Raw genomic sequence first — 266,106 nt, forward strand, 5'->3', positions numbered from 1 at the left:
TGGTTCTGAAAAAAAATGTTTATCTTAGGAAAATCTTAATTAAATTGAAATAGTTCATCGTATTATTTGTATTATATAAAGTGAATATTTGTCTTAAATTATATAAATCATAAAAATTAAATCCAAATACATGTATATCATGTGCTTTTATATTCATATGCTAAAAAGGAAAAAAAAAAAAAACAGTCAACTTTGTAAGTTGGTGGGGTGGGAATCACATGGGTGTTTGTGGCGTGAGCGAGTCACTTCACCAATACTATCACTAGAAGCCTATGAATACCCCACCGTCACGTATAAGTTGATGATCATGGAAGAAAGGGAACCTTTCCCTCCTGGCGCACGTTAGCCGGAAGAGGGGACTTTAGAAAGAAAGGTTTTTTTCGTGTAAATACAAGTAGGAGGGATAGTCTAGCCATTTTCATTTCTCAAATAAAAGTTTTTCCTTTTTTTTTTTCTATCAGAAGATAGATATCTTCATTTCTCAAATAAAAGATAAAGAGTATGGATGATGGATGGATGGATGGTCTCTTCCCAGCTTCCCTCCTCATTCAGTCATTTGTCGATACAATAAAAAAAAAAAACGGTACAAAAGTCGCATCTGCCAACGCCAAACAGACTTTAGTAAAAGAAAAGGACAAGACGGCCATTTGAGTCATCGAATCGACGCACGCGGCACGCAACAACAAAAAATCAAATGTACAATTTACTATTGGAACAACGGAGCACTTTTGTCAATTTCTAATTTGAAAAAAATATATTTGGACTGCCAGCGCTGTCCACAGGCTTCTCTCCGCGTGATAAGTTGCCATGCTACAGCAACAGTGAGATAGATATAGCCACGTGTCATGTGTACAGTGGTTGGGGATAGCCAAAGTTTGCTCTAATTTGCATTTTGTGAGTTACAAGTTTTTCAGTCAGCAAAATAGACGACGACGACGAGAAGAAGCTGCAGCGGGGTTAAATTTGTAAATACACTGTTGGTCCACGTAGCTCTTAGTGGGCATCCATGATCTAACCCATCGTCTCGTCTCATCGCCAAAGAGGACTTTGAAGCATCAATCTAACTGCTCAGAGAGGCCGACCGGCAGTTACCGACGCTATCTGCTAGACTAGATTGCTATCCTGCACCTGACGAGGTACTATCGCCAGCGGCAACGAGAATATGGGTGGTGGTGGGAGCGGGTATCCGGTCACCTCGTCGCCGGCGGACGGAGGAGGGGAGCCGCAATATGTGTCTGCAAAGACGTCGGTGTGGTGGGATATAGAGAACTGTCAGGTCCCCAAGGGATGCGACCCTCATGCGATTGCGCAGAATATAAGCTCCGCCTTGGCGAAGATGAACTACTGTGGCCCCGTCTCTATTTTCACCTATGGAGACACGAACCGAATCCCGGAATCCGTCCAGCGTGCGCTTTCCAGTACTGGCATAGCGCTTAATCATGTCCCTGCTGGTATCGACACTTAAAAGCCCTGGCTTGGTTTCTTTTCTGAATGGTTCCATCGATTGATGATAAAACCCTAGCTTTATTTGTCTGTTATTTGTTAGTTTCTATTTGAAGATGATTGGTTTTGCTTTTCTCTATCGTTTTTTCCTATGTCGATCGATGCTATAATCTGTGTTCGAGTTGTTGTAGTTGATCTTTGTTATAGAAATCCTAAGCTGATCTTTTAATGGTGTCATAATGTTTATGTTCAGTTTTTTATATAATTTTTGTCAAAGATAGTTATGTTTATAATTGTAGATACAACTACAATTCTTGTTCTGATTGCTCTGTTTGATATATGTTTGTATCGGTTAGTGCGGATAAATTCTAATTCGTTCATTCATCTCTGCTTGATCTGGTAATCCATCTTTATTTATTTGTTTCTATTAATCTCTTGCTTGATCTGGTAATCCATCTTTGGATTCATAACGATTTTAAAGCTTTTCTTGATTTCTATACTCTTACGCTTCTAAAGTGGCGATCTTTTTCTCTGTTTTATTTCTGGTTTTTTTAATTGTCTCTCAAATGGTTTATTCGTATTTTAAAATCAATTAGCGTGAAATTCCCAACCCAATAAATAAAAAGAAAAGAATAAAAATGGAGAACCTACCCAGTAAAGGTGATGGAGACTTCTTATTGGCTGAGAATGGTTCAATAACAATGTTATTTCATGTTATTTTGTGAGTGTTTTTTCTTTGGGTGGAGATCTCGTATTTATATTTGGCACTGTTGTACCAGCTTTGTTTAGTTTATCTGATTCTACTGCTATGGTTTGGCAAACTTGATCTCTGTAAACCCAAGATATTGGTTCCTGCTAACTCGTGAACGGTCCGTTATATATAATCTTATTTTAGGTATTCTTTTCTTGTTTATACTTTATTAGTGTTTGATGAGAAAGCTGATCATTCTTTTAGCATCTTGAGCATTTATGGTAAATCCATGGTGTGTGGTGTTGGTAATGAAATATCACATGATTATCTAAGCAAAATGCTCCTGGATCTACATGTGTCTGTGGTGATAAAAATGTTCTGCGTATGCATAGCTTTTCTTATTTCCTTTTTCTTTTTAGGCTGTGTTTGGTTGCAGTGCAAATTTATTTGCACTAGTACAAATGCAAAGATGCAAATTCTTGTTTAATTTTGTTTTGGATTTTACTTTATTATGCTTCATTTCTTAATTTACTTCATCTGTACTGCAACCAAACAAAATAAGCTAAAATTTGGGGAAAAAAATAGGTCAGAATTTACACTCAAATCATTTGCATTGCCATGGTTTTGCATCAATGCAAATTTATTTGCATTGCAACAAAAACACAGCCTTCGGCTCAGTTTGGAAGGAGTACAAAACCTTGTATTTTGTATTATTTTGTATGTATTTGTACTGTACATAGTTGTATTTGTATTCTTTCCAAACTGAGCGTACCAAACATTATTAACTGGTCTTACCAAATAGACAAAGAGAAACATTTGGACTTAGCTTTCTCCTTGTTAATATACGCAGGTGTTAAAGATGCCAGTGATAAAAAGATTCTTGTAGATATGCTTTTCTGGGCGGTGGACAATCCTGCCCCTGCAAATTTTTTGCTGATATCTGGTGACCGTGACTTCTCCAATGCTCTCCATCAGTTGCGTATGAGGAGATACAATATTCTTCTAGCACAACCACAAAATGCATCTGCACCACTTCGTGCTGCAGCAAAGACCGTATGGCTTTGGACCAGTCTTTTAGCTGGAGGACCTCCATTTCCAAATGGTGATTTACCACATATTGGTAATACCAATAATATATCCAACTCAGACATTTTGAAAAATTCAGTTGTCGATGCTGTTCTGGTAAACCCATCTATTAATCCCATTTCTGAAAGCTCACTTTTGGGAAGCCAAAAGTTTGTCAATAGTGGAAGAAATGATGATAATAAAAACAAAGGGAAACAAAACCGAAGAAATCCAAATCAACCAAATGTATCTAGAACTTCAAGTGTGCCTATCGGGATTCAAGAAGGTCAGATCAATGGAAACTCCCATCAATCTGGATATGTACAGACTACACATTTTAAGGAAGCACCTCATGAATTCTTTGGTGCTAGTCAGCCTCATCCCTCCTCAAATGTGCCGCCTCCTGCTTATATTCCTGGGAATCCTGATCCAGCATGGATCAATGGAAATGGCATTGCCAGCAATTACAAGCATCAGTTTCAACAGTTGAGACCAAATAGTATCCCTGTGCAACCTTCCTTTACACCAGGTAACTTGTTCCCACCAAATTCTCATACCCTTGGGTCTCATCAAATGCCACCCAGGGCTGATGGACCTGCCTTTACATCAAATCCTCCTACAAATTTACCTGATATTGGGAAGATAAACATTTCTGAATACCCCAGCAGTATTCACAATCTTCCTAGTTTCCAACAACGAAATGGAGAGCCAAGACCCAAATCCATGGAGTCCCCAAGCCCAGTAAGCTTGAGTATCCCACAAACTGGACATGTTTTGCATAATACCCCACAATTTTACCATGACAGCCCAATTAGTAGATATCCGCCTCGTGGACCAGAGTTTCAGCCCACTTCTGCAATCAGTGCAAATCCAGTTCCCAGTAATGGAGTATGGGGGACCCCAGGATGCCCACAACCTTCTGAATATGTACAAAGCCTTATAGGCGTTATCTTGCTAGCCTTGAACACCTTAAAAAATGATATGATGGCACCAACTGAAGCAAACATTACTGATTGTATTCGATATGGAGATCCCAAGCATAGAAATACTGACATTAGGAAGGCCCTGGATTATGCCATTGAACAACAAATGGTAATAAAACAAGTTCTAGGTGCATTGCAGTATTATGTCAGTAAAAAGGAGAAGCTTTGGAAGTGTGTGGACCCTTTAGGTGGTAATCCTAAGCAGTACCCGAAGTCAACGTGGGATGGAATTCAGAAATTTCTATCTTCCCCTATTGGACGCTCTGCAATTATGGCTTCTCAATGCAGGTAAAGCTTTGGTGATCCTACGATTTGGTTTAGCACCTGGAATTGAATTTCTTAGTGAATTAATTATTTCATTTTCTATAACAGGTATGAAGCAGCTACTATATTAAGGAACCAATGCTTGAAAGATCTTGTCTTGGGTGACATACTCAAGATTTTGAACATGGTAATAACTAACAAAAGGTGGATTATCACTCATCATTCAGGTTGGCAGCCAATTACTATTACCCTTCCAGAGACCAATACAGATGTAGGTACAAGAACTAGCCCTTGATTTTGATCAAGGCTCTTTATGGTAGGAGAAGGGGCCGGAAGATATCATGAATACAAACAGTAATACTTTGATTGAAGAAAGGAATGGTGGTCGTTTTTTGCATGATGGTTTATAGAGTAGGTAGAAAGAAACTATTTTAGAAATGGATTTAAGAGGGTGAACAAGCGAATTCCGAAGGACATACTTTATATTTTCTTTTAATTTTGATTGTTGGAGTACTTCATGAGTGTTAGTAGGAATATGGAAGGTAGTACTTGAAAGGAGCACAGACAACCAAAAATCACTCTACTTTGCAGCTTAGGCTTCTTTTTGCACCATAGATATGGTTTGTCAAAGAGGCTATATTTGGGTTAATGAGGTATTGCCCACTCTTAATCTTCCTATTAATTCTTTGGCCTAAATTGTGACATGCTTAGCTGGGTTGAAATGTTTAAAACTCTTTTAGACAGCTGCTACAGAGAGTTCATGTATTTTTGGTTATGCATAAGAACTTCAGGAGGTGAATTGTCTTACGAGGAAAAACTTCATCACGTGAACTGTCAAGAGGGTATGTAATATGGTGGTTTCTTATCTACTTTTCTCAAAGGACTAATGGATTTTAGTTACACCAAAATGGATCATGACATAGATGCACAAATCCTGGAGAGGATTAGTTGTGTTTCTGGGATAACTTTCAAGGATTTGGAAGCTTTCCTATTTGCTGAACCAGAAAAAGACATCTTACATTTAAAATAAAGGGCAGACTATATAGGCCAAAACAGAAGCTTGGAAGGAAGGCTATCAGTGCGTTGTGATCAGTATCATGTTATAAAGGTATTGGATGGGAGTTGGTTTCCTGATTACAGAATTCAGAACGTTATTATTGATATGCATTCAGACTGCAGTAGGTTTTCAGCTTTTGGTCCATCGTGTGACATCAAGCAGTTGCAGTCATCACAAGTCATGTTGTGAATGAATACCATCGTACCATCGAAATCCATGAAGGTATGCTGATAATAGGATCGCATCAAAGCAGTTGCTGTAAATCGAGCCAGGAAGGTTCACTGACAAATGCTGTGTCAAGAATGCCTGATAATTCCATTTCAAAATTTATGTTTCGTTTACTGTTTAAATGACAATGTTTTTGCTACAGATGTCCTGGATTGGAAATCTTATGCTTGTTCTGCTATATTTTCTTGTAGATACATGTATATCCCAGTTGAGAATGAAACTTTTGATGTAGTGTAGCGATGTAGTGCAAACTAGAGGCAAACAGAATGGCGTCATGGCGAGTCTGATTCTTCTCAGGCTATTAATTTGTTTGTGTTCTGGGCAGGGAACAATGTTGGAATATTAGTGATAAGAAAGTGAAGTAATATTTGTTATTTCTTTTAATTTGAGATATCACAGAATAAAGATTCCCGAGTTTTTAAAGAATTGGAGTTAAGTTTTCAGGGGTTTTCCTGATAAAGGTGTGGTATTTTGTGCTGGGTGCTGACAGCTGAAACTGAACACAGGAGGAATCGAAGTAACATACAATGAGTGGGGTGTCATTCAGAAGATTGCTTGTATATCGAACGTTCCGTGGATAGAAAGAAGGTCAAGTAGAGTGATGTACGCTAGCGGGATCAACCATATATATAAAAGGCTTAAGAAAGAAATAGTAAGTTGATGGAAAGTTATTAGGAATTTTACGTTGCTTCAAATTTCTCTCTTATTTTATGTCATACTAAACATAGCCCAACGTAGTAACGTATATTATGGGGTCAGCCACATGAGTCTATCCGTTCAATTTAATGCTATATCCACCGTTAAATTTCTAGTGCTTAAATCATCCATCTCTCTCTCTTTTAGCCTTTTTCAGTTGTAATAAATCACTTCTAATTCGAGCAGGCTTTTTGCACTTGTAACAAATCACTTCTAATTGGAGTTGGTGGTGGTATATGCAAACAACCAAACCATCTTAGTCTACCTTTTATGGAGAAGGGTAGGGTTTAAGATCTTCTATGCAAACGGCCAAATCATCTATATCTACTTTTTCATTTTATTACTTATTGGAGTTACATGTTTTGAACTGCCATTGGCCTAGATGGTCAGACCGTTTGGCCTAGCAACCGTTTGATCAATGACTGTTGATTCGATCAATGACTCGTTGACTTGGGCGGTCAAACCGTCAACTTATTTGACCCATTTAACAGTTTTTTGCCATTTATAATTTATAATTATTTTTTATTTATTTTGTCAGAATGCATCCATTTGAATTAGACAGTTGAACGTCAACTCAAAAACCTGTGACCAGAACAGTTCCGATTCTGGGTCATTTTTTAAAGAATTGCTGCAGTGGTTTGCCTGTTGATCTCCCATCATATATTTCCTCAATGCAAGGTTTATCTAATAGAGCTTCCCTTCATGGAGAAGACACTCAAAGGTTGTGTTAAAAAGAAAAGAAAAAGAGGGAAAGGGCGTTAGGAAATAGGAATAAGATCACTTGGGGGAGGGTGTTTGCAGTTTACACTTTCATAGAATTCTCTGTTTTCAAAATCAGAACTGCCTAACCGAGAAGCTAACTAAACAATTGAACTAAAAAGGAAAAGAAAAAACTAGATAAGCAGAAAATAGTTTGCGTTGAGTCGGATGCAAATCAGCTTATATTGAGAACCCAGGAAATTCAACAAGCTCTGTTTAAGGAGCCTCTTAATTTTAACCACAATCCTATATAGATGTGTTAAAATGCAGGATTCCCGATACACTCGATTTCAGCCAGATAAAGAAAAACAGAAAAAAAAAAAAAAAACAAAAAACAAAAAACAAAAAAGTGACTATACCAGTCACGAGAAGAAATTGTTCAAAACTCAGATGTTTCTGTATCCACTATCCACAACGTGTTCTATCATCTATGAAGGAGAAGATGCCAATTGCGAAAGCCAACTTGAATAGACGTGAACCACCTTTTTTTCCTGAGGGATGATGAAGGTATTAATCTTTTCGGAAGCTGTCACAACTCACAAGAAGCTGATAGGAACGACAAAACGGTTAACAGGAAGATGGTCGTCATTTCTTGGAACTCCGACGCCCTCAGGGACAGGTAGAAACGAGGGTTCAGAAGCAAGATATAAAGGCTTGACTTTGAGGGACCAGACCAGACATGACAGTCAAGCTCAGTGAAAGCCTTAAGCCTCCTTCAGGGTTTCAGGCCAATGATGAGCGAAGCCATTTCCTCTCCTATCCAAAGTCTTTTCAGTCTTTGCTTAAAAAGGTCCAGCTTCAACTAACGGTCCAGGAAGATGAAGATATAGCTTAGATATTATTACTTATTGCTAGAACACATTTTTATCTTTATTAGTGCTTGGAAAGATGATTATACACCTCGGATCTATTAGAAGAATACATCTGTAGGGCTTAGAACAAATACTGACATAATCCAGCACATCCTTTTCCATAGTTCCCCCATATTCAATATTCCATTTCCACCAGGAGAAGGATTCCCAACCACTTGCAAAAATTTGAAATAAGCTGGATAAAGAGAGTAAAGAAAGCGTCAGTACATGAACTCCAGAGCACGTCAAGACTCTCTCCATTTAATTTGCCATGTCTAATTGGTGCATTTATGGGGAGCAAAATGCACAAATTCATCCAGATAAATGGAAATGCATGAATGCACGTTTGACATTGCTTTACCCTGTGGTTTTCATTCAAGGTAGAAATGGATTGTGAGAAGGGTATGCGTCTTTTTGCTTTTGATAGGCCCTGAAAATCATCCACAATAAAAAAAAAAATATATTCAAAACATTTTTACTCCCAGACCATTGGCTCCTTGGAACAGGGTGAAGTGAGTAAAATTTACAACTTAGACTATTACTCACCTCGCAGCAATTAAGCCACCCAACGTCACTGTCCCCAAAACAAGAAAAAGAAATGGGGCCTTAACCAAAGCATTATTCTTTCTTCCCCCGTGAACTTTTGGAACACCCCATTTCACGACTTGTGCATGTGTAGCTGGTCAAGAAATATCGTGTCTGGAGGGTGAAACAAAAGGCATAAAAACTGAACAAATATGCATACATATCAAAAGAAAGTCACCTTCTCTAGAAAATTCCTGCTTTGTTCCTGCAATGACCACGAGAAATTATATTCAGTAAGAAATCAAAATCTTTTTCCATGTCCAGGTAATTAGTCTCTCATCCGATTACACATCTAGTATATAACCCTTTGAAGTTTCTTAGCATGGTTTGCAAACTCAAGGCTTGGCACCACTCATGCATTTCAACAATTACTTGGATACATTGTCCTAGTGGCTCCAATATGTTAATAGAAAACAATTAGAAAAAGAAAGCGGAAAAAAAGATAAAAACAAGACCAAAACCAGGAAATAAAGCATTAACAGTGAGTGATCTAAAAAAGGACCAAGCATTCACATTTTTTAATGGGCAGCAATACATCTTACTATTACAGTAAACTGCAAATATGAAGATAACACTATTTATAAGTAAATAAAAACAACCATTTGGCCTATCGACTGCCTCAAACCAAAATCATTGGAGGGGAATTCTTTCAGTATACTCACTGACATTTCTGGGAAATATGATGTAGAAGCATAGAAAACCATGCTTTTCCTAGAAAGAGACCAGAATAGAAAGCATTAGATAAACACAAAGGGAACACATGGTGTCTAGAATAATTTCCTTGTATTCTCCTTGAGCATTTCCATGCAATGCTATGAGTGTCAGCGTTCTCAGTGATTATACAAATTTAATAAGCTGCTGTTTTAATAATGTTTAAACCAAGAAACTACTGAAGAACAAAGAAAGTAACTTTTTAAGTGCATCCGCCACATTTTTCTTCATCATCTATCCCAATATTTTCCCTATAATTTCTTCTGAGACTTTATCCATTGTACCAACAGATGAAACAAAATACATACCCGACTATCAAGATGCCAAACCTGATTTTGCATCCTACTTTGAACACCTCTCCACTATGTACCATGGTAGTAAAGCCAGTAACTTCCCAAGATACTTAAGAGTCCAAGAAAGGACTTAGATTTTGTAATTTTGTCATGGAGAAATTTATCAAATATCCAACAGCTAATAGAGGCCTTCTAAACCTTGGTCATCTTAAGCATGGGGATATGGCCAAATTTTAAGGAATCATATAATGATACAAGAAGTTCCAAATTGCAGAGGTTACTTCCTTACTTGCAGAGGTTACTTCCCTCAAATCCCTTTCTTATGTCATTGCCTAAACATTTATCATAAATAGCATGCTTTTTCTTCTATCATTTACAAAATCTTCCTTCAGATCCTCCTCTTTATCCTCATCATTTGAGTTCATGTAGAAAGTTGCTCTCTTTGTGGCATCAAGTTGATGCTATCTCCTGCCAGGTGATGTTATCGCTTGCTCTCCATTTTAAAATATACTTCTTCCATAGCCCTTTTGCAATGTGCGGTTACTAGTTATTTGTCATCAACATGAAAATCCAATTATGCCTGTTCTTCATCTTCAGATGGCACTGGACCTTTTTATGCAAGGCTATTTCTTCAACCATTCAGCAAGGAGCATTCTAGCAGGCTGCAGCAGATCTTACCCTTCCCTTTTCTTTTATATTTTTTTTTTCAAGTGAAACATAAAAGGAACTATGCTACCTGGATACTTATACATGCCCAGTGTACCAATGTCGGACATGGTACATTTCCTATGATATACTTTACATCATTAACACTTTATATTTGCAAAATTGTATGTTTTGATAAATCATAGTACACATCCAGAACCTTGATAAATGACACTTATCTTAAATAATTATATAAAGAAGCATGATATAATCATATTATATAGGATAGCCAAACCCATATCCACATCCAGAATTTAAGGAAATGGAGACTTGTATCCCCATTTCAGTATCTGCTCCATGTCAGTCATCTGTGCCTGAATATCATAGGAAATAAAGCCCCAACTTTGAAGCCAACTGTTCTTGAGGAAAGAGAGTTTGAGGTTCCTTTGATGCATATTTGTAAAAGATATTAATTAAAAAATAAAAACATAAAAAGGACCTGCAGACAATGCTAGATACTTCTAACAATGTTTTAAATTGTTTTTACCATATCCACATGATTATAGAAAAAAGATAATGATATAAAATCTTCAACTTATTTTATTTTTTGGGTGTGTGATGCTAGTCTCAATCTGACAAGTGTGAGAATGTGGGTTCAAGTCTGAGAGTACATGGTGTAAAAAATGTCAAAGGTTAGGTCTGTATACAGTCCACTCCTTCCAAGACCCTGGGTATCTGGAACCAACATTGGGCAATGGCCCTTTTGATGTTTTTATGATAACCATAGGCTGATCATCCAAAAAGAATGGTGGAAAAGGCAAGAATATAAGAATAGTGAGAGAAACATGTGTTATTGGAAAAAAAATAATTATTCAAAAAAAACGCCACATGCTTCATACAAATAAAAACAGATATTCTTTTTTTCTAATTTTTCCTTGTTGAAAAAAAATGTATGGTTCTTGCAAAAATAAAACATATCTAGTACAAATACATAGTATCTGCACCCAACTAAGGCTAACCAAAAATCCAACACATTCCAGAGTAAAATATAGTCATTATGCTTTCATTCACCATACAAAACCAAATATTGCAAAGTTTACAAATTCTAAAACATTGCTACAAAGTGCAGCCTTAATTAGGATTTGTTTTGAGAAACAAAATGGATAATTTAGGACACCAAAGTGACAATTTTAGTTACTGAATTACGAATCCATAAGATGGAACCTATCCCTCCCAAGACCCTAGATGGCTGGGACCAACATTGGGTAATGGTCTTTGAATTAGACATCCATAAGGAAGAAGATGATGGGGAGGATGCCATTACAGATACTTGGGCTGGTTAAATGGAGCATTTTAGGCCTTATGATTGCTGTGGTCCTCAAGTCCATGGAAACTCTCAATTTTTCTTAGGTGCAATTTTGCTTTTGTTTAAGAGAAAAACCTAGAAAACAGACTAGGGACATCTCTCTGTTTCCTGGCAAAATTAGATGGATTCCTAGGAGCTCAATTTTAAATCTGATGACCAAGGAAAGCAGGCATAGAACAATTCTATGCCTGCATAGGTATTTTTTCCCCTTTTGGTTATTGTGCTTCAAAGTTCTTTTTGTATACTCTTGTACATCCTCTCATGCACACTTTCTATATTCTCAGTGGAATTTCCAGTTAGTTTAAAAAAACGAAAGAAAATAGGATACTGTTACAGATAACTGGCTACATTGTTTTCCAAAAAGCAGATGTCTTTGTTTCTTTGTTTCATGTAAAACTGGAAAACAGAAGAATGAGACCAGAAACAAACTAGATAGTATTTTGCCATATCAATTTTATTCTGGCATAAGAAATCTTGATGCAGTTTTGAAACAAGACATTGCATAAACTTATAAAAATAACAATGAAAAGAACAGCAGCACAAGCAAAACATCTACAAGCAAATCAATAGGAAGAATAAGAAACCACGAGTTCAGTTGACAAGTAAACACTAAAGTTAACCACATCAGGTTAACTGAACAAGTAAAAAAATCATAAAGAAGCTAGGGTAAACCATTCAAGAGTACAAATCTATCAATGAAATAAGTAAACCATGTTCATTCAGTTAGTGCTAAGCCATCTCATATCATCTTCACTGTCTGGACAGCCCAATATTTGGTAAAGTTACTTTAAAAGTTGGCCAAGGAATTTGCAAACCATGCGCATTTGTTAAAGTTGTCTCAAGCTTCCATTTAACAGATAAATGTGAATCTTACCAGTCTGCAGACATGAATATGCTTCTGAAATCTGCAATAAAAGAATTACAAATGGTCATACTTATAAATACAAGTGTCACTGGCACTGTATGTATATATCTATAATACATTTACACAGATGTGCTATATGGGAGTGTCTTGGGTATGGTGAAAGAGGACAAGTCCACCCATCTGGGGGAAAGGTGCCAACCAGCTGGTTGGTAAGGTCTCCTGCTGGTCATAGCAGAGACTTGGGACCAAATCCCGCCTGCACCTGGGTTGGGGGGGAGGGGTTAGGGGTTAGGGGATGGGCTACCTCTCGTTGTGTAGCCCTTCATAAGAAATCAGAAAGTTTACCCATCTGGGGCCCTTATAACTGGCACCTGTCCCATGTTTTTTAACTTTCAATAATCAGAATTGACCAATGGATAGGTCCCACTAAAATATGGATGTACCAAAAGTTAATTTAATATTACAGATTTTTTTGGTAAGATAATATTACAGATTTTAACTATATAATTTGGTCATTATTTGTAAAACTACTTTTTGACTCTGAAAAAAATTTCTCCACTGTACCAACTGAACTTTGCCAGGATGATCTTCTAAGTAGTACCCATTACAGATTTTAACTATATAATTTGGTCATTATTTGTAAAACTACTTTTTGACTCTATGAAAAAATTCTCCACTGTACCAACTGAACTTTGCCAGGATGATCTTCTAAGTAGTACCCATCTTCCAGTAAGTTCTTATGCTCAAAACAAAAGATGGTTGGCAAGTTACAGGACCCCAGACACTTATGGAGGTCCTGTGTCCCCAGACCCAGATTGCCAGTACATATATAACACAGGTTAGGAATTACAACCTCAACTCGTTGAAATTAGATCTTTTCTGTTTAATTGCAGCATCCCAGATATGCGAGAATGTCCTCAAACTCACACAGATGATTATAACCAGAACACCCAAAATAATCCAGAAAACAGTTTCATAAACACGAAGAGGTACACCACTTTGCCAATACATGAATAGTTGTCTAAGAATATAGAAAAAAAAACATATAAAAACACCGGAGTTTCAACAGAAAAAAAGGGCCTGAACCCATGGATTATCTGCTAGTACTTGACACCACAACCATGACATATAGATGCATTCTCAAATTATTGAACAAGGGAAAAATAATAGCAACAACAAAAACAACTCGTGCAAGCTATAAATGCTTACTAATTTAAACTTGGACTCTGCATGAGGTTTCTCATTTGCTGGAAATCGATCAGGATGAGACTCCCATGCTTTCCTTTTGTATGCAGCTTTAACCTGCAGTGTCCAATGCAAGCTCATTATTCTTATTTTATGGGAAGGTGTAGCTCAAACTGAAACAAAAATATATGATAGGGTCTTGCCCTAAGAAATGCATATTGTGCAAAAAGAGGAATAAAAGGAGTAAAAAATATCCTCCAAAAAAAGTTAGTTGTGACCAGGGACATGAATGTAATGTTTTGAGAGCGAAATAGGTAAAGATTGAGTTCTCTGATTTTTTTTATTTATTCTTGTAGTTTTGCCTTTTGACAGTAGGGATATTCCGGTCATCGTACATGTTTGTAATGACGGTTTTCTAGCTTTAGAGCTTGATGTGTCTAGTCATGATTCAGCTGTCTTCAATTAAGTAGCTTAGAAGTTATTGAATTTTCTTTGAGTCAAATTATGGTAATGATCTAATTGGCAGTGGTGGTCCAAGCTATCTAGGTCTTGGGAGGGGTGGACTGGATACGGAGTTAAGCTTTGGACTTTTTTTCTGCACAAAGTGACTGCTCTCAGACTTGAATAGACATTCTTACTCTTATGATAATGGAAATTATGTATTTTATATTGTATTTGGATTAGCTACCTCTTAGTCTATAGCAAAAACCGTGGAAGAATGAATGGACTGAGTTTATTATTTTCAACCATTTTTCATCCTTTCGTGTCATTCATGTGCTCCAAAAACTCCATGTAAAACCCTAGTTTTTGGAAATTTGATATTTTCTCTCATTAAAGGCATTTTTTATCCTGTTGTGGAAAACCTGTTTAGAGTGCTTTCCATGGTTTTCAAAACCGGACCGGAAAAACTGGGAACCGGTCACCTGACTGGTTCCGTTTTACCCCAAAACTGCTTTTTGGCCAAAACCGTTGATTTGGTCAGAAAACAACTGACACGGGCAGTCAAACCGTCAACCCAGACAATGGTTTTTTGCCATTTTTTATTTTTTTATTTTTCTGTCAGAGCGGGCCGTCCGTTCGGACCAGACAGTCAGGCCGTTCGACCTGGGAACTGGACCCCATTATGGTTCCCTGTCTGGTCCGGTTTTAAAATCCTTGGTGCTTTCTATAAAGGATCAAACCTTCCCAAATGGATCCAGTGACAAATGTACATAGTTGTTGTAATTTCTCTTTATGTTTTTCAAATTTCTGTAACTGCTCACAGTTATCTTGTACAGAGTAGATTATATATACAAGAAACTAACCAACTGCAAGTCAGGTTGGTTCTTACAATTTCCATGTCTTACTTTTAAATGGTATAGCTCTTGTTGTCATTCATGGATGTTACTGAAAATAATAGAGCATCAGCACAAACTCAGGGAGAATCTTCAAATCATGGATCTGCTTGCACTATTACAGCGGTTCCCTTGTCAAACTTCATAAATCTCTTTTCCATTTGCCTTGATAGAAGCAATTATCGTTGGACTGCTCAGGTTATTCTTGCTTTTAGAGGACACCAACTTTTTGGCTATGTGGATGGGTCACTCCCTGCCCATCACAGTTTATTGATGGTAAAAATGGTAACATTATCAACTCAGATTATTCTGCATGGCAAGAACAGGATCAATTAATCCTTAGTTGGATTCTTTCCATTTTAACAGAACAAGTTTTAGGTTTTTAGCTGAAGTTGTGGGCTGCACAACTTCTAAGTCAGTCTGGGATAGACTGAACTGACTTTTCTCTTCTAATAAATCTCGGGTGCATGATCTGAAACTAGAACTTGCCCATGTCAACCAAGGGGATCTCTCCATTACTGATCATATACAGAAATTTAAAGGACTTTATGATGCACTGGCTGCATCAAATTATTTTGTCTGACTCAGACATGATATACTATCTTCTTGGTGGCTTTTCTGCAGAATATGATACATTTGTCATCACAGTCACTAAACAACTTGATGACTTGACTCTTGCAGATGTGCAGAGCCTTCTTAATTTTGAAAAGTGGCTTGAACGCCATAATACCACTGTTTCAGCCAATACACCTTCAGCCCATGTTGCCACTCATAAGAAAGACTCTAGTGCTGGTTTCAATTTCTCCTACAACAATTTTGGATGCACTTCTCAACAGTACACTAGCAGCAAATCTTGTCCATAAACAAACATCACTAATAGCACCAACAATCCCAGGCATGGCTTCAATAACAATAACAACAACCATCAATCTGGGAATCATGATACCTTAGTTGTAATGTCAACTATGTGGGTATATTGGACATTCAGCTGCTACACGTTGAAGATCTCTCTCTCTGTTGGTTCTAACAAATAGTCTGCTTCTGCTTTCACTGCTGCAATGTCTTTCTTCTTCACAAGATGGAACTTGGTTCCCTGACTCTGGGGCCACCAATCATCTCATTTCTGATTCAAGCATTCTTTCTATACATGATGACTATAATGGTATGGATCAGATCACCAGTGGTAATGGATCCACACTTCCTATTTCACATATTGGCTCCTCCATGTTACATACTTCTCATGGTTCCTTTCTATTGCGTAATATTTTTTGTGTGCCTCGTATGACTAAGAACCTGTTCTCTGTGAGCCAGTTCTGTACGGAACATGGTGCTACCTTTGTTTTTAACTCTATGGCTTTCTCTGTAAAGGACAATGTGATGTGGCAGATACTCTTGAATGGTCCTCTGATCGTTCTTCTGCATTCATTGGAGTGTGCACATCCAGGTTAGTTTGGCACCAGATGATTGGATATACTAATCTGTGTAAAATTACACACTAAATCCCCACATACAACCAATCATTCTAAACATCTCTAAAAAGTTCCATTAAAGAATTCCATTCCTACACCTATTTTTTATTATTTTATTTTTCACTTTCTTATAGAGAAATTGCAATTTTAGAGAGAGAGAGAGTGAGTGAAAATTATAAAAGGGGGTGGATGTTCAACTTTGTCATTGAGATGATTGGCTTAATTGAAAGGTTTATGGGTATAGGTGAAGAATATCACATTTCTATGCAAGAGAGGGATACTAAATTTACATAACCCTATGTTATGATGCAGAAGCAGATAAACTACTGGCAATGATGTTGAATCCGTAACAAATTTACTTTTTCCTTGTAGTGAAACTGTGGAAGCTAGGTGCCGATCTGCCCAGTGCAGCTTGTATATTTAATAAGTCCACCTTTGCCTTGATGAAGAGTGGGAATGACAAGTTCATAAATATGTAAGAGTGGAAAGAAAGATGCAAAAAGCACTACCCAACTAATGATGTAAAGTTCTATTCAGTGGTGCATACTTTAAAGGATGTGTTTTATCAGGAAGCAACTAGGGTATTAACACCCAGACAAACCATCAATAGTTTATATGATGAATACTAGTTTTGGAGATTTTATTGTGCACATAAGATTTTGATACCTTGCATACAAGAAACCAATTCCACTGTTTTGGCAACACCTAAATCAAGATGATGACTTGAAACAATGTCATGTATCAATTGGCTGAGGAATAAAAGCTGAGCATGGGGATTGTATACAGAACTCCCTCCCTCCCTCCCTCTCTCTCTCCATGCTTTTTCTATAAACAACTTAGTTTAGCTCGAGCTTGAAGGCCTATGACATGCTTGTACACTATATCATCTCAAATTCAAACATGGAATCCATTACCTACTTTTTCATAAATTCATCAATAACTTTTGGAAGAAGACATGGGCAAAAAAGGGGAGTACAGTACGCCAGTACATATCACCAACTCTTATCTGAACAAACAGTGCGTCATATAAGTTGACAAACTTGAGAGCAAACAAGATCCATGAAGACACCTCTTGGATATCCAGGAAAACCAAATATGAACAACCAGATAGCACTGGAAAGCCTCTTCTTCTTGGATTACATATCAATTCCACAACAGTTGGCCCTTGAAAATCTCTCAGAAAAAATTTCTACAACTTGTCATTGATGATGTACCACTACTAGAGATGAAAACAGTGAGGCCAAGAATACACTACCCATAACGCAAAGATATTCCACAGAGAATCTGATTTCTAGAAGTGCTGAGTATTAACTACCGAATAAAACATCTATAATTGGTGTCGCCTTTGCAATTAGTTACTTAGAATTGGGTCCATCACAAAACCCAAGGCAGAGCGAACATTTCTTGCTAGAGTAACTTGAAATTGAGTGAATGGGAGGAGCAGAAATTTGGAGTAGCAGTTATTTCCTACGATAGGAGCCACTATATTAAAACCTTACTGCTACAGAACCTAATCGTAATCACTGAGAAGCCATAACCCAAAGAAACAAAGCAATAAATTACAATCCTTCCAGGAACCAATTACGATGCCGCAAACTTATCATCTAAAGTAGACAAAATTCACCCAAATTAGATAAAAATAAAATGCAAGTCCAAGCTCTGTTTTCTCTTATACATTTGAGAGAAATTATAATGAAATTCCAAAAAGATATATTTGGTTTTCGGTACCTGCGATGGAGTCGGACGAGAATTCGGTGGAAATCCCAGCAACTTCCTCGCCTCGTCCCCCTTCATCTCCGGATTTTCTTCGGGTCATTCAATCTTTTTCCACATTCAACCATATTTAATAAAACACATATTTTGGAAGGCCCAGATGAACTGTTTGACCTTAGTACGCTACTTGGACGGCCTAGATCAATGCTTTATATTATGTCTCGTTAGGCAAGCTGATAAACAATGAACATGATCGGCGAGACAAAAGTCTTCAGAGCTCTCAGCTTATTTCAGAGTAGAACTAAGTAGAGACTGGAAACAACGAACAACGGAACAAGGCAGACTCTATAAAGGATATTTCTTGTTTATGTTCTGCTAAATCATATCAAGTTCAACCAGGTTAGAAACTTATATTTCCCTCCCTTGTCGTCTTTCTGTTTTGTAGTTTTCTGTTTCAATGGCTATAAAGCTCCCGTCTTTCATCATTGCCAAGCCAATACCGAGATGGGCTTCTCTAATTTCATCCTTTTCTTCGGTTTCATGCGTAACCAACGCTCAAGTTCCTCTCGAAAATGATCACAAACCATTGGACTCCATTGAATGTGAATCGGCAGTTCGTTTCTTAAAGAATGCGTTATGCCCAGATAACTTAATCAAAGCTTTGGAGTCTACAAGAGATTTGAGCTCCGCAGTCAAGGTATTCAAGTGGGCTTCTCTTCAAAAATGCTTTCGTCACACCGCTGAAACGTATAGTCAGATTATACTGAAGCTTGGTATGGCTGGAAGGGTTCATGAAATGGAGGACTTTTGTTATGAGATGGTCAACGTCAAATGCCATCATGCAGATGAAGCATTCTCAAGTGTAATTCATTCATTGGTTAGAAATAACAGGCTCACAGAAGCTTTGCAGGTTCTCCAGATCATGAATAGGGGTAATTATAGGCCTTCAATTGTTGTATATAATCTTTTGTTGGGTGCTATTGTCGAGGACAATAGAGACTTTCAATCTGTTCTGTTTTTTTATAAGGAGATGGTTAAAGCAGGAAATGTTCCCAATGTTGAGACCTTGAATTATCTGTTAGAGGCTTTGTGTAAAGATGATCGAATTAGCACTGCTTTGGATCAATTCAGAAGAATGAACAAGAAAGGTTGTAAACCTAATAGTAGGACATTTGAGATAATAGTAAGAGGTCTTTGTGTGCAAAACCGAGTTGATGAATCAATTGTGGTTTTGGATGAGATGTTTGAGCTAGGTTGTAGAGGGGAGGAGCATTTCTATAATAGCATCATACCTATTTTCTGTAGGGCTAATAGAGTGGACCAGGGACTAAGGTTGTTTAGAATGATGAGAATTTCTGATCTTGTGCCTGAACCGTTAGTTTGTGGATGTTTGGTTCAGTGTTTGTGCAAGAATATACAGTTGAAGGATGCGATTGAGGTTCTTGAAGATATGATAGAATCTGGTTTAACTCCACCTTCTGATGTGTATGTGGATATTGTAAGTGGACTTTGCAAGGCAGATAAATTCAGTGAAGCTAAAAATTTATTAGAGAAGTATGTCTGTGAAACTTATCCTCATAATGCTTTGCTGCAATGTTACTGTGATGCTGGAAAATTTACTGAAGCCAGTGCTTTACTTGAGAAAATGGTTGAGAGGAGTATAGTTAATAGTTTTTCCTGGAGCATTCTCATAAGAGGTCTCTGTGAAAAGGGACGGCTCAGAAAATCTTTTGAAGTCATAGCTAGAATGATTGTTTCTTCATATTCCTTCAATGTTGCCATTTCCTCTGCTCTTATTGTTGGCCATTGTAAAGTGAGAAAGTATGAGGATGCTCTAGAACTATTTAGTCAGGTTCGTGGAAAATATTGGGCATTAGATTCTACCTCTTACGGTGAGCTGATTGAAGGTCTTTGCCACATAAAGAAGATCCAAGAGGCTGCTGAAGTGTTTCATTATATGTCTACTAATGAATTTCCTCTCAGATCTTCCTCATTCAATATGTTGATTGAGGCCTTATGTTTAACTGGGAAGGTGACTGAAGCAATCAGGCTACGATCGTTGGTCTATCATTCAGGCACTTTTTGTAGTCCTGTCACCTACACCACTATTATGCTCTGCTTGTGCAATTCAGGGAAAGCAAACAATGTCTCTGTGCTACTAGCTCAGATGTTGGTGGAGGGTTGTGTTTTTGATGCCAAAGCATATGATGTCCTAATACAAGGCATGTGCATACAGAGCAGAGCAAATGATTGTGCTGTTTTATTCAATCAAATGATTGGTGATTGTATAGTTCCTGACTCAGAAACTCTAGATAGTCTGCTGTCTTGTTTGTCCCGTTATTCTAAGTTGCATATGATTGCAAACTCATTGGATAAACTTGTTCACAAGGGTGGTGTTTTTAGTTCTACAATGTACAACATGGTGATCAATGGACTCTGGAAGGAGGGTCATAAGCATAAAGCATGTAATTTATTGGATCGGATGTTGGAAAATGGGTGGGTTCCAGACATATTTACTCATGGATTTCTAGTTGGAACTATTGCTAGAGAAGAAACTGAAACAGAATTAAGAGCATGTCATGATTTCATCTTGCAGGACAAGGTTAGCAACATATTGGCTGAGGGATTGGAGAAATTGTAAAGAAAAAAAAAATCACACCTAAAGAGTAGGTGTAGTTGCTTCTCTAATTGGTTGAATAATTAACTTCTTATCTTGGCAATATTGGAATATGCGGAATGAACCATTTCATCGTGCTCCATCAAAATTTTGTGGAATGCAGGGTTTGACTCTGACTTTTGTGGCCCTGATAGTAGTTGTGGCAAATCAAATTTTAATGTCTATTTGTTATGCCAATTATACCATGATAAGTTTGTTCTTGATAGCTTAAGCTACAACACCTAGGATGTCTTTGTGAATTCTCAAAAGGTAGCATCTCATAAATTTATTGTACCATTATTTTCTGTATTGTGCTGCAATGCCGCATTTCTCCATTGTTACATGATGGTTATAAGTAATTAATGATGTATACCTTGGAGAGATTCTGAGGTTTCAACAGCTATCAAGTCCCACTTTCCTTTTCTTTTTCTTTTTGACAGTAGTCATGGGGTAATCTGAGAAAAGGAATGATCTGTGGCTCTTCGGAGTCATGGGTCTTTTAATTTTTACTCATAAAGTTTAGAATTCTTTGAAGGTTCTTCTTCACTTTGCATCAATTCATATTTCTCTTAGTTGTATGCTATGAACATTCCACAGCATTATCTATCCTTATTATCTTTATATTGAGTCTGTTACTCTTTTACATTTCCTTCCTGAAGCATTGGACTTTATGGCATTGCACAATTTGAACACTCCCGGATCAGCTACCACAATTTCCTACACTAAAATTTAGATTGGAAGTTCAAACAATATATTGCTGATAAGATTGGCTTGAACGTCAGAAATGTAGCTAGGTGCAAATCTAGGTACACGTCTTTTCAAAGCAGGGCACAAATCTTTGAAAAAGAATCAAAAAACAAAAATGCAAACTTGAATTTTAAAAGATATTAAATGTTAAACACAAGCATTACATACAAAACATATTCGAAGTGAAAATGAAGTTAAAGAAAACAAATGTGGATCATACCAAAGTGCTTCAAACACTCAACTATTCAAGCATGTTGAAATTTCCAGTCTATTTATATTACCTCCTAGTTTCATTACTTTAAGTAGCTAGTGTAATGTTATACATCTTGAATTCCCAACCCTAAGAGATCGGCCATCTGTCCTTGCAAAGGTCCCTTGAGACAAGTCTAAACAAGTTTATGTGGGAGGATGGGGTGGATCCAGACCTAAATTTTTGGCCCATATGCATAAAGGAGTTGGTTTCATGATTTTAGTGGTAGTTAATTCTATTTTGGGATTGGGGATCAGATGTTAGTTGTATTTTGCTTCTTTAATGGAAATTTTTCTATTTGAGACTATTAGCCCTCCCCCCTCTTCTCGAGACTGGCTTCATCCAGTGCAAGTCCATGCTCACACCATTTGAACAGCCTCTTGCAACCTTACATTGGGAATATCTCCCCATGAAATAAAGCACATAAATATGGAGGTATTCCCAATGCAAGGCTGTAAAGGCTGTTTGAACGGTCATTGCACTGACCGAAGCCAAACTCCCCCCTCTCAGGCTTTTCCATTCATTCATCCATTGTGACTTTTGGTTTTTCTCCCCTTATGAGTTTCTTATCGTCTCAGTCCAAAACCAGGATAGTGCAAGTCCTGCTGTTCAATGGTGATCACGTTAGCTCAGCTATTTATTCCCATTTTCTATTTATCTATCTTCTTCTTTCACTATTTTTTTTTTTTTGGTTTCTTTATTTTATTTCTTCATCCATGATTAAACATGAAATTTTCCTTTTTTTTTTTGGTTTTCATATGCTTGGATCCCAATTGGAAAGCTTGAGCATGACAATTTTTATTGGTGGAAACATCCAACTAGAATTTCTGTTCAAAATAGATGGTTGCCGGGAAGTGTGTCAATTCTCTCTTTTAATCTCTCCATAACAGTAAATAACAAATGAATCCCCTTATCTCATTTTCTTTTTAAGCTGGAAGTTGCAATCAAGTTATGTATGCATGTTACCCCCAGTAATCAGAATTAATTAGAAGTTCATATCTTCAAAGTACTCTATTTTTTTAATCAAATATTAAACCCATGATCCGAGTGAGACTGCTGTGTCCAGCATATTATGGCAAAAAAAAAGAGTAATACAGTACCATTTATAATTCTGGTATAAAAGGAACTAATGCAACAATGGGAGAAAACCAGAAAAAGAAAACTGAAATGACTGACAATTTTTGCATCCAATAAATTGCCAAGTTTCTGTAGTTTAAGAAGCAATTAATTTATTATTACAATGCTGGTCTCAATTCCTAAGCTTTAATTTTGTCATTGGTCCAACAAAAGTGGGCCCCATGTGGCTGAGGCCTATATCCGCATGGCTCCTTTAGCATTCATGTACCCCAAATCTAAAGTGAGTTTCTCTTCTTGCAAGCCCATATCTTGGGCCCAATCTTTGATCCACAGTCTGTAGTTGAATTCCTCCACACCCACCACAAAAAATGTCAACAATGGAATTAAATGGAAAATATTTTGTAATTATATTTTTGTAGGATACTTGCTTTCCAAGAAAAATGTCTTCTTCTTATGATTCTCATAAATATTAAGATTCTGTTGTTGATAAAGACAGTAATGAGGGGATCTATTTAAAGTTTAAAGAGCTTCCCAACTGAGCCACTATGCTTGATATTAGCATATTCTTCCTGAAAAATGCAGGCATACAAACCAAGAACATTCTTCATAACATTGTCGAAGACATAAAAATGTCTTATGCATGCAGAGTAGATAGCAGTTAATTTGCACAGCTTCATGTCATTAAGAAAGTTTTACATAATTTTCTATTATTTGCATTTTGCAATTGTCAAGTAGTTTTCTATTCAAGCACTAATTAACTTGATTATGTCAATATATACCAGGTTAACACTGCGAATCTTCTGTAGTTCTTTCCAGTAGTTGCACTTGTTGTTATTTATTGCTTAGAAACTATGGTTTTTTTCCTTTTTTTTTTTGTTTCTTTCTTCCAATAAATGAAGGGCATGGTATTAAAAACCTATTCTTTTAGTTTATTACTAACAGCCTTTTTTGGTTTGTTGGAGATATATACTTATTGTGGACCCCATATAGTTGGGTTAAGGCTTGGATGATGATGATATACTTATTATGGACCATGATTTGACAAGTAGCAAAAACCTTGTTGTCACCAATGTACAGGATTCTGTATCCAACTATTGTATTTCTTTTCCCTCTCTTCCTTTTTTGCTTCAAAGCAGTCAAGAAATTTGAAGACACTGTTTTGGAAGTTCTGGTCCCACTTACGACCAACCTGTATACTTAGCAATTGATAGTTCAAACTTTGGTTTACATATAGGATGGACATATCCTGGATTCTCTTTGAAGATAAAGGAATTAATTCTAAGTATTGGCACCCCTTGTTTCTTTCCTTTATCGATTGTTACTGAAACTGGCTATGTAGAGATTTATTCACCTTCACTTTGTGTTGGTTTATTCTACTTTTAAAGTATCTATAGAAAATAATTAAATGAAGTGGCTTTAATATTTATTTTCTCATGACTTAATCTAGGGTGTGAATATAGTGGAGATCTAATCTAGCCAGTATAACCTTTCTGCGGAGGTATTTATGTCAATTGGATAGATGTTCTTTGTATATAGATATATACTAACCGTTACTTTATTTATGTTGGTTTATAATACTTTCCTTTTTTTTTTTGATAAATAACAGAGACTTTCATTAAAAGATAATAATAGAAAAGGTACAAAAGGAGGGGTAAAATTCTTAACCCTCCCAAGAAAGCAATTCAGATTACAATGTTGCCCAGAAGAAATTAACTCTTCCCATCCCTTGCTTGGCCAATGAATCTGCCAAGGAGTTGGCGCACCTCTTTATCCATTGAAACTTGACTTCCATATTTTGGGTGAGATGTCTAACTTTCTTTTTTTCATTCAGAAATTTCCATAGACTAGAAATATCCTTCATCAACCAATTTATAGCCAACTTAGAGTCACCTTCCACTGTCAATTTTCTGATATTTAACTCTTGCGCTCTTTTTAACCCTTCCAAGACAGCCAATATTTCAGCTCTAAGAGAGTCCCCCCCATCCAATAGAACCAGAATACAATGCAATAATTCAACCTTCATCATCTCTGAAGGCTCCCCTTATACCCGACAGACCTGGATTTCCTTCACTACTACCATCAAAGTTTAGTTTAGTGAAACCTGAAACTGGAGGTGACCAAATTGGGTGGGATACATTCTTTCATGGAGCTGACCAAGCCATTTCTTTCCACTTCCTGATGATGTCTCCTGAATAATTTTCAAAAGTTTGCAAAGTTTTAACCCAATGGATCACCCTTATAGAAATCAGTTCAATGATTACACCCTTATTTCTTTCTTTCCCATGAAAGGTCCGTTGATTCCTTTCCACCCAGACTGTCCAACATACAGCTGCTCTTACACACCTCCACAGAATTTTCCCTCTCTTATTCAGCCCCCTAACAGTAGTAGAATGAAATAGGCTTTGAACATTTGGGGGAGGGGTCCACCTGCCACCAAAAAGAGAGAAAAACCAACACCATATTATAATACATTCATTTCCCTTCTTTTGCTACATAAAAATGAAAATTGACCTTCATGTAATTTCATTATGCATCTAGTAAGGGTAGGGAATTGTGTGCCATTTCCTCATATTGTCTTTTTCAGCCCCACTTTTCTTATGCATTTGCTGGTTTCAATAATAAATTCATAATTATTTCTTTTGATCATGAGGATGGCGGTTTAGGTATATTACATGGTTCCCCTTTATCTTGCTTTCTAACAATTGATGCAAGAGATCAAGGATTAGGCACCATTGAGTTTTGCAACTGTTGTCAAACAGTTCATAGACCAACTAGTTTTGAGCATTATAATTGCATCTCAATTAGATTGATGGGGATGTTTTATTGTACTAAAAGAGTTTTTACTTTTACTTCTAGATTTTTTTCTTTTTTGAAAATTAAAAGGAGTCTTAGTTTATAATTGATGTAACCGTTTTCGGTCACGTACCAATGTTTTGTGATGTAAAATTTTTTGGCTAAGTACCTCGTTATTTGACCCGATGGTGGCGTGCCTTAGTGATGAGCTACTTGGTGGTGAACTGCCTACTGGCGAACTGCTCGGTCGAGAACTGCCTGGGGGCGAACTGCCTGGTGATGAATTGCCTGGTGGCGAACTGTCTGGTGGCGAACTGCCTGGTGGCGAGCTCCCTGGTGGCGAATTGCCTGGTGGCGAATTGCTTGGTGGCGAAGTGCCTGGTGGCGAACTGCTTGGTGGTGAACTGCTTGGTGGCAAACTGCCCGGTGGCGAACTGCCCGGTGGCGAACTGCCCGGTTGCGAGCTGCTCGGTGGCGAACTGCCTGGTGGCGAACTGCTTGGTGGCGAATTGCCTGGTGGCAAACTGCCTGGTAGCGAACTGCCTACTAGGTGGCCGGTGACTTAGAGAATGCTGGAGCTCCCTGGTGCGGCGCAATCTGACTGCCCTCAGCATGAGGTGGTCTTCTTTCCTTTGTAGGCAGCGGAAGCTGAGGGACCTGCGAGAACTTCATCTTTTCCTCCTCTTTGTAGGTGGCGGGAGCTGAGGGACCTGCGAGAACTCCATCTTTTCCTTCTCTTTGTAGGTGGCGGGAGCTGAGGGACCTCCGAGAACTCCATCTTTTCCTCCTCTTCGTAGGCGGCAGGAGCTGAAGGACCTGCGAGAATTGAATCAGAGGTCCCGGGGGTATTTTCCCAGTGGGGGCTCTCCGACGCTTAAGTTAGCACTCTTATTGTAGAGAGCTTTGAAGATAATATGAGAGATCTAGAGAGCAGGGTTACTTCCCTTTTTTCCTCCCCCTCCCCTTTGGGGGGTGAGGTCTTTATATACCGGAGTACTCGCGGGTTAGGTAGGTGAAAAGCCTCCAAACGGTAAGACTCGTCGCATCCTGTCAGAACCGGGGTACGGTGGTGAACTCCTCGAGGTCGTCAGGTTGGCGCTTGTGTCAGGCGGCCAGGTCGGCGCCTGGGTCGGGTTGTCAAGGGGGCGCCTGCGTCAGTCGGCGGGTCAGTGTCTAGGCCAAGTCATCAGGTCGGTGCCTGTGTCAGTCGGCGGGTTAGTGTCTAGACCAGGTCGTCAAGCTAGCGCCTGTGTCAGTCGGCGGGTCAGTGTCTAGGCCAGGTTTGTCAGTGGATGCCTTATGGGCGGCTTGGCCGGATAATGCGCTAGGCTGGTCCAGGTCGGCCAGGTCGCGCAGGCCACAGGCCATGCGCAGGTCACTCCAGGCCGGCCAGACTGGTGCTCGGGTGGGTCACCAACTTCGTAAGTTTGTCGGCTGGGTGTTTTCCTAGTTGTCATGAGGTGCCACGTGTCACAATTTCACTGGAGGGCCAAATCTGCCCTCATCAATAATGAAGGAAATATGTGCATCAAATCAAATGCAGATACCTGGTTTTGTTATTATGAAGATCTCCTAATTAGATACGATGTCTCATCAGGTGGCAAAATTAAGATTTAGAAAGACAAATTTCCACCTCTCTATTCTCTCACCTCCACAAAGATAGCCTTGTTTCCAAGTATGTAACCTTCTTAGAAATAGGGTTAGTTTGAGATTTCAAGGCTTAAATGATGTCTAAGAGACTCTGAAGTCCCAACTACCCTCAATTCTCTGAGTCATACAAAGATACATTCCTTGATAATTCTCTCATGACTGCAGGATTTGGACCCCAAACCCCGTTATTCTTCCACTTGTTTAAATCCCTTACCTTTGGTTCCTCTACTCAGCTAGTTTATCCTAATAAATCTATTTGGGTATGCCTAGTTCCTTCCAAGATCAGATCCTTTTGTTGGAAGGTCTATCTTGATGGAATCAATTACTCCTTTGAAATGCTTCACAAAAAAAGGCTCTATTGGTACTGTAAGAAGTTCCAAATGCTGCTAGGTGATTCAGAAGCTGTAAAAAGCATAGGGTAACTCAGTTTCCAAAAGATTTCACAAGGTTGAAAGGACTGCTTGTGGTTGGGCCTAATAAAAAGGTGAAAAAAACAAAAAGTTTTTTAAGCGAAGCATTGGGATTTCTGTTCTTACTTCTGAAGAAGCTTCATAATTAGTTAAGTTTTTGTGTGGTGCTACGTCGGTGTGTGAGTTTTGGTTGTTGAGTTTGGATTTTGGTGGTGAAGAATATTTCTTTTCTTCTCTCAAGTGATTTCTGGTCACCTTCCTGTAATCTTTTTTTTTTCTTTAGTATTTTCTTCATTTTACTTTCAAAAAAATTTCTTTCAACCCATGTGTGTTTTCTTCGTAGAGCAAGTGATGAAAAATCTTTTCATTCGCTAATCTATTTTAATTTTGCAGCATGTTTTTGGTAGTTTCTTTTCTCTCTATTTAGATACAGGTTGGACATAAAAAGCTTTTTTAATTTCCCTACTTGCTTACTGACAAAGAGAAAAGGAAAGCGTTTGTGGAGATGCACCAGAATAGGGACATTGTGGTGCATTTGGAAAGGAAGAAACACCATATTAATTAAAGAAAAGACCCAATATTGGAAGCATTTGCACTTCTCACGACTGATGATATCCTTAGAATTTGGCAACTTGTGGCTTCCTCATAAATGAGGCAAACCTCTTCTGTTGCTTGGGGTCCTCCAACTCCTAAATTGATCAAGATGATTTTGGTTGTCTGCAATTGATGAACCTACAATTTATCTATATTTTATGAGGTTTTTGCATGAAATTTTATGCTAGTTTTATTAATTTTTGCCTTAATTTAGCTTGATTGCAAGAAAGATTTCAGGGGGAGCCAAATCAACAAAAAGAAGACAAAAGCAAGAAAAGAAAACCCAAAATTTATCAAGTTCAGCCCGGCCCAGCCATGAGAGCAAGAGAATTTCATTCGGCCCAAGAAGAGCAAATGAAACTCTTTGGAAAATCCAAGGGAAGAAGCCTAGCAAGAAGGAAATTTCGGCCCAGCCCATTTTTAGCCCAAATAACAGCCTAGAGTGTAGCCCACATGAGCTCAAAAGCAAGCTAAGTTGTAGCCCAAATAGCAGCCCAAAGGGAGCTAGGGGCGGCAACTTCTAGGAGTTTCTTGAAGAGAATGAGGGAGCACTCTAGAAGGTTCATGAGGGGTGTAATACACCCCATTCTAGAGGCTTCAAGAAGGGGCAAGAGCCCCATTGAAAAACTATATAAGGAGGCCTCTAGGAGGGGAGAAAGTTGTTCAATTGCTTGAGATGAAGGCTCTCCCACTCTTAGAGGTTCGGCCACCTTGAGAGAAGAGAAAAGAAGAAGGCTAGGCGTAAGGAAGAAGAAGAAGAAGGGCTGAAGGAAGTTCAAGACAAGCAAGCTAGAAGAAGAAGGCGAGTTCGAATTGAGGGTTTGTGATTCAAAAATCTTTTGTAATAAATCATTTGTAGTTTCATTCTCTTTTGATTTGAATCCAGTTTCTTAGTTATATGTTCTTTCTTCTTTCTCCTTGTTTCCATTCTTCCTTGATGTATTTCAGCTTGTAAAATTTCAGTTCAGCAATCTAATTCTTTTTTATTCATTCAAATGGTCATGCATTGTACTTGAAGTTTCTTGAATAAGGGTGTGATTGTAGATTAATTCGGCCAACTAACCTTCAAAACTCAGATCTGAATTCTCAGATCTGAGATTGCAAGATCTGAATTGCTTGAAAGATAATTCAGATCTGCAATTTTCAGATTGGCCGAATTAAGCTACAGCTTGGAATTCCTAGAGTGCTTGAGAGAGACTCTAGGAATTCAGATCTACTATTCAAGAACTGAATTGAGTGCAAGGTTAGAGATAACTTGCACAATTCAGTTGGTGATCAATTCAGATTTGAATTGATGCCTTAGAAGTGTTTGAAGAAATGCATGCATGGGGATTAGATTCTTGCTAGAGATAGAAGAACCGTCACTCATGCATAGGATGAACATGCGCTTGAGAGAGGCTGTTCATGACCTTGGGGTTTCACCAAACCAAGGCTCAATCATGATTTATTCGAATGATCCAAATTGATAGATTGCTGAATTCTGATATTGACATTTACTGCTTACTCTTCTAACCTGAATTGAAGGCAATTGAGCCAATGATTTAGATAGATTTTAATTTAGGATTTCTTAGCTTTCATTAGAGTTTTGATTTATTTGTTGATCAGATAAGAAGTGCTCAATTTAGTATTGGTAATTGTTTCATAAATCCTCGTGGGAACGATACTTCACTCACTACTTTATTACTTGAACGGCTAGTGCACTTGCTAGTGTTACAATGAGCCACACATCAGCAATCTAGGGAATTTATAATTATCAGTAGGGGAAGTATTGAGATATTGGAAATGGGTATCTTAACTCTTTAATGTACACTTCAATCTATATGCATGATATGCATGGCTTAATTTTGATGATTAGATGCATGTGTATGTGCTCTTTATTATGGAGTCCACCTAATTCATATGTGACTTCCGTTAAATTGTATGCATGTTCCATTACGTAGTTGATTGGTAACAAGTTGTATGCTATGGATTCCATGAAAAATTCAAACCCACACAATTAGGCTTATCAATGGGTCCGTCTGGGTTGAGACATGGTAGAACTGGAAATCGAAAATATCAATGTCTTAAAACTGAATCAAACCCTTTTAGACCCAGAATCAAATCGATCATTTTTTGAGACAATTAGGGTCTAACACAATTGACTCGATTATAATAAATATGCTGAAAATATTATATATATACTAGGGGTGGCAATTTTTTGACCAACCCGCTGAACCCACCCAATCCACCCGATATCTAACCCACCCAACCTGTCCATTTACTTGGCGGATTGGAAATGGGTTGATCACTCAATGCGTCAATTTAAATGGGTTGGCTTGGCTTGGGTTGTGGATAATCATTGGGTTAACCACTAAAGATATAAGTATTAATTCCTTAGCTTTTTTTTTTTCATTTGAATGAAATAATTTATAATTAATGCATTAACTTTCTATTAATTATTGATTAAAATTAGTTTTGTCTCAAATCAACACACTTCACCCTAATCGAAATAAATCCAAATCAACTTGACCCAAGTCCGGACCAGCTCAACTTGGTCTAAATATGAACAAACCCGATCACCTTGGTTTGGTTTGTTTGGGCCGGTCGGACACGTCTGAACCCGACCTGACCCATGGTGGACCAATGCAGGTTGACCCAAACCCAAAACAGGACCGGTAGGTGGTTCAATCCCAGGCCCGGTCTGACCCAACTCAAAATTTGTCTCGGTTTGCTTTGCTCGGGTTGGATAGTCTAGACTGGCTCGTATTTGTGCAACCCACTCGAATTCAGTCCAATCCAATTTACTTCTCTCGACCCGCTTTGGGCCAATCAGTTCGGCCCAAACCCGTGCACAAACCTAATATAGCTCGATCCAAGTCAATCCATCATTGACTGAATTGGTCCAATCGTACTGATCCGGATCTAAACGGTTCAACGACTCTTGATGTGATTATCTCGAAAACAATCCAATTAGATAGTTCAAGTTGGTCTGACCAGTGTGAACCTAAGTGGCCCGGTCAAACCTGAACATAGTCAAATGGCTTTACCGCTTGTGTAAAAATAACATGCATGTAATGTGATTCAAACCTTCACAACTTGTGTAAATAGCAACTACTATTACCACCAAGCTATGACCAATTTATTTGTTAAGGAGTTATTTTTTGTTTTAAATACATAAATACAAGATTAATGGGTTTGAGTGGGTTGGATTGGGTTAAAGTAGGTTTGGATTGAACCCAACCCATTTAATTTCATATAACTATGTCATTAATGGGTTGGCGGGTTAGATGGGTTGGGTTGAAGCTCAACCCAAAACAAAACCAACCTAACCCGCCCTATTGCCACCACTAATATATATTAGTAATTAATAAGCACGTGCATTTGCACATGGAAATTTTAAATTACAAACATAGTTATTATTATTATTAAATTTTTGTAATCCATTTCTGGCATAAATAAAAAATAATTTTTATTTAAACAATTATTTTTATTTAGTATGATAAATATACAACATTATAAATATTCCCAAATGTTTTGACAAAATTCTATACTTTTTCATTTTGTGTGTTCTATCTTTTTTTAAATATTTATTATCCCATTATGACATCATGAGTTTCTTTGAAAAGTTGGATCATTGACCCACCATCTAGGTAACAAAATAGCTTTGCTTTCTAGTCACTTTTTAAATTATATATTTCATCTATATTATATAAATAATTACTTATCATCTTACTTGATTTTTGTTTGGTATAATTAATATATATATATATATATATATATATATATATATATATCTTGTGATTACTTGTACTTTTTATTTTTTTAAAGATTTATTATTAATTGTCATAACATCAATTAATCTATTTGACGCAAACCATTAACTCACCACCCGAAAAGAAAAAAAGTTTGATTTTTAGGTTGACATTAAATTTGGTATTACATTTCCAACATTGATAAAATTATTTTTTATGTATAATACATTTTTGTTCAATATAATGAATGCATAATATTAAAGATGTACCCAATATTTTATTTTTTATAAATATATAACATTAGATATGTACCCAAATTTTTTTCTATTTTTTTATTTTAGTGATTCTTTTCATTTCATATATTTAAAAAATTTATTATTTGACTATGACATTATTTTATTTCTAGGTTGATTTTAAATTTGGCATTCCATTTTTATTATTAATAAAATACTTCTTACATTTCATACTTATTTTTTTTAATATAATGAATATACAATATTAAAGATATGCCAAATTATTTTTTTGTATTACATATTTTATTTATTTTATTATTTAATTATGGCATTATTTATTAACCCATTTGACCCCAAATGGTTGAATACTTGAATTACTTACCCACCACTAGGAGGGAAGAAAATAGTTTTGTTTCCAAATTACTTTTCAAAATATTTATTTTTATATTATTAAAATTAATATTATAGAATAAGTTAGTAGAATTTAATGATAAGAAAAATATATCTTAAATATAGGATTTAATGGGAGAATATATACCTTAGATATGAGATTTAATTAGAGAGAATAGGAAAATAGTTTATTTCCAATTGGTTTTAAATTTTACATTTCATTTCCATCATTAATAAAAATATTTATTATTTTTCATACTTATTATTGTTTAATATGTCGGATATATGACGTTAAAATGTTTCCATTTTTTTTTGCATTTTATCTAATATTGAACTTTATTATTTAATTGTGACAACATGGATTGACCCATTTGACCCAAAATGGTTTAATTTCTTACCACCACCTACATGAAAACACTATTTTTTCTAGATAGATTTTAAAAGTATAAGCTATACTTTTAAATATTTGATTTAACGTGAAGAAATTGAATGCATTGAATATCTTAAAATTACCTATTTTCAATTCATTTAATATCAATAAAAAATTACCTAATTTATCCTATTTTTTATCGATAAATGTAAATATGAAGGGGTCAATTTTGTCCTTAAAAAATTTCAAAAATATTCTTGAGGTTATTCATCCTTTTTATATACATATAATTTGGATTTGGTCTAAATCGATTAAGAATTGGGTAGAACCGTTTCCCAAACCAAAATTATCCATACTAACTATAGAAGAGCGAATGCCCCTTTTTTTGGCAATAAAGAGGGTATATATTTCATTTACTCTCACTTAAAAAACTGTCCACTTTCAGAAACTGACCAATTATTAGTATTGATAAACATGAATTATAAATAATTTTGTCTTACATATATTGCCCCATGCACTATGTTTACTAGTAAATATAAAACCAAAACTGACCCAATTCATTCGAGTACATCGGGTCAGATCCTATCCATTGACAGACCAGAATATCCATCCGCATCGATCGAAATAGTGATTAATTACGGTTTACGACGAGTTCTTGTTGGAGAACCGTTAGGAGAATTGGGGATGGGCTTGAATTTAGCGCCCATCATTTCATTTGGGGAAATGGGGATGGAACGGTTAGTAGTAGTAGACTAGTAGTTACTCTAAATATGGAACAGCCTTGTCCTATAAATGCCTCCACCCACGTCCCTCTATCTCCTTCATCCTTTGAGCTTGAGCTAGGATCATCCTCTCTCTCTCTCTCTCTCTCTCTTCACTTCTAATAATCTCTCTCAATCCCCGCCCCGCCTCTTCTGGTGCGGAAGAGGATTGGGGAGAGAGAGAGAGAGAGAAATTAATGGCCAAGGCGGCTGTTGCCGGTATTTCTGTCATCATCGTCGTCGGTGTTGTCATTGGTGCCGTTATTGGTATAAGCCGCATTGGTCAGCCCAACGATGACACCGGTTCTGAGGGCAACGGTAGCCTGTCGGCCAAGATGAAATTCGTTAACTCCCTCTGCGACTCTACCAGTTATAAGGATAACTGTCTTAATAGCCTTAGCCCGGTCGCCAACAATGCAAGCGCAGAGCCAAATGACTACCTCAGGGCCGCCATTAAGGCCACAACCATAGAGGTGAAGAAGGCCTTAGAAATGTCTGGCGTAATTGGGATGGCCACAACCAGCTCTTACGATCATATGAGCATCGAGGATTGTCAGGACTTGTTGCAATTCGCCGTTGATGAGCTGGATGCTTCATTCTCAATGGTGGGTAATCCTGAAATGCACACCGTCGATGACCGTGTTGCTGAGCTCAAGAACTGGTTGAGCGCTGTTGTCTCGTACCAAGAGACATGCCTGGATGGAATAGAGAACCCGGAGTTGAAGACTGCAATGAATAATGGGCTCCTCAATGCCACCCAGCTCACGAGCAATGCCCTCGCCATCGTCTCCGAGGTCGCTAAGATACTCAAAGCCCTCGATGTCCATTTGGACGGCACGAAAACCAACCGGCGACTTCTCAACGTGAATGGGTACCCCACTTGGTTTTCATCGGCGAACCGGAAGCTTCTGGCGTTGCAGGATAATGGAAGGCTGACGCCTAATGCAGTGGTGGCCAAGGATGGTAGTGGCCAGTTCAAGACCATAGCCGCAGCTCTTGCTGCATACCCAAAGAAAAACAATGGAAGGTACGTTATCTACGTGAAAGCCGGTGTCTACGAAGAATACATCACTGTCACCAAGGAACAGGTTAACGTTTTCATGTATGGAGATGGACCAACGAAGACGATCATCACTGGTAGAAAGAACAATCGTCAAGGCGTCCCCACCTTCCAGACTGCCTCCTTCAGTAAGTTGGATTAATGAATATATATATATATATATATATTGATTTCATCGATCCATCTCATCATGCGTACATCGATCTGATCAGATAACTCTTTAATTCCGGGCGTTCCCATGGAGCATTAATTAACTTAACTAATTTCATATCATATTGTAGCTGCTATTGGAAAAGGATTCATCGCCAAGTCGATTGGATTCCAGAACATAGCCGGTCCCGAAGGGCACCAAGCCGTGGCACTTCGCGTCCAGTCTGATATGTCGGCCTTTTTCAACTGTAGGATGGATGGGTACCAAGACACGCTGTATGTTCAGACACATCGTCAGTTCTACAGAAACTGTGTCATTACCGGCACCATCGACTTCATATTCGGCGACTCGTCGACGGTGATCCAAAACTCTCTGATTATAGTCAGGAAACCCATGGACAACCAGCAAAACACGGTGACTGCTCACGGGAGGAAGGACAAGGGTGAACGCACTGGTCTGGTCATCCAAAATTGCCGGATTGTGCCTGAGGAGAAGCTCTTTCCACAGAGGTTCAAGATCCGCTCATACTTGGGGCGCCCATGGAAGGAATACTCGAGGACGGTGATCATGGAATCCACGATTGGTGATTTAATCCAACCTGAAGGGTGGATGCCATGGTCAGGAGATTTTGCACTCGACACATTGTTCTACGCTGAGTATGGGAACCGGGGACCTGGTGCAGCCACAGGCAAGAGGGTCAACTGGAAGGGTTTCAAGGTCATTACCAACAAAAGGGAGGCTCTTCAGTTTACAGCTGGTCCTTTCCTTGAAGGAGATAAATGGTTGCCAGGCACTACAACACCTTTCGACCTTGGCTTGACCCAAAACTAAATTAATTAAGACGACAACATGTCTACATAGAGAGAGAGAGAGAGAGAGAGAGTCAAGACACACACACACAATAACATGAAAATCCAGTTGCAATTTGGTTCCATAAAATGAATTTCTTGGAGAGAATGATGTAACATGATTTATGTTCGAGTTCAACCACTACAACTATTATTTCCAATTTAATTAATATTTGCTGCAATTAAATTGACTTACGTTAGATCGTATAGATTCCATTTTATGTAGCCAAATATTTCATTTGTTGAATGGAGGTAAATCGACCATACATCCTTTTGCTTTTAGAATATAATATATACATATATAGATTTAATAGAATGCACGATATATTTTGATTTGATAAAGGTAAAAAAATGTATACAAATTAATTAATTTGAGTGCATTTGGAAACGGTGCAAATAAGTGTGAATGCAAATATGTAGAGTGTAAAATGGTTCATATAAATTGTAAAATTGGGTTAGTTTTGCATCGACAAATTTACCTTCTTACCAAAGAGACTTTTAGTTATAATCGATGCAAATATGAATTCCAATAAAGCATATGTTTTTTTTTTTTATCAAAAGCTAACTTGAATGCAAATTTACTTCTTTTTTATTGATGTATTTTTATATCTTATTATCAATGTAAATATGCATTGGTCTGCCATTTGTCAATGCATAGATGTAGTGTTGCCAAATACAGTTAAAAGTGAACCAGAGTGCAAATTTACCCTGAATCGAGATTTACACTCCATTTGCATCGTTCCCAAATGGAGCCTTTGTAATTGTACAAGCTCACTACCTTTTTCTACCTTTCCCTTTAAACCAAAGGCAGACTTTGGGTACAAAGAAAACAACACTAGTCTAACAAAAATGGAAACTATTCGGGCCATGGCTGAGCTGGTCCTGATAGACATGTGGCCGCCCAGTAAGCCCAGCCACGTCGGCATAGCTCGGCCAGCTCCGAATAATACATGGCCTCCATGACCTAGGTCGGGCTACGCTATTACTATGGCACCCCATCTTATCCTCTCAACCACGTCAGTTGCATGTCATGCGAATGAGCATAGCTACAGATAAAAAGGAGTAAGGAAGACAACTCCGTCGAGGAAAATGACTCTATCCCAAATACCTCGGTGGCCAACCTCATCCCAACAACCCTGCAAGCCTAACCCGACCAGGACATGGACCTTTGGCTATAAAGAAATACTCCATGCTCAAAGTAAGGGATTCTGACTTCTAACACACGTACTTCCTCTTTGCTCAGCCCAGCACTCTCCTAGCTCGGCCTAGCCTTCTGCTACCTCCTACAAACTTGAGCATCAGAGTGCCTACCTAGGGATAACTCCTCGGGCCTCTGACTTCTCATTTCTTGATCACAGGTCTTGAAGTGCGGCCTCGTCCTTGTAGCTCGGCATCGCCCTGTTGGCAAGGACTATGTGGTTGCTCTCCTCAGTTCGTGCACCACCTTGGATTAAGCAGAACCAGATTGGCACCATCTGTAGGATATGCACAAAAAGCCTTCCCGAAATCTCTCTCACCGTGAAATCAAGGAAGTGATCAAGATGCTGAGAAACCATTCTGAGTGATCAATAGGCCGATCCTCATCTTGAGAATCTTGCCGCCACAATTCTCTATACCAAGAAACTCAACAAAACCCAACCACGGTCGATCCCTCGCAATTCCAAGCGATGCAAGAGAATGTCGACAAGATCTTCGAGATGATGCAGAACCTAGGATCCGCGTCACCGCCCAACAGAGCCATCCCGCCTCCCACCCCGATGCGCACGAAGGATGATCCTCGCCTCAAGGACCCCAAAGTGCATCGGGCTGACAAGGGGCAGCGCGGTCCAATCAAGAAAGGCAAGACACAGCAAGAAAGTTCGCCCCCTCCGTCCATTGTTGCGAGCCTGGTAGCCACAACAGGACACACCAAACCATGCAGATCCCGACCAAAGAAAGGCTCAATAGATGGACGTCGCCTCACGTGGTCTCTGTTGCCGAATCCAACTTTGTGAAGGACTGCCCTGCGCGCCCATAGAAAGAAAGGGCAACACATACTGCGACTTCGGACCATAGGGATGCCAAAATCGGGGAACTCCAACAACACCAAGAGGAGTTGGAGCGCAGTCAAGTTCAGAGGAGCATGGCGTTGGTCGTAGACCAGCTCATTCAACCCATTGCTCAACTTGTCCGAGAACCACTGTTCATCCAAGAAATCATGGACGAGGTGCCTCCCACAGGATGGTGGGCACCCCAGCTCAAAAAATACGATGGGAACACTGACCCTACCGACCACGTCAAGGCCCTAAAGGCTCAATTGATGCTGCATAGATCTTCTGAGGGTCTGATATGCAAGACTCTCATGGCCACACTCAAGGGCCCAACCCTGACCTAGTACTCCTCACTCCCCCCGCGCTCCATAGCATCATGGAGTCAGCTAGAGACCCAGTTCCGGGCATAGTTTACAACAAGCTAGTAGCAATGGAAAACCTCGGCTAGCCTCATGCAGGTGCGATAGAGGAAAAACGAATCTCTCAAAGACTACCTGGTGAGGTTCAACTTCTCCATCCAACATGGACTCCACCCCTCACCATTCAACTTCTCCATCTCCAAGCACCTCCCGTATACACTAGTTGACCTAATGACTCATGCCCAGAAATATATTAATGTGGAAGAAGCACAGGCACAAGTGCGGGACGAGGAAGAAAGGCCCGACAAAAAGAGGAGAGACGCCGAGGAGCGAAAATCAGAAAGATCAAATCGAGACCATAAGAGGCAATATCGCCGACCCGATCATAAACCACAAACACTGCCGCCGACTTACCGGAACTTCACACCGCTCAATGCACTACGGTCTGAAGTCCTGATGCAAATTCGTGACCGCAGTTACATTCGTTGACTCGAGAAGATGAAAACGCAAGGCAATAAGAGGAACCGCGACAAGTATTGTGAGTTCCATAGAAACCATGATTATGACAAAAAGAACTATTTCGACCTACGCAACCACATCGAAGACCTGATCAAGCACGGGAACCTCGGTGGGTTCGTTGACAAAAGCGAGAATCTATCACAGGAATAACAGCGCACGGAGAATGCTTAGCCACCTTCCTGAGACCCTCCTGCTGGTGTGATCCACGTCGTATCAGGAGGAATCGTCACAGCAGGAAAGAGTAGCTCGGGGTGCAAGAAGTATGCACGGCTGTGCAAAATCAACAACCAAGGGCACAAGAAGAAGTGCGACCAGTCTATCACCTTCACCGACGATGACCTCCAAAGGGTTCAATCCCCGCATGATGACGCCTTGGTAATCACAACCTAGGTTGCTAATTTTGAGATGCGGCGGATTATGGTTGATACAGGTAGCTCTGTTGATGTGCTCTTCGAGGATGCATTCGAGAAGCTCGGCATCGATAAAGAGCGCCTCACCCCCATCAACACTCCCCTAATGGGCTTCTCTAGGGAGTCTCTCTTGCCCACTGGAAGGATAACCCTTCTCCTTCTGATCGAAGATGGTGGCATCACTACAACAACCATGGTGGACTTCATTGTGGTTCATTGCCCCTCATCTTACAATGTTATCCTCAGTAGGCTGACCCTTAATGCTCTACAAGCTATGGTCTCCACATTCCACCTTGCCATGAAGTTCCCCACTGAATACGACATAGGTGTAGTACGTGGAGACCAAAGGACTGCGCGACAATGCTACTTGCTATCCTACCGAGGACCATGCCCAACCGCAGAAACATTGATGGCTGAAGCCTATGACCTGCGGGACAAGGTGAGAACACAACGCAATCAACTTGTTGATGACCTCATCCAGGTGTCGCTCAACGAAGAAGACCCGGAGAGGACAATCCAAGTTGGCTCTCTCTTAGATGATCACCTCCGGGAAGAACTTGTGTAGCTGCTAAGGGATCACGCCAACATGTTTGCCTGGTCAGCGAAAGATATGCCAGGGATTGACCCCAAAGTCATCTCGCACCACCTGAATACTGACCCTCGTTGCCGATACAAAACAGTGGCAGGTGATCGCTGGCAAAGTGCAGAAGTTGCTCGACGTCAACTCCATTCAGGAAGTCAAATACCCCGATTGGCTGGCCAATGTGGTGATGGTGAAGAAGGCCAATGGGAAGTGGAGGATATGCATCGAATTCACCGACCTAAACAAAGTCTGCCCTAAGGACAACTTCTGAGCTTCATGGATGCCTTCTTGGAATACAACCAGATTCGAATGCACCTAGATGACAAGGAGAAAATGGCTTTCATCACCGACCGTAGTCTATACTGCTACAAGGTGATGCCCTTCGGCCTCAAGAACGTTGGCGCCACCTATCAGTGCCTGGTGAATGAGGTATTTAAGGATTAGCTTGGCTGAAACGTGGAAGCATACATCGACGGCATGCTCGTGAAGAGCAAGAAGGCCGAGCACCACCTTGTTGACCTAAAGGAATTCTTCGGCACCCTTAGGAAGTATAAGATGAAGCTGAACCAAACCAAATGCGCCTTCGAGGTTGGCTTGGGTAAATTCCTGAGGTTCATGGTGAGAGAAAATACACCATCCTCGACATGCAATCGCCCAAACTCACAAATAAGTGCAATGACTCACCGGTAGAGTAGCTGCCCTCTACAGATGCATGTCCAAATTCGCAGACCAATGTCTACCCTTCTTCAAAGCCCTTAAGGGACCGAAGGACTTCCAGTAGACTAAGGAACGTGAATGGTCCTTTCAAGAGCTGAAGCAATACCTGAGCTCGTCACCTCTCCTCACTAAACTAAGCCCAAGGGATGAGCTACTACTCTACCTCTCGGTCAGGGATGAAGTCGTCAGCTCGGTACTAGTTAAGGAGGAAGATCGAGTACAGAGGTTAATCTACTATGATCTCAATGGCGCGGAAACCCGGTACTCCAACTTGGAAAAAATGGCCTTAGCATTGGTTACCTCGGCCAGAAAGCTCAAGCCATACTTCCAAGCCCACAACATTCGAGTGCTCACCAACCAGTCGCTCAAGCAAGTCCTCCAAAGGCTGGAAGCATCTAGCTACTTGATCAAATGGAGCATAGAGCAGAGTGAGTTCGACATCGAATATGCACCCCAACCCACGATCAAAGTTCAACCCTTGGCCGACTTCATTGCTGAATGCACATTCCGAGGATCCTGCCCCACTGCCACAAGTATGGACTATGCATGTGGATGGCTCATCAAATGAACAAAGTAGTGGGACCAGCCTCATTCTCCTCGGCCCAGATGACACAGTGTTAGAGCATGCTCTCAGGTTCGAGTTTAAAGCATTCAACAACGAGGTTGAGTATGAGACCCTGATTACTGGACTTTGCCTCGCCTTAGACCTGGGAGCCTAGAGATCAAGACGCAGGGTGTGGTTCCAAACCAATGATTAGCCCACAAGGAAAGCTATACTTTTACCCTCGAAGGACCAACCTCGGCCTCCTTAAGCTCGGCAGCCTCAAAATCCCCAACCCCTAACCCGTTGTCAAACTCACTAGAACCAGAAGAAGAGTGGGGGGATGAAGAAGACATTTTACCGAGCTAAAGATTGAGGAATAAGAGTAAAAGTCGAGCAACGCCAACAACATCTCGCCGAGCAATCCAAGCAACTCCTTTTGCAAATGATGAAGGAAAAATGCCTGTCCAGCCCTACTTATAACCCCCAGGAACGTAAATCGATGTCAGATCAATGGTAGGGATCAAACGCCACTTTGACAGAGCTCGGGAAGTCCAATTGACACGACTATCACAGCACGTGTATAGCCTCAGGAACCGAAGCAACGTTCAGAGCATAAATCGCCTTGGTTTGCACTTCAGCACTAATCCGACCAACGTCGTGGATGCCCGGGGTTCACCCAGGACCACCGGTCCAGTTAACTCATCAGGTTTCCTCAGGACACCCAGCAGCGAACGTCAACCAAAGGAGGCCTCGCCACACCTCAACCGAGCATCCCACTCTTCGACTTCGGAACTGGGGGAGTGGTGTTCGGATTCTGAAATTTCAAGTACAAGTTCCTTAGCCGAAAAGCAGAGACCCCGACTCCATAGCTCGGCACCTCCGAGGCCCTTGACTTCGAAGCTCGACACACCATGGCTGAGCATCACAGTGGCCTCAACACCGAAGCTCGACCTCCCACCGACATCAGAAAGCCCTTCCTCGACACCCGGCCGAGCTAAGCCCCCAACTTCGGAGCTCGGCACACCATGGCCGAGCATCACAGTGGCCTCAACACCAAAGCTCAGCCTCCACCAGGGATCAAAAGGCCCTTCCTCGACTGAGCTAAGCGACCATGCAACATTTCAATCGAGGAACGAAGATCCTTTCCTCGGCTCCACCAGGAAGACAAACCTCGAAGCTTAGTTTGACACCTCGGTGTCTTGCCGAGCTACGCGACCGCATAACACTTCGGCTAAGCACTCCCCCTCCTTAGCTTCAGAACTAGGGGAGTGGTGTTCAGATTTCAAAGTTAGAATTCTTGGAGTTCTGCAACCCACGATTGAAGGACTCCCCGGCCACAACTCACATTGCACAGACCTCACATTCTAGCAAACACCGAGGAACATTAAGTGGAGCAGACGCTCAACCAGACTTCAACTAGACATCAACTTGGAGTTCCTCAGCCAAGGAACAAAGCATCTTGCCGCGCTAGACCTCGGCCGAACACTTCATGCCTCAACTTCAGAACTGGGCGAGTGGTGTTCGGGCCATGGATGAGCTGGTTCTGATAGACATGTGGCCGCCCAATCATCACCCAGTCAGCCCAGCCACGTTGGCATAGCTAGGCCAGCTTCGTGGCATACATGGCTTCCGTGACCTAGGCAAGTTACGCAATTACTGTGGCCCCCCATCTTATCCTCTCAGCCACCTCAACTACACATCACGCGAATGAGCATAACTATGGATAAGGAGGAGTAAGGAAGACAACTCCATCAGGGAATAGGACTCTATCTCTCTCAAATACCTCGGCAACCAACCTCATCCCGACAACCCCAGAAGCCTAATTTGACTAGGACATTGACCTTCGTCTATAAAGAGATACTCCATGCTCAAGGTAAGGGATTCCAACTTCTGACACCCATACTTTCTCTTTGCTCGGCCCAGCACTCTCCTAGCTCAGCCTAGCCTTTTGCTACCTCCTACTAACTTGAGCGTCAGAGTGCATACCTGGGGATAACTTCTCAGGCCTTTGACTTCTCATTTCTTGATCATAGGTCTTGAAGTGTGGCCTTGTCTTTGTAGCTCAGCATTGCCCTATTAATAAGGACTATCTGATTGCTCTCCTCAATTCGTATACCACCTCGGATTGAGTAGCATCAGAAACCCTAACTACATTGTGTTCAGTGAGTTATAAAAACCCAATATGGAGTTGACACATTGGTTAATTATTGATTGGGTTTTTTATCTCATTGTACATGTACTCTGTCTTCTTAAAAATGTTCTCTATTACAAGAATGTAACAGGTTAAAATTCACATAGTAGACAACAAAGGATCAGGGATCACAGGGCCGAGTTCATCTAGTGCAACCTGATCAGGTCTGCACAACCTAGGCCATTTGCTGGTATAATTGGTTGTCATAATGTAAGAAATTGTGTTTAATTAGTTGCCCCATACTCTGTCTATGCCTTCACACGAGGACAGACTAACTTCATTAGTGTGAGATCTAATAACCTACCCGTTTGTTCACCCCTAGTTAGTAATTTGGTATTTAGGAGACCACTTTGATAACATAAATTATTGGATATAGTTATTTGGATGATTCAGATTGGTATAAATCGTATACTTGGATGGTTGTGATTAATTCATTGATCTTAAAAGGTGACTTTGATTGCCTATCTTTGGGTTGATTTGGTACACTAGCTATGTGACCTGAATTTGGTACAATGCTTGAAGGGCAAGAACACTTAATAAAAAGACACCATATAAATGGGACTATATATTTGGTTTCATCTACCACTTCATTCCCATGTTCTGAATTAGTTGATAGATTTTTGCACATTAATTGGATTTTCAAGATCAATCTGAATTATTTTGAAAACCCCATTTTAATGGTTTAGATATTTGCCTAGAAGATCATGACTGAAAAATGTTTTCAAATAAAATCAATGGAAAATAGTAAAATCATCATCTATACTAATATAAAGCGGACACTTGCCTTTTGTTAAGTGTCATAGAAGATAAATCCAAATGCCTAGCTTGGCTTTAGTTACAGTCAATGCATGGCTCATTCGAACAGCTTTTATGGCCTTGCATTGGAAATATCTTCCCATGAAATAAAGTATATATGTACACAGATATTCTCAATGCAAGGCTGTAAAGGTTGTTCGAACAGTTTTTGAACGGGCCTTGCACTGACTGAAGCTGATCTCCCAAATGCCACATGAGTATTATAAATGGTCAATACTTGCTTGCATATGTGCTCTTACAGTAGTAGTTTAAATAAAAAATGGACATTTTCAGGTTTATATTCTTCAAGGAATGCAGGCATATTCATCTATTTATATGGTGAAATGCCAGTAGAGTGATTGATGTGGTAACTGAGTAAAAGTTTGGGAATTGAGGGATCTAACACAGTAGTTCAGGGTGTTAAGTGATACATCTCCGACCATGAGGGGTTCTTTTTTATTTATTTATGTATTTTTGATCAAGGGAATTGGATGGGGTACATGGAATTATTACCCTAAAAGGAATGACTAATAACTAGGGGTGTGCAATTGGTCCAGACCCCCCAAACTGATCCAAACCATAAATTGCCGATTTGATCTTATCTAGCCTTAAAATTGTTTGGTCTGGTATGAGAAATATTTGGTTTGATCTTTTTTTTTTTTTTGAATTTCAAAAGCCAGACTAGACCATAACCCAAATTATTAATAATATACAATACATATGTTTAAACACATCTAATACAACTATATCTATATCTATATATATATATATATATATATATATATATATATATAAAGAGAGAGAGATAAGCACACAAGTATTCATTTAATATTTAAACATATTATATAACTCTTTAATGTAAAAGATTAAATAAATCTAATGAGATTTGGAACCTAGTTTGCCATTAACACGTAACCAAACCAAACAATTAAACATTTCAATTTGCTATTTGAATTATATTTGTTAGGTATGTATGCTATTTGGGATTTCTAATTGGGTTAAGCCTAATAGAATGGCCCAACTCATATTCAAAACTAAACCAAACTTTAATAAAATGGTTTTGGTCTGCTTTGGTTTCTATACTAAAATGATTTGGTCTGATTTGGTTTCTATACTAAAATGATTTGGTCTGGTTTGAGAAATTCTCAAATCTTAGTTTTCTCCTAGCCAAACCAACTAGACCATGGAAACCCCTACTAATAACAACCTATGCTAATGGTAGCCAAAATCACACTTTTTGAGGTGAATGGTGGTAATTGATTGGAGCAAGAGAAGGTGGAAAAGAAAAGGTGAACAATTAAGATATGGAGTAAAATTGACTTGTGTGTTTCTTTCTTCTTCGCTTGTTCTTATTTATAAGGGGAATTTATAAAAAGATCCTTTGGATTTTTCTGACAATCTTCTGAATCTCCCTTGATGTTTAAGAAGAAAAGGATGCAAACACATCCCTTTTATTAGCTCTCTAGCAATAGAAACATTGAAGTTATCAAAATGCCCTTATTACTATTAAATTGTGAAATATAAAGTGGATATCTTTTTGGGATATTTTAGTAAATGCACATTCAAATTAGGTAGCCTGAACTCAGCCCGAGCCCCACCCAACCTTATCAACCAAGGTCTAAGTCCAATTATGTACTTACATATAGACATGTTAATCGGCCATGTGGCCTAATAGGCCAGCTTGACCTAACCCATTATTTATCGGGCTTGGACATGATTTTTAGGCATATGGGTTGAACTTGGTTCCAAAACACTAGGCTCAACGTTTTTTAAGCTAGGCTCGAACTTCTTAAAAGGCTTGTCTTGATAATATTCTATATACTAAGAAAATATATTTCATATACTAAAAATATTTTTTTATATTCATTTTTCTTTGCTCCTCTTTTATTTTTTCAAGCCATGGTGAGGTTTTTTTAAAGTATTTTTAGGTTTTGAGATATTTCAATATAATATAAATCAATTTTACTTTAAAGTAAAGAATAAAAATTTCTTTTGACCAATTTCCAAGCTGGTCGTTAGGCTTTATATGAGGGTCAGGCTCGAGCTCAAGATCTAAGTTTGATGGTCGGGCTAGGCATGGATTCAAGCTAGAATGTGTTCTTTTAATAAAAAGGCAAAGCCTGACCCAAATCCAGCCAATGAACGGATCTACAATATATATGCATATATATATACATATTTGTGTGTGTTCAACCATACACCTACAAATACATGTATATCAATTTTTAGTGTTATTTAAAAACAAATATCAATTTTTAGCATGAATTGGTTGTCCAATTTGATCCCAATCACACTCAAGTGGGATAATATGGGTTTGACATCATGCTTGGGTATTTTCTGTAATTTTCCATATATTAATACTTGTAGAACCTCAAACCACATAAGGGGTGCAAATCAGGCGAGTTGGATTGGGCTTATGATCAATCTGGGATGACCCTAAAATTTGGGCTTATGGCTCGAGTCCAAGGTCAAGCTCAATCTTCCCAGCCCAAGCCAACCTACACTATAATTTGATGCACTCGAGCTCGGAGCAGGCTTAGGTTCCCAAGCCACTCAGGTTGATTAATACCCACTCTAAATAAATATATATTGCAAAATTTACATATATATATATATATATTATGTATGTAACTATTTATGTATAAATATATATTGATTGGACTGGACTCAGATCGGATTTGAACTACCCTAGCCTGAAAAATGAGAAGACTGACATCTTAGACCCGAGACCAGCCCAAGATCCAAGCCCTACTACCCGTATAAAATTTCGACATGAACCGATTCGGGCTCTAGCTAGGCCAGCCCAATTGGCACCCCTAAAAGCTAAAAGCATAAAACAACACGCTTGGTGCGCACCCGTTTCCAGATTCCAACAGTGATATGAGCTTCGCCCCTTTTTCTTTTTCACTACCAAATAAGGCAAAGTCTTGTAAATTCTTCCGCGAAAGGCAAGGATCGTTCCGGTCGTCAAGTAAAGATAAACACATAACAGTCACGCGACCTCGGAGGAGTCAGACTTCCCTTCTCTCTACACTCCTTGAAACGGGTTTCCTCCTTCCACATTTCATCCGCATCTCACATTATGATCCCTCCTCCAAACCTCTCTGCACTTCCAAATATCTCTTAACCCAACTGAGCACGACAGGATTGATGCTTACAGTCGAGAGAACAATTGCGGTATCTTTCTCAGAACTCGCCAACCGTTTTTTTCCATTTGTAAATTTCTTAGCGTTCGGTTTGCTTTTCGAATCTGCATCTCATTTCAATCTCGGGGGGTCTTAAAACCCTAATTGCTAGGGTTTGTGTGTTGTTTTTTTAGGGTTTTGTTCAATGTGTCAAAGAAACATATTATTATTACCCCTAATTTGAATATCTATATTTTGATTAAACCCTAATTTTCAAGTTGGTTTGGGTTTTAGGCGTTTCTGTTCGTTATATTCTCCATGCTTCTGAAATTATGAAGCGAGACCAGCTTTCCTCCGAATGCGGTGGCTGCGGCTCCGAGGAGCGATGGCTCCTCCACAACGTCCGGCACCGAGGAATCTACCGACGTCTCTGCACTTCTTGCGTCTTGAAGTTCCATGGCGGATCATTTTGCCCTCATTGCTTTGAGGTGTACGAGGGGTCTCTACCTCCACATGAACGCGTCATGTGCTTGAAATGTCCGTCTGTTGCACACCTGGCCTGTGTCGGCATTGAAAGTGCTCCTCGTTATGTTTGTCCCACATGTCTAAACCCTGCCTTCTTGTTCTTCGAAGTCGGCGCCTCGAGTAAGAAGATCAAAGTCGGGGAAGGTGATTCGGCGAATGGTAGAGGGCGGCGGGTGCTTGATCAGAAGTCAGCCAAGGTTTTTCTTGCTTCTGCAAAGATCGCTGCTGTTTCGATGAGCAAAGCGGCGGCTGTGGCTAGGATTGAGGCCGAAAGAAGAGTTAAAGAAGCCTCAGTGACGAAGAAGAGAGCACGGGAGGCGTTGGAGCGAGTTGCTTTCCTCGTGGCAAAGGAAAAAGAGAAAGACAAAGACAAAGACAAAGAGAAGGAGAAGGAGAAGGAGAAGGAGAAAGAGAAAGACAAGGAGAAAGAGAGGGGAAAGGAATTGGCGCGTTCCATGGTGGAGCAGAAGAAGAAACCGAAAGGGAATACTGCTGTTACTGCTGCTGTGGCTGCGCACAAGCGGATACAAAGTAACCCTAGGGCTGGGGGAAATGGTAAACCTGGTGGGGTTCTGGTACATTTGAATGATATTGGTTCAAGCGTGAAAGAAAGGTTGACAGGGACGAATCTTTCAACTGTAGTGCTAGGGCTGCCTAAGAATGGTGTTTCCATTGGAGACAAGGATAAACAAAAAGTGGTGCCGGGTTCTGGCGTGGTGCACCAGCAACTTCAGAACCATGCTTCTGTGAAAGAAAATGATAAGTTGGGCAGTATGCTTAATTTACAAAATCATAATATACAAGTTGAGAAGGAGAAGAATAACAATGGAGTGCTTACAGTTCCTCCAGTCATTGGACAATTGCAGCATCCTCAACATGATAATGGTGTGGAAGAGGAGAGAGGCCAGTCAGGATTAGTGGATTCTGAGTTGGGTTCCCGACTGCCCCAATCAAACCAAGGTGGGCAGCTAAGCTATTGTCCTTTGTTTTCTATGTCCTTTTCTTTTACATATTCTTTACCATCATTTGTCTTATGGATGCCAATGCATGAGTTGCAGATAAATTGGCCGCAGAGACAATTTCAGGATTTTTACTTACAGGATCATCAAATGCTGCGGGTTAGCCTTGTGAGTTATTCTTGCTGAAACAAGTTGAATATTCTTGTTATATTTCATTTTGCCCTTCGATGAATTCTGGAATCTTGGGAGATCATTAGACTGACTTGTTATGTACCTTAACTTGTTCTAGAGAAGTTAAATATCTTGAACCCTTGTATCTTTAATATGAAAACTATATCTGTTTTTTCTTATGCTCCTATGTTTTGGTTTCCACTGTCAAGCTTAAGAACGAACTTGATCATTGTTTTATACAAGAGAATTGACACTATCGTTTATTTTAACATGTAACATTTATTCAGCTATTCCATATTTGATAAAGATGATTCACGGATTAATCTTACAAAGTTGTCTCAAATTCATCAATGGGCCATCTATTTGCATGAATTATTTAGGATGTACATAGATTGTAATTAAAATGGAATTGGGGTGCCCCCATACACAAACTAATTGTGTTTTTAATGCTAAGTAAAACAGTTGCAGTGAATGGTATGTAGATATGGGTAGAGGAATGAGAGACCCTTGGTTGCTTAGTTATAATTATAATTATAATTATTCTTCTTATTAGGTGCAGTGTCACACAATGTATCATATGTATTTAGTTTTTTTTTTCTCTTGGGAGTGGCTATCACGGGGATTGCTGCTGTTGGTGGGAGTTTGGTGTGCATAATGCTGTTCTTAGCCTTGGTGGGAAACTATCTATTACCTTATATTTTTACTTGCTTTCTTTTAATAAAAACTTATCTGACCTGTCAAAATAATTTATCAGTTCAAGGAACTAACATGCATTGATAAATTAACAATCATTCTTCCACTTAATTGTGTGCTTAATTGTATAGAAAAATGTCTTGTTTATCATATCAATAAAAATGTTCTAGGTTCTACTATAGAGCTTGATAGATGCTAATTTCTTATTAGTAAAGCTCTGTTTGGTGTTCAATATTGTAACATCATGCTTGAGAAGGAATAACTTGATAGAGTTTAGTAAAGATAAGTGGTAAGCAGCAACATATTTTGGATTTCCTTTGGCAGTGGCATGGTAGAGGTCTTGGCAGAACAGTGATTTAAAAGGACTAAGTGCATAGGTTAGGCACATTTTAAGGTATGCGCCTCGCCTAGGCCCCAGGTGCAACACCTTCAAAAGGTATGCACCTTGTGCTTCAGGCCAGACGTGCGCCTTTTTATTTTTTGTGTTTTTTGTTCTCTTTTGAACCTAGTAGTTGGGCCCCCCAAACCCGATCAAGCCCAAACAAGTCCATGATAGGGTCTTAATTTCTTAATCCCTACAAAAAATGATTTTGTAATTTTAATCGCTTTTTAAGAAGATATTTTATTAGGATGAATGAATGAACAACATTAGGAAATAGGGGTTCTCAGAGTTCCGGTGAGTGAGCAAAGCGAGCGAAAGGTGGCTTGGACCTTTCATTCATTATCCTAGTAAAATATCTTCTTAAAAGGCAATTAAGATTATAAAATCATTTTTTATAGAGGGATTAAGAATATAAGACCCTAACATGAACTTGTTTGGGCTTGCCTTGAGGGGCTTGGTACAAATGCAAGATGTTTTACATCACATTACCTATTTGAAGTAAACCAATTGAGGAAAGAAAGAGATTGAGGGTTTTGCATACTTGAATATGTTTTATATATTTGGTTTTATTTTTAAATTTCATTTGAACACATTTTACATGTTATGTTTATGTATTTTAATTTTAGATAATTGTTTTTTGGGTAAATTACAAAGACCTCCCTATAATATGGGGTCTGTGACAAAGACCCTCCGTACTATGACCATGAGACAAAGATCCCCTTCCATTAGCCTTTCGTCCAGAAAAACCGTTACAATATTTTTTAATCCCCATACTACCTTATGAGATTAAAAAACATTGTTCATTTTCCCAACCTTGCTTTACACGATAATCCCCGTTCCTTCACATTTCTCTCTCTCTCTCTCTCTCTCTCTCTCTCCTCCCCCGATCTCAGCCAGTCCCTCACGGCCTTTCCTTTGCCAACAAAGCATCCCACATTGGTTGGATCAATTTTCATCGGACTTCTCATCTAAACCATCATCTGTTTAACCAGGGCTTTCCCTGGCGATTCCCCTCTCACACTGCTGTGCTTTTCCGATCCACATATCGCCCTAAACTCCATCGGAATTACCCAACTTCCCGCACTAAACCTTGATCTTAGCACTTGTACCCACTTAAGCATGATCAAATAAGCAGTAGCCAAGTGCATTCCGTGTAAATCCAACTTCCCCTCCGAAGGGCACCATTTCAAGGCATCCACCAGTACAGAATATCCGATTACTTGTTCAACCGACAAGGTTTCATCTTTCTGTGGCCTTCCTTTCAGATCCCCCATTGAAAGGGGGACAGATTTCAGGTCTTTGAGCAAGGACATGATTGTTGGGCATGAAGAATTGTATGTCCGTATTGAAAAGGAAATGTTAGAATCCTTCATTTTTTGAAGCCATGAAGCCATCTCCGATAGCTTGCTATGAGCTCCAAACGACGAAAGAACCATGCTCGAACAACTTTACCCAGCATCCTCCATTTTCCGAAGAACTCTTTGCATATCTGTGAATAATCCTAATCTACTGTATCCACTCACTAGAGACTTGAACTCAAAAGAAGAGGGTTTGAATCCTGAAATTGTCTATTCGCATAGGAGGATCTTGGTTCCGTTCCGGATTAGGTTGTTTTGGAGGCGGTTTTTGACCTCTAAGAGCAGATTTCGGGTGAGGTCTCATAGATCTGTCTCAACCGTCTTTTGAAATTTGATCTGTTTCCTCCCCTTGTGCCTCTTTCTTTGAGTCCCTCTGCTCTATTTCCTCCCCTTAGGTGTTTCCAGTTAAAGAAATTTGGTCTAGGCCCATCCCTCCTAAAATAGCGGTTTTCTGCTAGGAAGTTTACCATGGTAAGATTAATACTTTGGACAACCTGCAAAAGAAGAAACCTTTTATGTGTTTGTCCCCAAATTTGTGTACTCTTGGTAAATTGCAGAGTGAGGACTGTTACCATCTGATGATATCTTGTTCCTTTGTTGCAACTATTTGGAATTGGATTTTTTTGTTGTTTGGGTGCAGGTGGAACTTTGCATCCAACACAAATATGCTCTTTGATTCGTCTATCTTTGGTTGGCCCACAGGGGGGGGATTAATGTGGAAATGTGCTGGAGCAGCTCTGTTATGGACTGTTTGGGAGGAAAGAAATACCAGAATCTTTCAAGGAAAGGAAAGGAGCCTCTCTGAAGTAAAAGGGTGTATCTTGACAAGGGCAACCCGTTGGCTGAAAACTTCAGCACTTTTTGAGAATTACTCCCATGATGATTTCAGGAGAAATTGGGCAGTGGTGGCTTCCGCTTTTTCTCAAAAGAGTAGAATACAAGTTAGTTGGCTACCCCCTTCAGAGGGTGCTGTGAAATTGAACTTAGATGGGAGTAGTCAAGGGAATCCAGGACCCTCGGGCATGGGAGGGGTTTGGAGAGATACGGATATAGCGACATTATTTCCTTATACTCATGACCAGTGGGAGTTGGAGACTCTACAAGGGCTAAGATACTAGCAGCAGTACAAGGAATACAACTTGACAACCAACTCGGAGTAGAGAATTTGTTAATTGAGGGAGACTCTAAGGTGGTTGTGGGTTGGTTGTCGAATCCAGATACTCTTAATTGGGATTATAGGGATCTCCTAAGAAAAGTTAATTGGCTTACAAGAAATATGTCAGTTTTCAGTGGGTTAGCAGGTCAGCAAATGTTTTGGCTGATTCTCTTGCTAAACAAAGGGTTTCAGGGGTTTCTTTGTATTGGGTTACTTTGTAAACTGATTTCTGTTTAGTGTGAGTTTTTTGCTTTCATCCTTAAAGAGGAGGTCACATCTCGTGCCTCTTATTAGGCTGTTTGTATGCTCAATTTTTCTCTACTAATGATAGTTTCATTCATTTATCAAAAAAAGGAAACATTCTAGGCCCCATATATATAAGATATCTACATCATGCTAGTCAATAGAAACTCAAGAATGCAGATTCTGAATTGAAGTAAGCATGATGGGGAATTTGTTTGAACAGCTCCTGAATTGAAAACAGAAGTGGTTATACACCTCACTGGCCAATGGGCATTGCAGAAATAAATGACAAACTCTTCCTCTGCAGGCTATCAGATGCTTATCCAACACAGCATGCTGGAGCATGAAAGAAACTTTGGAAGGAATATGAGGTTACCAAGCCTCTTTGCGTGAGTTCAGCTTCAGTCAGGGCAAAGCCCATTCGGGCAGCTTTTACTGCCTTGCATTGAGAATATCTCCGTATTTGTGTGCTTTATTTCATAGGGAGATATTCCCAATGCAAGGTTACAAAAGGCTGTTAGAATGGTGTGGGCATAGATTTGCCCTGATAGAATCCGATCTCTTTTGCATGGGACTTTACCACTGGATTAGAGCCAAGTTCTTAAATAATGATTAATGACCTGACAGAAAACTTCCCTAAGCTTTCCCATTTTCAGTTCCTTTCATCTTCTTTATTTGTTCAATGGGTGTTATTGAGCAATGTTTTCAACCTGTTGTTGACATGGCCGATTGAACTGTTTGAACCATGACCTGGCCTTGATTCTTGGTCCGGTTCTGTTGAAACCCACCATTTGGTAAAAAAATGTTGACCTGGTCAAAACGTGCAACCCGGGCAGTTCAACTGTTGGCCTGTTTTGACCTGGTCACTGGGTTGTAGGTTGCACATTTAATGTATGTGCAAATTTCCGGAGGCCATAACTTTTCTCTCCGATGCCCGATCGGGGTGGTCTTTTTTTTTATATATTTTGGGTAACTTATCGAGGTCATGCGTCACAAGCCGCTGAACCCACTATTTTTGCCAAAAAAAAAACTTTTTTGGGCCTCAAATTGTAAGTTTTAGCATTTTTTTTGCAAATAAAAAAATAAAAACTGAATTAAGAAACATAAATTAAACATAAAATAATATTTGTGTATACATATATTAGGGTCCATTTGGTTCACAGTCAGAATCGGAATTAGACCTGTTCATGGGCTGGGCCAGGCCGGGCTTTGACTCTTTATTATCAGAAAAATGTTAGGTCCGAGCCCGAGCCCGGCCCTGATAAAAAGCCCAAAGCCCGACCTGATAAAAGAAATTTGAAAATTTCCCTATTCAAATAGACATTATCTATTTTAATTCAGATATTTTTTCCCCTATTTAAATGAACAATGGGCCTACAAGTGAATCAACAACCTTCTCAAATCAAAAATTTTATTCAAATGGACATCACATAGGGTTTTTACTTGGGTTTAACTATAGGTCGGGCCGGGCTTTTTGGCCCGAGGTTAAGCCCATAGGCCAAAAAGCCTGTTCAAGCCTGTCCTAGGGTTGGGCCGGGCCGGGCCGGCCCATCGGGCTACCCGGCCCATGAACAGGTCTAATCGGAATGCTCTATTCCTATAGTCTGTTTGGTTCAGACAGGAATGGGAATTGGAATTGGAATCAGCAGGAATGGAATTCCATTCCCAAGGGAGGGGCAAGGAATGGCCATTCCAGCTGGAATGGGAATGGGATTCCGATTCCACCCAACCAAACAGCTGGAATCGGAATAGCCCATTTCGATTCCAAACCCCTATTCCCATGAACCAAACGGGGCCTTACATCTCAAAAATAATTATACATTTTTTATTGGTAAAATACATGTTTGCACACACAAACACACGTGATGGATTTCATGATATATATTAGCCCTTCTCAGTTTTGGAACTAATGCAGTGTAAATTGCAGTTAAGCTTCTTTCCAAAGATCTATTTGCTTGGAATTCTTTGATGGATTTCATGATGTCTTCCTTCACAAACAACCTACTCTTCTTGAAATAGGCTTGTAAATCCATCATGGTCCAGTGCCTTGTTGCCTTATAGATTTGAAATAACACTATCTGTTGTTCTTACAGTCTTCCTATATAGTTCTGAATTGCAGGCATTCTAAGCTGGGTTTCTTCTGCCATTTTCCCTGAATAGTTTCTTGTAAAATTATAAAATGTAGTATTTTACTTCCAATTTATCCTCCAACGCCTCTCCACTTTATCTCAATTTTCTGATAGCATTCACATTTCTTCTTAGCCCTCTACCTCCATTTTTTGTCTTTCTGAAATGCTGCTTTATCAGAAACATGTTTTGTCTCCCATCTTCTCCCTCTGGCCTCGGGCATTGGTCCCTCCTATTCTTTATTATTTATTCAAAATCACTGTTAGTCCTGTCACTTAAAATTCGAAACCCACCTTTCTTTTCATATGAGTAATGAGTGGTGTTGAACTCTCCCCCCACACACCACAGACTATATTATATTTTGATCAAATGCCATCCAATTCTTCCAAAATAATGGTCTGGTTTCATCTTCATTTAGTCCATAAAACCCTGGAATTGTTCCCTTGAATCTGCTAGCATAGCTTCAATAGACAATAGGAACATGCCTACCAAAAACTCCAAGGTCCAAGCAACTAGTCTTTTCAGTATTTCCTTATCACATATATGCCCCCTGCTGTACTTGTTGCCTCCAAACATCTCTAATCATAGTGGCCACTTCCCCATACAATTCTGACCGACATGGCATCCACCGTATGTTGTTTGTTTTCTTGTAATAACACTACATGCTCATAAATTGGAGGGACACAATGAAACTTGTCTTTCACCCCATGTTTTCATTCTTTGTCTAAGGGACAGTGAATAAATTGGTTACTCTCATAAATTGTGTGGTGGCTCGTGAGTTATGACAATATTGCCTAGACATATTGTGGGGTGGCAACTTTCATTTAGATCCCTCTAGACGCCATCAGACCATCTGTGATTTTATCCACAGGTGGAAAGGAAGTAAAATGGGAAAGGGGGGAAGGATCTATTGGAAGTCTGGAAGGGAACAATTCATGTAGTGATGTGGGGCATTTGTGAAGAATGCAATAGAAGATTTTTTGAAAATAAAAGCATCCCTTTGTTAGGCCTTGGAAGGTATATCCTTTTGTTATCTCGTAGATGCAAACAGATAGAGGTTTCTCTGGAGTCAGCTATGGTGATCTTGGTAGAAATCTCATGGAAATCCTAAAGTCTCCCCCCCGCCCTTTTGGCTCTTCACCCAACTCTCTCCTAGCTCTGAGACTTGCTACTTGCTTTCATCTTGCAGTTTGAGAAATACTGCTGAGGTAAAGGCTGAATTGGGGTGGGGTTATCTCGAGAGCTGATGGCTTTTTGGGCTTTTAGTGGTCATGTACTCATGTCACTGCAAGGGATACTACTGGAAGGGCTTCTATGGTTTGCCAAAGGCCTCTCTGGTTCCTTGCTTGTGGAGGGGGATCTAGGATTGTGAATGGTTAATCAATTTTGGGAGAGTTCCATGGAGGCTGGCTTATTTTCTGCTTGGAATTCATCTTTCTGTTTCCATTGGCTGCTGCTAAAGATGAGATATTTGAATCAAGTGGTTGATTCCTTAGCTAAATCAGGTGTGGAGAGATTTTTTTTTTTTGTATGATGCTAAAAGCTTAAATATGTCCTTGATTGGGCACCCGTATATAATGTTAGAGTCCAAAAAATATGAACTATTTTAATAGTATTCAAAAAACATGGAGACAAGTCCATGTTTTCTCTTGGACATGCATTCATTCTGATTCCCATGTCCATGTTCATGCAATGTTGCTTAGGACTACAGCTTTAACCTACTAGCCTGAGCTCTTTTAGCCCCATCAATGTGTAACAAATCACTTCTTCTAACTGGTACAGTTGGTTGTCTTCTATGCATGTGGCCAAACCATCTTAGTCTACTATCTTTCTCATTTTATCATCTATTGGAGCTACTCTTAGGTTCCTACGGATAACTTTGTTCCTAATCCAATCTTTTATAGTTTTTCTACTCATCTGTCTTAGCATTCACATTTTTTTTCTGATCAATAACGCATTCACTAGGAATTTCATTAAATCAAGAAAAAGATGATTACAAAGAAGAAGACAAGCACTCTTGTCTTCCACATACAGCTTGAGCACTTAAGAAAAGGAAAGGAAATGGAAACAGTAGTTTACAAATTGGCCCAAAATATTGATTCCCTTTCTACCCCTTGTTTAGCTAATCCATCAGCCAAGGAATTAGCCAATCTTTGAACCCACCTCATCTTCACTTCCATCTCCCTCACCAGCCACTTAAACTTTTTCCTCTCATTACTGTAATTCCATAGGCTACTATTATCTTTATTCAGCCACCCAGTTACCACCTCCGAATCCTCTTCAATTATGATTTTCCTTTCATTACTGTAATTAGCATTCACATTTTTGCCACATCCATTTTCTGGAAAATAACTATTGATATAAAAAATAATTGGAAAATAACTATTGATGACAATACTTCCATGTAGAAATGCAAAAAGTAGATAAGCATGCAGAAAATCCTATGTTTGGCATGTTGATTTCTGCACCAATTAACATGACTTATTCAAACAAAAGAAGACCAATTTTGGATTTAGCTTTTATCACGGTGTGTTCTTACTCCAGAAGGTCTTGACATTAGGGTTTGGTTTCTTGATCACTTCAGTTCCTTTTTTTCTTTTCATTTCCATTTTTTTCCTTTTGTGACAGTAACAGACTATTGACCCAGTGCCGTCTGTGGGTCCCAGTTCAATGATGGTTTTCATTGTTTGGATGAGCTAACTGGCCAGTTAGCCAGTAAAACCATGACCCAGTGAGCATTCTGGTTTTCTGTTCCATCAGTCTAAGATATTTCACACTGCTGTGCAGGAAACACCCCTTCATTTGGCCTAGGTAGTCCCAGTAGCCACTCATTTGTTTCTGTTATAAATCCCCCCTTGCCCCCAAAGAACCAAATCCCTGAATAATTGAATCCTAGTAGCTCTTTGTTTTTCTAGCCCATCTGCCAAGCTGTTGGTAACCTTGGAATCCAATTCTCTGGTCCTCAGTTGCTTGTCTCTTTTGTGATATATCTATATACACAAGATCCTGTGTTGTTTTTCATTAACTGTCCTCCAACAGTTCTGGAGTCACAAGGGCCATTCTGGGAGGAGAAACTGCCTTTCTCTGGGTCCTGCTAAAGTGTCCCCCCATGTCTGTAAGGCAATGAATAAAAGAGTCGCCATAAACTTGTTGTTTCTTAACCTTCCTCAAACAATATTTACAATAAGTTGCTTGCCTTGCCATTTTTGTTGGTTGGATGGGCACATAAGATGACTGAGCCCCTTAAAATCTGATTTCATAAGGTTGGTATTTGATCATTGAGCAACTTCCAGCTGTTTGAAGATTTCACCTACAATTTAAAATTGTTTAACTGTGTATACATGTCAGAAAATCTGCAATTATTCTTGGTACATTTCTTTCCAAGTTCTTTTTTGGAGTTGTTCTGTGAGTGGCAGAGGGTGATTATTGCATCAGATTTTGCATGTGGTACTTGTTTTTGTTATTGTTGTTAGTAATTGGAGTCTGGTTAAGGATGTGTACCAGAAATGGAAAGAAATAAGTTTGTGTACAATTTTTATTGTTTTAAATACATTAGATATTACTAGTGGAAGCCGTGCTAGTAGCAAATGCATACTTTTTTATGTGAACAAATGAAGCAATATTAGGTTAAATGAGGTGTCTGGAGAAATACTCAGACATGTTGATCAAGGAGTAAGATGAAGATGCAAATACTCAGAAGATGGAAATGAGTTTTTTTTTCCTACATCCCATGCATATTTTCTCACATTGAACGATATGATTACTGGTGCAGCCACTTTTTGTTGGCATTGATAATCAATGGATCCTTTCTATCTGTTTTAAGTTGTTTAGTTCCAGTTATCGTCAAGTTTATTTACTCATTGGATACTGAAATTAAAGTTTTTATGCAACAATTATTCAATCTAAAGAAATTACAAATACTTATAGAAGGATGGAGTGGGCAAATTTTCTAGTTCTTTTGACCCTCAGAAGAAAAGAGGGAAAAGAGAGGGTCAAAAGAACTAAAGCCTATTGTGGCTGGAATGATACTGACAGATAATTTTCTATTGATCAGGTAAGTGGACCTACTCGTGGAAAATTAAAAGAGCAATACTGCAGCGGTACGATTGGAATGCAGATATCATCCTGTTTGTTCTGTAGTGGTAATGCCTTTGTTGCCAGATCACGATACTCTTTGCGTTGCCAGCAGGACTGACTATTATGCCATGGCAAAGAGCGTGCATGTAGTGCGGGACGTGGTACTGTGGTAGTGTGCTGTGTGTGATGGGCAAACGAGGTGACCACATTGGTGTCGCGTTATTGGTTTTGTGCTCATGTGATGGGTGAAAAGTAAATACACCCAGAGCATGATCCATGTCGAAGACTTGGTCCCACCATTTGATCCTTAGCAGGGACAGCTTTGGAGAATAATGATCTAGGCTGGTTAGATTATTGAGGATCCTAGCTGTGAGATGCATTGCATTCTTGTAAACTGTCACAACGGTCATGGTGACTGGTGAATGATGCGAGTAAATTGTTTAACGCTTGCCGTAGAAATCTGGTCCCCAAAGTTGTCCGGAGGCTGGTCTCCAGTTACTTAATCATTTCGTGTATTTTTACACCGTAAGAGGTTGTATGCTTACGAGGAGAGAAAACGTGGGACCTGGGAGGTACGCAATGTTCCTATATATGGATGTCCAAAAGTCGGGTGGCCGAAAGCGACTATCATTCCCAGAGGACAGCTGGGAAAACTGTCGAGGTCTACCTTTAACCTGTCATTGTGAAACAGCTAGAAAGGTTCAAAGTATCGATATGTTACTCCCCGATACACCTCTATAGGGGTTGTATCGGGTCGGACTAGTTCAGAGGACAGCTGGGACTTAAACCGACTCCTCTGAACCGGTTTTGAAAAAAAAAATGAACCTTTTGCAGGAATCACGTAGGAAAAAAGACGATTTCCATCAATGCCGCCAAAAAGTCAGTTTTAAACGTTCATTTGCCCAAAATTGATAAGTACAAAACTATGTTAAATCTCGGCTCTTCCTGCATTTACCTTGCCAAATTTGAAATTTTTATGCGCTTTGGAATGAAATTAAAAAATATTAACAGTACAGACCATAAATGAAGAGGAGCATCTGCTGAAAGACGCAAATGGATCCGCAACAGACCATAAATGAGGATATCTAGACCATCTAATTGCATGATATTCAATATGTTAGTAGTACGACTGTACGACAGTACGAGATCGTCGACATCTTTCACTGCCTTGAACTGAAAGATGTAATTGCATCCATCTCCTGCTGCAAGAGAAGAGCATCAATGAAGACATCTAGACTATCCCCCTGCATGACATCATTAATCGAATGGTGTGTTATCCCAACACGGTGATCTGTCACACGTCCCTGGGGAAAGTTGTATGTTCGGATGCGTTCAGATCTGTCCCCACTTCCAATCTGCTCAACATATCAGGTGCTTGTATTTATTTTGAGGAAAAGATGAGATACAACTACCTACTGCAAAATAATCTTACATGCACAAACCTGTTCTGATCGAAGTTTTGATCTGGTTGTCTGAATTCTAGATCTCTCCATTTCGTATAACTTTGCACATAATACTTTAAGTGCCTTGGCCTTGTTCTGTCAACGACCATAAATGAACGGAATTAAGAAAATAACCCCCCAAAAATGGTGATTAGCACTCGATCACAGCAACAATGCCAATACTAACATCTATTATTTTTCAAACTAGATGCTCAAATGGTTGAAAAGCTTTTAAGCCATGATGCTAACTCCAATAGTTTTAGTTTGAAGTGGTTCATTATTCAAACATTAAGAAGATTCTATAACCTCATTGCTGCACATCTTACCAGCACTCTTTTTAGTCAGCCAATGAATATTTAAATGTTAAGACAATAACAGTTACCAAAGGAACAGGAGAAAATCATTAGCTCCTAATGCAAAGCATTAAGAAGATAACAAAGAGTCGCATGAGGTAATAATCAGTTACCATATGCTGCGAACGTTCATCCTGTATCGATACGGTAATTCCTGATGGAATGTGAGTTATCCTTACTGCACTATTTGTTGTATTTGCATGCTGACCACCTGACCCACCCGATCTGTAAGTATCAATTCTCAAATCTTCTCTCCGCAACTGAGCATCTACCTGCAGAAACCTCACAGAGGAAAATGAATAACAATTTATATATAAAAAAAAAAGATAACCACACTAAATCGCATTATCCATGATTGAACTTCAATGCTATATTTTTATTTCAGATGTGTATTATGGGCAATAGGATTTGGCAGTTTTATCAATATAGAGTTACCATGTTTAGGCTATTACGCAGTCCTGTTTCCAACTATCTGGGGTTTTAGGAGGGGTGGACTTTATATAGACCTAACCTTTGGCATTTTATCACGAAAAGTGTCCAACTCAGACTTAAACTCATATTCTCATGTTTGACATATGTATATATGCTCGTTTTTTGGGGTGTGCTTGTCTGAACTCAGGTGCACCTCACCTAGCTTGTTACTATATTTTGATAAATTAACCTTCAATTTGTTGTTGATTATGTAATTTTTTATATTGTAGGTTTAACCATGATACTTAGAATTTAAGCACTTAAGCCAATGTATGACTTGAATGTACAAATACAAGTTTTGTATTAATAACACAATACTATAAAAATTTGAGCTGAAAGGCTTTTTAAAATCTTAATACACGCCAATATGCAAATCTACATTCTGAAACATCAAATGACATAGAAGGCTTTTTAAAATATTTTGTTTCAGAATTAGATTTGCATATTAGTTTGTATTCTTTTGTTTTCTTTCTCAAAAGTGGCACTTCATTTCATTCAAGAAGCAGCTTCATCTTTACCTTCCCTTTCTTTTCCTTTCCTTTCCATTATTTTTCCTTTTTTTTTTTTTATCTTTTTGTATGCAATGTGCATGAGGCACATACACCTCTGTCCTGCACCTGAGGCATATGCCTCAAAAACATCAATGCCTCTGGCATACACCTCAGGGCGTTTTGGGGGCACCGCATACACCTCCCACGCCCTTTAAAACATTGCCTTCAACATCCTCTGCCCTGAGGCTAAGATCATCCACACCTATCTAGACCATTGGCATCAGATACTTCTCTTCTAAAAAATTACCAATTCCTCTCTCTCTCTCTCTCTCTCAAAAAAAAAAAAAAAAAACAAAGATTTGCTTACTTCCACCACTGTATATAAATCAATTAATTTCTTCAATCACTTGGGCTTCATCCACTATAACCTCCTCTTCACTTGAAGCACCATCATCTGCATCTTCATTTTTTCTATCTTCATTCTCATCATCATCCTGCAGTGGTCTCGTCCCATAGTTTCCCTTTCTTTTGTAGACCTTTGAAGATGCCTATGAAGTGATGATTCCTTTAGATTGTTCTTTGTCCAAGCTACAGCCACCAGAATTCCATTTAACTTCATTTGGTGGTTGCCATTGCAATCATATTGTGGACCGAGCTGTCAACCCATTGCCATCCTCTAAAGACATCAACTAAAGTGACAAGGCTAAAAACCTTCAAGGTCTTCACCTAATAATCCCATATAAAGATTTAATTGCATTCTCAACATTTGCTAAATAATGGGAAGGTTCTCAAGATTGAAAAAGGTCTTTATTTATCAAAAAAGATTCAAATATTTTTTAGATGTCTTCTTTTGTAGCAAATATTATTTTTTAATCCCACTCCTTAGGAAATAAATATCTTATAGCCCTTAAAAGAGGCATATTATAAAATCCCTGTAAACTCTTTTGAGATGATAAATGGAATATGAATTTTTTCTTGCAGTTTTGTGTAGTGTTGATCCACCTAAGAAGATTCTAGTAGTCTGATCTTTTGCATTTTCTTACTACACACTTAAGTCCTCTTAATTATATTCTTCACTTTATTTTGTTGTAACTGAATTTCATTCACCGACTTTCTTAGTCTTTTCATCCTGTTTCACCCTATTCTTCTTTACAAGTTTTTCTTGCTTTTCATTCCTACAGAGGACTCTTTTCCCCATGCAACACCATGAACTAGATCTATTCAACCTTGCTTTAGACATTCTTTTGGAATATGGTGACAACCCCTCTTATATTCCTGTAAACAACCACCTTCAATAGAACTTGACCCTAAACAAGCCATCTGCTCCCTTTTTCATTCCAATGTCACCTTTGCCTTTATTTTGGATTGATGACTGATGGTGGTGTCTCAGCCATCACATCAGAGAGGAAAGGTATTGGAGCCATTTTGTTTGATATAGAGATCAGATAAAGGGAGTTAGAAGGGGCTGGGGGGTTGACATGATTGTACACTTCTTGGTGAGGAGTTTCTGCTCTAAAAGGATAGCAATACTGCTATTCTTATTGATCAAAAAAAAAAAAAAAATACTGCTATTCTCTTTTCTACACTGTTCAATGGTCGTCAGCATCAAACTTAAAATATTTCCCCTTTTGTTATGCTAAATTGATTCCCATCAAAATAACATTGCATCATGAAACAGGAAACAAGGTTTAAAATATAACCAATCTGAAATATTACGAGTTAAGTTCTTGCACAAATTCTGCAGTCTTTCCAATTTTAAATCAGAGAACTTCAATAAAAAGAAGAAAAGCAGTCAAATACCTCATCAGCTTGGGGGAGGATAGCAACAGAGACAGCACTGGTGTGAACGCGTCCAGACTTCTCTGTTACAGGAACTCTCTGCCAGCAGAAAATTAATCATAGCTATCTTTAATTAATGCTGACAAAGAATATTAAAGACGGGTAGATTTAGAAGCACCTGTACTCTATGAATGCCACTCTCAAATTTAAGTTTCCCATAAGCACCATCTCCTGTAATCGCTCCACTAGCTTCCTGAGAAATGGAAATAGGTCACAAATCACAAAGTAGAAAATATTTAACCATTTTTCAAGCTCTCAAGCTCCCAGATAATAGACCACCCAAAGTTTTAAATGAACAAAGATAAGGAGAAATAGATGAGAAATAGAAAAGCTATGAAGAATACAGAAGGGAAAATTTTTCTGCTGTCATAGAGTACAGGTGCTTCTAAATCTACCTGTACAAATACGGAAGGAGCTTCCATTTTAGAAGCACTCCAATCAGATTTATAAGCTATAGGATGGATGCAAATAGCAAGGGCAGTACAACAGTACTCAAACAGCAATGCTGAAGTTCAAAACTTTGCAGAGGAAAAAGGGAAGCAAGGAAGAAACTAAAGCTCAGCTGTGCAGGTCAGCTATTCAACCAGGGAAGCTGATGGAAAGACTGTTTCAGGAAGGAATGCTCTGTTTACTACAAGGTCAGAGATGCCAAAACTTTGGGCTAATATTCCTAAAGAAGAATGGCAAAATAGACTTGTGCTATCAGTGAAAGAATACGTAAAAGATAGGAGAAGGTTGGGTTAAGAGATAAAAGGGTTTTGAAGATTACAGGCAAGAAAGAGACCTTCCCTGTTGAAGCAAACAAGGCAGTGCTAGTTATCCCACAGAGTATGCTGGAGTTTGCCGCAACATGGTGGTGACCAATCAAGGGATGGTAATGATCCATAGGCAGGCCTATTCCAGCAATGAAAAGCACTGGAACTGACAGGCTATTTCTAAGAAATTTGGGGCTACCTTTCCACTTTTGGTCTTTTCACAAAGCTGGCTAAACTTTGTTGAGGAAAAATGGTACAGTTAGATGTTTCAGACCTTTGTGCAGCCAGGATAAAAATAGTTGATGCTAAACCAGAGCTGGTCCCGCATATAATTGAAGTTTTTGTTGATGTAGTACATAAAGCATGGATTGCTTCATCCATTGAAGCTCAATGGTGGAGAGAAGGTGGTGCCAGTGGAGAAGATGATGACGTGGACAGTGGCCTGTTTCAAGAGGAAAGGCAGAAGGACAGAAGAACTTGCATGGGAAAGGAAGAGCAAAAGAAGGAAACCGAAGAGTCTTGGAATGTGATTCCTCTTTTATAAGAAACACCCTTATACAAGTGGTTGATCCTAAGGCCCAGGTTAAATCTTATGCGCAGATGGTTGCATGTAAGACTTTACAACCATCTCAGCAGCAGGGAGAGGGTTTTCTTTTGACAAGTGGAATTTTAAACGCCTTGAACCAAACCTGTCAAGGATTGGTTCGTCCGGTTAAACCAAGAGCTCTAGTTCAGTTGGACCAGTGTCATGTGCTCCCTTTAGTGATCATATGACAACTAAAAGGGAAGAAGGATTGATAGACCATAATTTGAGTCTATCTTCTTCCAATTCAACTCAGAACAAAGGGAACACAGTTTGAATGAAGACTGCCACCTTCTTTGTGTTGGCAACCACAACAGTCCTCAAGAAATCTGGTGAAAGATTGCTCCAATTCAAGGTATTCTCGGGCAAAGTTGGAGGACTCAGAGGTTGGAGATGTAGGGTGGATAAGTTGCAGCGATTCAGAGAGTGAACATGTGGGGTCAGCAGATGATTCTCTGTTAGGAAGTGTTGACAGTGATAAGGCTGTGGATGCTAAGACACCAACTACCTAAGTACTGAAATCTTGTTTGAAGAAGAGGGGAGCTGGGTAAAGTCGACCCTTGACCAACCAAACTTGGTCTTGCAAGTTAGCTGTGAAACAAAAGTGCCAAGGATAGAAACAGAGGGTGAGACTGATGACTCAGATGAAGGAAATTCCAGACCTAAAGTTCCACAACTACAGGGGAACTGTGAGGTGGTAGACAACAATCACCAACAGTCAAGCAAAGGTCAGCCAAATGGGGGCAAGCAAAAGAGATCTACAGGTTATCATGAACCAAACAATTTCATGGCACCCAGTGCTTTAAAAGTGCAAGGCACAAAGGCGAGGCACACACCTTTTTAAGCAAGGCACAAATTTACAAAAAAAAAAAAGCTAAAAAATAAAAAAAAGTCGGAAAATAAAAAAAAAGCTAAAAATTTTAAAAAATAAAAAATTATTAAACATGATGTTAATAAAAAATATAAACTTAAAATTAAAAATAATTTTTTAAAAAACCTATTATCTAAAATCAAAATACATAAACATAACATGTAAAGCATATTCAAATGAAAATTTAAAAATAAAAGCAAACATATAAAGCATTTCAAGCATGTAAAACCCACAATCTCTTTTTTTTTTTGCTTAATTGCATTGCTTCAAGTAGCTAATGTGATGTAAAACATATTGCATTCTTGATTCTACAAGTCGCCTTTGTACCATGCCCCTCAGGCAAGCCCAAACAAGTCTGTTAGGGTCTGAAATTCTATTTTCTCACATAAAAAATAATGATTTAATAACTTTCATTGCCTTTTAAGAAGATATTTTATTGCAATGAATGAATGAACAACATTAGCCTCGAGGGGCGTGGTCGAGGTACGGGGGAGGAGCCCATAGCCCTGTCGTTATACTAAAAAAAAAGCACAATATTTTAAAAAGGTGTCAGGTACCATTGTCAACTCTGCTTTTGGAATTAATCCTCTTTCTATGCCTGAAGCAGGTGTTCCGTGGTCTACCAGATGTTGATCAAAGGGCTTGTGAAGTTGTTGCTTGTGATGATGGTGGTTTTGGGGAATTTTAGGAAAATAGAGGAAGAGAAGAAGAATTTGGGATTTAATAAGGTCCCCATCAGTCCACTTTTACTCAAACAACAAGAAACACATGAAGTATCAAAAAGTATTTAAAGATGGAATTTTATATTTAATAGAACTAGAGTCAATAAAAATTTTCAATTTTTCAAAATGTGGATGTCCCAAACATTTGTGCCATAAATCCCAAACATTATTTCTTTGTCCAACAAAAGATCTGGAAGTGGATGAACTAAAATATGTTGATGATGCTGGTGCTTGAGAATTCTCAAACACCAATGCAAATAAACACCCCAGCCTACACCCCTTCCCTTTCACCTTCCTAGTGTATCGGTCCTGAATCAGACAACCATCGTGACTTGTCTAGACATCTCTCATGCAGTTCAGGTAGTTAGCTTGCTTCAGCCAATCCCACATAATTGTTGTCCATCGGATTATCCGTTATGGTCGTGGCACTTTATCTCAGGGACCATTCTTTTCCTCCTCTCCTATTCAATTGAGGGCTTATGCTGATGCAAATTAGGTAAGATGCCCTGACACCAATTTTTGGGCGACTCCCTCATTTCTTGAAAATGCAAGAACAACAAACAATTTCTAAGTCATCTATAGAATCCGAATACATGGCTATGTCATCTGTATGTGGTGAGATTGTTTGACTTTAGTCTCTCCTTACTAATCTTAGCGTTCACCTCCCTACACCTATTCCTCTCTATGTTGATAACTCTAGTGCCATCAAGATTGCATCTAATCTAGTGTTCCGTGAGAGAACCAAGCACATTGAGGTGAACTAACACTTTATTAGGGATCTATTTCTTGCTGGCTCTATCTCTCTTCCACATATAGCTTCCGATTTGCAGATTGTTTTTTTTTTTTAAATCTAGACATCCATATCTTGTGGGCAAACTGATGTTTATGTCTCATTAGCATTAGTTTGAGGGGGAGTATGGAGACACTTGATGTACTATAGTTCTATGGCCTCTGTTGTACTACAGTATTAGTCTCTTCTTTTTATCTTTCAGCCCTCTAAGGGCTATTTTTGTAATTCTTTATTGTTCTCCTTTAGCCCTTCAAGGGCTCCTTTGTAATTATGCATAATTAATATATAATTTGACTCATTGGGGTGGAGGCAAGGTTTAAAATGTCGATGTCGATGAAAATGTCACTTACCAAAATATAGGACATATGTCGGAAATGTCTAGGGGAAATATTGTAAAAAATAGAGACATTGTGGAAATTTTATGAAATATGTGGAAAGATGCAATGATATTTTGTAAAATGATAAAAGCATTAATACATATTTCTAGACTATTATCTTATTCCCAACCATTATATATAGCTAAGAAACTAAGATCAATAACAAATTAGTAAATGATGATTTACTGATTTATTATGCATTTTGATGTTTTTACAAGGTTATCTGATATTTTCCTTTCTTATTTTTAATTCTGATTTATTATAAATTCTAATATATTTATTTCACACTAGTAAATTAAAATACATTTATCTGATTTTTAAATATTAAAGTTATAATACAATATGTTTTATTATAAACTTAATAAACTGATTCTCCTTTTTGTAGTATTAAGATTATGATAAATTCTGATTTCTTATAAAACTTAATGAATTTATTATGATTTTTAATACTAAACTTATAATAAATTATGATTTAGTATAAAATTTAATAAATTTATTCTGATTTTTTATATTAAATGTAGAATATTTTTTATTATAAAATTTAATAAACATTTTCTGATTTTAATAAGTATTTTAAAAAATACTAACTAGTTAATATTTTATTACTTGAAAAATATTTTATGTTTTATATTGTAAAGTAATTATTTTATTCTTTTGGTTTTATATTTTGTTAATTCTTTTTTATAAATATTTTATTCGAAATATTAAATAGAAATTACTAATGGAATAATTTATATTAATATACTGTATTCTAATAATATAATATACTAATATATTATATTATTAATGTACATTAGTCGACATCGTGTCAACATTATCGACATCCTATCGACATAATAGGAAAAACGTCTTTTTTTTTGTTATTTGGACCAATTTGGTCGACATTTCCGAAATAATGTAATTTTTATATTACCATCCATTTTCATGTCGGTGAAGTGGAGGTCGATTCATTCTGTTAGGTGTCTAACATGTTTGGTGTTCTCAAGAACGGGAAGATTTACAAAAAAGGGGATAGGAGAAGAGGAATTATAAAAAAAAGGGAGAAGAGAGTAGGGAGAAAGTAGAAGGGTTAAGTCTAAGAGGGAAACAAAAGCAAGTCTGTATGAGGATAGTTGGCTAGAATTGCAAGGGTTGGGTGGTGCGAGAAAGAGAGAGGTTATAAAGGAGGTTTTTAGGAAAGAGAAGCCTAGTGTAGTCTTGTTGCAAGAATTTAAATTGCTAGAAGTTGACAACAGATGGGTGAGAAGTTTGTGGAAGAGTAGGGGAATAAGTTGGTTTTTGGCCCTTTCTTGGGGGGCCTCGGGAGGTAATAATTACCTTGCAGAGGGATCAAGTTTTGGAAACTGTAGAAGAATTGTTTCTTTTTTTTTCTTGAAAACTGTAAGGTAAAGTATTTCATTAATAACAAAAGGGCAGAATACAAAAGGCCCATGTACAATGAGAGACTGTACAGCAGAAATAGACAAAAAAAAACTCAGATAATCCAGCCTCCGAAAAACAACCCAACAAAAAATTATGATCTTCTTACAAAAAGGAAATCAGGCTCCAAAAAAAGAACAAGTTTGCCTGTTTTAAAAAGTGAATGGGTTGTCAGCCACAAAAACACCATCCCCATGATCCTGTTGAGCACCTCTTCTTTTGATTTCTGCCTTCAAAAATTCTAAAATTTCTTTCACCCCATACTGCCCAGAAAACAGCAGCGGAGAGGATACTCCAAGCTACTTTTCCAGCCTTGCTGAGGCCTCCTCGGAGCCAAGCCTCTAGGAAGCCCTTCACATCCTTTGAGAAACAAAGATTTGACTCCAAAAAACTCTAGCAGTCTTGTCCAAACCCAACAAGTGAAGTCACAATGTTTTGACAAGTAGAGGATGGGTTTGGGTGAGTGTTGACCAATGTTTATGGGCCAAATGGTTATAGGGAATAAAATAAGATGTGGGAAGAATTGAATGCCATCAAAAGGTTGTGGGAGGGGCCTTGGTGTATTGGGGAAGACTTTAATGTTGTTAGGTTCATGGACACTAATAATCCTAGGCAAAAGATTACAACTAGCATGGGAAAATTCAACAATTATATTGCCACTTTTGAGCTTAAGGATATGCTTCTCCTCCATCATAAATTTACTTGGTTTCACCTCCAACTCAACCCAATTTGCTCTAGGTTGGATAGATTTCTCTTCTTGACGGATTGGGAGGAGCATTGGGGTGATTTAGTATTGAGGGCCCTACCTAGGGTTACTTTTGACCATTGGTCGGTTTCCCTTCATAAAGTTAGAGAATGGTGGGAAGAAGGTAGGCCTAGCCGCCTAGGATGAAATGGAAAGGGATATTATTTAATAGGAAACCACAATTGTTGAAAACAAAGATCAGGAGTGGAAATTAGGAGACCAGATTCAGTCCACACAAGACAGTCCTTACATTGTGCTCACAGCCTTTTACAGTCGTCCATCGGGAACATCTCCACATTTGTATATTTTTATTCATGGGAGATATTCCCAATGCACAACTACAAATGGTTGTGAGCACAATGTGAGGACTGAATCCGATTTTGGAATTTAGAGCATTTTGGAAGGATAGAAGAAAGGAAACAGGAGCTGGTTGACAAGAATTGAAGGTTTGGGTTTGCATAAGTTTCAAGGTTTTTTTGAGGGAGATAGAGAGCTAAGGTGGTTGTTGAAGAAACAATTAGAGGACATTCTGCAAAAGGAAGAGACTTGTTGGAGGCAAAAATTGAGGATTAAATGGATTAAAGAGGGCGATAAGAATACAAAATATTTTCATACTACGGCCAATGGTAGAAAAAGGAAGAATTTTGTGTCCAAATTGGAGTTAGAAGGTGAGGATATCACTCAACCAAGGGAGATAGCTAGGGCTTTCGGGGAACATTTTGAAGGGGCCTTTGTTTTTGGGAGACAAATAATGGATCAAATTCCAATTGCTATTGAATGTGTTGAATTTAGAAAAGGGGTTAGTCTGTAAACTAGATCTAGAGAAGGCTTATGACATGGTAGATTAGGGCTTTTAGATGGATATTCTCAAGCGTAGAGGTTTTGCAGAGAGATGGTGCAGATGGGTAAAGGGATGTATTTCTTCATGCCATTTCTCGATTTTGGTAAATGGAGTAGCTAGAGATTCCTTTCCTGCTAAAAGAGGTCTTAGACAAGGAGATCCTTTATCCCCCTTTCTTTTTACCTTGGTAGCTGATGTCCTGAGTGAAATGATTGTAAGGGTAGATGCTAATAACATGATTAGAGGCTGGAGAGTTGGAAGGGAGGAAGTGGTGGTTACACATCTACAATTTGCAGATGATATTATTTTGTTTTGTGAAGGGAAAGAAGTAGATCTTGTGAACCTAAAAAGGATAGTGCATATTTTGAGAGGCGTTCCAACCTTAAACTGATTGAGGTAAGAGTTGTGTGGCAGGGGTAAATTTAGGGAGTGAAGAAGTGGATATGCTAGCGAGACTCTTGGGGTGTGAGGTGAGGGAATGGCCATTACAATACCTGGGACTACCACTGGGGGGAATCCAAATGCAGAGAGCTTCTAGTATCCAGTGATGGAGAGATTTACAAAGAAACTTGCAAACTGGAAAAGGAACTACATTTCCCTAGGAGGTAGGATAACCCTAATTAAGTCAACATTGGCTAACTTGCCCATGTATTTCCTATCTACCTTTAGGATACTAGTGAAAGTGGCAAACAAGTTAGAGAAGATTACTAGGGACTTCCTTTGGGAACCAAGAGACTCTAAGAAGGATCGCCTAGTGAAGTGAGAGGTAGTTTCTAGAAGTAGAGAATGGAGGAGGCCTAGGGATAGGAGATGTCAAGATGAGAAACACAACATTATTGGGGAAATGGTTATGGAGGTGGTCGTTGAAACAGGATAGACTCGGTGTTTTAAAAGAGCAAGGCGCAAAAAAGGTGCAGGGGTCAATTTGCACTTGAGGTGCAATGCGAGGCGCGTGCCTTTTTAAGCAAGGTGCAAAAAATAAAATAAAATAGCTAAAAAATCGAAAAATGCCAAAAAAAATCAAAAAATCAAAAAACTATTAAACATAATCTTAATAAAAATATAAACTTAAAATTTAAAATAAATGTTTTAAAAAACCTATTATCTAAAATTAAAATACATAAATATAACATGTAAAGAATATTCAAATGAGAATTTAAAATAAAATCAAATATATAAAACATTTTCAAGCATATAAAACCCACAATCTCTTTTTTTTTCTAAATTGCATTACTTCAAGTAGCTAATGTGATGTAAAACATATTACATTCCATGCCCAGTGTTTTAAAAGCGCAAGGTGTAGGGGTCATTTTGCGCCTGAGGCGCAAGCCACAAGGCAAGGCGTGCACCTTTTTAAGCAAGGCACAAAATACAAAAAAGGCTAAAAATCAAAAATTTATTAAACATAATGTTAATAAAAATATGAACTTTAATTTTAAAACAAATGTTTTAAAAAAATATTAAAATACAAATATATAACATGTAAAACATATTCAAATGAGAATTTAAAAATAAAATCAAATATATAAAACATTTTCAGGCATATAAAACCCACAATCTCTTTTTTTTCTCAATTGCATTACTTCAAGTAGCTAATATGATGTAAAATGTATTACAATCCTGATTCTACGAGCTGCCTTTGTACCACGCCCCTTGAAGCAAGCCCAAACAAATCCACATTAGGTCTTAAACTCTTAGTTCTCACACACCGGAGCTTTGAGAACCCCTATTTGGTAATGTTGTTCATTCATTCATCCTGATAAAATGTCTTTTTAAAAAGCAATTAAAACTGTAAATCATTATTTTTTGTGATAACTAAGAATTTAAGACCTAATGTGGGCTTGTTTGGGCTTGCCTCGAGGGGCGTGGCATGGGGGTCCGGGGGTGGAGCCCCCCCCCCACACAAAAAAAAAGGCAAAATAACGTCTAAGTTTCAAAAGGCACATGCCTGGGCTAAGGTGCACATCTAGGCACACTAGGCGTGTGCCTTTTGAAAGGGTTGCGCCTAGGACCCAAGCGAGGTGCCTACCTTGAAATGTGTACCACCTGTGCGCCTAGGCACGCCTTTTAAAACACTGGATAGACGATAGCACAGTATGATTGGCAGCATACATGGAGTGGCAAACAATGGTTAGGATGCGGGAGTTGATCCTAGGACTTCTCAATGTTCTACATGGAAAGCTATTTGTAGTCTTATGAGACTACTGACAACCCAAGCTGTGGTGTATAATCAACAAGAAATTAAGAGGATGAGAGGAGAGAATGAGAGGAGAAAGAGAAAAGAAGAGAAGAAGATTTCAAAGGAAGGATTTTAAAAAGAAGAGGATGCTTAATCTGCCGCCCCCTCTTTATATTTATATTAATTCTAAAGTAAGGATAAGACTGCTTACATGGCAAAATTAAAATCCCAATAAAAGACTAAAAGACTAACAACTAATTGTGGACTGACACTTAAATAGCTAGTAGTTGTATACGAGTAAAATAGAAAGAGGTGGGGACCACATAATAGTTGTATACGAGTACAATAGAAAGAGGTGGGGACCACATCAGTGGTTTCTACACTATTCATGGTATTTTGCCTTCAATCCTTCCTTACATTAAACTTGATGCTTGTGCAAGAAACAAAGTGTTGTTCTAGGAAGATGTTTGGGTTGGGGAGAGTCCCCTTAGGGATAGGTGCCCTACTTCTTATTCACTATCAAAAAATAAAAGTGATTTCTTCGTTTATTGATAATTCTTGGGACTTGGGATTAAGGAGAGGCCCAAGGGAGATAGAGATGGCAATGGTGGATGAACTAGTTTCCCTTTTAGGGTCAACCTTTCTGGATCAGTCTTGTGAGGATAGTAGAATTTGGAAACCTTCCCCATCTGGTGTTTTCACTTGTTCCTCTTTCTTTAATGTCCTCATTCAATCAAATAACCTTGCAAGAAACTTTCCATCAGAGGAGGTATGGTGTAGCCCTGTACCCCCCAAAATTCAAGCTTTTTGTTGGAAGGTGGTTCTTCAAAAAATCAATAATCTTGATATGTTGAAATGAAAAAGGCCAAATTTCTACCTTTCACCTCATAATTGTAGCCTTTGCTTGGCTTCTTGTGAGATGACCACACACCTATTAATATTTTGTCCTTTTGTGCACATTATTTGGTCTTGGTTCTCCTCTCTCTTTTTATGCAGATGGACACCTCCCCCGGATGTGATAAGCCTTTTTGACCCAAGATTTTTCAGGCAACCAAAGAGGCGTAGTAGAGTGATGTGGAGAGCCACAAGAGCAGCTATACTCTTGTCAATCTGGGAAGAAAGAAATAACATGATCTTTGAAGGAGTGGAGGAATCCAAGGAGGCAACTATAGAAAGAATAATAACCATTATGACTATCCATTGGTTGAAAACTCTTGATTTGTTTAAAGATTTCTCAGCTGGACATATTTAGGAATTGGGGAGTGGTGGCAGCTATAACATCTATATAACCTATTGTGCAGGAAATGTGGTCCCCTCCAACACAACAAAGAATAAAGTTGAACTTTGATGGGAGCTCTAGAGGTAACCCAGGGCCTTCAGGTATAGGGGGAGTATTCAAAGATGGAGATGGGAGAATTGTTGCTATGTTCTCTGGGCCAATAGGGGTGGGAGAGTCATTGCGAGCATAAGTGATGGCTCTGTTTCAAGGTGTAAAATATGCCAAGCAATTGGGATTACACCAAGTAGAGATAGAAGGAGATTCTAAATTGTTAATGGACTGGCTGCAATCAAGCAAGTTGGGAGCATGGATGTATCGACAGCCCATACGGGAAATTCTCAATATAACAAGGGAGCTTGATGCAAGCTTCAAGTTGAAAATAAGAACAGCTAATGGTCTGGCTGATACCTTAGCCAAACAAGGGACAGTGAGGGAAAGTTTGTTCTGGGCAGTTTTGTAATTCAAATTACCTAGGCCCAACTCCTATCTTCGGGTCCTTTAGGAGTTGGGGACAATATCAGGGCAGAGCTATTAGCTGTTTTCCAAGGGGTGCAATTTGCAAACCAGTTAGGGGTACAACATCTAATAATTGAAGGGGATTCCAAAGTGGTGGTGGGCTGGTTGAAAAATCCTGAAGATGCTATATGGCATTACAAGAATGAAATGAAGAAATTCAGCAAATACTTTGTCCGGTGTGTTAGCCAAGCAAGGGGTAAATAGGGAAGAATTGTTTTGGGCTCAGCTGTGATTCCTGTATTTCTTTCATAGTTTACTTGTAAGATTCAAGGAGGGGCTACAGTCGCGCTTCTCCCTGGGATATTGTATGAATTCACAACTCTAAATCAGCTTTTGAATAAATAAAGTTTACTGTTTTATTCATAAAAAACTCCTATCTTAGGGGTTGACAATTGTATCTTAATTTTCAGTAATGAAGTTACCGTTTCCAATAAAAAAAAAAGGTTTGATTGGCCTAGTCTCTTAGAGGATGCTAAAGTGTGGATAGAGAGGTCCTTTGAAGTGGAAAAGATTAAGGAAGTGGTGTTCTCTATGGATAGATCTAAAGCGCCAAGGTCGGATGGTTTCACCATGGCTTTCTACCAAAGATTGTTGGGATATAATAGAGAATGATTTAGTGGAGGTATTTAGGGAGTTCTGTGAGAGGGGTATTATAAAATATAAACTTGGTATGAATGCCACTTTTATTACACTAGTTCCTAAAAGGAGAGGTGTTAATCATCTCAAAGATTTTAGAGTAATTAGCATGGTGAATTATCTTTATTGGGTAATTCTTAAGGTCTTATCTTTTACGATTCTGAAGAGTTCTCCCTCTCATTGTTTCTCTAAATCAAGGAGCATTTGTGCAAGATAGACAAATTACTTATCAAATCTTGATTACTAATGAATGTGATAAGGAAATGAAAAGGTCAAGGAAAAAAGGTGTAATTTACAAGTTGAATTTGGAGAAAACTTATTATTTGGTTGATTGGCATTTCCTAATTGAAGTTTTTGAGGCAGTGTGGGTTTGGAGAAAGGTGGTGTAAATGGATTTGGGGTTGTTTGAAAACTTGTTAATGGCACAGTGGTGGACTTTTTCTCTGCTAGGTGCAAAAATTAAATAGGGTGACCCCCCTTTCTCCCTTTCTATTCACCCTTATTGCTAATTTGTTAAGCAGACTTATCCTAAGAGCTGATTCAAGGTGCCTAGTAAGGGGTTAGAGAGTGGGAAGAGACAATGTACCAATTATCCATCTTTAGTTTGCAAATGATACTATGTTGTTTTATGAGGGAGATGAGCTAGAGTGAACTAGGAACCTAAAGTTGTTAGTGCAACTCTTTGAAAGATTGTCAAGTTTAAAAATAAACTTTGAAAATAGTTGCATAGCTAGGGATATGGAAGAAGGAGAGATTGAAGAGTGCAAACATATTAGGGTGTAATGTTGCTCAATGGCCTTTGACTTACCTAGGGTAACCTCTGGGAGCTAATCCAAAAGAAGTGAAGTTCTAGACTTCGATGGTAGAGAGGTTCTCTAAGAGACTTGCTAGTTGGAAGAAAGGGTATTTATCTTTGGGTTGCAGAATTATTTTGATTAAATCGACCCTCTCTGGTCCAACCTACATGTTTATTACATAGTTTTTAAGGTTCTGGTAGGTGTGAGAAGGAAGATAGAGAAGATGATGAGAGATTTTCTTTGGGATCTAGAGGAAGGAAAGAGGGACTATAGGATTAGTTGGGATGTGGTAAGTAGAGATAAAAATGTAGGGGGTTGGGAATAAGTAATATACAGAAGATGAACTTAGCTCTCCTAGGGAAATGGATGTGGAGAATGCCACAAGACCAAGATAAACTATGGGCAATGGTGATAGTGAATATTAATGGGCTTTCTGACAATGGATGGGCTGTTGTAGCATTGGCTAGGGCAAATCGAGCTTCTCCTCGGAAGGCCATCAATTGGGCACAACCTTTTAGTGGTAATAGTATTAAATTTAGGAACATGTTTGGTTGGGGTCTTCCCCCTTGAAGGAATAATTACCCTCACTTTTTTCACACACTTTAAAAATGAGCCAATTTCTAAACTCTTGGTTTCTTCAAATTTAAGTAATGACTTTAATTGGGACTTGGGCTTTCGGAGGGTATAAGACACTACAAACTCCAGAATGTGCTTACACTACTTGAACTGTTGGAAGAAGTCTTTCTTGATCCTTCCAAATCTGATAAGTGAATTTGGATTTGTACTCCTTTTTTTTTTATCAATAACAGATTCAATCAATTCATTCAAATATCAAAATATTTACAGCAAGGAAGACAAGAACTCTTATCTTCCGAATACAACTTAGACCCTCCAAAGAGAGAAAAAGAGGAAAAGAAGCAATTAAGTGACAGCTTAGCCCAAAACATTGCTTCCCTTTCTATCCCTTGTTTAGCTAATCCATCAGCTAAAGAGTTAGCTAATCTCTTAACCCAACTCATCCTGATTTCCATCTCCCGCACCAGCCACCTGAATTTCCACTTCTCATTTCTGTAGTTCCATAAACCGCAGTCATCTTTAATCAGCCACCCTATCACCACCTACGAGTCCCCTTCAATTATGAATTTCCTGACATTCATCTCCTTGGCTTTCTGAACTCCTTCCATAACTGCCAAGATCTCAGCTCTAAGGGAATCCCCCACACCAATTGGGCCTGAGAACAGGGCATAAATGACCCCGTTCTCATCCCTAAAAACACCTCCAATCCCTGATTGTCCCGGATTCCCCCTACAACTCCCATCAAAATTTAACTTTAAGAAGCCAGCAGGTGGGGGAGTCCAGGACACCCTTATTATTGGTTTGACCTGAGTGTAGTTTGCAATCTCGCCCCACTTTCAGTTCCTCTTCTTGTGCTCTTTGACTCCTTTTCCTATTAAGGAGGTATGGTGTAAGCCTATTCCTCCTAGAATTGATGTTTTTTGTTGGAAAGTTGTTCATGGAAAGATTAAAACATATGATTTACTTCAAAGAAAACGACCAAAGTGATGCTTATCCCCTCATTGGTGTGTCTTTTCTATTTTATTTTTCTCTAAAATATTTTTTAATGCAACATTATCAACTAGGAAATTAATGCATGGTCCAAACTGGAATATGAATACATACCTTATATCCTTTAAGATCAGACTCTGTTATGTCTACAACCTCAAATCTCCAACCCTTTTTCAGTGAGTACTTCTCGTACCTGTTATAGATAAAAACCAATATCTCAAAATCAAGTTGGAATTTCGCATGGCTTATAATTAGTTCATGACTAGCAAAGGTAATGAATGTAGAAACATACATTTTGAATATGTCCATTGCAAACAAAGAGGCCTCTTCCCCTCCGGTCCCTGGTTCAGCTTATTGTCAATAATACCATCTAATATCTAAGAAAATCCTTGATATCTAAGGTTTCTTCTTTATATCTTGCCACTTGCCAAAAAAAAAATAAAAGATTGAAGAAGTTTTGTGTAACCAAAACATGAGGGTGTGGTTAAGGCTTCCAATAGAGTTGCCCATCTATAAAATAGTACCTGCTCTTACTTCCAATATGCAATCTCTTTCATCAGCATCATCTTTAGGAAGCAATGCTTTTAGCAGGAGACACTGCAGCCTTTTCTCCTCTTCCATGGCTTCACCCAACTCCTCAGCTACCATGTCAATAATGTCCTTGTCTTCAGGACATTCAGCCATCATTGACCTCAAACCCTCCATCTCCTATGTTAAGGAAAAGAACTATCTGAAATACTGAATCATTGAAGCTTCAATTATAACCAAATAAGCAAGGATGGATTCCTCAGCATGTTCTTACTTGGCATGTTATAACTGTAGAATGTTTCTCATTTTGATAGATAGTCAGATGAATTATGATGTCTAACAGAGCAATCATTTAAGATGCGAATTTGATATTTTAGTTTGACATGCACTGCAAGTTGGGTTCAGTCCTGTTCCCAAGAATGGTAGCCAAATCCTGATAAATGTTTTTTTTATCAACATTCAATTTTCTTAACAAGAGGAGATGCAAGTCACCCCCAATAAGCTAACATTAAGCACCCCCCCCCCAAAAGGGCCAAAACTTATATGTACATTTTTACAATACAATTTTTACCACACCCAAAAATAGTTAGTTGCTCTCTATCAACCCCTCATTTTGCCATGGAATCAGCCAAAGTTTTTTTTTTTTTTGATAAGTATCAGCCAAAGTGTTGCCTATTATATATTTCCAGCTGAACCAAAATCTCTACATCCCTTGTTAGTTCCCTGACCTCCCTCATTGTGTTCCAATAAATCCATGGAACTTGTTTCGCTTTTTTCATCCACCTCAACACAACTTTTGAATCCCATTCCTGATAAATGTCCACAAGCATGAAACATTAATGATACATCCCTGAGCATGGTTCATGGTTCATGTATAGATTGTCAAAATAATGCGTGCTGCTACCAATTGTACCTCATTTTTTTATTAATAACTGTGAAATTTGTAAATATAGAAAAGTAAAATGTGAATACAATACAGTATACAAACAGTCATACTGTTTAAAGCTGCACCAAACTTCCTTCACAAGAAAAGAATGCTAACTACTGGCAATGAATTGGTTTAAAGCCTTGAAAGAGGAAGCACAAGAGGAGCCAAAAGGAGAGAGGGTCCAAATTTGGCCATCAGATTTAGATGGATGCAAGAACACCCCATCGAAGATTTGTAGTAAAGAAAAAAATGATATTTAGTTCAAAGTCCTTTATGCCCCTCCTAAAGCCAAGGTCCCAATCAAAACTAGTTGGAAAGACGATAAAAGAGGACAAAGGCTCATTTTTTAACTCAAAAAGCACACATAAAGATGGAAATTGGTCCTTCAGAAGGGATTCCAACCCAAATGTCTTCCCAAAATAGCATGAATGACCTTCCAAGGAGAAACTTTGGTTACCCTAGCCAAAAGTCCATGAATACTCATTGTCATCTTTGCCCACAACTTGTCCCTCTCTTTAGGCAGTCTCAACAACCATTTCCGAAACAACACTACATTCCCTTTTGAATATTCCCAATACCAAATCCATTGTATGTTTTACTTCAAATGATTCTTGTACTGTTTCCCCAGTACAAGAATCATACCTCACAAAGGGAAAGAAAGTAAAATAGCATGAATGACCTTCCAAGGAGAAAATTTGGTTACCCTAGCCAAAAGTCCATGAATACTCATTGTCGTCTTTGCCCACAACTTGTCCCTCTCTTTAGGCAGTCTCAACAACCATTTCCCAAACAACACTACATTCCTCTTTTGAATATTCTCAATACCAAATCCATCGTATGTTTTACTTCAAATGACTGTTTCCCGACTAACCCTATAATCCCTTTTTCTTTCCCCTGGCATCCATTGAAAATCTTCTCCAATTTTCTACCCACACCTTCTAGAACCTTGCAAAAAGACAAATAATAAACAGGAAGGTTGGTTAGGGTAGATCTAATCAGGGTAATCCTAACGCCCAATGAGAGGTACCCCTTCCTCCAACAAGCAAGTCTTTTAGCAAATTTTTCTAGCACAAGGTTCCAAAAGTTAAGGTCCTTCGGATTATTTCCAAGAGGTAAACCTAAATATTTCAAAGGTCACTAAGAGACAACAACCCCAACATATCAGCACCTTCTATTAATAACCCCTCATCCATGTTAACCCCCGCTATGCAACTTTTATCAAAATTCACCTTAAGGTTTGACATTTGTTTAAACAGTTGCACCATTGATTTCAAGTTTCTGACCCGCCTTGTGTCACCTCCTTCACAAAATAAAAATGTATCATCTACAAATTGCAAGTGGATGATTGGCACGCCATCTCTGTCTACTCTCCACCCATAATTGTCAAGGCATCGCTTAGGCAACTAGGTGGTTTTCAAACTTCACCTCGCCCAAACGCCATATAAAATTTGTACAAGGCACACGCCTAGGCAATTAGGCAGGCACTTAGATGCAAAACACATTAACGCATAATGTTCATTTAATATTTTTTATAATGGTTTTTTTTGCTACAAATAATTTTCATTGGTCTGTGTTCGTTATTACAATAGAACCTATCACATATTATCACCCCTTTTATTAGAAGGATACTAGCAAACATTTTGTCTTTTAGGGTTTTATTTTCATGGCAGAATCAAATAGAAGAGGGAGACTGGGAGAGTTGTCCGGTCAGGTTCGTTTTCAACTTTTTTCCTTCCTTCTTGTTGGTTTTTAACTCTTTTTTTCTGTCTTTTCCTTACTTTTTTTTTTTTTTTTGAGTGATTTTTCTGGAATAAAACAGGGGATCCACCCCCTTCCTTTCTTCTTCATTTTCCCGCAATCTTTTCACCCTTTGCATCTTCAAAGGTGGTCTGAAAGGACTCTGCCCCTGTTTTCTTTTTCATTTATCTGCAAAATTTTCATTTTTTTTCCTCTTCGAAGGTGGTTTAGAACGCCTCCTTTTCTTCCTCATTTCCCTGAGTTTTTCCATCATTTTTCCCCTTCATTGGTGGCCTGAAACAGGGGCTCCGCCCCCTTTTCATTTTCTTCTTTTATATTAGTATTTTCCCCAGCTTTTCTAGGTATAAAATAGTGGTAGAGATCCCTTTCGGTTCGTTTTCTTTTCTTCGCCTAAAACAGGAGCTACACACCGCTTTCAGTTCTTCTTTGAAGTCCCAATTTCCATTTCTAATATTCTGTTTTGCATACTTTAAGCAATACTGTAAGAATCACAAGCACAAAAGTTAGTTTAGATGTTTGCAGGTTAATATATAAAACCAAAAAACTAGCTCATAAGGGAAGAAACATGTAGACTTACTTTTTTTATTTCATTGCCTAGGGAAGGCCTATGTGCTTGGGCGCCCCATGGTCGCCTATCCTCATCTTGGCGCCTTGAAAACTATGTCTCCACTCTCACCAAATTTCTCAAGTCCGCCCTAGATATTAGCCTTCCAAGGACATCTGCGATGAGAGTAAAAACAAAAGGATAGACTGGGTCTCCCTACCTAACCCCTCGAATAGCAGGGAAGAAATCCACCACTATTCCATTCACTAACACCAAATAATGGCAGGTTCTAAGACAGCCCATAATCCACTTACACCACCACTCACCAAATCCACAATTTTTCATCACCTCTGACAAAAATGACCAATCCACCAAGTCATAGCCTTTTTTTCATATCTAGTTTGCAAATTAACCTTTTTTTCCTGCTCTTTTTTATCAATAACAAAAACTCATTTTATTAAAGAAATAGATAATTACAGCATTCCAGGGAGAGATAAAATGAGTTAACTCTCCCCAAGAGAACAAGAAAATGAATTACAATACAGCCCAAAACATTTGATCCCTTCACACCCCCTGCTTTGCCAAGTATCTGCAAAGGCATTTGCGATTCTCTTCACCCAATCAATCTGAATTTCCAACCCCCTAGTTAGGTACCCTCCCTCCTCTGGTTGGCATATTTCCAAAGTCCACTGTTCTTCTGTAATCAACTTAAAACCAACTTTGAATCTCATTCAACAACTAGCTTTTGGATATTCAGCTCCTTTATCTTCCTTAGACCTTCCATTAAAGCATAAACCTCAGTTCTGAGAGAGTCACCAACCCCAATGGGGCCGGAATACATTGCAATCACCTTCCCATTCACATCTCTGAAAAAACACCTCTACCTCCTGAGGGCCCTAGATTACTCTCACTGCTACCCTCAAAATTTAACTTTATAAACCCTGGGGCTGGTGGTGACCATAGAGGACAGGCAATTGATGGGGTAGGAGTAGAGTTAGCCACCTCCATCCAACTGTTCAGCAACATATCCATAGAGATATCAGCAAACAGGTCAAAGGATTTTAACCAATGTACCACCCTAACTGTTACTACTTCAATGATACCTTCTTTATTCCTTTCCTTTTCAAAAAAAGTCCTTGAGTTCCTTTCCTCCCATAAAGTCCAGCATACGACAGCCCTCACACACTTCCACATAATCCTACCCCTTTTTCTCGGACATCTAAGGAAAGAAGTAGCAAACAAGCTTTGTACATCTGTCGAAGGGATCCACATGCAGCCAAATAAAGAAAGAAACCAATCCCATATATCATAAACAAAAGGGTAAGAAATTAATAAGTGGTCGGAGCTTTCACCATTAGCCTTGCATAGGATGCACCAACTTCGAGACAAGCACCAATTAGGCATTTTTCTTTGGAGTAGGTCACAAGTATTACATCTTTCCAAGAAGGCTTCCCAACAAAAAGCTCCATTCCTTGGAGGGATCGGCTCACCCCATACTTCCTTTACTGAAAAAGTTTGTACAAAGCTGTTGGTAAGTTGCACCGAGGACTTAAAGAAAGAAGCACAAGAGAAGGGTAACGGATTTCATTAATTAGTAAAGAGAATACATGAGAATATGTAATTTGTCTATTCTACACAAAATCCTCTTGATAGGAAGAAATGATAAAAGGGAGGACTTGCCTAATCCTCAAAGATAACACCTTAGCTATTATTTTAAAAAAGCTATTTACCAAGCTAATAGGTCTAAAATCTTTAAGATGGGCAACACAATTTCTTTTAGGAACCAAGACCAAAAAAGATTGAGTTCAACCTTGGATCTATCCCTTCCCTCCCAAAAATACTCATTGAAAACTACCAAAAGATCATCTTTCAAAATATTCCAATTGTCTTGGTAGAATACCATTATGAATCTATTTGGCCCTAAGGCTTTAGACCTATCCATAAAAAAAATGTCTTCTTAATTTCTTCCAAATCAAATCTCCTTTCATTCAACACCTTAAGATCATCTGACAATTTGTAACACTCCAAAACTTCAACCCACACTCTCCCATGTAAGGGTTTTCTAAATATAGATTTGAAATGTTCCACAAAAGCCCCAACTATCTCACCTTGTTGAATAATAGTCTCACCACCCAACTCTAACTTGGAAATGAAAATTCCCCTTCTCCTTCCATTAGCCAAGGCATGAAAAAACTTTGTATTCCTAACTCCCTCTTTGATCCACTTATGTCTAGGATTTTGATGAATGATGATAAATTTAACAATTCAGAAGCAGATTTAGAGTGAGTTCATACAACATCCCAGGGAGAGGCGCGAGCTGCAGCCCCTTCTTGAATCTTACAAGTAAACTAGGAAAGAAAAGCAAGAATCACAACTGAGCCCAAAACAATTCTTCCCTATTTACCCCTTGCTTAGCTAACACATCTGACAAAGTATTTGCTGATCTCCCCACCCATTGTATAGTGGCCAACATATTCCTTGTCAACCAACTAAATTTCTTCATTTCATTCTTGTAACGCCACATAGCCTCTTCAAGATTTTTCAACCAACCCACCACCACTTTGGAATCCCCCTCGATTGTTAGGTGTTGTACCCCCAGCTAGTTTGCAAATTGCACCCCTTGTACAACAACTAAAAGTTCTGCCCTGATGGAGTCCCCAATTCCCAAGGGACCTGAGCAGAGCAACAAAATCTCTCCCTTTTCATTTCTCAAAGCACCCTCCCCCATTCCGGATAATCCTGGATTACCCATGCTACTTCCATCGAAGTTCAACTTCAGTGAGCCTTCGGATGGAGGAGACCAGCTTGTAATTGATTTGTCCTTTAGAGATGAACACCTCGCTACTGCTGACCAATTTCTCCAAAAGTCATTAAAGGAGAATTGATGAAAGATTTCCAAGGTCTTCAGCCAAGGTATTGCCCTATTTAACTCACAGTCTTTCAATTCTTGACTGCTCCTTTCCTTCTCTTGAAAAATTCTAATATTCATTTCTTCCCAAAGAGTCCAAATCAAGGCAGCACGAGCACATCTCCACATAATTCTCCCTATTGTTGTAGGCCAATAAAAGGTAGAATGGTTGAAGAGCATGTGAACTTATGCGAGTAGACTCCAACTACTCCCAAACAAAGAAAGTAGCCAAGCCCAAAGGTCTGCAGAAAAGGGACAAGATATTAATAGGTGGTAACAATCCTCACCATGAGCTCTACAGAGGATACACCAATTAGGAGAGATACAAAGGAAAAGGTCTTCTCTTTTGTAAGTTATCTAGAGTGTTTGCTTTCCCATGGAATACTTCCCAACAAAACGCCATAATTTTTTGGGGAACTGGCCTGCACCAAATTTCTTTTGACGGAAAGGGTTGGTGAGTAGAAAGTTGAGAGATGGAGTTGAAGAAAGAAGCACAAGTGAAGGTTCCATTGGGTCTAGGAGTCCATACCCTCTTATCTAGCTTGGAGGGATCCAAACAAACCTGATTAAGACAACCAAGCAAAACAGAAAGAGATTCAATTTCATCATCCCAAAGTCCTCTACAAAACCCAAAATCCCAAGTAGGATCTAAGGGTGTTCCCAAAAATGAACAGTGTTGCCAGAACAAACTTCATACCTGATAAAATTGAGGAATTGAGGAAGGGTGTTGTAAATGGCCTTCCAAGGTGCTGCTAGGTTAGCTTGCCTTGATACACCAGCATCCCATCCATTCTCTGACCTCCCATGAATGCTTCCCACCACCTCATGCCACAATCTCTCTCTTTCCAATGGCCATCGCCACAACCATTTCCCTAACAGAGCTTGATTTTTTCTAGTTACCCTCCCAAGTCCCAACCCCCCCCTCTTTACTTCTGCACACAATTTCCCAATTAACCAAGTGATCCTTTTTTTCTTGTCCCGGCTCCCATAAGAAATCTCTCATCAACTTCTCCAGTTTCCTAGCTTCCCTAACTAGTATCCTAAAAACAGACAAAAAATAGGTAGGTAAGTTAGCCAAGGTAGCTCTTATTAGGGTAATTCTCCCTCCTAAAGAGACATAATTCCTCTTCCATGAGGCTAATCTCTTCTCAAACTTTTCTATCACCAGGGTCCAAAATCTACTCTCCCTAGGATTTGCCCCTAAAGGAAACCCTAAATATGACATAGGCCAAGCAGAGGTGGAACACTCAAGACACTCCGCAATAGCCTTGACCTCCCCTACCTCCAAATTTGAACTCGTTATGCAGCTCTTTTCCAAATTTATTCTCAAATTAGAAATACTTTCAAAACCTTTGATTACCTCCTTTAGGTTTGCTACCTTTTCGCAAAAACATCCTTCACAAAAGATCATTAGGTCATCTGCAAACTGAAGGTGGGTGACGGGGGCTTGGTGTCTCCCTATTCTCCAACCCCTAATGGCATTCTTCACTATCAGCCTTAGTAATGATCCTACTAATCACATCAGCTACCAAAGTAAAAAGGAAGGGTGAGAGTGGATCCCTTTGCCTAACACCCCTGCAAGCTGGAAAAAAGTCCCTCACCATACCATTTACCAGAATAGAGTAGTGACAAGTACTGATACACCCAAAAATCCAACCACACCACTTGTCCCCAAATCCACAGCTTCACATAACCTCTAATAGAAACTTCCAGTCCACCAAATCATAGGCCTTTTCAAGATCCAATTTACAAATGAGACCTCTCTTACCAGACCTTTTCATTTCCTCCACACATTCATTCGCAATTAAGATCTGATTTGTTATTTGTCGCCCTTGAATGAAAGCCCCCTGGGTTTCACTAATGATAGAAGGGAGGACTGTTTTGATCCTCAACGAGAGCACTTTAGCCAGAATTTTATAGATGCTTGTCATCAGACTAATAGGCCTATAATCTTTTGGGTGGTTGGCATCATTCTTCTTAGGTATAAAGGCCAAAAAGGTGGCATTAATTCCAGGGCTTATAATGTGATTGTCTGCAAATTCCTTAAAGACTTCAACTAAATCCTCTTTCAACACCTCCCAATACTCTTGATAAAAACCCATTGTAAAACCATCTGGACCTGGACCTTGGATCTATCCATTAGAAATATAGCTTTCTTAATCTCTTCTTCCTCGAAATCCCTTTCCAGCCACCTTGCCACCCCGTCATCAATTCTTGGTCATTCCACCCCTTCCACGACTGCTCTCTCACTCAAAGGTCTTCTATAAATCGATTTGAAGTGGTCCACAAATTTTTTGGCTATGTCAACTTGGTTGGTAATCACCTCCTCTCATATCTCTAGCTTGGTCACAAGATTCTTTCTTTGTCTCCCATTTGCCAAATCATGGAAAAATCTAGTGTTCCCATCGCCTTCCTTAATCCACTTGTGTCTAGCTTTTTGTCTCTAACTGATTTCTTCCCTCAGTAACACCTCTTCCAAATCCTTTTTCAATTGTCTCCTTAACACTCTGTCCTCTTCGGTCAACCCATTTTGAGATTCCTTTACATCCAAGTTTTCTATTCGAGAGATTAGGCACAATTTTTGCTCCTCAATTCTACCAAAATGATCTCTATTCCACTCTTTTATTTTGGCTCTCAACCTTTTTAATTTCTTATGAAACTTGATCCCCTTCCATCTTACCCCCCTCTCCTCCTCACCCCACCATTCCTTTACTTTTTTCACAAAATCTGGATGGGTAAGCCACATATTTTCGAATCTAAAAGGTTTGGGTCCTATAGAAAAAAACTTAGTACCTATATGGAGAGGACAGTGATCGGAGGTGACCCTAGGTAACGCTCTAGCAACCAAGTTTTCCAAACTATTCTCCCAGGCAAGGTTAAATAAGAACCTGTCCAACTTGGAACACAAAGGGGTTTCCTGAAGGTTGGACCATGTGTAACTGGCTTGCAGCAGATGTATTTCCTTCAGTTCACATTCTTCAATAAAACCATTAAATTTCCTCATGCTTGTTGTAATTACCTGTTGGGGATCATTGGTTTCATCAAAGAATCTAATGACATTAAAATCCCCGCCCAGGCACCAAGGGCCATCCCATAGCCCCTTGATTGCATATAGTTCCTCCCACATCTCATTCCTCCCTCTATAGGAATTAGGGCCATAAACATTGGTTAAGACCCATACACACCCATTCTCTACATTCTTACACTTAATGGAAACTGAGAATCTGCCTATCAGTTCTTCCACCACATCCTCCCTCCACAGTGTTACGATCCACCCCCCCCCCCGAGGCTCCCCAAGAAGGAAACGAGCTCCAACTTAAACCTCTAGACCTCCAAAAACTCATCACCCATCTCCCATCTAATTCCATCATTTTGGATTCTTGTAACAACACAATATCAGGTTTTTCCCTTCGGAGTAGGTCTTTGATCACCCTTCTCTTTCTTGCACTCCCTAACCCTCTTACATTCGAGCTAATAATTTTCACCAAAACAAAATAGCCAATAAAAAAACCATGAAAAGGCCATAATCTCCTCATTTTAGGCCCTTCCTCGTATCCCCTCTACCACTGAATTCTAAATCCCCCTCAATGTCTAAGATTAGCCTTTCCACTTTAGATCTTTTTTTCTTCTTTGTTCCTTTCCCCCCCCCCTCCTAATACAATAATCATCCTTTTTCTTTTCTCCATCCTTTCCAGCCAATGTCTAAGGAAGAATTTTACCCTGCTCACACTTATTTTGGCTACAACATCTCTCTAAGAATCCTTCCTTTTTTTTAGTTCCTCCACCATTGTATAGATCAATTCACAAATTTTGTCCGCCTCCCCCTTACTACTTCCTTCCATCACCCTCTCTCCTCCTTCCACTATCACCCGCTCTCTTGCATCAGAACCTCCTGGATGGGAAGTTGGAATATCTGTTACAGGCATAGCAGACAAGTCAGTACCTAAAAAAGAATTGACACCCATACCTGGTAGGACGAGGGTAGGACTAGAATCACTGGAATTGAGTTGCTGACAGGCGACAAACGGTTTTAAGGCCTTTCCCCTTTTTGGACAAAGTTGTGAAGTAGACATAGTGAAAGAATCACTTCCTGACGACCTACCCACTTGGAAAACCTTTCTTTGTGTTTCCGACACTGAAATACCCACATCCATCCTCACAGCCGATTCTTGTCCCTCTCCACCAACATCCTGTAATTCATTAGACTCAGGGTCAGCTCCCTCGACGAAGGGAAGAGGAGTTTTCACAGCTTTAGGACCATTTTCTTCACCATTTCTAGTCTTCCCGCCACCTGCCTCTTCAATCTCTTCCTCTAAAAACAACAGCTCTGTATGCAAGCTTTCTATTTCAAGTAAATCATTGTTGCTTTTTGGAGACAGACTTCCCAAACTTAAAGTAAACAACAGCTCTGTGTTTCCGACACTGGAATCGTCACTGCTGTTTTGTTCACTCAACCAATCTTCAAACCATGTTCTGTTCAAATCACTAGGCTACAGGTATCTCGGGTTGCACCTATCTGGTGAGAGACGGTTCGCCAGGTTGGGTGGGACCCACTATAGAGAGCCTCGAGACTGAGAGTCTTGAGATTTTGCGCCTAACCTGTTCGATCAAAAGGAGGGATTCAGGGTATAAGAAGTTAGACGCTTAATCCCGTCTATCAGCTCATCCCTCCTCCCAGTCACGTGCTTACTTAAAGGGTCCCTTGGCTCGTCTGTCTTGTAATGGGCCTTGGGCTCAAAACTTGTAATATAAGAACCCAGCTTTAAAGCATTTACTTGAGTTGCCTTCTCCGGCCCACCAGAAAAGGGATCCACTCGACTGGGCCCATTTTCTAAGTCTTTTCCTCCCACATGACCTCTTAACAAATCATGCCCCCTGTTTTAATGGTCGAACCAGCATCCCTCCCTGTCTGAGGTTGCTGGTTCAGCCCTCTCCCTTTAGACACTAGTAAATTTTTGTCTATTTCCCCTGACACCACCTGCGCAAAAGATCTACCATTTGTCATAGCCTTTTCTTGCTTTCTACAGGTTTGACCTTCCATCTGCCCCAAAGCTTTTTGGCTTCCCAGAATTTGTTGGCCCTTTTTAGTGAAACATTCCTTCCGATTTGAATTAACCAATCTCACAAGTCCACGTAATGCTTCTTCTTCCTCCTCTCCTACCATACGAGCCTCCTTCCACAACCCTGCTTCAATGGAGGATGCTAGCCACACAAACAAACTCCCCTCTATTCGTACCTCTACCTTTCGTGGAATGTCTTCTGGCTTCACACCACTTAGCATGATTGCTACTGAATAAAGATCGCCCCAGAAAGCTCCTTACAAGATTCCTCCACACAATACTGCTATAGACTTTGCTACTTCTTGTTTCCATAGATGAAACGACAAGCCTATTACACGCACCACCACACCATCTTTGACAAATAAATCCTTGGAGTTGGATGTTGGATTCCATTTAAAGACTGTTAATGATCCGAAATCAACCTGAACATTGATAGTTGATATTTCCAATTCATTCTCTATTGGATCTAGGAGGGCTTTACAGTTATCGAAGGGGGTTACTATGAAGACACTCTTCAGCTTCAACCTGGTTGCCAGTAAGTCAGCTACCCTCCTCCAATCATTAACCTTTTCCTTGGCTTGTATCACAAACTTACTATCCCACTCTTCTCTCTCTAGACCTCCCACCATTCTACACTGGCCTTTTGTTTTTGCCATGATCATTGGCCCTTGTTCTACCCTGTTGTTGTTGAGATATGCCTTCTCCTCCCTTATGGAGGCTTTTTTATCATTTGCTACTCTTTGAGCTAAGAACTCTTTGAACAACCAATCAACTTCCCCCCATCCTTGGTTCTGTTTTCCTGCTGGTAGACACACCAGTTGCCTTCGTCCCTTGCCAAAAAATTCAGCCAAAGCTATGAAGAAGCCTTTTCTATTCCTCTTACATTCAACAACATATCTTCCCCCTTCTAATGTACTAAAATCCTGCCAGTTTATCTGCTTATCTTTTGAACAGGCTCCAGCTATGAACTCTCTTAGTCACTCGATCACTTCTAATCCTTCCAACAATATTGTACCCTTTTTCGCTTCCCTTACCTTCAGGCTTACCTTCCCCTTGATTCTCATCTCTTCGAACAGGAAATTTTTTGCTTCTATCTTCAAGGATCTCCTCCACTGACCTGCCTGCACGAACTCCATTTTTTCCTTCTAATGCTATAGGTTGGTTGCTCTCTTTTCTTTCAAACTTCTCTTCTTCTCTTCTTCTCCTTTTCTCTTCCTTCTCTCTTCAAGAAACTACATCACTTATGTCTAGGATTTTGCCTCTAATTAATCTCCTCTTTATGCAGAATATCTTCCGGTCGTTTCCTCAATGACCACTTTCCAGCTTTATCTCTTTCCTCAAGAATACCCTAACCCTCTTTTAAGTTCAAATCAGCGATTTGATTAACCACTCGGTGTTTTAAAAGAGCAAGGGGCAATTTGCACCCAAGGCAAGGTGCACGCCTTTTTTAAAAGTGCAAGGGGCAATTTGCACCCAAGGCAAGGTGCACGCCTTTTTGAAAAAAGGCACAAAAATACAAAAAAAAAATCTAAAAAATCAAAAAATGCAAAAAAATAGTATACATAATATTGATAAAAAATATAAACTTAAGTTTTAAAATAAATGTTTTAAAAACTTACTATCTAAAATTAAAATGCATAAACATAACATGTAAAGCGTATTCAAATGAAAATTTAAAAATAAAATCAAACCTATATAAAGCATTTCCAAGCACATAAAACACACAATCTCTTTTTTTCCTCAATTGCATTACTTCAAGTAGCTAATGTGATGTAAAACATATTGCATTCTTGATTCTACGCACCGCCTTACCACACCCCTCGAGGAAAGCCCAAACAAGTCCATGTTAGGATCTTAAATTCTTAATTCTAACATTAAAATAATGATTTTATAACTTCAATTGCCTTTTAAGAAGATATTTTATTGGGATGAATGAATGAACAACATTAGCAAATAAGGGGTTCAAAAAAAGCAAAAAGGCGTAAAATTTTAAAAAGGTGCATGTCTAGGCTGATGAGCAAGGCACATCACCAGGCGTGCGCCTTTCGAAAGGGTTGCGGCCAGTGTGCCAAGGTGCGCCTCAGCACGCCTTTTAAATCACTATAAACCACTTCTTGCTTTCTTATTTCTAACCTCCCAAACTATTAAATGTTCCAATCTTTGATTTTTGCCTTTAACAATTGTAACTTCCTAGGTAACTCCATCCGTTCCACTTAGCTCTAGGTCTGCTTTCCTCCAATTTTGCCTCAAGTATCGAAGTGAGACAATGTAGTTGTTCTTTATTTTTAGTCACAGACACAAACTATCAATCCAATGTGGCATATTATATGGACACTAAGGCGGATTCTTTTGAGGTTCTTAAGTTACAGGCAAAATCATACCTCAAAAGAAATTATTGTGAAAATAGTGGTTGCATTTATGTACTAGCAACACTTTATTCTACTCAGTGGCATATTATTGCGTTTAATAGACTTATATTTCCAAGGTGTTGGCTAGCATCACTTTAGCAAAGTGGTTCCTGTTTATGGTTCCTTTCCAGCCTCAGTGAGGGCTTTGCAAGCTGGCTAGCAGGTTCAAGGGATGTCTAGGAGAGATAAAGCATGCTAGGAAGTTGTGCCTTTAGTAGTTCTATGGGCCATATGGATTGAAAGGAACAGCAGAATATTTGAATAGAAGGCCAATCCGAAGGTGGTATGACATGATAAGAAGCTAGTTGTATACTCTTCGTTGCTTTAGAGGAGATTATCTTTCTTCCCCTTTTTTGAAAAGAGACTTTTTTGGGGGTCCTTAAATGGCTGTGTAAATTTACAGAATCTCTTACACTTGTACACCTTGTTTTGTTTTACTACAATGCATTCTACCTTTTTCAAAAAAAAAAAAAAAAAAAAAGATATCCTACCAAAAAGAAAATGGATTTGTCCAGAGTTATATACAGTTCCACCTCAATCATACTCTCCATCCACAACCACCATAACCACTGCTACTTTTTTTTATCAATAACAAGTAACTTTCATTAAACATTAAGAAATTTAAGTACAAAAGGGGAGATAAACCATCTTAACTCCCCAAAAGAGGTTGGGGCCCCAAAAGAAAATCAAAATATAGAGATACAGTTGAGCCCAGAACAAAGAATCCCTAAGCACCCCGTGCTTGGCTAACCCAACTGCACATGAGTTAGCATATCTCTTCACCCAGCTGTACTTTATCCCAATGTCCTTAGCCAGCCACTTGAATGTTTTCCTTTCATTGTTGTACCTCCACATTCCAGCCTTGTCTTCTTTTTGCCAACCTACTACCACCTCCGAATCACCTTCAATTACAAAACTCCTTATGTTCATTTCTTTTGCTCTTTGGATTCCTTCCAAGGCCGCAGAAATTTCAGCCCTGAGAGAGTCATCTTCACCAAATGGGCCTGAGAAGATTGCTGAACATTCCCCTCCTCGTTCCAAAAGACTCCCCCAATACCAGATTGCCCTGACTTCATTATACTACTACCATCAAAGTTCAGTTTTATAAAGCCAGTAGGGGGAGGGATCCAAGAAGGGTTTATAGCCCTTTTAACCTGGGCAGAACTTTCTATCTCTTTCCAGTTTCCCAGAAAATCATCCTGGATAACATTTGTGAATAGATCCAAAGATTTCAGCCACTGGGCCACCCTTATGTGGATTAGCTCTACTATGTTTTCAATGCTTCTCTCTTTTTCTGAGTAGAATCTTGAATTTATTTCTTCCCACAAAGACCAACAAACAGCAGCCCTTGTGCACCTCCACATAATCCTTCCTCTTTTCAAAGGCCATCTGAAGTAAGAGGGAGAAAACAAGCAAGGGGCGGGGATTTCTTGTAAAAATTGATTTCTTGTATTTTTTTGGGTAGGGGATTTCTTGTAAAATTTAGCATCATATACCTGTAGAGAAAGAAGTAAATGCAAAAGCTTATCCTTTCCACATATATTTTATTGAAAAAGATTGTATTTATTATGTCTTCTATATGACCATTTGTTCAAGAAAGAAGACAATAAAAAGTGTTCCTCAAGATCCATAGAATATTGGCATCTCATGCATATTAACATAGTGATCATAAAGTAATGTACATGCAATATTGGTTGACAAAAAAAAATCCAAATTTTCATTTAAAGCAATAAAGCAGAAAATCCTTAAAGAGACGAATTGAAAAGCATCCCAATTTCAGTGGGTTAAATGAGCCCAACTGTTGAAGGTAACGTTTTAGCATCATGCTGAGAATATAAACATTAAAGAAAGTGCTCCCCAATAATCCACAGAATGTTGGCATCTGATACATGTCAAACACACAGTGATCATTCAGGAAAAGACCATGTAATTCTAGTTGACAAAAAAATTCCAAAATTTCAGTTAAAGCAATAAAGCAGAAAAGCTTTAAAGAAATGAATAAAAAAAATCCAATTTCAGTGGGCAAAATGGGCTCAAACGCCAAAGGTAAAGCTTCAGCATAATACTGTAAATATAAACATTAAAGAAAGTTTCACAACTTTCAGAAAGTACATACAAATAAAACATCTTCTAAGTTTTCATGCCTACTGAGTACCTTCTGTTTGGCCCTTAGTTCATTGATGAGGTCCATAGTGCTACTGAGTTTTCGAAGCTCCTTGTTGGCCTTTGAATATTCTGCGGGTGAGGCTGCTGGCTGTCTTCAGTTAATACCACAAATTTCACAGAATTGCAACACTTGGTTATTAAGTTTCAATGAATAGTTGACCAAAGGATCATAGAAAATAAGTACAAGAAACTTATGGCAGTGGCCAAACTGTTATAAAAGAAAAAGGCAAATAAAAAATAAAAGCACTCCAAAGCATTTTGTTAAGCATCTACTTACACAATGAGAGTATTCAATGACTCAACAACAAAGAGTAAACAAAAGATGAGAGAAATCACAGAAAATTTAGCAAGAATGGAAATCAATGAAAACTAACAATTTCAAGAGGCAGATAACAGAAGTATATTCATTAAGAGAATGACTGTACAGCCATGGGCAGATGAATATCGGAGTGATTGTTGCCATCACCTAAAACCTAACCAACCCTTCAATTAAATGAGTAAAATGAGATCAATAACCTCAAGATATAAAACTGAGAAATTCACCAAAAGAATATTGCACCTTGTTCATCAGACCCTGAAGGCAAGCACTTCTCTGTTCAATTGAGGACAGTCTTTGTTCCATGATCTTGATGAGGTCAGTGGACAACTGCGTACTCGGTTCTGCCAAACATTAGAGATTTTCTACATATCAAAACTAAGAAGGAACTGATATAGATAAAGTATGAAATTTGCATTACCTAAAACAATTAAATTTCTGTATGTAAATGGAGCATTATGCTTTAATTAAAATTTAAAAAAAAAATCATCTGGAAATATCTACATAATTGCTTTAAGAAACTAAAGATAAATCAATTGATCAATAAATCGTCTGTCAACTATTAGAGATTCATGATGCTGTTCCACCATTCCACTAGCATTCAAATGTTTTATTAGAGACTTAGACTTGTACCAAGTACAAACCAATTGTTTCACAGGTGTAATCAAAGACTTTTGTTGAAAATGACCAAACCATCCCGACTGAATCCTTCAAACACTGTTGCCAATTGGTCTCATCCCTTCCATGGGAATGCGTTCATTTGTAATTTACCATTCCAAGATTTCAACTAAAAGGGAACAGGGAAGGGTATAAAGTATGTATATTGATTACAGAAGTGTGATCTAAAGGCATATATACTTTAGATCTTTAGACAGAGAAAAATTGCAAACTAGGATATGAGTAGTTTAGTTGAATTTAGTTTTGCCATTCATCTATCTCAACATCAACACTCTTATCACTTTTTTTTTCATTTCTTTCAGAACATAACTACAAAAAAAGTGAAAGATAAAATGTTGCTTCTTCATTACCGAACATTTTTTTCCTTCTCTTACCAAAAGCATGGCGAAAACCAGCATTCATTAAAAGGGTAATGATCAACTCTCTCTTTCTTTGTGAGGGGATTTGGACTCCCCATAGGATCTCCACCCAAATTAAAAATAAACTGACTTGAAATGTGACTCCACTAAATGGTTCGGAACCCAACTCTATGTAAGTTGTTCCATTGTAACTTTAGAAAGGTATTGGGAACCTCAAGCCATCCCAAATGGCTTACCTAAAAACCTAGATGGGCTAGAAAGATAGCTAGGGTCGTAGGGAAGTCTAGTTTTCAAACCAATTACCCATCAATTATTAAATAAACATCAGAACAAGAAAATAGTCTAATCAAGAGGACAAAAAAAAAAAACAATGAGAAACCATAATTAACAGAAAATAGGTAAAAATATAACAAGGGGAAGGTTACTGAAAAACAAAGGGTAAATTGGGAGGACGGATTTGGGCCCGTCCCAGGAATGGCCAAGGAATGGCCAACAAATGGTAGCAGATATGCATTAATGGGAACAGAAATATGTCTACATGAGCAGATATGCAATGATGGGCAACACGAAGGGAAAAAAACAAAAAGAAAAGAGAAAACCAGGTACGCGTAAAGCTATCACCATAAAGTAAAGACCTAGGAAGCCCGTCTAATGGAAGTCGAGATATCACTTTGAGGTAATGAACATGTGACCTTGGCTTCCTCCCGATTGTTTTACATCATCCATGGTAAAATAAAACTTGGGGATGTTTGCAGTTGAGAATCAAATAAATTGCGAGATTATTACTAAACTTAAAAAGAAGAAAAGGATTGAATGCAGATGTTTCAATGTAGGGTAGGGATAAAGCAACCAGATCCCTCACAAAATCGCTCACGCTCGGTCTCAGTTAGAAATAGGGTTTCACAACGAATGATTAGTTGACCGCAGGTAGTATCACGAGGAGCAATATCGAAAATAAATCCCAATATGGCGAGGAAAAGAAAAGCAATATAGAAAATTAGAAAAATCGCTAAATGAAAGACTGATATCCGAAGCTATACGAATGAAAAGAAAAAACTGAAGAGGGGGAGTACCAGTCGAATAAGAGCGAGAAGTAGAAATGGGAGTAATCGCCATTTTAGAACGAACCAAACATCTCAAGTTCTGCATGCATGGAGCAAAGGTAGATAGAGAGTTCAATCTTCCTTTCAAGTCGTGAGACAGATTTCTCCATACAAACCATCCATGAATTCTCATTTTCTGTCTTTCACTTCTGTTCCCAGTTCCCGATTACAATTTACAAAGAGAGAGCTAGAAAACCTACTTATACTTTGCAGGTTTAAGATACGCATGGGCGCACGGAGATCTCGGGTAATAGACAGTTTAGACAGTTCGCCTGTCCTTTATGAAGCCCGACCACCTAGAAAGAGAGCTCAGTGACGATGCGTATCTCGAGTAACATACTAACATACGCATGAGCGCACGAAGAGCTCAGGCTCAGCTACAAGTCGGGCGGGGTTACGTCGGGTTGAGATCAACCCTGACCCAACCCGATCTGGGTACCTCAACCCTAATCCAAGGCCCAAGGGATTGAGTTGAGTTTGGTTTGGGCCAACTTCTCTACTACATTTGGCCAAATATTCTTATTTTCTAGAATCTAAGGGTGAGGTAAATTCAGCTTTATGATTATTATATATTTATTTGTAAAAATCATGTTATTTAAAAAAAATGTTCTATTTTCTTATTCTACTAAATATTTGATGAGTTCCATTTCAGCTCAAAAGTTAAACAAAATTAATTAAGCTTGCAAGTTAGAACTCCGGAGCTCCAATTCAAGCCTAAATTTGACATATCAAATTAGTGCAAGAGGTTGGGAGAGCGTTCCTCCCTGGCTGGACCTAAAAGTCGGGGCGGTGATTGTGACTTGTGAGAGCTTCCTCATTCTTTGTCGACAGCAAAAAACAACTGAGCAAGTAAGGGATTAAAAACATTTATGTTAATTGAAAACTATTTAAAGTATTTTGGATAAATACTGTTATATTCATGTTAATTAACAACATTTTATACAAATTGAAAATTCTTTAACTAATTTCTATAAAATTGAAAGTTATATTTAACAATTATCAAAAAGTATAAAATTTTAGTTATTGCTATTATTATAGTTAATAACCTAATACAGATGGGGGAATAAAATATTATAATGTTGGAAAATGAAATTATTAATTAATTTATATTAGAAAATAAAAGATAAATTAGTGTACTGTTGTTATTAAGTTACCTAATAAAAATAAATATTTAATAACAATTTAAAATAACTTTCAATACATCTCCATAATTACACAAACATAATAATTTATCAAAAAAAATCATAAAACTACATTTTCAGAAAATAACATTTTGGAAATTAAAAGATATAAAATTTTTGAAAGTTTATTTAAATGTATTAAATAATTATTGAAAATTATTAGAATTTTTTGGAAAATTTATTACATTTGATAGATTTTGGAAAACTATTGAAAATTATGTAATTTTCATTGTAAATTGTTGAAAATTATTAAAGATAAATGAGCATGGGAAAGGGAAAATTGCAATTTGAACCAATAATAACATAAATTAGTATAATGTTGAAAAAATGAAATTATTGATTAGTTTATATTAGAAAATATATGGTAAATTAATATAATTCTCTAAGTAAACCATTTAAAAACAAAATAAATTACTTAATAACAATTTAAAAATAAATTTTCATAAAATTACATTTTTGAAAATTAAAGACAATTTAGTTTACTTTTAGACAATTGCCATGTGGTTGATACTTAGTATATCATTTTTATCATTTTTTATCATCAAATTGAATATTGGGTTGGCGGGGGTGGATGCCTTGCCTTGAACCCGCCCAACATTGGGGACAGGGTGGCAAAATTTTGAGGATTCCCCATCACTAGTGAGGAACGGGTTCCTTGCCCTAAATTCACTTGACATTGAGGAAGAGGCATGGAAATTCAAGAGTTCTCCATCCCTAATGGGTGTGGGTGCCTTATCCTGAACTCGCCTGATACTAAGGATGGGGCAGGAATGGAGTAGAGTGTCCTGACTACGGGATGGAGATAGGAATGGGATGCCTCACTCCGTTGCCATTCCTATATAATTGTTAATTATTAGTGAAATTAATAAAAATATTAGCTTTTGTAATTATCTTTATTTACTTAAAGCCCATCAAAATTTTATTTAAAAATAATAAAAATAATAACGATTACTAAAATTATAACAAATAATTAATAAAATTAAATTTATTAACAAATGTTTATTCATATTAAATTAACAATAATTATTTTCTATAAATCAATATTAAATAAAAATACAATTATTAAAATTTTAAATATTAACAATAACTTTAAACGTTTTTAATTAATTAACATTAAATTTTTATTATTAATTTATCAATTAATTAATAATAAATAAATTTATTCAATCTTTCTGATTTTTTCCTTGCATCTCGCGGGTCCCCTAGTTTCAAAATATACTTACCTTGAACAGGCTGTGGGGAGGGTGAGAGATTCCTTTACCAATAACATAAACAAAGAATTATTATTAACAGGTGGCAATTGCTTAATAATATCTTCAGAAGGTTGTGGGGAGGGTGAGAGATTCCTTTACCACTAATGCATCGAATCCTATCTTCAGAACGTTGAAATTAAGTGATATTATAAAAAAATAATAATAGACGATGGTAAGAATACACAATCAAGTAAGGACGTTGACGCAATGACGCTGTACGTGAAGGATTATCAAATCATTTCTATCAAAAAAGAAGGATTATTAAATCATTAAATGGTTCAAAGTAACTGGACTAGCCCTCTCCCTGCTAATCCTAATTTGTTATAAAAAATAAAAAATAATAATTTAATGGAAGTGTAGTAGTGATCATTTATAAAGATAAAGTTATTATAATACAAAGGATATAAACAAAGCCGAAGATCCGGTGCATATCCCCTAGGAGTTGGAGCAGAACTGTCCGAATCATCGGAGACATGTGGGAGTATCCAGCGGAACGACCTGACCCTCAAAAACATTTACAGGAAAAAGATCGGCACAGAGATAACTTCTTTCACTGATTCACAAATCTAGACAGAAAAGCCACAACTTTAGCCATGCTCATTCTCTACATTCATAACTGTTACAGCAAAGTCCTCCCTCGCCATTAGAATAAGTCGATGAGAACGACCCATCAAGTTCTCGCTTTCTTTCTTTTCTCGCTGGCGTGAGGTAAGAAAGAGAACCTCGAGGTGGGTTCCAGTACTTGTCATGTTTTAGTCTTTTAGATCGAAGGCATGTTATATCTTTGTGGAAAATCAGAATCTGGGTCTTGGATTAGGCAAATGGAGTAGTATATGTGCTTGTTAAACTCTGAGTTTTTTATCAGAGAGAGAGAGACGAAAAGTTTATTGACTTACTCCAGTCTGGAAGTGAGGGGTGGTAGGATCTGGCAAGAAGGAAGAAAGACGAAAAAATTTTCCTTCCTCTTGTCTTCCTTACTGAAAACTGGTCCCAACTGGAGGCCTCATAATTGATCTGGAGAATCGGACAAGGTCATAAAGGAGGTTCTGCCCGTAGATGACTACTAGAATTTGAGTGTTTATTGTGACCACCATTGTACTGGGAGAACTGAACTGAAGATTCAGATTTGGTAGTGACTCTATGGATGATGTTTCGGGTGTTTTCTTTGGTTGGAGTTGGGAGGAGAATAAATTGTTTGAAGTGGCTTTGGCCATGGTAGATGAAGAGAACCCAAATCGGTGGGAAGTGGTGGCAGCCATGGTTGGAGGGAAAAGTGCAGAGGAGGTGAAGAAACACTATTTTATCCTTCTTAAGGATTTAGAGTGTATTGAATCAGGTAGATTTGATCATGGGTTTGAAGATCAGCTGTGCCTTCAGGTTGAATGCACTCAATCAATTTGTTGGACGGATGAAGACCAGAAGTATGTCTTCATCAAATCTTCTCAAGAATTTCGTATTGGTTTAATGTTCTGCATATCTCATGTTTAGATGGTTCATCTCACTGTTATTCGATGAAATTGGGTGCCTTTATAACTCGTGGTCTTCATTAGTTTAGCTTTGATTTTGCTTGCCTTTTCTTCTGGTTGTAGTTCTCTTGTGTCACCATTCGATGCTTCTCATTTCAATAGCTATTCTTTTCTATTAAAATGTATTGATAAAACAGAGATTCTGATGATATGCTATTGGAATTATGAAATCCTTTTTCTTAATTTTTTTTATCAATATCTTTTTTTTTTTCTTTCTTAATCGATTCTTTTGTTTTGTATTAATTGCTTATTCCATTGCAAAAGAATGTTTTGTCTGATGATGTTCCGATTCTGGATCCCCCCCTTCTACTGTCCTTTCATCTTCCCTTGTGTTACCTAAGTTAATATATGGATGTTTTGGAGCTCATTGGGGTATGGTTCAGTGAGTAATCCATCATGTTAAATCTGTTCCCAAGTTATATCCTGTATTCCTTTCATCCAAGTTATATGTTGTTTCCCAAATTTTCTACCGAGCAGTTTGTAGAATCAATTTGTCAAGATGCAATGTTTTGAATATATATGCGCCTTGCACCTTCCTGCATAACCATTCTTCAGAAAAAAAATATATATATTTGATATTAAGAGTTCTTTTCAATTCTTTGTAGATTGCATTTTTTTCCTCCTTTGCTTGAATCTTGAATCTTGAATTGTTTGGTACCCATCTTTGGTGGAATGCTCCAAATTATGATATTTATTTACTTCTTGTTGATGTTGTTTAGAAACAATGATACCTTTACATTAATTTATATGCCTAGTTACCATAAAGCCTAATTGCATGTAACGTTTAGCTCACTCTGTAAGTAGCTAGCTTGAAATATAAGACCATCATCTTCACAACAAGAGCAATAAACCCAATGTTGCAGTTATCTGGGGTCTTGGGAGGGTTGGATTGGATGATACAGACCCAATCCTCAGCATTTATTGCATGAAGTGGCTGCTCTCAGACTTGAACCCACATTCTTACACTCATCAGATTTTATCATTGCAGCAAGAATATGACATTCCAGCAGGATTGGAAGAGAAACTTCAGTCTATGAGGTCAAGATAGGACAAATAAATTAGTGATGAACCATACAGACTAGTTCTTTCAGTAGGAGTCTTTTAGATTTTAGGTAGAAAATGGAGAAATTGTAAAAGCTTCCTCTTCAGTCATATGTTTCTTCGATGGCTGCTTTATTGGCAATTCAGGATTTTTGGGAGTTGTGGCATGTATAGGAAAAGCAAATGGAGAGATAAGTTCACCTTGCTTGGAGTCAATAGGGGAAGTGACAGCCATCAGGGCAGAGTAGAGGAAGACCCTTCTGGACAGAATGAATAGCTAATTCAGATGGATTCTGATGTATGAAAACTCATTAGGTGATGTCCTTGCTCATGATTCATGAAGTTTTATGCAAGGAAAATTTATTTTGGAGGGATTATAAACAGAATGATTTGTAACTTGCATTTTCAGTTTCTAGTATTGCATATGGTATTTTCCCCTTTCCACTGCTTTGAGGAGGGTTTCGCTGATAAAAAGGGTCTTATGCTCTTGTTTCATATTGTTTACCCTTTATGAGTCTTCCCATTGTACCCTTCAACTACTACTATCAATTACCACAGTAACATCAAACTGTTCTTTATTTTTTTTACTGTTCTTTTTCCATTGCATTCCAATTAGAGTATACCTTCTGCCGCTTCTTCTTTGGTTTTTCTTTTATTTTTGGAGATTTCCTTGTTTTCTTTTCTATGTGGTGCAACCAAATGTTACACATCCATTTGCGTTGCTCTGTACTCATTGCAGATTGTTCATAGATTGGTTTCAAAATAGATAATGAAGCATACTCGTATTCAAAATACTCTCTCTCTCTCACAATTCTGATCCTTATATGAATTCTCCATGCAGGATGCTTTTGCAGTTGGACACAAATTGACTGATGGGGGCACAAAGCTTTTTCAAATCTATCTGGTTTCTTTATTTTTATTATTGATGGTAAGATTATGGCCATAAACATAAACCGCATCATACTGGATAATGATATAACAATTTTGTTCTTTGTTTAGTATGCGCTGAGCCCGAGGGAACCATCATTTGTTACGTAACATGAACACTTCAAATGGATGTGTGATGCCTTGTTCGTATCGGGCACCTCAATTTTTATTTTAATTGACAAATTGTCAAAAGAAAGAAACAGATATACCCAGAGATTAAGAGGGCTATTTTTTTTCCACTCTACACACACTCCTATCAGTCAGTATAAGGGAGCATAAGGGGCATTTGGTAATCTTTTTCTCTAATAAGCACTTAAATAAGCATTTGTGCTTTTATAAAGGTACTTTTATGAAAACAGTTTTATAAAAAATACTTTTACGAAGTACTTTTGTGAAAACATTTTTACGAAAGTATTTTAATAAAAGCACTTTTATGAAAGTACTTTTTAAAGCATTTTTATAGAAATACTTTTATAAAATTACTTTTATGAAAGTATTTTTATAAAAGTACTTTTTATAAAATTCAACTAGGGATAATTTTATAAGTGGTATTTTAAAATTCAACTAGGGATAATTTGGAAGAAAAAATTGAATGAATAGGTGCTTGATGTATAAGCACTTGAAAAAAACTGAAAATTTGGATTAAAAAAGTAAGCCCTTATTTTTAAAATAAACACTTTTTTTTGGATTTATTTCCCAAACACTAATAAGTGCTTGATGGCAAGGTCCTGGCCCAAATAAACACTTATTTCCAATAAGTACTTATTTTTAAGCATTCACAAACATGGCGTAAGATGTTTATCTTTTTATCCCTCACCCATTTTTAAGCTATCGGAGGTGATGCTTTTATTACTCTTCTCATATCATATCCATTTCAATTCATTGTAATATTCTTGCAAAGTTTTACTTCTGGAGCATTAAGCATTTAGATCAGATTCACAGATTAAAAAACCCCACCAGAAAATCTCAGATTCACAGATTAAACAACCCCACCAGAAAATCTCATTCACAGATTTTGGGTATAGTGATTCATTTGGAGGTTGAAAAGAGCAACCTTGCTTGTAGCCCAATTCCATTCATGACACTGGCACTAAAGTTGTAAAATTTTTGGGAGGTTGAGAAAATGCCCAATAAATTGGGGGGGGGGGGTAGGAGGATGGGAAGATTGTAGTGGAATGGAGAAATGAAGATATGCCTAATTGTAAGCCGATATGAGCCGATAAGTATGGATACTTTGAACCTTGCTCTTGTCTCTAATTTTTGGGACAGGCCTATGCTATGCTAATTTCTTCCTATATTTCCAAGAAAAAAAAAGCAATCTGGCTTTTTAAAATGAACCCCACATAGATAGTCTATAAACTATGTTTGGTGAAAAATTGTGCACATATCAGCTATTAGTCGATCATTTTGTCTCTTTGAATAGCTTATTGAAAGTTAGCCTTTAGACTTAGATGAGTAGTCAACTCAACCCTCGCAAACAGGCTCTTAAATTCCTACATCACCTCTGCAAAATCTCATGTTAAAATTATAATTATGCCATCGTTGTGAATGTTCAGAATTAACTCTGTTGTTTTCTCCTCAAATTGAGCATGGCCTTCATTGTTCACTCAATGAAGTGAGCAATGAAACCCATTTCAGTAAAGTCGATCACCTTTTTGTTTTTTGGGGATAGAGGTAAGATCTGTTAGCTACAATACACTGCAGCCCCACATTAGGAACATACCCCATATTTGTATGGGAGATGCTCTCAATATTCGGCTTAAGTGCGGATAGCATTCTTGTCTTGGGGGTAGAAGATCCGGACACAGTGAGATTTGATATTGGCATCACCCTAGTTCATAAAGTCTCGAGTAAATACTCGCCCAGAGAGCTAATATTCTAGCCTTCTAGGTATATTATATAGCAACCGGATATCGAATTGGATGATGCCAGATTGATACACCACTGAGATGTCTGTACCTGACTTGGGAGAATCCCGCTTTCACTTTGTTGCTTTAATACTTCTTAATTTCAAACACTTGAAAATTTGTAATCCCAAGTCCTTTCTTAAACATCCTGACATTTTCAAAACCCTTCTTGATGATGATCCTGTGACTTTTTGTATTAAGAAAAATCTAAGATGCCGGAAAGACATGATACCAGAAAGCCTTTGACAATCAAACCTTTGTGTGAATTTTGATGAAACCTACCTGATTGGTTACCACTTTTATGATGCCACTTGATTGGTTGAGCCACTGCAATAATCTTTGTTTAAACCAAAATATTATGACAGACATTTCAATAATACCATAGCACAAAATGGACCGAAAAAAAAAAACCCACCGTTAACAGTGGTCAAGGTCCAGGTGTTGTCGTTTCCCTCATTTTGATTTTTGAGTATTCTAACCTTTCTTCCCACTGATGATAAATAAACAAAGATGAAACCTTAATCAGTGGGAAAAAAACTGAGAAAAATTAGCCCGCTTTTGATGTTCTTGCAACGGGTGGGAGGTCAACTGAGTTAAGGTCCCCAGTATAAGGAGTCCACAGACCTAAGCCCCCCCTGCTTTCTTTCAACCCACTACCACTCCCCTTAAACTCATCCAAGGATTTTACCCATTCTACAACAGAAGAATGCTCCCGAGTATGTGGGTGCAACACAAACAACGAGTTGTACTCACAGTTGGGAAACATATAGAAATTGAACGAACTCCCTAACCTGTACACAACATAACCAAAGCTCAGCTGGTCTCTTGGTGTGAAGAGGTTGACCTCATTGAACCACAGGCAGCTAAACAAGTTTTTGATAGCAGTATGTTCCCGTATTATAATGGCTCCCTCAGGCACACCTGCATTTCATCACTTGCTATCATTAACATGAAATACAAAGAAATATGCCTTAAATATAAGAGCTAAGATTTCCTTTTCCTTCTTTTTGGGGTTGTCCCTGTGTGTATTTCTCTGTACATGATTCTTTTTTCTTTTCCTTTTACTGAAATCGAGTTTAAAACAGAGTTAGCAAGCCACAACCAACAAATAGACTTTTACTAGAAGAGCCCTGTGCCGTGCACCGGCTGGTGTTAAAAGATGACCATGTTCATTTAAAAAAAAAAAAGATGACCATGTTTTATTTTTGTTTTTAAACAAAAACTACAAAATTCTAAGGGGGGTATGGAAGCAAAAGACAGTAGGCTGACATAGACAACTGCATTTTAGAATATGGTAATAGATATGTTCAGGGTCCTCAGACCAGAAGGAGAATATAATGTATGGAATGGTCATAAACCAATAGAACATTTCCTTTTGGCCCTAAGTATCTCCCTAATGGAAGCCACTTTTCAACATGTCCCACATACCAAGCTTTTAATTTAAGCAACATTCTTCTCTGCAATAATGACAACACCAGAGGTTTTATCCTCAAGAATTTTAAATTTCGTCACGTATCAGGGCATATCAGCCAATACATATTGTATCGGGGTCCTCCAATACGCCCCTACACAAGGTGTTTTGGGGTCCCACCTAATTCAGGGGGTAGATGGGCCTTAACTGACCCCCTTGAACAAGTTCCGAAGGAAAAAAAAAAAAAAAAGAGCGAACCAAGATACAGCCCAATATGCCCCTACCAGCGTATCGGGCTGTATCAATATTTTGAACCTTGTTTATCCTATCTTACAAGAGGACAAAAAGAAATTGCAGTAGAGAAACATAATCTGTTTGGAAGTTGCTTTTCTTACCACTGACTGTCCTTTTGTTTGGACTCCATGGTTCCATTCCCTCATAGCGGTATATTTTCATGTGGAGGTCAATAAGAGGACGGGCGTAACGCTTCCTCCGTTTGATAGCATCGGCCTCCTCATATATACTATGATGGTGTTTGTGGCGAGCAATGGCAAATGTGTGCTTTCCACGCCATAGATATCTGCAAATTACAAGATAATGCTGTTTAATGCGTTTCTCTCAATAAGCTTTTCAGAATGAATGGTGCACACTACCAGATATCTTATCCTAAAGACCTCCTTAAGCCAAAAATCAATCGGGAGAAGTACACTGCAGCCCAATGCAGAATTCTGAAATTACAGGCCCCCATAGTCTACTGGTAACCCCCCCTATAAACTGCATCCTGCCTGTGGATTTGGCATCAATTCGCAGTCAGGATTCATACCCCCTGTACGGTGGGACTAAGAATTCTGAGCTGGGCTGATCAGTTATTCTCCCAAATCAATCTGGTGAAATATTCCTATCAAAAACTCAGTCAATGTATTCTTTGAAAATATTGTGGGTCTCGTGGCAAAAAAACTCAAGATTGATGGTCAACACTGCAGAAAGTTTTTCCCCTAGAAAATCTCCTACTCGATATCCCATATTAATCACTTTTATGGTCTCACATCAAGCAATGCATTGATTTTATTTTGTGTATCTCAGTATAGAAAAGGGGAGAGAGAGTGCAACTTGGCCAATAAGACTCAAAATAAGCAACATCCACACCCAAATCAATAGGGCCCACCTTTCTAGCATAAGAAAAGGATCAACCATCAGCTCCATTTTTCCATCAATCCAGATACTGTATTGTGCTTGAGGGAACAGCCGATGGGTTAGTATCTTAGGAACTTTCCCATTTCTTCGGGGCTCATCATAGGGTGGATGGTGTAGTGGCACAAGGCGCCAAATACCAACCCACTTCCCCCCGTGATGATCCTCTCTAATTGTGACATTTTTCTTAATGAAGTTGAAAGACTTCTCATCAACAACCATAAGAAAGCAGAAGAGGTTTTGGGATCGATGGCTTATATTTGAAGGCTGGTGGGGCGTGTCATATCCATCAAAAATGCCTGATGCAACAACAAACCTACATTTCTTGACATACTCAACTTCTACAGGATCCATCTCTGCACCTCCATTGTGCATAAAGCCACAGTGCACCTGAAGGCCACAACACAAGAACAACAAGCAGAACCAATCCAGGTTAATGCAAAAATCACGATCAGAAAAAAAAATGATGACTTAAAAATAATGAATAGAAATATTAGACCACTCTAGTTATTCCGCTAATCTGGAACATTCTTTGCTACTAGTATCTGAGTTGTTCTAAAATGGATGGTAGTTTCATTCACTTGTTCAAGAAAGAATCAAATCAAACTCTAGAACTGCATTCTGTAAATCCTTTTAAAGGGATTGGAGGCCAAAACTTTGAGTTATGCTGCACTGTAGCTTTTCATAGTGTTGATAGCTTTTCCAGTCAGTAAAATATGTTGAGAAATAGTGGGTAAGATGTTTATGATTGCTTTCCAAGGACTCCTATAGGTGAGATTCCTAGAAGTTCCAGAATCGCACCCATTAGAGTACAGCCATGCATGCTTTTTAATTACCAAATACTAGAAAATTTTGTTCTCAATGGGAAACCTCCATAACCACTTTAAAGTATAGAGAAGAGAGGAGAAAGAGAAGAGAGAGCAGTAGAACACAAGGGTTGAAAGGAGGGACAGAATCTTAATGTTCTGCCACTTCTATTTAGTATTTATAGGTTATGCTCATTACATGGAAATGACAGATCTGCCCTTAGTATTTACATAACAAATAGAACAAAATAAAACTGAAATAACCAACTGACCACCAGCTAACCCTAGGATGACTAGAACACATTCTACCCTACGAACACAGTGGGACCATAGTTGCGGGGCCCACATCAGTGTTCTCTACAAGGGTCAACCTACCTCCAATGGAGATGTCTTCCAACTCACCAGTTATTTATTTATTTTTTATTTTTTTGTAAACCTTTCAATGATCTCTTCCAAGAGATCAGCTCTTGAGAAGAGCCTCTTAGGGGTAATCCTATATATTTAATAGGCCAATTCTTAATGTTACACCCTAGTAAAGTGGCATACTCTTCCAACTCTACCTGACATTAAATCACATTTAGAGCAATTAATCCTCAGCCTTAACTCTCTCTCAACAATATCTAGGATTCCCTTCACAACTGTGAAATCCTAAGAGCCTCTAAACTCTCCCATAATGATGGTGTCATATGCAGATGCAAATGAGAGACCACCTTCCCTTCTCTACCCACTCTCAGCCCCCTGTCAATAAGCATTCTTGCTAATTTAGTAGTAAATCATGTGAATGACAAGCACAAGAAGAAAATTTATAAGCAAACAAAGCATAGTTTATGCATTAAGAGTTTAGCTTACCTTCATGGTCGAATTCAGCTTAAAACTTTGTTCTTTTTGTGACCAGCTTTGATGCCCTCCAAATAGTGGGAGTGACTGAGAATCATTATTTACAGACTCATCCTCTAAAACATAGGATAAATGTTGGACAATGTTGTCAGATATTCTTTTCTTTGGGATAACTATTGCATCAGGATCATCTTGAAGGGGAATTGGACAACCTGAAATTAACACAAAGAACATTAGATGATTATAATTTTACAGATAATAACTTCAAGACAAGAGAAAAGAAATGCATATAATCTTACGGTATTGTGGTTTTGGTAGAAGCCCCATAGTGTCCAACATCATAAATACCTTACTTTCTTTGTTACAAATAGCTGCAAATTAAAAAAAAAAAAAAAGTAGGCCCATGTCAACCTACTGAATCCAGGAAAACAACATTCAGATAAATCAGTCACTAATATCATTTAGTGAAACCAGGTATAAGTGACCAAGTAAATTTGTTGACCAGGCCTAACTGATTGCAATACTTGATTGTAAGTTGCTTGATATTTGAAAGAACTGGACACCATGTGACCAAATTGGATTCTTATTGGATCTTTTTTTTTATATCATAGGTAAGCCAACCTATACAGCCTGTGGTAATTTTTGTGTACGGATGTAATTCATATCTTACAGATGACAAATTACAAATAAACATAGCTACAAAAATGGACTTTCATTTGGTCTTACACGCCTAGTGCCTGCCCACCATTCCTACCTCCCCTACCAAAGAATCAGCTAATTCACCAAATCACTAGAGTGAAGAATAAATAACAATTATATGACACTTGGATATGGAGATAAGGGTGTGAGAAGACAGCATTCTGCAGGAAAGTAATTCAGGAAAAAATAATTATAAAAAAAAGTAATTCAGGAAAAAATCAGGGTCAATTTAAAGATGAAATTCATGGCTCTTATGGGATCAGCTGATGGAAGGGTATATCCAAACTGAAGCAGACATTTTGGAATACCATCATTCTCAAGCCAGGTGTTGGTTGACCAGATTGCTATTTGGTGAGACCCCTGGTTGCAGATTCAGATCCTAAAGGAAAGTTTTCCTCCTTATACTTGCTGGAAATAAACAAAGAAGCTTCTATAAGAGATTACTTAATCTGATAAGCATACTGCAGCAGGCCAGAACTGATCCCTCAAAGGAGGATTGCATGTGGTGGATCCTAGAAAGTTCGGGTAGTTTCTCGATCAGATCATTCTATCATTCTCTTGCCACCTCTGGCTGAATCCGTGTCATGGGCTTGGATGTGGAAAGCAAAATAGCCATTGAAAGTGAGATTCTTTTATGGACTGCAATCCTTAACAGAATATCCGCCACAGATCATCTTGTTTCCAGGGGACTGGCCATAGCCAACCAGTGTGTGCTATGTCAAGCTGAAGGTGAAGATGCAGACATGCAGTACATCTTTGGTTTAGTGCCCATTTTCCTACCGCAGCTGGTGTCATTTCTTGCAGCTATTCAAATTAGCCCTGGTCTTGCCAGTTGAACTGCCTTGTTAATTGCAGCTGGCCTATGAAGGCTTTTAGAAACTTAACAAGAGAGGTAAGAGTTCATGGAAGATTCTACCAGGGGCACAAAGCTGGTCCATTTGGTTGGAGTGGAACAGCAGGGTTTTTAATCAAGTGGGCCTAGGTCCTGAGCAGCTAATTGGGAAGATAAGATTCAAACTTCAAAGGCAGTTGATTGATTGGGCAAGTGCACAAAAGGAATTTAAAGGCATAAGGGAGGTTATGACCCAATGGGAAAGTATTCTTTTTGTGGATTTTGTAAATGAATGAATAGCGAAAACAGGAAGGACAGTCATTATACTCTTGTAGAAGTGTATAGGCCTATATATCCTCATACTTATTTGTATCTTTTGTGGAATTCTCACCCTCCTAAGTAATACAATGCATCATTAGTAATGGAAAATCAAACTTTTTGACCAAGGATCATAGGTTGAATCTCCTAAAGGAAATTAGGAATAATCAATGCTTTTAATACAATTATACAATGACAAGTTTAATACAGAATCATAACAAAAGGGAAAAAAGACATCTATGGGAAAATAAGTATAAGCAATGCTAAATCCATGTCTGGGCATGATAAATAGAGCCCTGTGGATGATAACTAAAACCTCTAAGAAAAGGGTGGAGCTATTCCTTAAATATCTACCATGGATATAGTAACAGCTGTAGTCAGAGCGCAAGCACCAATAAGAATGAGACAATATAGCAAAGATGTCTAATCATGGGGAAAAATAAATGTTAGTTGATTATTCTTGGTGAAACCAGGATAAATCAGTCATATTTCTACCTGGTCTCTGCTTATTGTTAAAACTATAGCTCATGTTGCAGAGGAGGTGGATATTTACTTTAAGACTAATGAACTTTGTTGCCTATACTATGGGTTGTTACAATTTATGATTGCCCTCATCTAGCTTTTACTTTTATCATGTCCACGGACTGGAGTTCATCTCTACAATGCCAAGAATTTATACAAAAGTAAATTGTAACAAGCATAACTGTAAATATACATTCAAAACTTCAAAATAATCAGCATGAAAAACTTGATTTCTGTTTTACCTGACAAAAAAGTTGTGGAAGATTGGCAAGACCAAATGTGAAAAAATAATGCTGTCAGGATGAGAAACATCCACGATATACCAACTACAAGAGCCAAACGTATGAAACCCCTCTTCCAGACAATCTTCATTGCATGATCTTGTGACATCCTCCCAGGAAAATAAAAACTGCCATCAACATCTATATTCAAAATCCATAAAAGAGTTAGCTTACATATTGATTCGTTACAACAAAAGAAAGTCACTACAGACCCCAAAACCTACAAATAAGACATTCTTACCTTTAAAAAGACTTCGATTGTTCCAGTCTCCTCTGCGATTTGCCCGTAAAGAGACAGAACATTGGGCTTCACTATCCATAATTATATCTTTTATTGAACTTCAACATTCATAGTTACTTCTTTAGCCATATCATATTTCCAGCAAAAATGAATTCTACAATCAAAATGAAAACATTCAATGGAAAGATATTAGGTAACTGAACCCATATGGTTTAGATATTTTCCAGAAAATTTTACAAAAAAAGAAAGCTGTTTTTCCAGGAATGGTGTTAAGTTTTTTTTTTTTTTTTTCTCTTGGAAGAGGGAAAAGAACGAAAAAAGGAAGATCGATAAAATAATTTCATCTATAGGTGGTTAAGCATTGTTCTATCATATGAATAGCAACAGCATATTACAGAACACAAAGCTTTTAATGAACTCACAAGAAAATATTGGTTCATATAGCAGTTTTTTTTGGAAAAATGAACACTATATTGTATTAAACTTTTAAAAATAGTTCCATGCATATCATTCTGATTTTTTAGGGAATTGGAATTGCCTGGAATTTCCCTCCTTACATACTTTATAAGTGTAAGAGCATGGATAAGCAAATTACCACAGACCGCAGCTAGTAGACATGCGAAACAGGTTAAACAGGCAGTTTAAAGGTGCAAAACAGGACCAGTAATCCTCAGTAGTCTTCAGTAGTTTCCAACAGAAACAGAATCTTTAACTCAAGTATGTGCGCGGATTGGGAATGACACATGTCTTAGTACCACAACCCTGTGTGGGATTCAATAAGAATCTCCTATATTAAAGCAGGTTGATGTGGCATTAGCCTAAGTGGTTTAGAACATTCCTGAAGCATGCTTTCTATGTGATATGAGGACCCTTCACAGTCAACAACCTCACTCAACTTTCAGGCAGGTATCAGCCAGTCTGCCCTGATGTTCTTCCAATAAACTAAGCAATGGACCAGTCCAGTCTTTCTTATATTTACATAATGTACACTCATTGATCAAAACATTTAAGTAAACTATAATTATTTTTTTATCAATAAATAAACTATAATTATGATCAAGATATATCTTCTGCCATGTGAATTTTTTGTTAGCTTCCTATATACGAGATTCACCATATGTTGGGTGTCCAACAAAACTACCAGAAAAACTATCTTCCTCTTTACACCAACCCTCCACCCCCCCCCCCCAAAAAAAAAAACAATCCTCCTTGCTTCCTCAAGACCTGCCAGAGAGCTTTCATTCTGCATCAAGAGCCTTGCAAGGGAACCCTGCTGCTGCTAACACTCTGCAATCATTTACTGTTAGCACATAACCGAACATTGCTTCGCTTGTATCAGGCATATAAGAACCACCAATATATAAGCATATTTCATTGCACTCAGTTACTTCATGAGACAACTGAGAAATGGCACGGAGGATTGATTTGTTCAATTGTCTTCAAAGGTATATACTTATGCAAGGTATCAATTAGTTTTCATGTAGGATCTTGTTCCTAGAACCTATATTGGCCTTATTGCTAGTAGTGCTTTGGATAGAAGTTCTTGCTTCTGAATTTATGACTCCCACTTCAGTGAACCTTGAAGAAAACTGAAGAAAACAGACCTTGAGAGTTCGGCAATGAGGGTTTTGAGAGTGAGAGTTTCGAGCATACTCCCTCTCAGCACCCTAACACTATTTTATTAAGATAAATTTGAATAATTACAAGGAGGCCCTTAGTTGGGCAAGAAATTACAAAGAACATAACATTGAAAGGATGGGCCCGGAATAAGACCCATTACAGAAAAGAACATAAACAGTAAGAAAGAATAAACAGCCTATGGGCCATTCGGCCCATCTTCTCTACACTCCCCCTCAAGCTGAGCATAGATGTCAATCATGCCAAACTTGCTAGTATCATGCTAACGTTTTGCCTTGGGAATGCCTTTGGTGAGAAAATCTGTCAATTGTCCTTCAGATGAGATGAAAGGAAGACATACTTCACCCGAAGAGACCCTTTCTCTAATGAAGTGTCGATCAACTTCAATATGCTTAGTTCTATCATGTTGCACTGGATTGTGAGCAATGTTGATGGCAGCCTGATTATCACAGTACAACATCATTGGCTTGTCATGTTCAACCCCAAGTTCCTTCATCAATGATTTTAGCCATAATAGTTCAGAAACTACATGTGCCATGGCCCTGTATTCTGCTTCAGCTGAAGACCGAGCAACAACCGATTGTTTCTTGCTTCTCCAAGAAACAACATTACCAGCCACCAAGCTGCAATACCCAGAAGTAGATCTTTTGTCATCAATGTTTCCGGCCCAGTCAGCATCGATGTAGGCTTCAAGTTTCATATGACCATGCTTGGCAAACTGAATTCCCTTTCTTGGGGAACCCTTCAAATAACATAGGATTCGCTCTGCTGCTACCATATGAGTGTCTCGAGGAGCATGCATGAATTGGCTAATGCAACTGACTGCATATGCAATATCTGGCTGGGTCATGCATAGGTACAGAAGTTTCCCAAGAAGTCTCTGGAAGATTCATTTCTCTTCTAACAATGTCCCATCTGAGGCAGAGAGTTTTTGACTCATATCAATAGGAGTAGCAACTGGTCTAGCACCCATCTTTCCAGTTTCAGAGAGCAAGTCAAGAACATACTTCCTTTGGGAGATAAGAATCCCATCCTTGGATCGAGCAACTTCTATGCCGATGAAGTATCTCAGTTCCCCTAAATCTTTAATCTCAAACTCTGTATGGAGGAAGGATTTTAGATCATGAATTCCTGAAACATCATTACCAGTCACTACAATATCATCTACATATACAATGAGGTATACTGCCAGAGGTCCACTCCTCTTCACAAAAAGAGTATGATCAGACTGTGTCTGCACATAACCAAAGTTAACAAGTGTTGTTCTAAATCTCTCAAACCATGCTCTAGGGGACTGTTTTAGTCCATAAAAGGGATTTCTTCAGCCTACATTCTTTTTCTTTCATATCAGTTCCGTACATCCCTGGAGGAAGAGACATATAAACCTCCTCATGTAATTCACCATTCAGAAATGCATTCTTCACATCCAATTGATAAAGGGGCCAGTCAAAGTGAGCAGCTAAAGATAGAAGAACCTTCAAAGATGCCATCTTGGCAACAGGTGCAAAGGTCTCCAGATAATCAATCCCATACGTCTGTGTATAGCCTTTTGCAACCAGCCTGGCCTTGTACCTTTCAATGGTGCCATTAGCTCGATATTTGATAGTAAAGACCCACTTGCAACCGATTGGATCCTTCCCTTCAGGCAAATCAACCACTTCCCATGTGTCATTCTTGTGTAGGGCATCAATTTCAGACCTCATAGCATTCCTCCATTCTGGAATATCAAGAGCTTCTGACACAGACTTGAGAATAGGGTTAGAAGCAACAGAAGATAGATAGGCAAAGTATGAAGGAGAAAGCAACCTGCAAGAAAGGTACTTGGAAATGCAGTGAGCAATGCACTTCCATTTTCCTTTCCTAACAGCAATGGGAATATCAAGGTCAGGGAAGGATGACTCCAAGGGTGTTGAAACTGTACCCGTTGTCTCATCTGTGAGTGGAAGTGTACGAGGCTCATGTGTTGTAGGAGAAACAACCTGCTCATTTCTGGATCTTTGCCTTTGATACACCTTGGGATTGAGGATAGGACGAGGAGGTAAAGGTGGAAGAACACTGGGACAGAGAGAATGGAACAACTGATCCGCCCTTGATTCATTTGAAGGAGAAGCAGACTCATCAAAAGACTCAACTAGGATAGGAAGAGGAAGAGCAAACACCTGTGACAAATCCTCCCCCTATGGACAATGTCCATTTGGAGAGGAACCATAAAAGGGAGAAAGCTCATCAAAGGTGACATCCATTGAGACATACCGAGAGCCACTCTTTGGAAGAGGAATAGGAAACACTTGTGGGCTTTGGGTTCAAATTTATGCCTTGGACACTTGGAACATATACATAGCAGGTGCTGCCAAAGACATGAAGAGGAATAGGAAAAAGATCCTTGTCCGGATGAAGGAGATTGAAGGGAGACTTAAACCCTAAAACCTTGGATGGCATACGGTTTATAAGGTAGGTAGCTGTGAGAATGGCATCACCCCAAAACCTTGTAGGAACATGTGAGGCAAATAAGATACTTCTTGCAACTTCAACAATATGCCCATTTTTCCTCTCAGCAACTCCATTCTATTCTGGGGTCCTAATATAGGAGCTTTGATCAATAACCCCCATGTCAGAGAGATAGCAGGATATGTTCTTCTCAAAATATTCTTTTGCATTATCAGATCTGAAAATTTTAATCATGGTATCAAATTGGGTTAGAACAAATTCATGGAATTGTCTTACAAATCTTGGAACTTCATCACGGGATTTCATCAGGAATATCCAAGTGAACCGAGAAAAGTCATCAATAAACAATATAAAATATTTGTAACCACCCATGGAGGGTAAGTGGTAAGGCCCCCACACATCAGAGTGCACAATATTAAAAGGAAAAGAAGATCGTTTGTTGCTCAAAGGATAATTGTTTCTACAATGCTTTGATAACTCACAAGACTCACAATGAAGACTGGACAAACTAATTCCCTTAAACAGTTCAGGGAACAGATGACTCAAGGCATTAAAAGACAGATGACCCAAACGACGATGACACAACATAATCCGACTAATAGACTCTGAGGAAACAGACCCAAAAGCAACATTCCCAAGATGATCAGTGCATTGTCCCGAAGTATCAAGCAGGTATATTCCGTTCGCCTCATGGCCACTCCCAATCACCTTCTGAGACTCCAGATCCTGAAAAACACAGTAGGAAGGAAATAAGGTTACACAACAGTTTAGTGACTTGGTTAAACTACTTACAAACAACAAATTTGTATTTAGTCTAGGTACATGAAGGGCAGAAGGTAGGTACAAGGAATCTGTAACCTTGATGGTTCCCTTGCCAGAAATAGGGGCAAGTGAACCATCAACTAAAGTGATTTTATCACGTCTAGGAAGTAAGTCATATGAAACAAACAAGGTAGAAAGGTTGGTCATATGATCAGAAGCACCTGAGTTAATAATCCAAGGGATCTTAAGATTACCTGAAGTGGTTGCATGATTGGCAGAAACCCTTATACCTGAATGAGCAAATGCAAAAGAAGCTGAATTTCCTAAAGGGCTGGAAGAAGAAGTCACATTCTCTAGATGACTGATCATCTTCCCAAACTTTTCATATTCTGCTTTCATGGCTGCCAACTGTGCACAAGCAAACATCTCTTCAGTATACTACTTATCACTATCTAGCCTAGTAGCCACATTTGCACTTCCTGTCCTTTTATTATCATGTTTTTTCTGAAACCGAATGGGAACAAGATCAGGATGTAATTTCCAACACTTGTCTTTGGTGTGCTTCGGCTTCTTGCAGTACTCACATACAACTTCTTTCTTTCCTGAGCCACTAGATGTCCCAACAACGCCTTTGGGTTCAACCCCCATATTCGCAAAGTGATCACTAATACCAGGCCCTTGAACCTGAATAATCCTTCTGCTCTCTTCACTACTCACCAAAGCATAAGCTTGTGACAATGAGACACTCTCAATGGAAAGAATATTATGTTTTGTGATATCATATTCTGGGTTTAGTCCGGTTAAGAACTCAAACACCCTATTCCTTTCAACCAGTTTTCTGTAAGTCTCTGCATCATTGGTGGTGTCCCAAGTTACAGCTTCTATTATGTCAATTTCTTGCCACAGAGACTTTAGGGTTGAGAAGTATACAGCTAAAGGTTTCTCCCCTTGCCTTAAATTCTCCACATCACTTCTCAATTTATAAGCTCTAGCCACATTTAGTTTTTGGGAATAGGTTTCTACAACACTGTCCCAAATTTCCTTTGCTGAATTCATCCATAGGTAGTGTTGGCTAATTTGTGGCTGCATTGAGTTCACAAGCCACCCAATGACAGTGTAATTTTCTTGCATCCACTTCTCGTAGGATGGATCATCTTCTGGGGGAACCTTCTTGCTCCCGGAAATAAACCCCCACTTTCCTCTACTACATATATAAATCTTTACCAATTGTGACCATGCTAGATAATTAGTTCCATCTAGTTTAACTGTGGTCACAGTCAATAAAGAATCACCTGGATTCCCCTGAACCGGTCCATATTCAGCACCATTCTTGTTTTCAAATTCTGAGGAGTTCATCATGTAAACACTTCAAATATGATTTCAGATGACTTCTACAAGTGTACCGAATGAGGATGAGCAAGGACTGAGTTCAACCAACCTCAAGACAGCAATACACAAGGCCAAACTACACCCGGAAGTTGCAAGAACCAAGACTGAAGTAGAACCTTGGTTTGGCCTTCAAGAAGTAATCAAAAAACTTCTAAGCACTGTGCACTCAATCGAAGCTCCTTTTCTAATCAGGGACTTCAAGGTAATCACCAAAAAGTAGCCAAAAAGGGTAAATACCAGTCTGTATTGATGAAAAGGCCCTTACAAACACAATGTGGGCAATAGAGAAGACCCCACTGTCAAAGGTGAAAAATTTGCAGCACAGAATCCAAGGGTGTTTTGGCAGTTTTGACAGTCCAAAAAGGAGTGAAAAACAACCCAGAAATCTCTGGGTTAAACCAGATTAAAAGATAGCCGAATAGCTGTACAGAAACAACCCAGAAATTCCGGACACTTCAACAGTCCAAACACAGAAAAATAACCCAGAAATCTGAGCACAACTTACAATATTTAAGCTTCAAATCAGAAACCAAGTTGTTTCCCTTTTTTTCTCTGATTCTTCTTGGCCACCGAACCACTTCTCCAAGAGATTTGAGTCTTGGCCACCTTCCAATGACCTCCAAGAATCAGGAAACACGAGCTGAAGCTTCCAGCCCTAGAATACTGAAGTTCAGGCCTGCTCTGATACCATGAAGAAAACTGAAGAAAACAGACCCTGAGAGTTCGGCAATGAGGGTTTTGAGAGTGAGAGTTTCGAACATACTCCCTCTTAGCACCCTAACACTATTTTATTAAGATAAATTTGAATAATTACAAGGAGACCCTTAGTTGGGAAAGAAATTACAAAGAACGTAACATAGAAAGGATGGGCCCGGAATAAGACCCATTAGAGAAAAGAACATAAACAGTAAGAAAGAATAAACAACCTATGGGCCATTCGGCCCATCTTCTCTACAGACCTTGCATCCAATCTTGTAATACTCCATGGGCCACTTTATTATCATTTACCTTTGAGCTGAGATTAATCTGTAGGCCGAACCACACTACTTTGACAAAGAAAGCAACTTTGCTCAGCTATTGGTAAAAATTGTCTTGGCACTTGTTAAAACACCACCCCAGAATGCCTTCCACGCAAAAACTTATCTAAAAGGAAACTTTTCTTCCATACATAATTCCATTTGACTCACTAATAAGAAGATGCCAGCCGTTCTCTGATGTAGGATTTATATGCAGACTACAGAATACTGGAAGGAATGTGATCACTTCCATAGGAATAGATCCTTTTTCTGATTCTTCACTAATGTGATGTGTATCTGCTGAATGCACTCCACATCCTAGTCATGAAAGCATAAAAAAAAGGCAGCCCAGTGCATGAGGCTCCCACCAATGTGGGGTCTGGGGAGGGACTGAGGGACAGATGTACACAGCCTTACTCATGAAAACCTAGCTTTAATTTTTTATGAATAAATGTAGCTTTAGTTTCCATATATCCCGTTGTCCTGCCTGATTTATTAATTCACTCACCTTCATAGTTCCCACTCTTTCCTTCATCTCGTCCCTTATCCTTGGTATTCCTTCTAGTATTTCTAGTACCCAAGGATCCCCCACCACCCAAACTCCGCATCCATTCTGAACTTGCCAAAACAAGTTATTTTGAGTTCACTTGCAATTTTTATGACATTTTCCACCATAATGAATGTGATTTTTTTTCTTTTGATTGAAAAGAGAACTTTGGTTCAAATATTTGGCATTAACGACTTTTGAGCACGAATTTCCTGTGAGTCATCATTCTCCATATTTGTTTGCCAAAAATAGCCATGTTCATTTCATGTACTTGTTGAAATCCCAATCCTTCATGCTTTTGTCTGCATAATTTGCTCCGTTCAATTATATACATGCTACACCTGCCTTCTGACCCTGTCCACCAGAAGTGGTTTTGTAAACTCTCTATTTGTTTAGAGACTTGCTTTGGTAAGATGCTCACCCCCATGGTATATATGGACATGGCTTGGACAGCTGCTGTAATCATTGTGGTCCTACTCCTACCAGCCTATGAGAGTAACTTGGCGCTCCAAGAGGCTATTTTTTCTTTTGTTCTATCAATCAACTCTTGGTGTGCTCCTTTTGTATTCTCATTTACCCATGATTTGATTCCCAGAGGCTATTTTTTTCTTTTGTATTCTCACAAGGTATTTTCACTTGTCTACCTTTGATAAAAGCAGCCTGATTTTCAGCTATCAACCAACTCAGTTTATTCTAGAGCCTCATAACGAAACACTTTCCAATTACCTTGTGTAATACATCTATTTCCTCTGTCTCCTCCCTTATTGGTGGCATTAATAAATCCATCTTTTCGTCTTCCTGTAATTTTGGTAAATTTACTTGATCTACTCCGCACTCCTGTTGAATATCTTCTTCACCTCCTATTTCTTGGACATGTAATTTAAAAGCCTCCACAACATCTTCCAAGTGTATCTCCTCTTCCTGAACACTCCCTCATAATAGTTTCTTCTCCTATTCTGATTTGTCACATAGTGAAAATACCTTGTGATCTTGCCCCCTTCTTTTTTTTTTTGGAAAAGGTAAGGTAATTTTATTAGGAAAATTGAAGATACAAGCAGAAACCTGCCATGGACAGGGCAGGACTGGGATCAACCCCAATTACAAACACCAAATCAACTGAGAACTCAACAATTGAAAAACATTTAAATGTTTGAATTCTGAAGTGGCAGAAATCCAGGACATCAATTTGTTGACTGCCCCCTGCCCTATCTCCTCTGGACTTTTCACGTTTTGATTGAAGATTCTGTTGTTCCTCTCAGACCAGATGGCCCAGAGAACAGCAGCAGGGATAGTACTCCAGATTAGCTTCCCTTTTTTCTTCAGGTTACTGATCTTCCAGTTGCAGAGCAAATCCTTCACAGATTTTGGCATGACCCAACAAATCCCCACAGCCTTTAAGAAAAGGTCCCACACCTGGTTACAAATCGATATCCCAGGGATGGTGAGTTGGTGATCACAGAGCAAGGAAGAGGGGCTTGGACTAGAATTTCTCTGAAAAAGGAAGAGGCTCTCTGGACAGTGGGTGGACTGGAAAAAATCCTAGAAAATCGCTTCAAAACCTCTGAACCATTAAGGCGAGCGAACAGGGGAAGGATAACTACTATCCTAGTTGCAGAAAATAGATGAGCGATTGGGAGGGAGCAATTAGAATGCAAAGTATCTGCATTCCTGAAGAAACTAACTCGTTTGGATGGGAGACAATGATAAGCACTTTAAAATCTGTTCTCACCAGTAAGGGCAAGACAAACTTGGGCATCCCGTCTTCAGAGGAGATTCCGAATTTAGAGAAAGGCAGGAGTAGAGTGGTGAGGGTCGGAGGTCGTGCCTTCATCTCCATGGTCCACCAATCTGATCCGCTCGGAAGCTGGAAGACTGCCTTCATCTGCACCAAACCAGAGGAGTTACCTTGGAGAGAGGTGGAGTTAGGTCTCTCAGCAAATCTGCACTCCCCAAAGTTATTAACTCTTAAACCCTTAGAGTTGAATAAGGCAGTGGGGTTTGCTCTGTGAGCAGGTGGGAAAGACTGGGTTTGGTTTTTGTCTATGGGAAGAAGGTGCTGATGGAGCGGCGGTGGCCGAAAGTGAATGCAATCCCTGCTTCTCTAAGTTTTAATGGTTGGTTAACGATACATGGTCTGCCTTTTCATCTTTGGACAGTGGAGGTTTTCAGTCTCCTAGGAACTTCGTTTCGCCAGGATCAGGGTGAGAGGCAGAGTCTACGAAGTGCCTCGTGTAGTTCCTATCCTCGACAGAGATGTATGGCTCTACTGCTCACTCGAGGTGGAGAAGACGAACGAGTCAGTACAGAGGTTAGCCGAGTTAGCTCACCAGACTGGTGGCGGAAAGGGAAGTTGACGCGCCATCTGCCTCTAAGATGAGGTTGCATGTGACTCCAGACCAACAAGAAGAGATTTCTTCTTTCAAAAGTAAAGAAAAAAGCAGAAACCATAAAAGGAAATCTGGTGGGAATGGAGAGGGAGCTCGGACAAGAAAAGAAACTTTTAATCAAGTTTCAAAATTCAAGTAGAAAGCTTCGCAAGTGGAGGGCAGTAGACGTCGGGTGGGTGGCCCTTCCAAAGCCCGACCTGACCGAGCGAACCGAACCCCTTCCGTAACTCATGACTGGCCTGAGCTAGTGGGCCGAATAAAGATAAAGCGCATACTGAATGTTCTCACGAGGAAAACGACTATGTTAGCCCTGTCGTTACTCCTCTGTTTCTAGGCGAAGACCTTCCAGATACCCCTCTATCAGTAGGAAGGAAAGCAAGAGACGTTAATCGCCCTCCAACACCTTTGCTTTCAGGGAACTCGAGTTCAGATAGAGAAGACGTGGAAGAGGAGCCTGATTTTGAGTTGAGTTCGTATGAATCTGAGGAAGACGTTGATGGATGGGAGGTGGCTCTAAAAAGAGCTCAATCATTATTTGAGAACAGGGAACACTGGGGCAGTGTGGAAATTCTGGAGCCGATGCAGCTTTTGAACCCAGATTATGGCAGCTCTGATCCTAGACACCTTGAGAAAGGAGGAAAGACTGAATTTGCAGCAAATTCCAAACCAGGCCTTTCATCTAACCTCACTACTTGCTCTCCCTGTATTAATTATTCTCCCTCCTCTGTACCTGAGAGTCACTGTGTTTCTTTTGTGTCTCTTGATTCAGGTGAAGGTGGACTTCTATCCCAACCCTCAGCAAGTCCCGCTGAACAAGCTTTAACTTTGAAGACTTGCTTGAATATGTGGGTACTTAGGGTAAAGAAAGGAAGCACCAAGTAGCAGATAGGAACAAAAAGAAGCAGCAAGGGGAACAAGTTGGTACTTAGGGTAAAGAAAGGGACAATTAGAGAGCTTAAGAGACTCCATTGGAGCTTTATCAACCAAGGAACTGAGCCTGTAAACAGCACCGATAGAAGGCTAGTTAAGGGAAAAAAATGTGTAGGCAAATCATGAAGATCCTAAGTTGGAACGTAAGGGGGCTTGGAGGGAATTTGAAGAGAAGTTTGGTGAAAGACACTCTAAGGAGAGAAGACCCAGACATAGTGATATTACAAGAAACAAAGAAAGAAGTAATGAACAGAAATTTTATTAAAACAATTTGGGGAATCAGAGGAAGGAAATGGGCAGACTTCCCTGCAAGAGGAACTGCGGGAGGAATCCTAATTATGTAGAAAGAAGAAGTGGTCACTGGAATAGAAGTGGACAAAGGAGAGTTTACTGTTTCAGTCCTTTTCACAAATACTTCTGATGGATTCAACTGGATTATGACTGGAGTGTACGGGCCAAACTCTCCTTCTCAGAGAGGGAGACTATGGGAGGAATTGGATTCCCTGCATGAGTTTGATGGCTTTGCCTGGTGTGTTGTTGGTGATTTCAATGTCGCAAGATTCTGCAGTGAGAACTCAAACAGTAGGAGAGTAACGAGAAGTATGAAGGACTTCTCTGAGTTCAATGCTAGACACAACCTTAGAGATCCCCTCCCCTCTCAACAATGGCTCCTTCACCTGGTCAAACATGAGGGAATGTGTGATAAGTAGCAGATTGGATAGATTCCTCATGACCAATGATTGGGAGGAACACTTTCCCAATTGTGTGCAATTAATTAAGCCTCGCTGGATCTCTGATCATTGGTAGTGCTCCAGAATGAAATCTTTAGGAAGGGAAGGGCTCCTTTTAGGTTGGAGAAGGGTTAGACTGTGCATAAGGACTTTCAGCAAAGTGTAGCATCCTGGTGGGAGGAGTGCAGAGTGGAGGGCTGGGCAGGGTTCCGATTTCAGCAGAGGCTAAAACACCTGAAGAGGAAACTAAAAGCTTGGGGTAAAGAGGAGTTCAAGAGTTTTGTGGAAGAGAAGAACAAGGTAATTCAAGAGATTGATGATCTGGATCAGAGAGAGAAAACAGGGAACTTGAATGCAGAAGGTAGAAGCCGAAGAGAAGTTATTAGAAGGGAGTGAGAGCAAAATTATATTGAGGGAGGAAATCTATTGGAGACAAGGGTCTCGAGTGAGATGGCCGAAGGAGGGAGATGATAACTCAAAGTTTTTCCATAGCTATGCTTCAGGGGGAAGAAAAAAGAACTACATCTCAAAACTGAGGGTGGGGCAGAGAGAGGTAGAGATAAGTGTTGAAATAGTTTATTTTATTTCATGTCTTTTAGTCTTGTCTTGGTAGGGTCTGTTTGGTTGATTAATGTCTTTTTCTTTTTTTATTTTTCTGATTATTGTACTTCACTTACAGAGGGGCACAAGGGTCTTTTCCCCTTCTATTTTAGTCGCCCTATATATACTAATAGAAGCTGGCGCCGCCAGCACTGTTCCATTGCCAATCTCTTCTCCTCTTCTTCTTCTCTTCTCTTCTCTTCTCTTCCTCTTATTTCTGGCCGGCCACACTGTCAAGATGGTATCAGAGCGGGAATACTGACTGAGAGAACAGATCAAACAAGCTCCCTTCCTTTTCCAACTTGCTGAATCTGGGCTGAAGAAAACAGATCTATGACTGGTACAGTCCTTCCTTTTTTCTCTTCCTTACCCTCCTTGGTCTTGGACCAAGTGAAAAAACCAAATGAATCTGGGCTGCTGAATGCTGTCAGACCTTCGTGAGGTTTATACCTCTTGTTTTTTTTTTTTTTGATCGTGTGATCCTGTTCCTGTATTAAAGTGACTCTAGGTCAAGGATAACCTGTTATCTCAATTTTTTGGCTTGTTTCTCCTGTTGATTAATGTTCTTAGACATTCTGGAAGGCTGGTAGGTTGAGACCGTTAAACCGTACAGGTCTGAAATCTGCCAAATCTTGCCTTTTTTGTCCTGAAATTGGTACTGTTTGTGCTCAGACTGATTTCAAACCCAAGTGTGTTGGTGTGGACTGGGTACGTGTGTGGAGCAATTTTATTTTTGGAGTAAGGAGGGATCCTAAGTCCAGTGTTTGGGACTGATTGTCTGTTTTGACAATGTCATCTGAGAATTCTGCTACTTCGGGGGTTTCAGGAAACCATAATGGACTGAATGGGGGAATGGATATGAGTTTTCCCATGGCTGTAATGCCCTTCGATGGACTAAACTACCTTGAGTGGTCTAGGGGAATAAAACTCTACATTACAGCTAGGGGGAAAATATGATACATTAATGGGAAAGTGAAGGAACCGAAGGGTGGAAGCGCTGAATATGATAGGTGGAACCAAGAAAATAGTATGGTTATGTCATGGCTCTTGGTTTCCATGTTGCCACAAGTAAGAAAGACATTCATGTGGGCTGAAACAGCTTGTGAAATATAGGAACAAGCGAAATCTACTTATTCAGAGCAAAGGCACTATGCCAAGATATACCAACTGCAAGCTGAGTCTTCTACTTGCAAGCTGGGGGAGAGGAGTCTCTCAGTGTATGATTCAGATCTGACATCGATTTGAAAAGAACTAAATCACTATCGGAATGTAAATTGGAAGTGTGATGAAGATGCAAAGGCATACAAGTCACTTGTCTCTCAGCAACGTGTATTTGCTTTTCTCTTGGGGTTGAACCCTTCATATGAGTCCATGAGAGTATAGATTTTGGGAAGTAAAGACTTGCCATCAGTTCAGGAGGTTTATTCCTTAGTCCAATCAGAAGAGAGTGAAGAAGTGTGATGAATTGTGCAGAGGGGGAGCCAGTTGCCCTAACTGTCCGGGGAAGTACAGATACTAAAGTCGGAGGTTCCTTTAAGAAGGGTGACTCACAGAAGAGAGCAGATGACAAAAGTAAACTTTGGTGCACTCACTACCAGAAAACAAGACACACCAGCGACACATGTTGGGATCTCCATGGAAAACCTAAATGGGCACAGGATTTGGGTAAGAAGTCAACATCTGATCAGGGTAAGAAACCAACTCAGCAAAATCAAAAAAGGTATAACTCAGCTAATATGGAATCTCAAGAGACAAGTCCTAGTTCTGACCCTAAGGAAGAGATTATCAACTCTTTTCATGACCATTTGGAGTTATATGGTAGGACTCTTCGCCAGATGGATTCTGGTCCTACCCCTTCTACCTCCTTTGCGTCTACATCAGGTAACACTACCACTGCTCTCCATGTGTCATCCATACCTCTGATTCTCCTTGGGTAATTGACTCCGGAGCCTTGAACCACATGACCGGTAAGCCAAATTTATTTCAGGCATACAACCTTCTCTCTGGGATAGATAAGGTGAGACTGGTTGATGGTTCATTCTCCACCATAGCCGACCAAGGAACCATATCTCTCCCACTTGGCCTTACCCTCTTTAATGTGTTGCATGTTCCTAAATTGCCTATAAATTTACTTTCCATTAGTAGTATCACTCACTCTTTGAACTGTTCAGTTACCTTCTTTCCGTTTTCATGTGTGTTTTAGGATTTGGCCTCGGGGAAGACAATTGGTAGAGGAAGCATGGTAGATGGTATCTACGTGTTGGAAAATAAAGCTGGTCTTGCAGCTACAGAGTCCTTGAGTTTGTCCTGTGAGAGTCAAGCCTATTTATGGCAAAATCGTCTTGGTCATATTTCTTTTGAATCATTAAAAGTTATGTTTCCCAAGTTGTTTAAGTCTTTGTCAGTGAGTCAATTGCAGTGTCAGACATGTCAACTGAGTAAGCATTGTAGAAACTCTTTTCCTTTGAGAAATAAAAGATCTAAATTTTCGTTTCATATTGTCTATTCTGATGTTTGGGGCCTTGTCACTCTACCTATTGAGGCTGGCTATAAGTACTTCATTACTTTGATTGACGATTACTCTAGATATACTTTGGTTTACCCTATGCGATCTAGAGATGAAGTGCCTAAAATTGTAAAAGACTTTCAATGCATGGTGTTCACCCAGTTCCAAACTGAAATTCATATTTTCCAATCAGACAATGCAAAAGAATACTTCCATAGTGATCTCACGGAATTCTTTGCTTCGAGTGGATCTATTCAACGAAGCTCTTGTGCTCGGACACCCCAACAAAACGGTGTTGCTGAAAGAAAAAACCGGCACCTTCTCGAAGTAGCTCGTGGCTTGTTACTCCATATGAATGTTCCGAAACGTTTTTGGATGGATGTTGTTCTGTGTGACACATACATTATCAACCGTATGCCATCTCGGTTACTAGAGTTTAAGGCCCCACATCAGCTTTTGTTTCCCATAGCTCCGTTGTCTCCCATTCCAATGCGTGTTTTTGGGTGTCGTTGCTTTGTTCATAACTTGTCCCCTACTCGGGGTAAACTTGATCCTCGTGCTATTCCTTGTGTTTTCCTTGGTTACCCTATATCTCAAAAGGGGTATCGTTGCTATGATCCCACCTCTCGTAAGTACTATGTCTCTGCTAACGTATCCTTCTTTGAGAATCAACCTTTCTTCTCAGTTTCTCCTCCGGGGGAGAGTAGGGTTGAGGAGAAACACATCCAGGCTCAACTACCTCCTCTACCTGATCCTCCCCCATTCCGTGTCTTTCTTTGTCGCCACAAAAGCTAGCAGAGTTCAAGAGCCGTGGAACCTGACACTATGCAACCAACATCATCGGATTCACCAGAGGCAGATCCTTCTCATCGGCCAGGTACACTTGTTCCTATTGATATGCTTGCACCTTTCAATGTTGATTCCCATGTCATTAATGATCTTGATGTTCCTATTGCTAAGAGAAAGGGTGTTAGATCCTGTACCACTAATCATCCTATCTCTCACTTTGTCTCCTATGACCATATTTCGCCTTCATATCGTGCATTCCTCTCTTTTGTTAATAGTATCCCGATTCCTAAGAATGTGGCAGAAGCTTTATCCAAACCTGAATGGACAGATGCAATGAAGGAAGAAATTGATGCATTACACAAAAATGGCACTTGGGAGTTGGTGGATCTTCCTAAAGGGAAGGAACCAGTGGGTGTTCACAGTGAAACACAATGCTGATGGAACTATCGAAAGGTACAAGGCCAGACTAGTGGCAAAAGGTTTTACACAAGTATATGGAGTGGACTATGCAGAGACATTTGCCCCAGTAGTCAAGATGAACTCTATCAGGATTCTTCTTTCGTTGGTAGCAAACTTTGACTGGGAACTTCACCAACTGGACATTAAAAATGCCTTCTTGAATGGTGACTTAGAAGAAGAAGTGTACATGACCCAACCTCTAGGTTTTTGTGCCAAAGGAAGTGAGCAAAAAGTGTGCAGGTTAGAAAAATCTTTATATGGGTTGAAACAATCACCTTGAGCTTGATTTAGTAAGTTCCACTTAGCAGTTCAACAAATGGGGTTCAAACAATGCCAGTCAAACCACACACTATTTGTGAAGAAAGGTGAAGAGAAAGTTGCAGCTTTAATTGTGTATGTGGATGACATAGTGATCACAGGAGATTGGGAGAATGAAATACAAAAACTAAAAAAATTCTTAGTCACTCAATTTGAATTGAAAGATCTAGGACCCTTGCGTTATTTCCTTGGAATCGAAGTTGCCCGCTCTAAAAAGGTCATTTTTATTTCTCAACGGAAATATGTATTGGACCTACTAAAAGATACTGGCAAGCTAGGGGTGAAACCAATTGACTCACCAATCGAACCTAACCATCAACTGAGAGACAGTCAGGGGGAGTTCGTGAAAGATGTGAAGAAGTTTCAGAGACTTGTAAGGAGACTCTTGTATTTGTCTATGACTAGGCCAGATATTGCTTATGCAGTGGGTGTCCTTAGCCAGTTCATGCACAACCCTAAGACAACTCACTTTGAAACTGCAGAGAGGGTCCTTAGATGCCTCAAGAGGTTTCCTAGAGCTGGTTTGTTGTTCTAGAAACATGGACATTTAAAGGTGGAAGTATATACTGATGCTGATTGGGCAGGGGCAGTTGATGACTGAAAGTCTACTAGTGGGTATTGTGCCTTTGTAGGAGGAAATTTGCTCACATGGAGAAGTAAGAAGCAAAATGTGGTGGCTAGATCCAATGTTGAAGCAAAATACAGAGCCATGTCTCATGGAGTTGCTGAAATCATGTGGATAAGAAACCTGTTAGGTGAACTGGGTTTTGCAGTTAGTAACCCTATGTCACTCTATTGCGATAATAAAGCTGCTATCAACATTGCAGCTAATCCAGTCCTCCATGATAGAACAAAACACATTGAAGTGGACAAGTATTTTATTAGAGAGAAACTTGTGAATGGAGAAGTATGCACTCCATATGTCAGCTCAGAAGAACAACTTGCAGGCATCTTCACCAAGGGTCTTCTTCATGTGTGGCGTAATGATCTGTGTGACAAGTTGGGCATGATTGACATCTATGCTCCAACTTGAGGGGGAGTGTTGAAATAGTTTATTTTATTTCTTGTCTTTTAGTCTTGTCTTGGTAGGGTCTGTTTGGTTGATTGATGTCTTTTTTTCTGATTATTGTACTTCACTTACAGAGGGGCACAAGGGTCTTTTCCCCTTTTATTTTAGTCGCCCTATATATACTAATAGAAGTTGGCACCGCCAACACTGTTCCATTTCCAATCTCTTCTCTTCTCTTCTTCCTTCTCTCTTCTTCTTCTCTTCTCTTCCTCTTATTTCTGGTTGACCACACTGTCAAGAATAAGGAAGAAACTTCAGAAGTTATTGTGCAGTTTTTCAAAGGGCTCTACTCAAAGGATGTTACTAGCAGAATGCCTCTAAACAGATGGGAAGCCAAGATTGTCTGAAGACAAAATGGTGTGGCTAGAAAGACCTTTTGAAGAACAAGAGATTAAAGAAGCAGTTTTTAAGATGGATGGTGATAGAGCTCCTAGACCAGATGGGTTCCCTATTCTTTTCTACCAACTTTGCTAGGACGCAATCAAGTCTGATCTAGTGGAGGTATTTGCAGACTTCTACCTATCAACCATTGTGAACAAGGGAAACAACTCAACATTCATCACCCTAGTGCCAAAGAAAGAGAGAAGTTAAGGATTTCAGACCTATCAGTTTGGTGGGAAGCTTATACAAAATAGTAGCGAAAGTGTTGGCAACCAGACTAAAGGTGGTGTCGAATGATCTTTTTTCTTTTTTTTTTTTTTATCAATGTGCTGAATGATGTAATTTCAAACAACCAATTTGCTTTTGTGCAAGGAAGACAAATTACTGACAACATTCTAGTGGCCAATGAATGTGTAGAAGAGAGATGACAAAGTGGCAAGCCAGGGGTAGTAATCAAGTTGGACCTTGAAAAGGCCTATGACAAAGTGGATTGGGATTGCTTGTTAGTAGACTTGTTCATGGGCCGAGCCGGGCTGGGCTGGGCTTTTACTTTTCATGAATAGAAATTTGTTAGGCCCGAGCCCGAGCCCGGCCCGACCAACGGGCCTACAACTTGGGCCTGAGCCTGGGCTTTTACTCACCGCTAGTGACTGTGTTCGCGGTGAGCTGCGATTTTAACAATGAAAAGTGTGTCAGTTCGCATCTGAGAGAAAGAGAGAGAGAGAACTCACCGTCGCCGCCGCTGCCTATATTCGCCGCCTCGCCGGTGTCTGAGATTTGAAAGAGAAGTGAGAAGAGGAACGAGAGAGAGAAAGAAAGAGAGAGAAAAGGAAAGGACTCACCGCCAGAGTTGTTGCGCCGGTGAATGTTCGCCGCCTCGCCGGTTGTGTGGCTGCTTGAGAGTGTGAGGACTGAGGAGGATGTGAAGAGAAGAGAGGTTCGACTTAGGGTTTTTTAAGTTTAGTCTATAGATCGGGCCGGGCTATTTTGGCAAATCCCAAGCCCGGCTCGAATTTATTGCAGGCTGGGCTTTTTGGCCCGAGGTTAAGCCCGCGGTCTCATTTGCATGTTCAAGCCCGTCCGGGGGCCGGGCCCATGAATAGGTCTACTTGTTAGAGACTCTAAGCCTGAGAAGTTTCGGTAGAAGGTGGATGAGATGGATAAAAGGGTGTATTAGCTCTACTTGGTTTTCAGTCCTGATTTAATGGGGAACCTATTGGTTACTTTAATGCAAACAGGGGCTTGAGACAAGGGTGCCCTCTCTCTCCTCTACTCTTCACTTTGGTGGCGGATGTACTCAGTTACTTGATACAAGAAGCGAGGGAGTTAAATTTGCTGAAAGGCTTTTGAGATAGGTATGGAGGCAGTTCTAGTTTCTCGCTTGATGTTTGCAGATGACATTGTTCTTTTTCTAGAGGCAGATTGGGAGAACATTTCCATCTTAAAGAGTGTGCTAAAGAGTTTTGAGATGGTGACTGGACTCATAATTAATTACTCTAAAAGCAGCATTGTGGGGCTGAATGTTGGTGACCCTCTACTGGAGAGGTTTAGGGAGCTGTTGGGGTGTAAGTTGGAGAGGCTCCCTATTGCCTGTTTGGGAATGCCTCTTGGGGGGAACCCGAGAAGTCAAAGTTTTTGGGACCCGGTAGTGGAAAAATGTGAGAAAAGATTGGCCACATGGAAGAACAGCTTTCTTTCAAAAGGTGGAAGACTTACACTAATTAAGGCTTCCCTCGCCAACCTACCAACCTACTTTCTGTCGGTTTTCTGAATCCCAAGCAAAGTAAAAGCAAGATTGAAAAACTACAACGGGATTTCCTTTGAGAAGGGGTGGTGAAAACAAGTGTCATCTAGTAAGCTGGAAGCAGGTTTGTAAGCCAAAGGAAGTTGGTGGTTTGGGACTAGGACATATTAAAGAAAGAAACTTGGCCCTTCTTGGAAAATGGCTTAGGAGATATCCCTTGGAAATGGAAGCGTTGTGGACAAAAACCATCAAGAGCAAGTATGGGAAACATGCCAACAGTTGGGCTAGCAAGGTCCACTTGAACCGGGTCAAAGCATCAAACCCTTGGAAAGGTATTACTTCTATCTATGATATTTTTCTTGATTTTGTTAGATACCAGGTGGGGAATGGTAATAGTATCAAATTCTGGTCTGATTTGTGGTGGGGGGAGGACACCCTCACTAACTCCTATCCTAGAATCTTTAACCTGTCCCAATCCAAAGAAGCCGCGGTAGCCTCTAGCCTCAACCCCTCACCCTCCGGAACAACTTGGAACCTAAACCTCAGAAGGCCTCTAAGGGAAATAGAAATTGTTGATATAGCTAGTTTGCTAAACTCTCTTAATGAGGTCTACCTCTCCCAATACCCCTGACCAAAGAATCTGGAAACCTAACCCTGCTAGTAAGTTCTCCTCTAACTCCTTCTTCAAGGCTCTAGTGTCAGAAGATCCGATGCCTCATTTTCCGGCTAAGAAAGTCTGGAGACCACACATCCCCCGTAGTGTCTCTTTCTTTGTGTGGGAAGCCTGTTTAAAGAGAATAAACACATGCGAGTTGCTGCACAAAAAGTTCAAAGGCGGATTATGCATCTCTCCTCATGTTTGTCCTCTTTGTCTTGGCGATGGGGAGACAACTGACCACATCCTTCTCCACTGCCCGATCAGTAGAAAGGTTTGGTACTTCTTCCTAAACCTAGTGGGTTATAGCTGGGTGTTCCCGGAGAGGGTGGTGGACATCTTGTGGCAATGGCAAGGCAGAGGACTTGGAAAAAGAGGAAATTTTTACTGGAATACAGTGATCCATGCAGTCTTATGGGGTTTGGGAAGAAAGGAGCATTAGAACCTTTGAAAATAAAGCTAGAAATATTGAAGATCTAACTTCCTACATCACACATCTCTGCAATCTTTGGGTAATTAACTCTAAGTGTTCAAGGGGCTCTCCCTAAATGATCTCCAGAGAAACCTACCAGAAATCCTACACTCCTCTCCGACATCTTGTAGAGACAGTGAAATCTAGCCGTAGGGCTATTTTTGTACTTGTACTTTTCTTTGCTGTATACCTATTCTTTGTATTATCTCTCTCTTGTACATTAAGGGCAGATATATCCTTTTATAACTTAATATAAATATATCTTTTAGGGTGTCGAATGACACAAGGTGTCACACCCACCATTCAGCCGTTCTCTCTATGTCTGTCTCTCTCTTTCTCGGATTTTCAAACTGACTTTGATGTGGTATCAGAGCAGGTCGTGACCTGAACTTCTCTCAACAGATCGGCTACCACTGATTCAAGAACTCCGTAACAGTATTTGGAAGTTCTTGAGTATCCTCGTTTCCTCTCTTCTTGGATCGCCTACAGATCTAAACTCTACAGATCTGTTTCCTGGACTGTTGCACCACTGGGTTCAATCTTTTTTTTTATATCTCCCTATAGAGACATCGGATCATCCTGAAATTTTAGATCTGCTGTCGCCTAGAGCAGATCTATTGAACCTTTTTGGTTTGGTTTGGATCGGTTTCGTCTTTGAGGGGTTTCGATCCACTTTTCAGTTCAGCAGAAATCTACAATTGCCTTTTTTGGACATCAGAAGAAAGGTATTCTTCTTTTCTTCTATGGTTCGAATTTCTTTTGGTTTCTGGAAGTGTGTGTTGTTGCCCTTTGTCATTCGATGGCATTAGAAATGATGGATGTTCTTCCTATTAAGTTCAACAGTACGAACTACGCACTATGGAAGTTCAATTTTCAGTTCCATGTCAAAGCTAAGGGCCTTCGGGGGTACCTAGATGGATCTGTGTCTAAACCTGATGACTCTGACACCAAGGGACTTAATCAGTGGAAGATCGACAACGCAAAAATTGCGTCATGGATTCTAGGCTTAGTCGAAACTGATATTGCTATCCCTACGAGAGGGTACAGGACAGCATATGAGATGTTTCAATACCTTGAGAAAGTTTATCAGCAGTCGAATACCTCTAGACAATATCAGATAGAGGTTGACATTTTTTCTTACTATCAGGGAGATAGAAAGGTCCAGGAGTACTATGTCAGGTTCATTAACCTCTGGACAGAATATGAGTTAGTTCATATGGGAGATGATCCTTCAAACTATTGTGTTAAATACATGAAGGAACACTTCGACAGGAGAAAAATTATGCATTTCCTAATGCACCTAAGGCCAGAATTTGAAGTCGTCCGTTCTAATATCCCAAGATGAGGAACACTTCTTGACTTAGATACTATCCTTGGGGAGATTTTGAGGGCAGAAACTAGATTGACTACTCAAACTGCACTGGATGGAATGAAGGATCCCAACATTGATGTTGTCTTCTTGGCAACTAAACCAAAGGGTAAGAAGGATTTCTCTAAGATACAGTGTTATGAATGCAAGGAGTATGGGCATATTGTCTCCCATTGCAAGAAGAAAAACACATGCACCTATTGCAAGCAGGTCGACCACATCATCACTGAATGTCCTACCAGGTCGCAGAAAGGTAGTGGTCCAAATCAGAAGAAAGGTAACTAGTAACTACAAGGCCTATCAGACTACTGTAGATGGTTCAGATGCCTCCTCCTCTATCACTTCTGTAGCTAGACAAAATGACACCTCCAACGGTATGTCTGAAGAAAGGATTCGACAGCTCATGTCCTCGATCATCTCCTCAGCGTTCTCTGCTATCGGTCTGTCTAGTAAGTCACCGAGCTATTGCCCTTCACTGAACCACCTCTGGTATATAGACTCAGGAGCCTCTAACCACATGACAGGGGCTACTCTTGGTCAGTATCCCAAACCCCATCTCCCCAATAGACATATTATTACTGCAAACGGTGAGAAACTTGACATACTTGGTTGTGATGATTTGTACTTATCTACCTCTAAATCATCTCCGTTTCATTTATCCAAAACTCTATTTGTACCTAAACTCACCACCAATTTGATTTCTATTGGCCAACTTGTAGAGGAAGGTAACAATGTCTCATTTACTTCTGATGGTTGCTTGATACAAGACCGGCAAACTAGGGAGGTGAAGGGGAAGGGGGGTAGACTGGGAAGACTCTTTGCCTTGGAATTTGAGAAGAATAAGACTGATTCTGCTTCTACTTCTTGTTTGCTTTCTACTACTTCTAGTTTTGGATCTTTTAATTGTAATAATGATTGCCATTTGTGGCATAGACGCCTTAGCCATCCTTATTCTAAGAAACTTGATCAATTATTTGCTGCCGGTAGTTTACCTGTTTCTATTATTTCTTTTAGGAATGTGAATAAAGATTGCATTACTTGTGGTTTATGTAAGAGTCATATTTTACCATTTCCTTCTTATTCTGAAAATGCAATCGTTCCCTTTCATTTAATACATAGTGATGTCCGATCGTCTCCAGTTGTTTCACGGTTGGGGTATAAGTATTTTGTAACCTTCATTGATAACTGCACTCGTTTTACTTGGGCTTATTTTCTTCGAAAGAAATCTGAAGTGTACACTGTTTTTAAACACTTTCACACTTATGTAATTACCCAATTTGATGCTCGAATTTGTGTGCTAAGATCGGATTCAGGGGGGAAGTATATTGATGGGGATTTTCAAAACTACCTAAAACAACTTGGAATTCAACCCCAAAAATCTTGTCCAGGTACCCCACAACAAAACGGGGTAGTAGAAAGGAAGAATGGGCACATCTTGAGTGTAGTCAGAACCCTTTTACAAGATTCCCATGTACCCTCTTGGTTTTGGGTGGAGACGGCCAGCATTGCTATGTATCTCATAAATCGTCTTCCGTCATTTGTTTTGAATAACTCCTCTCCTTTTCAATCTCTTTTTCACAAACCTCCAAACCTATCCATGCTCAGGGTTTTTGGTTGTGCTTGTTTTGTCCACCTTCCACCCCATGAACGCACAAAGTTAACTACACAAGCAGCTTTGTGTGCCTTCATGGGATACAGTTTTCAACATAAGGGGTTCCTTTGCTATGATCCCTTGGTTTGTCCCCTTCAAATCTCTCATAATGTAGTTTTTCTTGAAAGTGTGTCATTTTTTGAACATATTGTGAAATTCCCAACTCCTTCTATTTCCTTGTTGCACAGTTTTGATTCTACAGGCACCTCAGATATTCCATTGTCACCCCCGCAGCAGCTTCAGACATACTTCAGGAAACAATGGTCTTCTTCAGTCTCCATCCCCCCCTCTGCTCCGCCTCCAATTGCTGATCCGGTCACTCCAGCTCCCTTAGTAAGTGTACCTGACCTTCCTCCTGAACCCACTTTATGCCGTTCCACTATAATCTCTCGACCACCTAACCGCTATGGTTATTCACCAGACCATAGCTCCTTTTCTGTCGTTTTATCTGCCACAAACATTCCCAGATCTTACCAACAGGCCGTAGCAGAACCACACTGGAAAGATGCCATGGATTCTGAGATTCGAGCCCTTCTTGAGAATGACACCTAGGACCTGGTTCAAGCTCCACCAGAAGCCTCTCTCATAGGAAGTCGATAGGTCTATTCTGTGAAACCGAAATCTAATGGAAGCCTAGACAGATATAAAGCCAGACTTGTTGCACAGGGATACAAGCAGGAATACAGGATAGACTATGAGGAGACCTTTGCTCCTGTAGCTAAAATGACTAATGCACGTCTTCTGATTGCCATATCTGCAGCCAAACAGTGGACAATCCGTTAGATGGATGTCAAGAATGCTTTTCTTCATGGGGAGTTAAAAGAGACAGTCTATATGAAGCCCCCTCCAGGATACTGTACAGATCTGAAACTAGTTTGTCGTCTGAAGAAGTCACTCTATGGCCTAAAGCAAGCCCCTAGGGCATGGTTTGAAAAGTTCAGATCCGTCATCACCGATGCTGGCTTTACACAGAGTCCTTCCGATTATTCCTTATTCATCTTAAGGAGAAAGCAGGGAGTAACAATATTACTCCTATATGTTGATGATATACTCATTACAGGGGATAATACAGAAGGAATTTCTAGGCTACAACATTTACTCAATGAATCCTTCAAGATGAAGGACTTAGGGCCTTTGACATATTTCTTGGGCCTTGAAGTGAGCAGAAATTCTCGATGATACTTTGTTAATCAACAGAAGTATGCGGCTGACCTAGTTAAACTGGCAAATCTTAGTGACTAAGATTGTGGACACTCCACTAGGACTGAACCTGAAACTCAGCAAAGATGATAGGTCTCCCCTTGAAGATCCTACCCTTTATCGTCAGCTAGTGGGAAGTCTAATCTATCTCACCATGACTCGGTTAAACATATCTTATACAGTTCAGATAGTAAGTCAATTTGTTTCTTCTCCGAAACAACCACATTTATCTGTAGTTCATCGGATTATAAGATATGTGTGAGGCACACTGTCACATGGAATATTCTTCTCCTCATCATCTCCCATTCATCTTATGGCTTATGCGGATGCTGATTGGATTGGATGCCCTGACACCCGAAGGTCCACTACTAGCTGGTGTGTCTTCCTAGGCAACTCCCTTATCTCCTAGAAGTGCAAGAAACAAGCTATTGTGTCCAAATCTTCCACTAAAGTTGAATACAGGGCTATTTCTTCCATGTGTAGTGAGATCATATGGCTTCGGGCTCTTCTATTTGAAATACTAAATGAGCCGTCATTGTCTATTCCTCTTTATGCAGACAGTATCAATGCAATAAAAATTGCATCCAACCCCGTCTTCCATGAGCGCACCAAACACATAGAAGTTGACTGCCACTTCATTCGTGATCTCCTTCTTGAAAGTACCATATCTCTTCCCCATGTCTCTTCCAGGCTTCAACTAGCAGGCTTGTTGACTAAAGCAATGACACGGGCTTGGCATCTATTTCTCATGGACAAACCGATGCTTGTTCCTAGGCATCAGTTTGAGGGGGAGTGTAGAGACAGTGAAATCTAGCCGTAGGGCTATTTTTGTACTTTTACTTTTCTTTGTTGTTTACCTATTCTTTGTATTACCTCTCTCTTGTACATTAAGGGCAGATCTGTCCTTTTACAACTTAATATAAATATATCTTTTAGGGTGTTGATTGACACAAGGTGTCACACCCACCATTTGACTGTTCTCTCTATGTCTGTCTCTCTCTTTCTCTTTCTCTGACTGTTCTCTCTCTATAAGACATGCTCCTAGAAAAGGAGGAGGAATGACTCTTAAACTTTGACCGGTAGCGCCCAAGGTTCCACAGGTCAAGCAGGAATTGGGGGTGTAATCCGAGGGGAAAGAGGGAATATTTGCTGGGCTTACAGTGGTCCGATTGGGAGGGTTGATGCCACAAAGGCTGAGGCTTTGGCTGCACTCACAGGAAAAGTCCCCACTGCAGATCTGCTACTGAGCTTACTGGCCATTGATTTTACTGAGAAGCTGCCCTCTTTAGACCAATTCCATGTCCACTGATCGTCCTGACTGCAGTCAATACTCTGAGCTTGTAAAGTTTCCAACAATCTCACAACTTCGTCCAATTCCCATTTCCCAATCAAAAAGACTTCTTCTGAACTGTGGATCCCAGGTCACCTCATTACCCGAGGTGTAAGAGTCAGCAATCGAAGCATTCTGATTGGTGGCACACTGATAAAGAAGAGGAAAAACTTCAGCCAAAGGGTATTCCAAGCACCAAGGATCCTTCCAGAATCTGATTCTGTCTCCTCTGACTACTTTGAAGCTTAAACCCTCTCTAAACATGGCAAAGCATTTCATTACGCCTTTCCATAAAGAACAGCCCCAATTAGGAAGTGGATCTCTCAATCTCCAATCACCCCACTCTACCCCAAACTTGGCAGCAATCAGGTTTCTCCACCAAGCTCCTCTTTCCAAGACAAATCTCCAGATCCATTTACTAAGAAGAGCCAAATTAGTCACCTTAACCATTTAGCAAATCCCCTTCTGTTAACCATATTTCCCTAGATTTTTGTTTCCATAATTTCTCCTCCCGTTCCTACCATCGATTATATTCTCCTTCCACTCTTTTTAACTTGTGGTGTTCTATAGTCCCATATCATTTTCCTACAAGTCCCTTTGAAGCTCTTCCTCTAATTCTTTTAATTTCTCTCTAATTATTCTGAACAATTCTTTGTTTCATATCTTAAAATTTTCTTTACAATTTTTTAATTTTTTTATTACAGTAAAAAAAATTGTCCCCTTCAGCCCCCATCCCATAATTTTCTTGTCAACATACCACATTCCTCTTCATCCACCCACATTGCAATGAAGTAAAATTGTTTGGACCCGTCAATTTTGTTTGGTAAGCATCCAACATAAGCACTATATGATCGAATGTACTGTGTATATGTTCTGTATATTGGCTTCTGGGAACATCTGAAGCCAACCCTGTGTTTCCAAGCATCTATTTAACCTTTCCTTAACTCAACATCCCCCCTGTTGTTTATTTGATCTTGTGTAATATGGGCCCTGACTTTTTCTTATAATAAAAGAAAATTTTTATTAAAGAGAAATAAAAAGGAAACTGATTACAACCCCGACTAAGATGCTAAGTTAACACCTTGATCTTAATCTTTCGACATCAAATAAACACAAAGAAGAAAATCTCATACAGAAACCTCACAAACTTAATAACAATTAACAAATACGCTTCATCACACTCAACTCTGAACTTCCAAAAAATACAAAGAAAACCTTCCTCCAAAGTGCCGATATCAACCCCCCCCCCGCCCTCTTCAGCAACACTGCCGCTACTCCTCCCCATCTAACACTTCCTCTTGCCCTTTTATGAGCTCGTTCCATGACTCTCCTACAGTGGCAATCAAATTTAATAGAGATTGAGATAATCGGTGATCATTCACCCTACGACCTTCATAATCATAGTCTTCTCTACCGTTTCCTATCAAAAAAAAAGAAAAAAGAAATCTAGTCTTCTCACAGGATCACCGTAAACCAAACAGCTCCAATAGGAAGAACCGTTAAGATTGTTCCATAAGCTTCAGTTGTATAACAGTCTCCCTGAGTATCCCTGTGCCTCTTGAATAACATGATTTTTATAATTTAATTTTCTTATCAATTTTATGTCGTTATCTCCATTCAACTGTGTTTCTGAGAGGAATAGAACGTCAGGGTTGCACGTACCGCACAATCTTGTTAAGAAACGCATTGTTTCTGGGTTATTACACCCTCTCGCTTTCCAAGGCATGGTTCTCATTCTCACAATAAATTCCACACAAATAATTTTGCTATATAAATACAAGCACTGGTAAAAAATACCTGTTCTTCACCAGAGAAACCAAACTCTGTGTCACGGACTTCGTCCGTTTGCCGTCTGTCCACTGCAGATGGAAAAGTCCAGATATAAAAGCATGTGAGCCAGAACAAAACAAGGAATGGCTTTCCTGTGCTTCTGCTATAAGCGTTCTCCACAGAGCTTTCTGAACAAAAATATTTCAGGCTGGTTGCCGAGGAAGCTTTGTAAGAGTTACAGTTACAGGCTGGATACCGAAGGAATACAAAAACTTCAGGATTCCGAAAAACAAAGACAAGCTGATCGCTGACGGTGGTGGCCGGTAGGGTTTCTCGAAACTTCTCCCCGAAGCACACAACAAAATGCTCTTGCTCTCTGTGGCTGTTCCTTGGCTCCAATGTTCAGACAATAGAAAGGCTGTCAACCTTCTTATTTCGCAGCGCATTGAATGATAGATGTGGTAACGATCGGAATAGAACATGAGAGAATTCTCATCTCACCACTCACCACCACTTTTTCTTCTCTACCCCGATGACGATGGCTCGATGAGGCTCCGTATATCTTACACTTCCATGTAGACCATCATAATAATAAACTGTGAGAATCAAGAAAGTGTATAAAAGACCTAGATCTCAAGAGGAAACTAATGACAATCGGAAAAAATAAAAAATGAAAAAATAATCTTTCTACAGTAGATCTCATCAGTCTTTAGAGCAAATTAAGAAACAAGGTCGACAAGATAAACTTGGCATGATTTAAAAAAGAAGAAACGGAAATATGTGTGCCCTTTTCGTACTAAAGCACTGCATAAAAAAATAGTAAATAAAAGGAATGAATCATGCGAATTAATGCAGATAACGTTAGGATGAAAGGATAAGATGAGAATACTGAGTTTACATTGCATTTGATAAAATCTTTCTTGCTGTAACAAATTACAGATCTCGTAGGAAACTCATATAGTCATATAGGTCTCAGAACAGGATAACAGGAATAACACACGTGACTGTTCAAGTGTTCATTAATCAAGGCGGTGTTTGGCATCGGTACTATGTAAGAGAAAACAAAACGGTGCTGGAAGCAACGCCTTCTTGGTGATGTTTGGTATCGTTTACTTTATTCAGCAAACGTTTAATTGATGGTGCCACATAAGCATATCTCAGTATTTTCTCTCTTTTGTTCATCCATACATCAAAAATGTAAAAATTGAATTTTGGTTTATGTGCATGTCAGCCATTTGTATAAGTTATTCTTTGAAATTTTCACAAACACCAAGCGTTTATTCATTGTTACGCTGAAGTGGAGCCTAATGGTGCCCAGTTGTCATAAACAATTGCAATTATTGCATTTTTCGGTTTTACTAGCATATAAAGTACAAACATTTATTCAATAAACATAAATGGTACCAAACACATATACCGTTTTCTTAGTAAAACATTTGGAAATCGGAAAGTGTAGTCTAGAGTAATGCTAAATTTGATGCTTTTTAGAAAAATGGTGCATTGCTGCCAATGATGCAATGACATGGCATCAATGTGATATCATCTTGGATGTTGGATATTAAGATCAATATTGAAAACTTTGTTGCCAGTCCTGGTATCAAACAAAACTAGTGCTATTTTCTCAAAATCCACCCATATGACAGCACCGGTTCCAAACAAAAAAATAAGAAAAATTGATGCTTACAACTTTACATGCCCAACACCGTTTTTCTCAAAAAACGGTGTGATGTCCCCAGTATTGATGCCAAACACCTACCAAGTGAACATAATGCATCTAACACAAATACCCAATAGGCTAATAAAAAGGGGAAAGTTATTGATATGGGCACTTCACTTCATAAATTTTGGCTTACTATCAAAAACATGAATTGCGATTTGCTACTCACAAGACGCAACTCACACCAACTTTACGGCGCAGGGGTGTCAATCGGTCGGTTTTGGGTTGGATCCAATCCAATTCAAACCTTATCAAATCGGATTCGGATGGTTCGTATAATTATTGGATTGAGTAATCCAAAATAAATTAGCCCATATTCCTATTGGCCTCAATTAGACCTAAACCAAAATTCCAATAATCCGATCATAAGGCCAAACCCTTGTCCAATTTGAAATTGATCATAACTGAAGCCGGCATAAAATTATTTTTATGAAAACATTTTTATAAAAGTAATTTTATGAATAAAGCACTTTTCTAGAAGCAGATTTATAAAAGCACTTTTACAAAAGCACTTCTACAAAAGTACTTTTACACAAAAACAATTTCACAAAAGAACTTTTACGGAAGTACTTTTACAAAAGCACTTTTATAAAATAACTTCTACGAAAGTACTTTTAGAAAAATACTTATATAAAAGTACTTTTGTGAAAGCATTTTTACAAAAGCACTTCTAGGAAAGTACTTAATTACTTTTGTAAAAGCACTTCTATGGAAGTATTTTTATGAAAGTACTTTTATTTCATTAAAGTACTTTTACAAATGCACTTTTACGAAAGTACTATCAACACAATTTTCGTGTATTTCAATTAGCACAAAATATGGAGACAAATTACAAAATAAAAATGTAATAAAGAAAAATAAACAAGGGAATGAACTCTCTTTGATTTTTTGCTCGATGACGTGAATAACCTCTGATTAATGGTCGAATTGGGTGAAGATGAGGGTGTTGGCTTGTTTCTCATACTTCTTGAAGTGTTGATGTAGATTGATCAATTTTGGTGCTTTGGGAGATTTGGTGTAGATTTCTTCACTCTGAACTTCACGTTTGATCGGCTATGAGGGATGCTTCTCTAAGAAGGGCCCTTTTGTGGTGGTTTGATTTTCTTTGGGGAGTTTGAATTCAAGTGAGTTGTAGAGAACTAATAAGCTTTTCCCTTATTTCTTCTCTCTTTATCTTAAAGTTGTTGGAGTTCGCAAGAGCTTGTAATTGCTTGCAATCCTCAAGTGTTGGTGTCTAAGGGCTTCTTGCAATGTGATTCTCCAAAAGATGAGGGACCCTCTTTCTTCCTAGGCAAGGCTATTTATAACCAAGGATTAAGGCTACCTCCTCAGCCCTCTTAGCTAACTAATTCATGTGAGTGGGATGTTTGATTAACATCAACTCCTATACATGTACCATTATGTAGGAGTTAGTGGTCTTGCCAATAAGACCATCCTATTACAATAGGAGATGAGGCAGATTGGACTTAATACACTTGGATCCTTAGGCCACCAAGACATTTATGTAGACTTGAGCCTTGGGCCCATGAAGGCCCATGTTAATTTGAAAAGGCTATCATATAACTTAAGTCCACTTATTTGACTTAAAAAATTCACGTCTACAAGTACTTTTATCAAAGCACTTTTATGAAATAACTTTTACAAAAAGTGCTTTTTCAATGCCAAAGGGGTATATTTTTGTAATTTTTAGATTTATTCATTTTAATATATTTTTTGTAAATTTTATATGTTCTGTTTTTTTTATATATAATTTTTGATATTTCATTCGGTTTGGCTACATAAATGTTGTTTTGCCATTTCATTCTATTTAAGGATGCAATTTGGGTGGATAAGGTAGGGTTAACAATTAGCCCAAGCCCAACCCTAAGATGTAAGGTTCAGGCTCAGGCCTTGCCCAACTTAGTTTTATCAACCTAGGCCCAACCTGAACTTAACCCAATTCAACTCAGGTTGAACCAGACTGGGCGGTTGGTTTGGTTTGAAAGAATCTATGGTTATGTGTGTGTGTGTGTGTGTGTGTGTGTGTGTGTGTGCATATTCCATACATACATACACGAATATATATTAGTTAGTTAGAAAAATATATTATTCTACTAATAAGATGCATATGTGTATGTATTTGTTCATGTGGGGCTTGGGCTACTTGACATTTCAACCCAATCCCAACCCAAGTTTGAGTCAGGCCCAAGTTTTTGGCCTAGGCCCAACATGAAGCCTGAAAACTCAAGTGATGTCAAAGCTAGGATTGGATTGGGTTGGCTTGGGCTCAGTTTGGGACCGCCCAAGTTGCATCCCTAATTTGTTTAATGCCCTAGTTACTAAGGTGGAGAAAGTGATATCCTTAGTTGGGGAATGGGGATGAGCCCATCCTAGTATTAGCCACATTAAGACCCCATTTCTTTTCACATATAAAAAAGTATTTCTTTTAAGAGTCGGGACCACACATTAAGTGGTTACTAAGTGCTTATATGTGTTTGGTTAAAAAACTAGGACAAAGTACTTTTTTTTTAAAGAAGCACTTCTTAAAAAAGTGACCTCAAGGTTGTTTTTTTTTTTTTCAGCACTTCTTGTAGAAGTGCTTCTTCCAACCGAACGGGACGGACTAGTCCTGTTAAATTTTTAAATACCCAAAATACCCATGCATGAGGGTTTTCTTCCCTCTCCTCCCATTTGAACACAACAAACCAAGGAGCGATACCTTTAGTTGCAGGTCCACCGGCAATGATCAACAATGAGGAAAAACGGCCAGTAGACTTGTCGTTTTGCTCTTTTTTATGTTCTTGTGAAGTTTTTTTTCGACTTGAAACTATTTTCTTGGTTTTTTTTAAGTCTAAAACTCCCCTCTTCTTTGCGTTTGCATATATGCTTTTGGGCGAGTTTAATGACAACAATCCCATTGTCCACCAGTTGCCAACAAGAAGAAGGTTAGTTCGCCCAAAACTCCTCCCCTCCATGTTTGGTGTTCTTTTTGGTTTTTTTGGATGATTATTTGCCTGATTCAAAATTTTTTGGTTTCATATGAGAAATCATTTTTTTTGCATTGCCTATGAATTGGTTCCTATGCATAAATAGGATTTTTTGGCTTTTTTTGTTGAAAATCATGCAAAAAATTTAATGAAATTAGATGAATATTTGGTGATGTTAAATTCACATTGCATTTTGATGTGTGAATTGGTGTAGCCGGAAGCGTGTCATTAACCACTTTGAAACACTAGTTTAGAAATTTATAATTTTTTTCAATCCTCACGTAACCTTAAACAACGTAGTACGTGGTGAGGAAGGGGTCGAACCCATAGGGAAGCAAGAATAAAAATTATTATTTTTTATTATGGACAAATAAAAGGAAAATGGATATAGGATGTGTAGAAAATAAGAAAATAAAATTTATTAATGCAGAAATTGAAGGTTCGGAATTAAACAAGACAATAATTAATGTTCAAAAATTAAAGAATACTGAAATCAACAAAAGAAACAAATAAAAGTGATCCAAAATTCGGATCTAGTGGCGGTAGCTGTTCGGGAAGACGAAATACAAGCTTTCCCCCTCCGTTCAGTCCTCGAACTTCTCGAGACACCTTAGCCTTGAAACAGACGAATTTAGATATGCAAAACACACAAACGAACAGAAATTAAATCTAACAGATTGCTGAAATAAGAATAACATAAAAGAAAATAAAGAAAATGAAAATGATGACTGATCAAATCCAATGGTGGTAGTTGCAGATTGGCTAGACTGCTTGCAAGAACCCTTCCTAACAAGATCTGGGTGCCCTTCCCTTCTACAACCCTTGAACTCCTCAAGAAACCTTAGCCTTGTGAACTAGGTGAATTGACCAACATAAATAAAAATAACATAAAAGAAAATAAAGAAAACAAAAGGGATGGATGATCAAATCCAGGGGCGGTAGTTGCATATTTGCTTAACTGTTTGCAAGAACCCCTCCTGACAAGATCTAGACGTCATTCCCTTCTACAACCCTTGAACTCCTAAAGAAACCTTAAACTTGAATTGGGTAAATTGACCAACTCCTTCTCTAAGGCCATTAGGATCATTTTTATAGAGAAGGGTGGTCATAACTGGGATTGGAGAGAAAGAGGGGGCGGTGACTGGGTTTTTTACAAAAATATGGGTGCCCTAGGGTTGAGAATGGAGGGCTAGGATTGTTCTAATGTGATCCTAAGGCTGAGAAGAGAAGGAGAGGGCAGCCAATATTACGTATGGCTGAGATTTGGGCTCCTAAGATTGGATGGTGGAGATTTAAGCACCTAAGGCTGAAAGGTGGAGATTAAAAGGAGTGGATGGCACCGTAGAGTGAATGGATGAGATAGAGAGTGAAATAAAGGGCTGAGATCTAGTGGCTAAAGGCTGAATGGTGGGGATTAGAAGTTAGGTGGTACCCTAAGATTAGAATACTAAAGAGAGAGCGCCTTAGAATGGAGGGTGGAGATTAAAAGGAATGGAAGGTGACGATTTAGCAGTTAGGGGCGGTTATAGGTGAAAAGAATGAGTGGGGAGGCATCCTAAGGTTTGATAAGGAGAGGGGAGTATGCTAATATAGTAGGAGGGGCACCATTATGGGTTTACCAGATAGGAGGCGCCTTTTTGTGTTCAGTTTTTCACAAAACACCCCATCTCTTAGCTGAAATTTGCACCAGCTTCCCAAAAACTGCATTTTAGCCCTAGAACTTCCCCATTTTTCCCAGGATTTGCACAAAGACCCTCAGAGGTCACAATATTGAATTTAATTGGAAAAATGACACATTTTGACTATTCCTATGCATAAATAGGATATTTTGCCATTTTTTTTGTTGAAAATCATGCAAAAAAAATAATGAAGTTGGATGAATATTTGTTGATGTAAATTCACATTGCATTTTGATGTGTGAATATTTGTGATGTTTTGTTTTTTAAATTCTGATTAATATTTCATTAAATGTTTACATGTATTCATGAATTGTAAGTGCATTTTTTTCTTTATTTGATATTAATATTTGTTATGTTTTATATATGTTGTTGTGATTAATAATTAGTTAAATGTTTAATTTTTTTTTCAAAATTGTGATTGCATTTTTTCATGAATATTTATTAAGTTCACATTGCAATTTTTATTTGTTAAATGCAATGGTGAAACTTTATTAGTAAATATTATTTGGTGATGTTAAATTCACATTGCATTTTTTAATGAAATTTTGTTAGTGATATTTTTAATAATTTTTTGAATGACCCATTTTTTTTCTTTTGAATAATATGAATTTAGTCATCTTTTTTTTTTTTTAAATTTGATACTGGCGGTGTTTTTTTATTTTCTTGAATAATCAGAATTTTCAATTATTGCATTATTATTAATTTGTATAACAAATTATCCTATTTTATGAAAATTGTACCTTAAAAGCACTTTTTAGAAGTATTTTGTGAAAACTACGCCTTGAAAATACTTTTCGGAAGTAATTTGTAAAAACTGCTCCTTAAAAATACTTCATGAAAGTACTTTGTGAAAACTGGTCATTGAAAGTGCTTTCTAGAAGTACTTTGTGAAAATTAATCCTTAAAAGTGCTTTTGGAAGTATTTATTATTTATTATTATTGTTATTATAATTAATAATAATAATATTACTATCCATTAGACCTGTTCATGGGCCGGGCTTTGACCCTTTATTAACAGAAAAATGTTAGGCCCGAGCCTGAGCCCGGCCCGACCAACGGGCCTACAACTTGGGCCCGAGCCCGAACCTGATAAAAAGCTCGAAGCCCAAGCCCGAGCCCGAGCCCGAAGCCCGACTTAATAAAAGAAATTCAAAATTTTCCCTATTCAAATGGACATTTTCTATTTTAATTTAGATGTTTTTTCCCATATTTAAATGAACAATGGGCCTACAAGTGAATCAACAACATTCTCAAATCAAAAAATTTATTCAAATGGACATCACATAGGGTTTTTACTTAGGTTTAACTATAGGTCGGGCCGGGCTATTTTGGCAAAGCCCGAACCCGGCTCGAATTTTATGCACGCCGGGCTTTTTGGCCCGAGGTTAAACCCGCGGGCCAAAAAGCCTATTCAAGCCCGTCTAGGGGTCGGGCCGACCCGACCCGGCCTGTCGGGCCACCTGGCCCATGAACAGGTCTATTATCCATGTGGAACTCTATGTGTGGGCTCACATGGGCTTTCATGTATCATGATGTTGTGATGTGACGATTTTTCATTGAAATGTATATTATATTATATGAAAAGCATTATTTATATCTACAAGTGAAGTGAGGGCTAAAAATGGCATTTATGCTAACATAAACACTTGTGGGAAAGTAGCTCACCAAACATTCCCATCCAATAAGTGCTTAAAAAACACAATAAGTAATTTGGAAAATAAATCACCAAACATTCCCATCCAATAAGTGCTTAAAAAACACAATAAGTAATTTGGAAAATGAATCACCAAACAACCTTAAGTGGTTGTTAAAAGAAGCACTTCTAAAAAGTACTTGTGCAACAAGTACTTCTTCTAACAATCTCTTATTCACCAAACATAGCCTGAAAGGGTTGGGTTGAGAAATTTAGGAAGACTGGTTTTGTAGAAATTTAGGACATTTCTACAAAATATGGCATTTCTACAAATCTCATCATCAAAACAAATAATTTTGCATATTGTGTCTGTTACATACCCTCTAGAAAATCGAGGAGGTGTTCTATATAATATATGATGTATATAAAATATTTATTTATTTACAATAAATGCTAAATACTTATTTCAGTTGTAAATGTAACAAAAAAATTAAATTGCAGCTGCCGAATGTTCCTATCCAGTGGTTCTGCTTAACCTAATTCCCAGATTCACACCTGTGCTGTCAAAAGCTCTTGGCTTCAGGAGACGCCCAGGTCATTAGATAGCTTTGTACACAACTGCACCCACAAACATCATACTTGACAAATCAAAACATGGAAAATAAAAAACTTATCTGATTTCCATTAAATGGTTCCTAATGCTCAGTTTAGAAGGAGTACAAACTCAGTTTGGAAAGCGTACAAATACAAATATGTAGAGTGCAAAACCAGGTATTTCGTATTATATTGTATGTATTTGCAGTGTACATATTTGCATTTGTACGCTTTCCAAACTGAGCCTAAGGGTAATGGTCCAATAATATACACAGGAATAGATCTATAGTGCCACCTGAAATTCAATATAGTTTCCTATTTGTCACTTAGTATTCTCCATTCAATATGAAATAATGGTCCTAGGTTTTTGGATCCTACCAGTTCTGAAGGACATATGGTGAGCCATCAATTTAAATTATTCTTAGTTTTAATTTAAAATTCATGAAAGTAATAATGAGAAAAGAAGGAAAGAGATGGATTACCTGTCTATACAATGTAGAATCTCCATATGATTTTCTCAGCTCCACCACATATAGAGATGGACTTATCTCAAAAACCTGCACAGTTTTCATAATTTAGTAGTTGAAGGTTTGCTAGGACCTACCAAATTGTTGATAAAGCAACTGAACCAATTAATCAACAGGCTTCTGAAATTATTTCAAGGGTTATGATGTAGGACCATGTTCATATTTTCCCCAAACATACTGTTTAAGTTTGTCAAAATGGCATACCTCTGCAGTGACTGAAAGGCTTCCAGGTCTCTTCTGTCCATTGTGCTCTTGCATTACCTTCAGCTGCAATATAGATACAGAGGAAGGAGAAATAGAAATTTAGTTAAAGTTCTCATCCACTTGGGAACATTTGCATTAAGTACTTCATAACCATATTTTCTACTTTGATATTCACACATCTCATGCAGAAATGCTAATTAAGTGTCTCCTTTCTAGGAGATCCATTGGGGAAAAATAGCCCACTTGGGCAATCAATCAGAGCCCAAGAAAGAAATATTTTGAAGTAACAAAATTATGACTAACCTATGATAAGTGTACTGACCTTTCCATTTCTTTTCTGAACCCAGAATCCCATCTCTGTGACAATACTCTCGATCCTCTCAAGTAATTCCTTGGGTGAATGGTTGGACGCAAATCTGATCTTTCTCTCAGACACATCCTGCAGGTAATGGAACAAATAGATTTATTATCAAGTTTCTTAGTACCAGTCAGGAATTCAATAATGTAAGAGGGAAAGATTTCCTATTACAGAATCCCACCCATTTCTGCCATGTGGAGGGATCCTGTGGCTGACATACACTGCACATCAGATAGGGAGCCCCATTGGATTAGGCACATGTTCAATCCCCCATATTCCTTATCCGCCCTATACCCAACCTTATATTGGAGCATTTCCCAAACAACACACCCATCAATAAAGTGGATCTACATTGAACATGTAGCAATGTCTCTAACGGCAATCTTCTGCATGAATGGAGGGTTAGGAGAGGGCTAAACAACCAGCAAATTCATTCCCATATTGAAATACATAAATATCCAGACACTAAGCATTTCTTTTTTTTTTTCCATTTTTTGGTGGGTACTAAGTAATTTTTCCTTTAATCCTGCAAAGAAGAACCCATTTATTTTAATAGGATTTAGAAGCTTGAAGGTTTAATCGATTTTTCTATCTGAGTTAAGGTTTACTAAGTTAAAAAGGGAAATAAAATATTACACAAAAGTTATCTTTCCAGTTTTTTATTAGAATATTGTCTCTCATGAAGCTCTGCAGGTTGATACATTGGTTTGACATGCTCATGATTATGGAAAAAAAATCAGAGTAACAGAAGTGAGTCAGAAGCTGGAGTTACCTCTGTCTCAAAGAAGCCAGAGAGATCCAGGCATGATGACATTCCAATTAACTGAAAAGCATTGATTAGAGTTGACGAACCGGGATCTCTCTCTACCTCCGACATCTTCATCAGGTATTGGATTAATTTCAGCTTACCATAAAAATGGAGAAAAAACTTAAGATTGAACCACAGAAGAGCCCTGTTTTCATACCGGCTCATGTAGTGAGAAGGCTTTATTATCTACGTAGATCTCTTCTTCGTCATCAGGGTTTGCAGGAGTATAATCTTGCTGGAACCACTCATCTAGTTTGATCTTAGCCATAGTTATTCTAGTATTTGGATTGGGATCAAGTATCCTCTTTATCAAGTTCTTCGCACCTTCTGAGAGCCATTTGGGTATCTGGACAACTCCCTTGAATATCTGATTCATGAAGAGGATAAGTGTCAAAGTCTGGTCAAAGATCAATATGAAACTCGAAATAGGGTTTTCAGTGGAAGGACACTGATGGAGTCAAAACAAAAGGTAATTATTCATACCTTCTGGTAAAGAACTGCAAGATTTCGATCATCAAAAGGGAGATAACCCGTAAGAATTACGTATAAGATAACACCACAAGACCAAAGATCAGATGTGGCACCATTGTACCCTCTATTTGCAAGAATCTACAGACAGATTAACAAAATGCAAATTAGCTAGGACTAGCAAACTCATGTCAGATAATGTACAGGTCAGAATTGACAAAGAACTGAAATTCATGATCACCTCGGGAGCAACATAGTTAGGACTTCCACATGTTGTGTGTAGCAGACCATCATCCTGATATTTCAATAACAAATAGAAGAATGGGTAATTGATTCGCTTCAAGTGTAAATATAAACGTGTACATGCCAAGGACTGGATTTATAGACACCATACCCTAAAATGTTGAGGTAGAGCACTGAGGCCAAAATCAGATATCTTTACATTTCCTTTAGCATCAACAAGAACATTTTCTGGCTGCAATTACAACAATACATAGTATGAGGATGAGAAGAAATTAACAGAGATAAAGTTAACAGGATAAGTTGCACCAATGTCAACCAGGTAGGTCCAACTAAATTATTTTGCTTTTCCTAAGTGACTCAGAGTTACCCATGACAATTTGTCTTTGGAATCAATGGCTATGCAAATTAACAACACCAAACTACTAGTGAGAGAAATAAACCTTCAGATCCCTATGGAATACACCTTTGTCATGGCAGTAGCTTACACCATCAATTAATTGCTGAAATAGTTTTCGTCCTTCAGATTCTGAGAGCCTACCTTTTGATGCCTACATGAGACTCTTCACATTGTCAAATACTATAAGATTTAGACAGAAATAAATAAGGGCATTTTAAAAATACATGAATGTCGAAGCAATAAGAGAAGTAAATAAGATGTGCAATCAAAAGTTGATCAACTAGGGAAGATATAAAGATGCTGCTTACTATTCTGTCAAATAATTCGCCGCCATTGACATATTCAAGGATCATGTATATTTTGGTTTTGCTTCCTAAAACCTGCATTTGAAGTAAGCGATGGAAAGACATCAGGATATTACATTCACATATATCAAAATATCAATTAAGGAAAAAAAAAATAATCAAAAGCATTTAACTCATTATTCTGAGACAGTATGCTTATTCATTCAAATATCAAAACAATTGGGAAGACAAAGGAATGATACCAAAGGTGCAGAGAATGGGATTTTTTCTCCAAAAGAGTTTGATTTTGTTCAAGCACAGTATAAAAGTTAGTTGATTTTTCCTCCAGAACAGAGTCATATTTTGAAAAAAGAAAATGAACTACCAGCAAGCCTAGTTCAATGTGTTCCAGCTTCAGTTTGAGGTACTTTGCAATTTACTTCAAGAAAGAAGGAAGAGATTCCACACTATGATAACGTAGCTAGCAGCCTGCTAAAGTGATATCTAGTAATGGGTCCATCAGGAAAGTTTTCGTTCATCCAAAATGTGTTTGATTTATTGGGGGAAATCTTGAATCACACCCCAGAAAAAATGAAAAATTTACCAAATTTTGTTGAAATTAAAAGTTTCTTAGCCATTGGAAAAATACAAGTTCCCTGGTGTTGGCTTGGTCTTGCACTACCGGTCACAACAAGACCAGTTAGAGGAGGGTTTGTGAGTTTTGACTTAGTGTTAGGTTCGGTAGCTGACAATTAAAAGCTTCATACTTATACCAAAAATTAAAAGCTTCAAACAATGATACAAACAAACCCATATCAACACGAATCCTGGACTAAGAAATCGACAGGAAACATGAATCTGAATAGAAACTAGAAAGGACGTCATTCTTCCTCCTGGCTTCTTCTTCCCAAGCATTTTTTATTCCAATTATCGGTCCCTGGATAAAGAGAGACATTCAATTACTTTCTAATGGAAGCAGTTTCAGGTATGGTATCCCTGATTGTGATGGAGCAGTGTCTCATCTCATCTTATGTCCACTCCACGTCATTATATCTGGATCTTGTCCATCTCGTCCATTATGATGGCTAGATCAAAATAAGCTGTCCGATGTCCACATCCCGAGTCGGTCGGTGGACTTCCCACTCCACGGTTCCACCCACCTGACCGCAAGCCTGCACCGATGATCGGTGACCCCCTTGGGGTTTGGGGGTACGGCCCTGGGCCCCTACCCAATCAATGATGTGAGCCTTGAGCGGCCAGGCCCCAACTTTTGCAATTATGCAACACAATAGATTGAGGAATGGTGAATTGGTGATTGGTCCCCTCTTCATTATTGTTGGTCCGACTTCCGTGGGCCTGCTATCCCTTATCCCCAAGATGGGCACCTGGCAGGAAGGAAAGGAATCCGAAGCGGAGACGGAATAACCCTGTACAACCTTGAACCGTAGTGGTGGTGGTGGGTAATGGGGACTGGGGAGGGTGGGGTCTCACCAAAATGAATACGCACATGCAAACGCAAAACTGAGATGTTATTAATTGCATGGGGACTGACGAGTTGGAGAGTGGGGGAGCCAGGGGTTCTGGGTCTTCCACAGGACCACAGCCTACCTGCACCACACACAGGTTTTTCACAAATCACAACATCGCCGCGTCTTATCCGTCACCATATTTTTGTTTGTATTTGACCAGGTTTAGGCAAATGCTGGACAGTGGGAGGACTGTCATTCTATGATTTGTGATGTAAAGGCTGTAATGTAAAGGCTGCTCGACTGAAGCGGAACGATCGGAGACTTATTTCCCACCACACGAATGCGTGCCACTTTATGATCCCAGCTCTCATCAATAAGGGGCTGAGGTGTTTTCACCCATGACTTGTAGCCTGTAGGATGAATACTGCCTCGACACGCTACTATATAGCCCAAAAATCCCAAGTTTTTAAGCGAAGGGATAGAGAGAGAGGCTTATGTTGTGGATATTGGATAACCAACCACCCAAGATCCATTCCCCTGTAGTGTAATTATTTGTCCAGTTCAGAGGTTATTTTGCCTAGTAGACGTACGGTCAGAACTGGCAACTACGTCATCCACGTGGCTACTGGCTAGAAAAAGCGTCGCCTCGGAAAGGAAATCTGGATTCTGGAGCCTGAACTGGCGGTGCCACCATTCAGCTCAGGAACAACATTTCTTTTGGGAATTCTGGCTCCCAGTAATCCAGAAATTTAGGCCTTTCGATCCCAAATAGCAAATACACCATGAGAATGAGATACTCGGAATAAACCCAGACATTGGAGAGAGAGAGAGAGAGAGAGGTAACTAGTTTTGAGTTCATACCTCGTGCAATCTAACCACGTTTGGATGTTTCAAGAGCTTCAAAGTGCCGATTTCTCTCCTTATCTGCAACATCCATCAATTTTCAAAATCGTTTCTTTAGATTGGTGCTTAGATATTAAGAGCGAGAGATAAGAAAAAAAACGAAGACAGAATGCTGCCATTAGAAAAAACAAAGAGAAATAGAAAACTAATAAGAAATCAGAAAAGACAAGGCATAAAGCTCACAAGATATAAAATTAGGTCCCGAGTCTTCCATCGAAAGCCACAGAAAAATACAAAAAAAAAATAAAAAAGAAACCAAAAAACCCAACAAGTAAGGGGAAGAACGGTTGACGAGACAATCAATTTTAAAGGGGAAGAAAGACAGATTATTAGAACAAAACCAGAGGCGGGGAAAGAAGAAAAACAGAAATTTAGAACAGTAAGAAAAAGAAATCAAAAAACAAAACAAATGGAGGGAGGAAAGAAGAGAAGGAAATTAAAGCTAAAACCCAACAAGTAAGGAAGGAGTTGAGATATAATTGTAATAAGAAAACAGGAAATGATTAAAGCATGGAGTAACAAACCTGATCGGTGATTTTGAGGTCAAGGATCCTCTTTTTCTCCAATATCTTAACAGCAACTGCTTGGCCGGTTTCAAGATTCCGAGCGAACTTGACTTTGCCGAAATTCCCCTCGCCGAGAGTCCGCCCAAGCTCGTACTTACCTAGTCGCATTCCCCGCTTCTCCACCTCTCTCACCATGAGTCAGGCACGACCACACGAGGACGAGGAGGCACCAACTCCCTCTTTCTTTTTGGGCTCTCCCCTTCTCAATCTCGCTCTCTATCTGTCTATCTATCTATAATTCTATACAATAAACTGCTACAACTTTTAACGGTTCTGTACTTGTGTAACTCTTTTATCTGTCAGCTTCTCTCTCTCCCTCTCTGAAACCGTCGAACTGGTAAAGATGGGTTTATATCTTTTTCTAATTTTCTTTGGGTTCGTAGTGGACGATGGACTTCTTCTGGCTTTTTTATGGCAGGTAAAAGGTTGGCTTTGTAAAGCCTGCACGGCACAGGATGACGATGGCGTCAATGCTCATCCTGTTTTTAACCTACGATTCCCCGCCACAATGCGACGGTTCACCCACCTTCACCACCATCATATTTTGTCACTCCCCCAAAAGCCACCTTCTTTTAGGGGAGTTAGTTAGTCGAGTGAGTTCATAAGCGTGTAAAGATTAAGCAAGACATCCCGTCGACAGTGTACTGTGCTTATGCTTATCACCGATTAATGCAATACAAGTGGCTTTTGTCTAATTTATGTGCATTTTTGTTTCCTTTTGTGTATTGTTGCTTGCTTTTGTAGGCTTTCTCGACCCCAATCGAGCGCCGTACGGGGCCCTGTCGTCTAGCCCCGTGACAACAAGGCACAATTGCGCAAGGCAGAGAGTTGGGATCTGCTATCAACAAAACCGTTCTAACCCAGCGTACAAGTCATACGCCCATACGTCTACACTTGCCCATTCGGAAAAATTTTGGCTTTGGGGGCCAACGATCTTTGCTGTTGAGAGCATTTTTGGGAATGACAGGCTACCATAAATTGGGGTAAAATAGTAATTTCATTTTGTTTATTTATAACCATAAACGTAGACGTGGGTGTGAATCGGTGAGCGTGTCCGGCCTAAAACGGCATGGTGATTAGTTGATTATGGGCCTTGTTAGGCCTAGATTTTTTTTTTTGGAAAATGACCGATAACCCAGGGTCAGAATTTGTAGGTTCAAAGTACATTTGGGGTAAGTGCCAGTTTTGAATTGATGCCAATTTACATTGCGAGTATGGGTGTATAGAGTGTGGTTTTTGGACCTTCTCAATGTGCATAGTTTTGTAGTGAGAATCAGAAATCTGCATTAAGCATGTCCGTACTTTTCCATTCCTTTTTTGGATTTGGGATTTTGGTTCCTATTGATCAAATATCCTATATTCTTTTTTCATATTAATCTGGGGGCTAGAGAAAATTTATTTTCCGGGGTTATCCCATCTTCTATGACAAAAATGCCCTTTTTAATAATAGATTTTTTTGGCTAAAATGGTCGTTGCCTTTTTTTTACTTGAGACTGTTTGGTTGCAGTGCAGATAAATTTGCATTAATGCAAAACATGGCAATGCAAATGATTTGAGCGTAAATTCTGACCTTTTTTTTTTTTTTCAAATTTTAGCTTATTTAGTTTGATTGTAGTACAAATAAAGTAAATTACGACATGAAACAGAATAAAGTAAATTTCAAAACAAAATTAAACAAGAATTTACATTTTTTACACTTGCACTCCTATGCATTTGTACTAATGGAAACTTATTTGCAATGCAATCAAACACAGCCTAAAGAATATGAATAAATACGGTTACCTAGGGAATTGTGCTTACTCGACTAAATAGCTTATCAAAAAACGAACGGGACCTAAGTGTTTTAAGCATAAGTAAGCCTATCCTAGCTTGAGTTTCAAGACTAAAATATAAGTCTGGCCCCAAGCCTATATGGACTCAAGTCAGGCCAAGTCTGATTCAGGGCATATGTCTTTTATATATATATATATATATAGAATTAAATGACACATAATATATAAATTTATTTTATATGTTATATATAATATATACATTATATAAAAATTATATATTTATATATATATATATATATGGACCGGATTGGACTGGGCTAAGCTTGAAGTTTTAAGCCCAAATCAGGTCCTAAAATTTACAAACCCAATAGGGATCCTGATCAAACACAAAACCTAGGCAATAGGCACAAACATGAAAATCTCCCATCCATCCCAGCTGAAATGATCACCCCTATCTCGTATGACCGTGCATGTATCATATGATTAAAGTTCCCTCACTTTTTTCTAGACAGACAGGTCCCTAAATTATTATTAGGGATAAGTGGAAAATGTCACGGATGAAATTTGATTCGGTTGCTGCTTCTTTCAACAATGTCGTCGTCCGGTTAAAGCATCTCTAAAGATAGCTTCCATCAGAAGTCCAATTAAATCAATTCCTTACTACTTTGGACCTATGTTCTTTTTTTAGATTTTTTCTCTACGTACTGTCTTAGTCTTTGTTTAACCCCTTCTTCAATAATGCAACTTCAATTAATTTTTTTATTAATCATATCCCTAATTCAACATAGAAGCACTTAAATAGTTTCGTCTCCCTACACGGGTAAGCGTTATCAAGAGATGAAATGGGGCACGCTAGGAATGAACCCGCCCATATTCTAGATGACCCGTCAACAATGAATGGTGCCCATATTTTGGCTCAAAGGGCGAAAATATTTTGTGTTTGATAATTATTGGTGGTCAAGGCCATTTATATGGTGCCCATATTTTTCCTCCTTTCTCATTCATTCCCGACTAATTTTTAAAAGAACATCATCATCATCATCATATATATATATAAGGGTTCTGACTATGATACTGAAAGAATGTATAACCAATTAACTGGCATCATAAAACTGGTCACCAATAATTAGATTTTTATCAAAATTTATGAGAGGTTTTGATTAGTCACAAACCCTTTTTAAGCCTCGTGTACTTTTGGCATCTTAGAAAATGGATAGCGTGAATTAATGATTAATGGTCAAGCAATGAATAGTTTTTTTTTGTTTAATCCCATAGAAAATGGATAGCCGTAGCTTACAAGTTACAAGCTGGCATGCATTTAATTAAAATTTTAATAAAAAAATTACAAATCTGTTTGTTACAAGTCACAATATCTTTCATTACATGTGATCTCACAAATTTTCAAAGTATTTTATTTCAGAGAAGATTAAACGGTGAAAATACATTACTTTATTGCATAGAAGTGTAGAACAAAAAAGGAATTGACAAGTTGTATAGAATCAGGGAGAAAATCAGGGAAGAAGTTTCAAAAACTTTAAAGCGTCAAATTCTTTGTTCTTGCTTCTCCCTCTCTTTGTCTTGATCTCTCTTTTTTCTCTTCTTAAATTTTTTGATAATTTTGTTCTTTCTTGCACGTAGCATAAACACAGAATAAGGACAGGGAAAGCGCCCAATAAATCTCATGGAATGTCTCCCAAGTGACGCACAACATATCAATAAATCAATAATAAATGAAATATTCACATAACAAGGATAACTAATCGGGTCAAGCAGGGATGCCAACAGCACAAAATTTTTATGGTCAATAATTCTGATCCAATTTGTTTGGCAGTCATATGTAGGGCTGTGATTGGATGAATTGGATCCTGATCAAAACCAGTGACATCCGAATCCCATCTATATCTATATATTAAGATCGAATGTGTCAAGTAAACATTTTCTTGCTTTTTTTTTTTTTCTTTTCCAACGTCATTTATTTTTTTTAATTCTTTTGTTTTTTAAAATTGAATAAAATAATTGAAGTGGTCAATCATCTTTAAAACGTTTTAACTCTCCTCATTAATTATTTCCTCTCTTTCTCATTTTTCAAAAAAAAAAATCACCTCTTTCTCATTTATCCTCATTAATTATAACATTATCACCCATGCCATTAATTCTCTCTCTCCTCTCCACTACTTTATTAAATTGCCTAAAATTCATCAACCTTAAATAATATATCCAAAATTTTTTAAAAAATTTATGTAATTTTTATTTCACTTTTACATTTTTATATTTTTCATTATTAATCATATGCAGATTGCAAATTCCAAATCTAATTGCATAAATATCTCATCCAAATATGTGATAATTGGATCGAGTTGTAAAGTTTCATGTATCATTAACAGGCCCACCTGCTTACCTATACTCTTCTTTTTCTAGTGTTTTGTCTTTTTGGTGTATCTTTTTTCCTTAGTTCATTTATCAAAAAATATAAGATTTAAATAGAGGGAATTGAATGAGGTGAAAAATAGTAATTCAATTTAAAATTTCAATCTTTCAATTAAATAAGGACTAAATTCAAAAAATTAGTATTTTAGTCAAAAGAAAGTTTCACAATTTTATTCATATTTTTAATAGTAGCATACATGGTTTTCAAAACTGGACCAGACGGTCAAACCGAAAAAACTGGAAACTGATCACCTTACCGGTTCGGTTCCCCCCAAACCAGGTTTTCTAAAGAAAATGTCGATTTTCATTAACAAACAGCTGAACCAGGCAGTTAACCATTTGAACGGTTTTGACCTTTTTTTATTTTTTTTGCCAAAACGGGCTGGCCGTTTGATTTGAACGGTCGGACCAATCGACCAGGTAACCGGACCCCTAACCAATTTAGTCTCCAGGTCAGTTTTAAAAACCATGGTAGCGTAAATATAAAATTATAGATGTGTTCAATTTTGTCTACAATTTTTTGTATCTTTGTGTGTAAAAATAATTCGGATATATCACACTTACTTTTTGTTTAATATGATAAATATATGATATGATACATGTGCTTGAATGCCTTTTTCGAAAATTTTATGTATTTTTATTATTTATTTATGACATTAAAGTTAACATATTCTACCCAAAAGTTGAACTGTTTATTATTAATTTTTATATTTCATTTTTGATCAATTCTAAATGATGTATTTCATTTTCATTATCAATAAAAATAATTCATGTTTATTACATTTTTTAATATGATTGATAAAAATATCATAAAGATGTCTAATTTTTCTACATTTTTGTAATTTTTTAAATTCATTTCTATTTTAAAAAGTTTATTACCTAATTATGACTTCGTATGTTGATCAATTTGATTCAAATGGTTGAATTACTTAGCCACCACTTGGATAAAAAAATGGTTTTGTTTTTTAGTCAATTTTAAAATATATGATTTATATTATTAAAAATATTAACATAAATATAATTAGTAGCATTTATTAGTGAAAAAAAAATTAAATATAGAATTTAATAAGAGAAAATGAGATTTAGTACCTTAAATATAATGCTTAGTGATAGGGGATTAAATGAGGTGGAAAGTAATAAACTGATAATTGAAGTTACATTTTCAACCCTTACAAATAGAGATGGATTAAATACACAAATATAGACATTTTAATAGCCATTAAAGATAGCATTAAAGCTATTATAAAAGGACTTTTATACCCTTTCTCAAACAAATAAATAGAGAGTAATTTTAATGCAAAAAAAGTTTCACATGACATCCACGCTTTTATATATAGTATAGATTTATATCATTTTCAATTTAATTATTGTTTTATATACATTAGATATAGTCACATTAAACCATAGTTATTAATAAAGATTAATTATATTGAAATGGAGATATTCAAATATACATTATTAGTCTAAATAATCTACTTCAATTTAAATGATAATTAATTAATCAAGTAATTTGCATTGCAAAATAAATATTATTTACTTCACCTAATAAATAAAATCATTGTTTAAAAAGCTAACTTGGAGGCCGAATAGTTTTTGCCTCCAAGTCACATGTCGATGGTTCAACTGTCCATATTAGACAACTCAAATTGTGACATTATCCACCTATGTATGTAAAATACAATTTTGATTTGTTTTTAATTCACTTTTATAAATACAAGAGCCAAAAAAATGAGTTTTTTTTTTGTATAGTGGGGTTGCAAAGATCACTAAAATTTATCCAAAATAAAAAAAAAACATCCCTAATCAAATAATCGAGCACAAAGTTAAATCCTCCAAGAGTTTTCAATATATTGTATATTGTAACCTATAACCCAATTACTGGGTTAACATGTTCAATGGTTCAATCACTTGGGTCAAATAGGTCGGGTTTTAGAAGACCTTGAATTAGAAATAGGTCCGAATGATGGTTTGAAACTTTGAATGGTTCAATTGTTCAAGTCAACGAAAGGTTGAAGACATTGAATAAGATATCATAAAAATTATAATCCATTTATATTCCATTTGAAAATAATAAACATTAATTAACCATAGAAAAATAACCTAGTAAACTACTTAAATAAAACAAAAATAATTGATAATTATTGTTATTGAAAAAATATTTTTATTGTTATAAAAATAATTTAATTAATAACAAGGAGTAAGATAAATTAAAAACTAATATAATTTTAAAATTGATATAAAGATAATACAAAACTATCAAACAATATAAGAGTATGGAGAAATACTCTTCGGAAGTTATTTGTAAAATAAATTAGTGGAAGGCAAAGTTGAAACTTGACAATGATAAGGGTATTTTGGTAATTCTATGTCTTTGTTTTTGAAAAGCCAAGGGAAATGAGGTATTTGCATTTTTTTTTTCAAAACTATAAGGGAGTCTTTGTTTTGGGCCAAAACACAAATGTAGTTTATAAAATTGTTATAAGAGGATTTTTTTTTTTATAATTTTACCTCAAAATCATATGAAAATAATAAAAATACCTTACCAGCCCATGGCCTTTCGCACCATAGGGGATTGACATCTTCAGTCACTTTCCACGTACGACTGAGCAAAGGAGGTTCTTAGTTGTGGCGGTTGATTACTTCACAAAATGGGTGGAGGTTGATCTGTCGGTATCTATCACAGCTCGGAACATGCAAAACTTCTTATGGAGAAACATCGTATGCAGATTCAGACTCCCTGAGATGTTGATCTCAAACAATGGCAAACAGTTCGAAGATATCAAGTTTCAAAATTGGTGCACCGAGATGGGCATACAACAGAGTTTCACCTCGGTCGCCCATCCCAAAGCAAAAAGTCAAGCTGAAATGACGAACATGGCAATACTCCACAGCCTTAAAGTTTGGTTGTCCCAAGCTAAAGGTTTGTGGGTGGACAAGCTGCCCAACGTCCTATGGGCCTACCGAACTACCATAAAGATGGTAATTAGTGAAACACCTTTCAACTTAATGTATGGGACCGAGGTTGTAATTCTAACTGAAATTGAAGTGTTGACCTTACGTTCCAAGACATATGATGATGAGACTAATGAGGATGACCTACAGGCTAATCTCAATTTGGTGGAAGAGGTTCGTGATTTGGCCTACATTCGGACCACAACATACCGACAGTGAGTAGCTAGGCACTATAATGCCTGGGTTAGGAGACACCAATATAGAGTTGTTGACCTAGTACTCATGAAGGTTATGATACCTGAGCCCGGTGTAGGAAAGCTAGGTCCGAACTGGGAAGGCCCCTATAGAGTTTTTAAAGTGATTGAAATTCAAGGGGAAGCCATATCGCTTTTAGCACTAAGGCCCCTAGGCTAGCAGCTCAGCCAAAAGGAACTTAAGGGGAAGTCAAATAACTTTTTAGCTCTAAGGCTTCCTAAGTTGAGTTATGAACATGTCGACCAAAATGAGCCGAAGGGAGAAAAAACGCTTTTTAGCTCTAAGGTTCCCAAAACCGACCTAATATTTTGACAACGTTCTGACTTAGCCAAATTCACAAGCAGTGCCGACCTATGAGCACGTCGGCCAAAGACAATTTATACAACACATCATCTTGGTAGCATTGAGAAAGTATGAAAAGGGACACAACATATACCAAAATAAGATTCTATTGAGAATTGGGCAAGTACATTAAAAAAAAGCAGAGAAAGAAGATAGCAAAAGTGAAATCGGTAGGAGCACATAGGCCCCCAAGAAATGAAAAGTTTTGAAAGATTAACAGGAGTAGTAGGCTCTAAGAAACAACAAAATCCCAAAAGTCTAGACCGGGTCAGCCACTACTCGTCGTTGTCGCCCTGCATCTCGTCATCGACAATGTCCACCTCCTTGCCCTCTTCATTGCCGACCTCTCCTTCCTCTTCATCCGGAGTCAAGGACTCCTAGTCGACCACACTACGAGCTCGTCTAGCACCGCCTTAACAGACAGGTTAGCAAAGTCGAAATTAGGGTGCAGAGTCTTGAGATAGCATTGGCAAAGCTTGAATCTCCTCTTCATTGCGGGGATAGCATTATCAACCTGCTCCTAGTCGTACTCAGGTGACAAACGGAAATGTTTGATGGCTACAACCTCGGTTCGACGAATATCATCAATGTACTTGGTCCACCACTCCTCCTGTTGGCGATCCTTCGTACGTACTTCATCAATCAAAGTGGCAATGGTCCCATTGGCCTCCACTAGCTCGTATTGCATGTTAGTACTAATTAAATCTAATAAAGCACTGGAGATCCTCCTCGGCATTGAGATGAACTCCCTATAGTTGGGCCTACAAAGTACCCATACTCGCCTGTATCTCACATTTCTCCCTCTGAGACGAGGTGACTTGATTCAGTAGCACTTGTCCCATTGTATTCGCCTGCAAGAAAAGATAATAACAATTAGAATGAGACTCTAAGAAAAATGAACTAAGACATCACAATATAAAGATCATACTTGAAGGATGCAACAAGTCATCCTAGCGCCGACCTTGGAAGGATCCATCCACTGTAACATTGCATGTCTTTTGGAAGGAGAATACCTCTCCCCATGCGTACAGCTACCAAGGGGTCGGTGAAGCGGTCGAGGACAAGGACATTGAGTTTGGGGATAAAGTGAGGCATGTTTGAGGTGTAGGGGCCAGTGGTGCGCTCCTCTTGGCCGACTTGAAACGAGGAAGTGCCTGGGTCTATGGTAGCCTGCTTAAGCTCGATGGACATCGATTCGCCACCCCTCTCAAGGTCGACAACTTCAGGGGTGTATATTGCAGACCTCACCTTAGCACTGGCCGATGTACCCTCCATTGATGCACGATCGACAACTCTCCTCTTCTTCCTTGAAGTCTTCTTCTTCACTGGTGCCAAAAGAGAAGCCATACTCACCATATCTGAACAAGACAACGGAAATATTAGCTGAGCTAAAAAACTAATTGTAGAAATAGATACAAAGGGCGTGTCAGCCGACCTACTTATATGGCTCATGCACCTTAAAAAACTTTAAGGTGCAGATCTTCGTTGAACTCTACTTCAATGACCCTCCTCGAATCTTGTCACCATACGGTATCCATATGGTAGTTGTAAGCATAAGAAAAACGGCTCACTTTGCCACTTGGGCTGGATTTGGAGTCACCACCCATCAAATATGGAATTGGAGGTGATGGGACCTTTGAAATCAACATCGAAAAATGCATTCGATTTAATAGTGACTCCAAAGCCCAGGCACTAGTTACACCAGTCTGAATAAGTCTCGGTTGGGAGAGGGAGGGGGTTCTCTCCCGGGTCCAATAGGTGGGGCCCACATGGGATATTGAGAACAAATGTCTACATACTAAAAGACCAACAACCTGAATCAATTAAAGATAACATATTACTAAACTTAAATGAACCTAAAAGAAGCATCAACTGGTTACCACAACAAAGAGAGAGCATACAACTTGCTACAACCAACTGTGGGAAGAGCATGTAACAATAAATAAACAACAAAGATGAAACTCAAAGCATCATAAACTAGAAAGTAAACACTTATACTAATGATCGACTATTCGACAGAAGCAAAGTAGAATAAAGAACTACTTGATAAGATGCATTAGACCTTATTTGGGGAGAAATAAAATCTATCTGAAGAAATGTTAAATTCTAAAATAATGCCAAATTTAAATTGATTAACAAAACATATCATAAACCAAACCATCGCAGTTTAGTGAGATACATCAAAGAATAACCGACAAGAGAAAAAAAAAACCTATGGTAACAATTTGGTATAATGCATCAGAGAAGATCTATAAAGTAAGAAAAGGAATAGAACTTAACTAAACTTGCTACTCGACAACCATTGCCTTGCATGAACTACAGGCTGTCTGAAATAAGAATAATCTACCCTCATGCATTCTTCTTCAGTACTAAATAAAAAGATCCTACCTTGGGAAGAAATAAAACCACAGAAGCATAATTGAATCTAAGAAGCACTAAACTAGGATTAGGCCGGGTATGGGAGCTTGCAGGGAGCCGACTCTTCCCCTTTCTAACCTTTGATTCACGAATATATGAAGTAAAAACCAAACAAGATAGAGTAAAGAGGAAGAATGCTGATGAAGGGTTATCTGAGTGCGCTGATTCCCAAGAGGTCACCTCACACTGCAAAGATTAGCTAAACTTTGGTAGGAGGAAGGTTGGTATGCTTACGAATCTCAAAGAATCCCGGATTGTCTGGCATAATCAAACACTAATGCTGCACTGGGTTCGGTTCGAACAGGGGTTTGTTTTGCAACTTCTTGGTTTTGCGTTGAAGATGTGATAGATGGAAAATGAAGCTAGCAATGGCAACCGGAATACATTTTGAAATAATAGGAGTTGGATGAAAGGAGAAGGGGAGCATCGTTGATGGTAGAGCTTCATCTCATAGCCGCTATATCACCGTGTTTCGCGGAAAATAAAAGAAGAACAAGAAGGAGGGAGAGTAAGGGGGAAGACTAAGAAAGATGAAAAATAAGAGAGAGTTGGGCCAAAATGTAGGAGAAAGAGGATCTTCGTCGCTTGCTGCAATGCTGGTTCGAACATAAAAGAAAACAGGGAGAAGGCTGTGAACAGAGAAGAAAGCAATAAGAGAGAGAAGATGTGAAAACCAAGGAAGGAGTGAGGAAGAGAGAAAAACAAGCAAAAACACAAGGGGATAGAGGTCTTCATACATTTTCTCCGCCGCTGATTCAGACGGAGAAGACAATGAACAGTTATCCTCCCTCCTCACTCTCTCCATTAGGTTAAATGAAGCATCGTTTTTTTTAGCATAGGGGGTGTTTTGGTAATTTTTAGCATATTGGGTTAAATCGGGTTTAAGAGGGCCAAATCAGGTCGATGAAGATCAGACCTGGGGTTTTAGATGAATGGCTAAGATTTTGGGTCAAATTGGAGGGTTGAGATGGGTTTGATCGTAGATGGGGGGTTCTAAATGTGAGGGCTAGTAAGATTAACAGAAATGGAATATTCTTGGATGAAGAGGCAAACAGGGGTAGTTTTGAATGAAATTTCATGGGGCGGGGTTTTTGACATTCCGAGTTGATTGGTAGTGTTGGGTTGGCCCAAATGAGCATGGATTAGGAGGACCAGGAGAGGGCTCGATTTGATTAATTCAGAGGCTCGAAATGAAATCTTTGTATGATGAAGGGGCAAATGAAGGCAGTTTTGGGTGAAATTTCATAGGATAAGATTTTGGGTAGTCTGGAGTGATTGATAGGGTTAGATTCAGTCAATTGGGCCCGGATTGGGCAAATTTGTAATCCGGTCAACCTAGAGCCTTAAAATAGAATCTTGGTATGATTAAGGGTGATGGGAGGTGTTTTGGGTTGGAATTTCATATGTAGGGGTTTTTTGGTATTATGGGGTGATTGGAAATGTTTAATTGGTTGAGATGTGTTTGGATCAAGAAGATATGGGTTGTGAGTGCGAAAATGGTCGAAATAGAATCTTTGTTTGATGGATGGGTGAACGAATGAATCTTGAGTTCAAATTTCATGTGTAGGTGTTTTAGGATGTTCCAAGTCTGATGGTTGTGTCTAATCTAATGGTTGAGGTGTAAGTGAGGTTTGATCGGGGTTATCGGTTAGGTATCAAGTAGGTTTAATGGTGGATTTGAGGGCTCTCGAGGGAAATTTGGGTTTTCTCGATTTTGGGTGTTTCGAAGAGGTTGGAATGGTTTGATTGGGTGTTTGAGGTGAATTGGAGGCTCAGGTGATGGACCAAGCAAAAATCGGGTGTTGACAACGGCCAACCTCTCAAGAAAGGAATAAATATTTGTTCTTCTAATCCTTAACTTTAGAAGGAAAGCCACCCAACAACCTATAACCACGATGAAAGGGCAAGTAGATGCAATAGTGTACATTAGGGACTTTCTTCATGTTATACAACCCAACAAAAATGTTTGTGTCCGAGGGAAAATCTAAGTGGTGACTTAGAGAAATCAGTCCTACAAGAGTCTAAACTGCATTAGGATGGAGTTGCCCTTAATAGACACCAAAAAATGAAAGAACCTCAGAGATAAAAGGTGGCAAGGAACCAATCAACTCTCCTGCAACCAATCAACCACTTCCTCGGTGAAAACCTCAAAACAATGCAAGTGGGACCTTGGTGGGGACCCCCTATTTATAGTTTGTTGGTGAGGAAGATCGACGGCTAAGGCACGCCATTGGTGAATCAATGATTGAGAAGACAACACTGCGCATGGGCTAATTCGAATTTTGAATTTTGCATGCCCAATTTGTGCACCCCCTTTGAAATTTTAAAATTCAAACCCTGTTACGGTCCCATCCGTCTTCAAGTTGGGTCAAGTGGGCAAGCTGGGCGACTTACGGACCAACCAGACAAATTACCAAACCGAGAAAGGTAACTACGAGCTACTCCCCTTGCCGAGCTAATGAAAACTCGGGAGTGGGGGCAATTGATGAGGGGTAATTTGGTCCTCCGAGTAACATCATGACATGTGGCATGCAGGTGACATCTCAGAGCCAAGTAAGTAGATCACCTCGATATGGTGGCTGGTAGCACATCGCCTAAGGCCGACCTAAAGTACCTCGGCCTAGCCGACTTAAAGGACCTCCATATAAGGAACGACCTCCTTCGGGGATCGACTGAGCTAAGTAAGGTACAAATGGCAACCTACAAGGAGTGCTCGTCGACCTATAACATAGATCCGTTAACAAGACCAAGTTCTCTAGAGTAATAATGCTCAATTGTTAAGCCGAACTACCCGTATTACCTGCATCAGAGTTGATTGAATGGACCCTAGCCTTTGCGTGGATTACATAACTAACAGAGATATTCTCTCCCAACTTAGCGAAAGCAGCTCCTTGAGAATCTCAAACCCATTACAAAAGGTCTCTAATCTCTCACACCTATATAAAGGCATTAATCTCTTGAGAGAAGGTATGCACAATTCAACTCTTGCACTCTCTAAGCTTCTTAGCATTCCAATATTCTCTCAAAAAATCCAATCACTAACTTTAGCATTGAGTTGCCCTTCTCGGGTATAGCATCTCGGGCGTTTTAATATTGTTTGCTCGTAAAACAGCTTAACTCGTTGCTACATATCTCGGCATCAGAGCTATCACTAGCTCGGCAATACTTAGCTTAGCTTCTGACAAGGAAATCTCTAGCTTGGCATCTGAGTCATCTGCCAAGTGAGAGCTTTCTGATCGCGCACCATCATGTAACTCTTCAAAATGAATGAACAAAAAAATCAACACCTTAATTGGAAATGTCATAGAGCTTCATCCTCAATTTTGCTTATAAATAAAGTGTGTGCATTGCACTCGTCTTGACTAGTTTGATTATGAAAACCTTAAACGTGAATTCAATGTGAAAATTAGAGTTTTACTCATTATCAACAAAGAATTGAGTGATTGGGTAAAGGCATCTATTTTTTAGGGATGCAAACGGATCAGATCGGATTCGAATAAGGGTATATTCAAATCCAATTTGACACTGTTCATGTTGGACCCAATCTGATTGGATTTGATAGGACTCGATTTGAATTTGAATCCTATTGGTATGTTGGATCTTTGGATCTGATCTTATCTGACTTGTTTTCTTTAAAATTAATAAATTATTAAAAGAAATTAAAATATTCTAATTTAAATGAAGTAAAAACAAAAAATACAAGTATTTTTTTAATTATTTTCATCATATATAAATATTTTTATAAAAATATATAATTTATCAGATCGGATAGGGGCTGATTCGAATCCGACCCGATTTCTAATAGGACCCTATTACCTGATCCAAAGATCCAAATATGGGTGATCCAAATTTGACCAAATAGGTTTGGATCAGATCATGATTCAATCCATTTGCACCCCTACTAATTTTGAACTCAGATAAGAAGCACCTTCCTATGTGTTTGCATATGCGAACTTCATCCTATGGAGGATGGCTCATAGCCTAAAACTAAGGTAGCGTTTGATAAATTTGAAATCTAAAGTCTGAAAAAGTTAAAAAGATATTAAAAGTGTTTGAAATCTGAAAAAGGTGTAAATGCTTTTTTACATTTTAAAGGCCTTGAATAGATAAGCTTGTTTGTGTTGGACCAAACCTTTAACATATGAAATTCCCTGATTCTACTATTCTACCCCTAAAATAGACTATTTGGTAATTTTGAGCTCAATTTGTACTATTTCATATAAAATAATTTATCAAATTCAAAATAACATTTAATAATTAATAAAAAACAATAACTAATAATAAATAAAAAATTAATATAATTAATAATTAATTATTGAAATTTAATAAAAAGACAAATAAAAATAAAAAATTTAAAAGTTAACTAATAATTTATAAAAATAATTAATAATTAATAAAAACAAATAAAAAATTAGTAACAATAATTAATAATTAATAATTAATAAAAAATACAACTAAAAATTAATAAAACAATAAGAATTAATAATTAATAAAAATAACTAATAATTAATGTATGTTAAATTCAAGGGGAGTTGCTTGAAAAAAAAAAGGAGTTGAATAGATTTTAATTTGCAGTAAAAATATATATGATTAATATGGCTTGTAATTAAGGGGATACAAATTAGAAAATGTGATAAATTTCAAATGAATTATAGAAAAGTTTTTGCAAACTTTCTCAACCCATGTTTGTATTTGATAATTTTAAAATCAATTCAAGAAAAATTTTTACAAAATTTCTCAACCTTATTTCATAAGCAAATAAATTCTATAACTAAGTATTTTAAGAAATACTTTTTAGAAATAAATTCTACATTTCATAAGCAAATAACTAGGTATTTTAAGGCAAATATGTGGGTGTTTCATTGTTGTCACAGTTGTATAAACCATGGCCATTTTTTGCAAAAGAAACAAGAAGATTTGATGTACAAGAAGCGAAATATGCTAAGAGGCCCATCTTTGCCTCGAAGAAGAAGAAGAAGAAGAAGAAGAAGAAGAAGAAGAAGAGGACACCTTTGATGCTTGTTCACCGATTGTTAGTGTATGGCATGCAGGTGCTATTTCAACCCTAAAAAAATTGAAGAATACTATGAGAACAAAGAAGCCAGATCGAAAGAAACAGAGGGATGGCCATGAATATACATGGAGCAGTCGTCTTGAGAACACACGTGGCGATGGTTAGGGGTGTAAATGGTATTCTAGTATCCAATTTCGAATTCGATATCCGATGTAAATGAATCGGATTCAGATTATTCGATTAATTTAATGGTCAAATTCGGATTAAGTTTTAGTACCGATTCATTTATCGAATCGAATTCAAATATAGGTTGATTCGATTCGATAAATATTCAAATTTGATTATATATATAGATAGATAGATAGATAGATAGATAGATAGATAGATAGATAGATAGATAAATATATTGTAATATAAGATTTCGTGTCTTATAAATTTAGGACTCTTACACCTTTTTAGTCAAGACAATTGAAGATGTACAATCTTTTTCAGAAAACTAACAAAAACCAATAAATGATACAATAGTCATTGATTTTTTATATTATTTTTTTCATCGATACATGCATAACCCCTCTGTCTTCATCGAGCCTCTCCCCACAACTCACTTACTTTCACAAGACTTTTCTTCTCCCCATCTTCTAACCTGCAACTGTGTTTCTCCCCATCTCCATCTCATCTCCCTCTCCCTTGGTCGTGGTCGTGTTATCATTCTTTGTTTTTACTATTTTAAATTTGTAATCAAAGATTTAGAAGTAGAAGAGAAAAAAAGGAAAGATCACCGGGTTTCGTCGAAGACAAATGAGCTTCACGGCGTTCTTCTCACTTCTTCAATTCAAATCTCAACTTTCTCTCTTAGTTCTTTATCTCTCTTTTTTATTTTTAGATTTTTCAGGTGTTTTTGCTATTATTTTCTTCTTATTCTAGTATTTTAGGGCTTTTTCTTTTTTGCTCACAGGCCATAGCAATGGAGTTTCTTCTTGTATAATCTAATTTATAGATTTAGGATTTTTAATATTTACATAATCAGTCAAATTCGAATCGATTTGAATATTCGATATTTTAATCAAAATCGAATTTGGTTGGAATTTCTATATATTCGACAGATTTTGAATCGAATTCGAATAAGTTATTTTGTAATCAGAATTAAATTCGAACATGGATTGATTCGATTCGAATTTGCTCCATTTATAGGCCTAGTGATGGTCTTCCGATGCTATCTCTGAGAATGCAGGCGGTGATGCTATTGAGAACGCATAGACGTGTAAATCGTGTCAGGCTCGACACAGAGGTTTGTGCTGTGTTGGGTTGGGGGTTCGAGGCCCATGGGCCGGCATGGCACGACAACACCGTGCCGCCTGCAGCCCGTGTGCTAGCCTGGCCTAGCCCGCAGCACGGTATGAAGCACGACCCACCCAAGAATATAGCCGTTGGGCCCCCCTCCCAAAGGGGCCCAATGGCTAGTTTCAACTTTTGGGGGGTTTACAGAAATACCCCCCTAACAGCTATAAACAGCCATATTAGGGGGGTATTTCTGTATTTTGCTTATGGGGGTTGAAAATTGACATAAATGCCCCCAACAACTATATAGCAACTAGTTTAGGGGCATTTTGGGTTAAGTTATAAGTAACTTTAGAATGACCAAAATACCCCTCCAAATAACTAAATAACAGATAGTTTTTTGGGTATTTTGGGCAATTGAATTATGTTTAATTGCTATAAATAGCCCTATCCTCCACCATTCTCATCACACTAATTCAACAATTCTCTTAAATCTCTCTCTCTCTCTCTCTCTCTCTCTCTCATACTCATACATTCTCAATTATCTGCAGTTTGAGAAATTCTGATTAACTGATTGTCTGATTCTACATTTTCCAATTCTCAAGTCTCAATTCTGTCGAAGTTTCAACTTTCAACAAGAAGAAGGCTTGCTCAACCAGCTCAAGTATCTCAATTCGGGAGGTTTGGATGTTGAAAGGCTTCAACCATTGAAATCAAGTTGGGATTTCGAACTGGCAATCCGGGTAAGTCGAATTAGATTAATTTTTATTTTTTAGAATTAAAGAAAATGGCCTGCCCTTCTCAAAACCGATTCCCAAACATGTTCACCATGGATGACATTCATTCGCATCACAATAGTATTAGTGCTAGCACTGATGCCGATGCATTTGATGTCGATGGAAGTGGAACTTTCGCCCCTGGTGGGAAAAAGAAGGGCTTCTAAGTTGAGTAGCCCGGTTTGGAAAGTTTTCAAAGAGAGGATATTGAGGGGAAGGGGAAAAGGGCCATTTGCCAAAAATGTAGAAAATACTTTAGTTATTGTAGCAAGGGTGGATGGGTCATTTGAGCAGACATCTGCTCACACATGAGCGAGAGGAAGATGAAGGGAGAGAAGCAACCCAAACACAGATTGAGAGGGGGAATAGTTTTGGTACTTTTAGATATCTACAAGAAAAAATGTGACAAGAACTTGCTAAGTATATTGTACATGTAGAACAACCATTTATGTTAGTTGAAGATCCAAAGCTAGAAAAATGGTTGCGTAGTTCTATAAACCCACAATATAAAAAAGTTTCTAGGAATACTATAAGAATTGATGCTTTAAAATTTTTTTATTCATATAAACAAAATTTAATTTCTTTGTTAGAAAATCTTAATTCTAAAGCTTCAATTACTTCGATGTTTGGACATCCAAATTTAATAGTAGTTATATCTGTGTTACCGACCATTTCATTGATGAAAATTGACTTTTGAATAAAACAATTTTAAGTTTTATTCGGCTTGAATGGCCACATAGTGGCCCAACTATTGCTGCAAGTATTTTAAATACTTTTGCATGCTTGTTTTCTATTCAGTTTTGATAATGCTAACAATAATGATTCTGCAATAAATATTTTAAAATCTCAAATAAAACCATGCTTAAATTGTAAATTATTTCATATTAGATGTGCATGTCGCATCTTAAATTTATGTATTCAAGATGCCTTGAATATTATTTCAAAAATTAGAAATTGTATTATATTCTACCTATGCTATGTTATAAAGTTGTATAAACAAATTCTTTCTAATTTTTGTAATTTAAAAATGCCTAATGATATAATATTTGAGGAAGACTGGGCAATGGCAATCTGTATAAGAGATTTTTTAAAACATTTTTATGATGCAACAAATGAATTATGTGGAATTTATTATCCAACTAGTTGTATTTTCTGTATCAATTAATGGTAATTAGTGATTGTTTTTCCAAATATAGAAATAATCCACAATTTCAATGTATTGTTGAAATTATGGAAAATAAATTTAAAAAAAAATATTGGGAGAACATTTCTTCCATTTATTGTTTAGCTCCAATATTAGACCCTAGGATTAGGAAAGATGGTTTGATATGTTATTTGAAAGATATTATGAAAACATGAATATTGATATAGGAAATAAAAAAGAAGAAATTAATAATTTATTATTTAAAATGTAAAGTTTGTATGAATATGAAGTTGTAGGAATAATTTTTATTTGCAAGCAATTTTTTTTCTAATTTAGGTGAAGTATCAAATAATTTTGATATTTTAGCCTAGGGGAGTGACCGAAAAATTTTTTGGTTCTTGACGCCATGGCATGTAATCTACTAACCCATTTGGTGCCTACAGTTTAGTCGGAGTCTTGTTTTAGTACAAGTTATAGGGTGCCGGATGACAAAAGAAGCTGCATGAATGATGAGAGTTTAGAATGTGCATCTACTTCAAGGATTGACTACATGCAGAAGATAGATTACAAGACAAGGGAGGGCATGATACAACATCGGACATTTCACCCGAAGCAGATGATGGAAGTCATGAATGATGATTCATGAATTTGACTACTTGTAGAAATTTTCATTTTTTCAAATTATTGTAAAATTTTTTAATTTTATTTAATTTATTTGATATATATATATATATATTTTAAAATTTTTAACAATGTAATTTTGTATTTTCAATTTGAACCATATTGTATTTTTTATATTTTATTAATTTATTGCATTTTTATATTTTATTCATCCAAGTATGCAATGATCCAATCATTGTATTTGTAATTTACTAATTTGTACCATTCATATTTAAATGAAATAAAATTCCTATTTTTCTTTCAATTTGTTATTCCATTATTCTTATTTCAATTTGGTTAAGTATTTTTTTTTTCATTTGTGCATTAAATAACTTAGATTTCTCATTTCTTAAATTTTTAAATAGTTCATAATTCCCAAAGTTCATAAGAAAGTTAAATATTTTAGTTTTATAATTTTACTTAGAAAAGAAATAAAAAAATTCAAAAAAATAAAAGTAAAAAAAAACAGTGCAGCCCAGTTCGACCTAAGCCCAAGGCTCGCCTTGTGGCCTAGCCCAGCACGGTCCAAGCCCATGGCATGGCTTGCAGCCCGGCCTAGCCCAGGCCCGTGTGTCGACACAGCATGGGCCGACCCATAAAATTTCCACAGGGGAGGATGGCATGGCTCGTGGCAGCCCATAGGCCAACACGGCATGACCCACTTTACACCTCTAAGAACGCGTGGCGATAGAATGCATAAATGTGATAGAATTTAGATTTGGGGTTAAACAAGGGAAAATTGCGACATTTCAAAATATGCTAAGTGGTATTTTTGATTTTATGGTATATTTAGAACGAGTTTGAGCGCATTAAGAGATGGGCCGTGTGCTTATGATTTCATATCTAAAATATCAATCCAAATATATTTTCAGATGCAATATCAAACGAGTCTGGTAGATATTTCAAACGCCAGACCTCTAAAAAATTGTATCAAACACCCCCATGTTATGCAGCCTAAAAGGAGAAATATTAAAACTAATTGTGGGAGGGGATGGTCATTTCCTAAAATTGGGATGCCATTTCAGCATGGAAATTGTATTTCAATTTCATTGAATCAAACAACTGGAATTGGAATAGGCCATTCCGATTCCAATTCCATACTTTTATTCCACAAACCAAATGACTCCTAAATTTCTAATGATGCGACTATATGTCATTTCGTAATTGTGAGTTTCCATTTTATTAATCCATCTTAAAGTACATTTGATTCATAATTGGAATTGGAATCAAATCCTTTGATGTCCGAATGGAAATAATATTTTCTCATGATATGTTTGGTTCAGACAAATTAGAATGGGAATTGGAATCAGTAGGAATGGAAGGGAATGTCTATTCCCTCAGATAGGGGAGTGCCATTTTAACTTTACCCAACCAAACAGTTGGAATTAAAATAACCCATTTCAATTCCCATTCTAGACCCGTATTTCTGTGAGCCAAACAAGCCCTGAGATGCTTGAAACTTGAGAAGAAATTTAGTATATTAGGCTCTCGTTCAAAATTGGGGAAAATGATGGAACCTCTCTTGAGATTAGTGATAAATACCAAAATTTCCCATGCCAGATGTGTTGGCCGTAATGTCTAACAAAATGTTAAAAGACTATTATACCCTCACATTGTAGACTTGCCATCTTTTCCTCACCACGTGGTTAACAGGTCCGATCTCTGAATTGGGATCTCCTGCCAATAAAATAAGTTCCACCACCCTACCAACAAAACGACACATCTCACCTTCAGACTGAGGTCATGTTTGAAAGTGCTTAATTTAAAAATAAGTGCTTATTTGAATAAGTGCTTATTTGAATTTGACACCTAATTTTTTCAATTGCTTGTTTTAAAATAAGCACTTATTTTGTATTGGGCATTTGGTAATCCTTTTCTCTAATAAGCACTTAAATAAGCATTTGTGACTATTTTGTCTTTTATTTTCTTTCAAAATTTTAAAATATACCTTTTGAAAGCGCTTTTATTAAATTACTTTTACAAAAACACTTTTATAAGAGTATTTTTATGAAATCACTTTTACAAAAACACATTTATAAAAGTACTTTTGTAAAAGCACTTTTACAAAAGTACTTTATCCGTAATGATACTTTCTTAAAAGTTCTTTTGTAAAAGTACTTGTACTTTTATAAAAGCGATTTCATAAAAGTACTTTTATAAAAGTGCTTTCGTAAAAGCACTTTTATAAAATTCAAGTAAGGATAATTTTATAAATGGTATTTTATCAAGTAGGGATAATTTTAAAAGTGCTTTCTGTTGGTGAAGATGGGGTCACTGTAACTTAGGAGGAGAAGCTTTGAGGCGCGTCTGAAGACACTGTCTTTAGAACGTTATTTGCCCCCACTCAGTTTTACTGAGTTTGCTGTTGGACTACAGGCAAATTCATTCTCAGGATACAAAAGAGCCTTGGGCGAGAATCTGCAACCAGCAAAGTTGAAGAGTTTCCAAAGAAACCTTCTGTGAGACTGTAGCAGACAGGACAGAGAGAGAGAGAGAGAGAGAGAGATAGTGAATTTCGAAAATTATGTTTTTGGAGTCTGATTCATGCTCCTTATATAACTTGTGAAGAGGTATGAGGAAAATGTAGGTGCTGGTTTAGAGAAGGCACCTTGAACAATCACAAAGTTGTTAACAGTTGGTGACTGTTAACTTTGAATTTGTGCCTCTTGATCACACTCGATCGAATCGTGACCGTTGATTTCATCAATGGTGATCAACGGTCATCAACATACCAAAACCAGAGCCGCCCATCGCAAGCCACGCGTGCGCGCGTTGCGTGGTATTGAATCCCCATACTCTCCTCTACTAATTCTAAAGAGTGTAAATCAGCTCTTATTAAAATATTGAAAACAAAACTTATAATTTTCCAATGTGGGACAAGTTCAAAACTGGGTTTTGTAAGAAAAAAACTGATTTTTTCAAACAAGTGTACATGTGCAATTTCTCATGTAATTGACCAATTAAACCCATTGGATTTAATCTCTTATGAGATTAAAATCCAACACTTTTGTAAAATCAATTTTAAAAATAATTGTTTAATATATAAGCACTTAAAAAAGCTGAAAATTTGGGCTTAAAAAATCCTTATTTTTAAAATAAACACTTATTTAAGACTTATTTCCCAAATACCAATAAGTGCTTCATAACCCAAATAAACATTTTTTTTTTGAATGAACACTTATTTTTAAGCACTCTCAAACATAGCCTGAGACCCACCATAAAAATGGGACCCGCCAAGTATTTTATTGGCAAGTGGTCTGGACTCTCTCTTTCTGGTGTCCTCAAAATTATAGCTTTATCCAATTGATATGTAAAAAATCTATTGAGTTAACTTTGCAGTTGCAACAACCAGTCAACCACCACCCCCTGCTCCCGCCTACTAGTGTTGTGCTGCCTTTCTCCAGTCTCCACCATTTCAATCACAACGAAGACCCCTCCATCAACCCATATAGAACCCTTAAGCTACACATCCTTATGCCGCTGCAATGCAATAAGCTTAGAATTCATTCTCTTCTTCTTCTTTAAAGCAACATGTGTTTTTGGCGCATTGATCAAGTACGTGAATAAAAAAAGTTGAAACTAATCAGAAAAGGATAACATAATTTAGATAACAGATAATCGATAATGTGGATGGGGTTGGACCATTGGGGTGAGGTTGATGTCAACTATTCAATAACTTTACTTTGTTCCATTTAAGTCCCTTTAAGACGAATTTAAAAACCTTGGCATCAGACCAAAGCCTTAATGAGAGATGAGACGTGGTTTTCTTCTTTCCTACCACCCATCTCGATTCAAACGAGGAGTACAGGTGTGTAGTCACCGTGGATTGATGGTTGAAGCAACATGAATCTTATCTATAAATTAATAGAAGGCAATTTTCTTAAAGTAACCAACTCTATTTTTCCTGTTAACGCATTATCTTAAAATACATTTCTGACAATTATCATCATCATCATTAACCACTAACAGAAAAATCAAATACAGAGTTTATCCTCCACTATTCTTTAAATTTCCAAAATAAAACTCAATTCTTGAAAACTTTAAACTGTTAGATGGTCTCAATCCATGTGAAGAATGGATAAGAACTAATTTCCTCTTTCAATCTTTTTCATAGGGAGACCAGCGCTCCTGATTGTCTTCCTGCGGTAGTGGTGTTCCTCCAAAGGAGATCGTATGGGTATTATAGATAATATATCGTCAGAGAGCAGCAGCACCAACCCTTGGATGAATTAATTGGCCCAGAATTGAGAACAAAACTAACTCCTCAGAAGCAATTGCACCCTTGGATGAATCACCCCAAGAGCGGACTCTATCTCCTCCTCATGTCGGACGATTTATACGTGTAAGATTTCTGCAGGCAGGTTTTTGGATTCTACTGCTTCACCTCCCCTTCTATAGTGGGATACATGCGAAGATTTAGAAGTGGTGTCAAAAAGAACACTAGAAAATCTATATGTAAATAATAAGCAGTTCGGATCGGCTGAACTTCATCACAATTGAATACACCGGTGCTCACTGTAGGTCCCGTATAGAATCTAATTGTACTGAATACTGTCGTGTCCAACCGTGATTGGTAGATGAGCCGGGTGTGTACCCCCGCGAAAAGACTGTTGCGTAATCGCCAAGGAAGAAGGGGAGGGAATAAAAGACAGAGAAGACTGAAAGAGTGAAGAGTGGGGTGGGGTTTCATGTTACGGTCGGTTAATTCCCGATGAGCCATCGTGCAGATATAGTGCCTCTGAGAGAGGCTATTGATCTGGTCGATCACAAAGTGAACCTACTGGGTGTCATTGTTGAATTCGGGTTTCCAAGGAAGAGCATGGGAACGGGTATTTGGGATTCACCGTTTCTTTCCTCCTTTTTCAATCGCCTACATCAAGTTGTTCAAGTTTTTAGTTAGGTTTTTCGGATGTGTTTGTTCAATTCAATCCCATCTAAATTTTCATATCTGATAGACAGTCTCCGGTTGCAGATTATGTCTGTGTGCTAAAGATAGTGGATGACTCGCATCAGAAACCTGAAGTTTCAGTTAATATTTTTGCTAAGAACTTGGATGAACTTCCCCGGGTTTTAGGCCATGGAGATTTGGTCCATCTTTCTCGCGTTGTGGTATACTATATCTTTTTCCTGGAACTATTTCCATGGTTCTATACCGTTCAATTTCTTCATGCCACCAAAATGGGAAATTTTAATTTTAATCGCTAGATTATGAATTTTGATCTTATAATCACTTTTGACGATATGCAAACCGAACTTATTAGTTACTGTCTAATTGAACGGGTTGTACTGGTTCATTGCATTGTATTTTGATGTAGTTTCATTTTCAGTGTGAAACCACTGCATGTGGGTGTTTTTTCTTTTTCCTTGTGCTGTGTCAAAAATGAGGGGTGCAAGTAAAGGTTAAGGAAAAAGAGGGGGGGGGGGTCACCAATACAAGCCATCCATAATTATGAATGTACATGCTAGATTCACCATTGGTTTTTTACCTATTCCCGATTCATTTTTATACCCTTGAGTTTTTTTCCTTTATAAGACGAAAGTCATCCAAATTTCTTTTCCTTTTTTCGCCAGTGAAGCAGTAGAAAAAAATGAAGCCTATAACCTTCTATGGCTCTCTTCTTCCCATAACAAAACTTCAATTTCTAGTTATAAACCTTAAAAGTAAGAGTCACTTGGGGGAGAAAAAGTGAAAAGTTGCAAACTCTATGGTTAAGTCATTTTGGGTCTACCCAAATGAGAAGTAGGTCTATGGAAGCACCAAAAAAAACTATTTATCCTATAAATAGTCAGATTAGATTCAGTACATTTTTAGGTTGTATTATCTGTAAAAGCAGCATCTGCAAAAGCCATTATTTTGGCTTGCACACAAAAGGGTGTAGATCATCCTATTTTTATTACCTCTTAGCATCTTTGATGGTAGCCACCTTCCTGGCTTATGATGCTTGAACATAGAATTGTGTCTTGTGAATAGACAAAGCCGGGTGTTCTTATTTTACAGTAGTAGGGTTAGTTCCTTCTATACCAAAAGAAAGCACCAAAGTCTCCTTTAATTGTTTCAATTGCAATTGAGGCAGCGGGAGCTGCTAAACCAAAACCTTCTTCATAAGGTTCAAAATGGTGAGTTAAGGTATGTTATACCAAGATCCTCTAGTCACTTTGCCAGTATATGATCTGAAAAAGGGATCCATATGGCTCTCTTTGCCTATGTAATAAAGGCCATTACCCATTACCCAATGTTGATTCCAACTATCTGAGGTCTTGGGAGGGGTGGACTGGATATGGTCCCAAACTTTGGCCTTTTATTGCACAGTGGCTGCTCTCAGTCTTGAACCTGTGTTTTCGCACTTGATAACCCAACATTTTTACTATTACACCAAGTAATGACCCTTTTCTTTGCCTATGTAATAGCCCCATGTTTTTTTGATGGTAGAGTAAAATAAATTTTATTAGCAGAAAGAGCTCATACCTGTTTAAGAGTTTTCATTCTAACCATCTTAACATGCATTACCCAAAACAAACACCAGAAATATAAACTGAATTAACTTCACACAGTCCCCCGAATAACCCCTTCATCTGATTGAAGATCACTTCTGTTTGCATAATTAAATTCTTTATGAGAAAGAAACCAAATCTGCTAACATTGAACATATATCTGCCACTGTGTTCTGTCTCTGCCTATTTTTATCTTCAAAGGTTTGCCTGTTTATTTCTTTGCAAATTCTCTAGCATAACACAAAAAGAACTGCACTCCATTAAATCTTCAACCTCTTATAGCCCTTTGATACGCAATAGAGATTTACTTATCTTTGGCCCATGGAACAGGAAAATTACGACTATCTCAGCTCCTATGTTTTATGAAATCATACATGGACACTTCAAAAGTGAATTCCATATCTATGTTGGCTGCTTCAATTTCTAGTGTAAATTCAGTCTCCAACACCTTCTCTGTGCCATGTCTTGTATCCTCTTAATCTGTCTCATGTATTTGTTATAACTCTGAAATGCCAAGCACTCAGCACTGATGAAAATGGGTTAAACCCCATTCATTTCTGAATCTCTTATCGTAATCATTAGGTGTATGTTTACTTCCATCTTGAATGCCAAAGCAGTGTAATTTTTTTTGAAAAGAACCAAAGCAGTGTAAAATAAATCCTTATACTTGGGTAGGGTTCCATATTGTAGTAGAATTTGCATGGAGCACCTGACGCTTTGCTGATACATAGTTACATACCTTAACAAAAGATATGAATTCTGCAGATGAAAGTCTGTGATGGGGAAGTTTTTGCTGTTTTCAACAAGGTGTTTTCTTCTTTTGCTCTCTTTCAAGGGAAAGCTAGTAACAACTTAAACCCATATCAAGTTTCCTCAAGATTTTGCCATGAATATCAGGATGATATGCTCATATCACATTTGAGAGCATGGCTGCTCAACTTTCAACTTGATGCAGGTATTTTATATGAAGTTACTTTTCTCACCAACCAACTATAATTATTTACCTAAGATATTTTTTTGGAACAACATTGAGACATGCCAACATTTACCTCATGATTTTTTGTCAGTCTTTCTTTATTTTTAAGTTCTGGTTTGTATGGACTTTCTTGCTTATGCGTTTCATGTGGAGTTATAAACACTTTCCCAGGAAATTATATGCTTGATATGTTTATGGAATACTTTTTTTTGAGAAAAAGTTAATCAGATTTTCTAACTTTGCTCCAATTTTAGCTAATCCATCTGCAATATGATTCATCTCCCTCGGTATCCACATCAAATTAACATTTAAATTTTCCAAGGAGTCTCTTGCCTCTGACAGATAATGACTCAACCTCCATGGACCCCTTCTTGTCTTTCTGGATGCCTAAACTTTTTATTATTCTGATACCAATGAGCGCTGCCATCACTTCAGCCTTTGTCATTTCAATTTCTTTGATGACCTTAAAACATTTTAGCTCTAACCTTTTCAGTTAAATCCAGTATCCATATGCTATCTAATTATAAATTTACATCAAGTAAAATTTTGAATCCAACACAACCACCATTTTTTTTTTATGGCTGCAACCTGCAGTGGCAAAAGACGTTCAACACTTATCTTTAGAAGCATTAAGTCATAAATTCTCTAAAATTTAAATGAAAGTGATCATTTTAAATGTTGAGAAATGACAACAATTATATGCCTGCTGATTGGTAATGCTTAGCAGGATAGGATCAAAGGCAACCATCATGGTTCTGTGACATTTGGTAGAGAGAGAGTGATGCCTCAAATCCAATTACAATCTCTCTCTCTCTCTCTCTCTCTCTCTCTAGAAGGAATTTCTGCTACACCACGATCATTAAAATGCAGGACATGGTTTGTTAATGGTTTTGTGCTTTGGCATGCTTTGAGCTTTATGTTACAAGATTGGGAGTAGAAGGATTATAGTTTGATGGTGCTTTGGTGGATGGATCAAGTTGATCATCTTTATTCTGTTTGACTTGATGGGAGTGCAACTTAGGCTGTGTTGGGATCAATGTTTTAAAATGTGAAGGCGTGGCGCGAGGCATTCCACTACCTGGAGGTGTGAGGCGTAGTTCAGAAGCGGGAGGCATAGGCCTCAAGCATGTATTTTTTTTTTAATAATTATAGTGGGTATATTAATAAAAAATATATATTTTAAGCATAAAAACATACATAACACTTAAACGGCCTAATGTCAATTGTCAAATTGTCAATGGACTCAATACTTGATTTCTAAATCTCAAGTTTTCAACTCAAGTAGTCAAGTTCATTTCCACTCAAGTAACAACATATAATTCTTGATTGATATATAACAAAACAAAGTAAAAATAAATACAAAAAGCTGTTGCTAGATTATTTTAATTTTTATGATACATCTCTAACAGAATAGAGTCAATAGACTAAATTAACATGTCTAAGGTTCAGAAATTCCAATTTAATATTATTCTTTAGTCACAAATGAGGGAAGGACAATCAAGAAATAATTTATTAAAAGAAGATAAGATAGAAGTTACTTGAAATTGAAGGCTGAAGCTGCAGTCAGCAGTGTGGTGTCTTTGCCTCTTTGGTCCTCTTAAGGTCTTCTAAAAGAAGAATAAGAAAAAAAAAAACAGAGTGAGGATGAATGAACATAGCTGTGTGGAGTTTTTTATTTTTTATTTTTTTATTTTTTAAAATGTATCTCTGTTCAAGCTCAAGACTGAACAGGGCTACCAAAAAGAAAAAGAAGGGAATGAAAATCAACCTGTTTGCGGATTTGAGAGGCTGGTTGAAGAGAAGCTTCAGCAGGTTCGAGCCCCAAGTTGTGTTAATTTGCTTCTTACCAAAAAAAAGTTGTGTTGATTTGCAAAATGAATCAATGGGGTTTTTTCCCTGTTCCACACTTAAACATTGATATAATAAAATGGTGACCACGATATAATTGTGGCCCCACCAATTAAAACATAAATAAAATAAGAAAATATTTTAAAATGTCACAAATGCAAGGCACACACCTCTAGTATAAGGTGTGACAGAAGCGTATGCCTGCGTACACACCTTTCTACAGCAGGTGTTTGGTTCACGTGCTGGGATGCTTCTCCTAGCACCTCAGTGCGTTTTGGGAGTGCCTCGCCTGGAGGCACGTGCCTCCAAGCGTACACTTCCCATGCCTTTTAAAACATTGGTTGGGATGGGCTGAGGTCAATCCAAGCCCAACCTGAGATACAGTACCTCAACCTAATAGACCCTACTTGAGCCTCACCCAATGAGTCTACCTGACTTTAGAATATGTAACCCTAAGCTAAGCTGAGTAACCCAACCTTCATAGTTGTGTTGAGTTGGGCTGGGTCAGGTTAGCCCGACAGGTGCATGACAACAAACTGCCATTTTTATAATAAACGAAATGGATTTGGTCAGGCTGTTGTAACTTTTTTTTTTGATAAATGTAAGACAATAATTGTTATAAACAACCTATTAAGCATTACAAATTAAGCTAGTATATATAGGTTGGGTTGAACCTGGAATTGGGTTAGGTCAGCCCAGTATTTGTTGACCTACACCAGGTTGCACCACTATGACTGAATCGATCTCTTGTGATGAGTTTGTTTTATAAACCATTTGAATTTACTAATATTCTACTTTAAGCCATTAATTGAAGTTTCAACCTCTATCAATGCCTTCCAGGATCAAGTGAATACCTGCGGTCATTGAAAGATATAGAGGCGGGAAAGTTCTTTGATTTGATTTGTAAGGTAATTTACCCTATCAAAGTGCCTAGCAGCTTACCTTTGGCTCCAATTGCCTGGGATCTTGAAAAGGGTGAACTGGATACAGACCTAACCTTTGGCACTTTTTTGTGCAAAGTGTCTGCTCTCAGACTTGAACCCCTGTTTTCATGCTTGTCAGCAATATTAGACTGATGGATAAGATGCTTACTTCTATTCAAGTCAAATATACACCGTCTAACGCAAATTTTTTTTCCTAAATTTTGCGTCCTCATCAAAAGGTTCTGTATGTATACGAAGCTTCTAAAGATGAGTGGATACTCTTTGTATGGGATGGAACTGATACTCCTCCATTAAGTTTGGAAACAAAGTAAGTGTTGGTTAACCTGGTTTTATTTTTGTTAGAAGTTTTGTTTGTTTCTTTTATTGTAGAAAGCATATTAGCCACTGTTAACTCCACCAGTTTGAGCTTGTCTTACATTGCTGGTCCCAAGCCTGGATAAAACAGGAGGGTTGCGTCAGGTTGGCAGCCAACACTAAACTTTTGCCAAACTTTAATGAGCAAGAATCCTGAATTGTCTTTTCATGCTCATGGATATGGCATTTAAACAGAATGAAATGACAGAACAGGATTCATGTGGCGAACCCAATATAGTTGGGATAAGGCTTGGATGATGATGATATTAGCTACTGTTGAAATTGTTCATCCTTTTTTATTTTTATTTTATTTTTTGAAAAAGGTAAGGTAAATTTATTTATAGAAATCACAACCATACAGAGGACCTCCCAGAAGGGAGCAAAGACTGGGAACAGCCTCTCAGCTTACATTACAACTCAAATATACCAACAGATCTTAACGGAGACCCCAAGACCCTAGGCTGGATGCCTTTCACATCTGTAAGTTTATATGCACGTTTAGATACAATATGCATATAGACTATATTGAAGATTTTTTGGTGCATTCATGTTGAGATGATGATACTGTTACTTGTAAGGGTGGCAATTGGATGTGTCTGTATTCCATTGTACATGCACAAAACATATTAAATATTATGCATAGTAAGAAACTAAAGACAGCTGGAATCCATACCCCTTGTTAGGCTAACCCTACATATTACAAAGATGTGCTAGTTTGGAACCTGCCATTTGTGTAATTTATTGTTTGTTAGGCTACTTAAGCTTCAACTCCTGTTTACTTTCCTTTAAGAAGAAATGTGCTTAGACACTTTAGAACTGTATATCCCTCCACTTCTTTGTGGTGCAATTGCTCTTATATTATATTATGAGGTTTGCATTTGGAAATGATGAAAAAAGAACTTGACTTGTCTTGAAAGGTTCACCAAAAAGTTAGCTCCCATATTTTAGGTTCCCTCTATCTAGTCATTTTCTTTTCTTTTTCTTTTTCCCCCCCTGCAAACTCAGTTTTTTCTATGTTTGTGATCAAGGTTTAATTTGAAGTTTACCTTTGTGTTCAAAATTGGTTTTAGGTATACCTAAATACATGAAGTTAGCTCTTTATGTAGCCTGATGTTCTAACATTTCCAAGTCTTGGATTCACTTTTGAGTTTTGAATCAGTTTTACCCACTTCTTCTGAAGTAGAAATAAAGAATATACACAAAATATTGAAGAAGAGAAGCATGGTAAATTAATATTGCCTAATTAGAAGTATCCAAATGTCGTACGGTGTTTTAGAATTTTGATTGGACCAGATGGTTGAACTGGTAAAATGATGAAGACAGCTTCAGTTCCTGGTTTTGGGGCATCTTGAACTGCCTGTTTAAATTGGAAAATGTGAAGGGACAATTTTATGGTTCCATATTTAGAACCTATGTGTTGGATAATAATAATCAACCAAGCCTTATCCCATGTGTTGGATGGCGAAATAAGGTTTTAATTTAAAAAATAAACATGCTTGTCGTGGTTTCAGCTTCTCTTGCAAATTCATTGTCTGGTTTTACAAGTTTCATGAAATTTGACCATGCAAAGTTATTAGATTAATGACATATGAAAAAGAGAAGAAAATACATTACTATTATTTCTGAATTGCAGGCTAGAAGATGAAGTTGAAAAGCCACTTCCTTTGAATTTTGAATCATTTACTTTACCAAGAGAGACCTTGTGCACATTCCCTCGTGTGGGAACCATTTTACGTGTGGTGCCTCGAGCTTATGAAAAACTTGAACTACACTTAAAAGATAGCAACCATTGGGTTAAATTCCGGAATATAAGCTGTCAAGTATGCTCAGGATTGTGGTATGGAATTTTAATGCCTAATTCAAAGGTCCGACTTTTGTCTAATGAGGATGACTTTGTAATAAAATGTCAAAGGTAATTGTTTCTTTATTGTAATTATGTTAATATGTCTATTTATGCTTTATTTGATAAAGGTTGTTTTGTTTTGCACATTTTCTTGAAGTAGGAATTATGATGATCGGGTATCAGCTAAAGTTGGGCGTTTGCCTTTGTCATTTAATCCACATTATTGCTGTGTTACAGGTGAGTATTTTGTTCTCAAGTATGCTTGAAACTATTTGTTGGCTCTCTTCATGGTACGTGTATTCTTTCTAAACATAATGAGCATGGTTTTATAGTGAAAAGTGATTTTATTTTCTGCCTAATTATTTATTTTCTTTTCCAGTGACAGATAATGAAAATCTGCCATACATGACGCTAATGGAAATTCTCACTTATTCAGAGGTCTTGTTTCATTTAAAAGAAATTCCCTTATATATATGTTTATGTTATATACCATTTGTCACTTCTTATTGATTGTTAGAAATAAAATAGATAAAATCTTAAAACTAATTGATACCTAGAAGGCAATTTTTGAAATTCCTCAATATGCAACAATGTGTGAAGTTCATGTTCGAGTGATTGCAACTTTCAGATGGTATGTGTATCACAGGTAACTGCCAAATTCAAGTCTGTTGTTCGTGTTGTAGCTGCATGTCCTTGGAGAGCCGAACGGTTCTTCTGTTCACGGGTTGGGATGCGGAGCCATAAGATTAGATTTACCTTGGAGGATCCAACTGCAAGAATACACGCCTACTTATTTGCTGAAGATGGGGTAAGACTTCCCTGTGGCATCAACTTATTTCATCAATACACAATATTCTTTCTACATAAGCAGTAGCTTTGAAACCGTGTCGTTTTATAAACTATAAACAAAGGTCCACTAATTTGTTATTATGATTTTATTTGTCAATCTGTCAATTTTAGATGGAGTTTTTTGAAGGTTTTCCCCCTATTGATGTTCTGACGAACAAAAGGAACAGATTGCTCGGCATCATTGAAGGTGGAATCTGTAAAGGTGAGAATGTTCTAAGAAATCCTCCATGGGTGGAGTGTTGTATAAAATCCTATTACAAGCATAAAAGTGATTGTTGGGGAAGCAGGCGTTTCCGGATCTTTGGCACTAGGCTTGTTTCATAAAGCCTTGGGCCTTTTTTTGTATGTATTTTGCTGATACATATTTATTTTGTATATTGTATGCAAACAACCAACTTAAACAAAAACACTTGGAATTTTAGCCAATCCAATATTAGGCTCAGAATATGTCTGCAGAATATCGTTGAGCAGCAATGTTGTGCTTGACCACTGCTATGTAAAGTTTTTCAGGACTGTACAGAGTACTATGGCATTATTGCTTTGTTAGGCCTTGTGTGGTCTGGATTTTTTGATGAATGGTTTGGTGTGGTCTGAATCGAAGATTATATGCTTTGTCTCTTGTTAGCGTGGAGATGTTAGTTTCGCTATGGGTAGCTAGTTTAGCTAGACTAGGGAAACTAAAAGCTGAAACTGAGCTGCTGATCTTAGCACTATGGTATTCTCTTTTTACGGTCACAGGTTTCGTTCTAACTTAAAAAGTTGAAATAGGTGTAGTGACCGGGTTCAAGATCATTTTGCACATGTTACGTATAATTATCTATGCTCTTTACTAGGTCTCAATCTCATCTTATTAATGAGTTTTAGCTTTTTCCTATCTATGATACATGAACATGTATGACGATGTATCAGTATCAGCCAGCAGTTGCCACGGAGTGGGACGGTCTTGAACCAGATATATTCAATGTTCAAAATATAGATATGCCCGATACGCCAGTAAAGATGTATCGGGCAGTATCGTCAGTTTTTATTTTTTTTTCAAATCCAGTTCAGAGGGGTCGGATTAAGGTCTATCCACCTCCTGAATCGGTCAAAACCCCGATACACCCTCTGTAGGGGTGTATGGGAAGCTCTCGATACGATATATATCAGTGGATATGTATCAATCGGGAAGATCTATATCAGTGGATACGTATCAATACTTTGAACGAACGAAAATGAAAAGGCGCTCTGATTAGGAGTAAATGTCTGATTAGTTGCAAATGATACAGATGCAGCCCATCTTAGGATGAGCCAAAGCTAGAGAGCCCCATTGGATTATTTGGATGGTAGCTACCATCCAGGCGTCCTAGTTCACTTTAAATTGGTAGCTACCACTTACCAGGATTTATGGCATAGAAGTTCGATAGTGTTGAGCCTTGGCCATTTTAAGTGTAAACCAGATGTTGCTGTTGAAACTTGAAATGATAACCCAGCAGTGGAAAACAATAAAAAAGATGGAAAGGGTAAAAAACAAGTGCTCATGTTTACAGATTCGGCCAGTTGAGCGAAAAGAACCAAATTTTTCGTTGATGCGCATGATGGTTGGACTTGGACATGGCCCTGACCTGTGAGAAGAGATTGTCTCTCTCCTCCTCATCTCCTCTAGCCTTCATTATGGTGAAGTTTCTTCTTCCTACTTCCTATCCTACCCAAACAAAAAAGACAAAAAAAATCCCATATCGCAAGGTCTATGTATCCACCTTTGTTTCATTACTTACAGCTACATATAACTGTTATTTTATTGAAGATAACAACGGTATTGGCGGTTAGGGCTCAGATGAGAAGCTAGAGATGATTTTGTTTGTATTTGTACAGTGCAATACCTAAACCATGGAGAAAAAACCATAATACTAGAAACCAACCAAATTTAATAGGGTTTAATTTACATTCTTTCATATATAAAACAAATATTGTACAAAAACATTTGCACACACACTTGGTTGAAATAACAGCAGATTTGAATATTCTTCTGTTCTGTGTGTGAGTGTGCGCAAGCACGCGCTTCTGTAATCGCATAGCAGAAAATCCTTCCCTTCGATCCAATCCACCCCTCCCTAAGTGACATATTCTGAATTTAATTCAATACAGTTAGAATACAGATATACATGGTGATTAAAAAGTAATGCACCTACTCAGGTGCCCTACATGTTGCTTTGTTATGCCCTTGTCCCTTGCACCTGCTGCAATGGAGCGGCCTTTTAACTATTCCTTCTGATCTAATCCTCCTTTTCTTTGGTCTACCTGATGGGCGACGCACAGAAGGGGGGTGTACTCTCACCGGAGAGGATTCTCTGTGAACAGGCCTATCTGCAGTTGGAACTGGATTTATGGACTCGGAATAAGCTACTCGGTACATCTCAGTCATGAAATATTTGGAGCAGTAATCATATACATTTCCACCGGTTCGTTCAAACACTGCAAGAGCATGCACGCATGGTAAACCAATTATCTGCCATCCCCTGCAACTACAGTCCCAGTGATCGATATCGACTACATTAATTACGTCTGTTTCATCACGGACCTCAAACCTGCTACTTGGTGAGAATAATACCTCAATGGATCGGGTTTTAGCAATTTCTTTTTCTAATTTATCTTCCGAAGATGGGGTTAATATTGTTGACCATTGATCTGAATCCACCCGGCGCGTATAGATCAGCTCCATCATCTTACGGCGCAAGGTATCAATCATCTGGACAATAGGTAACCCTGGTAGCTCTGACATCCAACTATAGAATGACTCTGCAATGTCAGATGTGAGATGGTTGTATCGTGCACCTCTAAAAAATGCATTTGCCCAGTGTTCGGGCTCACTTTGCACAATCCAATCATAAGCTTCAGGGGAGATGCTTTTTATGCTCTCTGTACACCTCTTAAATCCCTCAAGTGTCGGCGCATAGGCAGCATCATAAAATTGAGCAACAATCACACGAACAACTTCTTGAGTAAAAGGCCCCTTCAAGTCCTTTTTCAAATCCTCTGTTAGATGATGTAGACAATAACCATGGTGACAATCATTGAATATTTCCAAAATTGACATTCTTATTCCATTCTGTCTATCTGCCACAAATGTAATCGGTTGTGAAGTTGGTAATACAGACTTCAATTGCACCAAAAACCAATGCCAATTATCATCATTTACAATATCTACTATGGCAAAAGCAACAGGAAAGATACCCTCATTTCCATCCACTGCAGTGGCAGTCAGTAACTCCCCTTGGTATCTTGATTTTAGAGTCATGGTGTCAAGGAAAAGGAGGGGGCGACAACCATGCTCGAATCCAAAAAGTGAGGCATGCAAGGCTACAAATAGACGATGGAAGCTTAAGTCATCCCTAGTGATGAGAGTTGCAACACTGCCGGGGTTTGCCTCTACCATCTTATCACACAACCAAGGCAATTGGTTGTATGATTCTTTATATGAGCCCTGAAGTTCTTCCCTGGCTGTCTCCATCCCCCTCCATACCTGGGAATACCTCAGCTCAATACCAAAATCTCGTAGGATGTCATTGGCAATTTCCTTTGGCCTGTAACTTGGGGAATCTCGCAGCTTATCCTTTACTATACTTGCCACCAATTTCTTTGTAGCCTGTGAACGATTAGTTGTGCCAGTGCCTGCTCCACATGTATGTGTTGCATTCATCTTCTTAATTCTGAATAACTGTGTTGTAGACAATTTTGATGCATGAACCCTCCATGGGCAGCCCTCAGCTTTGCATTTGGCACTTACACGTCTACTGTCATTGTTTTTAAACATGTAGGCAAAACCATGTGCAATGGAATATTTGCGTAAAGCATCACGGAAATCATTGACACTATTAAACTGTTGGTGCAAACCAGTGATGCTGTTCTCCCACAATCTTGTAAGCTTCTGTTGGCCAACATCTTCACCATCTTCAACTGCATTCATTGGGGCTTCAACAGTTGTAACAGGTTCAACAACCGTTGTTCTGCTGGACCTACATGAGTAAGTAATCCACATGAGTTTATAAGATTTTATTAGTGATATCAGCCTGAGGCCATCAACCATAGCACAAGACATGGGTCTGCACTCACATGGGTTGGTTTCATATTCATGGCAGGACTAAAGTTGCCTCCTCATGAGTCACAATACCAACAAAATTTGTACTTTAATTAATGGACAACTGACGACAGACCCGTTTTCACAAGTTAATTTGTAATTGCTCCTGAAGTAGAGTTCAAATAATGCATTACCTGCTGCAAGAGACATTTGAGGTTTCATGTACTACAAAATCTCCTGTCATGACATAAACATCAACAGTTGCTGAATCTTCATGGAAATCGATCATGCGTTGTATGTCCTTGTCACTGGATATTGTGATAAGAGTGCGTTTGTTGTTCGGAAGGAAGTACTTAATAGCCATTGAATTGGAGTCATACTTCCACATTTCAGCTATTTCCGACTTAAGCTCCCCGAACCGGGTTTCAGTATTGACACTCATTGCATGAGCATCTCCCCCACAGTAGGACAAGGAACCATCGCTATTGGGAGTGAATTTTCCGCCAGACTGACAAATAACAATCAGTTTCCCCCTTGCCATGGATGCACGGAGAGTGTCTACGAGTGAGATTAAAGAAATCCTTTTTATCACGCGGAACCAAAGAGAAAATGATAATTTACAGAATAATTTCCCCGGGTACTAAATATCTTGTTGAGCTTTGTTGTTTCTGATCTTGTAGCTGCTTCTGTGCTTTTTCTGTTTAATGAATATATTTTTGACCAAAACAAACTTTTGGGAAATGAAAACTTTATGGTGTTTAAAAAGATAAAATTTGAAGCAGCGAAGCATTAGTATAAATGATTTCATTGAAATGGAGCACGAGAAAGACTTGCTTCGGATTACTGGTAAATTCAAACAAATTGAATCGCAATGCCATCACAGACCATGAAAGATCGAACAATAAAGATAAATGAAAAATAATAGACAATGAGCGAAAGAAAAGTCAAAAAGAAAGAGAACAAAAACCAAAAGAGAGAAGGAAAGAAGAACAAATATGTAGAGGGAGAAGAACCACAAACCTGTTGCGTTCTGATCGTCCACAACAAACTACTGCTCAGAAATGAGAAACCCACCAACAAGGGCCTAAAACCCTAGTCCTAGCTCGGAGGGTCCATCTCCCTTTAGCCAAAAATCCCAAATAATGATACCGGAGAGAGAGAGATGAAATTGGAAAGCCAAAAAGTGCGAAACGAAAAAATTGTTCCCGAGGCGGCACCAGCACTGCTGCAGTGGTGTTAGGCTAAAGATTTCACTTATAACCGGACGGTCAGGATTGATAAGGTAACCAGATGCACAGGTAACAGATCTTCAGACGTGATACAATCTGGGTCCCACATTCGAACGGCGGAAGAAGTGTGATACAATCTGGGTCTGTACTGTAGATGTTCATAACGGCTGAAGAGGCTGAGCTGAATGACTTATTACTTCTGTCTTTCAGTTAAGCAGTTATGTATCAATTGGTAACCGAAGAATCGAAGGGACCAAAGAAATATCCAGAGGCGGGGTGGGTATTTAAAGCGAGACCGAATCGGCTCCTCACAATGGGCGCCTGACACCGACCTTACACGCACCGGGAACATGGGAGATGTTCCGAATGCACGGTGAATGTACCTGTGACGCGTCCATGTGTGAATAGCAGATCCATTTAAAGCCTTATGGGGTCACACAGGAGTGAACACCTCTTCGTCGTCAGATTTGGATCTACCTAATATCAATAATTCAATATATCATACTTATAAACGTTCTTCTTGGCTACCTTGTTATTCGGAGTTCGGAGTTCGGAGTTCGCAGTTCAGACTTGAGATTAGGAACTAGGAAGTGGGAAAACGAAAGCTGTCCTCGCTTTCCACAAAAAACATTGGTATCTCCAGGACCAGCAGCAGAAGCCGATTAGTAGCGGAGCTTGAGCTTGGGGGATGAGTTATGCTGTCGTTGGATTCTCTTCTCCTCCTCCCAACCCATCTCTTCCCTCGTCAATCAATAGCTTGGTATCTCTCTCTCTCTCTCTCTCTCTCTCTCTCTCTCTCTCTTGTGGTGTTGTAACTTATTGCCTATTGCAGCAGAAGCAGGATGGAGATACAGCTGAACAAATTCAGTTAGAAGATAAGCATCCTACTCTTCCCGGATATAAGTGGCGTTTGGTTATTGCATATGATGGCACCAAATTTTCTGGTTGGTTCTTTGTCTAATCCCCTCCTCCCCTTTCCTCCCTCATGCAATTGCAATATTGTCCCAGGAGAAATAAATGCCAGCTTATTTCTTTCACTACCTCTTTGATGGAGCCATCTTTTTCTTTTCTTGGAACCATGGTTGGTGACGCAGAAAATTGAAGACAAACAGAAAATGAAATAAGCATATTCATCCGTATTCAATGCTAACAAGCGTTTAGCCAACTGTCAATATGAATTGTTACAGCTTGTTCTCTGTCATTTGTTCCTAAATTGTGGGTTCCTGTAATGACTTCTAGCAGAAGATATTGTTGGTTGTTGTCAATGTGTATCTAAAGTTTGTTGCAGCTCGTTCCCTTTTGCTTGACCTCACAAGAAGAGAGAGAGAGGGTTTTCATCTTTTCACCTCTCTTTCTCATTAGGGATTTTACAACTTCGTGCAGGACAAGAGAAATTCTGATCTACCCTAATGCAATGCAGAATCAACTTTAAACTTAAATCTATTTGCTATTACTAAAATGACCTATCTTTAGATCTTATAATTCCATCCCTCTTAAGAATCAAGCTTTCCATCAAGGTTGGTATTCAACATAAGGCGTTTTCCACTAAAGTCCCAAATTGCCTAGTTTATAGTCATAATTACTATATTTGCTGCTCATTTTCTTTATGCAATAGCAAGGACTGATGGGCCTGAGGTATTAACTGTACTGGCTTTGTTCTTATGACCAGGTAATGGTAGGGCTTCTCCTCATGATAAAGGTTTAAAGTTTAAATTATCGATATGGTACTCCTGATATGGGGCGTATCAGATCCGTACCCATGGCCATGGGCATGGGATATGCCATGACTGGGTATGTATCCTTCGAGTTGTGCATATTGTTACGGTACAGTATCCTACGAGTTTTGCGTATCAGCACAATATGATATGTGCCTTAGGAGAACTCGCCCCTAAAAGCTAGATGTTAGAGGGAGCGAACTCAAGCACATTTATACCCCACAGCAGCATCCCATACTACCAATGTGGGATCTTTCACATTAGCCGTCCCATACTACCAATGTGGGACAAACGGATTGTAACACAAAAACACCTCCGTATTGGGCTGTATCACACTGTATTGGTGGATATGGTCTGATAAGCATTGATACAGAAGCATATTGGTGCCTAGTTTGATGAAACCATATATTGACCACTTTTGGAATGGTTTTGAACTTTAAGTAAAAAAATAAAAATGTAAGATTGTAATTATAAAAACTGGAATAGAATTATAATTGTAAAAGTGAAGTAAATAATTTAAGATTTAATTTTCCCAAAATATTTAATAAAAACTGAAAATTATAAAAATAATTTATTTTATCTACCTTAAATGATTTATATGTTTTACAATTATATGTTAAAAGTGAAAACATATTTATTATTTGAAAAAGTAGAGTTATTATTTATATAAAATTACCAAATAAATAAAATTTCCTAAATACTGAAAATTATAATTATAATAATTGAAATAGTGTGATAATTATTGTATGATGTGTACATGTTCTAGAGTCCTGGTATTGTTGGTTGTAATGTTTCTCTTCATATAACCTGTTAAAGTGTGCATTTCTCATGTGTTTATACCTTATTAATAAATAATTCAGCTTTAGACTTAGTGTTATTAATGTGTTTATGTGATTTATTTCTGTATCTGTACCTGAGTTGTCTGATACAATACCCAATATCGATACTTTGATCCTTGCTCATGGTATTCTAGAGAAGTAGGCTTGGTACTCTATTATATTTTCAAAACTATCTTCACCAGCTGCCTTAACAGTTAACATGCTTACGATTGATCTCAAGACTATCTATCTTGATGTTGCCAAGTTTTCAATTTATCGACCATATCATGGGCTAGTCAATCTTATTACTAGGTTCTGCATGAAAGAGAATCTAATGTTTTGTGATATGAAAGAACACCAGAAAATGAAGAGACAAGGTCCTTTTTGCAAGGGAATATCCTCCTAATCTCTCAGATTTGTGAATACCTTCCCACCAATTTTGTAGGGCTTTTTTATAGTATGTGGCTATGTGCTTCCTCATTCTTATACTCATTTGGCAGTGCTGTCCTAGAGCTACTTTTTCATCTTTCATGGATTTTGAGGCATGGAAAGCTATTCAACTATGCTTAATGAAAACATGAAAAGTTAGCAAACCACCATTTTTCTGTGTTAATGAGAAGCTTCTCTTGAACGTTGAGTGGATGAGCCGCTTCCACCAGAGGGGATGATAATCATTAGATCCAGTTTCATTTCAGATGCACTAATAAAAAGAATTCTGTCCTCTCACTGAACCTTATTCCAATTGAGACCACACCCAAGCTTTGTTAGTTTTTGTTTTATCTGGTAGGAAACTAGGAATTATGGTTAAGGGTCATTCTTCACATATGATTTGATCCCAGTTTTGTGGTTTGAACCCTCCGGACTATACCAACTTCCCCTAAACTGACCTAGTCTTTATGATCTTTTAACCTGGCTCACTATGATATAGATAGTGATGTTTCCAAGTTTACTATCTAAATCAATACAGTTAAAAGGAAAATGAGAAATTGAAAAAAAAAAATCTTCTATTCTTCTATGAAAGAGGTACTTGATGAGGGTCATCTGGAAGCTTCATGACACTTCTCTTGTGTTGGTATGGACAAATAACTGTGCACTTCTCTACTTTCTTCTTCAGGACATCTTCAGCATCCTATTCTCATCTGTGGTTCATTTGTTTGCTCTCTTCTGTTTATATTAGTTAGACAGCTTAACTCGGCCACAATTTCCATAATAAGCCACATTTGGTTCTGTTGGGACAGAACTCAATTGGTACCATTGCTTACTTCCTATCTGTTTCTAAGCCATAATCTTTTGTTTGGATTATATATGCTTGGTAGGTGCTTATTTTGAAGATGCTGACCATTCCAAATTATTATGAAATTGCGGGTTTCCATGCTTTATGCTTTTATTGTTTTAAGCAATGTTCAGAGGATTGGACCGGGCATAGAACCGGAGAAAGGAGAGGTTCACGGGTCAGAGGTTCGACCTGGGTCAAACTAGAGGTCAAACTGTGATAACGTGGCATATGCGTATATATACTATGGGTTATATAAATACTATATGTAATATATTTTACAACTTTTAATGTACTTAAATATGGTGGATGGATGGTAAGCTTCTTAATTTTTAAAACAAATGACTAGGGCTCAAGTCTTTTAACTTACATTTTCTTTAAAATACGTGCATAATAATGTAATATGTATAATAAATAGTCATTAATTAGCAAGAGGTGGATCAGTGGTAGCTAAGTAATCTATGAAAATAAGAGGTCTGGAGTTTAAATTTTCTTAACAACATTTTAAAATTTCACTTATGTATGGACCCGGGTGGTTTCATGAAACCGGGACTGGTTCACCGATTTTCCGGTTCAACCAGCTGGTCAGCCGGTTTTTGATCAAGTCCAGTTATTGGGGTATGACTGAACTGGTCAGGCCCCTGGGTCACGTTTCAACCGGCCGGTCCGGTCTGGTTTTCTAAACACTTGTTTTAAGTGCAATGCATTAATATTGTATTTCAGGCTGGCAATATCAGCAGTCACCACCTACCATACAGTGCATTGTGGAAAAAGCATTAACTAGGATAACAAAACTGGAAAGGGAGGAGCTGTGTTTTGTTGGTGCAAGTAGGACAGACACTGGAGTTCATGCATGGGGTCAGGTCTGATTTCCTTACTCTTTTGGAGACTAGAAGAATTGTTTCTTGATGAATAAACTTGTAATGGGCTACTAAAGATTCAGGTGGCACACTTTGTTACGCCTTTCAACTATCACAGCTTGGAAAGCATTCATGCAGCACTTAATGGTCTTCTTCCTTCTGATATCCGAGTTAGAGAGATTAGATCAGTACTTCCAGAGTTCCATGCTCGTTTTTCTGCAGAGAGCAAGATTTATCACTACAAGATATATAATGACACAATCATGGACCCATTTCAGCGTCTTTATGCATATCATAATGCTTATAGACTCAATACTGTTGCTATGAGGGAGGCTGCAAAGTATTTCATTGGAAAGCATGACTTCTCTGCTTTTGTCAATGCATCACGCAATGATATATCACCAGATCCTCTAAAGCATATATTCCATTTTGATGTCGTTGAAATGGTATGTATCAAGCCCCTCACAACAATTTGAGTTTCCTCCCTAGTGTAAATTATGGCACCATTTGGGATGTTATAACTGCAGGCACCAGTTAGTCCATGCGCTTCTCTAACAAGGTTACTGAAAGTTCAAATTCTAACTAACCTATCTGAATCAGCTATTTAGTGAACTTTCTCATGGTGGATCCTCAAAATGAATATCACATTGGATAATTTTAAACTTGAGACCATCTCAAGGGATGTATTGTTCATGCAGTCATGCATGTCCAAAGCAGTATTTCAGTTGGAATCCCAACTATATCTAAGAGTCTTATTTATCAAAACAGTAAAACATGGACTTGTGGTTGTGGATATGCCTACAGAAAAATATGTACCATTGAAACAGTGTTTTAATTCAACATTATATAAACAGGAAAAAAAGTTCATATTTTTTGAATTCTGACATTGCGTACCCATAAAAAGGGTCTAAAATGTTGTTTTTGTTACTATATGATATTTTATTAGGAAAAATGGCATTCATTATGTACATTAGCTGTTAATTTATATCAAATAGATTGGGAGAAAAAGAGGAAAGTATCATGTTGGAGTGTCTCTCAAGAATCCATGGATTTTAAAATTTGATGCACATTGATCCAATACAGAGACATCACCCATTTAGGAGAGTCCATTCAACACTGGTGGAAAATTAATCTCAAATATCCTACTCCCGGCCTCCCACTTCCTTGTACAAAGTATATTTTCTCTAATTGGTTTCTGTGTCTCAAATTTGTAAAAAGCTGCAAAAGGTTTTCCAACTGATGGTTGGTTTTATTAATGTCCAGGGAGTTCTTTTGCAGCTTGAGGTTGAAGGATCTGGTTTCTTGTACAGACAAGTGCGAAACATGGTACCATTCTTTCTCATCTTTCAACATCAGGTCTTGAATCTATGTGTTATCCGATGTTTCTTTTGTGGGCGAAACATTGCATCTGTTGATTGTTTTTCCTGTTTGCTTTACATTGTTTTGAATTTTGTCTTTATTGCAAGGTGCCAACCAGTTGGTTGGTAAGGTCTCCTGCTGGTCGTAGTGGAGACTTGGGATTGAAACCCACCTGCACCTGGGTTGGGGGATGGGCTACCCCCCATTGTGTAGCCCTTCAAAAGAAGTCAAAAAAAAAAAAAACTTTGATCTTTGTCTCCAGGTCAAATAGTAATTATTATAGTTTTTATAGTAGGGGCATTGTTAATTTCTTTAACTAGTGGTCTAGTGCCGCTTCAGTAAATTACTCAGGTATTAAACGTGGTTAAAACCAGCTTCAAGATGTTTTTTTTCTTGTGCAGGTAGGTTTGTTGCTTCAAGTCGGAAGGGAAGCAGTCCCACCTGATATTGTTCCACATATTTTGGCTACTAGAGATCGAAAGGAGCTTGCAAAATATGCTTTATGTGCCCCACCTCATGGACTCTGTCTCATGTCTGTCAAGTACAATAAAGATATCTTACAGCCTCCCCCTGGTTGCCCTGCATCTAGTTTTGGCATGCATTATTGCCTAAGCAAATGTAAGCTTCCTTTCTATTAAAAATAAAGGTCCTCTGGAAGTAGAAGTTTGAAACGAAACCTAACTTCCAAAGAATATAACATGCAAATCTTCAAGCAATTCCATTGAAAAAGCTAACAGGTGTAACCGTACGAGTTTCCAAAAAATGAAATATTCTAAATTGATTTGAGGATCTGTTTCTGATATTTTGAATTACATAATGCAAGTAAAATCACATATACAAGCCTCAACTCAAGGGGGAAGAAGCCCTGCCCTTCGGGCCTGCTGTTAAGCTTCTTGACTGCAAGACTTGCACGAGCGTGAATCATATCTGACACTGAGAGTAGTTTCCCATTTAAAATATGGAATGTGGAAGAGTGGGTTGATCCCAAGCAGCACATTATTTACTTTATAAAGATAATGAAGTCGAGGGTGTAAGGAGAACATCAAAATCACTGAGTGTCCACTCGGCCACCTCATCTTTGTTACTAACAAAGATTTCGGTTCCCACATCAATTGAAGTCCATATTCTTCTAGCCGGAGGGGTACCTGGATCCTGCAACAGAGGAAAGTGAATTGGTTTGGTGAATATGGACCTGAACCTCAGAACCTGTGAAAGTATTTGTTGCCAATTACTGACCTGATAGAAGTAGAGTCTACTGGAAAGGCCACCAACATCAAGCTCCCAAGTTCTGGCATCTCCAACCCACCCTTCCCCTGGTTTGGTTGGGTATCCATACTCGGCCCATATAGGGTGTGGCAGTAACTGAACCAGCTCTTGTGCCTGAGGATTGCTGTAAGGATCGCAAAGGCTGACAGGTTGTTCTAAGTGTTGGGCGTTTCCAGGAGCACAGTAGTAATGATAAGCGGAATATGGGAAGTGAGCAGTGTCATTCCTGTAAATCTTGGTGTTGTTGGGTGTTATGTGGAATGGAGGACAATTGATGAGGTTTTTGGGGCTGCACCAAGCTGGTGTTTCAGGATTGATGATCATCTCACTGTATCTAGTCACGTCGGTGAGAACGTCTCCATCACAGGGAGCCCCATTGTTCTTCCAGCAGCTGCCAATATCTATCAAGTAGAACTGGCTCTTTGGGCCTCCGCCTCTCTTCACGTCCAAAGACAATCTCACCTTGAAATTAGGTGATTCGGGAAGCTGCACAGAATAGAGATTGTAAATTTTAATTGTTCTTATTTTAGCTCCGGAAATGCTTTTTTTTTTTTTTTGGCTCTAACAAAATGATTTGGAAACAGAAATAGATGTGCTCAAATTGCTTCAACTGTATTAAAAACAGGACTCTGTGGCTTCAAAGAAGAAATGGGCCAACATGTGCCCGGCGTGGGAATTGGGAACCATCCAAGCTCCAGAGTGATCGGTCTTGATCCTATATGTGGCGACTTATAAGGGCCCACATGCTACATACGAATCATGAAACCCAAGACCTAGTCCATCCCATTATTCAATGTGGGCCCAACTACTATGATATTGCGCAAAAAGTTGTCACCAGTGAACCGTTATTATACTATTATAAAAATGGTAACCAATGTGGTGATATATTTATCAAAATTCACGAGAGGGAGGGGGTGATTGAGTTCAGCGTTATTTTACGAGGTGGGTGTGTAACTATGAAGACCATTTTGTGAGGAAGAAATTCAGTTTCGCTTTGTTTGATCAAAGCTCTTCTGATTGATGAAAGCCCATCTGTATCATGTATTTGATCAGAATTCTATACTTCTATCCATTTTGGAGGGTGGGGGTTCATCTCATTTTTCGGTAAGTCAGGGAGTGAGGAAATACTTACTTTGATAAAGTGCATTTACCACTGTTTTCTTATTTTCCAGGTAGCCATTATTGAAGGGACAATGTTGTTCCATCATGCATTAAAAATCTTTTGCGTGAATAAGAAAATTGTTTATCCAAGTCTTAGGAGGATATTATCTATTCAAGTAAATGAACTGCTTGGGAACCCTTCTTTATCATTTGACTCACTAATACAATTAATGTAAGGGTCCGTTTGGTTTGCAGCAATAGGGGTTTGGAATCAGAATCAGAATGGGCTATTCCCATTCCAACTGTTTAGTTGGGTAGAATCAGAATCCTAATTTCATTCCTGCTGGAATACCATTTGAAGGAATGGCCATTCCTTGCCCCTTCTTTGAGAATGGAATCCCATTCCTACTGATTTTAATTCCCATTCTCATTACAGATTATGAGAATGGACCATTCCGATTCCAACTACAAACCAAACAGACCCTAAGTTTCTTTCTTTTTTTATGGAATCCACTAACTTACCACCCCTATTTACTAGAAACAAACAAGTGCCCACTAAAGTGTGATGGTGTGATATTCAAAATGGCCCCGATGTGGGATTTGGGCATATCATCAAATACGAAAGGAAAGTTCTATACTTCTATCCATTTTGGGGCAACTTGGGCCGCCCTAAGGAGGAGAGGGCCCCATCATTTCAATGGTCTTAAGTCCAAGCGCTCCTGTGTGGATTAGGGTTTTTATCTTGCATATTTTCCTTTTTCTTTCAGCATTGCATTCTTTATAGTTTATAATATTCAGGGTCTTATCTCAAATTCCCCAGTCCCCCCTCATTTTGCTGAAATTCTCTTAAATTTACCTTGGCTTTTGATCAAGGTAATTATAACTGAACCGGACAATGAACCACCAGCCAGGGGTCCCATTTCTGGGTCAAACGGTTTGACCATTTAAATTAAACAGACGGCTTGCTTTAACAAAAAAATAACAATAAAATTTTAAAAAATTAAAAAATAAAAACTTGACAAACCGTTGAATGATTCGCTCACCCAGGTCAGCAGTAAATTGACCAAATCAATGGTTTTTGGAGAAATAACGATTCTGGAGTAAAATAGAACCAGTCACCTGACTGGTTTCTGGTTTTTCTGGTCCGACCAGTCCGGTCTGGTTTCGAAAACCAGGCTTTTGATACTTATTTACACATGCACCATTAATATTTATTTATTGATAAAATTAATTTTGATTCATCAATAAATGTTATTTGACTAATTTTTGTATGATAAAAATGCCCTGGTTCATTTTCTCCCTTATTTTATTATATATTTTTCCTCATTTCACAACCCATCAATGATTTACTTCTCATTCGTTAGATATTTTGATGAGATAGGTTTTATGCTTTGGTGTTTGCCACTGGATCCAGTGAAAGATTCTGTTTCTGGGTAAAGAAAGGGTAGAGGGAGATACAGGAGGGGGCATTATAGTCTTTCAGCTTAAAATGTCTGACGATGGAGTTCTTGGATTTATGTAAATGGCACCGTAAGTTTAAAAGAATCTCATAAAAGTGGAGGATTTTTAGATAAAACCCTAATAATTATTTGCTTCAAGAAGGAGATAAAAAAATAATAATAAGGTTAAGACTTATGATTGAAAATAAGCATCTCTCGAATAAACTGTCATTAAATATAGGAGGGAAGGGAAGGGATCCTACTTACGGTTTTCAGTATTCCTCTAGTATCATAATGGTATCCGCCAGAGAAGCCTTTGCTTGCATCAGCTCTGAGATACAGCATCAGCCATGGATATTTCTTTGATGTTTTCAGCTTGTGACTGAAAACCCAGCTCCCAATTCCAAATTTCTTCTCCCACACAACCTCATAAAATGAGATATTATCGATCCCGTCTGTGAAATTAGAGCCCAGTTCATAAGTTCCATTATAACTGCCTCTCAATGTTCCTGTTCCTGTGAAATCTGTCGGTTGATGATAGAAGATGGGTTGATTCATGCATCCATCTCCAAAGCACGGGAACCTTCCTGGTTTAAAAGGCCCTACCTTTTTCCCATTCTCAGGACATAAACCAGACATCGTATCGTAGTTGCCACTTTTCAGCATCACCATCCAAAACTGCCATGGATTTGGGGTGTCTGCAACTTCACATAAAGAGCCAAGATATAGCTCCTTCTCTACTGCATAAAGGTCTGGGTTTTTTAGAGCTTTTGGATTCAATCCTGGAAATGGTGTTCCAACACCAAGATTGTTATCTGCTTCCGTCACTCTGTGCTTTAATGAAGAGCCTGCCCGGCACAGAAAAGGAACAATAAAATAACTGAAATCAGAGTGGTGTATTATTTTAAAAAGAAGAGAGAGAGAGAGAGAGAGAGAGAGAGAGAGAGAGAGAGAGAGAGAGAGAGAGAGAGAGAGAGAGAGTAATTTTTGAAAGAGGGGAGATCAAGAAAACAAAGAAAATCATTATTCTTCCTTCTCTATCCCCTTGAATGCTAAAGCTTACCTGAGAGATCAAAACAATCAGCAGCTCTTGGGCTCCCCATACCAGGAGCTTCTTTACCAATCTCATTGCAGAAGTTCCAACCTTCAAAAGCTATTCTTAGTTCATCTCTTTGCATTCCTGGGTCTCCCACTGCTGAGATGTATTGCTGTTTCAAGGCATAAGAAAATGCAGAAAAAGATACATTCAGCGTGCAAAATAAAATCAATATCCGATTATCCATTTTTGTTTTCATGGAAGCCTGGTTGAGAAACAGAGTGGGGGGGGGGGAAGCATTCACAGGGTGGAGGTGATGTTGGGCCTTTTGCTCCTACTAAAACGATGGGTGAAGAATAAATAGAAAAGGGATTTTAAGCATTCGTCATTTTTCAACCTTTAATTTTATGGTCCGTAGACTGTGGTCTCTCTTTCTCTCTCTCTCCAAGAGAATCTGTTCCGTAACTTTATTAAAAGCAGAAGAAAATACCCCCACAAGCCACAATTTTATCTTCAATGGAAAGTTACTTGGGTGTTTGATGGTTTGACCTCTATATGGATTTGACAAGCTTGGCCCACTGTAGTTGGTTCACTCACTGTATCCCACATGCGGTCTCAGAGTTGTTGCGGTGGACCTTTTGCAAACCTTCTCCAACAGTAGTAAGTAGTAACAGAGAAGTAGTCACGGGTCTAAGCATTCACAGTCACAGGTTGAAGCGCATTAACAAGTGGAGGTTTCTCTATCTTTTGGGCTTGGAAATTGGAATTGCCCCTCGTAACTCATAATACAAGGTAAAGGTATCCTGAATGAACTGGTGCAGTCCGGATTTAAAACCTCTTTGATTGATTGAGAAATTTTCTCAAAATCTTGAATCCATCCATGGGTTTGCAGTTTGCTCATCCTAGATACCTACCTCAGTTGATTTCTTTGTCGTTGCAAAAAGTTAATAGCTTATTATTTTTCTAGGAAGGTCAATTAGCAACCAAGGAATCCGAATGCATTTCTAAATCTATTAGGTGAGCCAAAACAATCAGAGGGAGCAAATTAAAACTGATTGACATCAGAACCATAACTATATTGAATGTTTCTTTAGACCAAAACCATGAGCATTGTTCATTAATAAATTATCTATAAATTTCTTTCTATAATGAACGCAAATCCAAAACTCTTCTTTAATTAGAAAGATAAATAACCATGGAAAAAAGAAAATTTATTTAATTATTTCTATTAAACAGAAGAGAAGAGATTATAACTTGTGAGGTTATTTAAGTTGCATGGTGGGTAGTTAGTGTGTTTGACTCTTGACTGTAGTCTTTAGAACTTTGATCTTCAATTAATTTATCTGATACGATTTTCTTTTATGCAAATAAAAGTTGTATGTGATGGATGTGAACATGTGAAAAAAGAGAGATGCTGAAAAGGAAAAGGATCATCTATTAAATTAGATATTGTATTGACAGCAAAAAAAATTGTGAATATATATTGAGGTGGGATTGAATATTAAGTTGTGTCGGTGAGTGGATAGAATATTTGCTTTTCGTACTAAACAATAAGGCTTACGCCACACTCAACAGCCTTTCTGGTTTCCCTTCTATTATTTTGTACGCCAAGTCTCCTATTTCTCCATTTTCTTTATATATATAAAATTTTTATTGATTTTATATTAAATACGTGGGTCGGCCCATGGGCTATGGCCTTTCACACTCTTTGTTCTCTTTATCCTATTAGTTTGCCATGGATTGATGTATGCATGCATGATGGGACTGGTTGGTTACTTGACCTTATTATTCTGTTGTGTGGTGTCATGGATTTATCAATTCAGGTAGTAAGATATCAAGCCGCATTAAATTAAAACATGATGGTATCAAAATTCAAAACTGAAGGGGTGTGATTGGGCATCCAAATCGAATTAATTCAAGGAGAACACAACTGGAGTAAGCAGCTAAGGGCCTCAACTCAATATGTTTTGTTTGCATGTTAGCATTTGGTAGCTTAGAGGGGCTTCACCGCTTGACAAGGCAAGCACGGTATGTTAGTATACCATAGTGGGTGACTTCCTGGGGGAGGCAAATAATTGCTGGCCCAGCTTGCCCACCCCAACCACAAGTGGACAATGACTGAACAAAAAGTAAAAAAGTAAAAAATTAATTAGAACATCAATTGACACAATTTATTTGAATTGGTGGATGACGAGTCTAATCTCTATATATTTGTACTAGAGAATAATGAGAGTACAAAAGTCAATAACTGTGATTAATTGAAATTTTGTTTTTGGATGTGCTCAACCAGCAAGGAAAAAGAGATGAGTCCAGTTTTCATTTGGGAGTTGGGTCACACTTCGCAGTCTATAATCAGTGGCTCATCAATGGTTTCTGGCTTTTCTTTTTGGGTAAACAGTTTCTGGAATGACCTTTAACAAAATCTGGCAAAGCTTTAGAAATGAAATTTTACCCATGATTAATTGATTAGAAGCCATTTAAGACACAATTGGAATCCCAACTAAACAACTAAATTGCCACACGGGAAAAGTCTGTCCTGGTCATTTAGGGAAGCTTACTGGAACATGTTACTTATCCAGTGGGTCCCCTTTTTCATGGTTGTTGGTTGGTTTAGGTTTACTATGGACTATGGGATCCATCTACATGGTAGAACCGTAGAAATAGGTAGGAGTAAACCCAATTAGGTAATGTTTTTTTCCACGTAGGGAAATTTTACTAAGATTTAATTCTTCCTCTTTTTAAAGAAAAGAAAAATTTATTAATGATCAAAGAAATAGCCTAGAAGGGGGACATAAAACCTACCCCTCAGATCTATATAGAAAGAAATTATATATAGGGTTACAAAAAAACATTCAAGAAGATAGCTTAAAAGGAGGAGGAAGAGGAGAGACATAAAACCTGACTGACCCCACAAATCTATGCAGAGCGGAGAGAATAACTCTTATATATAATTATAATTTAAATGCCTACAGATCTAATCTGCGGCCAGTTTGCAATATGATGTGCACATGCATCATGCATGCTACATACCACCCTTAACCCTCCCTTTCCATAATAACTTATGGGAATGGAATGGGTTTGCTGTCCCATCATTCAGAGTCAGACAAGAACTCTAAGCGCGACCAAAAAATTCTTCCGACAAGCAACATGCCAGCCTCGGCGTCCAGTCCAGACGACTCAGAGTCCATGTTCTCATCTCAACTCCCCCCTGATCTCTCTTCACGCAACAGCCAACAGGTTAGGTTTCAGTTTGGAAGCCCACAGAACTTGTCACCCTTCCTCTACAATAACGTATGGGAATGAGTTTGTAAGTCTATAATAATGAATCAATTAGAGAGATGAACTGTAAACGATCAAGAAAAGCAAGAAGCTACATGGCATGAAACCATGGAGCAAGTTTCTTAAGAGGATGATGACTGTCGTTGATTTGGATTGCAGCAACGAAGACGTTGCCATTCCACAGTGTCCCCTCTCTGTTTTTTAAATATGATTATATGCCCATCCTTTTGACTCTACTCCTTTTACTTTCTAAGTTACTAATTTGATTAAAGAAATTGCCTTGTTCTTCTTTCTCAACAAAATCAATAGTTGATCATTTAAAACTAAGACACTGTACATGAATTCCTTTATTACTAAAACTTTTACTTCTATTTTTTTCTAAGTTAGCCCACCTTCTGACCTCCACCACACTGAGTATGTATTAATGCTCTTGAGTCTTAAGGAGATGAAATTTCAATGTTGGGCGTGGGCCCCATTTTGATATCAATGCATATAGAGGTTCTGTCAACTCTCCTCGGCACAATATTGCTTCTTATACGTGGCCGATTGCACCTTCATTTCAACTCAATCTCGGTTTTACTTTTACACTCACAGGAGCTGTAACTCGTTTGCTCACTCACTCACTCACTCACTCGCCAGATTTGCTGTAACCACTAATGATTTCCATTCTTCTTCTTGGGTGGGTGATACCCTCATACCCCTTTGTGTATTGCCCCTCTTATCATCTCCTGTAAACCGAGATTCTTTGGTGCAATGAAATTTGGCCTTTGTAGCCTCATTCATTCATTCATTCAAACAAACAAAAAAAAAAAAAATGCATACAGAGGTTCTACTTCTATCCAATTTATGCCATATACTATTTCTAGGTAACGGTTTATATGAGGTTTAATTCCCTCCCCGACCAAATTTAGAAATTTGATGACCTCCGAATGAATTAAAACATGGGTTTTGACGACTTGCAATTCTATCACAAGCTATTATTGTGAAATGGTAAATTTGTATGCATGGGCGGACTAATTATCCCTGATTTGGCTGTGCTCTGTGTAGAGACTAGAGATGAGATCTACAAATTGTATTACAATTTTATGCTCATGTTATTCCAACTTATATATAAGAGACCTGCATAATATCGGCAAACTTAAGTATGACAAATTAGCTTGATTCTTCATGGTGATGTCTAAGCTCCGCCTTGGCCTGGCATCATGGTAAGTATTCTAACACCCAGCCTCAGAATATAAATACCCCCGTAATCAAGCAGAAAGACTGAAATAAGAGAATCAACCCAATCTTCAAATGTTTCTCTTTGGAGATCACTACAATAACATAAAGGGCATCACACATTTGAGTCTCATTCCCTTGGAAAAAGCTTGGTTTAATAAATGAGAAGCCACTTTGCTCCTAAAAAATTTCAATCAGATGTTTATATACATCCTTCCTTGACATATTTTGGTAATTTCCAGCTACAACTTATGGGCCTAAAACCCAGACATCTTTCTTCCCCATTCCCCTCTCTTCCATATAAACACAGAATCCTGCTTCTTCTACCTCCCCATCACCCAAGTCTCTCCAATAGATCAGGCAGTGTTATCTTCCCAGAGTTGTTGGGGTCAATCTTCTTGAACTGATTGCAGATCTGCAGTATATCTTTTTCACCAAATTTTCTCATCTCCTTAAGCTTGTAAACAACAAACATACTCTGACTTACTGGGAAAAAATGGAACTTTAAGGCCTCTTCAACAGGATTAATAAAAAAAGGTAATTATTAAATAACACAATAAATTTTACTTTTAGATTGTAAAAGTTCTCAAAATCTATGCTTAAAGCAGAAACAAATAGAGCGAAAATTGCATGAATGATGAACACTAGTTCTACAGTAGACATGGCTCCATTATCCTTTGTGTGCTAGTAGGGAGTTCATAGAAGCATAGAAGGAAAACTAAACAATCAGGATATTCCAACCAAACAATAAGCATGCATTTCTATCCAGGAAAAAAAATAGTTATGCGGTCTTAGAACAAACCAAAAGTACAAAATTACTAAGATAAACTATCCAATTCACAATATTTTTACCTAAAATCTCTTCTAGGTAATATTTATACTGTATCAATGCACCCCTGCATATGTGCTGTGTTGTTGCTCCACCATCTAGATGATCCAATGCCATTTCTTTTGTGAAATTACAGATACACATGGATTTTCATATCAGAAACATGCATGTAGACGTTATTCAACTGTATTTTTTATAAGCTTCCCCATTTATTAATTTGGTACCGTCCAGTTGAAAAAATGGATGCGGCTATATTTCTCCTTCAAACAGATCCAGTTAGAAAATACCCAGTTTCATTAATACATGGGAGACTGCTTGGATCCACCCCAGAGTAGGCCAAACAAAACCACATCCTAAGCAAAATCTCATCATTAGCAATTTATTCTAATATTAACATGATAAATTTATGCGTGGATGAACCTTTTCTTTTCAGGGCAATTGCTTGGTGTCATGCCAAAGATCAGGTCCATATCCAGTATACCCCTCCCAAGACCGCAGGCAGATGGACCAACACTGGGTAATTGCCTTTTATCAATAGCGTTTTTTTTTTTAAGTTTTTATACTTAAATGCTAACTAAGTTCGTATCAAAAGAAAGCAAGAAATTCAGTTGTATGATGATCATAGTGACATGGAAATAAATTGCCAGGTCAAAAGATCATGATGATTGGTACTTATCTGTTATAACTTTCTTAATTAGTGGATGATGGTTTCCTTTCATTCCATGTTGAAAATAGCAAAGAACATGATGATGATGAGGTAAATTATCTGTCATTTTGGTGGATGATATGGAAGATGTAATGATTTACAGGGTTTTATGCTTCTATATTTCCTAATTACATTGTGTACATGTTTTAAATACATCTGACAAGACCCATCCGAGACCTAACCAGTGGTTAAATGAGATGGATCACAGTTAGTCTAGTCCTAGGGCTTTGTTATGATAATGTATGAGACTTGGGGCTTCTTCAGTTTCCTACTTTTCAACAGTATAGTCCAGGCGTGATTAAATGCAAAATAATTTGTTCTCCAGACCAAAGTTGTTGGTCCTAAGGCTTAGTTTGGAAGGAGTACAAATACAAATATGTAGAGTGCAAAACCTTGTCTTTTGTATGTATTTGCACAGTACATATTTGTATTTGTACTCCTTCCAAACTGAGCCTAAAATGCAAGTACAGTACTGCTGGGAAAATTAAAGGGCATAATCTACATAGAGACAGAAGGAAGCACCCAACACAATATTTGAATTGATGTCATCAACACTAGCTCATACAACTTCAGCTCAGCAATCAGTTGTGCCAACTTACATTAAACTAAGATGGCTTGGTCTTACTATTACATAGGAAACTTTCTAGGGACCCCAGAAAATCCAGATTGCTCAGGCGAATCACTTACAAAAAAGGGCAGCCCAGTGCACGAGGCTCCCGTCAATACGGGGTCTGGGGAGGGATAAAAACACACAGCCTTACCTCTGTACATACAGAGGCTGTTTCAAGAATCACCTACAACTTGAGGAAAATTCTATCACAATCAAATTGCTAGTGAACTGCTATGAAGGGTGGTTCGTGCCCAAAAAATAAGAATCATTTTGATACTACAAAATAAATGGTTGCCTCTTTCATTACATCTCCAAGACAATCAAAGAATATCCGAATGGTCAAATGGTTTCTTGGACTTGGAAATTTAGTGTTTTCAATTGGTAATAAAATGGGGTTCTATTATCAAAATCCCATGAGTAACAAAATTCATATGAAACCACTATCAGAGTCAAAACAGGGACACACCAAAAGAGAAGCGGGTAAAAGGACACGAGTGATTTATACATAGACAGACAAAGGAAGAAATAGATATACGCACAGACACATGATCAAAAGAATATACAATGCCATACCTGTCAAAAAAAAAAAATACAACACAATGCAGCAATTTACTTGCTGTTAAAAAAGAAGATTGTTGTTTCCTCTTAACTGCAAAAATCTAGAACTACCATTAACCTTTCCACAAAAAAAGCCAGTAGCCTTTTTTAAACTAGAAGGTAATAACACTAAAAACTGGCCTCAACAAGACCGAGACTAAACAATATGCAAGCAATGTTGTCAAAATCTTACGATTTAAGTATGATACACGGTTTGAATCATGAATCCCAAGGGTTTTGATTCGAATCTTATGTCTGAATCATTTTCTGCAAAATCCTACGATTTGATTCATAAATGTTACGATTTCTATGATTCACTACGATTCAATAGACTTGATTAAGAATTAGTTCTCTACTTTGGCTTTTTTTTTTGTTTGTTTATATTTAGTTTTGTCAAGGGAGACTTTTTTAAAGCCCTTACTAGAAAACTATTTATTTATGTTATCTAAGACAAGAAGTTGAGTTTATTTTCCATATATGTAGGTTAAAGAGCCATTGCATGTATATTTGTTTGATTTTCAAGTCCAACTTCATTATATCATCTTAGGCTTCTATTGTATGAGTGTTAAATTCTATTGTTTTAAGTACATATATGGTAGATATAGATTAAAAACAGAGTAAAGCCACTTTCCTATATATGTTTAACCTTTTAGCATATTTATATTTTATTTTTTGACATGTTTGTAAAAAATAGAAATAATCTTACGATTCATGATTCGATTTGATTCAACTTTCTCTACGATTTACGATACGGTTATGATTTTCAAAATATTGTATGCAAGAATGTAATAACAGTTCAAAGCCTTAGCTAGTTCAACTTATATTTCCTGTTTCACAAAATTATCATAGAACAAAATTCTCAGTAGAAACAGATCCCAGATCTATTATGTAGACCAATAATTTGTTCTCAGTTCATAGGATCTGAAAGAATTCTAAGTTAAATTACTATGCTATAAGAATCCTAAATTCCACCCAACAACACAAAATAAACAGGAAACAGTTGGTGGAACAAATGAAAGAAAAAGGACAACAGAACACCCAACCTGATGAACCCATTGTTATTCAAATTGGCAACAAGCAAATCTTCAACAGTAATGTCTCTATGCAAAACCCACTTCGCAATCGTGTTGTGCCTCTTATCAATCCTTGCCTCAGCCAAATATAGAAATGCCCGAGCCACCGCCAGCATCAATAACAGAAGCCAAGCCAAGCAAGCAACCTCCCGGCTCCCGGGCAAAGTCTTCCCCATATCCAACTGTCGTAACTGACACACCCACCAAGTAAACAGAATCAACGCAGTCCAACCTCTCCACAAAGCACAGAACCATAAAACCCGTGCCAATACACAGCACAGCCACCCCAAGTGCAAGGCCCACCTTCATCCTGATCCTCATCCTTCCTTTCTCCACATAAAAAATGTAGTCCTTGGCAAAGAACCTTCCATGTCCATAGCTTCCACTGACTTGAATGCTGGTTAAAATCATGGTTTCCTACAAGTCCAGCACATAATTCACAGCCCCAGCAAGCAGTACATCTATGAAGCCGAACCCTACTAGTACAAATCCACAAGCTAGCACCTTAGTTGCCGGGGTCAGTGGAGTGATGATGCCGCCAAAGCAGATAGTGCACATGGTGACGATTCAGAAGTAGAGTGCATCAACGACAGAGTGCGTCTCGATGCCGGAGAAGCTTTCAAGATTGAAGAAGTAGAGGTTTGTGAACCTCGTTCTGGTTTTGTTTGAGGTCCCGCATAACTGCCTCACATGGCCGGGGCCGTCTTGGACCGGTGGAGACCGGCCTTTCTAATTACGGGCATGTGGTGGTGACGTGGTGTGGACTCGGTTGAAGGTTCTGAAGGCGGAGTGAGGACGTTGAGGGGGTATCTCCAAATTAGTCTTCGATTTCTTCGAAGATGCCTTTGTTTTTGAGTGATTTGAGAAAGATTTGAGAGGTGGGTTTTTGTTGGGGAGGCAAGAAACGGCTCGTCGGCTCCCTATCCATCAAAAATTTGGTAACGCATGCAATATTTTCTGGGATATTGTTTGTTTCCAAGACTATTTTTGGTTTGAAGGTTCTTTCCTTTCCCTACTTTTTTTTCCTTCAAACCAAACAAAGCCGAAAAGAGAGCAACTACAGAGATTTTTGTTGAGTTGAGCGTTCAATTTACTGCGTACATACCAGAGATGTCATTCATGGGGAGAAGTTCCCATAAATGAACCATAATACAGCAGCTCCAGCTCCAAGGGAGCCAGATAATGCCTGGCCCTGTGACCTAGTCTCGATTCTCGAGGGCCTACTCAGCCTCGCTAGCACTTTAAGGTCCTTAACTCCTGAGGGACATTGGACCGGTACCAATCACCAAGCCTCCGACCTCCTTATGGCATGTTCTCAGCACAACCCACCAAGACCAAACATTGTCGACAAGTTCACGTTCCAAGATGTTTGCCCCTCTTCACTCTTCAGCTAGTAGGTAGGTAGTGTAGGGACTAGGGAGTCGACCCCGCTCCCGCTCCCGCTCCCGCTCCCTGGGAAGCATGAAAAACCTTGGCAAAACACACTTTTTGTGTGGCATCTGGTGATGAATCTCAATTAGTAAATCATTTCTTTCCCCATGATGCATCCCACAAGGAAACAAACTCATGTTTTGAATTTTAAAAAGTACTTCTGTTTAATGCATGCCCATGCCATGCATAAAGCATGCATTGAAAAAGAATTGAAAACTTAATATGCATATATAGCCACTGATTAAAAAACCAATATAGTCCACAGTCCAAAAAAAATAAGGTCGTTTCCAAGTAAATGGTGTGATGCTTAGGTCTCAAAGAAACGAAGCTCCACCATGGCTTCACGATGCTTCGTGGAATACCAAGCAATCGCCTTTGCCGAGCCAAGAACTTGCAATGCATACTCAATGGCAAACACTGATTCATCAACATGGGTATGCCACCCTCTGCTGTTGACGTCGAATGAAACTCTTGAATCCATTCGGAAACTGAAAGGTCCAACAATCTGCATCAAATAAATACAAAGATGCTTTACTGCTTATCAAAAACTGAATAGGCAAATTCAACCTCGTTGTAAATAGAATGAAAATACTGACAGCATACACATGGAGAACTGATTGATATCATCTATGGTCGGTCAACAAAAAAATAAAAAGAAAAGAAAGAAAAAACAGACATTTGGCCCTGCCCAGCATATATGCATCTTCACTGGGTAAATGCCAATCATCCAATCAAGTCTCACTCAATTGTCAAGAAAGTGGAGGATGGAAGTGCCAAGGCTTCAAGAAATAGTTCTAATTGACATTTATAAGGTAACCAACCACCAAGACATTATTCCTGTGCCATAGCAGAGCAGATCAAAATAAATGGAAAGATTGCCTTACTCCCAAGAGCAACTTGCCCACCATTAGCACTCAATAAATGTCCAGATGAGAGTTACCAATTAGGTAATTAAATGGGAATCACAAATAGCTAAATGAATGTAAACTCAAATCCCCCAAATACCCTGCAACGCAGGCTATTTTATCCAAGAAAGTGAACAGACAGGCCAACAAAGTGTTGTTCCTAAAACAAGTAGTTACCGAGCAATGTTGTGCATCACTCCCAATGTTCACATTCTCGTTTTCATGTCTTCACAAATCACGCTTATGATATGAAGCAGTGAGATCTTTTTGCTTCTTTTGCACAACAAAAGAGATTTTTTTTTTCACTCTTTTTACATACATGCAGTAGCAGTAGTTGTGCTGCATGTCTGTTAGGGACATTATGCTAAATTGCACCAAGTCCAGTGACAAGGTTTTCCAAGGATAGATAGATTAAGGAGGCCAGGAACCAAAATGAGGTACCTGTTGCTGAAGTGAAAGAGTAACATTTGGGCAAATTGCATGAAGAGCAGCCAAATCAGGTGGTTGAGAATTGTTAAGATCTTGTACCAGACGTGCGGCCCCAGATAGAAACTTTGAACCTGAAGGAAAATCCAAACGAGCATGTAATTGGCTAAGATCCAGGAAAAGCCTTTGAAAGTTTCCATGCTGAGCTGTGCAAGAAACAGATGCAAATAAATCTGCCAAAAAGGCACATTTTTTCCCTGGAAAATTTACATTGAAACCCTGCAACTCGTCTTCCCTCTTTAATCTCACTGAATTATCTCTGAAGGATGCAGTAGCTACAGTACCTGTATCATGTCAAATCAAGGTTTCTAAGTGCGTAAAGATGGTAGTAAATCATTGAGCCATTGAAGTTCAGATTAACGATCATGTATACCATAGTTAACCAAGTTCAAAGTATAATACTAAAAAGTAGCATCTTCGAGTTAGAATCAAATCCCAATTAATTACATTATTTATCAGGTAGCACTCGTCAGAAAAAAAAAACAAAAAGAATAAAAAAGGCAACATTATTCAGCAGATATAGGGTGAACAAACACCACATCTAGCAAGAATATGTGATTCAGGATAGGATGTGTGGTATACATGGAGATCAAGACCACCATTCAATGTCCTAGCTAGATATAAATACTAATGCATGAAATTTGGGATCATTCAATTTGGGAAGAAAAAAAAAAGAAAACCCTTCTTGGCCCAAGTGGTCTCTATCATTTGGACTCCATAATGCTGGATTGCCGGGTCCTGAGATGCTGCACCAGATCCATTAGATTGGCACGGATAAGAAATTGATTTTCTCATCATTCTGTCTGATTATAGCCTTCCTCTAAAGGTGGTTTTTGGAATGCACAAACAAATATAGCTATTACTTAAACATGTGGAAACCCAAAACTAAATTTCAAGGAGCGGAGTTGCTGTAACTTACCAACAGTGGCTGATGCTGAAATATGTGGATCTGACAGGAAAATGTCAAATGGTTGTACCATTTTCAATTTGCCTGATTTTCTTCTCCAAATGTCAACATTCTTTTTTATGGAAAACGCAGATTTGACATACAACCCAGGCAGTAGAGATGGACGTATTGGACCAGTTTGATCACTATTAAACTGCTTAGCAGCCCCACTAATATAATGTATGCAAAAATGATCATTGAAACCAGAATCAGAAGGAACAGAAGCCAGATCAGCTGTTATCAACAATGGAACATCCCAGTAAGTACCAACCTTGTCAACAAAAAGTCCTGGTGATGTTGCCTCTACAGTTAAATTGTGTTGTGGAAACTGCAGACATGTAAAGAACAAAATCCTAGTGAAGATACATTTCAAAATGTGGGAAAAGAGGCAGGTTTTGCAGATATATGAGAAATCTTCAGTACAGAACAACAAAGTTGATCGAATTGGCAGATTTTTGAGGTGAAACCTAGAAATGATTATAAGGGGGGACAGACTCCATCAATTCCAGAGGGTTTCTTTTTCTTAAAAAAAAAAAAACGTTTGGATATGGTGTTCAAGTCATCTTGGAAACCTTCAGCAGGTTATGGAAATCAATAAACGTCTGTTTCCATTTCTACTACTTGATCCAAAAACATCCTAAGATACCAAAACATGAAGTACAATTGACATTACAGCTAAATAAAGGGACATTACCCAATGATGGTCCATGTTAATTGGGGTCTTGGTAGGGATGGACTGGATACGGACCAACTTTTTGGTATTTATCCTTTTTTTGAACAAATAGGCAATAGCCACACTCAAACCCAAAGCCTCATCCTCACACTTGTCAATCCAAGATTTAACCATTGGACCAACCAATGGCCCTTTGGCGTAATAGCTAGATGAAGAAAAGAAATAAGACATGGAAGAGAACAGCAGTAACAGCTACTATGGCATTGAATTAACAAGAAAAGAAAAGATCCATTAAGGCTCAGTTTGTTTGCAATGCAAATTTCTTTTGCTTGGTGTAAATGCATGTGAGTGAAAATAGGCAGAGTGTAAATTCTGGTTTACTTTTGCTTCATATTTGACTCTATTTTTATTTGTTTGTGAGAACTAATTGAGGAAGTAAAATGATGCAGTCACCACCTTATATGGAGGAGAATAGAGATAGGAGGAAGGTTATTTATTTGGGAGTGAGGTAGGAAGCAAGATGTGCTATCTACTTTACATGAGAGAGAACTGAGGTAGCAGGAAGGTGGTACAAATTTTCCATCAGTTTTTGAGATGCAAAATTTGCACTTCCAATAATGAGACAATAAGTACAATTTTTGTATCAGATATGCATGCAAATTATGATTGCAAACAAATGGATGCAAAACCGAACCAGGGACAAAATGTGCATTTGTTTAAGATTTGCACTGCAAACAAAAATTAAAAGATAAAAAATATAATTACTTAGTGCCACATCAAACTTAAAGCCAATAAGTCCTTGCCTTGTGATCTAAAACTGCTTTCTTCCGATACCTCTTCTTATCACCACATGCTTCTGAGCTCACGAGCAATGTGTCATTTGGTGTGATCAAGAATTCTGAGCAGAAACCAAAGGCATACATTGATTTATCACAAAGGTGCTTGCCAAGGTTTTTTAACCATGGGGATTCTGGGGGCTCTCTTGATCCCTTGTCTTTCAAAGAAGATGCTAATTTCTGCAAATTGAATTGGCCTAGGAAAGTGGCAATCCTGCATGGCTTTAAAGTCAATTATTAGTAAGCATCAGCAGGTCAGTACCATTGAGCACAAATAGCAATGTTACAATTGGAAAGGAAAAAAAGTGAAAAGCTGTTTCTCTGTAAAAGAGATTTAAATATTTTCAATTGAAATAATCAGTTCTTATTTCCACCCCCTTTATAGAAAAAAATTTATACCCAATTTTATGGAGAAACAGATGCAGCCTAATGGTAATAGTCAGACTGGTTCACCAAAGACAGACAATATAAGTTACAAAGGCATACTGATTTATACATGGTACACATGTATATTAAGAGTGCATTGCCAATATTGCCAAACTACTCACAATTTAATCTTGAACTCAAGGGTTTCAATTTAAATATTACATATGAATTCGTTTCTGAAAATATCCTACAGTTACTGTTTGAATCTTATGATGCAATTCATGAATCTTATCATTGATATGATTCAGGAGATTTGAATCAGTTCAACTGAAACCTAGTTATTTACTTTGTCATTTATATATTTACTTTACTTATTTTTCAAGGTGTAACATGTTTTAAGTTTAACAACCTTACTAGAATAAGATTTGTTCAGGCTACTTAATACCTATAATTGAGTTTTTTTTCTTCCCATAATACAATCAATTACACCCTTACCTTCTTAAAAAAAAATTGAATGCTTACATGTTTTGGTCAACAGGCAAGTGAAGCAAATTGATCGCAGTTTAGAAGTCATTAACCAATTAACCATCAAATTTTCATCAAAGATGAAAACTACGTAACAGTAGAGATATAAAATTCGGGAATTCTTCAAAGTTGAGGATGACAAAAGAAATAAGTTCGAAGATAACTAATCCAAAACTAGTCCTTATAAAAGCCCCATTAACCAATCCCACCTACTTTACCTTCATCGAAAAAGTTAGCTAGAACTTAGAACAGAATGGTAATATATGAATCCTGCCCATTGTTATCAAAAGAAAACCTTGCCACGAGCTAAGATGTGGGGCTTGTTTTATTAAAATGCAGAATAATTACCAGTTTTCGCCAAATGGGAAGGTGAGAACGCGTTGCAGAGCGAGCCCTTCACCAACTCGAGCAGGATGGTCAGCGTAAGAAGGAAGGAAGAAGGCTGACATGAACCTCTGCATGAAATCGATCTGCTTAGGCCTTGATAGCTTGGTTCCTCTAGACAAACCCAAGGGGAGTGAGTCTCCAGGGACTGGTCGTGCGATTCCGTCAATCGTAATCGAGGTCGACATGTCCAGGTCCCCGAAGCCGTCGTCCATTGTCCATCTCAGCTTCTTCATTTTTCTCTACAGCTGAATCGAATGCTAGAAAATACTTGTAAGTCCTCTTTCTATGCCTTTTAAACCATAGAAAACCGGCTTCGACAGTTCAAGGAACTGAAACCCTAACTCAGCTACGACGGTTTTGGGGAAAAAGCTTTGAGTAGGTAGAACTGTAGGAGTGCTCCTTTATTCAAGGGCCACCGCCCATGAAGGAGAGCACATGAAAACCGTGAGAATTGAAACACTATCCAATTCTACCGAGTACTGAGGTCTGACGTCTGAGCTTGCGATGAGTCCGGTTGAAGTTTGGTTCATTTCGGGGTGAGCAATAAAACCAGAAAGCCATACTGAACCGATGAAACCGAACTCAAAATTTCGGTTATATGAATCGGTTGGTTCGGCTTCGGTTCAGTATTTTTAAAAAACCGAAGATGTCAGTTCAGTTTCGGTTAATCAATATAAAAAGAAAACTGGCCATTAACGGAACCGACTGGCATACATATATTTCTATATGATGCAGCATAATCTGGGCACTCCTAGTTGGCTGAGAGTTGGCTCCTAACTGTGATGGACGACACTTGAGAGGAAGAAGAAAGTGAAGGGTTCCCGGGAAGCTCTCCTAGAGGGAACACTCTAATGGCTAAGTTAGAACTCTGAGGAAAACTCAAAGAAGATACATAAAGTTAAGAGTGCTGAAAGTGCTAGATTCAATACCTTCGCTTCGTGAGTGTTGGGGTTCTTTTATATTGGAGCTCGGTCACATCTGGCATAACCGTCATTGCCCTAGCCGTTACTGCCAGGGCAGGTGTGGCAGGTGTAGGTTGCTGCTACAAGTTGCTATTGCAAGGTATTGACTCGACAGGTGCACCATGCTTTTTAGAGACGGCAAGCAGAACGTCGCCTGACAAGGGATCCGAGCCTTACCATCGGATTTGGTAGGTACGGATGTCAGGCAGATCTCCCTACAGCCTACCCAACTATTTTGCGCCGAACCACCTGGGGCAGGTTTGCCTTGCACCGAGGTGCCCGCACTGGAGGCGGGCCTTAAGCAAGTTCGAACGGGAGTTTCGACGGTGATGCCCCAAGGTGTTTCTCCCTTGGGACACTTAGCCTAAAACTTGGGTGCTCCCTTCTTAGGAAGGGAGAGCTCGGGGCCCCTTAGGAGGAGCTCGGGCCCTAAGAGGAGTTCGGAATCTCCCACACTTGGTGGGAGTCAAGGTTGGTCGGGTGCTAGTCCCCGACGAGTTGCTTAACCCACTAAGTGGCCAATGTTGGACTCGGCAGATCCCTCCTGTCGAGTCACAATTGTACCGTTAGGCTGAGCTGTTCATCGAGCCAAGTCACGCACACGTGTCCCTGTGCTACGAGGTCGGGCCAAATCCCCCTCCATCACTATATATTATATATATTATATATATATATATATTATATATATTATATATATATATATATATATTATATTTTTAATATATTTTATATTATCCATATATTATAAATTAATAAATATGTGTCATATATAATATATTATTTATTATTTAAAATATTATATGTTATATGCATTTCTAGTTTTTATTATATATTTATTTATAATATATAGTATACATATAAAAAACCAACAAATCAACAAATCAAATCGATGGTTAATCGAACCAATTAATCGATTGCCTTCGATTTGGTTTCGATTACCAGTTTTCCTATCGATTCGGTTTAAAAAAATAAGTTCACAGTTTGACCGTGGCACCCCAATTATTATTTGAGATTTGAGAAATGGAGAGACTTAGAGAAAGCCTTGACTTAACCTAGTGAGTATAGGCCAAATTTGAATCTAAATCATTATTATTATTTTTTTAAATTTTTTCTTTTAGACTAACAAGTGGACTCAAATATGCTGAGTATAGGCCAAACTTGCCTCTTTAGAATCACGTTAGATTTGAGATTTAGAAAAACTTATTATTAATTTAATTTAATTTTATAAATTTATGCTGATTTTTATGTAGATTTATCAATAATTTAATGCAAGTTCAAAGTATCGACATGTATCAGCTTGAATCGGTCGATATGTATCATTCCGGGACCCCTCCGATATGCCCCTATAGTGGGTGTATCGGAGGTCTGACCGGTTCAGGGGGTAGAGGAGGCCTAAACTACCCCCCTGAACCGGTTGCAAAAAAAAAAGGCTTGAAACATTGTATTGATTTGCCCGATATGCCCATACCGGCATATCGGGTGTATCGATATTTTGAACCTTGATTTAATGGGAAAATGGCCGATCAGCCTAGAGTCAGAATTTATAGGCTCAAAGTATTGTCGGGGTAAGCGGCAACTCAGAATTGATGCCAATTCATGGATGTGCGTTAGTGCATAGAATGTGGATTGTTGACCTTTTGAATGTTTTATAGCTCTGCAGTGAAAATCAGAAATCTGCATTGGACAAATCCGTACTTCTCCGTAATTTAATTAGATTCAAATCAAATATTTGAAATATATAAACAAATCAAATTCAAATTTATGTTTTATGTATTTGTTAGATATTGGATCTAATTCTTATCATAAGAGATTCGAATAATTCCCCATGTGAATTTCATCCATTCTATTTGCATTCGTTTTCTTAATTAATTCCTCCCAGTCAACATTTAGGTGACTTTTGATAATTCAACTGTAAAATTTACTTATATTGTTCAACTGTAAATCTAGAAAATAGGAAAAATGCTTTTCTGATTTTCAAAGGCATTGAAAAATTATGATCGTTTGGTTGAATCAATTCTCCAATGTAGGAAACTGTAAAATTGACAATATTTTACCATTGAAAATAGATTGTTTGATACACACGCACACACCAAAAACTTCTAACAATTTAGATTTTGATCCACACACAACTCGAAAAATTTGTAGTTTTATAAAATGAAATAAAAAAATAAAAAATAACAGAAAATAACAATTGAATCTGGTGGAGGATGTGCCAGAAATACAAAACTATTTATAATTTATAAATAATTTTTAAGCAGTTATAAGTAAACAGTTTCTAAAATGAGAGTAAAGGACATATATGTCCTCTTTATGCCTATTGTATGTTTAGACAAAGAAAACATAAAATGTCCAGTAAATACCTTAGACTATTAAGTCCGAACTGATCCAATTCAATGTCTTCTTGGTTCGTCCAATTCATCCAAATTGATATTAGTTGGGTTAGAAGTGACCTTACGAAAGTCTAAGCATGTGACGCCGAGCCTCTGCGATAGTTAAACACTTAAACTATCATCATACGTGTAAGAAAACACAATTCACTAAGACGAGCTGCACCAGAAGAAACACCCAAGCTTCAACACGTGTCTAAGAGCGACCACCTAACATCACAATCACTAGACCTGCCTATCCTGTCAATTAGTGGGCCCCGGGTTTTCCCATGCACAAACAACGTGGCATATAAACCACTTGAATGTGTCTCATAGCTCAGGTGTCTTGGCCTACCGCCAGGTATCCAGTACTTCTCCAATGCGTTTCTTCTGGCACAGCCTCCTTGTTCTTCGAAGTTACAAGCTGGGGGTTTTACCCTAGTCCTTTGACTTCTCTTTTTCTTGCAGGTACCTTATTGATCTCAAATTGTCTCCAAGCCTGTATAGCGACATTTGATCTTCATCAATATAATTGATGCTTTTCTTTTTTGCTGCAAAGTAATTGATAGTTGACAATTGTTGGATTTTAATATCATTAGAGATTAAGTGCAATGTACTTTGATTGATTAATTACATAGAAAAAACACTGTATACATGTATTGAAAAATAATTTTTTCTCTTATTAAAACCAGTTTTTAATGTGTCCCATATTAGAAAATTATAAAACTTATTTTGGGTTTTTAAATAGTAACTTATTTATACTCTTTAGATATGAAGAGGAGAGTATGGAGGTTTGCTACCGCACAATGCATGTGTACATGTGTGGTAGAATGAGATGCTTTAGAGGTGCACTTTTCTCGCACTTCGCGTGGCTCGCAAGGGACGACTTTCACTTTTGGTGCGAGGTTGACCGTTGGTGTTTTCAATGGCCACGATTTGATCAGGTGTGATCAAGAGGAACTATTCAAAGTTAATAGTTGATGTAACGGTTTCTGGTCACGTATCAATTTTTTGGCTAAGTACCTCGTCAGCTCGTTTGCTCCTTAGAGGCCTGTGACTCAGAGGCTGAAGTGGAGCTCCCTGGTGGCGAGCTGCCTGGTGGCGAGCTACCTAGTGGTGAACTGCCTGGTGCCGAGCTACTTGGTGGTGAGCTGCCTGGTGGTGAACTACCCTGATGAACTGCTTGGAGGTGAACTACCTTGATGAGCTGCCTGGTGGTGAGCTACTTTGATGAGTTGCTTGGTCGTGAGCTTCCTTGATGAGCTTTGTTTGCTCTTTTAGAGGCCTGCAAGGAACCAAATGTCAAAGGACCCAGGGTGACTAACCCGGCGAGGTCACTCCGATGCCTAAGTTAGCACTTAGTGGAGAGCTGAGAATGATATTAGAGAATGAGAGAGCTAGAGAGCAGAGGTTACCCATCCTCCTTTCGCCCCTGGGGGGTGAGGTCTTTATATACTGGAGTCATAGTGGGTTAGGTGGAGCAGTTCCTGGATTCCCACTGTGATGGGACCTAGTTTCGTGTTAGGTGGGGATAAAGCCACCAACTAGTAAGGATGCCCATTTCCGCCTAACTCGGGGAGTGGGTGAGCTAATATAGCTGTTACAAGTCACAATCCCGTAAAATGTAGGGTACGATGGTGAGTTCATCGGGGTTGTCAAGTAGGCGCTTTGTGTCAGGCTGCCAAGTCGCGCTTGGGCCAGGTCGCCAGCTCGTGCCAGGGCCAGGTCGCGCTAGGGCCAGGCTGCCAGCTCGTGCCAAGGCCAAGTCGCGCCAAGGCCAGACTGCCAGCTCGTGCCAGGGCCAAGCCACTAGGTCGTGCCTGTGCTAGGCTACACCTGGTGGGACACCATCAACTTAGCAAAGGTAGGTTGTTGCCAAAGTGGTCCTGGGTGTCACCTACTTGTTCTGAGGTGCCAGGTGTCATAATGTCATTGGAGGGCCAAATTCGCCCTCATCATTTGCCCCCCACTCCCGAGCTGAAAGTAACTTGGCAAAGGGAGTAGATTTCTCTTTTTGGCTCGTAAGTCGATGAGCCCATAAGCATTGATTCAATTCCTTAGGCTCTGGGAGCGACTCGCAGTCCACTCCTTGATTTTTCCTATGCCGAAGAGGCAACTAGGTTTTATGCGGTGAGGTCTCTGTGAGGTGTTGGGCTAACCGGGTGCCGAGCTGCTTATGAGGCGTCGGGGTCTTTGCCAGTTCGGTACTATAGCCCTTAGGCTCTGGGAGCGACTTGTAGTCCACTCCTAGACTTTGCCCATGCTAAAGAGGCGACTGGGTCTTTAAGCAGTATTATGGCCCTTAAGCTTTGGGAGCGACTCATAGTCCACTCCTGAACTTTGCCCATGCTGAAGAGGCGACTAGGTCTTGTGCAGTATTGTGGCCCTTAGGCTTTGGGAGCGACTCATAGTCCACTCTTGAACTTTGCCCATGCCGAAGAGGCAACTAGGTCTTTAAGCAGTATTGTGGCCCTTAGGAATTGGGAGCAACTCATAGTTCACTCCTGAACTTTGCCCATGCCGAAGAAGCAACTGGGTCTTGGGTGAGGAAGTCTTTTGTCAGTTCATCAGTTCGCGCCTGGGCCAGGCTGCCAGGTCAGCACCCGTGTCAGGTCACGCCAGGTCAGCGCCCGTGCCAAGTCGCGCCAGGTCAGCGCATGTGCCAGGCTGCCAGGTCACGCATAGGCCACGCCAGGCGCGCGCGGGCCGTGCCAGACCACCAGGGGGCACCTTAGAGCTATGATTGCGCTGCCTCCGCCTCATAATGCAGGAGTTTCATTTTCTTTGAGTTCATAAAAAAAGGAAACTATAAAATGGGAGCTTCAGTTTCTAAAAAAGTGAGGACTTAGCTTTTTGGGAGAAGATGACTTAGCTTTTTGTAAGATAAGAATTTTGCTTTTTGTAGGATGAGAACTTAGCTTTTTGTATTGTGCTCCCATAGACGACGCCAATTGATGTAACGGTTTCTGGTCACGCATCCATTTTTTGGCTAAATACCTCGTCGGCTCATCTGCTCCCCAGAGGCCTGTGACTCAGAGGCTGAAGTAGAGCTCCCTAGTGGCAGCTACCTAGTGGTGAACTGCCTGGTGGTGAGCTACTTGGTGGCGAACTGCTTAGTGGTGAACTACCTTGATGAGCTGCTTGGAGGTGAGCTACCTTGATAAGCTACCTTGATGAGCTGCCTGGTGGTGAGCTACATTGACGATCTTTGTTGCTCTTTTAGAGGCCTGCAAGGAACCAAATGTCAGAGGACACAGGGTGGCTAACCCGGCGAGGTCACTTTGATGCCTAAGTTAGCACTTAGTGGAGAGTTGAGAATGATATTAGAGAATGAGAGAGCTAGAGAGCAGAGGTTATCCATCCTCCTTTCGCCCCTAGGGGGTGAGGTCTTTATATACTGGAGTCATCGTGGGTTAGGTAGAGCAGTTCCTGGATTCCCGTTGTGATGGGACTTGCTTTCGTGTTAGGTGGGGATAAAGCCACCAACTGGTAAGGTTGCCCATTTCCGCTTGACTCGGGGAGTGGGTGAGCTAATATAGCCGTTACAAATCACAATCCCGTAAAATGCAGGGTACGGTGATGAGCTCATCGAGGTTGTCAGGTTGGCGCCTATGTCAAGCCGTCAGGTCGGTGCCTGGGCCAGGCCGCTAGCTTGTGCCAGAGCCAGGCCACCAGGTCACGCCTGTGCCAAGCCGCGCCTGGTGAGACACCATCAACTAAGCAAATGTAGGTTGTTGCCAAAGTGGTCCTAGGTGTCACCTAGTTGTTCTGAGGTGCCAGGTGTCATAATGTCATTGGAGGGCCAAATCCGCCCTAATCAACTGTCATTAACTATTAGTAGCCTTTTTGAACCAACACATTCTTCAACTCCATGACTCTTTAGAAATTATTTATAGAGCGTGAATCAAGCATTTACACACACAAGTTTCGAAAATCACTTTTGTCACTCTCAGTCTGATCTGCTACTGTTTCATAGAATGTTTCTTCAGATATTCTTCAACTTTGCTGGTTGCATATTCTCGCACAAGGCTCTATTGTATCTTGTGTATAGACTTGTCTATAACCCAACAACAAACTCAGTGGAATTGAATGAGTACAAATAACATTTTAAAGACAATATTTTCAGACGCTCATCATTAACTTTTTGTCTAAATTTCAATGACCCCAATAATCAACAATAATTATTAATTATTGCTGTGTTTGCACCTACTCTACTAGAATATTATCCACAAATAACTAAAAGAATATAATAAATGTACTTACGTTTTAGTTTTACTCGAGCTTGTGAGTCCAAGCAAAGCTAAGGATGTCATCCAATCCCCAAGTTCACACTACATACATATGCAACTTAACCTACTCTTCTAAGTTAAGCATTTTCGACCTTTATCTATATCTATCTATATATAGCGTGCGCTTGCTTCATCAATTGCAATTGCTTGTGTGGAGGTACTTCCCGGCCCCCAAGAAGCAAGAGCCCATCATGGCTTTCTCTGTGAAGCGAACTGCTGGAGGATTGGTTCCACCATCTGAAACGACGCCCACAGGAGGCACCCTCCATCTCTCAGCCATTGATAGGCTGCCGGCCTTGAGATGCTATGCTAGGACATTGCATGTCTTCAGGCATGGCCCAGCTGAAGCTGCCACGCTCATCAAACATGCCTTGTCCAAGGCACTGGTTCCATACTATCCTCTTGCAGGGAGGCTCAAGGAGTCGAGCAGCCTAGGCGGCGTCCAGGTTGCCTGTACCGGAGAAGGTGTCTGGTTTGTCGAGGCATTTGCTGATTGTGGCCTTGACACTGTCAATTATTTCGACAATGTTTATAAGGTCCCCCATGATGATCTCCTTCCCGACTTTGTTCCCCAAATCCATGCCCTTGCCATGAATCCTCTTGTGCTAATGCAGGTATATAGCTAGAAGAGCCATGATTCAGTGAGAATGGGTTTTTGATGAATCAGGGATATGATTACTGCACTTCACACCGACCTCACCCTATCATGAGACCTGTTCATAGGCTGGGCTTTAGGCCCAACTTTACACTGTTTTGGGCTTGAGCTTCGGGTTGGGCCCATTCAATTTTTGGTAAAAACCAAACCCAAGTCCAGCACATGAATAGGTCTACTCCCCAATCCCCATGAATAATAAATAATACACACGTGCAGAAGATTTTCCCGGTGCGTGGTTGGAACGTGTTGTGAGGTTGGTGTGAAGAGCGATATGTGAGGAACATATGGAATATGTGTATGAGTATCTTTTCTAGGTTTCCTAACACTAAGGCCATGTTTGGGAGTGCTTAAGTTAAAAATAAGTGCTCATCAAATAAGCACTTATTTTATATTGATTGTTTGGTAATCTTTTTCTCTAATAAGCACTTAAATAAGCATTTGTGACTATTTTGTCTTTCATTTTCTATCAAGTTTTCAAAATATACCCTTTGAAAGAACTTTTACGAAAGCATTTTTACAAAAACACTTTTATAAAACCACATTTACGAAAGCACTTCTAAGAAATAAAAGTGCTTTCGTAAAGATGCTTTCATAAAAGTGCTTTCGTGAAAGTACTTTTATAAAAATGTTTTTTGTAAAAATCCTTTCATAAGAATACTTTCTTAAAAGTGATTTCGTAAAAGTGTTTTCATAAAAGTATTTCTATAAAATTCAAATAGGGATAATTTTATAAGGGGTATTTTAAAATTCAACTAGGGATAATTTTAGAAGAAAAAAATTGAAAAAGTACTTATTATATAAGCATTTAGAAAAAACTAGAAATTTAGACTTAAAAAATAAGCACTTAAAAAATTTTAAAAATAAGTACTTATTTTAAGCTTATTTTCCAAATATCAATAAGTGTTTAATGGCCCAAATAAACACTTATTTTAAATAAAAAACTCCAAAACATGTCCTAATACATCTAATATTACTTGTCAATTCATTCACCAGTCATAATTCATGAGCTTGCTTTATTTATTTATTTTTACATTAATTGTCAGGTGACTCAGTTTAAATGCAACGGGTTTGTGATGGGGCTCATATTTTGCCATAGTATTTGTGATGGCCTTGGAGCTGCACAATTCCTGAATGCTATAGGCGAGATGGCCAGAGGTCTGCAACATCCCAGTATTGCCCCAGTTTGGCACAGAGAAGCCCTCCCAAGTCCAGCACCACCAACAGGCGTGGCCAGAGACGATCCAAATCTACCACCACCACCACCACCATTTCCATCCCTACCAGACTACCAGCTAGAGCATGCGTCCATAGATGTTACTCTAGACCGAATCAATCAACTCAAGCTTGAATTCTCAGAGCTGACAGGTGGTCGACGTTGCTCCACATTTGAAGTCGTAGCTGCCACAATGTGGAGGTGCAGAACACGGGCGCTAAATTTCAAGGGCGATACCAAAGTCGATCTTGTGTTCTTTGCAAACGTTCGTCACCTCCTTCACCCTCCGCTGCTAGATGGTTACTATGGTAATTGTTTCTTTCCGGTAACGGTGACGACCAATTGTGAAACGGTCTCACGCGCATCAAATGCGGAGGTTGTGAAATTAATACAAGAGGCCAAGTCTCAGCTGCGGGTCCAATTCACCAAGTGGATGAAGGGTGATGATGCGGGGGAGGGTATGGACCCATTCGCCCCACCTCTGGCGTACACCACACTGTTTATATCAGAGTGGGGCAGATTGGGGTTCAACCAGGTGGACTATGGGTGGGGTCCCCCAGTTCACATGGTCCCCATACAAGGCTCTAGTATCATTCCCGTGGCAATTATAGGATGTCTACCAACACCAAGGAAGGGAGTCCGTTTGATGACGTGGAGTGTCCAGGGGGTCCACCTACCACAGTTGCTTGATCAAATGTCAAGCGTTAGTGGTAATCCCAATTAGAAAATAATTTCTTCACCGAATGAATAATGGGTGCAATTGATATTGCATTGAGAAAATTTGCCATAAAAATTTTATAATGATATGCTATGTACGTACTTATTTTCATTATCATCAACTCTCATCAAGGGCTAAGATTTGTGTTCTATATGATATTCACGATGCGAGGCTTGAAAATTAAGACATAACAATGGAACTGACTCAAACTGTATATATATATATATATATTATGGGTTGGGTTAGGGTTAGGGTTAGGGGTTGGGGTATCAGGTATGCCTTGCCGCAGCTGATCAGTTGGGTGAGAAATCCCATTTCTATTTCTGCTCTTTCTTTTCTTGGAATCCATTTGAACCGGAAGCAAACATTTTCTTTCGTTGGTTAAGATATATAGAGGGATTATTTCCATAAACCTCTATTAGAAGCATATGGCCCATACATGAGGAAATGGCACTTGCAATCACTGTCTCCTACTCCTTTAGCCATTGAAAGCCCAAATGGTATTTCCTTATTAGTTTATGAAAACTCGTGCTATAGCCTGTAGAAACATTGAAGGATCCAATGATCCAATCAAACTACTTGCTAGCTAGATCATTATACGTGATGCCCTTGAATTCATCAGATACCAATATTAAGACAAGTTGTATTTCTGTTAGGAATGATCATTCTTAGGGTCTATTCATTTTCTCTTAAATCTTATCTCTTTTAAGAAAAATCTTACAATTTTAAGAAAAAAATATGTGTTCATTTTCTCTTAGCCATTTTTAGAATTTAGAATTCAAACTCTTAGTCTGGCACAGCCCAACAAAGCATAGGTTTTTTGTGCTTGCAACGAACTTATGATATATTATTCAATTATAATTATATTATTAAACATATATATGTATATATTAATTTATGTGTATCCAAAAATACATCTTTTCTTTTAAAATTGTCTTTACAATACAATTTATATTTCTGATGCCTTATACCATGATTGATTTCAATTAGATTCATTGAAATGAAAGCCTTGCAACTTGCAACCAGAGGGGTGATCATTACAAAAGCTGTAGGTTAATGGAGACCAAAAAAGAGTTGGGCTAAATTGGGTTGGAGGCTCCACCAATGCTGCTGCACATTCTAAAGAATTATTTATGGTCTGTACACACCGGCATTTTATGGGTTTGACTAACCCCATCGACATCATGAATACTGAAAAAACATGTCATATCAACCACCAATGCCTCCGTTTGGCATTAGGCAACATTATTGGGTCCTTTCTGTCAAACTCCACTAATTCGCATCGAAAGTTTTTTCCCTAGACCTAATAGGTCTAGGTGAGGTGAGATCAGCGTAGAAACAAAGACAGCCAACAGTGGACATAATGCGCATGGTATATTCAATATTCAATTTCCATCAATCTACAATCTTCCAAACTGTATGGAATATGGATTACTACGTACGCCCCACCATGGCCAGCCCCGCACACCCAGATTGCATTGTTTTGTACATCGTGGATACTGTAGCCTCTAATTTTAGAGTGGATTCAGTGATCAAACTGAGACTGGTTTGCGTCCAAACTCGAATGCATCAAATTAGAGTGCGGGCTGCGCTCCAGCTCAGGTTGGAAAGGTCGAGCTTAACCTCGGGTTTGGTCTGGACTTGGGCTGTGTTTCCGCCTGACTTGCACTCCTAAACATGACAAAGAATTAAGTAATAACAAATAAAGTTGATTTCTGATTTATATTGACAAGGAATTGGGCATTTTTGACTGATGGAAGCTGCACTTCAAGCAAACTTTGCTGCTGCACGAAACAAGTAAATCCAGGTGCACAAACGACAACCTACATATAAATTTCTACTCAAGTAAGTCCTTGAACCGAATCCTAAACAATGGAAAACTAATGAATTCGCTTAACTTAAAACATACAAGAAGTTTGAAACTTAAATGCCAATTCTAGTGGGTTCTGTACATGATGTCCTTCTCTCTTTTCCAAATTTGTAGTTTTTAGGCTGTGTTTCCAACTGTAAATATCTCCACCTTTACCTGAAAAGTTGCAGAATATATTTTTATTAGTTGAAAATATCGTGTAAATACCCCCCCTCCCTCTTTACCTGAATATTTTTTTAGTTAGATTGAATATTATTAATGACCATCAGTTGTTGGAACAACAGAAACAGGGACTGTCAAAGATATTTTGGATCCACCCATATCCTCCTTGTGCGATATATGGTCTCATTTTTTATATTGGTATAAATGATATGGAATGAGAAAAGAATCTCAAAGTGCTCAACTGCTTAACAACGCCTTATCACAACTACTTTATGTTAGCTACAAGGCTCCTGTTCTGCAATAATGGTATCTTTTCTGGAACCATCATTTTTCACTACATCACAACCCACGTCTTCCTTGGTGCTCCCCCACGGGCCACAGCCTTCCATGTACATGGTCTAACTATTTTCCTCATGAGTCATCATTCGCTCAAAGTTGCTTCTTATAAGTTCACACAAGCATGCTTCTTCTTGGTTCTGTCATTCACCCATCTCAACGCTCTCCTCTAGGCTATTCTTATTTTATGGTTACGTTGGTTCCTCATTGCCAACATTCTGTTCCTTACGACAATCTAATAATTATCAAATTCTAGTATCTTGTTGGCCTATGATCATCTTCCAATACATCATCATATATCTATTTACTGCTTATAGGTTGCTCATTTCCTTCAGTATTTTCTTCTTATTGTCTTGCAGCTGTGATTTCAGTTCAAAAGACTTGGAATTTTGTGGCGGATGATAGGTAGCAATTAGAAAACCTTCAAGTTGGAAGTATGTCAGAGACCCACCGGGCCAACATGTCAACGAATCATTCACCAGTAAATGTGACAAATGAAAATCCAGTCCTAGGAAAAACCAATGGCCAACATGATTTTCAAAAGAACAATGGCGGAGAAGAGGCTACTAACTCTAACACTGTTCCATATTACAAGCTCTTCTCCTTTGCAGATTCCAAGGATGTTGTATTGATGACTATTGGCACAATTGGAGCTCTTGGAAATGGTGTCTCCATGCCCCTCATGACTGTACTTTTTGGGAAGCTAATTGATTCCTTTGGAGAAAATGCCAACACTAGCCATGTGGTTCATGCAGTTTCCCAGGTATGTATCAGCAAATAAACTTGATAATTATACCCACAGGGACATCTCTAATGTGCATTTGTGATTTGTTTTTTGTTTCTGTAATCAAAATATATCATTACTAAAAGAAAATAACACAAGCACAGAGAACACCATAAAAAAGCCGCTTCCTTCGACTAAGAGAGACTAAGGCAGGGGGGAGGATGGTCAAAAAAGAGACTACCGTCACTAATTCAAACCCTGTTAGCTATAGTATGAGCCGCTATATTTTTTAGATTTTTTACATGATAAAAACTGAAATTAGCAAAAAAGGAAATGGATTATCTATCTGAATTTGTTTGTATGACCCTAAAGGTGTGGAAGTATATTTAACTTGAAATTTAATTTTGAATACTAATTTTCAAAGGTATAAAGATTCATAAGTCTCAAATCCTATAAATTATAATTCCCTTGTAGTTGGTGAGTAGAGCTCCAAGTTTGTTATTTTTTTTCCATATGGCATTTCTTCAATGTTCAGAATATCTCATCTTTTTATACTCATTCAACTATTATCTCCCTTTTCAATAGAAAGTCCAACTTCTAAGTACAATTTATAAGTTTGTCATACTTTCTCTAGAAGCCAGAGGGAAATATCAAAATGTAGACAAGCTTAAATTAGTTATAACTTTATCTTATCATGCCTTCAGGTATCCTTGAGGTTTGTTTACTTGGCTGTGTATACAGGTGTTGCGTCATTCTTGCGTAAGTAAACCAGTCACTTATTACACAAATCCATTGTTAATAGAGAATATCTTGACAACTAACACTTAGAAAGCCTCTCTCTGTTATCTGCCAGAGGTGGCCTGTTGGATGGTTACAGGGGAAAGACAAGCAGCACGGATAAGGAATCTATACTTAAGAGCCATATTGGGGCAAGATATAAGTTTCTATGACAAGGAAACAAACACTGGAGAAGTTGTAGGGAGGATGTCAGGTGATACTATTCTCATTCAAGATGCCATGGGTGAGAAGGTATTGACACTACCACTTCAAATTAATGAAACTAACAATCATCAAATTATACTATATTTACATTGAACATTAAAGATTAAAGTTGAAGGTAAACTTCCTTTCTTTATCCTAATTTTCAGGTTGCCAAGTTTATACAGCTTACATCAGCTTTTATAGGAGGCATTCTTGTAGCTTTTATTAAAGGGTGGCTTCTCACCCTTATTCTGTTGTCATCTGTTCCTGCTCTTGTGGTATCTGGTGCAGTGACATCCATCATTACATTCAAGATGGCATCCCGTAGACAAACTGCTTATTCACAAGCATCAGTTGTAGTAGAACAGACAGTTGGCTCAATAAGGACTGTATGTAGACTTGCTGTTATAGAAGATTTATATGTTGTATTGGGCTCTAGTTTGACATAAGGCATTCTGTTTTTCGTTTTGGATTTTTCAAGGGAGACTGACAATGAGTTTGTATACAGGTTGCATCATTTACTGGAGAGAAGCAAGCTATTTCTAAGTATAATAAATCTCTAATGAATGCTTACAAGTCTGGTGTTCGTGAGGGATTGGCAATTGGATTAGGTACTGGCATGGTTATGTTTGTGGTATTCTGCAGTTATGCTTTGGCTTTATGGCATAGTGGAAGACTGATACTAGATAAAGGATATACAGGAGGTGATGTCATTAACATAATTTTTGCTCTATTGACTGGCTCCGTGTAAGTTCCAATTTGCTTCTTCCTTTGCTTCCAACATTCTTGATTAATTTATTGAGCTCATTGTATCAGAAAAACTAAAGACGCTTGCCTCCATTTGTTTGAATGTATGTGCATGAAAATAGAGAGCTCATCATGAATGGTAGTATTGTTGGTCTTTAATTTGATAAAGGTCTACTTGTTCACCCTTTTGCATGCTTCTGATCTATTTAGGAATCTGGGTCAGGCATCTCCGTGCCTTGCTGCATTTGCTGCTGGACAAGCTGCTGCATTTAAAATGTTCAAGACAATCGAAAGAAAACCTGATATAAATGCTTATGATAGTCATGGATGCATATTAAATGATATTTGTGGTGACATTGAGTTAAAAGATGTTTGCTTCAGTTACCCAATTAGACCAGAAGAGCAAATATTCAATGGATTCTCTCTCTCCATTCCTAGTGGCAGAACTGCAGCTTTGGTTGGACAAAGTGGAAGTGGGAAGTCTACAGTGGTTAGTTTGATTGAGAGATTTTATGATCCACAAGAGGGTGAAGTTCTTATAGATGGTATAAACCTCAAGGAGTTTCAACTAAGATGGATGAGAAAGAAAATTGGGCTTGTCAGCCAGGAACCTGTGCTGTTTGCTTGCAGTATCAAAGACAATATTGCCTATGGGAAAGAAGATGCAACTATAGAAGAAGTCAGAGCTGCTGCTGAGCTTGCCAATGCTGCCAAATTCATAGATAAGCTACCTCAGGTTCCCCTCTTTTTTATTATTAAACCAATGTTTTGGAAAACTTGATGAGGCATTGAATGAAAAAGTGTCTGATTCCTGGTTGGGGTCCAACTCTGGTTTGACCGCTTGGTCTGGTCCAGTTTCCAACAATTGCCCTTAATCACTGCTATGAGTTTTTATTTTATTTTTTTTCTTATTGAAATAGTGTATAAACAGAGGAAGATGCTGCTAATCATTTTAATCTGAATACAGAGAGAGAATTCTTCCCTCTAGTCCACCGAACTTGGAGTTTCCAAAGTAAAAGAGCCTTTAGTAGAGAAGTAGAGAATAACAACTTGAGATGGAATATCTCTTATTACTAATTCATTTTTACTCCATTCACTAATGATTCACAATCCAAAATCTTACCATCATACCAATCAGGTTTTTCTAAACTCTCATGTGCATTCACTGAACATAGGGAGATATTTTCAGTTGAAAGGTTTTATTAAATTGAAGATTCTGTTTTAGCTGTTTGACAGAAAGAGGATAAAAAGGATGCTAAAATCCCAGACAACTTTAGGAATCAAGAATACCTATATTTCGAAAAATTTATACTTACAGGTTATAGGTAGTGAACTCCATTTTCATAATCATGAATTCATTAGACAAAGTTGTACCTGTTTCATGCAGTGTAATGGATGACTTTTCTCGACCTATCAGTGCCTTGTCATTTTCTTTTTCTATGTAAACATCTATTCAAATGAATTTGCCTGGTTTATAGTTTTGGAATCATCAATTGTTGACAACTACATCTGATTGATGAGAACAATGATCTGTTTACTTTCCAAATCTCATTTTTTTATTCATTTACTGTATTAGGGATTGGACACTATGGTTGGTGAGAATGGCACTCAGCTGTCCGGAGGCCAAAAGCAAAGAATTGCAATTGCTAGAGCAATCTTGAAAGACCCACGGATTCTACTTCTAGATGAAGCTACAAGCGCACTTGATGCAGAATCTGAAAGAATTGTGCAAGAGGCGCTTGACAGGGTCATGGTCAATAGAACTACTGTCATTGTGGCTCATCGCTTAAGTACTGTGAGGAATGCTGATATAATTGCTGTCATTCATCAGGGAAAGATTGTTGAAAAGGGTAAAGTATTTCGTTTAATACTTATAGTCAGGGTACACTTTACTGAACTCCTTTACTAGAAGAGACATCTCATAGGTTCAATATCTACTGAATATGAGGTCTTTCCGCTTTCTTATTTTTAAATTTTTGAATGATTGGATTGTCAGACATTTTTCTGTATGTAATTAAAAGAGAAACAGGCACTTGAAGTTGTTTGTTTCTGCATACCAGGCTCACACTCAGTGCTACTTAAGGATTGCAGTGGAGTATATTGCCAGCTTATACACCTTCAAGAAATGAACCAAGAGTCAGAACAGCATGCGATAAGTGTTGAAGACAGACCAGAAATTACGATGGATTCTGGCAGGCCATTGAGTGAACTAATGTCATTCATGGATTCCATAAGTCTAGAGTCATCTGGGGCTGGACATAGTAGCTACCACTCCTCATTTTCATTTGGTTTACCTACTGGACCCAAAATCCAAGAAAACGCAACTGCAGAACCTAGAAGCCTGCCTGAAGCACCACCAAAACCGTCTCAAGAAGTCCCACTCCACCGGCTTGCCTATCTCAACAAGCCAGAGATCCCAGTGATGCTACTTGGTGTTATATTTGCAGTCATCAATGGCTCTATCTTTCCAGTTTTTAGTATATTACTTTCTAGCATAATCAAAACATTCTACGAACCCCCAAGTGAGCTTCGGAGGGATTTACGGTTTTGGGCTTTGATGTTTGTCATACTTGGGCTGACAACATTAGTAGCATCTCTTGCACGGACATACTTTTTTGCTGTGGCTGGGTGTAAGTTAGTAAAACGGGTACGGTCAATGTGCTTTGAAAAGGTTGTTCTCATGGAGATTGGTTGGTTCGATGATCCTGAGCACTCAAGTGGTGCAATTGGTGCAAAGCTTTCTGCAGATGCAGCAACCGTCCGCAGTTTGGTCGGTGATGCACTTGCTCAGCTTGTTCAGAACACCGCAACAGCAATTGCTGGTTTGATTATTGCTTTTGAAGCTAATTGGCAACTCGCTCTTATATTCCTTGCTTTGTTGCCTATGATAGGAACTAATGGATGGATTCAGACGAAGTTCAAGAAAGGATTCAGTGCAGATGCAAAGGTTGAAACTTAAACTCATGGTGATTCATTTTATGTCTGATTGCTAATGAATGCTAAGCAATAGTCCGTTTTTCAAAAGGAAAAGAAAGGTAGAATAAAACCATATAATATGAATGTAAAAATATGTAGCATTTGATCCTGTTTTCTTTGAAGAAAATGAGGTTGCATTTGGTGGTTTGGGTGTCACTTATGATCACAATTCAAACTAAAATGTTGGAGATTCTAGTACTTAACAAATCAAACTCTGGAGTTTCATTCTGATGTTCATATGACCAAGACCATCAACAATTTTGTCACTATCATTGTCTATTTCACACACTTACTGTCCCACATACATTGAGCACCCTTTGGTAAGTAAAACCTGAAATTTCTAACATCTATATGATTTAACTTGCAGCTGATGTACGAGGAAGCAAGTCAAGTGGCTAAAGATGCAGTTGGGAGTATAAGAACAGTTGCTTCTTTCTGTGCTGAAGATAAGGTGATGAAACTGTACAAAAAGAAATGTGAAGGCCCTTTGAGGGCAGGGATGAGGCAAGGGGTAATAAGTGGGGTTGGTTTTGGGCTTTCTTCTTTCTTTCTGTATACTGTATATGCAACTATTTTCTATGCTGGAGCCCGACTTGTCGAGGATGGAAAGACAACATTCTCCAAGGTTTTCCATGTAAGTATTCATTTTGTATTTTCAACATTTCATTTAAGTTGTGTGAAGATGTTTTTGAATTTCATACAATTGAGATTCAATATGTTTTCTGATTTAATATATGTGTCGTCTCTCAACCTGACTGGCAGGTTTTCTTTGCTCTTACCATGGCTACTACAAGGATTTCTCAATCTAGCTCTTTCATAAATGATGCCATTAAGGCCAAGACTTCTACTGCTTCAATATTTTCTATTCTTGATCGAAAGTCGAAGATAGACCCAGGTGATGGGTCTGGAATGACATTAGAAAATGTGAAGGGAGAAATAAAGTTTCGGCATGTCTGCTTTAGGTATCCCAGAAGGCCTGACATTCAGATTTTCCGAGATCTTTGCTTGACAATTCATTCTGGCCAGGTAACTTTTCTTGACATGTTGTCTTTCATGTTTAACTCATATGAACATATGGACTCTTGTGTATAAAGTATTGATATAATCAACAGTTACTAGACAATTCAAACCATCACTTAGACTAGTCAGATGGCTCACTTGCAAATTAAAACTAATGATCTCAAAATCTCATTTTGTCAGACAGTGGCCTTGGTTGGAGAAAGTGGATGTGGGAAATCAACAATAATCTCCTTGTTGCATAGATTTTATGAACCGAATTCAGGTCTCATCACTCTGGATGGGATTGAAATTCAGAAGTTTCAACTGAAGTGGTTGAGGCAACAGATGGGATTAGTGAGCCAGGAACCAGTTTTGTTCAATGACACAATCAGAGCCAACATTGCTTATGGGAAGGAAGGAAATGCATCAGAAGCAGAGATTTTGGCTGCAGCAGAGTTGGCAAATGCTCATGAGTTCATTTGTGGATTGCAACAGGTGCAACACTGTAACTGAACTATATATATTTGATTCTAAATTGGTTTCTGTTTTCTGTTATTCAAAACTGAAAATGAAAACAAATTGCAGGGGTATGACACGATAGTAGGAGAGAAAGGAGCGCAATTGTCTGGAGGGCAGAAGCAAAGAGTGGGAATAGCCCGTGCAATGGTGAAGGGATCAAAGATATTACTCCTAGATGAGGCGACAAGCGCACTTGATGTGGAATCAGAACGAGTGGTACGGGAAGCATTGGACCGGGTCATGGTGGGCCGGACGGCAGTGATGGTGGCTCACCGGTTGTCAACAATTAAAGGTGCTGATCTAATAGCGGTAGTGGAAAAAGGAGTCATTGTGGAGAGAGGAAAGCATGAGAATCTGATCAATATTCAAGATGGTGTTTATGCCTCTTTGGTAGCACTTCAAACGAGTGTTAGATGTTAGCACTATCAGGGGAGTCCGGTTTTCTTGCAATACTAGCGGGGATCCGGGCTTTCTTGAGTGAAAGTGAATGGAAATAAATAATAGTAAATACATTTTTTCTATTTTCCATTGTAACATTAATGTTTAAATTATATAATTTATAATTTATACGAAAAAGCAAATGTATTTTAAATACACTATGAACTAATTACATTTACTTCTTGAAGATTATTGATAATTAGTACATGTTTTCAAAAAGTAGTTTTAACGGTTATATATATATTTTTTAATTTTTTGTAATTTATCATATTTATTGGAAATCATGTTAATCCATTTTTGGTAATTTCTTTGATATTTTCGGTAATTATGACAAAATTATTGGTACTCTATTTTTGGTTATTTTCTTGGATAACTTCTGTTCATTAAATATAATCTTCTGCTATTTATAGCTTAAATCATATTTAAATCAATAATTTAAAAGTAATTACTTTTAATTACAGTTTATAATTTAATTTTATTACTTACAATTTCAAATATAATTTAAATAATATTAAAATACAATTTAAATTATAAGTTACGTTAATTAACAATTTAAAAATATGTTAATTATTGAATTAATAAAAAATATTAATATTTTTTAATAAATAAAATATTTCAATAAACACCGTTAATTAATAAATACTGTAATTAATAATACTACAATTATTGAAAATATGGTTAATTATTAATACTGTAATTATTAAAAAACTATTGACAAAAATACATTATTTTTAATAAATAATGTTAATTAATTAAAATACTATAATTATTTAATTACTATATTAATTAATATAATTATTAATAAATTATAATTTACATTATATTAATTAATAAATACATTATTTCATACTATTTTTGAATAAATACTGATAATTATTTAAAAAATACTATATTTAATAAAAATATTATTAATTAATAAATACAGTTAATTATTATAACTATTGTAATTATTATTAATACTGTAAATTTTAAAATATAATAATTATTATTACTACTCCCTCCCACTCACTCTCTTAAATCTCTTTTTGAAATGTATTAATAACATGCGTTAAAATAAAAGGCCTTGGAAAATCCAAAGGTCTCTCTCTCAAATAGTGTGCAGCTTTATTAATCTAATCAAGATAAGCAATGATTACTTTTTATTTTTAAAACAAAAGAAAATAGAAAAAATACAAAAAATTGAGAAAATAGATAAATAACTTCTCTCAAAAAGTAAATTTAAAGGTTATATTTTTTTAATTTTTGGTAATTTATCATATTTATTGGAAATCATGTTAATTCGTTTTTGGTTATTTTCTTCGATAATTTCTATTCATTAAATGTAACTTTCTACAATTTATACATTAAGTTATATTTAAATATAATTACTTTCAAATACTGTTTAAAAATGTAATTATATTACTTACAGTTTCAAATATAATTTAAATAATATTTAAAATACAATTTAAATTATAACTTACATTAATTAACAAATTTAAAATATTAATACTGTAAAATACGGTTAATAAGTAATATTAATATTGTAAAACATGGTTTTTGAACTACCATTGACCCGAATGGTCGGACTGTTCGGCCCAGGAACCGTTTAGGCAACTAGTTCCATTTTACCCTAAACTCGGTTCTTGGCCAAAAACCATTGAATCGACGAATGGTTGATCATGTTGATTTAGGCGGTCGAACTGTCGACCCGTTCAACAGTTTTGGCCATTTTTATTTTTAATTATTTTTTAAATTTTTTTTGTCAGAATGGGCTGCCCGTTCAAACCGAATGGTCGAACCGTCAACTCGAAAATCGGTACTTAGAATGGTTTTATTTTTGTTTTTTTTTTGAAAACCATGCTGTAAAATGCATTATTTTAATAAACAATGTTAATTAATAAATACAGTAATTAATAATACTGCAATTATTGAAAATATTATAAAATATGATTAATTATTAATACTATAATTATTAAAAATAATGTTAATAAAAATACATTATTTTTAATAGATAATTTTAATTAATTAAAATACTATAATTATTAAAAATGTTGTAATTATTAAAAGTACTATATTATTTAAAAATGCTGTTAATTAATAAATACTTTTGATTAAATAATAACATTGTAATTACTAAAAGTACTATATTAATTAAAAGTATAATTAATATTGTTAGTTAATAAAATACTCTAATTATTTAATTATTTTTAATTAATAAATACTATTTTTAATAAATTAGAACTTACATTATATTAATTAATAAATACATTATTTAATATTGTTTGTGAATAAATTCTGATAATTATTTAAAAATACTATTAGTTAATAAAGACATTATTTTTAATAAATACGATTAATACTATTGTTAATTATTAAAAATCTTGTAATTATTATTAATACTGTAAATTTTAAAATACAGTAATTATTATTAGGGTAAATTTCTTAAACTACCCTTATGGTTTAAGTAATTGACTAACTATACCCTTACTGTTTCAAAATTGACTGAGGCTACCCCTACTGTTTCTCACAATTGACTAACTGTATTCTTACCATTAACTTCCACCAAAACCCGTGAAAATGCCTAAACTACTGTGCCGCTTAAAAAATAGAGCTCTAAGACAGCCTTGTAACTCTCGTTGCTGGGTGGAGTTACATGGCAATGCTGTCTATGACAACCCTGTAACTCTCGTTGCTGGGTGGAGTTACATGGCAGTGTTGTCATCGTCGCCCAGAGGAAGAAGAGAGAGATTGGAGTTTAGAGGCGAATGCTGTCGTCATCGCACATAGGAAGAAGGAAGAGAAGAGAGATCGGTCTTTAGAGGGGTTGTCACCACCATCATTCAGAGGAAGAAGAGAGAGAAAGATCAAACTTCGAGTTACTGCAACCGTCACCTAGAGGAAGAAGAGAGAGATAAACAGACTTCAGAGGAGTTGCCACCGTTGTCGCTCAGAGGAAGAAGAGAGAGAAAGAAAGGTCAAACTTCAGAGGGGTTTCTACCACTGTTGTCTAGAGGAAGAAGAGAAAGAGAAAGATCAGACTTCAAAGGGGTTGTCGCTGCCGCCATCGCCCAGAGGAAGAAGATAGAGAGAAAGATCCGGCTTTCGCCACAGTTGCCTTAGTTCGCTCATACCACTTTGGTTGCCACCGCCGCAGTCACCCAGAGGAAGAAGAGAGAGAAAAAGATCAGACTTCCGCCACCGTCCCCTCAGTTCGCTCATACCACTTTGGTTGCCGCCGCCGCTGCCTCACTCGTTCTTTGCTTTTTAGAGCACCCCCATTGTTGAAGAAGAAAGAGGATGAAGTGTTCTTTGTGTGCTTGAGCCCTGTGAAGTTCAAAGAATGATTTCAGAGAAGTGCTCTTTGACCCTCGTATTCATCCTTCAGTTTTAGATGAGCTTCCCAAATTTTGCCAGGTGCAACACACTAGTGATTCATCTTTCTCATCCCATGTTCAAAGTGATTGTGAGTATGTGACATCTCAATACACAGGAGAAAATCAATGTTTAATGTCTGAGAATGTAGCTTTGTCTAGTGCATATGGTGCGGATACGGTGTAGTTTTCTCCAGTGATCTGGTGTTGATGGAGACTGTGGGAGGAAGATAGAGGGAAGAGAGAGAGGTGGAAGGATGAAGGGTGTGCTAGGTCGAGAGGAAGGAGACAAGGGTAACTTTGGATTTTAAAAAATTTTAAACGTCACGTGATATCATGTGTCTACGGATTTTAACGGATGTTAATCGTAAGGGTAGAGTTAGTCAATTATCAAAAACAGTAAGAGTAATGTTAGTCAATTTTCAAATAGTAAGGGTACACTTAGTCAATTAGCTAAACTATAAGGGTAGTTTAAGAAATTTACCCTTATTATTACAACTCCCTCCCTTTCTCTCACTCACTCACTTCTCTCTCTCTCTCTCTTAAATGTCTTTTTTAAATTTAATAATAACATGTATTAAAATAAGAGGCCTTTGAACCAATGGTCTCTTTCTAATAATGTACAGCTTTATTAATCTAATCAAGATAAGCAATGATTACTTTTTTATATTTTTAAAACAAAAAAAAAGAAAAAATGCAAAAGTGAAAAAATAGATAAATAGTTTCTCTCAAAGGAAAGAGTTCCAACAGCATCATGTGGAATAATCTGAATTTCCTATTTTATTTTTTTTTAATTTGATATTGGTGATGTTTTTAATTATCTGGAATAATCTGAATTTCCTATTATTGATTTATATGTATAGTTAAAGGTATCATATTTTAATTTTTTTGTTGATTTATATGTATAGTTAATATTATCCTATTTTATTTTATTGTTTTGAAAATCTGAATTTAGTCATCCTATTTTATTTTTTTTAACTTGATATTGGTGGTGTTTTTTTATCAATGTTATTCATTATTATTATTTATTATTATTATTATTATTATTATTATTATTATTTGGTAAGTGGATCACCAGACAACCTTATGTGGTTGTTAAAATAAATACTTCTAAAGAGTACTTGTGCAACAAGTACTACTTTTAACAACCACTTAATCATCAAATAGGGCCCTAATAGGATGAATGAAGGTATTAGAAGAAATGTAATCATTACATCATTTGGTCCAGAGAAAATAAATAATATAAAAAGTCAGAATTTGATATATGTCAACAATAATGTATTTTATATTAACAATCAAAGCATCCCATGAATTTTGATAAATAACACTTTAATGATATTGGTTGATTAGATGTAGATTTTTCGGTATCATAATCAAATCCTAACAATTATTGTTATTAAACTTGACCAAACTTATTTTTGCTTGTATAGAGTAGGGGTTGTTTTTGTTTTGAGAAATAAAATAAGTGTTTGACTAATTCAAAACCCCCTAGAAGGACTTGCCGGCTTGGACAGGTTTTAAATATTTGATTGCTTCCCATTTTTTATTTTTTTCACCACCCGTAATCTTGAGGATAAATCAATGGACTTAGTAAAAAATTAAAAAAGGAAAAAGAAACAATGCACTTGAGTTGATTGCTATAAAAGTGTCTTATTTGTGGCATGTGTTATGCACTTCGTAGTTGTTAGAATCACTCTTTATTTTTACTATATGTTACTAATATTTTGAATAATAAGTATTTGAATTGGAATTTAAAAGAAGCTATGATCGGATGGGATTTTTTCATGGTTTTAAAAAACGATTAAAAACGGATAATTTTGGCCACTGGTTGTGGGTCAACAGTTTGACTGTTTGGTTTGAACGGACAGTTCCTAATAACATTATAAATTAAAAAATAAAAAAATAACCAAAATCCATTGAACGGGTGAACGATTCGATTGCCCGGATTAATGGGTCATTGACTGATTCAATGATTTTTGGCCAGGGACCAGCTTTGGGGCAAAACAGAACTGGTTGCTTGGATGGTTTCCAGGCCAAACGGTCCGACCATCTAGGTTAATGATGGTTCAAAAACCATAGATTCTGTGGCTTTTTAGAGAAAAGTCTAAGTTTCAAGCAAATCAGGAATTTAGACCATGTTTGATTCACTGTTACAAGCTTCATTCTTTCAATTCTTATTTTAGGCAAGAATGAATAGCATGAGACCGTTTGGTTGCAAAGTTCTTATCATGGGCGTCATTCTTTTTAGAATGAAAAATGCAGATCAGCTTTCGCCAAGGCAAGCCCATGCCCACACCATTCCAATCATCTTTTGCGACCTTATATTGGGAATATCTCCCCATAAAATAAAGTACATAAGTAAGGAGATATTCTCAATGCAAGGTTGTAAAAAACTGCTCGATGGGCTTTGCCCTGACCGAAGCCAAATTTTGAAAAATGAATTGACTATACAAAAATTAAAGTAACTTTAAAGAATAATTGCGTGGGTCGAAATTCAAAGGAATGGCTCTTCTGTCTTGCTTTCAATGGAGTCAAATCGCCCCATATATATACAATTACATCATGATCAAAGTAGCAACTCTAGAAAATAGCAACTTCCTAAAACAATGCCTTCCTAAAATTCCATATGCACAATATTAGCAACTTCAACTACCTAAAATAGCACCTTCCTAAATACAATATTAGTAACTTCCTAAACACAATATTAGCAACTTCCTAAAACAATATCTTTCTAAATATATACAATATCTACAATATCTCCATTACTCCCCCTCAAGTTGGAGCATGTAGGTCACGTATGCCCAACTTGCAAAGAAGAAAATTGAACTGTCGTCGGCCAAGTGCCTTTGTCAAAATATCTGCCAACTGATTGTAAGTCTGTACATGAGCAGTCTCAATAGTCCGGGCATGCAAGGCATCACGAACAAAGTGACAATCAACCTTTATATGTTTGGTGCGCTCATGAAACACCAGATTAGTTGTAATATACATAGCGGCACGACTATCACAATGCAATTTCATAGGTCTGGGATGTTCCACCCCAAAATCACGAAGGACACTCTTCAACCATTTCAATTCACACATCGTAGCAGCCAGAGACCTGTACTCTGCTTCTGCAGATGACTTTGAGACGGTATGTTGCTTCTTGGTTTTCTAGGAAACAGGAGACCGTCCAAGCATTACAAAGTATGCACTTAAAGAGCATCGTGTCAAAGGACAACTGGCCCAGTCGGAGTCACAATAAGCATATAATTTAAGATCACTATTGATGCCCAAGATGATTCCTTGTCCTGGATTTCCTTTTAAGTGCCGGACCACCCGTAGAGCTACATCCCAATGTTCTTGTTGTGGTTGTTGCATAAATCGAGCCAATATATGCACAAAATAACAAATTTCAGGTCGTGTTATAGTAAGATAAATTAATCTCCCTACCAGACATCTATATTTTTCTGGTTCATCCAAGAACTTCTCGTCAGCCAGTGCAAGTCGATGATTTTGTTCCATGGGCAGATGGGCCGGTTTAGCCCCCCAGCAATCCTGTTTCATAAATAATATCTAGTGCATATTTTCGTTGGCAGAGATAGATGCCCTCATCTCCTCTGGCGACTTCGATGCCAAGAAAATACTTTAGTGTCCCAAGATCCTTCATGTGAAAGCACCGACTCAGATATTGTTTTAATTGATGTATCATCTCCCCATTGTTTCCTCCCACGACAAGATCGCCCACATACACCAAAACACATAGTGTAGCTCCGTTTTTATGGTAAGTGAATAAAGAATAGTCTGAATGTGATTGAGTAAAACCATACATCTTCATACCTAATTTGGCAAACCAGTTTCTGGGTGCCTGTTGCAATCCGTACAAAGATTTGTGCAGACGACATACTTTTCCTGAATGTGTAGATGAAAGACCGGGCGGCAATCGCATATACACCTCTTCCACCAGGTCACCATGCAAAAAGGCATTATGCATGTCCATCTGATGAAGCTCCCACTTTCGTGCCGCTGCTACAGCCAAGAACAACCGAACAATCACCATATTTACCACTGGTGCGAAAGTCTCATTATAGTCTATCCCGACCTTCTGGTTGTTCCCTAAAATCATCAATCTTGCCTTGTGTCTTTCAATCGTTCCATCTGAATTATACTTGGTCTTGCATACCCATTTGCACCCGATCGTTCACTTCCCGGGGGGCAACGGTTCAAGGGTCCAGATCCCATTACGCTCAAGAGCTTCAATTTCTTCCTTCATGGCTTGTCTCCAATGTGATTCACGGATTGCTTCTGAAAAATATGTGGGATCTTTTCTTGTAGTTATAGCTGCCAAAAACTATCTATGTCTCAAAGAAAAGTTAGTACAAGTCACGTAACGTGTAATAGGATAGGACGCACTTGAGGAGTGGTATGATGTGGCATGATCTGCGAGGGGATCGTTAATGTGTTGTGCTGTGTGGCATATATAGTCCTTCAGCTTCTCAGGAGGACGCCTTTCCCTACATCCTCGGCCAAGGTTTTCACCTTCACTGTTGCTTTCCAAGTTCACGTTGCCATCTCTCTATTCATTAAGATCTTCACCACTCCCCCTTGCTTCCGGAGTCAGATCTTCTTCAGGAGTTGATGCATCATTCGGATTGTTTGCATTGTTCACCTCATGGTCATCAAAGAATTGTGCATCATTATTTCAGACAGATGGTTGCTCGGCCCCACCGGGGTTAAGGGATTTAGAAATAGCAGCTTTATAAGGAAAGATATGTTCAAAAAATACAACATCACAAGATACAAAGAACTCATTTGTATCTAAGTCATAGAGTCTCCATCATTTCTTACTGAAAGGGTACCCAACAAATATGCACTTTCGACTTCGAGAACCAAACTTGTCTTTGTTACGCCCCTGATAATGAGCATGACATAAACACCCAAAAACACGAATATGTTTGTAAGTTGGCTCCTTCCCAAACAGTAATTCACATGGACTCTTCCCATCAAGTAAAGAACTTGGAGTACGGTTAATCAGGTACCCAGCAGTCAACACACATTCACCCCAAAAACTCACTAGTAAATTTGCATGAAAACGCAAAGCACGTGCAACATTTAGAATGTGTCGATGCTTGCATTCCACCCTGCCGTTTTGCTGAGGCGTCTCTACACAAGATGATTGTTGAATGATGCCATGAATATTATAGTAATTACTCAATGCTACAAATTCCGACCCGTTATCACTCCTTATCATCTTAACCTTACCGTCAAATTGGGTCATTACCATGGCACAAAATTTCACAGTGTTAGCACTAACTTCACTCTTTTCTGCCATTAAATAAATCTACACTGCCCGTGAGTAATCATCAACGTTGGTTAGGAAATATATAGCACCACATGAAGCAGGAGTACGATATGGTCCCCAAACATCACAATGAATTAAGGCAAAAGGTGCAGAAGCTTTATTAGAACTTAGAGGAAACATATCACGAGTTTGTTTAGCTCTTAAACAAATATCACACAACTCACTGGATGTTTCTTGGCTAGCAAGTTTATTTTTGATAGTAGGAAGTAAACTAACAACTTGTTTTGAGGGATGTCCCATTCACCTATGCCACAACTCATATGAGTCCACCTTTGCCAACCTACATGCACTTGTCCTTGCCACACAGCGCCAAAGATAGACCCCATCATGCTTCTCACCCACACCAATCATTACCCTTGAAGTGGGGTCCTGCATCACACATAATTTGTCAAAAAACGTGACTGTACATTTTAATTCATCAATAAATTGAGACACAGATATCAAATTGCAATTCAAATTGGGAACATATAAAACATGTTTTAAGTTCAATCATTTCCCAAGCTGTACTTCTCCTTCTTGCAACGCCATCATATTCTTTCCATCAGGGAGTCCAACGGCACAAGGAGCGATTTCATGCACATTCTTCAACAACTCCAAATTCCTGGTCATATTATGAGAACACCTTGAATCAATCAACCACATTTTCTTACCCGTCAATTTTTCTGAAGTGGATTCCTTGTGAGAATTGATCATCGCCATTAATGTTTCCCATTGTTCATCATTAAGTCTGGGAAAACCAACTTTATCGCTGGTCCGTACAGTCGCAGCAGTGGTGCCGGTGTCACAGCTTCCTGGTGTTTGGATAGCATTGGCCGCCGTTGAACCAAATCCTCCTCAACCTCTTCCGGTTCCCGTGCCTCGACCTCCTCGTCCTCCACGACCACCAGAGCGACCTCCTTTGCCTGCAAACCACCAATTTGTGTAGCCTACAAGCTGAAAGTATTCGAGTACCTCATGTCCAGATTTCCCACAATGGGAGCACGTCTTCTCATCCTTGTTCTGATATTTGGTTCTATTTCCAGTTTGCACAGCAAACCCTACAGCCTCTACTCGTTCTTCACGTGCTCGAGCCACCATTTTGTGTCGTTCTTCTTGCACAATTATTGCATGTATTCGGTTCAAAGAAGGTAAAGGTTCTGTACTCAAAATATTCAATCTAACAGTGCCATAAACTGCACTGTCAAGACCCATGAGGAATTGATGAATTTTCTCCTTTTCCCGCTCCAACGACAACTCGATCGCCACTCCACACTTGCATCCACCACACGTGCATTGTGGGTTCTTCACATACCTAGCCAACTCCTCCCACATAGTCTTCATCTTTCCATAATTTGCGAATACACTCATACCTTCTTGTTTGCAATTGGCCAAGTCGCTCTTCAATTGGTGAATCCGCAGATCGTTCCCGATGGCGAACCGTTCTTGAAGATCCTTCCACAATTCCTTTGTTGTCTCCATATAGGAGATCGTAGACCAGAGCCTTAGTTCTATGGTATTGAATATCCATGCTACCAACATGGAATTCACACTATACCAATCTTCCAATTCGTCGGCATCATCACCAGGTTTCTTCACATTTCCTTCAAGGAAAGCTAATTTCTTCTTTGCCCGGAGCGCGTTCCTCACAGCTTTGGCCCATTCATCATAGTTATCCCCTTTCAAGACAATAGGGGTCACGACCAAGCCGGGGTTGTCCTGCAAACCAAGGTAATAAGGAGATTTCGAATAAGTCATAGTGTAAGTATGGCTCTAATACCATAAAGAATAATTGCACAGGTCGAAATTCAAAGGAATGACTCTTTTGTCTTGCTTTCAATGGAGGCAATCGCCCCATATATATACAATTACATCATGATCAAAGTAGCAACTCTAGAAAATAGCAACTTCCTAAAACAATGCCTTCCTAAAACTCTATTTTCCTAAAAATCCATATGCACAATATTAACAACTTCAACTTGCTAAAATAGCACCTTCCTAAATACGATATTAGTAACTTCCTAAACACAATATTAGCAACTTCCTAAAACAATATCTTTCTAAATATATACAATATCTCCATTAAACTTGCAACACAGAAAATAATTGTGCCCCTTGTTGCTCATTTAATTCTTCAAAGAAGCTTTGTGCGGGCAATCATAAACCGCTGGTCTATGTCTTCAAATTGCCAGCATAGATTTTTATTGACAGATAGTCGACAATCAACTTTCGTGAAAACTTGTGCCAATCTGTGCTAGTGGTTTATGACTGTAAGCAAAGAACTTTAGGAATGAAAAAAAAAAAATGGTTCATAACAATATTTTTTTATTCTACCCATTTTTATCTATTTTAGAATTTTATTATTGAAAATAATGAGCAAAATGAGAGTTGAACCTTAGACTGTTTTTGATTGCAATGCAAATAAATTTACCATGACAATGCAAATGATATGAGTATAAATTCTGACCTATTTTTGTTTCAAATTTTAACTTATTTTATTTGATTGCAGTACAAATGAAGTAAACTAAGACATGAAATAAATTTGCACTGCAACCAAATATAGCCTTAATTTTCCATATGTACGGAAATATGATTGCCACGAATAGAACACAGCGTCAGGAATTTTGAGGTTGTTCCTCTTGCTACTAAATTTTAGCTCGAAATCCTTGCGACATGTTGTTCCTTTCGAATTTTGAGGTTTTTATAATTAAACTTACATATCTGAAAATAAGAGAGGAAGAGGGATTTTGAAGAAAGGTCTCAAGGAATTTCACAAATTTTATAGTATAATAAACTTTCTTCATTCTCTGGTATTTTCTATCGAATAGAACACAGCGTCAGGATTTTTGTGAACTTGTCTACGAAATTTCCCTTAACTTTTCTCTCTTTCATTTTTTTTTTCTTAAAATCAAATACATCTTTAGCAGAGATATATATATATGATCCGATTACCAAAGAGGAATTATTCCCATGTAAAACAAACGCAAAAATCCAAACAGATATACCATTACTTTACGCAGTTGAATAAAGCTAAGACCAAAGATTCGCCACGGCACTAACTATATGAAATTATTAGTATTTATTTATTACGTAACGCCGATGTTTGCGGAGGGACCCCTCACATTTCAAAATTTCTTTCTCCCCACTCATGCCATGTATTCTCTTCTCTTGCAAGAAGTGATTATTTATTATTATTTAACATAAAAAAAAGCTTCACAGTTCACACTCTTTGGGATCGGACGATCAATCGGTCAAATTTTAATAATTGTGGCAGATCCCAAATGTCGGCACCCACATTTTTCAAACTGTGATCGATTAACGATTCACCTTCATTATATAATTTAGGGAAATTTTTTCATCAGTATCCTGTAATTTAAATACTGAATCGATTAACGATTCAGTATTTAAAATTTTAAAATGTGATAATTCAATATTCGGACTTTTAAAATATAACAACCCAGGTAGTACATGCCGTTAATCAATTCATTAATTAGCTGTTAAGTGACATTTGCAAAGTTAGAAATGTCTTAAAAATGTCATCTAATTCTCTTTATCAACCATTTGAACATTAACAAATAAAATGAACAGTTCCAAATTTTACATTATTCTAAAGAGTCACCAACATTTTTAAATAGAAGAGGCTAGGATTTGGGACTGTTTAGTTTTTTTGTCAATGTTTGGATGGTTTATAAAGAGAATTAGATGATATTCGAAGGACATTTTTGACAATTCAAATATCACTTAACGGTTGATTAATGGACTGATTAGCGATAAGTACTGTATTGTCACATTTTAAAAATTCGGATACTGAATTGTCACGTTTTAAAAGTTTGGATACTGGATTGTTACAAATTCAGAGGCCAAACTATCGCTCAAACCAAAATACAGGGTAGTGTGATTGAGAATTTTCTCTATAACTTATATATATATATATACACATATATTAAGGGCTTGCCACTTCACACTCTTATCATGCTAACCAAATGGAGCTGTTCACGTTAAGATGGGCCATTTCTATTGGGCTTTGCCTTACATTTATTCACTTTTTGTCATTAACACAACTAAAATTAATGTAACTGCCACCATCCGGATTCCGGACTGCATATAGCCAATGGGCCAATCAAAGTTCGTGACACCCTGGACTTAATTAATTATTAAGCTACCCATAGAATTCATAATCGATCTTTTTTTTTTTTCAATTTATTTATTTCAACTATAGCTCTCAATTTTATGGTAAATCAAAGAAAAACCAATTCATTAAGTTCAATTTGGAAGTAATACAAATATGAATGTTTACAGTGTAAATACAAAATTTATAATACAATAATACAAGGTTTTGCACCGTACTTATTTATATTTGTGCTATTCCCAAACCCAGCCTTAGAAACATGAGGGTATTTCATGCTTCAATTTCTGATTTTTATTTAGGGTTGAGTTAACAATGAATCATTAATTTAGATCAGCAAAAGATCCTGATAATGCAAAAAGCTTGTATATGATATTAACATTAATTTCATTTAGATCAGCAAATGAAATTAACATCACCTTTTAACCCTTTTATTTTTAATCTTTAAAGGTGAAATTCATGGTTCAATTTGAAAAGAATATATAATTAAATACAAATATGTACAATTCAAAAGCTCGTGTATAATATTTGTACACCTTATATTTAGATTTTACATATTTATATATACACTCTTAACAATTGGTGAGAGGACAATTTCAAAGAATACAAGCAATAAGAATGCATCTTTTGACTAGAATAATAGTTAAAGTAGAAATTGTTTATATGAAAAAGGTTTGTCGTGATCGTGACACCAAGTGCCAATACAGCAACCCGCACGGCGTGTATCTTTCATTCATTGATTCCTTCATTCATGCATGTTGCCATGTTGGTGCTGGTCATTTAGCTCTTTCATTCTTTCATTCCCACAACTAGGGACTAGGTAAACCTATCAAAATAATTTAGTTTTTAATACAACACATATGTGCAAATTAATCAGGAGGCTGAGAGCAAATTTTTGACAAATTTTATGAAATTTTATTTTGCGAGTTCGATTATGATATTAAAAAAAAATTATAACCAATCAACTTATATCATAAAATAAAATGGTAACCAATCAGGTGGTATTTGTCTGGTCAATCAAAATTCTTCCAGTATCATATATTTACCCTCCACAAATTGGTCAATCCACAAATGTGTCTCTATTGATGTTTTGACATTAAGGCTGTGTTTGGTAGAGGTGTAAAATCGAATCGGGATAAACTTTGCATCCCGGTTCGATTTTGCATACATTTGGTATACATGTAATTTTACACCCAAGATCTTGCACCCAAAAAAACTACCAAACGATTTTTGACCAAAAAACAATTATGGAATAAAACGAAAATGGTACCACGTACGCCGCCCTAAAAATAAAAATAGCCCACCTCACAGGTCACAGCTGTTTGATAATGCCAATTAATTGCTAAATCTTCAAGTCTCACCACCAAGGCACCAACCAAGAGGACTCCAATAAATGTAAATGTACATATTAGTCACCTCCGGAATCCGGATAAAGTTTAAAATATCAATATGCACATTTTTCAACTCAGTAATCGACAAATAAGCTACTGAGGTTGATTTCTAACATTACAACCTCCAATTTCTCAGGCGCCATTGCATACGGTTGAAGTTGTTGAATTCGAGGACTTATTTTTCAGTTGATAAAATAACTAAATAGTAAAATTTTATGATCTACCGTCTTAGTTTCTGTAATCAAAGAAGCTATAAACTCTATAAAAAGTATATTCCCTAAAAGACAAAGTAATAAAAATGTTCAACATCACCAGCTGTGATCAAACGGCATCTTAATATTTTGAGTATCGATGTCCTAATACCAATATAATACGTACATATATACAGTGTGATACATGCATACGTACATAAATATCAAAGTTTCCATTAGGTTATCACAACTTACCCTAAATATAAAAAAATATTGGGTCTAAAATTTCAGAATATTCATATTCCAGCCATGTATTTCACCCAAAACTATGGATTTAATATTAAAATTAATGAAAAATATCATAAATAATTAAAATGAAATTAAAAAATTTTAATTCGACTCCTCGGCCTGAAGTTTCCAAAAATTTTCAGCAAACTACAAGGCTATAGAATTTCATTAGCTAGTTTGTGTTGATATCTTTTTCATGGTATTTGAAATTCCCAAGAGAGAAAAGAATATCCGGTTCCTGGACCAATTGAATTATATTATATTTTGTTTTATTTCTAAATTCTAAAACTTAAGATTAGTTTAATTTGCACTCAGAATCGGAATTAAAATCCATTGGAATCAGATTCGAAATATTCTATTCTTATAATCTGTTTGGTTTCATAGAAGAATTGGAGTGGGAATTAAAATTAGGTTGGAATGGAATTCCATTTCCAAAGTAGGGGAGAGAATGGTCATTTCATCATTTGAGGCATTCTAATCAAACGGGCCTTTATATTTTTGACAAAACACAGATGCAGAATAGTAAAAAGCAAAATAAATGTATTAATTGTAAGTAAGCTGGTAACTGAATAGCTATAAAGTATGACTTTCTACTATGCCACGTGGAGGGATGATTTTTTTTTTTTTCTTTTGTGTATGAAAAGAATATTATGTTCCTTGTTGGAATCCTCTAGCCCAGAACCGATCCATGTTCACTTTTACTTAGAGGGATGACGTGGGCTTTGGGTGGCATTACGTCAGTACCTTTGGCTGGCAAGAAAGCTGCTCCTCTCACAGGTTCACAATGACCTTACAGTCAGCTATATTTCATTGTGCATTGGGAACAATGCATTCTCCTCTCCCGTAAGTTTAAGAGAATGGAATTACAGGCGCATCTCGAAAGCTGGGGGCCACGTATCCTTTCCTTCACCCCCAATACTTAGGAAAATGGGTTCCACTTTGATATGAAGGAGATGTGGTATCTGAAAAACTTCAACTGGATTTATAAACATCCCTTCTTTTCTCCTTGTCACCCAGGAAAGGGTGCTAGACATGATATCCAGAAAACTAATAACCAATCACGTGAATTTTCATCAAAACTGACCCGCGGCCCGCGGGGGATTGTGATTGGTCAAATCTCTATGTGGTATCATGTGTTTCCCGCATCATACATTTCCCCATTGGAAAAGGGACATGCTATCTATATTTTGGACGATAATGTGACAAATTTTGTCTTAGCCAGACAAGGTCAGTCAAGCCATAGCCATGGAAGCATCAAGCATGGATGTCTCATGTCTGAGACTCTGAGCTTCAGGGCCTTCAGGAATCAGGCTAGGCTAGGAGGCTCACTGGTCACCCGATAACCCACCCAATGAGGCAATCAGACTCAGAGTAGTAAGCGTAACACATCATATGATCTTGTAATTCTACCAGCTGGCAGTAGCAGGTTTGGCGGAGTGGAATGATCTCTTACACATATACCTTGTTTTGCAATGGGTCATCTGGTCAATGCCTAACAAATAATTTCTGTGCCGTGAAGAGCAACTGAACATGATCAATTATATATTTATTTATGTCTAATTTTCTACATTGAAGTTTGAACTTTGAACTTAACTAAGTGGCAAAACAAAGAAAAATTTTAAAAAGAAAAGCAAGGGTAAAACAAATTTGAATTCTAGATTCTACCAATTTTTAGGAAAAAAAAAAAAAAAAAGGTATCTGTCCCTTTGACTAAATGCTATGCTATTTGAATAATAATTAAATCCATCTACTCATGCTTGCGCCTCAAGCATAACTTTCTAGTGCACCGAATATATAACACCTTGGATCATTAAATGAATTCCCTTGAGCCGATTAACAGAAAAAGCACAGAATCCTCTGAACCCAGATCACACAGGTCTGAATTTTCTGACCTCCCTTTTTCATTCTCCGGTGAGTTCACTTTCAGCTCTTGTTCCTTCTTTTATCCTTCCAAAATAGCTTCTGACTTTTATAGCGTTCTGCACTTGATTGGTTTTTAGGCGATGTTTGATGTGGAATGCCACCTCTAACGCTGAAAATGCAGAGTCTTGTTAGTCATATGTTCTCAGTTTTCTTGTTTTTCCGTTGAAAAGGATCAAGGTTCAATTTTCTTTGTTCCCTGTATTTGAACTTTACATAGCATTCCATTTTCTGTATTGTACGAGTTTGTGAATCTTGGATTAGTTTCCTGCTTCTCTGTATGCTACAAATTTTGTTTTCTTTTTCTATGTGCTTTTGTTTTAAGATTCACTGACAAATCATGCTCTCCTCTCTCTCTCTATAAATTCTCATTCTGTTTCCTTTTTACCCTTTTTGAGCTGAGAACTTTCGGATTTTAGTGGGTTTCTGGTTCTTTCCATATCTGTTTTGAATGACCTTGTTCCTGAAATTTTTAGAACTAACCACCTTTGTTTAAGCATTTTCCTACTGCTCCATTTGCGTTGTTTATTTAGTTAAACTAGATATGGGTCATCAGTTGTTTGCAATAGAAACAGGGATTGTACATTCTAGTAGATCCTTTTGAACTCATCTGTGGTCAATTTACTAAATACATAGCTTAAGATATCACAATCCGGTGAAATTCATTTCTTTTTTTATTTTTTAATTTGGAAATTGCCAAATACTAGTATTCGATCTGTTGACCTCTGATCATCTTCAATTATAATTATATTTGCCTAGTTAATCGCTTTTGTAGATTTGGTTATAACTTGGTGATTTCCTTCATTTTTGTTGTGTTAATTTCTTGCAGCTATTATTTAAGTGCAAAATTCGTGGCGGAAAATATCATTGCCAATCATAGATTGGCAAAAATGGCCGAGGAGAATGGCTTGAATGGAGAAATAAGCACCCACAAGGCCACTGCATCAACAAGCCATTCACCAGTAACAGAGACAGAGAGAAAGAAAGACCAAGGAAAGACCAATGGCCAACATGACCCAGAAAAGAACAAGGGAGGGGACGAGGCCACTAATACTGTTCCATATTACAAGCTCTTCGCCTTTGCGGATTCCAAAGATGTTGTGTTGATGGTCATTGGCACAATTGGAGCTCTTGGAAATGGAACCTCTTTGCCCCTTATGACTGTACTTTTTGGGGAGCTGGTTGATTCTTTTGGACAAAATGCAAACAACAACAATGTAGTTCATGTAGTCTCCAAGGTATATATCTGGTTCCGTTCACATAGTATCAATGAGGACATGTCTAAAGTACATGATTGAATTTGAGCTTATTTGAAACTAAAGACGTGGAAAACATGTCACTGGAAATTTGATTTTCTTTTTCTAATGGTCTGTAAATCTCAAAATAGAGGCAAACTTAATTACTCATATAATTCTATCTGAATGTCTTCAGGTATCCTTGAAATTTGTTTATTTGGCCGTGGGCGCTGGCATTGCATCATTATTCCGTACGTAAATCAAGTTCTATGCTGCCTCAGTACTTGACTGTCCTTACTATAATTATAGAGAGTTTTCACTGTTAGAAACTAAAGCCATGTCTGTTATCTTTGTCAGAGGTGGCTTGTTGGATGGTTGCAGGAGAAAGGCAAGCATCACGAATAAGGAATCTGTATTTGAAAACTATATTGAGACAAGATATAGGCTTCTTTGACAAAGAAACTAACACGGGAGAAGTTATTGGGAGGATGTCAGGTGACACTGTCCTTATTCAAGATGCCATGGGTGAGAAGGTAATGCTTCTACCTTGACAAACACAATATCATGATTATTATCATTCATATTACACATAAAGCTTAACAATTCAAGAGACCTCTGTTATGTGTATATTTTTTTAGGTTGGCAAATTTATACAGCTGACAGCAACGTTCATAAGTGGCTTTATAGTAGCTTTCATTAAAGGGTGGCTTCTTACCCTTGTTATGCTGGCAACTATTCCTGCTCTTGTGATCTCTGGTGCAGCCATGTCCATTGTGATATCTAAGATGGCATCTCGTGGACAAACTGCTTACTCACAAGCATCGGTTGTGGTGGAACAAACAATTGGGTCAATCAGGACAGTATGTAATCTTGCCTAAATTGAAGATGTCCATGCAATATTGGACATTGTTTTGAAGTGAGAAGCTGAGTTTCTACCTTGTTATTTCAAGTGATATTTAATTACCAAGGTGGTTCTTGTACAGGTTGCATCATTTACTGGAGAGAAGCAAGCTATAGCCAAGTATGATAAATCTCTAAATAGTGCATACAAATCTGGTGTCCATGAAGGCTTGGCTGCTGGAATAGGTCTTGGTGCGGTTATGTTTATCATATTCTGTAGTTATGCTTTGGCCATATGGTATGGCGCAAAGCTGATACTCGATAAAGGATATACAGGTGGTGATGTCATAAACATAATTATTGCTGTCCTATCTGGCTCTCTGTAAGTTCCACATTGCTTCTTCATTTTTTCATTTTATTATCGTCCTGATAAAATTATTAATCCTTCCATATTGAAAAAAGAAGTAAGATATCTTCCAGCAGCTTCTTCTGGTAAATAAGATATCTTCCAGTAGTTGCTTGCATAAAATTGCATGAGTATTCATACTTAGTACTTATATATGTTTTTACATCTTTCCTTTGTGTATTGGGATTTGTATATATTGGTTAATCTTTCTGTGTGATGCTGAATTATTTAGATCTCTAGGTCAGGCATCTCCATGTCTGGCTGCTTTTGCTGCTGGACAAGCTGCTGCATTTAAAATGTTTGAGACAATCAATAGGAAACCAGACATAGATTCATATGACACTAATGGGCGTACATTAGATGATCTTCATGGAGATATTGAATTAAGGGATGTTTGCTTCAGTTATCCAGCTAGACCAGATGAGCAAATATTCAACGGATTCTCTCTGTTCATACCTAGTGGTATGACTGCAGCTTTGGTTGGGCAGAGTGGAAGTGGGAAATCCACAGTGATCAGTTTGATAGAGAGATTTTATGATCCACAAGCTGGTGAAGTTCTTATAGATGGTATAAATCTGAAGGAGTTTCAGCTAAGATGGATTAGAAAGAAAATCGGGCTCGTGAGCCAGGAACCTGTTCTATTTGCTTCCAGCATTAAAGATAATATTGCCTATGGGAAGGATGGTGCAACTATGGAAGAAATCAAAGCAGCGGCTGAACTTGCAAATGCAGCCAAATTCATAGACAAACTGCCTCAGGTTCTAAATTTTTGCACTTCCAATCTTTTGTGTACCTTTATTTGTTCTTTAATGTCATTACATTACATTACATGTACTTTTCTCCCTCTCCATAAAATGCCACAAGTTCATCCTTACCATTTAAACCAAGAAGGAAAAAATAGAAGAACTATGAAAAGGAAAGAAAGAACAAAAAGTTCAGATGCTTTACACAACATCCATTTGAGAAGTAAACTATCCTCTTATAGTAATAGTCTAGAAAATTCCAGTAGTTATTGCCTCTCTTATTATCATTAGTTATTGTAACTGATTCGATCTTGGAGAAAAATGGATTTATACTCTCTTTAATCATATACGATAAGTTAAAAAATAAGAAAAAAAATCATGAATAGAAACACAGCCAGAAGAGCACATACTTCGACAAATAATTTCAGTTGGAGAATCCACTCACTTTACTTTTTCACTCCTTCCATTTTCTAAGGCAGAACATTTCCAAAATTCCCCTTTTACATTAATAGGTTTTACTAAAGTCCAATTGGAGTTGTTGTTGTTGTTGTTATACAAGTAACTTGACCAACTTCCTAATTTTGCCCAATTCAACCTTACCACAACTGAATTATATTTCCCTGTTGAAGCTCCTGTGAAACCTCTGCGAATGGAGATACTTTCTCAAAATTTTCTATTAGTGGAACTTGTTCTGTGAATGTAACCCAAGGACAAATAAGATGTCATAAACCCTAGAATTTTTTAGATACAGAAATCCCCTTTTAAGTTGTTAATGTAGATCCTCTACTGGTGCTCCAAGGGCATCAACATGAATTAATATGACAAAGTTATACCTGTTTTATGTAGATTACATGTTGCATGTCCTATTGCAGCCCTGTAATTTCACATGAACATAAAATATCGCATGCTTTCCCTCTATAAAAAATCTACATTGTTAATTGTTTTAATTTCATAGTTGATTAAGAGAAGTGAGTTGTTATTTGCCTCTCTGATATATAATTCATTTATTGTATTTAGGGACTAGACACCTTGGTTGGTGAGCATGGAACTCAGTTGTCTGGGGGGCAGAAGCAAAGGGTTGCCATAGCTAGAGCAATTCTAAAAGACCCACGTATTCTACTTCTAGATGAAGCTACAAGTGCACTTGATGCAGAGTCTGAGCGGATTGTGCAAGAGGCACTTGACAGGGTAATGGTAAACCGAACTACTGTTATTGTTGCCCATCGCTTAAGCACAGTGAGGAATGCTGATATGATTGCTGTTATTCACCGAGGAAAGATTGTTGAAAAAGGTAAAAACCTTGGGCTAATATTCAGAGAAACTACTGTGCTACAAAAGCCATGAGTACTACTTTGATACTGCTTCTTCCTTGAGCTTGGGAACAACTCTCTCTCTCTCTCTCTCTCAGTTCCCTCATTCTGCATGTGAGTCAGAGAAGTATGTAGAGTAACTTATTGTCCTTTCTTGTTTACCAGGTTCACACACTGAACTACTCAAAAATAGTGATGGAGCCTACTGCCAGCTTATACGGTTGCAAGAAATGAACCAAGAGTCAGAACATGATGCCATCAATGATCAAGACAAACCAGAGCTTACAGTGGAATCTGGAAGACATTCAAGCCAACGCATGTCTTTATTAAGATCCATAAGTCGTGGATCATCTGGAATTGGAAATAGCAGCCGGCATTCATTCTCAGTCTCATTTGGCTTACCTACAGGGCTCAACATCCAAGAAACCATGTCAGAAAAATCTAATACCCTTCCTGAAGAACCACCGAAACAGCCCAAAGAAGTCTCAATCCGCCGCCTTGCACATCTCAACAAACCAGAGATCCCGGTGATGTTACTTGGTGTTTTGTCTGCAATCGTCAATGGCTCTATATTTCCAGTTTTTGGTATATTAATTTCCAGTATAATCAAAACCTTCTATGAGCCACCAAGTGAGCTTCGTAAGGATTCACAATTTTGGGCTTTGATGTTTGTTGTCCTTGGGCTGGCTTCATTAGTGGCATCTCCTGCACGAACATACTTTTTTGCCGTGGCTGGGTGTAGGTTAATAAGACGGATACGGTCAATGTGCTTTGAAAAGGTGATTCACATGGAGGTTGGTTGGTTTGATGATCCTCAGAACTCGAGTGGTGCAATTGGTGCAAGGCTATCTGCAGATGCAGCAACTGTCCGCAGCCTGGTTGGTGATGCACTGGCTCTGCTTGTTCAGAACACTGCAACAGCAATTGCTGGTTTGGTTATTGCTTTCCAAGCAAGCTGGCAGCTGGCTCTTATAATCCTTGTTTTGATTCCTCTGATAGGAATTAGTGGATGGGCTCAGATGAAATTTATGAAAGGATTCAGTTCAGATGCAAAGGTCTGAAGTTAAACTCATATAGATTTATTTTTTGTTTAATTGCTAATGCATGCAGATTAAGAGTGCGCTTTTTAAGTGAAAACAGAGGAAAGACAACCATAAAAGCTGTAGTTTATAATATTTGCTCCTGTTTTTCTTTTTTTCTTTTCACAAAGCAAACGATCTATTTATTTAGTTATGGATACATTATTGTTTGATCACATTTCAAGCTAAAGTATTTAAATTTGTCTTTAGCAAGGGATACTCAAATTTTATGATACTCCTTAAGACTTGAGCCCTCTTACAGGTTCCAAAATTTTGTTACTCTTATTACTAACTTTTAGGCATCATCTAGCCCACATATGTTTAGTTGTTTCCACTTTCTAGTATGTGATTCCTAAGGTAGAAAATAAAAATCTACTCTTGTTACACCTGAAATCTAAATTTAGCTATTTGATGTTTCTATCAAACAAATCACATTAGCATGTGACCAAGACAAAAACTCTCATGGTTGCAGATGATGTATGAGGAAGCAAGCCAAGTGGCTAATGATGCGGTTGGGAGTATTAGAACGGTTTCTTCTTTTTGTGCAGAGGAGAAAGTGATTCAATTATACAAAAAGAAATGTGAAGGCCCTATGAAGGCAGGAATAAGACAAGGGTTAATTAGTGGAGTTGGTTTTGGGCTGTCAAATTTCTTGCTGTTCTGTGTATATGCAACCAGTTTCTATGCTGGAGCCCGACTTGTTGAGGACGGAAAGACAACTTTCACCAAGGTTTTTCGTGTAAGTATTCATTTCATCTCATGCGAATCTTCTCAAGATATTCTGGCCTTTATATTGAATATAACAATTTGTTGTGCTTCCAAAATTTAAGATTCAACATACTTGCTGGTATTTGGCAGGTATTTTTTGCTCTTACAATGGCAGCTATTGGAATTTCTCAATCCAGTGGTTTTGCACCTGATGCTAGCAAGGCCAAGACTTCCACTGCCTCAATATTTGCAATTCTGGATAGGAAATCAAAGATAGATCCAAGTGATGAGTCTGGGATGACATTAGACAACATAAGTGGAGAAATAAAGTTTCAGCATGTCAGCTTTAAGTATCCTACCAGGCCTGATATTCAAATTCTCCGAGATCTGTGCTTGGCAATTAATTCTGGGAAGGTAATTCTTATTGGCATTTCATGCTTTATGTTTCTTCTATTATCTTTTAAAAGGAGGTCTTATTTACTTGTTAGAAGCTAGCTGCAATACAATCAATTCTACTGCATGATTGGCATGACCAACATGCAAAACTAATGAACTGGATTGTCTAATTTTTCAGACAGTTGCTTTGGTTGGAGAAAGTGGGAGTGGGAAATCAACAGTTATCTCGTTGTTGCAGAGGTTTTACGACCCTGATTCAGGTCACATTACACTAGATGGGGTTGATATTCAAAGGTTTCAGTTGAAGTGGCTGAGGCAGCAGATGGGTCTAGTGAGCCAAGAACCTGTCTTGTTCAATGACACCATCAGAGCCAACATAGCATATGGAAAGGAAGGAAATGCAACAGAGGCTGAAATTTTAGGTGCAGCCGAGTTGGCAAATGCCCACAAGTTTATCAGTGGGTTGCAACAGGTTTGAACACTGCAACCAAACCAAGCTCTCTTCCCTCTCTTCAAGTCAATTCAATTTAGGTATATGAAATATGAATCTCGTTTAAACTTTAATGAATGAATAAAACCATGGCAGGGATATGATACCATGGTAGGGGAACGAGGCGTCCAATTGTCAGGTGGTCAGAAGCAAAGGGTCGCAATTGCACGGGCTATAGTAAAGGGACCAAAGATTTTACTACTTGATGAAGCGACAAGCGCGCTGGATGCCGAGTCAGAACGAGTGGTACAGGATGCATTGGACCGAGTTATGGTGAACAGGACGACGATTGTGGTGGCCCACCGGTTGTCTACCATTAAAGGTGCAGACCTAATAGCAGTTGTTAAAAATGGGGTAATCGTAGAGAAAGGAAAGCATGAAAAATTAATAAACATCAAGGATGGTGCCTATGCTTCTTTAGTTGCGCTTCACACGAGTGCCAATGCCTCTTCTTAGTCTAATTATCAGATTCTGGGTTACTCTTTTCATGCCTCACTTTTTCTTTTTCTTTTCTCCCCAATTTTTTGTCAGATGCGTCTATCTATCTATATATAGAGAGAGAAAACGAGATGCTCTCCTTTTTTTTTTTTTTACTCTCTTTCTTATATTTCTTTCTGGAGCCCTCAATTGAATTTCTGATAAATCAATGCATAGTAAATACACATAGAGAAAGAACAGAATAGGCGTGGACGGTGGAGAGTTTCTAATTCTTCACCTTCACATAGCCACTCCATTTGCAAATTAATTCAATGAGCTGAGCTTTCAGTTGAAATATATATTTCTTTCTCTACCTCTTCTTCTGGGTCGGATGATCGAGGACTCTGGTGTGGGTAGGAGTAGGGGTATCCATCACTCGATCACCGACACTTAGGAGCTGTGGAGATGACAATATTAATAGTCTATTACCTTGGTCTTAGGGACAGTTAGATGACGGCTGAACTCTAAGTCGCTGGATTGAATGAATATTAATTGCAGTTTGCTTTATCAAATTTAGTTGATATAAATAATGGGTAAAAATATTAAAACTGTCTTGACATTTCTGCTAAATACGGAAGCTTCCCCTCAGTTTTCAGATTGGTCGGCAGGTTGGGTGGTGTTGTCAATAAAAAAGACCTCCCCTCCATTATTATTATATATTGTTGAAAAATCCAATGTTGCCCCTTATGATATTTTGGCCATGACTAATGCCTAATGACCCAAAATCTTTGAAATAAAATAATCATGATTTTTAAAAATGAACCGGTGATAAAATCGGTCAGGGGTCTGGTTATCGGTTTTGACAAAAAATAAAAAAATGAAAAACAGTCAAAATCATCCGAACGATTAATTGACCAGTTCAGTGGTTTGCTGATCAAAATCAACGATTTTGAGGGAAAAATGATTTTGGAGGAAAATGGAATTGATTTTTAGTTTTTCCAATCCAACTGTCTGATCCGTTTAAGATTTTTTATCATTCCGATTTCTAAGAATAACCGAAAGATGGAAGTCATTTTTAACCTACCAGACAACTACTAGCTTGTATTCTAGTTTCTCTGTTTTGCACCTCTCTACTCCAATCCATTATGGGTAGTTGATACCATAAAATGACAAAATACTTGTAAGGTTATATTTGGAAGTACTTATGTTAAAAATAAATGTGTACTCAAATAATTGCTTATTTATATTTGGTATCTAACTAACTTTTAACTTTTTCAAGTGAAAATATTTTTTTTTATATTGAGGGTTTGATAGTTATTTTTTCTAATAAATACTTAAATATTTATTACTATTTTGTCTTTCAATTTCATTAATATCTTACGAAAGCACTTTAGCTCTTTTTCGCATGGGTTTAGACAAGGCATGAGGCAAAGGATGTGTAGCTTATCCTTGCCGTGTGCAAACCGTGTGACCGTATGAGCACCAGGCTTGTACTGACCAAAGCCAAACTCGAATGACAAATATCCGGGAACCAGCCTATAAAGACCTAGTGGACAAATCAAGGCAAAAACCATTTTTGTGGAAAGCAAATCTGGTATCACAAGCAGGAAGATCAACAATGATACAAGTTGTAGCTCAGTCTCTACCTATGTATCAAATGTCTTCAATTTGTTGCCTAAAAGCACCATTGAAGAGATGGAGAAACTTCAAACAAGTTTTTGGCGGAAGGGCAATGCTAGAACAAAGGCTTTCCACACAATAGGTTAAGATAAATTTTGTCATCCTATTGATAAAAAAAAAACAAATGTCATCCTAAAAGGGAGGGTATCTGTGCTTCAGAAAACCAAATTCCATGTTCCCACTTCAAGGTATGACTTCATATGGAAAATTAGGGACAGAAGCCAAGTCTCCATTTGCGATAATTTCCCACATTAATTAAGGGTGGATATCCTCAACAGGCCGAGGGATCTCAGCACTGTCATACTTCATTAAAAGTTAAAAGACCTAATTTTCTCTATAAAATCAGCCTATACATGTTCAACAAGAGATTTGTCATCATTATCGTCGTCAGAGATGCTACCCTATATCTATATATATATAGAGAGAGAAGTATTTGCAAGCTGAAAGTTCCTTTTAGATATCAGATCCTTACATGGAGGCTCCATTGGGATGGCATCCCCACGAATGACAAAATGAATTTTTTTTGGAGGAGGACGACAAAATTTGTCTAGTGTGTAATATGGAAATTGAAACAACCTATCGCCTCTTTTATGCTTGTGCATATATGGAATTGTCATTTCTCAGAAGGTTGCATGACAATACAACAGCCGGCCCTATATGGGTTATAATAAAGAATATTGTAAATGCATATATCATAAGGCCCCATATGCATAGGATTGTAACAACTCCATAGAGCAGGAGCTAATGTCGATGGCTCTTTTGTGCAATCATGAATAACTAATCCAACCAGAGTAATATATAGCAGAAGCAGGACGTTGGGTAAAAGTAAAACATCCCTGCATCCAAGGCTGACTGAGTCTACAGGAAGCAAAGAAAAACAATGTCAAAGAGATAACAGTCTTCTATGATGCACCATTAATTGTGCAAATTTTGGACAATAATTCTACTGATCAAATATCAACTAGCTACAAAAGCATATAAGAGGGGAATAAATCTACTATATCAATATCAACTTGCCCCTCAATGGATTTCATGTATCATCTTTTAAAGCATAGTATGAGGTTTTGTTGGGGTCAGTGACTAGAAGCTATAAAGCTCAGGGGTCTTCGTCATTGACTGCATAGTATTGGGGGGGGGTTTGTGATTTATCCATATAAAAATAGATTTCAATGGATGTAAAGGTGTAAATAGATCTAATTCGAATCAAATTAGGCAAACCCAAATTCATATTTGATTCAAAAATTGATATCTGATAGATATTGAAACTCAATATTGTCCAAATTTGATTTCGACTAAATATTCGAATATTCGATTTGATTCGAATTCATCCAATTAATTATTTTATGTAATGTAAAATAAATATTTTATTTATAAGAAATAGGGAAATTGCCCAAAACTCACCATGAGTTATCAACATTTTTCTTAAACTCACCACAACTTTTCAAAATGTCTAAAACTCACAATGTTAGTAAGTTTTTATTTTCCAAAACTCACCTTCCGTTAGTGCACCATTAATGCTTCTTAACAGAAGTGTCTATGTCAGCATAAATAACAATTTTCATGATCAAAATACCCTTGAATGGTGAGTTAGAGGAAAAGTGGTCTTTTTCAGTTTTCAATTTCCTTTTTTTTTGCATTTTTAATGTTTTGTTATAATTTCCAATGTTTTTTTTATAATTTCTGTTTTTTTACATTTTTATATTTTCTACAATCTATAAATTTTCCTGTATTTCTGTTATTTATTTACAATGTCTGTGTTTTTCTATAATTTTTGGTGTTTTTTCTACAATTTTTATTTTCTGGTTTTGTTTTTCAATTTCTACAATCTATGTTTTTATGTATTTTATATTTAAAAATATTTGTTGAACTTTTCCTTTTTTTATGTCTAAATATTAAAATGGTAATATATTAACACCCATTAATTTATTTTGTATATATTTTATATTTTTTATGAAGTTTAAAATGGTAATATATTAATGCCCGTTAGTTTGTTTAACGTCAAGTTAGTGACATGGTGAGTTTTAGACATTTTGAAAAGTTGTGGTGAGTTTAAGAGAAATTCTGAAGACTCATGGTGAATTTTAGATAATTTCTCAAAAAATATATAAATATAAAATTATTTATATAATTTAAGTATTATATATATATTATATAAAATATCTAATTACTTTATATATATATATATATATAAAATTAAATAATTAATCAAATTCAGATATTTATCGAATTTCGAATTCAAAATTCAGAGTTAATATCGCGCGTTGACACTCTAGATGGATGTTTATTTTTTATCAGTATTTGGCTGACACACAGGAATCCATCATGTGCTTATATCCTAACAACTTGATCCCCAAGCAAACATCTATATATACAAATGCAATTCAATAGTTAGCTGGATTAAAAAATTGGCAAGTTGGCAAATTTAGGGCACGTCAGAGGCTGTACATAACTACATATACAATACAAATACATCAATGAAACAACGATGGTTCTACCGCCCACAGTTTTTCTCCAAATTGATTAGTATATTTTTTACATGTTTTGACGAGAGAGAGAACCGAAAGTTGGGATCTGCTGCTCCCATGTCGCACCGCTGCGTGTAACGGGCTACGGAGAGCGATGCGACTTGCGAGA

At 38.1% G+C, this 266,106-nt stretch overlaps 17 protein-coding genes, 1 long non-coding RNA gene and 2 pseudogenes across 44 annotated transcripts; 11 read left to right on the forward strand and 9 right to left on the reverse strand.

The window, feature by feature from the left end:
* The first annotated feature begins 986 nt into the window (after positions 1 to 986).
* On the forward strand, positions 987 to 6,115 carry LOC148867888 (Putative endonuclease or glycosyl hydrolase). Its single transcript, XM_088977439.1, has 3 exons — positions 987 to 1,451; positions 2,985 to 4,470; positions 4,555 to 6,115. Exons 1-3 carry the CDS (start codon positions 1,163 to 1,165, stop codon positions 4,739 to 4,741), a joined length of 1,962 nt encoding a protein of 653 aa, XP_088833565.1. The 5' UTR covers positions 987 to 1,162; the 3' UTR covers positions 4,742 to 6,115.
* A 1,916-nt stretch (positions 6,116 to 8,031) lies between these two features.
* LOC148867889 (Chaperone DnaJ-domain superfamily protein) lies at positions 8,032 to 18,585 on the reverse strand. The gene is made up of 7 exons (XM_088977440.1): positions 18,219 to 18,585; positions 13,712 to 13,804; positions 12,512 to 12,542; positions 8,801 to 8,827; positions 8,584 to 8,716; positions 8,399 to 8,467; positions 8,032 to 8,233 (listed from the first exon to the last, which is right to left on the reverse strand). The coding sequence occupies exons 1-6, from the start codon at positions 18,282 to 18,284 to the stop codon at positions 8,413 to 8,415; spliced, it is 405 nt and encodes a 134-aa protein (XP_088833566.1). The 5' UTR covers positions 18,285 to 18,585; the 3' UTR covers positions 8,032 to 8,233; positions 8,399 to 8,412.
* On the forward strand, positions 18,514 to 21,252 carry LOC148867890 (uncharacterized). Its single transcript, XM_088977438.1, has one exon. It carries the CDS (start codon positions 18,661 to 18,663, stop codon positions 20,842 to 20,844), a length of 2,184 nt encoding a protein of 727 aa, XP_088833564.1. The 5' UTR covers positions 18,514 to 18,660; the 3' UTR covers positions 20,845 to 21,252.
* Positions 21,253 to 33,876: 12,624 nt separating this feature from the next.
* LOC148867891 (pectinesterase-like) lies at positions 33,877 to 36,106 on the forward strand. Its single transcript, XM_088976768.1, has 2 exons — positions 33,877 to 35,053; positions 35,207 to 36,106. Exons 1-2 carry the CDS (start codon positions 34,063 to 34,065, stop codon positions 35,905 to 35,907), a joined length of 1,692 nt encoding a protein of 563 aa, XP_088832894.1. The 5' UTR covers positions 33,877 to 34,062; the 3' UTR covers positions 35,908 to 36,106.
* Positions 36,107 to 46,867: 10,761 nt separating this feature from the next.
* LOC148867892 (uncharacterized) lies at positions 46,868 to 59,347 on the forward strand. Its single transcript, XM_088977026.1, has 4 exons — positions 46,868 to 47,249; positions 47,492 to 48,682; positions 48,781 to 48,849; positions 58,866 to 59,347. The coding sequence occupies exons 2-3, from the start codon at positions 47,530 to 47,532 to the stop codon at positions 48,843 to 48,845; spliced, it is 1,218 nt and encodes a 405-aa protein (XP_088833152.1). The 5' UTR covers positions 46,868 to 47,249; positions 47,492 to 47,529; the 3' UTR covers positions 48,846 to 48,849; positions 58,866 to 59,347.
* LOC148867893 (pentatricopeptide repeat-containing protein At2g17033 pseudogene) lies at positions 50,728 to 57,922 on the reverse strand (annotated as a pseudogene).
* Positions 59,348 to 59,808: 461 nt separating the features above from the next.
* On the reverse strand, positions 59,809 to 96,633 carry LOC148867894 (Peptide chain release factor 1). 2 transcript variants are annotated; one of them, XM_088977025.1, is made up of 12 exons: positions 96,287 to 96,589; positions 94,420 to 94,520; positions 93,850 to 93,952; positions 82,671 to 82,823; positions 78,085 to 78,268; positions 77,853 to 77,901; positions 77,675 to 77,753; positions 63,603 to 63,677; positions 63,446 to 63,523; positions 60,797 to 60,955; positions 60,331 to 60,426; positions 59,809 to 60,243 (listed from the first exon to the last, which is right to left on the reverse strand). In XM_088977025.1, the coding sequence occupies exons 4-12, from the start codon at positions 82,785 to 82,787 to the stop codon at positions 60,049 to 60,051; spliced, it is 1,032 nt and encodes a 343-aa protein (XP_088833151.1). In that variant the 5' UTR covers positions 82,788 to 82,823; positions 93,850 to 93,952; positions 94,420 to 94,520; positions 96,287 to 96,589; the 3' UTR covers positions 59,809 to 60,048. The 2 variants fall into 2 exon arrangements, with proteins under 2 accessions (XP_088833151.1, XP_088833150.1); XM_088977024.1 differs by lacking the exon at positions 82,671 to 82,823 and having other exon boundaries at positions 93,850 to 93,948; positions 96,287 to 96,633.
* A 2,516-nt stretch (positions 96,634 to 99,149) lies between these two features.
* LOC148867895 (uncharacterized) lies at positions 99,150 to 102,318 on the forward strand. Its single transcript, XR_016109176.1, has 2 exons — positions 99,150 to 100,171; positions 102,159 to 102,318. It is a non-coding gene; the product is annotated as an uncharacterized LOC148867895 (long non-coding RNA).
* Positions 102,319 to 104,466: 2,148 nt separating this feature from the next.
* On the reverse strand, positions 104,467 to 140,536 carry LOC148867896 (putative hexosyltransferase MUCI70). 2 transcript variants are annotated; one of them, XM_088979741.1, is made up of 9 exons: positions 140,349 to 140,536; positions 139,478 to 140,046; positions 111,290 to 111,443; positions 111,010 to 111,189; positions 108,696 to 108,767; positions 108,409 to 108,608; positions 106,728 to 107,143; positions 105,958 to 106,142; positions 104,467 to 105,072 (listed from the first exon to the last, which is right to left on the reverse strand). In XM_088979741.1, the coding sequence occupies exons 3-9, from the start codon at positions 111,366 to 111,368 to the stop codon at positions 104,699 to 104,701; spliced, it is 1,506 nt and encodes a 501-aa protein (XP_088835867.1). In that variant the 5' UTR covers positions 111,369 to 111,443; positions 139,478 to 140,046; positions 140,349 to 140,536; the 3' UTR covers positions 104,467 to 104,698. The 2 variants fall into 2 exon arrangements, with proteins under 2 accessions (XP_088835867.1, XP_088835868.1); XM_088979742.1 differs by lacking the exons at positions 139,478 to 140,046; positions 140,349 to 140,536 and adding an exon at positions 111,885 to 112,009.
* Positions 132,930 to 133,475, forward strand: LOC148867897 (uncharacterized). The gene has a single exon (XM_088976517.1). The coding sequence runs from the start codon at positions 132,930 to 132,932 to the stop codon at positions 133,473 to 133,475; it is 546 nt and encodes a 181-aa protein (XP_088832643.1).
* Positions 140,537 to 147,783: 7,247 nt separating the features above from the next.
* LOC148867898 (CBL-interacting serine/threonine-protein kinase 1-like) lies at positions 147,784 to 154,822 on the reverse strand. Of its 2 annotated transcripts, XM_088977544.1 has the most exons (13): positions 154,225 to 154,822; positions 153,659 to 153,721; positions 151,353 to 151,424; positions 151,088 to 151,195; positions 150,799 to 150,879; positions 150,646 to 150,699; positions 150,420 to 150,545; positions 150,094 to 150,303; positions 149,901 to 150,005; positions 149,093 to 149,209; positions 148,771 to 148,833; positions 148,522 to 148,596; positions 147,784 to 148,063 (listed from the first exon to the last, which is right to left on the reverse strand). In XM_088977544.1, exons 1-13 carry the CDS (start codon positions 154,399 to 154,401, stop codon positions 148,025 to 148,027), a joined length of 1,290 nt encoding a protein of 429 aa, XP_088833670.1. In that variant the 5' UTR covers positions 154,402 to 154,822; the 3' UTR covers positions 147,784 to 148,024. The 2 variants fall into 2 exon arrangements, with proteins under 2 accessions (XP_088833670.1, XP_088833671.1); XM_088977545.1 differs by lacking the exons at positions 153,659 to 153,721; positions 154,225 to 154,822 and adding an exon at positions 152,139 to 152,976.
* A 22,503-nt stretch (positions 154,823 to 177,325) lies between these two features.
* On the forward strand, positions 177,326 to 187,179 carry LOC148867899 (protection of telomeres protein 1a-like). 15 transcript variants are annotated; one of them, XM_088977973.1, is made up of 11 exons: positions 177,395 to 177,646; positions 178,277 to 178,413; positions 180,127 to 180,263; positions 180,562 to 180,751; positions 183,461 to 183,528; positions 183,783 to 183,871; positions 185,552 to 185,830; positions 185,922 to 185,998; positions 186,141 to 186,199; positions 186,408 to 186,569; positions 186,722 to 187,179. In XM_088977973.1, the coding sequence occupies exons 3-11, from the start codon at positions 180,159 to 180,161 to the stop codon at positions 186,932 to 186,934; spliced, it is 1,242 nt and encodes a 413-aa protein (XP_088834099.1). In that variant the 5' UTR covers positions 177,395 to 177,646; positions 178,277 to 178,413; positions 180,127 to 180,158; the 3' UTR covers positions 186,935 to 187,179. The 15 variants fall into 15 exon arrangements, with proteins under 15 accessions (XP_088834091.1, XP_088834094.1, XP_088834090.1 ...); XM_088977969.1 differs by lacking the exon at positions 177,395 to 177,646 and adding an exon at positions 177,956 to 178,133 and having other exon boundaries at positions 185,919 to 185,998; XM_088977972.1 differs by lacking the exon at positions 177,395 to 177,646 and adding an exon at positions 177,956 to 178,133.
* Positions 187,180 to 188,480: 1,301 nt separating this feature from the next.
* Positions 188,481 to 192,126, reverse strand: LOC148867900 (uncharacterized). 4 transcript variants are annotated; one of them, XM_088977261.1, is made up of 3 exons: positions 191,688 to 192,126; positions 190,862 to 191,175; positions 188,481 to 190,605 (listed from the first exon to the last, which is right to left on the reverse strand). In XM_088977261.1, the coding sequence occupies exons 2-3, from the start codon at positions 191,107 to 191,109 to the stop codon at positions 188,778 to 188,780; spliced, it is 2,076 nt and encodes a 691-aa protein (XP_088833387.1). In that variant the 5' UTR covers positions 191,110 to 191,175; positions 191,688 to 192,126; the 3' UTR covers positions 188,481 to 188,777. The 4 variants fall into 4 exon arrangements, with proteins under 4 accessions (XP_088833387.1, XP_088833385.1, XP_088833386.1 ...); XM_088977259.1 differs by having other exon boundaries at positions 190,862 to 191,225; positions 191,688 to 191,919; XM_088977260.1 differs by having other exon boundaries at positions 190,862 to 191,364; positions 191,688 to 191,896.
* A 227-nt stretch (positions 192,127 to 192,353) lies between these two features.
* Positions 192,354 to 199,809, forward strand: LOC148867901 (Pseudouridine synthase family protein). Of its 4 annotated transcripts, none has more exons than XM_088977265.1 (7): positions 192,419 to 192,656; positions 192,732 to 192,840; positions 196,426 to 196,565; positions 196,646 to 197,008; positions 197,826 to 197,888; positions 198,323 to 198,539; positions 198,745 to 199,809. In XM_088977265.1, the coding sequence occupies exons 1-7, from the start codon at positions 192,585 to 192,587 to the stop codon at positions 198,807 to 198,809; spliced, it is 1,029 nt and encodes a 342-aa protein (XP_088833391.1). In that variant the 5' UTR covers positions 192,419 to 192,584; the 3' UTR covers positions 198,810 to 199,809. The 4 variants fall into 4 exon arrangements, with proteins under 4 accessions (XP_088833393.1, XP_088833391.1, XP_088833390.1 ...); XM_088977264.1 differs by having other exon boundaries at positions 192,444 to 192,656; positions 192,729 to 192,840; XM_088977267.1 differs by lacking the exon at positions 198,745 to 199,809 and having other exon boundaries at positions 192,354 to 192,656; positions 198,323 to 198,712.
* LOC148867902 (calcium/calcium/calmodulin-dependent Serine/Threonine-kinase) lies at positions 198,674 to 203,288 on the reverse strand. The gene is made up of 4 exons (XM_088977263.1): positions 202,791 to 203,288; positions 201,995 to 202,575; positions 199,158 to 199,673; positions 198,674 to 199,073 (listed from the first exon to the last, which is right to left on the reverse strand). Exons 1-4 carry the CDS (start codon positions 203,020 to 203,022, stop codon positions 198,927 to 198,929), a joined length of 1,476 nt encoding a protein of 491 aa, XP_088833389.1. The 5' UTR covers positions 203,023 to 203,288; the 3' UTR covers positions 198,674 to 198,926.
* A 4,277-nt stretch (positions 203,289 to 207,565) lies between these two features.
* LOC148867903 (two-pore potassium channel 5-like) lies at positions 207,566 to 211,955 on the reverse strand (annotated as a pseudogene). Its single transcript, XR_016110377.1, has 2 exons — positions 211,046 to 211,955; positions 207,566 to 207,773 (listed from the first exon to the last, which is right to left on the reverse strand). The product of XR_016110377.1 is annotated as a two-pore potassium channel 5-like (transcript).
* On the reverse strand, positions 210,859 to 218,141 carry PDE320 (pigment defective 320). Of its 2 annotated transcripts, XM_088979873.1 has the most exons (6): positions 217,592 to 218,063; positions 216,320 to 216,566; positions 214,817 to 215,171; positions 214,108 to 214,181; positions 213,853 to 213,971; positions 210,859 to 213,011 (listed from the first exon to the last, which is right to left on the reverse strand). In XM_088979873.1, exons 1-6 carry the CDS (start codon positions 217,861 to 217,863, stop codon positions 212,654 to 212,656), a joined length of 1,425 nt encoding a protein of 474 aa, XP_088835999.1. In that variant the 5' UTR covers positions 217,864 to 218,063; the 3' UTR covers positions 210,859 to 212,653. The 2 variants fall into 2 exon arrangements, with proteins under 2 accessions (XP_088835999.1, XP_088836000.1); XM_088979874.1 differs by having other exon boundaries at positions 212,631 to 213,011; positions 213,853 to 214,181; positions 217,592 to 218,141.
* A 7,251-nt stretch (positions 218,142 to 225,392) lies between these two features.
* On the forward strand, positions 225,393 to 227,947 carry LOC148867905 (HXXXD-type acyl-transferase family protein). The gene is made up of 2 exons (XM_088979570.1): positions 225,393 to 225,861; positions 226,946 to 227,947. Exons 1-2 carry the CDS (start codon positions 225,439 to 225,441, stop codon positions 227,837 to 227,839), a joined length of 1,317 nt encoding a protein of 438 aa, XP_088835696.1. The 5' UTR covers positions 225,393 to 225,438; the 3' UTR covers positions 227,840 to 227,947.
* A 1,631-nt stretch (positions 227,948 to 229,578) lies between these two features.
* On the forward strand, positions 229,579 to 237,723 carry LOC148867906 (ABC transporter B family member 21-like). The gene is made up of 13 exons (XM_088978167.1): positions 229,579 to 229,678; positions 230,561 to 230,964; positions 231,630 to 231,684; positions 231,779 to 231,954; positions 232,074 to 232,295; positions 232,415 to 232,653; positions 232,864 to 233,389; positions 234,230 to 234,503; positions 234,714 to 235,600; positions 235,997 to 236,263; positions 236,392 to 236,655; positions 236,830 to 237,123; positions 237,214 to 237,723. The coding sequence occupies exons 2-13, from the start codon at positions 230,638 to 230,640 to the stop codon at positions 237,565 to 237,567; spliced, it is 3,885 nt and encodes a 1,294-aa protein (XP_088834293.1). The 5' UTR covers positions 229,579 to 229,678; positions 230,561 to 230,637; the 3' UTR covers positions 237,568 to 237,723.
* A 16,296-nt stretch (positions 237,724 to 254,019) lies between these two features.
* LOC148867907 (ABC transporter B family member 11-like) lies at positions 254,020 to 261,967 on the forward strand. Of its 2 annotated transcripts, none has more exons than XM_088978168.1 (13): positions 254,020 to 254,159; positions 254,998 to 255,406; positions 255,600 to 255,654; positions 255,761 to 255,936; positions 256,042 to 256,263; positions 256,387 to 256,625; positions 256,882 to 257,407; positions 258,410 to 258,683; positions 258,868 to 259,757; positions 260,254 to 260,520; positions 260,640 to 260,903; positions 261,064 to 261,357; positions 261,472 to 261,967. In XM_088978168.1, the coding sequence occupies exons 2-13, from the start codon at positions 255,059 to 255,061 to the stop codon at positions 261,829 to 261,831; spliced, it is 3,915 nt and encodes a 1,304-aa protein (XP_088834294.1). In that variant the 5' UTR covers positions 254,020 to 254,159; positions 254,998 to 255,058; the 3' UTR covers positions 261,832 to 261,967. The 2 variants fall into 2 exon arrangements, with proteins under 2 accessions (XP_088834294.1, XP_088834295.1); XM_088978169.1 differs by having other exon boundaries at positions 254,048 to 254,124.
* Positions 261,968 to 266,106: the final 4,139 nt, after the last annotated feature.

Source organism: Nelumbo lutea, chromosome 3, assembly GCF_056320005.1.
Source record: "Nelumbo lutea isolate HS-2025 chromosome 3, American lotus-T2T, whole genome shotgun sequence".
Taxonomy (NCBI): domain Eukaryota; kingdom Viridiplantae; phylum Streptophyta; class Magnoliopsida; order Proteales; family Nelumbonaceae; genus Nelumbo; species Nelumbo lutea.

What these genes read in the sequence shown, in the direction of transcription:
- LOC148867888 (XM_088977439.1), top strand. Translation starts at nt 1,163, where the DNA reads ATGGGTGGTGGTGGGAGCGGGTATCCGGTCACCTCGTCGCCGGCGGAC. An exon ending in GCTTAATCATGTCCCTGCTG is followed by an intron (nt 1,452 to 2,984) that starts GTATCGACACTT and finishes TAATATACGCAG; the next exon opens with GTGTTAAAGATGCCAGTGAT. An exon ending in ATTATGGCTTCTCAATGCAG is followed by an intron (nt 4,471 to 4,554) that starts GTAAAGCTTTGG and finishes TTTCTATAACAG; the next exon opens with GTATGAAGCAGCTACTATAT.
- LOC148867889 (XM_088977440.1), bottom strand. Translation starts at nt 18,284, where the DNA reads ATGAAGGGGGACGAGGCGAGGAAGTTGCTGGGATTTCCACCGAATTCT. An exon ending in CAGAGTCCAAGTTTAAATTA is followed by an intron (nt 12,543 to 13,711) that starts GTAAGCATTTAT and finishes CTTTTATTGCAG; the next exon opens with ATTTCAGAAGCATATTCATG. An exon ending in ATATTCATGTCTGCAGACTG is followed by an intron (nt 8,828 to 12,511) that starts GTAAGATTCACA and finishes TGGTCATTGCAG; the next exon opens with GAACAAAGCAGGAATTTTCT.
- LOC148867890 (XM_088977438.1), top strand. Translation starts at nt 18,661, where the DNA reads ATGGCTATAAAGCTCCCGTCTTTCATCATTGCCAAGCCAATACCGAGA.
- LOC148867891 (XM_088976768.1), top strand. Translation starts at nt 34,063, where the DNA reads ATGGCCAAGGCGGCTGTTGCCGGTATTTCTGTCATCATCGTCGTCGGT. An exon ending in CTTCCAGACTGCCTCCTTCA is followed by an intron (nt 35,054 to 35,206) that starts GTAAGTTGGATT and finishes ATCATATTGTAG; the next exon opens with CTGCTATTGGAAAAGGATTC.
- LOC148867892 (XM_088977026.1), top strand. Translation starts at nt 47,530, where the DNA reads ATGAAGCGAGACCAGCTTTCCTCCGAATGCGGTGGCTGCGGCTCCGAG. An exon ending in ACTGCCCCAATCAAACCAAG is followed by an intron (nt 48,683 to 48,780) that starts GTGGGCAGCTAA and finishes CATGAGTTGCAG; the next exon opens with ATAAATTGGCCGCAGAGACA.
- LOC148867894 (XM_088977024.1), bottom strand. Translation starts at nt 96,449, where the DNA reads ATGAGAATTCATGGATGGTTTGTATGGAGAAATCTGTCTCACGACTTG. An exon ending in GCAATGGACATATTCAAAAT is followed by an intron (nt 77,754 to 77,852) that starts GTATGTTTCTAC and finishes TATCTATAACAG; the next exon opens with GTACGAGAAGTACTCACTGA. An exon ending in GTGGCATTCATAGAGTACAG is followed by an intron (nt 63,524 to 63,602) that starts GTGCTTCTAAAT and finishes TTCTGCTGGCAG; the next exon opens with AGAGTTCCTGTAACAGAGAA.
- LOC148867896 (XM_088979741.1), bottom strand. Translation starts at nt 111,368, where the DNA reads ATGGATAGTGAAGCCCAATGTTCTGTCTCTTTACGGGCAAATCGCAGA. An exon ending in TTCCACAACTTTTTTGTCAG is followed by an intron (nt 108,768 to 111,009) that starts GTAAAACAGAAA and finishes TTTAATTTGCAG; the next exon opens with CTATTTGTAACAAAGAAAGT. An exon ending in AAACAAAAGGACAGTCAGTG is followed by an intron (nt 105,073 to 105,957) that starts GTAAGAAAAGCA and finishes GATGAAATGCAG; the next exon opens with GTGTGCCTGAGGGAGCCATT.
- LOC148867897 (XM_088976517.1), top strand. Translation starts at nt 132,930, where the DNA reads ATGGCATTAGAAATGATGGATGTTCTTCCTATTAAGTTCAACAGTACG.
- LOC148867898 (XM_088977544.1), bottom strand. Translation starts at nt 154,401, where the DNA reads ATGGTGAGAGAGGTGGAGAAGCGGGGAATGCGACTAGGTAAGTACGAG. An exon ending in ACGTGGTTAGATTGCACGAG is followed by an intron (nt 151,425 to 153,658) that starts GTATGAACTCAA and finishes CTTCAAATGCAG; the next exon opens with GTTTTAGGAAGCAAAACCAA. An exon ending in CTGGCTTCTTTGAGACAGAG is followed by an intron (nt 149,210 to 149,900) that starts GTAACTCCAGCT and finishes CATTACCTGCAG; the next exon opens with GATGTGTCTGAGAGAAAGAT.
- LOC148867899 (XM_088977964.1), top strand. Translation starts at nt 178,016, where the DNA reads ATGAGCCATCGTGCAGATATAGTGCCTCTGAGAGAGGCTATTGATCTG. An exon ending in TCAAGTTGTTCAAGTTTTTA is followed by an intron (nt 178,200 to 178,276) that starts GTTAGGTTTTTC and finishes CTCCGGTTGCAG; the next exon opens with ATTATGTCTGTGTGCTAAAG. An exon ending in AAATTCTCACTTATTCAGAG is followed by an intron (nt 186,200 to 186,407) that starts GTCTTGTTTCAT and finishes TGTGTATCACAG; the next exon opens with GTAACTGCCAAATTCAAGTC.
- LOC148867900 (XM_088977259.1), bottom strand. Translation starts at nt 191,208, where the DNA reads ATGGCAAGGGGGAAACTGATTGTTATTTGTCAGTCTGGCGGAAAATTC. An exon ending in TCAAATGTCTCTTGCAGCAG is followed by an intron (nt 190,606 to 190,861) that starts GTAATGCATTAT and finishes TTACTCATGTAG; the next exon opens with GTCCAGCAGAACAACGGTTG.
- LOC148867901 (XM_088977264.1), top strand. Translation starts at nt 192,585, where the DNA reads ATGAGTTATGCTGTCGTTGGATTCTCTTCTCCTCCTCCCAACCCATCT. An exon ending in CCTCGTCAATCAATAGCTTG is followed by an intron (nt 192,657 to 192,728) that starts GTATCTCTCTCT and finishes TGCCTATTGCAG; the next exon opens with CAGAAGCAGGATGGAGATAC. An exon ending in ATTTTGATGTCGTTGAAATG is followed by an intron (nt 197,009 to 197,825) that starts GTATGTATCAAG and finishes ATTAATGTCCAG; the next exon opens with GGAGTTCTTTTGCAGCTTGA.
- LOC148867902 (XM_088977263.1), bottom strand. Translation starts at nt 203,022, where the DNA reads ATGAAAACAAAAATGGATAATCGGATATTGATTTTATTTTGCACGCTG. An exon ending in TGATTGTTTTGATCTCTCAG is followed by an intron (nt 202,576 to 202,790) that starts GTAAGCTTTAGC and finishes TGTGCCGGGCAG; the next exon opens with GCTCTTCATTAAAGCACAGA. An exon ending in CTAGAGGAATACTGAAAACC is followed by an intron (nt 199,674 to 201,994) that starts GTAAGTAGGATC and finishes TATTCTGTGCAG; the next exon opens with CTTCCCGAATCACCTAATTT.
- PDE320 (XM_088979873.1), bottom strand. Translation starts at nt 217,863, where the DNA reads ATGAAGAAGCTGAGATGGACAATGGACGACGGCTTCGGGGACCTGGAC. An exon ending in AAGCAGTTTTAGATCACAAG is followed by an intron (nt 215,172 to 216,319) that starts GCAAGGACTTAT and finishes ACATGTCTGCAG; the next exon opens with TTTCCACAACACAATTTAAC. An exon ending in ACGAGTTGCAGGGTTTCAAT is followed by an intron (nt 213,972 to 214,107) that starts GTAAATTTTCCA and finishes ATTTTCCTTCAG; the next exon opens with GTTCAAAGTTTCTATCTGGG.
- LOC148867905 (XM_088979570.1), top strand. Translation starts at nt 225,439, where the DNA reads ATGGCTTTCTCTGTGAAGCGAACTGCTGGAGGATTGGTTCCACCATCT. An exon ending in ATCCTCTTGTGCTAATGCAG is followed by an intron (nt 225,862 to 226,945) that starts GTATATAGCTAG and finishes ATTAATTGTCAG; the next exon opens with GTGACTCAGTTTAAATGCAA.
- LOC148867906 (XM_088978167.1), top strand. Translation starts at nt 230,638, where the DNA reads ATGTCAGAGACCCACCGGGCCAACATGTCAACGAATCATTCACCAGTA. An exon ending in TCATAGATAAGCTACCTCAG is followed by an intron (nt 233,390 to 234,229) that starts GTTCCCCTCTTT and finishes TTACTGTATTAG; the next exon opens with GGATTGGACACTATGGTTGG. An exon ending in CATTCTCCAAGGTTTTCCAT is followed by an intron (nt 236,264 to 236,391) that starts GTAAGTATTCAT and finishes CCTGACTGGCAG; the next exon opens with GTTTTCTTTGCTCTTACCAT.
- LOC148867907 (XM_088978169.1), top strand. Translation starts at nt 254,063, where the DNA reads ATGAATTCCCTTGAGCCGATTAACAGAAAAAGCACAGAATCCTCTGAA. An exon ending in TCTGAACCCAGATCACACAG is followed by an intron (nt 254,125 to 254,997) that starts GTCTGAATTTTC and finishes AATTTCTTGCAG; the next exon opens with CTATTATTTAAGTGCAAAAT. An exon ending in AAGATGCCATGGGTGAGAAG is followed by an intron (nt 255,937 to 256,041) that starts GTAATGCTTCTA and finishes ATATTTTTTTAG; the next exon opens with GTTGGCAAATTTATACAGCT.